This window comes from Tympanuchus pallidicinctus, unplaced genomic scaffold, assembly GCF_026119805.1.
Source record: "Tympanuchus pallidicinctus isolate F22 unplaced genomic scaffold, pur_lepc_1.0 scaffold16, whole genome shotgun sequence".
NCBI lineage: Eukaryota > Metazoa > Chordata > Aves > Galliformes > Phasianidae > Tympanuchus > Tympanuchus pallidicinctus.
This window is the reverse complement of record NW_026294679.1, coordinates 9,204,863-9,475,636: the sequence shown is the minus strand read 5'-3', so window position 1 is coordinate 9,475,636 and position 270,774 is coordinate 9,204,863. Positions and strand designations below refer to the sequence as shown.

Below are 270,774 nucleotides of genomic sequence, written 5' to 3'. Positions count from 1 at the left end.
TCTTCCCACAGGATGAAGGGGAGCCCCAGGAAGCTCTGTCCCTTCCACTCTATGGGTGTTTTTTGGCAGGAAGCCTGTGTTGGAAAAGGCAGTGCAACCCATGTAAAAGTAGGTCAGGGGGTCCTGTCACCATGAATTAACAGCCAGGTGCAGTACCAGGCACAGCCCTAAAGCAGGCTCATGTTATAACATGTATTTTACTCCCAGGAAAGTTGTGGGAGCTCTTAGTCTGTTCCCAGGGTTGTGAGGATTGAAGCAGTATGATGGGCATACCATGGCAGTGCAGTGATGGGTTTCTCTGGGATTGATCTCTCCAGGTGGAAATGCTCCTAATGGCAAGGCTGTTTTGTGCCTGAGTACAGGTAACCAAGATTTTTCCAAATCAGTCCAAGCAAAGAGCTTTTCAATTGCCTGGTGGAGAAGAGGTGCGTTATAAACAATCAAAGGCTGTCAGTGATTCAAGGAGTGCAAGGGAATTGATGTTGTCAGGGCTGGTAGCCACAGGCTGAGGATGGCCCTGGAGATCCTTCCCCATGAGAGCTCTCCATCCCAGTGTGTTTCCCAAGTGGACTTTGGGAAGGACTGGGGAGAGGCTTCCACCTAAATGTATGAGTAATAGGAAACTGTAGCAAAGCCTCATCCTACAAGCAGCACTGCACTGGGAAGTTTCCAATACAAGCTTGATTTGAGAGAAGTAAGGTGCTGCTCTGCACCCCTGCACGTGTGATGGTACTGGTCCCATTCGCTGCTCTTTGGGGTCCTGTTCGTCTCTCAGCCCACCTTTCTTATGGGAGCAAATGCATTGTTCTCTACAGCTACCTGGAAGGAGGTTGCAATGAGCTGAGGATCAGCCCCTTTTCTCCAGTGACTAGTGATGGGACAAGAGATAAAGGCCTGAAGTTGCACCAGGGGATGTTCAGTTTGGGTCTGAGGAACGATTTCTTCTCAGAAAGAGCAGTGAGGCACTGGTTTAGGCTGCACAGGGAGGGGGAAGTCACCGTTCCTGGGGGTGTCCAGGAAACATGGAGATGTGGCACCGAGGGACGTGGTGAGTGGGCATGGGGGGATGGGCTGATGGTTGGACTGGCTGACCTTGGTGGTCTCTTCCAACCTTAAAGTTTCTGTAATTCTGTGATTCTGTGGTAACATTCGGATGTTTAACTCATCTTCTCTTAAATGAATGCCGTATGTTATTTTTTACTTCCACATTTACTTCAGCTTAAATACAGTTCTGTATTTTACAGAGTTAGCATGTGATACCCTCCTAATTTGCTGTAAAATGTCTGCAGTTCTGGAGTGGAACACAGCAGAACAAGATCTGTAGCAAGCTGAAAGTGATGGGGAAGCTATATTTCATAAAGATGCCCAAGTGGGCTGTGCCATCAGAATGATACAACATGGAAGCCACATCCTGCCGGCTTGGCTAATCCATCAAAGAGCTTTCAGTGTTTTCCCTTGGAGTAACAGCTTTAAATTTTAATAAGCTGTAGTGTACTTTCACCGGATGTCATAAGCTGATACAAAGTTTAAATGAGGCTAAGCAAGCGGGAGCCCAGGAGAAATGAGCATGAGACGTAAATTATTTGCTCTCTTTTTACAAGTTCATTTCATTAGGATTGTTTTGGAAAGAAAAAAAATCGAAACACTATTTTTTTCCCCTTCTCTGGATGTTTTGATGTCAGTGGAGGAAGGCAACAATCAAAGTAGTCACAGTGCAGCTTCAGAGGGCGGACATGCAGGAAAAGTGCCAGCCCCATCCCTGGAGGTGCCCATGGCCTGGTTGGATGGTGGCCTGATCTGGTGGGTGGCACTGGGTTGCAGCCAGGTGGGCTTTAAGGTCATTTCCAACCCAACATTTCTGTGATTCTATGAAGCTTACAACAAACTGTGGAGCTGCCTTGGGTTTGTTTTTCTTCTTCTTGCAATGCTATGGAAAAGTGAGGTGTAATATTTTTTTTACCGTGTGTGATGATTTTGTTTGTTTATATCCGTGTAGCCCACTGAAATGACTCCAAAACATTCTAAGCTAGAAACATGAGCTGCTCCATTTTGAGCTTAACATGTCATTTCTGTGCTCGGGAGCTGTACTCATTCTCAGTGGAGTGGGCATAGTAACACACACTGTGTGGTGGATTATATTTACGTGATTATACCCTCCAGGCAACAACCTGGTGCTTAAGAAATGAGTCAGTCAGAAAGACCAAGGCAGAGAGAATCAGATTTAGTGATGATAAGATTAGCTTGCAGAAGATCTGGACCAAAGCAACCAGCATTTCTCCAAGATATGTTTGTCCAAACAGTCAATTAAACTGCCCATATAAGAAAATCTTGAGACATTTGATGGCTCCCTGCAGTCTGAGGAGGCAGTAACCACACAAGGATGGGGATGTGCTGCACTGACGGATGGGGCAGATGGGCAGGAGCAGCAGCAGATGTGGGTCAGAGCCCAGCCAGGCTTGCGTTGGCCATGGGCAAGGGGCTGAAAGAGGCTCCTGGGAAACATGCAGGGCAAGGGAAGAGAGGGGACAAGAAGGCGAGAAATGCGTGCAGGGAAACAGCAGCAGGAAGAGGAAAGAACAAATGAGAACTGGCAAGTTGATAAAAGAACAAAAGGGCTTTGTCTCACACTAAAGACAGCTAACTACAGAAACAGTTTTCCATGCAGCTACCCCAGGGATGGCTGCAAAAAGGAAGATCTTTACACTCATAACTGGTTCCTGCAAGTGCTCATCATTACAGCTCACAAGCATCGTGGCTGTGGAAGGAGAGTGGAGAAAATCAGCCTTGATGTGCAGAGAGCTGGTGATGTGAGGCTCTGTGTGTTCCTCCTGCACCCTGGCAGTGGCTGCTGACAGCAGCTCACAGCAGCCAGGGGAGTCACGTAGGCATGAGTCAGGTAGAAAGCAGACATAAGGCTGACATTCACTACCAGCCTGATTTTCAGAAGTGCTGAGTGCAGACTACTCCCATTCATCCCAGTTCTGTTCTGTGGCAGCAGAGCTGGGAATGTAAAATGGATCTGAGAGATGCTGGGGCTGCAGAACACTGAAATCCAGTTTGTTCTTCCAAAATGAGTGGCTTGTGGCATGCATTTCCATTATCTAATGAGCTATTTTTACTGAAAATGCCCTATCACTTACTAGTTTTTTCACTTGTTCCCTGGAGAGAAAAAAAGGTTCCAGTTCAGCAACAGATCACATCTATGGTGCCAGAAGGTAAGGGGGATGATTGCCACGCAGCACAGTCTGTATCTGGTAGCACATTTCACCTTCCAGAATTAGATTTGACCATGAGTTATTCTGTCGCGATTGGGACAAATTTGTTAGGGGATGGATTTGTTCATGATCCAATCTGTTCTGTTGGAATTCAGCACTGGTGAGCAAATCGTGTCACCGATGCGATCACAGTGTTGCAGCCTCCTGTTGGCGTTGCTCAGCAGACTCCAGACACGGGAACGGCTTCACCCAGCTCCCGGCTGCCATGTAGAGTCCTAGAATCATAGAATGGTTTGGGTTGGTATCAGCACGTGCTTCGCTGACTGCTTGTGCCGTGAGCGTTTTGACATCAGCCGCTCCAAATTAGAAAGTGATGTTACGGGAAACTTAGTAACAGCACAGAAATGCCAACACATCCTCTCTGTCGCCTCGTACTATGCTTTGTTCATCCAAAGAATGTCTTGCACTTCACAACCAGCTGGAGGATGAGTGCAGTGCTATGCATCCCAGGAGGGATGTGGTGCACCTCGAGCCCCAGATTAAGACGCAGTGACACGTAGGGTGCTTCCTCTGTATCACCTCCCTGGCAGATCCCCTGGGGAACAATTGATCTGCCTTCCCCTGGGCCTCCTTAGGCTTCGTCTCCCTTTTGCTGTGGTTTGGGGTTAGCACTGTGGTTTGTAGGGCATGCACCCAGCACCCAGCACAGGATCTTGGCATCAGCAACTCAAGCCCTATGGATCTGACTGATCCTGTCTCTTGTTTCCAAACAGCATTCACTTATTTTCCTAAGCCCCCTTTTGAACGGTAGTCTCCCCAGAAAGCCAATTTTGCTCTTCAGTGATGCCCGCTGAATGGGTGCTTCTCCACGAGTGGGTAATGCCACCTAGGGAGGAGGGGGGGGGGGAGCTGCTTCTGCCCCGAGGCTGAGCAAAGTCCCACACACCCACGGTGGGCAGCAACAATGGGTCTGCGGGAGGTGAGGAAAAGGGAAGAATGAGCTGGGTTAGGGGAAATACAGCCTGAAAGAAAAGGAAAGGGCCAGTGGATCTGAAAGCCCCGATAAAAGCCCAAGACAAAGGACAAAGGAGCCTGGGAGATTACCAAAGGGAAGTGGGAGGAGGAGCAGGGAGAATGATGTCTAGTGGCATGGTGATGATGGATCAATAGTTGGACTAGATGATCTCAGTGGTCTTTTCCAGCTTTTATGATTCTGCAAGTGCTGTATGGAGGTGGGAGTTCCCTGGGTAAGGCAGAGGTTGCTGAACGGCTCAGTGCTCTCCATACATAAGAATGCAGCACTTTCCCCTTTCTTGCTGGGAGCACCTGTCAAACTAAGGGGCAGATCCAGCAGGGAAACATGTCTGTGTCTGTCTGCATCCCCATGGCTGCTTGCACACCCACAACAGCAGCCCTCTATGGCTCCCCATCCCCAAGCACACGAAACCATAGAGGTGGCAGGCCAGGAGTCAGAGGCTGGGCATCAGGGTTGGGCATCCAGCACCCTGCTGCAGGAGGAAGCCTCACACTGCTGCTGTTCGCCTGCTTATTTTCGTCTAATAAAAAGGTGGGCATGACTCACTCCATTAAGAAACAAAAGCAAAGCTATAATCTGCTGAAAGGCGGTTGTTTGGAGGCTCAGTGTTAGGTGTGAGAAGGGAGGAAGGTCAGCTGCAGGTCACATCCCGATACAAATACACCCCATTGTCACTTCAGGTCCAACACCAGAGCTCTTCCCCAGGGAGTTGAGTTTCTGAGCATTTGCCCCCTCCTTCAGACCGGGGCTGGGGAGAATATCTTTCCCTCCCACCTCTTCCCGTGTCACTGGGGTTTTCTGGGAGGAAATGATGCTCACTGCCAGCCCCCTCCTTCCTCCAGAGAGGGAGAAGCGCTTGCATTGCCCACAGCCCCTCCATGCACCGGGACACTGAGCAGCTGGGCTGTACTAGGGGAGCAGGGGGGAGTGGGACTGGTTTTCTGTCGAGGTGGCAGGAGCAGGGCTGAGGGCAGGAAGCAGCCTGTGCTCACTCTGTGCTGGAGGTTCTTTCTGCATGACCAGAAGCAGAAGCCCCCAGCTATTAATCATAGGCTGAGCAAGGAGGGGACGGCATGAGGCCACAGTGAGAGCAGCACCCACACTGGGACCAACACCTGCAACCACCCACCAGCTGTCTGGTGTTCTACCATCTGACAGTCAGTGATGTAGAGCAGGAGGGTCGGGTTAGGGGGGCCCAGCTGGGGGCCGCATGGGTTTGAAAGAGGAAGAAGTGGAGGTGCTTCGAAACTGCTCATGGCTTTGCTTCCCATCAGCTCGAGTATTTTTCCTTGTGCAGTCTCCTTCATGCATCTGTGTTACTGCTGCAGGCAGTTTGGGGCAGGGTGGCACTTCCTGCCCGTGGTGGAGGTGAGCATATTTCAGGGCAGCATGCTGAATAATAACAGAATAATAACAGCATGCTGCTCCTGGATGGCTCCACTGCGACCTTGCCTGGCTGCCATGAGCTTGGCTGCAGCGCAGCCTTTTGCCCGACTGCTTCCAGGGATTGCCACTTCTCTCTTTGATTCATAAAACTCATCTATGAGAAAAGGGAAAGTGCTGGATTTCCTAATTCTGTGTATCAGAGTGATGACCTCGGGCCACAGCAGCAGGTTGTGCTCTGCTGCGTTACTCTTCCTCGGGTCTGTGGACACAGTCCTGCAGCCTACACCTTTGCTACAAGCAAGGGGACATCAGATCCCCAAACAGACACCACTTTTCCTGACCCCATTCCCGTTCATCCCCTTTTTGCAGTTCATTCATTCAGCACAGCAGCACTTCCCACCTCGCCCAGAGCTGCCTCCTGCTTTGCTGCCGGGCTGCAGCCCCGATGGGTCCTTGCTGGTGGTGACACACATAGCGGGGGGAAGAATAAAGGGAACTGAAACCCACTACAGCCCGGTGAGAGAAAGCTGCCCCGGTGCTGCCCTCCTTCCTCCCCCTCTTCCTCCTCCTCACCCCCCTCCGGCTCTCAATCACGGCTGAGGAGGGGGAGGCGATGATGCCGATGACGGGGCGAGGCTCAGGCCGATGACTGGAGAATTTTTGCGGCGTTTTTCAGCTTCCTCTGCCTCCCGAACTGACTAACGCCGGCCGCTGCGGGGAGGGGAGCGCAGGGGAGGGGAACCCCGCCGGGGGGCGGAGCGCGGGGCGGGAGATGCCCATATTTGGAAGGCGGGTGCGTCACTCCCCTTATATGGGCAGTGTCGTCACAGCCCGGCCTCCCATTCATATAAATGCCCGCTGGCGGCAGCCGGGATTCCCTGCTCTGGCTCGGCGCGGTGCCTCCATCCCTCCCGTCCCATCCACGCGTAGCGGCCCTGCGGCTCTCGCGCCAGCACCGGTAACCCTCGGGCCGCTCTCCCGTCCCGGGCAGCCCCGCCGCGGAGGGTCTAGCACTGCGGCCGCTATGAAAGTCACTTCCCTCGACTGCCGGCAGCTGCGGAAGCTCCTGCGGAAGGAGCCCTCCCGCTGCCTGGTGCTGGACTGCCGGCCCTACCTATCCTACTCGGCCTCCTGTCTCCGGGGCTCCCTCAACGTCAACCTCAACTCGGTGGTGATGCGGAGGGCCCGCGGCGGGGCCGTGCCGCTCCACTTCGTTGTCCCCGACGCGGCCGCCCGCTCCCGGCTGCTGCTGGGCTCCGAGGGGGCGGCGGGGGCGGCCCGTCTGGCGGCCGTCGTGGTGCTGGACCAGGGCACGGGGCACTGGCAGAAGCTGAAGAAAGACAGCACGGCGCAGATCGTTCTCAACGCGCTGCTCTCCAGCCTGCCCGAGGCCGGGGCCAGGGTCTGCTTCCTGAAAGGTGAGGGGGCGGCGAGGGGCGGCGTGCATCGGTGATGGGGGATTTGGGGGATCGATCCCCGGAGCCCTCCGGGCAGCGGCCCCTTCCCCACTCGCGGTGTTAAACTGCTTATAGGTGCGGGGCAGGGAGGTAACGCCGGGATTTCATTTCTTTTCCACCCACTGGAGGTAAATACCGGATAGGCTTCGCGGGCTGAGTCCAAATACCTTTCCGCTCACCCCCGCCGCGCGTTTAAGAGGAGGATGGAAAGCGAAGAACATCAGGGAAGGAGAACAAAAGTTGGTATCGAGGGAGCGGGGCTGCCTGGGGAGCCAACCCAGCCTCAAGAGCCGCTCGGCCGCCCGTATGGGAAGCAACACCGGGGCCGCAGCTCGTAGCCCAGTACTGGGGGTCGCTCCTTCGTCCGGAGGTGTTGGGGATGTGCCTCCCCAACATGTGCAGGCAGGGGAAAGCCAGAGTTGCAACTGCGGGGCTCATCAGGGGGTGCGAACACCGCCTTCCTCACGTGCTTTATAGCCTTCGGATTGCGGTTTTTGTTTTTCTTCCGTGTAACCCGGGGGTAATAAAACAATAAAAACCAGCAGCCTGCCCTTTCTCCCGTCCCCTCTCCGTTTCGCCCGGCAGCGCCTTTGTCCTTTTGCCCTCTTCGCATCCCAGCCCTCCCCAATCCCCTGGCAGCGCGGTGTCGATCGGGGGGCGCCGAAAGGATTCCCAAAGAGCACCCAAATCGCGGCTGGAGGAGAAAGTCCAGCGATAGCCCTTAAATTCTGTTGTGGACTTATTAAGCTTTTTATCCTAGCAGGATTTCTGCTGCATTTTGGTGGTTTTTTTTTTTTTTTTTTTTTTTTTTTTTTCCCCCCACCCAGTTTGTGCTTCCTATGGTGAAGAGAGCCCAGAGGGCTTCACCACTGGGCAGAAGCAACTCCAATATGGGGGGCCTGGTACCAAGCAGGAGGGAGATGCAGGGCAGTTTTCCACCACGCTGGCGTTGCCCAGTTACCCACAGATGCTGCACCCCTGCAGGCACCAATTCTGCTGTCACAGGGCAAGGATGCTTGTAGCATGTGGGACTGGGCAAAATCCTATGGGACCCCATTAAAACAAGGGTGAGGAAACATCTCCAAGGTTACCCTGGGAAGTGTGTGGCAATCCAGGAGCTGAATTAAGCTTTGCTGACTCCAAGCATGTTGACTGAGCCTCAGGATGGTCTTTCCCTCCTATGTCCTAGCTCCCCACTTTGAAGTGGTGGCTGTGGGCAGTTTGAATGGGGTGGAGTGTTGATGTAGGCTCCGCTTTGCATCTTTCGTGTATTGCAAAGCCTCTTTCTTGAAAGCCTGCTGACACGAGGCTGAAAAGATTTCCCCCTAGCAGAGCACAGTTTCCTCTCACCTCTCTAAGAAGTGTTCTGGGTCTCAGGACCAGCAGCCCACAGCTCTGGTGTGACTCATTGCCGGAGCTGCTGATTCACCGGGGCTGCAGACCCCCAGGAAGCTGTGGTGGTGTGGGGGACATAGGGTGACACCGGGGACATAAATCACCCTGCAGCAGCGGGTGCTGTGCAGAAAATAGTGACCTCTAGGCATCCTGGCAGTGGCTGTGCTGCCTGGTGTGTGTGTTTGGCCTCTGTACACAGAGTGCTTGTCGTGGGTCAGCTCAGCCCCAGCAGGGCAAGGGATTGCGTGGTAGAGGAAGAAGGGCTCACAGAAAGATAAAACAGTGTATGGTCCCCTGGTGTTGACAGGGATTCTGTTACTTATTGATTAAAAATGAAAGCGCAGCCCCACTCCCTGTGATGAGCAATGAAGTATTTGCAGAGATGACCTCAGGGAAGCTAGGTTGAGAGGAGAGGGGAAAGAAGAGATTGCTGGAGGAGGGGATGAGAGGATGACTCACCGTCAGAGCGGCCTGCAAATATCCTGATCCCCGAGGCTTGCAATTAACCATTCAGTGGCCGCATGCTCTGCTGTCCCAGAGACATGGGGAACACACATGCTGACTTGGCTCACATATATTTGTGTTCATTCAAAAGCGGAAACAGCACAGGGTGTAAATGGGGATAATGGCTACTCCTATGGACTGAATGTATTTTTCCTTTGCGAAGGCGGTGGCTGAGGGCAGTGGGAAGATAAGGTCAGCCATGCAAAACATCAGGATTTAGAAGCCCATTCTGTGGGAAGGCAGTGTGGGATCAGGCAGTCGGGAGAGTTTCTCATGTTTGTTGGCTCTTCCACCATGAGGGCTATCATTTCATCAGCCCCCTTCACGTTCTTCGTGGTCACACTGCTGCTCAGCCTGTGCTGGTTGAGTTTGGCTGGGGTCATGGGAGGGAAGGTGTGGGTGGTGTGAGTGCCAACTGCACGCAAAGCCACCCTCGTGCCCCCAAGCATGGAAAACAGCTTTTCATCGCGCCTAGTGGGCTTCGAACCGTGCTGTGCTCTTGCAACGCAAGGACCCACGGCGAGACTGAGTGGGTGACAGCAGCACGTCATTGGTTTGAGCACACATCTGCCCAAACATCACACGCGTATGAGGCACCGGTGTGCGGGGCCACAGTGTCAGAGGTGGAGGCAGTGGGCAGCGCAGGCAGCGGGGCTGTGGGTGCGCAGAGCCACAGGGCTTCCTTTGTTGCGAAACCGGGCCCCGATCGGGGCGCACGGCAGCACCGCTTATCAGGGCAAAGCGGTGGCGGATTAATGAATCACACTGCAGGCCTTGCTTGCACAGCCCTGTTTACCTGGCGGTCACGCTCCAAAGGGTTATTGAATTTTCCTGTAGAAGAGCTCTCTGACAATTCGTTTTTGCTCTGAAAAATCACAGGTGGTGGATGCACGGCACACAGCTGACATTTCCAGGCTGTTTCTGCTACCTGACGTATTCACGTTCAGTTTGATGAGCGTATTCCTAGCCTGGAAATAGGCAACCGTTTAGCTGAGGACAAACTTTGAGTAACGGTGTAATAATAGGATTAATTCCTTTTCATTAGCGGCGTGCTGAATGTAACGAAGGCAGTACTTAACCATGCACAATCGCTCATGTGGGGCCATTGAGCTGTCAAACGCTGTCACAGGATTTCATTAGATTTTATAGTGGTTATTTAACAGATTGGTTTCAGTGGGACTGTCTTCATTAATTTGCTGTCTCATGCGTGGTGGTGATCAATGATGCGATTGCAAGCGTTCTCCTCTTGTGCCCGTGTCCGTTTAGGAATGCAAATACAGTGTTTCTTGGGCTGTCCCAGTGCATGCAGTGAGGGTGGGTTTGGGATGAATTCCGCAGAGCTCTTCCTCCAGCACTGGCAGCAGTGTGTGTGTGTGACTGGAGGAGGGAGCTCAGTCCCTGCTGAACAGAGGTTAATGTTTGCTGGACTCAACAGACCTACATGCACTAATGGTTTTCATCTCTACCCACCGGGTTTTATCAAGTTAATAATTGTCAGCAGTATTGGAGGTTTTCCTTGGGTGCCCAAACCTCTCAAGCAACCCCACTTCATCACTAGGGACAGTTTTCTAACCAACCCTGGCAACAGCACTGCAGCACTGACCCACTTCATTACCGGCACCGAGCCTCATTTCTCCTCCACTTTAATTAAACCACTTTTCAGAGGTGCTAACATCAGTGTTTCTTTTTTCCCCTCCTTCCCCAGGGGGCTATGAAACCTTCAATTCGCAATATCCTGAGTGCTGCGTGGATGGGAAGCTCATTTCCCTGGAGAGGAGTGACGTGGAGAGGAACCTCATCAGCCACTGTGAGAAGCAGAGTGCCAACCACAAGCCTGCCTATGACCAGGTGTGTGTCACCAGGGCCACCTCCCCATCAATCTCATACCACCAGCTGTTTCTGTCCCAGCTTCACATCTCATATGCTCCAAAGGCAGGAGCGTGTAAGAGTATGTGGTGCGTGGGGTTAGTGTTATTTCTGTTCCTGCAGCAAGAAATAGGTGTGTTTTGATCACAAAGCCCATTGCAATCAGAGAGTCATAGAGCTGTTTGAAGGGACCCTTAAAGGCCGTTTGGTCTAAATTCTACATAAAACTGAACAGGGACACCGCAGCTCCATCAGGTGCTCAGAGCTGCATTCAGTCTGACCTTGGGTGTCTCCAAGAACAGGGCACCACCACATCTCAAGGCAGCCTGTGCCAGTGCTTCACAACACTTAACGTAAGAATCATTTTCTTTATAGCCAATCTAAAATGGCTCTAGAGAGGCTGGCGAAGGAGCTAACAGCTCTGGAACTCACTGACATCCCACTTGCCTCACCAACACAGTGGCACAGGGCATGGTGATGGTGGCCCTTATGCTGGCACAGGCTGCCAGCAGGTTGTCCCAGTCCCTGTCCCACGTGTCACTAAAGTTCCTTGTCTGTGCCGCTGGCCAGCATCACCTCCAGCTGGCTTCAAAATGAGGCAGCAATAGGAAGTACAAACCCTCTTCAGCCCAAAACTGCCCTGAGGGTGCATTCACCGCGCAGCCAGGCAGCTCCAATGCTGGCTGTGAGCAGCGGCCCCCTCCCAGGGGACACCAAAGGGGCAGGGAGAGGTATGGGGCTGCTGCTTTCCGGCAGATGGCCCTGGGAGGCCCTGTGGGGTTTCCGTCGGAAGTCACCGTGCTCCCACGCCCGCCCCCAGGGCTGAGGAAGATGTGTGCCCCCAGATGTCACCCTGTGGTCTGGCTGCTTCTGGGTGTCCCCAGAGCGAGCCCCGTGATGCAGGTGGCTCCTGGCTGTCCCCGGCAAATTGCACAGGGCAGCAGGGGTTGGGGGTTCGTAAGATGATTTCTCCCCCCTGAGGGCTGGCAGCAGCACTGTGCATCATGGAAATTACCTGCCACCCGCGTCTGTCAGGCGGTGGCTTTTCTTCATGGTGTCGTCACCCGTTTTTTTTTCACATTCTGGGGAAGGAGGAACTGAGATTACATCTTGCAGAGTGGGTGACTATGTGGTGACGCAGGGGAGGGGGTGTCACCTGCCCCGGTCCTGTAGTTGCAGTCACAGGGGTTTTACTCTGCCATGGGGCTGAGCCCCACTCTAGGACCCTTCCTGATCTGGGCCACCCAATGAAAGCACTTTGGGCCCTCCTGAGGGGCAGGAAACATCCTGCACATGAGGGGCTGGTTCCAGCTTCGTACCTCGCAGATGTGGATGAGAAAATGAAAAGCTGCTTCCTGCGTGGGCTGTGCCAGTGCAGTGATTCACTGGGCAGCAGCGCTGGGTCCAAAGCCATCATGGGGAAAGGTGGGAGGCTGGGGAGCAGGCACCCACATACGCTCCCTTGCATTTTTCCCTGCAACATCAGGACTCAAATCACCATTGCAAAGGCAGTGTCAGAGTTGCATGTTCTTGCTCCTTCTCTTCCAGGGTGGCCCGGTGGAAATCTTGCCTTTTCTCTACCTTGGTAGTGCCTATCATGCTTCCAAGTGCGAGTTCCTCGCCAACCTGCACATCACGGCCCTGCTCAATGTCTCCAGGAAGAGCTCTGAGTCCTTTCAAGACCAGTACTGCTACAAGTGGATCCCTGTAGAGGACAGCCACACAGCAGACATCAGCTCGCACTTCCAGGAGGCCATTGACTTCATTGGTAGGTGCCCTGGGTCCTCAGCTTTCCAGGTTCTGAGCTTCCCTAAGGGAGCCAACGGCTTCTCAAAGAGTGCTGCGTGCCCACAGCAGTATCCAAGCCCTCATAGTAGGGCCACAAGTCAGAGGCTCAGAGGTGTGGGGGGGGAAAGGCACAAAAATACAGGGGGTGCTGGTTGCTTGATGCCATCCAGCCATTTCCAACGGGGCTGCTGGAGATAATGGGTAACTCAGAGATCAAACTTATGTTGCTGCCTTTTTTGTGTGTTCCAAGATGTTATTGTGAAAGTTCAAACATGTTCATCAACAGCTGCCCCAGCTAGGGGTTTTCAGCAAGGAAGGGGCACTCACAAGGTGTTGGGGAGGATGAGGAAGGAAATACCTCCTTCCGATTGTCACCATGCAGATAAGGCAAGTGGGCTACTCAGCTTTGTTTTTCTTTCCAAAGCGAGTTCCAGATTAGCGTTCTTTGACGCTGCAGATAGAAAAACAAAGCAAATCTGATGTAAGAGTGCCCTCTAAGACCTTTCTCTTCCTGCTAAAGGACTTCTCACAATTTTCAGGGAAATGATAATTCACTTTTGTCACATTCCTACCCCCTTCTGATAGTTGTTGAATCACTTGAAAATTTCCCCAAAATTTTGAGGATGATTTCAGTTTTCACTTTCTTTAAAGACTGTGTGGTGTAGATGCTGGAGGTGACTCAAATCCGTGTCTTCCTTTTTATGTACAGCAGTTAAATATAACTGGTTCTGGTGGCACCAGTCCCCCAGTAGACAAAGACAGGCAAATGATAACTTGCTCAGCTCTATGCTGTTCCAGTGCCATGCAGCAAGCACCACACTCTGTGCATTTCTCCATAAATTGGAGCTTGAACATATTGCTCGAGGCAAGAGACCAGAGGACATCTATTTTTGAACTGCATTTTAGTGTGGAAAGGGCTTATTTTAAGCACGTTCTCTGTAATCTAATAACAATCGTTGTGTTGTGTGAGTAACCACAGAGGCTCCCTGTTGTGTAAAATGGGTGCTTTGCATAAGCTTTTTATATCCTGACTTAAGTCCAAGCATCCTTTAGCCAGGCTGTAATTAGCAGCTGCCCGGCAGTCCTCATGTGCTTTGTTGTACGGCCCCAAGGCCCCAAGGACTCTGCCCAAGGGTGCCACCAAGGGTCCCTCCTAGGATGGCTGATTGCTGCCAACCCACCAAGCAGCAGGACAGATTTGGATTTTAAAGAGGAAACCCTGTTTTTCTAGCAAAGCTGATGAGAGGAAACTCTCTGCAGTTCTTGCCTTTGAAATACGCAGTGGGGTAAGGGCTGATGCTTTGAGCCACAGGTAGTGAAAATGCAGGAATAGCAAACACAAGCACTGCCCAGATATCTGGTGTGTCACAACACTCTGAAAAGCAAATTGTAGCAGAGGAGAAACGGCACCTGGGAAACATTTCCCTAAAACTGGAGGTGGGGCAAAATTGGGATCCGCAGATCCCGAAACAATGTCAGCTGGGGCTGAGCTTCATCTTGGGCTGGGTTTTGTCCCTCCTGTCTTTCTCCATGCCACCTTTGGCACCCAAAAGCAGAGGGTCCTTGCTGATGGATTGGCTTCTGGACACGTATCCCAGAGTCTTCTCCAGCCCCGACAACAGCTGATGTCCGCATGACTTTCTGTTCCTTAGATTATGTCAGACGAGCAGGGGGCAAGATCCTGGTGCACTGCGAAGCGGGGATTTCACGCTCTCCCACCATCTGCATGGCGTACCTCATGAAGACAAAGAAGCTGCGCCTGGAGGAAGCCTTTGACTACATCAAGCAGCGCCGGAGCCTCATCTCACCAAACTTTGGTTTCATGGGACAGTTGCTACAATATGAGTCAGAGATCCTGTCTTCCACCCCCAGCCCTCCCGTTGCCTCGTGCAAAACAGAAGCCGCCTCTTTCTTTGCAGAAGAACTGACGTTAGGCAAAAATTTTGAAGGCTCGTGTTTCGCCTTCCCTACCTCAGTGCTGAGTTCCGTGCCCATCCACTCCCCTGTCCACTCGCTGAAGCTCAGCCCTATGACGGCTTCTTCATCCTGCTGAACGCCCCGGAGCCCTCAGAGCCCAACTGTGACCCTAATGAGAATATTTCATGAACGTGCAATAGAGAACCTCACTGACTTAGTCTGAGGTGGTCCTCGTGGGTGAAACTTCCCATACTCTGACTGTGAGGCACAAGTGGCAGGTTTTCTGAACTTTTAATGTTGTTTTGTGAGGTGGTTTTTTTTTGTTGTTGTTGTTGTTTTTTAGAAGTACTTTTCTAGGTTTTTATCCAGAGTGTGCAGCCACTACTGTATTTCCAGATTCCTGGGGAGCAATGAGAAATCCATTTCAGGTGTTCTCAGTTCCCACTTTCTTCCCTTCTTTATTTTTAAGAAGAACCTTATTTAAAGTTTCAAGCAATAAACAGCAGCAGTGGGGGGAAAAACAAAATGGGAAGCTCCTCTTGCACCTGAAGAGATGCGTTTCCCCAGCTTTGCTCCTCCCTTGTGCCCTGTTTCAGGGAGCAGAGTGCCAGGGCAGCAGGGCTCTCTGGCTGCCGTTGTGCATCCAGGTGAAAATCTGCTGTCCTGGGCTCTATGGTGTCAGGTACTGACCTCAGTGTAACTGGAGACCAAAAGGACCGTGGATCCCTTCAGGTGTGACATTTCCTGTACTCCTGCACTTGCCTTTGTACTCGGCATGCTTTTAACTGAAGCCGAGGAACTTAAACTATCAGGCTACCCTGCTGAGCTATTTTAGTCCCATCTGTTGTTTAAGAATGGCCCTAGAATACTTGAATGTTTCCACAACCCTCAATCGAGTTACTTCCCATCAGATGACACTGTTACTGCTGGATTTTACACCAAAAAAATAAGATGAGCTTGGCTTTTTGGTCTCTTCCCAAGCATTTCTGAGATGCGTTGTGTGTGGTAAAGTGGTCTTGTCCAGTGTTATGTGGCTTGCTTTGTGCGTGGTCACCTCCAGCCAGCCTTCATCTGTGAAATCTGGATTCACTGCATTGAGTTTTTGTCTGCAGGGAGCTCGGAACAAGCTGCCCTCTTTGTCTGTTGACCTTTTTATCTTTTTTTACATGTAATACATATGGGAAACGGCAATAATTTCCAGAAGATCTCGTGAATGTGAAAGAAAGTCTGCAACAGTTTTTATGGAGTGTAAAAAATAATAATGATAATAATAATAAAAAAAAAAACTGTGAGGAAAAGCGAGCTGTTTGTCATCCTTGAGTGAGCCGGAGCTGCAGGAGTGCTGGTGCTGAGGGAGGCCAGCTGAGCACCCCACAACAGCAGCATGGGGTGGGAGGAGGGCAGCGCCGCTGGGAAGGGCCCCAAGGTGCAAGTCTATGGGGGGAGAAGGTGAGGGGGAGGATTTTTTTGATCAGAATGACATGAGTCATGGTGGCGTCACTTCCCAACGGCTGGGCAGGCGCTTCTCTTTTGATTCATGCATCTTTTATATAAGATTTGCCGTCTCGCTGAAGACGAAAGCCTGCAGTCAGAACAGCACAGCCCCCGCTTCCGCTTCCTGCCCCGGCACAGGCGGAAGGGATGCTGTGCCCCAGGCTGGGTGACAAGGCCGTGTAGGTCCACCAGCCACCTGCTGCTGTCACGCCATGGGCAGGGCAGGCAGCCAGCCTGCAGTGCTCACCTGCCATCAGAGATGTTCTGGTTTCTTATTTTTTATTAATTAAAAAACAAACAAACAAAAAAAAACACTTGAAGCCCAGCATCTGGGCCATTTCTCACACTTCATCTCAGCTGGAAGTTCTTCACCTCTCTCTGGCTTATCACTGTGGCATGTTTATGACCCATATCTACGCTTTTGGGTTGACATCTGTGCCCCTTGGGGTTAATCCCTTTATAACACCCTCTGACAGCAAATCTCACAGGTGAGGAGCTGTCACCAGAGCCTTGGCTTTCCTTTGCACGTCCTCAGGAAACTGGAGCACAAGAGCCTGCATGTGAAAAGGTGAGGTGACTGATATAATGGAGTAAGAGCAGATCAATTCATTTTCTAGAAGACCAGTTTGCTTCTAAAGGCTGAAACTGGTGATGCTTCAAGCACAGGCAGTGCCCATTAAGGGGCATTGCTGGCAGAGCTGAGTGCAGCAGCTAGAGGAGCTCACAGGCCAGGTGGAGCAGGCAGGTAATTAGCAGAGAGGGAAGGCAGCTGCTGGGTATGGAGAGAGGCTCTGCTGTTGGGCTGCAGTGATGTGTTGGTGGATGCTGTTGGCAGAGGGAGGTGCTCAGCTGGGGTTCTGCAAAGATGGAGAAAGGAACCTGAGGCAGAGGTGCTGCACCTGGCACTGGAGCCTGAGGTCTTAGCTTCTGCCCAGCTTTGGTTCCCCTCTGCTTGGCCCTGACCTGCATCTTCTCCCTGCAGGCTGAAGGACCTGCATCTATGTAAGTGTTTCCTTCTGGGCTCTTGCTGGCATTTCTTTTGCTGTGTGTCAGCGTTAGGGTGGGACCTCATGCCCAGCCTCATGGATATTTCTTCCCTGAGGACACTTTGCAGCTATCCTGTCGCAGGGTGTAGGGAGAAGGGCACCCCTGAAAGTGCTTTGTGGGTTGAATGCTAAGCAGATTCACCCGGCTTGAGCCAAGGGCTTCTGTAACCTTGGTGGGCTTCTGTTTTGGGCACCTGACTCCTGGGGTGAGTGTTCAGATCAGACAGATGGACACAACCCCAGGCTAGCTGGGAGTGCTAGAGCTGAAGGACAGGCTGACTGTGCCTCTCAGGTAGCTGGGCCTGGAGAAGGGATGTCAGAAATGAAATGCTGATGGTTTGGTAGAAAATAGGGACTTAAGTAACCCTAACGACAAGGTGGATGCCAAAGCAGTGTGGTTTTTAGACATCTGAAAACATAAGGGAAAGATGTTGTACGCTCAGGCGAAGCTTTGATTAGAGCTCTTCTCTTATGATCCCTGAGTCAAAAAAGACGAGAAGAAATAACACAGCACAAGGGGATTTTTTTAGGTACTGCTGCCCATGTAACTTCTGGGTCAGGGCTGTGCTGAGCTGTGAACATCACTCATCTTGCTCCACTGATGCCCAATGGTGCTCCCTTATGTCCTGAGTATTCTGGTGTCATTCAAGAGCTGACTCTGCTGCCTGGTGTGGGCATGTATTGAACAATGATTGTGCCACTTAGCTTTAGTCCAGAGCTTTCTAACTTGCAAAGAGCAGCACTGTTGCTCATTCCATCTCTGCTTTGCTGCCTTTCCTCTCTGTCTCTGAGACAAACAAACCTCTGAAAAACCTGCCACAAAGAAAAAATATCTTGATGCTTTCTGTGGTGGCAAATCAGACTGTGAAAAGATCTGGGGTGGGGGCGGACGGGTGGGTGTTGTCCTCAAGTGTCCCTGTCTCTGCTTTTAGTCCTCGTGATTCCTGGTGGGATTTGCAGCCAGTGCTGTTTATGAAGACTTCTCCAAACAGCAGAATCTATCTTGTGGCAGAATCTGTGCTTTGCCACATACACTGTATGTAGCTCTCCTGAACTCCTGGCCGCACAGATTGGGGGCATGGATTTAAGTCTGACCCATCACACTCAAGTAAAAATCGCCCACTTGTGTGCCTATGTTCAGACCCTGAGCACCACTGGGTCAGCACTGCTTCTTAATTTTATCCTTCCTGGCGATGGGATTTTCAGGAAACGAAGCCTGAATGAACAGGGCATTCCACAGGCATTGGTATTTGTGTGTTAAAAACAACACTTGCCTTGCAGGGAAGTCAGGGGACCAAATGTGCCCCATTACAGGGCTGAAATAGGGGAAGCTGCAGGTGGGGTGGATCTGACCCTTCGTCTCCACTTTTCACAGCTCTGTGCTAATTGAAGAGGAGATGAGGTGCCAGCTCACTCTCTGGAAAGAAAGCAGCAGGAACCAATTTCAAGAGCCACATAAATATGGAAGTAGGATTTTTTTGGCGTGGGAGGTGTTGCCAGCACCACACATTACGGTTCCTTGGCTTTATCACACCGTAGGCTTTTATCGAGACATGAGTAAGTTCTCTAAATAAGGAATATGAAAATAGCTTGTGAAATAGGTTGAGTCATCAGAGAAAATCAAATGAAGCTTTGACATCAGGGCCTCAGTTGTAAAGTCCTACTGTGTTCTATAGTTTGCATTATAAACTATGGAGTCATTTCAGTCTGTTTACTTCAGCTTCAAAATGCAAAGCACTCTGCCATCTCCCTGACTGTCAGCCTTACCAAATGGGTGCATTTTTCTGCTGCTGGTGGTGCTGCTCCATCTCCTGCCCATGAAAACTTGCAGAGAATGTAAAGGTTACTGAGAGAAATGGCTTCTGTGGCTGGAGCTGGGATGCTTGGCAATTTTTTTAGATTCCTCTTGTTATTAAGGAGGATTTATGGCCCCTAGATATCCTTTTCAAGTACTAGCTTCCCTCGTGGAAGTCCCTGGCTGTTGTTTGTAGCTTCTGGCAATCCGGAATTGGAAAGAGGGCCATTTTCCATGCTGTGTTTTACTGAACTACTCACATTAGTAAAGTTATTTACATGAGTAAGAATTCATCAGGCTTAAGCCTCCAAATGAACCGACGGTGTAGTTTTTCATCCCTTCTCTCCCTATAAATGGAGGTTTATTTCTGTCACACAGATACTCTGTTTCTGAGACTCCTTTGTAGAACAGACTGTGGTTGCTAGTGAGTCATCCCTCCTATTAAATTGCCCCTCCATCATGAGCTGCCTGCAGGCGGTGCTCGGAAGTCCATTGACTGCAGCAGGAGGATGGCTCCCAGACACAAAGGGTGCTGGATCGAGCCCTAGGTGAATTTTTATTTGAAATCTGTATTTTAATGAACCATTTGTTCTTATTGGAGCTAGAATCGCTACTGCGTTGGAATGGAACATTGAGGTCTACAGGACTAAAACTGGGACAACGGGTGTATCCTACCTACTATAATGCCTCCAGTCATGTTAAGTCAAGTTAACTGGAAAATCAATTGACATGAATTCCAGCATGACCATTTGCTGCTATCCAGCTGAGCCCAGAGAGCCTTGCCAACAAGAAGCAGATTTCTAGCAGGGATAGAGTAGAGCTATGCATGTTCATCTCCTAGAGATGCTTTCCACCCGTGGTCTCCTTGGCAATGTTCGTGTTGCCCCAGGCAATTACTGTGGCTAACAGACAGCCCAGGGGTCAGGTGCTGTGGGCTGGATGTGGGCTTTGCCCTTGGCTTCAGAGGGCGAGTGATGTAGTTGGCTCTGTGCACCTCTGCTGGTACAGTTATTATTTGTCAAATCCTAAACAAAGTGAGAGGGACCTGAACTGACCATGCTGACCAAGAGGATCCCTGTGGTACACATAAAAGGATTGTAGCAGAGAACTGTTTTTTCCTCATCAAAGCTCATTTCTCCTGCAGAGAATGTTACTGCTCTGCTGCTACAAAGCAGATCTTTGCTGCTGTGGCTCTGCTCATACAAGAAGCTTTTTGCTGCTTGAGTTCTTTCTAAGCCTTTCTCGCAGGCTTACCTGTATGTCTCTGCCTTCTATCAGGTATAGTGATATCGATCTCATCCTGAGGAATGCATACAGCTTTTTTCACATGTTTGCAGCGCACTTTTGGGCAAAGGATGCCCGAAACACAACACAAAGTCTTGTTACCATGATGTATTTATTGTATTTTGTGGTTAGGAGGCCATCTGTTCTGTAGTACGTATTTGTTTTTTCCTTAGGCTGTAACGTTGCACTTAGTTAAGACCAACTAGAGTGAGGAGGGAATGATGGCAGCCCTGGGTGAGTGACAAGAAATCAGTGCACTACAGAGTGCTAAAGCCATGGCTCAGATCTCTGAATGCAGCTGCACAGAGCAGATGGCTTTCTGGTCAGCAGCGCAACGGATTGCATGCAGGCGGTTATGCTGAGAGAATCGTTCAGGGGCCACTGGTGGGGGAGCAGGGTGTGCTGTTCTGAGTGCTGCCAGATGACTCTGGACAGGTGGGATTACCAAACCCTGCTGCGAGTGGGCTTGCTTTGCTGGGCATGTCTGACATCTGAGGGGAGGTGCATGAGTGTGGGAAGGCTGGGAAGGAGGGGAGAGCAGAAAGCTTCTGTGCAAGTGGCACTGTCCTGCTTGGAGCTTATGTTCATGGCACCTTGGGGAAGTTGGTACATCTGTTCCCATGATTGGTTGAGTTGCAAAGATGCCTCTGCTGATTGCAGCACTATTCTCTCTGTATAGGAGAGTAGAAGTGGGAGGAGCAGAGAAGCAAACCTGTCTTTTTTAATTGTTCAGTGGAGGAAGGGGCAGGAAGGAGAAAAACGAAAACACCACCAAATAATTTAAAAATATATATATCACTTGGGTTTTAACCAATTTAAAAGATTTTAACCCACCAGCAATGTGAAACAGTGCCAGAACTGGCACAGCTTGATCAGCCTATTGTATCTCGTGTAAAAATATTAGAGTTGATTTCATATTTTGAATCGCTGATGAGAAACCATCACGGAATCACAGAATGGCCAGGGTTGGAAGGGACCTCAAGGCTCATGAATCTCCAAGGGATGTCACTGTTACAGCCAGCGTGCTGGGGGCAGCTGCTGATCAATAACCTGCTGCCGTCTGTCCCAGTACGGCTGTCCATCTGTCTGAGCACCAAGCCAGCAAACTGCCAGGAGGCGGCGCTCAGCGCTGCGCTGTGATGGTGGCTGAGCTGCGAGGCTGGCGAAACTCGGCGACAGCGAACAGCTTCCTTGTGACGGCAGGGCAGGAGAGAATGGTGGAGGGAGCTCAGCAGGTATCCATCCCTGCTGTACCTGTTGTAAATAACAGAATAAATAAAAGAAAATTGGTTTTCTTCAGTGGCAGTTTCTGCAATTCGAGCCATTTGAAGTTTCTTGGCCTCAGTATTCATTCTGGTAAAGCATAAAGAGAAACTGGGTTAAAAGGCAGGGTCTCCCAAACCACTTCCTATGCTACAGCCTTACCGCAGCCTTCTAATTCCTCTCCTTGTTTTGCCCACAGCATGGTGCTCCTGTGAACCGTATCGCCTTGATGTCACTGCCCTTCCCCAGGGGCTGATGCCTCCTGAATTGGAGATAGCAAAGTGCTACGTTCTGCTACTTAGGTACGTTAACAGTGCCTTCTGTAATGGGGTTATTTCATTGCTAGCACCCAAACGGGCACACTACTTGGAGACTGTAGGCTCTGGGCAGTCAGTGCTTCTCAGCCTTCGCTTTATTTCAGCAGCTTCTCGAGGAGTACGGCCGGGCTGTCGCTCACGTTCCGTGCCGCTCACGCCGCCTGAGGGCGCGCCGGGCAAAACGGGGCAGAAAAGAAGCAGAAAGCGGGCAAAGGGCCCCGAGTCTCCACTGAGGCGGCTCCGGCCGTCGCAGCGCCCCCTGCAGGCGGGCGGCCGCACCACACCAGCTCTGCGGCGCGGCCCTGGCCTTCGCAGCGCCCCCTTCAGGCGGGCGGCCGCATCCTTCCCGCCCGGCGGCGCGGCCCCGCTCGCCTCGCACTTGCCTTTGGCGCCCAACCCGCCTCCCAGCGGGAGAAACCACGTTTCCGAGCTCGGTGGGGGGATTCGTGAGGTGAGAAGGGCAGTTTCGAACAGCTGCTCCGCCTCAGAACCCGTTGAAAGGCTAAAGAGATATTAAAATCGGTTAAAAAAGGGGCAATATTTTAGCATCCGTTGCCCGGCGCCTTCTCCGGCCGGAGAGGGGTGCGAGTTCTTCTCCACTCTCCCCCTCCGCCCCGCGCCGAATGGTTCGCGCCGGGACGGGCTAGGGGTGGCTCCGCCGCCATTTTGTTTCGTGAGGGGTGAGCGGGGCTCCGCGCCGAGCTCTGTGTGGCGGCCGGAGGTCGGGAGGAGGAGGCGGCGGAGGCCCGGGGTAGCGCCGAGCCGTCGTGCCGGGAGGAGGCGGTGCGGGCGGCTGCGCGGCGGAGGCAGCAGCAGCAGGAGGCAGCGGGGCGGCCGCCTCCCCCATCCTCGGCAGCCATGTACATCAAGCAGGTACGGCGGAGGAACTCCGGCCGCCGGCATCGCGCGGCCTGCTGCGGCCTGCCCCGCGCAGAGGGTAGGCGGGGGCAGGAACGGGCCACCCTACGTTCGGACTGTGTTTGGAAGCACGTGTTGTGCTTGGGGATCAGGTTTTCATCAATTGTTGTCAACATGGGAGTGTTTGCAGGTGCCTTCTGGTAACGTTTTAGTACATCTGGTTCAGATGCGCATTTAATATATGATGCATGTTGCTTTAAAAACTTCAAATAAGAAAAAAATATATTCTACAGACTTGTACTGCACAAAAGTAAACGGCAGTAAAAATGCTCGTAGTCTTAGTAAGCCCAAATGAAGTCAGAGTTAGGTGCACCATAAGCACTGGTGTTCTAGGAGCTATAGAAGAGCACTGCAGTCCAGCCGGCTGTTGGGCAGGATGGTCCTTTGTGGGTTCCTTCCAGCTCGGGATATTTGATTTGAAGTCGGACGCTCTCTAGAAAAACCTGCATGAAGTGGGGGAAAATGCTTTTGGGAGTCTGCCAGTATTATTCTTCAGAAGCATTGCCCTGGGTATGTGGGTGGAAAAAAGTAGCTCTATAGCAAATAATGATTGGTTTTTCTTCTTTTTTTTTTTTTTGGTAGAGCTACTCAGGTGTTCTTGAGAATAAAAGACACAAATTATTCCAACCAGAACACTTTTATACTAAGCTAGCCTCCCAGATTTTTTTCCCATTCTTTTAATTTTTATTCTTGAAATCTGCTGAACTGGGAAACAGGATCGTTCACAAGCTTCTTACAGTTTTCCTTTTATAAACTGGGATGAATGAATGTGGCTGCTGTTTTTCTTTTTGAAAGCCATTGGTAACGAGGCAGAGCTTACTGTTACTGTGAAGATCTCCCACGTGAGAGATGAGGCTGACCAGTACTTATACGGTTGGGGGTCAGATCCTCTGTGAACAGCCACAGTGTTTGAGTAGTCATCAGCTCAGCCAGTTCACGATCCAAAACCTGCTTTCTATACTTTGATCCATTAAATACTGAAATCCTTGATTACTTTTAGTAACGTTACCTTAGGTTTAGACCTGAATACAGTGCAGGTACAGAATTTCATTCACTTTCTAAACTTAAGTGGTTATACTGTTGAGAAATCTCATAACGTGTTTTGCTCTCTTTCTAGCCAGTAATTCTTCCTTTATGTTAGTTTTGATGGTGAAACATCAATGATGTTTTAACGAGATCTGGTGGCAAAAAGCTAAGGAAGGGCAGAAAGACTGAATGTCAGTTCTGGTTCATTTGTAAGTGGTCTTTCTAAAAGGTTTGCAGCTTTTCAGGTGGTGCCTTTCTGATGTCAGACTGAGCAGAAGAAAGCTGATGGAGAGTCTTTCAGCACAGCTTTGATGATTGAAAAGGGTTGATTAATGCTGAGCTGTGCTGAAAGCTGGTTTTGCTGCTACGTGAAACTGAAGTATTTAGATGCAGGCATTGTAGATTAAAATTGGGTAGTTGTACTTCTAGACTATACTTGCTGCATAGCTCTCTAGCCAAATTGTGTAGGTTGTATATGTTTGTTTAGGAAGTGAATTCAACAGAACCAATGTTTCTGCCTTTCACTTTCTTTGTTTTACTGTGCAGCCTAAAAAATAAGTCTGTCTTGCTCCTAGAATAGGTAAAGTCTGGTATCGTGTCTTTGCAATTTGTAACTGCTCTACTTGAAGAATTGCAAGTAGAGTTGTTATGCTGAATGTGGATAATGTTATCCTAATGGACAGATTTATAATCATTTTATAAGTGCTTGTTAACGTGGGACAGTATCTTTCCCGTATGTAATATTTGATGCAAATGCTTCTCTTAGTGTAGATTGCTATGAAAAGGAGCTCTCTTGTTCACCGTGCTTTGACCTAGATATTACCAGCATCTTTTATGAGCAGGGAGAAAAATCTGTCCATAAAATGGTGGAAGGCCAAGTCTCAGAAAACAGGATGCTGGTCTTAAGCTCGAAAGTTGACAGGGTTAGGGAAAAGATATCAAGTGTATCATAAGTGATGTGAGCATTCTGTAACATCTTCAAGTTTAGGAGGTGGTTAAGAGCAGAGGTAATTCTGTTGCTTTACTCCATAGGTAATCATTCAGGGCTTTCGAAGCTACCGGGACCAAACCATTGTGGATCCATTCAGTTCAAAACACAATGTCATTGGTGAGTTCCAATATCTGGTTTTTAACACTAATTAAACTTGCATCAGATCGTGGTCAAATTACTCCTTAACAGTTTGTTTATGTTCTTTCTACATCTGATTACTTTTCTGCACTGGAAGCTGCTTTACAGTCTGTTAATTTCACAAGGTGTATTCCAACATATTTACAGCAAAGTATTCTAGCATTCATTTTTACTGTGACAGCAGAATGATTCTGTAGTAATTGAGTGAGAAGTGAACTGTGACACCTTTATGTGTGCCCAGTGTTTTTGAAAGGAGAGAAAGAAACCTGGTTTCACTGTTGTTTGCCTTTTTAAAATGGTAATCCCAAATGTGCCAGGGGGTGAGTGAAGCTGAGGGGCTTTGGAGGCAATATGGTAGCAATAATTAATGCAGAGAGCATGAAAAGCCTGGGATGTTCGTTTCTAGAAGGGAAGCTGTTTTGAAGTTATACAGCAAGTGTTGGTCTTAAAGATGAGGCACTGAGCCTCACTAAAACATCAGAATATTCTTAAACCTTAATTTTTTGAATAGAAATTGTATTTTTCTGGTCTTTTTGAAACATTTCTGAATTTGCATGCGGATTGTTGAAGTTCATTGATTTCAATTTGTAGCTATATACTTTGTGTTTTAATTTTCAGTGGGAAGAAATGGATCAGGAAAAAGCAACTTCTTTTATGGTAAGGATTGATTGATTTCTTTATATAATATTGAGATAACGGTAACAGTGGCGGCTTCTTTTGTTTGTTTTGTGTTGGAGTAGATTTACCAAATGTTCTTCCCTAACAAGGAGTGGTTGTGACTTGACAAAGATAAAAGATCCATCTTAATGCACATATTACTTCAGGTTTTTCCTCACTACTCGGTTTCTCTTAAGAGTCTTCTAATATTTGTAGTTCCAAAAAGGGATCTACAAGAGGAAACTGATTTCCAAATATTACCCACACTGGAAACTGTTAGTAGTATTTACAGTTACTTTAGACGTTCTTAGTGGCTAAATTTATGGTATAGCTTTTAACACATGATTACGATGGGGATTTTGTGGAAGTGTCAGTGGTGGAGAACCAGAGAGGCACGGTGGAGATACTAGACAGTAGCTGTATGAATTGCTGAGTGCCAAGGATTTTACTGTTGTTTTTAACCTGGCTTGTGACTCCTTGCTTGTTGAGTCCTGTTAATGCTTATGCAAAGAACAAATGGGATATTGACAGTGAGAGACTGGAATTCTAGCATACAGCTGGCTGAGTGATAAAGATCCAACAAATTAAGTTTTTTGGGGGGTGAGGAAGAGAGCACTGAGATACGTGATTGTACTATGTAACAATGTGTTTAAGTTAGAAACTGCTGCATGTCTGCTAAAGGAAAGAATAAATCTTCTGTTTTATTTTTTAATTTTATTACAGCAATTCAGTTTGTCCTCAGTGATGAGTTTAGTCATCTTCGCCCTGAACAGAGATTGGCTTTGTTGCATGTAAGTGAAGGTGTATGACAAGAAGGCAAAAGAACGAGCTCGTGCATTTCAGTCTTAGTACAAAGACAGTGAAATGCTGGCCTGAAGTTGCTTTGGAAGCATTTGTAAACATTTCTGTTACGTTTGTTGCTTCCCTTCAGTAAAAGAGAAGCCATTACAAAGTAATACATTATTATATAGGCGGTTGATGCGTGTGTGTGAATGTCTGTCCAGGATTTTCAGAAACAAACACGTGTGTAGTGGGTCTTCTGTAGATACTCCCGACTCTGAAATGTATGGAAGGAAATGGGAAAAGGGGAGGTGGATGGACTGGATTCCCTCATCAGAAGGTTCTTCTGACCAAAGTCATCTTGTTTCTTAGGAAGGTACTGGGCCTCGTGTTATTTCAGCTTTTGTGGAAATTATCTTTGACAATTCGGACAACAGGTTACCGGTAAGTGAACTGCTTCCCTTACGGATCCTCGCTTCAGACTCACGTATCTCAGTAGTATAAAAACAGTTGGGGTGGGAACTGCTTTTGAGTTAGCTCTGGTGAAAAGCACTGTAAACATTCTGGATTAGTTACACCTACTGCAAGCACTGAAATTTACTGGACTTTCTTTTCTTGAGATTGATAAAGAGGAAGTCTCACTTCGCAGAGTCATTGGAGCCAAGAAGGACCAATATTTCTTAGACAAGAAAATGGTGACGTAGGTACTTCTTTCCTTGAGCTGAATAAGCTGGGTAGTATTTCTCCAAAATTCTGTAGTCGTATCAAACCCTTGCATCTCTAGCCTGAAAGAAGTGATACTAACTTAGTTGTATAATACAAGTAATGATAATTTGACAGCGTTTGCATCAGTCCTTGTGAAATAGACAGCAGGGTTCTTTGGATTTACAGTTTAATCCATTAAAGTATGTTTAATTCCTTGTTTAGTATTTTTGGACTTGTTTTAAAATATAAGAGATGCCAAACTTTAGATGTCCCAAGGAGGGGTAGGAAACAACCTGCCTTATTTGCCTCCTCTTTGCAGTGAGGTGCTTCTTTCTTCATCCTTTTCTTTCCCCAAGACTATATTATTTTATTATTTTTGGGTGCTGCCTTCCCTCTTCCAGACCCCCACTTCCACCTTCCCCCCCCCCCTTTCATTTGATGGTGAATGTCACTTTTGCTTTAAGTGTTTTTAATGGATTCACAATAATATTTCAGGAAAAACGATGTAATGAATCTTCTTGAAAGTGCCGGATTTTCTCGCAGTAATCCGTATTATATTGTCAAGCAAGGGAAGGTAAGAGTCTTCTTCACATAATGGAAGAAACAACTGTCAAAAATTATTTGTATTCTTAATGACAGAGTTGAGTTACTGCAGTAGAATGCCAAAACTTAAATCTTTTCTTAGTTTGTGGGGGGGAAAAAAAAAAGAGTCTAATGAGTATTCTAATGTCTAATGAGAGTCTAATGTCTAATGAGTATTCTATGGTGTGACCTGTTTTAATATTTTCTTTTTTAGTATATTGGTGTGATTTTCATGGAGGCATTTAAACTGACTCAGATAGCATCAGGATTTAAAAGGCACACTTAAGCTTTTCTAAGCGTATTTTTGATGTGGTAGAAGTCTCTGAAGTTTGTATAAAACTGGAACTTGGAGTTTCAGCAAAAACTGGTAGCATTTGAGAATCAACAAAATTAATTACAAACAGAATCCTAGCTATCCTAAAGTAATGGTCTGAAATGGAAAGCAGCCTGGTAGATTCCTACACATCTTTCCTTGTTTGTACTAAGCCTTATCAGAGAAGGATATTAAAATCATAGATCTTGAATTGTTAGATCAACCAGATGGCCACAGCTCCTGACTCCCAAAGGCTGAAGTTACTAAGAGAAGTGGCTGGTACCAGAGTGTACGATGAACGTAAAGAAGAGAGTATTTCACTGATGAAAGAAACAGGTGAGAATACCTGCTGAGCAGTGCTTCACCTTTTCTTATCTGTAACTTGACAAATAATGGCTGTAGGAGACAGAGTAGCTTTAAAAGTGTGGGAATGTGTTACAATGTTTAACTGAACTTCTTGGCTTGTCTTGTTTTTTAAAGAGGGTAAGAGAGAGAAGATCAATGAGTTGTTGAAATACATTGAAGAGCGGCTTCACACGCTTGAAGAGGAGAAAGAAGAGCTGGCTCAATACCAGAAATGGGATAAAATGAGGAGAGCATTAGAATACACAATTTATAATCAGGAGCTTAATGAAACGCGAGCTAAGCTTGATGAGGTAAAATGCTTTGTCTACTACTAAATATAACACAAGACATTCTTTTGCTTTTTACTGATGTTTGCTTGCATTCAGTGTTAAAATCCTGCAGTTGTCTTTCATCAGTTTAACGTGCTATTCTTGCATTTCTGAAACTAGAATTTTACTAAAGCAGAATCTTGCTTGTTAAGCTACTTGCTGTATGATCCTGCAGCTTTCTGCCAAGCGGGAGACAAGTGGAGAGAAGTCCAGGCAGCTGAGAGATGCACAGCAGGATGCTAGAGATAAAATGGAGGTAAAAATACTTAATAGATGGGCTTTTTAAAGTTTTTCCTTTACTTTATATTGCTTTATTTTTTTCATAGCATAAATGTTTGATGTAAATCTAAATTTTGACACAGAATCCAAAGTTCATTGACTTGAAATGAGAAGAGCTCTTGCATTTGGAGCTTTCACCAATAACTGTAAAAACATGTTACATTTAACCTATGCCTTCATCTTGTTTGAAAATGGGAGAAATTGATTATACTTAGCATACTGCATTGATCTAGATAATGCTTGCTGAGAGTAGGATAGTGTCACGTGCACACGGTGTTTAAAATGCTGTATGCTTAAATTTGCATAGGAAATAGAACGGCAAGTTCGAGAACTGAAGACAAAGATTTCTGCAATGAAGGAAGAGAAAGAACAACTTAGTGCTGAAAGACAGGAGCAGATTAAGCAGAGGACTAAGCTGGAACTTAAGGCTAAAGATCTGCAGGATGAATTAGCTGGCAACAGTGAGCAAAGGGTACGTAACAGTGGCATAATCTAAAATGTAATGGATTCGTGGAAGTCTGCTTGTACACCGAAGGCTTTTTTTGCCTACATTCTAGATGGGTTTTTGTTTGTCTTTAATCTATAGCCTTTCATTGTTTAGTAAGCAATGCAGGACAGATATCTTGGGGTTTTTGGCTTCTAGGGGATGTAAGCCAAGTTCTAAGTTCAGATCCTTTATTTATCATCCTGAGTGTTACAGAACCAGGCACCTTCAATTGTCTCAAACTCAATTGCTACAAGTGTTGAGGAGGTTGATTTTTCTTTATAGTGTTAACTTGGACTTTGTTGTTCAGCCTTTGAGGACCTTCCATACTTGCATAGTTTAGCTTCCTAAGAATGCTTAATTTATCTTTACTGTTCTGATTGGAAACGAATTTACTTCTGTTGAGTGCTGAAAGAATGTAGTATCACATTAGCAAGTCTATCTTGCATTTTTGCAATTAGATTATTCTTTAATGTTGTGTATTTATCTAAAGATATTAGTAGAGTTTCTTTTACTATCTCATTTTAATTATTGCTTTTTTTCACTTTCAGAAAAGGCTGTTAAAGGAGAGGCAAAAGCTTCTTGAGAAAATTGAGGAGAAACAGAAAGAATTAGCAGAAACGGAGCCGAAGTTCAACAGTGTAAAAGAGAAAGAAGAGAGAGGAATTGCTAGGTCTGTAGTTCTGCAGTGAGGGGAGTTGAGCATTATAGAAAGAGCCATGATACTAGCAGAACAGATGTGCAGTATATTTAGGGTTTTATTAAATATTTGAGGATGGAGTGGTTATAGATGCTCTCTATTTAAATATAAGCCTCATTTCGTGTTGGGTATTGAACTGGTGGGGAAATCAGTATTCAGTGAAGTTAATTAACCACTTTATGGAGTTCTATGAACTTGCTGTTTTATGAAGTCTTCTGCATGATTGTCTTGTTCATACTATGATGCTTTTCTTTTTATGACTGCTTTAACTAGAGCCTGATTTCACTGTTTTGGAAAATACTTATGGTAATTAACAGCACTTTTTCTTCATAGATTCAAGAGTTCTTTGTAATGCAACACTTCTTCCCCTTCTCAAAATAGACTTGCACAGGCTACGCAGGAAAGAACAGATCTTTATGCAAAGCAAGGTCGAGGAAGCCAGTTCACATCCAAAGAAGAAAGAGATAAGTGGATAAAGAAAGAACTGAAGTCTCTAGATCAAGCAATCAATGACAAGAAGCGGCAGATTGCAGCTATACACAAGGATTTAGAGGATACAGAGGCAAATAAGGAGAAAAATTTGGAACAGTACAGTGTGAGTTCTCATCTTCATTCTTCTCTCAAAATACTGAGAAGTAATAAACACTCAATCTAATTTTGGACAAACTAATAAAACTTAGTGCCCCAAAGGAAGGTGCTACTCTCTTTCTGGGTGGGATCTTTAGGGGGGGAAAAAAATGTAGATACAGTTTTGCTTTTTTTTTTTTTTTTTCTTAAATACCCACAGATGACTCTGAACCTCCCTTTGGCACTACTTCAAACTTTGCTATGTACATTTACCTTCTGATTTTTTACCCAAAATGTTTGGCCTGAGTTCTCAGAAAGAGACACAGCTGCCTTGCTTTTGTCTGTTTTGGACGTGGCTGTTCCATAGAGATGAATGTTAGGTGTTTTAACACTTTAGGGGAAAAGGAGAGAACAAGATCTTCTAAGCTCTGCTGCCAGCACTTTGCCTTTGCACCACAATTGCAGTTGTGTAGTTAGGAGTTGAGACCCTTTTCCCTGAAAGAAGGTTGTCTCAGTATTATCTGCATAATTTTTAGATTCTGATATCTGTGTGTTCAGAAGCAGCTCTCACTTCAAATAAAGCAGAGAGATCCAGAAATATCACTTCAGCTGGAGCTGCATGAGTGAAAACCCCTTTGCTTAGAGTAGAAGAGCATCCAGTGCCAGTGCTGCTGCACTGCATGTGCTGATTGATGGGCATGTGCAGTGTTTGTCTGATGAACTGAAATTCAGGTCAGCCTGGGAGAAATACAGGAATGTAGCTGTACAGAGAAAACAGTGTTCTGGTGAAATAAGCTGTATGAATGATGTATGCATTAGCTAAATGATGACTCCATCAGTTCATGTATGAAAAAACTGATGCTTACCATAGGCTGTCTATAATGATATTACATGGCTCAGTAAGAAGCATTATGTAGAACTGATGTTAATTTTTGTTCTTTTCTACTGAAAGAAGGCTGCTTTATGCACAGGCTAAGAATTGCATAGCATTTTGTTGTTCAGAAGGAGGTTGTCTCAAGTGAAACTTCATGTTGCGTTGGAAAAACTTCTGGTTTTGAGCACCTTACTAGTCCTGTAGATAGATAACAGTGCAAACATGAACTGGGTGCTAGCTCCAGCCTGCTTTGAGAATGGCAGGTGTGGAGTGCGTGAGGGGAGGAGATCTGTGCAATAGCTTAACAGTGTGCTTTTGGCAGTAGCTGTGATAAAACACAAAGCTGTGGTAAAGCAGGAGAGCAGGCTAGAATTTTCACTACTAGCAGCCTGGGATGAAAGACTAGTATGTATGTTCTGATCAGAAGTGTTACTTCAGGGCATTGTTACACGTGGCTGTTGATGGTAGTAACTGTTTTGATGCAGTTTCTTACCATGAGCTGGTGAGCTGTTTCACTGAAAAATGCCCAGGTGCACAGCTTGTCTGTGCCTGCTTTGTGCCTGTTTTGATCCCTGTGCCTGCACTACTTACTTGCTGACACAGTGCTTTTGTAATTTGTAAATTGGTGGGAAAACTTTGTAGGAACTGTTTCTGAATGAGTAGTAATTAAGCATTGAATTGGGAGGGGGGAGGGAGCATAAAAATTGTAACTAAAGAACGCTGCAGTTTCATAGTCATCTTTTCTTTATGTTAGAAACTGGACCAAGATCTTAATGAAGTGAAGGCTCGTGTTGAAGAACTGGACAGAAAGTACTATGAAGTGAAAAATAAAAAGGATGAACTACAGAGCGAAAGAAAGTTAGTAATTAATTGAAATATGTCTGAACCTCACTTAATGTGAAGGACCCCAACTGTCTAGTTGTTAACATGGCATGTAGGTATGTTTTTAAATATAGCCATGTATGAACTTCTGTACTTAGCCCTTCTGTTCGATTAGCAGCTGTTAGATTAAAAAAAACTTCAGACTTCATTCACCCTTAAAATACTTGAACTGTGGTTGTTGTGCAGTTATCTGTGGAGAGAGGAGAACGCAGAGCAACAGGCTCTTGCTGCTAAGCGGGAGGACCTGGAAAAGAAACAGCAGCTTCTCAGAGCAGCAACAGGAAAGGTAGGAGGCCTTGTATTTTTTGTTGTAACTTCTTTTGTAAGCTTTTTTTTTTCCCCATTCCTAAAGGAAAAGCCGTAGTACTCTTTTGAAGTTATTTCCTTTGCTTGCAGTCTTACTATCTTAAAACAAGGCAATCTTCTATGTAAGCTGTTCTACAAATATTTTTAGCTCTAGAAGTATTTTGAAATTCATTTTGTAAGCTTAAGGTATTAGAGGAGAGGTGAGAAGATGAGGTAGAAACGGAAAGCTTACCAAATTCCTTTTGATACTTGTTCTAAAAAAGCAGTCTACCCTGAATGTGGTACACTCAGCTTTTTATTAGATATGTTCATTAGTCAGCAGCAGTTTGTCAAGAAAGATGGTTACTGCTCTTTAGAAGTTGGGGATAAAGCTGATACTTTTTTCTAGACCTTGTAATTGTGGTGCAGTAATCATCTGTGCTTTAACAGGCCATTTTGAACGGTATCGACAGCATAAACAAGGTTTTGGAGCACTTCCGTCGAAAAGGAATAAACCAGCACGTTCTGAATGGCTATCATGGCATTGTGATGAACAACTTTGAATGTGAACCAGCTTTCTACACGTGTGTTGAAGTTACTGCAGGGAACAGGTAACTGCATACTCTTCAGTGTTACCTTGGTGCAGTGTTACAAATGGACCTGTGCTCATTCTATCTGAAATATTAGTTACTTTGCCTCTCAGTCTTGAGCTCTGGTCCTTATTCATCAAGCACTGTTGTGTGGCCTCGTCACACTTTCCCTTCAAGAAGGGACTAAGAATTCTGCAGATTTTAGAAGTGTATTCTAACTCCTCTTAATCTTGTTTCAAGGAGGGAGGGTACTGGGGGAGGGAGTGGGAAGGCAGATAGGCCCAAGAGAGATGCTCCTGATGCTTGCAAGGAATCTCCTGGTGTGGTGCATTCTGTGGTAAGTAATGCTGATGTTTCAATAACAGTAGGAGTTTTTTTTTCGCTTACACTAGAAAATCTTATATGTGAGGGTTATCTCTAAATAGCCAACTGCTCTTTAAAAGCTATGTAGTTCTAATAAGAGTACCATCTGCTTGCTTTGACAGCAGTGCTTAAAAGCTGTAGAGCAAATGCAGCTTGGCTTTATAGTGACAGGTAATGCTACCTGAATGCTAAATGTTCTCATTCAAATATTTGTTCTTTTGACACATTGAAGATTTTTTTTTTTCTTGTTTTTTGGGGCTTGTTAATTAGGTTATTTTATCACATTGTGGATTCTGATGAAGTCAGTACAAAAATTTTAATGGAATTTAACAAAATGAACCTTCCTGGAGAAGTTACATTCCTCCCTCTGAACAAGCTAGATGTTCGAGATACTGCTTATCCTGAGACTAATGTGAGTGTTCATTTTGAACCTGTTTTCTCCATAAATATAAGCCTTTGTTATTTCAACTGTATTGCCTGCCACTTTCTTTTGTCGGATGTCTGCAGTTAAATACTGCCATTAATTTGTTGCTTCTCAAGGTTGGAAACCCTTCTGTTGGAAAATGCTTTGCTACATGCTGTATCTTCTTCAAAGTTAAACTCCACCTGCAGAGTACATGGGTGATAATATAGCAATAGGAAGTTCTACAATCTGATAATAATTGCATGAATTACTAAACTTGAATTCTTTAGCTGAAAGACTGCCATGGACAAAAGCTGAAGGGAAGGATGGTGTTGTGTTGCAGCTGTGGAGACTTTCTCAGAGCTGTTTGGACTGACTTGTGTTTGATATTTTAAAAAAATCTTTAGTGACAGCTGTTTTAAAAGTATCTTTAAAATGTATTTCAAGAAAGAATCTGCTCTCACTGGACACTTAGTGAACTGTTCAAATATAATGACTTCCTATGACCTTGTGGTAGAATAAGTTCTTTAAAATTTCCTTTCTTCTCCCTTTGCCCCTCAGGTATACGTAGGAAAAAAAGATAAATAGAAAAGAATCAGTCAATTGTGTGCCTATTTGGGAGGGCTTTACCAGCAAAACTGTATGAACATTTGTATTCTGTTTGCCATGGAAGACTCTTCCTTGGTGGATTTCTTTTTTTTTTTTTTTTTTGCAGCCAATTAATGGTAATTGTTGAAATAGTTTCTGTAATGTAATACTCAGATACCCAGCAGACTCCTAGCTGCCCTATTAATGCTCAAGCCTAGCTGCTAAAAACTAAGATAGCAAAATCTTGCTCTTGATTTCCATGCAACGTCTGTATTGCCTGTTTAATCAGAGTATCAGCCTTGTGTGTTTCCAAAGTCATCATTTGCAGTGTTGTGCTTTGAGTTTGGAGTTTGACATTGTCTAAATAGTGATATATGGAGCTCCAGAAGTCTTCATTCCAGAAGTCTGATTGTGAATGCATGCATTCATCTTCAGTGAATCTGAGATATGCTTAACTTTCAAGAATGTAGTGCTATAAGGCAGTGTATGATGTTTTTACTTTTGACGTGGTTTCTTTATTTTCTAGGGCTTGCTTGAATTAGTTGCAATATGCTTGATCTGTTTGTGTCACTGCACTGTTTCATTATAACCACTGTCCCTTCAGGATGCTATTCCTATGATCAGTAAACTGAGATACAATCCCAGATTTGACAAAGCTTTCAAACACGTGTTTGGAAAGACTCTGATTTGTCGTAGCATGGAAGTATCTACCCAGCTGGCCAGAGCTTTCACTATGGATTGTATTACCCTGGAAGGTAAATGTTGCAATTAGATGAATTATTTACTGGAAAAGTGGGATCCTTTGAAGAGTGAGACTCATTATGCATAGTCTGTCAGTGTTATCAAAATAAGACTATGTCTCAGCTACATTATTTTGAATACACAGCTACTCTTGGTTAGGTGCAGTACTAAAAATGCAGGATTTCCTCACAATTATTTAATCATATTACAATGTAAAAGTTAGTAGCTGTATCTCCATCCTGACAACTGCAAGGTAGGTAGTTTGTGTTCACCTTCTTTCAAATTCAGAAGGCCTTTGTTCTCCTGAAGTATTCATGATTTATTCCACCAACTTAAAGCAGCACTGAGGGTTCAGATGTGTGGCTTTAATTACTGGTAAGTGCAAGGTGGGTTTTCTGCATACCAGGTGCATTTACACAGTATTCCCTAAAGCATCTTTTGACAGTGGCCTGTTCCTGCAGTGCAGATTCTGTGCAGGTTTACTATTTATCTCTTTCTCTGGAAGGCAATCTGAAAACTCTCCTAAGGGACGAGGGAGAAATAAAGCAGAATCTGTGCCTTGTAGAGCAGGGCTTCTTGTTTTTTTTTCTTAAAGGAGATAGTAGTAGCAATCTATTGGTGTTGAAGAATGAAATATACTTTAAATGGAACACCAAAACAGCTACGTCACCAATTACAGAACTTTACGTAAAGTCTTCATTGTAAATAGCAACTTATACTGATGCAGCACTTGGTTAGCTTAGCTGCAATGTTCTAGTCATACTACCAAACTGTACTACAGAAACTGCTCCAGATACCACAGAGAATAAATGATACTACTTATAGTCTTGTTGTGCTGTGCTCTTAGGTGATCAAGTCAGCCATCGTGGTGCTTTGACTGGTGGTTATTACGACACAAGAAAGTCTCGTCTTGAATTGCAAAAAGATGTTAGAAAGGCAGAAGAAGAACTTGGTGAACTTGAAGCAAAACTCAATGAAAACTTGCGCAGAAACATTGAAAATATCCTTTTGTTTCTTTTGGGAAAGGTTGTGTGATGATAAAGATTTCATTTTGCAGTTACAGTACTGGGTGAAAAATAGGATTCTTAATGCTTGTAGATGTTACAAGTTAGCTGTGGCATTTGTTTCGACTGTTCTTTGTGCTGCCTGGTTCTGTTAGTTACTGTAAGGACAAAATATGTTAAATCATAACCTTCAGGCCTGGTTTTGCTTTTGAGGAGGGAACTGTAGAGTATGTCTGTAGGGAGCTCCTTCAACTGATGGCTGAGGGCAATGCCACGCGAGGGTTTCTGTGGTAGATCAGCAATTGTAACAAGCGTTGTTACCCTATGTGACAGTGAGTTTTGGAACGTAACGCAAGCAATCCCAAGACACTTAGCAAAATCTCTTTGTCTGTTACTGCTAACTTTCTGTTCTGTATCTGATTCAGTTTTCCAGAAGTGTTTTCACGATGGGGTGCCATGTTCTGCTGTGGCCTCTGCTTTTGGGAATTGTTTGGCTTTTAGTGCTTTTATGTTGATGTCTTGTTAAACTGTGCATTTGCAGTAGGAGAAACATCATGTTAGCAGTTCAACAGAAATTAAAATTCTGTATGAGATCTGCACTGTGACTCAATGTGTTGTATCACAGTTGTTCTGGAAGATTATGCCTTTTGTCTCAGACTTGACTGAGAGTTGATTTGTATTGGTCTAATGTTTCTTTTTAAATTAGGGCATCTGTTCTTCTGTATTTTGTAAGGCAGAGTTCTCCATACAAGTTCAAATGAATCTATTCGGAGTCCCACGTTGTGAAAGTAACAGCAAATGAATCTCTTCTGGTTTGCTCTTGGCACTGCTAAGGGTCAGGAAGTCACTCTTGCTGATGATTCTTGATTTCTCCTGTACAAATGATTGTTTTTATTCAACTTATCAGGGCAACAGAATATGGCAAAAACTAAAAGCTAAATATACTATTAGGTATAAAATGTCTTTTTAAAGAATTTTCCTTAGCCCACAGAATGGATTAATAATGAGATTGACCAGCTGATGAACCAAATGCAGCAAATTGAGACACAGCAGAGAAAGTTCAAAGCCTCTCGGGACAGTATTCTGTCAGAAATGAAAATGCTGAAGGAGAAAAGGCAGCAATCTGAAAAGACATTTATGCCTAAGGTACTGTGAAGTGATATTGAAATCAATTACTGGTTTTATATTACTGTTTTATTGGCATTATTGACGAATTTGCTTTCCTTTCTGGTTGACTGAAATATGAAAAGATGATTAGAGATCTGACACAGCCCATATTTGCATAAATATAGAAGTAATGTTCATAAATCTGCAATCTGCTCCAAGGAATGACTCTGTCTAATCTTTATTTCACAGCAACGCAGCTTACAGAGCTTGGAGGCAAGTTTACATGCTATGGAATCGACTAGAGAGTCACTGAAAGCAGAGCTGGGGACAGATCTGTTGTCTCAACTCAGTCTTGAAGATCAGAAACGCGTGGATGCTCTTAATGATGAAATTAGGCAACTGCAACAAGTAAGATAAAAAGAAAAGTGTCCTGCAACTGAATGTGGTACCTTTTCTTCCCAGTAAACTTACTTTGGTCCTGTATGTGAAGAGTCAGCAGTGATGAATGTGTTGTAACTGAGCAGTGTTTTACCAGTAGTGGCCTGGGATGTTTGGAGTTTTTGCATTTGCAAAACTTATCTGCATGTTTTTCTTAAATGCTGGGTGAATTTTGCTAGCTGTTTTGCTGGGATTACACTCCTGTAGTGCTGGAATTGTCACCATTTGCTTGCTTCTACTTTTGAGCTTTGCAGTAATTAACTTCAAAATAGGCACTGTCTGAAGGGTACGATGCATGACGTGGGAAACTGAAACGATACCTTTAGGCTTATGGTAAATAAGGCAGTTCTAAGTTTCTTGCTATGTTTGCCACATGTTGTTGGAAAAACACTGTCACTGTACTCTTTTAAGCTCTTAAGAAGTGTGGATCCATGTGCTAGTACAGTTCAGGAAAGTTACAGATCTCTATGATTGTCTTGACACTAGATAGCCTGCTAGCAGTGAATATCTCTGCAGCTATTTCTACCTGCTATAAAAACAGTGACACTCCAAAAATGCCTAATATTTTTGTGCAGAGTTCTGTCAAGAATGGGCTTTATTGTGAGTGTGTAGTTGTATTTTAGTTAATGCAATAAATATCCTGTCTTAATTATTATTATTTTTCAGGAAAATAGACAGCTTTTGAATGAGAGGATTAAACTGGAAGGCATCATAACAAGAGTTGAAACATATCTGAATGAGAATCTGAGAAAACGCTTAGACCAAGTGGAACAAGTAAGGATTTTCTCTAAAATGAGTTTATGCATTTTATTTCCAAAGCTGTGACATGTTGTTGATGGGATAAATATGTATTCATCATTTTCTGTAATCTGTGGTGTTTCTTGCTTCCCTGTGTCCCAACTGAATTATATGTTATGCTTGAACTTCAACAACAAAACTCTTGCTCTGTATGCACTGTTTTTGTGTAAGAAAGGCTCCATAATGATGATCTGGTAAAAGATGAAAATACCTTTATGATTTTGAAAATAACTGTATGTAGAACAGTGGAAGCTGTCTGGCTTACGCTTTCGTTCCCTTCCTTGCTGAAGCTTGGTGGCATTTGCTTTGTCCTATAGGAACTGAATGAGCTCCGAGAAACAGAAGGTGGCACAGTTCTCACTGCCACGACGTCAGAACTTGAGGCTATCAACAAACGAGTGAAGGATACGCTGGCACGCTCAGATGGTTGGTAACAGTTTTTTGCAAAGAAAAATCTTCAGTGTTTTGAATGTTCACACACAGCACGAAGTGAGAAGTAGCAGCAAGTTTTGAACATGCTGTAGTAGTTACATAGTGCATAACAGGTGTTTTGGAAAATCCAAAAGACAGAAGCAAGATTTTGTGCAAATTGAAGTGAAAGTGTCTGCAAATATACATTGAAACATCCAACAGAGTTTTGGCATCAGGCATAATATCTGAAGCAGCGTTCATACACAGCATGATTTTGTATAGCTGTTCTTGAATTTCTCCTGAACTGTTTGAAACTTCAGTTATGTCAAATAGGAAATAGCATCTGTGTGGATCACCACAACTTTGGCTTCTCTTTCTAGACTTCAACCATGTGACTTCTCTGAAGGAAGAGAGGAAATTTCAGCTTTTTGTCTTAGTGCAGGCATGTGGGTGTAACCATTTTGTGCTTTTTCCCCAATACTTCAGATCTGGATAACTCTATTGACAAAACAGAAGCGGGAATTAAGGAGCTACAGAAGAGCATGGAACGCTGGAAGAACATGGAAAAGGAGCATATGGATGCCATTAACCATGACACAAAAGAACTTGAGAAAATGACTAATAGGCAAGGCATGCTCCTCAAGAAGAAGGAGGAATGCATGAAGAAAATCCGAGAATTGGGTTCTCTTCCACAGGAGGCTTTTGAAAAATATCAGACTTTAAGTTTAAAGCAGGTAATAAATGTGCTTGTTTTCATGTTATTTATAAGCAAACAAATGTGAAATACTGGTTCCATGTACGTCTGTTTTCCCCACAGTTATTCCGCAAATTGGAGCAATGCAATACAGAGCTGAAGAAATACAGTCACGTTAATAAAAAAGCTCTGGATCAGTTTGTGAATTTCTCAGAGCAGAAGGAGAAACTAATAAAGAGACAAGAGGAGCTGGACAGGGGCTACAAATCAATCATGGAGCTGATGAACGTGCTAGAGCTTAGAAAATACGAGGCTATTCAGCTGACTTTCAAGCAGGTAACAAAATGGCGACAGTGGGAAGGACTGGAATGGAAATGAATAGCCTTACGTAGCTGCTGCTTGGGAAGAAACACAACTAAGTAGAGCTGTCATGTATTAATAGGCACAGCAGCATGGCACTTGAGTTTCATGTGATTAATACTATCAAAAGAACAAGTTGACATCTTGAATGGGTGCTGATCTCGACTGTGTTACCTTTCTAGCTGTTCTTTACACCATTTAAATGCTTCCTTTCTGATAACTCTTTGTACTGTGTAAAACCCCTTCTGGGGAAGGTCTGGTGATGATCTATTCTAAATCCATTTTCCAGATTTTAGCGAAGTCTTCTAATGTTAGCAAAGGGTCTGAACTGCAGTGTGTGTCAAGTCTTCTTCTGAAGCTCATCCTCTTAACTGACATCTCGTCCGAAGCTCACCGACATAAAAATCAAACTTGCTTTTGCTGTTTTCTATTTTAGTTCTGCCACTTTGAAGAAAAAAAGTGAAAACTACAAAAGCAGTTGGTTTAAGTCATGTTTTTAGACCAAGCTTTGTATTCACGTTTCTCTCTTACACTGGTGCTTATATTTAAATGTGGATATCCCCACTTAAAAACAAATACTTGAGGTGTGTAAAACTCTTGTTTGCACTTGATTTCATTATGTAATAATGATTGTTTTCTGTAAGGTGTCAAAAAATTTCAGTGAAGTATTCCAGAAGTTGGTCCCTGGTGGCAAGGCCACGTTAGTGATGAAGAAAGGAGATGTGGAAGGCAGTCAGTCCCAAGATGAGGGGGAGGGCAGCGCTGAGAGTGAAAGAGGATCTGGATCACAGAGCAGTGTGCCATCTGTAGACCAGTTCACTGGAGTTGGCATAAGGGTAAGGAGGAATAATGTGTTCTAGCACTCTCAGCAGTCTCTTAAATTAAGGTTAAACTATGTATTTTAATAAAGTCAATGTGAACCAAACTATTTATTTGCTGTAATAGCAAGTGATGTTGTGGAGTAGTATTTTGAAGTCATCTTCCTGTTGCCCTGTTTCCTTAGGTATCATTCACGGGGAAGCAGGGTGAAATGAGAGAAATGCAGCAACTTTCAGGTGGACAAAAATCCCTGGTAGCTCTTGCCCTGATATTTGCTATCCAGAAATGTGATCCAGCTCCATTTTACTTGTTTGATGAAATTGACCAAGCCTTGGATGCTCAGCACAGGAAAGCTGTTTCAGGTACCTTACTCATCTTCAGTGTGCTTGAAGTGACTGTCTGACTTACAGTACCTGACCTCTCAGGTGCGAGGCACTCCTTGATGTATCTCATCACATGTTGGAATTTACCTTTGTGCTTCCCTTTGCTCTTGAAGATGGGCTTTGGGTAGAAGCTCAGTACTGGCACATAGGGCAGCTGAGGAGTTACAAACTTTTTGTGGTATAAAAAGTTTAGGTGAAGCCTGGAATTTATTATAGTATATAAATGTGGTGTGGGTTCGTTCTTGATTTCTATTTTATTTTTAATTAACCAAACTCTCATTTTAAGTAAGGAATAGTAAACTGTCTTCTGTTCAGACATGTCTTGCTTAATTAGAAAGGTGACATCAGTGAAGATTTCTTATGTTCTTTTTAGATATGATTATGGAATTAGCTGAACATGCTCAGTTCATCACAACAACTTTTAGGCCTGAATTGCTGGAATCAGCTGACAAGTTCTACGGTGTAAAATTCAGAAATAAGGTAAACTTTTAGTTAGTCTTTGTTAAAAACTTTACCAAGCTCTATTTTATTCTGTAGAAAGGAACCTGTAATAACTGCTGTGTTTTGTTCCACCAGGTTAGTCATATTGATGTGATCACAGCAGAAATGGCCAAAGACTTCGTAGAAGATGACACCACGCATGGTTAAACAAAACTGTATTTACTGCTTGTTTGGAAGATGTGTATAGTGTGATGTTTATGCCAGGGAACTGTAAATTAAAAATATGAAGCTTTTAGTCCTTGTTTAAAATAGTTTTTGAACATACATTTTAACCAAGACCCCAGAAGACTTAGTTTCAAAGAAGCTTGGGTATCCGTATGGTCTCTGTTGCTGTATTTTATAAGATGATTGTTAATGTTACCTTTATACAATACCTGTAGTTTACAGAAGTTTATTCTCTTCCGTCAAATCTTTTGTAAAGCGTCTGTTGCTGTTTTAAAGCTTTTCAGAAAGTGCTAGCTCTCCCTTCCTTCCTAAGTATACTTTTACCATTTATATTGCCTCACAATTCTTTTTAATGGCTTCAATTAAAATGATTGGTTTTATCGCTGTAACTCGTGTACAGGTGTGTGTTGACTGTCTGAGGACTCCCCTGGAACAGTCCATGTCAGTCCTAGGGAGCTCTTGAGAAGTATGAGACAAAGCTGTTGTTTGAAGTAATTCATACTTTCCCTTTGGCACTCTGGCCAATACAGCAATTCCACATTCCATCATCCCGAATGACCAGAATTGCTTGTACCAGGCTGTCAGTCATGAATCAAACCATGAGTTTTTTCCCTCTGCCTAGAATTCTGACAAAGAACTGTCAGATGATCTGCTGTGCTATTCTGAACAAAAACTAAGACCAGATACTTCTGATTTAAAATAGCAAAGGTATTGGAAAAAAAAAAAAAGAAAAAAGTTGCAATTGTGTGTATATATTCACATAATATATAAGACACTTTCTTGTACTGTGTGAAGTTGTATGATATGCTTAAGGTTATTTTACAATGAGAAGCAGTGAACTTAACGTACTGCATTTGCTCTGTAGAGCACTTCAATGAAACAAGACTCAAGTGATCTGGTAGGTTTCCACCAGCTGCTTAGCACCCCTGCTGCCCACTGAGAACCAGTTGACACTGCTTTATGCGAAGTGCAGGAGAAGGAGGTGTGAATTGAATGCAATTTCCTGAGCCAGGGAATGCGTGCACTTAACAGTACAAAGCAAGGTCAGAGCAGAAAAGTGAAGTTGGTATGGAGTAACTTCCCTGGGGAGTGATAATCCAGAAGGAAATTACCACTGGCAGTAAATCTTAGAAGCCAGACGATTGAGGACATTGTACCTGACGTGGGAACTATGGGCAGCCTTGCTCTCTAGTCAGTAGCTGTACAGCACATACCTCTCCCTGAAAAAAGGATAGGGTGCAAAACGTGAAACAAATCCTTGCATCCCGAGTAACTTGTATCCGGTCTCCCTTAAAATCCTTAACCAGTAAATAGACTTGTATGTGGTAACCTCGAAGAATTTGAAGTCCTACTTTGCATTTAAATTGGTTATAGAGCAAAGCGTTCCTAAAATTACTCACAGATGAAATAAGTCTGCTCAAAATCCAGAAATACACTTCATGGCTGCAGTTAGTGGTTTCATGCAGCTTTATTCATTGCATTTATCTGCACCTTAAGTGCCTGTAGCCTGTGACCATCAGAGACAGAATGTGCCTGGGGTAGCAGGCTGCTCTCTGCCATTAGGCTTGGTGGTGCCAACACAGCAGCTTGGCAGTCGTTAGTTTGAATTTGGGGTGACAGGCAGTTGATAAGCACAGCAATTACATTCACTGCCTGTTTTAAAAGCGCCAGCCTAAATCAATCTGATCATCAGGTTTATCAAATTAAAATCTCATTAAATGGGAAGTGGATTAGTAGAGCAGGATCTCTGCACTGCTCAGTGTCAGACTAAATGCAACTGAATAACCTCAGTAGTTTCAGCTATGTTAGAAATGTTTATCTGTGTTGAGTCTAACAGCCAAGGTTGTTGCTGAGCAGTGGGAACGTGGCTAACTAGCAAGCTACAGGAAAGAAAGAAAAGGTACTGGGTTGATGCTTGCAGGGTAAGACTGGGTAAGAAATTGAGGCAATGGCTGAACGCTTACATGCCGGAGACCAAGGTTTGGAACTGCTGCCTGTGGGTTTATCAAGACTTCCAGAATCATTTCAGGATAAGTTTGAGAACGGTGGCTACTTTTTGTTTAAACCCAAGTGGCTGCTAAACTTTCAGAGAGCTGCATGAAAAACAGCATCACCTGGATGTTCTAAGGTAAGTCCTTGTGTAACGGAGGAAGGGCTTTCTGGTAAGTAGCCAGCACAATCCTAGAGGAGGATTTGGGATTTCCCAGCCTGGGCTTTGTCCGTTCACGTCAGGAGTGGTGAAAAGTGGTGAAAAGGTGCTGGTTCCCTCCATGATGCTTTTCTGCTTGCGGTGTGACTGAGGATGTGACACGGCCATAGCAAAAGGCAGGCGCTTAGGTGATTGGTTCAGGTGCAGTTTGTAGCTTTGGGCAGCAGGAGGAGTCAAACGGGACTAAATAACGCAGATGGTATTTGCGCTACTAATAAAATGGAGGGCAGAATCAAAGCTTTCGTTACGAGGTTCTCTGAATTCCAGAGATGATTCTGTTGGTCACGAGGACCCTGAGCAAGCAGAGAAATACAAAATACAGTTTTGTGGGGGAAAAAAACAGGGGATAGCTGGAATAAATGACCATTTCTGTTAAAAACATACAAAGCGGTTTGAGAGTTGCTACAATGTTCTTGATAGGTTGAATTGTGCCGTTCTAGAAAATGCATGAATGCATTTATATATTAAAAAAAAACACAACCTAAAGCCAAAGAAACTTTTTTCTTCCATGACTCTTAATCGTGACCTGATTTTATGAGCTCAGAGTCTTTGGATATTATTTCTTATTATTTTCCTAGGGGGACGTAATCTTAAGCTATGACGAGGATTTTATTTCCAGAGCCTGCATTCGTTCCTTGTCAGACACAAAGATGCTTCTGCTCTCTCCCTCAGAGGCACCAGCAGCATTCCTAGTAAGAACACCCAGATCTTTTTGCCTGTACACTAGAGTTAATTTCACTAGTGACGGATGATCCAGGCACACTGTGCGTCAAAGCACACTGTGTCATTGCTGCTGATACCACCAGAGGTTGGGTGCAAGTGCTGCTGGAGCTTGGGACACTGAAACTGCCTGTATCCAAAGCAGCACGGTGTTTCTTATTTAAAAAAAAAAACACCTAAAACTAAAAGGCTGATGAACACATGGACTGAGACAGATAGGAGAGCCAGTTTTGTTTTCCACTGTTACCTGCTTGCAACATTAATGCTGATTTGCCCCTGGTTAAGTTCTAGGATGGCTGAGGGTGCCTGATGGTTTTCAGTGTTGGTTATTTACCTTGAAAACAGACGCTGTTATGCCTGCGGCTGTTTTCATGCAGATGGTGTTTCTCCAAACCCTTTTGCTTTATGCATGATAACCTCTTGTCTACTCTTTTCATGTGCTCCAGTGCTGTTGGGCGCTGCGGTTCCGTGTGGGCCTTACTGTGGGTGGCAGAGCTGACCTTGCATCAACTCACACAGCTGTGTTCCTTTCTAGTACAGAGACTGGCTGTGAGTCACCCCCACCACTGGTAGCCCTCAGTAGTTCCCTTTGGGACAGGTCTCTATCTGCTGCCTAAGAAATGTAAGAGAATCACACCTAGATCAGGTGCTCAAAGCAGATCATGTAAATATATCCTCAGTGTCCCACGTGAATAAAAAGATGGGAAAACACAAACTGATGGAAGAGGGCTTTGTTTTCTTAAAGCAATGGCCAAGTGTGTAGCTGGAATATAAGCAAAGGAAATGGGAGACTGCTTACTTTCTGTTTTGTTACTCCTCCTCCTCCTTCTTCAGGACCTGGGATGCTCTCTGGATGCAGGGCTGTTCTTCAAGCAGTGAGAGAAACGTTCCTGTCAGAATGGGGGCTGGCTGGTGATACCCAGTGCACACAGTGCTTCTGCCTCCTTGTCAAATTCCTCCCGTTTCTGAGCTGCTGAGTGAGGCAGCTTGGATTCACTGCTGGAATGTGCAGTGAAACAAGGCAAAGCATGGATGGAAACAGCTGGTGTGACAGAGCTGGAGAGGAGGTTCCCAGGACTTCCAGGGTGTTCTTCTATCTCACACAGAGGAGTTCAAGAGAAGTGGCTGCGCTATGGGAGCCCATGGGGTCTGGGGCAGCAGCAGGGTGTGTTGTGCTCCTGATGTTCCACCAGCTGCTAGCAGGGCGACCCAGGATCCTTCTGAGAACTGACAGATAAGGAAACCTTGATTGTCAGCTGTGTTTGATAGTGCATCTTCTTACACAGAACACATTCCTTCTATCCGATCCTTTCAAGGTCACCCGACAATAAAAGCAGAGGGCTGCTCAGTGGATGGCAATTTCGGAACAGTGACACACGAATTTGCACATTTTCGGTACCATGTGCTCCTGAGGAATCCCTGAATGGAGCCCTGAGCTCCACATGTGGGCTGTTACACACTGGCTGATTGTGGAGGTTGTATTAATAAGTCTTTGTTGTGTTGTGCGTAGATGTTGGCCTGTGTGGAAAGAGAGCTGAAGGGCTGCACAAAGGCTGCAACCAAGATTTCCCAGCGCCTGCTTTGTGACATTCAGCAATTTGATGGCTGCCGTTGTCTCCATCCGTGGGGAAGTTGTGCTTGGAAAACCACCCGGAGCATTCAGTGGTGCTACCAACAGCACTGCCAATGCAGCTCACTCTTTGTGAATTTACAAAAACCCAAGGTAGATCCTTCTTTCTCAGTGAAACCAAGGAAGGTTATCTGGGGAAAGCCCCTATTGCTCTGCACACCCTTCCTTCCTTCCAGAGGCATCACAGAGCATTGCTGGCTCCTGAGGCAGCTCTGCCTTCTGACCAGAGTACTGTATTTAGCAGGACACACAGCTGACAGCTCAAACTGGGAAACTGTCAAGAGTAAAACAAAAACAAAAATAGTGTTAGAAGAAGATAAATAACCATAATATCAACAATCACATCCATGTATAACTAAATTATGCATTGCACAAATGCATTGTTGATGTATAAGCCAAAGTATCCCATCAGTTCCTAATTTCTACATGCTTTTCGTTCCACCAGGGCTTGGATAATCATTTTACAGACCAATTTCCTGAGAGCTAAACACGCTTTATGCTTTGCAGCTTCTCCTGACTTCACCTTTCTGGAGTTATGCACAGAGACTGCAGCATTGGTATGTGTACAAAAGCTTGGCAGCTCTCCACAGTTGTGGAATTTACAATCACCACTGCGTGTATAACACTTGGAGCAGCTTTTTTTTTTTTTTTTTAATTTATTTCTGGTGGATGATGAATTGGGCCATCTGTCTCCAATGTCTGCTGACCCTTCCCCCTGCTCTCTGCTTCTCTGGTCCCTTGGCAATGTCGCACAGTCAGACAAGGTCAAGGTCTGGAGAGCAGGTCTGTGACCTTCACTGCTGAGTTGCGATGGCTCTGCCTGCATTTCCTGAGGCAACTGCCACGCACCCACAGATCTGAGATGCCACGTGAAGAGAAGGGATCCATTTACAGTAATATTAAGAAGTTCTTTTGCATATGGAGTTAGCATTCAAAGGATAGTTTCTTTTGGCCTAAAGTTAAGGGTTTAGGGTAGTTTTTCAAAACGTAAATGGGATGCTGGCTGATCTGCACCAAAAGTGGCCGAAGGAAGATACTTGCAATCAGATGAATTGAACACAGGTCTGGAAATGTTCAGTGAAGACACATTTAGACATCACCGAGACAGATGGAAGCTTCGATGAAACAGAAATAGAAAGTCAAGTGAAGTTGTCTTAGCTCATTCCATTTTGCCCCTCGCCTGAAATAAAAACATATGACAGCGGTGTAAGTAGCAGCAGGCAAACAGATATGAACTCCTGTAAACCCCTATAAACAAAGGTAGCATTAGTAACCTGATCCAACCTTCTGAGATTCATGGGAATTCCAGCTCTGAATTACTGAGTTTATTGGGCTTTGGATTAAGTGCGTAGATACAAAGGACTTTATGTGACAGCCCACAGTGGTTGGTAAAGGTCTCTGTGAGCACTCACAGAATCCTTGGGAAGCTCTCTGTAAGCATCTACATCTTTAGCATGAACCTAAGACTGACTGACTGTGGTGGGCAGCCATGGTCTGCTGCATAGGGAAGCGGCTGTAGCAGTTTTGCTGGTCACGTTACAAAACGATGAGTCAACTTTATTAAAAATAAAAGGGTATGAAAATGGTAGGGTTCTGTTTGCTTTTAAATAGAAGGCTGCAGGTTCTTTTCGTTTACTGCCTCCATTTTGGCCTTTGTAAGTAAGTGCAAACTGTGCTGCAAAGCAGCTGTGTGTACACAGGAAGATCAGGAAATTCTCTTTTGTTGAAATCTGTAGTTCTCACACAAGGAAATGACTCCATCACAGAGGGCTGATACACAGTACAGAATATGATGAGACTTGCATTAACATCTTTGGAAGAGATGGCACTGAGCTAGCGGAAGGTAAGATGGAACGAGGTTTAATGTAGCTGACCAGCAGTGAGGAAGAAGGAGATGTTCTCACTCAGGTTAAAGCAGATAAAACACATCTGGCAACTGAGCAGCTGTAGGATGTCTGGAAAAAGATACGTGCTGGGTGTGTGCTACGCCCAACCCTCACTCCTGGCCCAAAGTGCCATTCATGGGCACCTGTAGAACTTCAGGATAAAGAACGGTAAATATGATACTGGGGATCCTCGGTCCTCCACATTAATGCAGAACAGACACAGCTTCAGTCCCTCCTGCTGGGATTTAGCTTAAGAAACCCCTAAGTGTCTCTGTGTGACTTTACCGAGTGGTCCCCATGATGGAGTAGACTTTAGTTAGCAAAAGTGAGTGGTCTGCACATAAACTCAGCTTGAGAGGAAGGCACTGGGGTAGGGGTGGCAGGGACTAACGTAAATGTTTTCCCAGTTTTTCCTTCTTTTTTTTTTCTTCTTTTCTTCTTGTTCTTGAAGTGTTAACGAGTCTTTGAGATTCGGCAGCTTCTGTTCAGTTCTCAGCGTATATCACAGCGCAAGAGATCTTGGTTTCAACAGCAGGGACAGACTTACGAGTTGTATGAAAATCAAACAGTCCCTTCATTGTTGTAATAATGGTTCCTCTGTCTTAATAATCCCTCAAAGACCGAAACAGAAATCGGTTTGCTCCTTGTAGGGAACAGAAGTTGGGAACCATAAAATTCAGATTACTTTGAGACTTCTGTCTCTCCGACTTTACCAAATGGCAGAAAATTAGATGACATCAAAGAATCACTGGAGAGGGGCTTATTTAATTAGGAAATGTATTGAAAATTGTCACAGGTGGCTATAATGTCAACAAGCTGCTTTCAGGTCACTTTGCTGCCAAAAAGAGTGGCACTGTGTCTGGATAAGGGTTCAAAAGCTGAAACGATGAACTGTGACAGAGAAGTGGAACTCTCTGGGATACACAGTCAGTTAATTCTACTGTCTGTACTACTGTGCTGGAGCTGGTTTTGTTGGAGCAGTACCCAAACTGACGTGATAAATTAATCGAATTCTCAAATTAACATGAATTATCTTACTTAAAACTGTTTGGATGACGTATTTACACAAATAACAAACCTGCCCTTATTTTTCTGTTTGTTTGTTTCTCAAATCTCTTTGAAATAACTATTTTTCCCTTTCAGTTTGGGGATTCAGGGAAACTGCAGCTCTCTCTCGAGAACAGAATTGGCAAAGAATTTTTCAAGTGCCCATTCGGAAACAACATGTAAGCGCGAGTTGGGTCGGAGATCACTACAACATACTTCTTCCCAAAGCCCTTGTAGTGCTGGATTCACTCTGATCCCTCAGCTCATCTCATCTTTCAGAATGACGTATGAAGGGTAGTGATTGGCTTTTGTAAGAAACTGCAGTGCATCTTACAAGCAGTCAGTTCTGAGTTCAGTTCTGCAGGATGTTTTGCTGCCGTTCTCCACTTTACATCCCCATGGGTGTGAGGGCTTCCATAACAATTTCTATTCATGACGTCAATTCTGTATCTTTTGCAGGTTTGATCAACAGCTTGCAATTACTTTTCTATGGGGAAAAGAATTTATGGCAATGTTTTAACAATTACACATCGATTTTAGTTGCAGATACTGGGGAAGGGTCTCCAAAGAGGGAAATTAATTGCCCTAAAAAATCAGAAATCTGCAGTCAAACAGGCTTTGAGTTTTGCTGGTAAGGTTGGTTTATCAGTCCTCTGCCTGCTTTGATTGCAGCTACCGAATGATGTGAAAGACTTCTGGAAAGGAGACAGAGAAACTACGTCCCTAATGAAGCAGCAGGATTCAAGAGGCAGTGTATTTCTGAAGGATTATCAGAGGCCTTGAGCATGCAATGGGATGCATGGCCAGAGGCCAAGTGCTTTCACCCCCACTAGTGCCATAATCCATAGAAAATGTCTGTCCTATCCTCCTAATTGTAGACTTTGCTGAGAAAGACATGAAATGCTGAGAAAGTATGAAATCAAAGAGAAAGTTGTGGAGGACTTATTGATAACTAGTCCAAAAGGCTAAACTGTTTCCAAATTTTGTTATATACTCCATAACCTAAAAGACCAGCTCTATCTGAAAGTATTTTTAAGCCAGATAAAACCTGTGGGGGTTAACAGCTCTCCATGGTGAGACACCATCAGTATCCATGGTCCATAAATCACGTTCACTGATGGGATCCTTGCTGATGTATATCTGAGCTGACTCACAGATTTGGAACATGGGTGTTCTGGTTGTTTCAGGCTTTCCACCATCCTTGTAACAATACCAGAAACAGTCCTCATGAAAAATACCATCACAGATGTTCTGAAATAGTTTTAAGATTCAGACTGTGTTTGTCATGGGTTTGTGGGCCTGCCCACCTCTTGCCTTTGTGTGCAGGATGTTGTTGGTAATACGGTTTCACTGAAATTCTTCTGGAATGTCCAGTGGAGTTGCTGAAAAAACCAACTTCCGCAAACACATTATGCAATCTTTTATGTGGAACCAGAGCAGGAGCAGCCTGTCCAGCGGGAATGGTTTTGTTTTGTATTATCCTTCCAGCAGGGCTTTACCCATGTGTGCTGGAAATTACACTATTAAATGCTCCAGCATGGAAATTTGGTGTGAGGATTATCGGACTTATGTTTTCTCGGTGCATTGCAGTGCTGCTGGCACGGAGGTTCTCTGGAGATTCCACCGCAAAGGTTTTGGGACACCAATGCCTGAAATGAGGAAATCTGAGCCCTCTGCTGAGGCACAGCAGCAGAGACTGTTTTCTCCTTATACCACTCCTTATACATGGCAATGCCTATTAAAACCGTTGTTCTCTCGCTTCCCTCAAGCACTCTGTTCAAAGCTGCCCTGCTGAACCAGAGCCATAGTGTTGTTTCGGCTTAGTAGCTTGTTTTCTTAAGTGGACAGACATAAGCCTTGAATAAAAAATACTTCCATCTCAATTTCTTTTAGTCTTTCCCCAGATTTACATGTAAAATGTACGTACCTAAATGGCTGAGGTGTTTCAGATGCTGAGCGTACTGGCACCTTTCCTGAGCTGGATCAAGGACGGTTCTCTGCAAACAAAGCAGAAGCAGCTGTGGAGCTGCTGCCTCCTGGAAGCAGAGGCTCAGATGCTCAGTGCTACCACCCGCCTTTGCTCCGTACAGCACAGTGCATCCAAGGTCAGCCTGTCCCATTCTCTCAATGCGAGCATGTGGATGTGACCACTCCTATCTAATTGCTTGGGGCTGAATCCCTGCTTGCTGCTGAGAGCTGTGGAGGGAGTGGCACTCGATTATTTTCAAACAGACCCACTATCTGTTTAGCATTTGGGTGCGATGCAGTTATTTAGCCAAGGTTACACTATACTCTCTGATGGCACTGCTTTGTTTTTAAATCTGTGCTCATTTCCGTAGCACACTCGGTGCTGTGTGATGGAAGGCAGTTGTTCCTTGCTCCACGTGATGCCATCACTACCATGTGCTCCAGGCCTCACCACCGGCCCTGTCCTGTGAGTTGTTCATCACAGTCCAAAAATAAAACTTGTTCACAATGTGATGTATGGAATAGTCTTACAGGGGAAGGGAAGGGAGAGCTTTATTACTTGTATCATTTAACATTGGGAGACATGAAAACTGGAAAATATTACGCCATAGTAGAGCCTTTCAAATCACTGCCGGGGTTGCCAGCAGCAATTACAAAGCTTCATAACCCATTATAGAGCTTTATTTCATCCTGCCATCGGCCTTTACTTGAGGAATGCCTTTCTTCTAGTGAATGTCAGGTCGTCTTGTAATAAGAAAGGGGCTTTTTCTGAAAAACAGTTGCTCGCATTTCAGTCTGATTCTCATGGTCTGTAAAAAGGTTGCATTAATAAACAAATGACCATTAAAAACAAATGAAATTCCACAGCTTGGCTACACAGACCGAGCAGTTCACTGGGATTTGTTCAAGATACAGCTATCTTTCTTCAGCCTTTCTCTGCCGAGGCTGCAATGCTGGCACAATGAAAGAATTGGTCACACATCCTTATGGTGGTTATCCATAATTGTGTACAAAGGACTGAGTAACAGATGTTTTGAAAGCGCTGCTCAATTATTACTGACTTAATTGATGCCTGCACGTCTTTCCAATGTATATCATATAAAATCTGGGGCAAACATCTTAATTGCAAACTCAATCGAGCCTCTATGAGGCTGAGGCTTCAATTTTGTACCACAAATATTTCTTGCTTGCAATCGCAATATTTTATTTTTGCTTCTTACACCAGAGATTTGTATCTCTGAATTTCACTCTTGGAAAGTTACGTTTGGACTTAGATGTATGACACTTGTTGTTTGGAGTGACACACACAAATCCCCATACACCAGAATGAAAATTCAGCCCTAATCATCAAAGGGAAGTGAGGACTAAATGAATGTGTGTCATGCGTATCCAATTTCCCCACTGATCATCCAGAGAAAATAAATCACTGTGGATGTCCTTCCACTTTTTCTTCTTTGTTAAAGCAGCTAGAAGGAGCTCTGTGCTAAAGTCACCCTGGGACTCCCCAGAGAACACTAAAACAAATTAATACATGTTGATTAAATGTTTTAGCCCATATTAAGGGCACTTGAAAATGATAGGCCTAGTTTGTCATGGCAGCACTCCAGTTTTTTTATGTACTACTGAAATCAGAGGATAAAAATGGAGGAGGAGATCTCCACTAAACTAATACTCAATTTCATCCATTTTTAATACACCCTTTTCTGGATTGCACTCTTTGAGATGTATTTCTCGTGCCCCAGTCTCTTGGAGATGCTGAATGTCCAGCTGTGCCAGGATCTCCTCTCGTCTTCCCATTCTGCATTACTGAAAAAGTGATCCACAGAGCAGAGAGAAAATGGGGAAGGGCTGCACAGAAAGGCCTGGATTGATTAAGGGGAAAATTTCAAATGTCACAGATTTCTGTGAGGTATCCAAGCCGTATTGATTTTCAATGAGTATGTGATAGCTTACAGTCCCTCATCTCTCTGAAATGTTCCCTTACACCCTAAGGCAATTTAATTTGGAAAGAATTGTTGGAAGAAATCTGATAGGTGTATAAAATGAGCGGTATAAAAAGCATGCTGTCACTGCAAAGGCAGTGCCCCGAGACTCGGAACCTGCTCAAAAGTTAATTGAAATCAATTGGAAAGACTTCTGTTGACTTAAATAAGCTTTGGATGAGCCCTTGGGAGAGCTGCTTTCAATACTCAGATTTGCCACAAATGTCTTGAATGACTCAGGGGAAGTCGCTCAGGGCTGTATCCAGAACAAGGGCCAGATACTGTAAGGAGATGGTTCCAAGGGAGGAAAGCATGAAAGGCTGTGTACACAGCCTCATGCTGCAGGGCTCTTTTCAGGAGTGTGTTATGAGCTGCTAATACAAGCCAAATAAAAACTTACATTTAGCCTGTGGCACTTACAGTTGTAGGATGATGTCAAGACAATTTAAAAATACTTTGAAAACGAGGATGGGGCACTTATAACAGCATCTGTGGTCAGACTAGCTTGGATAAAATGCCAAGAGTCACCAATCCTCATGTTTCTGAGCACAAACTCACCACCAATTAGAATTAAGAAGCAGATACCTCAGTGGAACAATGTGTTACTGTTAAGCAATTTACAGTATCATTTATTTGAGCTGTCATGCAGCCATACCTTGCTGTGGATCCCCCCCAGGAATAGAATCACAGCATTGCAGAATCACTGAATGGTTGGGTTGGAAGGGACCTTAAAGGCCACCCAGTTCCAGTCTTGCCATGGGCTGGTTGCCACCCACCAGATCAGGTTGCCCAGGGCCTCATCCAACCTGGCCTTGAGTGCCTCAAACAAAGAAAGGAGGTCTCTCTTTCTATTCTCTCCGGGGCCTTTTGCTGTACTTGCCTGCCCTTGCTGAATCCCACATTTGGGGCGGCATTTCTGTCACAGTGCTTCACTGCAGGAGTATTGGGGATAAGAGCTAGTTATCTTGAGCCTGAGGAGACTTGAGATTCCCTACCTACAGATTGTTGCTGCTTTCCCACGAGGTACTCAGGAGAACCTCTCCAGAGTATTAGCAGCTCTGGGATGAAAACCAGCAGCACAAGATGTGTCTTTCCTGAGTGTTGACCACCACCAGCCAAATCACTGATGGCTCAGCCAAGTTGTATGTGAAAAAGCAGGAGATTGTTCAGATGACTCAGGTAGTACTAAGAAGACAGAATTGTCAGGTAAAGGAAGCTTTTAAGGAGATGCCACATAGGGATTGCAATGTTTTCCAAGTTTTCAGCCCCAGAGGACAGGGAGAAGGAGCCATCAGTTTCTGAAAATTTCTGTTTCCTCTTTAGAGAAGATTTTGTTGCTTGGTAAAATTTACTGATATTTTCATGGGTTGCTGAGGCTTTCTAGTGAGTTTGATGCCAACTTACTTTAACATATGCAACAAGCTCTGTCTTCCAGTCTGTGTCAGTGGCTGCAAGCCCAAGATATTCAAGTCACTCGAAGTTCAGCCAAAAGTAGGGCTTTTGGCTTGTCCTGCCTGCAACAAGAAGAGAATGGGAGATTTAATTAATGCAGTCAAGGAGAAAGAAATAAACCTCTACTATCAGACAGCAATGTTTAACAGACAGTTTGAGCACCGTGGTCTGTGCCCATGAAGCAGTACTTCTATGGAGCTGACTGCCTGACTTGGATGTGTCTTTGGTGAAGACTCCAATGAAGCTCAGGGACAGGAAAAATATTGAGCGATTTTATCTTTGCCTCATACCCAGCTCTCTGGGATACAAGATATCTGCAGCATCATGGGTTAGATGAGCAGCCTTAGTTGGTGTTGCCTACAAATCTCATGCATCTTTTGGACACTGGGCCTTCTGGGAAGGGTCCATGGCTGGTTTGTCTTCCTGGTGTTGGTGCAGAAGCAGATAGGGCGTGTAATGTAAGCCATGCTTTGCAGATGTCTCTCAACCCTTCATGCTGAAGAGGTCAGCTTGGTTTCATACTGAAGAACATTATCACTTTTGTTATCATCATAATCATTAATTTGTTCCTCTCAGCCCGTTACAAGCCCTGGAAAAACTGAATCCAAATCCACAAAATAAAATGGATTTCCTGTGTTCTTCATAGCTCTTCTCCACAGTGTGGAACTGCTCAAATTTCCTAAAGATGAGCTCAGAAAACTTTTTCACAATGTGAATCAGGTAACTTACTGTCCTGTAACCATGTCTAGGAAAGGACAGACATTTTAGCTGCAGTCTTTCCAAAAGGTCAGCTGGAAGCAAATGCAGCAGCCAAACATCTTCTGGTCACTGGCCAAAATAAAAATCAAACACCATGTTGTTTCACTTTGTTGTTTCACCCAAAACACAACCATTAGGAGAATATTGTTTCAGTTGGAACCAAGTTGCTTTATGCTTAAATACTCGTGCCAACACAAAGAGAAAGAAAAATTAATCTCTAATCTTTTCTTTTGAAATGGAGAGGGTAAGGATACTACTGTGACACTGAGGAAAAAATAAAGATGAATAGTGCGATCAGGACTTCACCCTTACAGATTCACAAGTGATATGCCGTTATAATTTGACAGCAAACCACTGACAGATGTGTGAGTGAAGTTTCCTAAGAAGTTATTCTTCCATCTTCATACAGCCTCATCTGCAGTCTTCCACTAGTTTTCTTTTGAAAATATCTTCTGAGGCAGTAAAGCTGTTTTCTGTTACCATGAGTTCTTTGTCTTAATGTTCCCCTTTATCCCAACAGTTGCTCTTGCTGATTCTCTTCTATTTCCTCTCTCATATGATGCAGACCAAAAAAAGAAAAAAATCATTTGTTATTTTTCACCCATCCCAGGAGTCTTAGTAAACTACTTTGTCAATTAAAGTTCATGATGTCTATTTTTTCCACATAATTGTCTGTCTCTCAAGACTGCTTTTTGATTTTTCCATCCCTATGCTAATCACCTACGGAACGTATTTCCATAATCTCACAGAGATTCTGCAGATGCCCAAGAGGAATGTGACTTCAAAAGACCTTCTATCTTTTCTAAAGTGGAAGGAGCTGGCAATAGGTTAACAGCTGTGGTAATGCAGTGAAAGAAGTCATCAATATATTGATGAAAGGCTAATTTTAGATGACCTCAAGAGATGAGCAGCTCATTTCGGGTAGCTCCAGCCCTTTGCTTTTCTGCATTGAGTATCAATGCAAACATCTCTGTTGACTCTTACTCTGAATATATGGGTTGCAGGAGCTGAGTTAGATTCCAGGTCAGCAAGATCATGTTTTCCACTGGAAACGTTCCAGATGATGACAAATACCATCAAACAACTTCAGGCTCACCGTAAATGTGACGATAGAGTACCTTAGATTTCAGGGACATACAGGCTCACCTCCCTTGCTTTTCAACCAATGCTGTTTGAAGTCAGTGTTAATATCCACACATTAAACACTGCAAGTATTCAGTGCATTTTTTGAGGTCATCTCTTTAAGTTATACAGCTGGCCTTGCTGCAATAGGATGCCTATCTTTACATGGCTGCAGGTGGATTCCCCACTCATCTTGTTCACAATGGCTCCCTCAAGGAGGTTGTCTCCACGCAATGGCTCCAGGCCACTGCCCGGCATACAGAACATTCCCAGTTTGTCTCTGGAGATCCACAACGCAAGTGCTGACATGTAACACCACAGCTGTGCAATTTGTCAGCAGAGGAGAGGCTGTGAGCTGTCTTGCTCCATCGGGAGGCACTGCAGCCCCAGGGCTGGCACTGGCCAGGCCTTGCATCAGGGCTGTCAGAAATCAGCTCTGCAGAGCATCCTTTGCAGGTGAGAAGTCCCAGAAATAGATACTTGCCACAGACCAGGACAGAGGGCGTCAGTCATTTAGTCCAGACCAGCCTTCCTGACAGGGACAGGTCTTTTACCTCTGCTTCTTCAGTGATACAGACCTTTTCCCATTGCCCATTGCATGCCCGGCTCCAAGGACACCAAAGCACAACTCCATCAGTCACCAGATGTTTCTTATCCATGGAGATGGGAGATAGTTTTCATCAGAAAATAATTTAGTTTGGGTTGGGATACTAAAATGACTTGCAGCACAATTTATTCAGGGCTCTTACGATGACGAATATTTTCCTTGGTTAGTGAAGGTCCAATTTCAGGCACTGATATTGTCAGCATGGCCAGACAGCAGCCACAGCCACGTGAGATGTGCCATGTTCTGATGTGGAACTACTTCAGTGTAGTTTTAATTTAGACATTAGTTGTCTTCATATAGCCTTTTAAAAGGCCATACTTTGCTTTATAAATTATGCTGAGTGTCAGTACCTACTGGATGGTGCTCATTGCTCCTGTGAAAATCCCTATTTTTCCACGTAGAAGAAGGTGACTATTAAGGGATAGGCTTTGTCTCCATTTTTGCGTGTGTCAATTGAATCTGCACTCAACACAATGAAGAATTTGTATTTTAAGGCTTGAAAATTTAGTTTATTCTAAAGGTTTCAAACTATTTCTAATCTAATGCACAAAACCCATAAAATGACAGAAGTAATTTTTAACGAATATTAGTTATGACTATATTCACTAATAATACAGGCCTGCTAGCAGTTAGTTATTATCTGCACATTTGAGGATGAGAGGAACAAATCCACAGTGCCACCCATGCATTAAAACGGGTTGGGGTTCAAATATGTACACAATTACTGTAAATTCTCTTTGTTTCTGGGGTTGTGAAGCATAGCAGCCAGAAGCGAGGATGACTGCAAACAGAGGTGATGTCATGGTGGGAAATGGAATAAGCAATAGTGAAGGCACGGAAAGATAAACTGGGTTATTCATCTGCATGTTTTGGTTACTTGAAGCCAAGACTAACAGAAGGGATTTTTTCTTTGCTTACTTTTCATTTTCTTTAAGTAGCGGGCTAACGCAGTTCAGATGGCAAACATTTGCCGTTTCTGAAGCTAGAAAGAAGCATGACACAAACCATCAATGACATAAGCCAGTATTTTGGGATCAAACAGCATGTGTAAACATCCTAGGTATGATCACTTGCACATTCTCATCTTTTCTAAATTTACAAGATGCGGATTGAGGATTATGCTGTCACCGGCTTGAGGTGACGAGGCGGAATGCAGCATTTCACAGCAAATGACATTTTTATTACAGCATGTATTTATCGAATGTCACCGCAGCAGGGCTGAAAAGTTGCAGCCTTTACCTTTGGTTAGCTGGCTGCTCCAGAGTGTTGGGAAGTCTCAGCTGCCCGTGGCTGACTGTACCCAGCTTGTCTGCAAAGGCTGCATTTTTGCACCTTGATCGGCTTGTGTACTGCAGGCACATGGCCACCACTGCAGCAGTCAGTCCAGCATGTGAGTCTCCTCTTTCTCACTTTGCAGCTCTGGGACAAGGCTGTCTTTCTCAGTGTGTCATTTATAAACAACACATTCATTTTCTGATTGCTCATAGGGTGATCATTCTGCTCCTAACCTAATCTCTTTAGGCAAATTCTTTAGACAGGTAATGCTGTCCTCCTATCAGCCCCATAGCCCCATATTTTTAAGTATAAGATCTCCTTGATATTTTCCTTTCAGATTATAAGGAAATTGGTTTGGGTGCTTCCAAATAGCAGATGACTTTTGTTTACTTGTTTGCCTATCCAGCAGCTTGCAGCCCTGAGCCACAGTGAGAAGAAAATCACTGAAAAGGAACTAGTGAGTGGTGGCACTGGCTGAAATCTTTTTCAGAAGAAGCTGATAGTGAAAGCTCATTGAAGCAAAGAGAGACTTACCTGAAAGGCAGACTGCATGTATTCAGCAGTGGAAAGTTCTGCTTCAGCCTCCAGCTCCTCTGTCCAAACCATGACTGGAGAGAACAGGCAGACATGAACAACCAGCTCTGGAAATAGGATTTGATGTCATTTAAGAAAAACTGATGTTTTAATTATCTGAATCTGCCCGTTTTTCATCCTTTTTTATTTCCCCCTGGAGTCTGTGGCTTCATTAGTTTTGGAAGTGAAGTGAGAGAGTGCTTTCCTGCCTGCCTCCACTGTGCGTTAAGGAGTGCGGTGTTACCATTCTTGCTAGATGAAGTCTTTTATTCCTGCAACTGGATACTTCTGCTGCTTTAATCCTATTTCAGAGCTGATGTCTTATTCTTCATGAAATCATGTTTGTAATTTCATGGTGATTTTATTGCTGCTTGCAGTACCTCTGTAACACTCTAACTTCAAATCATTTTATTAACATTAATTTAAACACCTATTTTTGTTTCAGTTTTGTACAGCAAAACAAACAAAGAAACAAAGCAGGATTTATTCTCCATTATTTCTGGGTTCATTACCCACGTTGTGAATAAGCCATGCTATGCACGTAGCAGTGCCTGCACAAGTTCTGCACCTCCCAGCCTGACTGAGAGGACTCTCCTACCAGAGCACATTGCTTCTGGAAAGGACTGGGATTCTTCCAGGGCCAGCTGGGGCCCAGAAGCACTTCCATTAGCCAGGTTTTCCTTCTTTCAATTTTGCAGCTCCTCATTTCCCCTAATAATGGAGAGCTGATTATGTTTTAATTTCACAGATGATTACGTTTTGGGGATTACATTCACAGAGGATTAAATTGCAGGTTGCAGAGAAACAGCCAGGTTCAGGCACGAACCAAAGAAAGGTCTTACTTAGACTAATGGGCACATTAAGGGAATGAAGTTATAGCTATTTTTGTTATTTGACGCCAAACTATTTGGGGACACAGTATCCCGTGTGTGCCTGGCTCCATCACTTTTCTGCTTTATGGCCCCTTTCTTTTTCCGGGGTTCTGCCCACGCCTTTGTTAATCTACCCTCCTAACAAATAAACTCTCTGACTGTGAGTTCATGTGCACCACAGAGCTGCTTTGATTTATAGGAAGGCAAGCTAGAGCAGCACTCAGGTCAGGATATCAGTTCTAGTGTACAAACTCCTGTGTGTGAAAATCCCCTCCTCCTCCCCCCTAAAGGCATTGTAAAGGAGTGGGGTTTGATTTTCATCACATTTGGAGACGCAGTGAGCATCTTAATCTCAACCCAGCTTAATAGCTAGCAATGCTTTTCACGAGCACTTATCAACGCCCATGGCATAGATGCTCTGACAAAATTATCCTAGATTTTATGTTCACAAATTAGCAGCAACAGGACAGTCAGTTCATCACCAAAATCACCGTTTGGTGACTGCTTCATTAATACAGAGCATGCCTCTTGCAGAGGGTAAAAACTTACAGACAGGTTTTCTCCATGGGCAGAAACAACCACATTGCACATCGGGAGGATATGAACCTCTTGTACAGCAGCCTGCCCTTGTTCAGTTCTACTGCCCAGCCGCTGTTCCTCCTCTCTCTTTTGGCACTGCTGCAGCAATACTGAGAGGCTGGGACAAGGCTCAGGTAAAGCAGAGGCCAGGTGTGCCAAACACCACAGTATGTCAGAATAAAAGGCACAGGCTTGACACAGGAATGAGGATCATGCCCACAAGAAGAGTTTACAGAGCAAATCTTTGTGAAGTTTCCAAACTCAGCACTGAGATCTGCCTGCTGAGCTCTTCACTGTACGCATCGAACGCGCTCGATCCACTTTTACAAGGGATGTGATCTTACCGTGCAAAGTAACACATTCTTGTGCCTACCCACTGCCGTACACCGGTGCCGTGGCTGCGCTTCCGCTGCCCTGCGAACCAGCAATCACCGCCTTTCACTTCCTCAGTTATCGCCGGCAGCTGAAGGTGGCTGTCCCTGCCTCTCCTAAGGGCTCTCTGTGCTGCTGGGACAAGGAGAAAATTCGCACAAAGTCCACTTTTAGTGGATGATCGGGGAAATGGAGACCTTACTTTAAACATCACGCTTGCAAAAACATTGTTTCCGTGCATCACCTCGCTGCCTGCGGGCTCTGACCTGCGCTCCCCTGGGTCCCGCTCAGCAGACACTGCAGCATCTCTCAGAATGCATCTGTCGGAACCGCGCGCGTGCAAAGCGACGTCCAGTAACCCGTGCTGATGGCCAGGCATCTTGAAAGGGTCCTTCGGTGTCGTGTAACTATTCAGTAACCGAACAGTTGATTCCCACTGCCTCGCACCTGGTCAGCGCCCCTCATTTGCGCACAAATTGCAGAGTACGCCTTAAACGCTAGTCACGTTTTCCCGTCACAGGTGGTGGCTTTTTGTACCCATTTAAGCGGCTCTGCCAGGTACGGAGAGAGACTCCGACCTGCCCAGCGCCACTCCTTCCCCCGCATGAAGGTGAATTTTGAAAGCAGCCCGGCTGTGCCCACATCCCTTCGTAGGCAGGGGAGGGAGCGCCGCGTGGTCCTTAAGGCAGCGCTCGCAGACACCTTATGGAGGAAGCACGAAGCCCTGGAAGGAACGTTTCCAGAGTCCGCTACGAGCAGCGCAACCTCCGCTCCGCGGGTCACCTGCGATGCTCGCCCGAAGGACGCGCAGGTAAAAACTCGGTGTCCGGCTGCGGGGCCGCTCGTCTCCCGGCAGGTGCGGCCAACGGAGGGAGGCGTGGGCCGGGCGCGGCGCCCAGGTGGGGCGGGCGGTGGGGGTCCCTTCCCCGGGCGTTGCCGCGACCGCCCCCGCGGCCCCTCCAGCGCCACTGCGGCTCCGTGCGGCGCCGGCCGCCCCCGGCCGGTAGCGGCACCCTTCCGCAGGGCGGGCACAGCCGCAGGGCTCCTGTCCCGCCGTCGCCAGCCCGGCGGGGGTGGGTTGGGGGGGGAGCGGCGGGGAGAGAGCGGTCGCCTGCGGGGCCGGTCCTCGGCCACCGTCCCTCCCTCCCTCCTCCCGCTCGGTGACCCGCTCCTCCCGCCCGCCGCAGCGGCCTCCCCGCATGGTCCCCGCCGCTGCCATGAGCCAGGCCCCGGCCCCCCGCAGCTCCGACCGGCCGGAGAGCGATGCCCGCAGCGGAGCCCCCAGCCGGGGCCCCGGCAGAGGGATGCCGCCGCCGCCCAGCCTGCCCCAGCTCCTCCACAAGTAAGAGCCGCCCCGCGATCCGCCGGGCCGGGAGGGCAGCGCCTGGCAGGGCGGAGGGTCGCTTCCCTCCCCGCCGCCGGTGCCCCCCGGAGTCCGCACCGACAGCCCGGGCGGGCAGCGCGACCGCGCCCTACAGCCGGCACCGCTCCACTGCTGGGATAAGCTCCGTTCGTCCCTAAGCTCCGTTTTTCCCCGGGTTCTGTTTGAGCTCCGTTTCCCCCAGGCCGCTGCTGCCGGGCTCCGGGGCTCGGCGCCGCTCGGGGAAGTTCCCTGCGCCGTGCTGGGGCCGCGGGCAGCGCGTCCTTGCCGGGCCTGCGGCGCTGGCATCTCTGCACGGCCGTCCCTGAAGTCGGCCTGCGCGCGGGGAGCGGTACCGAGGGGGCAGCGAGCGGTGGGTGCTGCCGGCGTTTTGCCGTTTCGTTTTCTGTCCGAAAAGAGAAAAAGGAAAGCGCTTTTGCCATACGGTGCGGTGACGCGAGTGGCATTGATGTGGGTAAACGACAGACTGGCTGTGCGCTCCGTGGTTCCGTGTGACGCACGAGTTGAGCTGTGCAGATTCAGATATCTGTGCCTAATAGTCAGAATGCCCTGAAAGATAGGGGCTCCCACCAAGCAGCGAACCCGTGGGTGAGCGCCGGGCTGCCGTGCCCCACAGCTGTCAGGATCGCAGCCTTGTGGCGCTCCGGCCGTGCCCGTGTCCTCATGTCCGCCGTCGGCGCTCGGCCGGCCCTGCGCTTCCCTCCGGCCGCAGCCGACTGTTAGAGCGCGCCTTTGGGCATCGCCTGCATCGGTTTGACAACAAAAGCAGCGTTAGGGAAGAAATGCTTTCAGTCCCGGCCCTGTTTTCGTCACATGTCTGTGTAAATATTCAGGTGTGCTTTAGCTTTGCAGAGTATTATTTTGAGTTGGGAGTTACGTTATCATTTCTCAGTATTTATGAATCTGGAGTCCTGAGGTTGCTGTGGAGTGTGGCCCATATCGTTCACGATGTTTGTGTTTCCTCTTATTCTTGTTTGCTTTTCTGCTGTTGTAGCTTGTCCTGTCTGTGTGTTAGCTGTTTTTGTTGTCTGTGCCTCCATGGGCATGCTTTATATCCACACTCTTATTCCAAAGTCATATATATAGACTGAGAAGCTTGCATTGAAACTGAAACATGGGTGAGTAATGCTGGGAGGCTGAGGAGCTCCATGGGAATGGCGGCACAGCAGGATGGTGCTTATGGTCTGTGCTTGCTGGCAGTCAGTTGGAAAGCCCAAACCGTGGGCTCTGACTCTGGCCCTTACTCCTTAATGCTTATCAGGGCTTTGCAGGGCTGTGTAATGCGCTCAGGATTGACTCATGATTAATTTTATAACGAGCACGCTGTACACAGCCATCCCATTTCTACCAGCTGAGCCCGCTATCAAACCCTAGGTAGGAAAACTTGAAATCAGTTTCTTTTTGAGCCTCTCTTCAAGGGAAAGCTGTGAGGAAGCTCCCATGCTCCAAGTGCCCTTTGCCATGGCAATGCAGGGCCAGGTGTTGAATGAGGGCTGTGTCCATCTAGGGCCCTGCAACTCGATAGTACTGTTTTCAAACCCTGTGACAAAGCCTTGCCTGCACTGCTGCGTTTACATTAAAATTCATACATCTCCACGTTTTAATTACAAAGGCAGACAGATCTTATTTTGCTTTACTTGATACAAGTTTGGCCTTCTTTATATGTGAGCTGGATATTTGGTGTGTTTGATTGTTATAAGGAAGGAGTATATTAGGGGTTATCTTAAAGTGCTGGTGTGAATATATCTGTGGGACGCTAGGACAGGTGCCGTGCTGTGCCCAATGAAATAAGGTACTTCAGGAAGCTGGGGGGCAGCGATCCATCTGTCTCAGCACGAGATGAAGTTGTGATTCTGTAACTGGAAAAGAAAATATTGACCTCTTACTTATTTTAAACAGTTGGCACAATTTTGCTTTGCACCATTTAAACTTCCTCTGGATGGCCCTTCTTCCCCTGCTTATAAATTGTTGCAGGTGTACGGTGAGGAGCAGGCAGAGCTTTCTGAGAGGGTTGTGGTGTTGGGTGGGAAAATACTTAGTGATTTCCAGAAGTTAAAGCCTTACTGCAGTCGGAGCTGTTATGGAAAAGCTGGGATTGTGCACTTTGGGGGCTGACTGCTGAAAACATGCTAGCATAAGAAATAAAGCAGAAGGCAGAGAAGAAGGGGATGGCAGTGGGAGCGCTGTTGGTGAACGTTCATAACCTGCTGCTGCTCTTCGCTCACTGGTGGGAGGTGGCTTTACTAAGTGCAACATCTCAGTGTATGGCAAATTTATCACCTGCTGTGGTGTTGTCTGGAGTGTGTGCCCCCATGGGAGAGGGGAGACTGCTCTTGGTGTGATTCATTGCCGTGCACTGGGGCAATGGGCTGGAAGAACTTGAGAGGAGAACGAGGGCTGGGCACGGCATGGCAATAGGGGCCTTATGTGAGGAGTGCTCTCTGCAAACGTGCTGCGAGCCAACTCTGTAATTACAGGAGACCTGATTGCACCGAAATGCAATCCCTTTGTATGTTTTAATGGCTAGCTGCCTGCTTTCAGTTCTAATTATTTGTCATGGGTAATGTGTGCCCAATGGAGATGGAGCACTTCTGCACTGCCTGTGTTGATACAGGGTGATGCGTTTGTTTCACACATGGAGTAAGGCATCCTGAAACAGTGGTGGGGGGGAAACAAAGTGAAACCATTATTATTATTTTTCCAAGGGGTTTTGTCCCAGAGATTCTGAGCTGCTGTGGAAGGAAGATGGAATTTATAACATCTGCGCCTGAGTCGTCATCATCCTGTGCCAGGTCTGGGGGCAGCGCTCCGAGCTCTGCTTCCCTGCAGAGCTTTAGGGGAAACTGTTGGGGAAAAAAATAATGGCCCATTGTTAACTATTTGTTATTTCTTTAACTTAAATCCGTAATGTTGAAGCAGGTGCCTTGGGATTTTATTTATTTTAAGCACATCCGTTTTGTGTAAAATTGTGTGTTTTTCATTTTCTCCTCTTTTTTTTTTTTTTTTTCCAACACGAGGTCTCTCAGGAGAGATAAAATATGAATGTACTCCCCTTGTATACATTAGTCATGGCAAATAGTTTGGCATATATGGCAAAGGCAAAGCAGATACTTAACAAAGGGATGCTGGGAGAAACACTGCTTTCACTGTTTCTCTCCTCAGTGTTACTGACCCAACCTTTCCTTCCTCTTTGGCCTTTTAAAGTACATCTCCACAGCCTGAGTTGCTTTCCCCACCTGACAGAGCCCTGAAAACTCATCTACTTACACATAACTTGTCCCTTAGATAAGGCATTAGCTAAAGATCAGTGATAAATTAATCCTATGGGTATTTTATTTTAAATAAAAACGACTGAAAGTGTCAGATTTCTTTATCTTTTTTAAAAATAAACTTTTTTTTATTTTGTTCTTTACTGTAACCCAACAACCTGCTGGGACAGGAGCTCAGTAAAATGCATTCAGGGGTTGGAGAGGGGCTACAGAGGTGCAAAAAGACATGGATCAGAAAAAATAATTTAGAAGTGCCATCACATGTGCTGGTATCTCCATGCAGTCTGGCTTTTATCGTCTGTTATCAATAAACTCATAGTTGCCCAGAAATGTCAAAATAATTCTAGATATTTAAGTGGGGGCAGAGATAATAGCAATGGTGCCAACTTTGGTAAAAATGAAAATAACCCACTTCTATGAGACCATGTAGAAAATGGTTTATGGGATGCAGCATGTGGCAGAGGAACTCTTTGCTGTAACTGTGTTGCCTGGATCTTGCTCTTCTATTGAAAACTTAATTCTGCTGTTCCCATCAATGAGAAACTGGGAAATGTGCTCTTCTGGGGCTCTTGGTTCAGTTGTTAACTTGTGTGCCCTCAACTGAGGTATGGCTGAGACATGGGGATGTGCTGATGTCTTTCCAGCTGTGCCTGGGAGAAAGGAAAGCAGAGGTGGGTGCAGATCTACTTTCTGGGGACTGTCAGAACGGGGGGAATTGGGTCTTGAGAAGTACATTTATGCTTTGGAGAGGGCTGTGGAAACTTCTTCAGGAGGGCAAGAAATGCATTTTTGTGTAAAGTAATTTTGGTCACTTTAAAATACCCCTTTGGATGGAATCTGCTGTTTCTGAGGAGCGTGCTGTCTTGATTTATTTTTAAACTAAATCTTTCAATCAGATTTGCAGCTGGATGCTTTATCAGACTGGCTTTATTCCTCTGAATTCCAACCCTCACCCTACGCCCCCCATTCTTCGTACCATTTTGTAGTCGGTGTGAGGATGTAATCGCTCTGTTAGCCTCTGCCCCTCCACACCCAGCTGCTTTCTCTTTGTCACTCTAATGACCCGTCACTGTGAAGCTGTCAATTTGCACAGTGGGTGAAAGCAGAAAGTCTGGCCTCTTGGGTTTTGGAGACGTTTAATATGTGTCCCATTCTGACAAGTTGAGCCTAGCCTGTCTTACTAATGCCTCTTGCTTGTTTAGAACAAGTGCAAAATAAAAGCCCTGCATATTTGGCGGCATGAAGGGGGCAAAGGTTTGTTTTGTTAAGGGATCGGTATTTCATGATGAGTGCAGAGAAGCAATTATTTTTGTTGCAAGCTTGCTGCTTTTATTTTTTACTGCAAACTTATGAAATGCACCTGTAACATGTTTTAATTGCACCACAAACGATATCTTTTGTCTTGTGCATCTGAGGAACTGCAGGGAAGCCAGTATGTTCATTTTTTTTTTTTTTTTTTTGTATGCCTGTGCTGGGAGATGAGCAGGACTGGGGTGGCATTGAGCTGTGCTTTTGCTGCACTGAATGTTGGTGATGCTGTTCAGTACTTTCTGTGCACTGCAGCTGTTTTCTTGCAGCAGGGAGATGCAGGGGTTGGTGGGGTCTGTGAGGCAGGGCTGCTTCACACAGAGCCTTGCAGATGTGCAGGACTTGCTCTCACATCTTTACTTGTGCTTCTGTATTTGCAGAATACAGAACAGACTAAGTATTTCTGCAAGAAGTGGCATGACAGCTTAAGTTTCTTTTACAGAGATAATAAATACTTTTCAGTGGGCTTTGTGTATACTTGGAAAACAGCACTAAATTGACCACAGTACATCTGTAGTAAGAGGTGTTGGTTCTGCCTCTGCCAGTGTTCTTCCCCTTAGGGGAAGATTTGTTAGGTTGGTGCTGTGTACAGCTTATTGCACTGACTGAGTTTTATGGCTCTCTTCTGTTTGCATTGTTTGCAGTTCTGCATTTCCTCTGCTCCCCCACAGAAAATATCTTTGTTGCAGATTATACACAACTCAGTGTGAGGAGGGGATCTGAAGAAAAGCTGGCACTTCCCTCCTAAAATACTGGGGAGAACTATCAGTGAAGTAGAGTGAAATATTTCTTTTTGCCCTATGCTCCTCTTATCTCACAAGCTCTTCCATTAACACAGCCTGATGTCCACACTGCTGCTAGCTGTGTGCTCTGCTCCATCGATTTGTGCCCCACTAGTGGCACGTTCTTGTAAGGTCACCTACAGCTTTTTTCTGTTGTACCAGCCATTGGGCTCTTCTCTTCATTGACCAAGGTTGCTGCTCTATCCTGTAGCAACACCCCCACTCCCTTGAGGTGGCCCAAGAGGTTTGCATCAGGTTGTTTTGATGTGTGTTGTGCTTGGGGTGCCCTGATGTGTCTGGAGGTGAGCGTATTTATAAGTAATGCAGGAAAACAATGGTTGGTGGGATGGTGCTCGTAGATATCTCAGTCATTGGAGTGGATGAATGGATCTGTAGGATCTGAGGTGATATAAACACAGCAATACAAGCTCTGTCATATTTGCATCCAAGTCAGCTTCTGTGTTTTTTGTTCCATGTTGGATATTACTTGAACATTACCTTTTTTTCCCAGCTCATGAAGAAGCACTGACTAACTAACAACGAAATTTGAATTCATTACCTATGGTTGATCAGAACTCCAAAAGACTGGGTGTTGTTCTTAAGGCCTATGTTTTGGAGGGTTTTTTTGTTTTGTTTTACAAACTAGTAAAGGATTCAATTTCCTTGAAGGGAGAAAAAAAGTAAAATAGAATTTTTCAAGGACTAGAAATAATTAATTTTACTTTATTTATGCAAGGCAACACCCTGTCTTATAATGTATTTAATACCCTAAGTGGCCTATCCATTTTTCTACCCATTTTTGTCGGGTAAGAAAGACTTAAATTCCTCTTTGGATATAGTGTACATACTTTGGTATACTACTGATCTTGCAAAGCCTTATTCATACGCATGAGGATTATTTTTGTGCATAAGGCTTTAGAGGATCAGATCCTATCACCCAAGTCTCTGTGAATATTTACTGCCTTGTTTTTCTTTGCCAGGTCACTGGGAATTTGCATGGACTCAATTAGCACAGCAAGTATTGATAGGAAGCATCCAATACATTAGAAATTTAAGAAAATAATAAAGACAGTCTCTGTGTTCCAGCATTGGAGCTTTACTTCTGAAAGAGAGCGTGGAGCTGTGGAGTATTGGTTTGCACTCCTGTTTGCAGTGTATTAGTATATTATGTATTAGTGATGCGAGTTCTGGAGTGCAAAACCACTGGGGTGGCTGTATGTGGCAGCTCAGCCTCATTTGAGCCCCTGGCAGGGCCATTTGTAGCTGTGTCTGTGCAGCGTGCTGCCTCCTGTGCATGTTCCAGTGCTTGGCACTGCTTTGTCATCTCCTCCGGCTCTGTGGAACAGAAGGCCCTTTTGTACCAAGAAGCATGCAGAAGGGAGAGTCCTCCCATATTTCTTATTGATGTGTGCAGTAGAATGGATTTTTTTCTTTCTTATGTCCTTCTTCTAAACTTTAGACCTACCCTTTGACTCTGGTGCTTCTATTGTTTCAAGCTGTATTGTCTGAATGTTGGTAGCGGTGCTCTGACACTGAGGACTTGATTGGCAAGTTTTAGCTGTGAGTACATTTTCACAGCTGATCCATAAATCCCCAGCAGACCATTAGGAGCTTCAGAGCAGCTCTGGCAAGCTCCCCTGCAATAATTGTAGTTTTAAGTCTGTTATATTTAGTTTTCTCGCCTCCTAACAGGATGCCAGGGAGCCCTCTCTAGAAGCAAGCACTACAGTCCATGTTGTATTCCAAGCTGGCAGCTTGCACAGAGTCCAGTGGGGGTGGAGGGATTGCTGCTCGTGGATGAGGCAGAGAGCATCCAGGGGTGTGAGTCGTGGCACACAGACCCCAGCTCTGTGCTGAGGCATTTCAGGAATTGGAGGAGACATGGAGCACATCACTTCTCACTCCTGCCTCTTGTTTCTGCTCATTGGAGGGAGCAAGGGGTCAGGAAAGTGGTTTCTTCAAGCTTAAACATGATGGAGTTGTATGTAGCTCTGACGCAGACAGCTCTTAATTTAAGATCTCTGAGGTAATTTTACTTATTTAGCTGCAGCAAAGCTGACAGTTCTGGGAGTGACCAGAAAGAACTCTAAAAAAAGAACTCTTTTCTCCAACATGGGCAGCAGCAGTGTTTCTTTTGTGTAATGGGACTTGTGGTAATGATGTCAGTGTAGCAGCTGGAGGCTGGCTTGGAGACCACATCCACTTCGGGCTTGTTGCTGTATCACCATGTATTAAAAACAGTGCTGTGGGGACTAAATTGTGTCTTTGTGACGCTCTGGAGGATGCCCCTTATGCAGCCTAATAAAGCCAGAGGAGGGGTTTCTGTTGCTTTGGATTTGGATGCAGCTGCATGGGCTCTGGGAATAAGCTCTAGTTTGGCTGTTTGGGCAATTAATGAAAACTGTGTATCCTTGGAAATATCCATTTGCCAAGGATGCTCTTGTCTCTTGGTGGAGTCTGGTGTGTTACCTTGCTGAAAGGAGAAGGGGGTGGCTGTAGGCACTCTTCTAAACTGCGGCTGCTTCCTTTTCTCGAAAAGCCTGATACAAATTAGTTACTGGATGATCATAAATCTCTTGATCATCTGCAGTGTAAAACCTGTAATTGACACCCAGCTGTGCAAAGAAGTCCAGAGAGGCATTGTCTGAGTTATATGAAAAGGGGAGAAGGAAGAATTGGTGTTGGTCTTTTAAATTAATATACAAATAATTCTTGTTAGAGCAAGAAAAGAAATTTCATTTGCATTAAAAGCTTCTTTGAGTAGGAAAGCAGAGGTTTTGTTGATGGGGGGGGTCTTGTTAGGATAAGTGCAGAGTAAGCAGCTATAAGTTGTGATACACAAGTGATGATCTTGCTATACAAACTTCGTGTTGAACTCGCACAAGAGGCAGTAAGAATATCAGGTGACAGCTTTCCTTCAAGGAGGCACCTCTGATCAGAGGTCTTCAATAAAAGAAACAGAGTTGGTCATCTCTTCAGTCCTTACTTTCCAGTGCATTTGATGCAGGATGCCTAGTGGGAGGTGTTCTTGTGGTGGGGATTGCTGTTGATGCCTGGGACAGTTCTGGTATTCGACACCTAAACTAGAAATGCTGAGAGTGATAAATGAGCTCATTACATCTGTAGAAATGAAATTCAGAGCATGCTTCAGCCAGGAGGAAAGACAGTGCCTTTCATCTGTATCTCATAATGGAAAAAGTTTGAAACAATGTGAAACATCTCATGTGGCTGGATTAGGATTGATGTAGGCTTGTGGAAAAAGAATATAGCAATTCTAGGATTGGAAACGAGATACCAGGAATATGGGTAAAAGAATGCTGTGTCTTAGGCTCACCTACATAAGTGCGCTCTGTTTTATATCAAGAACAGAATGAATGAGCAGCAGTCAGTGGACAGCAAGTGTGCATTTGGGCAGCCTGCTGAGATAACGGGCTGTCGATAGGGATGGCAGGGTGTGCTCACTTAGTACTGCTGGCCTGCAGGGTGTTGTTGCAAACTTCAACCAGCTTGCAGTCCATCTACATGGCAAGTAAATTTTGGAAGTGCTTACTTGGAGAGCTGTGTGGTGTGAATCGGGGACCAGCATTGACACGTATAAGAAGTTATGGTGTGCCTGTAAACAGGAAATTATAATTAAAAGGATATGCATAATTGCGTGAGGGACAGAGACGTCTGGAGTCCAACTGCTGATGGTTGGTCTAAAATACGAGTGAGTAAATGCAACCATGGAAGGCAAGAGGAGAGTTGGAAGACTTGCTTTCTCTGCAGCGTCAGCTCAGACTTTTACTTAGATTTTTAGCTATAAGTCTATCATCTACCCTTTGCTGAGGTAGCTCTCGCTTTGGCAAGAACACATTGACAAAATAATTTGAGTGCTGGTTATCCTCCAGTACCATTTCCACCATTCCCTGAAGGTCAGAGAAGTTTTGTGTGATGCTACTGACCAGAAAATGGCTTTCAGCCCTGCCCTGCCACGATGATTTGCCAGGTTCAAGCAGTGTTGTATGAGCTGGGAGCTGCTACTGGGGAGTACCACTGTGTGAGGTAGGCTAATAGCTGATATTGGGAAAGTGAGAGGTGTGAGGGAGGCGTATCTCAAGGAGGAATCCATCTTTATGCTGTGGAAAGCCTACATACTACTTTCAACTCCTTCAGGGAGTCTGGGCATTATGTTGGCATTATGTCAAGCAGCCTCTTCCCGTCCTTCCCCTTTCAGTGTAGCTTTGGTTTAGTTGGTATTGATGTTTTCTTTTCCAGCTATTAATTAAAATAAAAATGAATTTAAAATGATCTCCAGGTGCGAACTCAGTCTTTCTTTTATCCTCATGGGAGAAGTGGCCCATTTACTATTCTAATCACTGCAAAAGATGGCTGATAGGAAAACTGAGCGTCTTTTCCCAAGTGGAATTGAACCGCGAAGCCGCCAGGGCAGCTGGGAGGTTCTCAGCTTGTGTGTATGTCTTTGAGAGTATGAATGGTTTGGAGAAACAAAACAGAATGTTTTCCTGATTAAAAGGCTGCCTAGACTTATCTAGGGCTATGGCTGGTTATTAATAGAGCATACTGCATTTCCTTCACATAAAGATACGAAGGGCACTTTGCTGAGAAAAAATCCTGCCGTGTGTTTCTGTCTTTGGGCCCAGCTCATCACCCAGCTAAAATTAAAAGGTGAAGTCAGGCAGTTCTTGCTCTCTATTTTTAAACTGCTTCAACATATGAATGTGAGTGTGAAATCTTTCTTTAGGCCTCTCTTAACTTAATTACCTACTTATTCAAAATATCCTCTTCTCAAATTGCTGAGCTATAATTATATTCATCTTTTCTGTGGACATGCTGGAAAAGTGCATGTTTTTCTTTAGCTAGTGGATGCTTGTTAATGGTGTGCTCAATTTGTAGTTCTGTAGTTTTTATGGCAATGGAGGCCTTATGGTAATTGCTGGAGATCTATTTGGATGTGTTAGAAAGAATAGCAAGTAAGCGATGCTTTTCTGTATCTCTTCTTTGATTTTATTTTTTTTTTTTTTGGGGGGTGGGGGGTGGGAGGGGGGAATATCATAGAGAAGAAAAAAAATTACATACCTCAAATTAATAATTTCTTTTTGATCTTAATAAGTGATGTGACTGCTGCAAATATTTTTGTTACACTTTTGTTCTTTCATCTTTTGTTCTATACAAGCTTACTTCTATTAACTTTGTTTATATGCCTTTTCTTTTGTGTTTGGGGTAAGGGGTGATGTGACCCCAGTGCAAGGCAAGCAGTGGAACCTCTCATGAACCATGGATTTGACACACTTTTGCACTAACTTGGGTATGTGGAATTCATCTTCTTTTGTTTCAGTGACTCTGTCAGAAATGCCTTTATAATGAGATCGAGCGCTCTTTGCTCACAGAAATCACGTTCTCCAGACTCATTTCAGCCTGCAGAGGGTGTGCTTTCCTCCTCCAAGGCATTCCCTGTGTTACCCGTAACGCACCATCCTGCTATGCTGAGAATTTGTCACTGCACTTAGTGGTACATGGGCAAAGGACGTCTGTCTGTCCCTGTGCTGTCTATTCCTGAATTTCTCAGACTATCAGGTATTTGATGCGCAGGCTGTACCTCTGGGTTTCTCTTGTACCCAGGGTAGTGTTACTTCTTCAGAACCAGCCTCTTTCATGATGAGAGGGACTCCTGAAGGCTTTTGTTTCTCTGCATCCTCTTCTTCGGACCATTGATAGCAAGAGAGTTCAAAACGGAGAGATGTGATTTGTCTTTCTCAGTGTTTGCTTCATTTCTTTGCTTTTGTCAGTGGAGCAGCTGTGCCATCAGACATCCTATGTGATGGTCAAGCAGTCATCAGGCACCACTCATGTCAGTAGTGATCCAAAGCTGGATGAGCTAGTAAGCTCTGAGCAGTTACCTCTGGTGTCCAAATGCTCCAGGGTTGTGAATATAGGAATCTGTATTGAGCCTTACCTCTGACAGATGAGTAGACCATTGGCTGCAGGCTGCCTTTAGGGCAGCTGGTGCCTGGGGACAGCAGTAAGAGTGGTTACATCTCTCCAGGCAAACCCCACATGCTATTCATCTGGTTGACATTCTTCTCTGTATCTCCCTCTTCATTTACCAGCAATACCTGAGATTTCACGTCTGAGTGTTGAGTGGCAGCATGTTTGTGTTGCTGGTGAAAAACATTGTTATTTGTGGTGTTTAGTGGCAGTAGAGTTGGATGGCTAGTCAGTGATGTTGAGTAATGCAAATCTGGAGCCAGCCTGGTCTGCTGAACTCATCTTCCCATACCAATCCCTGTGTTGGAACAGCTGGCCCACCAACTTGTTCTAAGCTTCTGCCCAATCTCCATAACAATCTTGGAGAACCATCTCTTTTGTAAATCCTTCTGGCCATTACCCTTTTTGCTCCATCCTGTCCTGTTGGCCATTCTTGACTTCTGATTGATAACCTGTCATCTTGTAAAGAAATGTAACTTGCCTGCAGGTTAGAGGTATATACATGATTATTTGAGAAGTGAGAAGTTGTGTTTTAAGAGTTAAATATAGACATGATAATCACCTAAGCAATGATGAGAATTGTCTAATAAAATGGCTAATTAAAGTCATAGATTTTTTTTTTTTTTGTTCACCCACTGCAGGCTGCAGTCCGGTATTTCCACTACTATGAATGTTGCATTGACAGTATCCACAAAACTTCTTCTGCTGTCATCTTTATCTACGTCATCTTCTGCTCAGTTTTCAGTGTTCTGTTCTTCCGTTTTGTTTTTGTAGATGCCCTTTCTTTTTGTGCTATTTTGCTGAAGCCCCATTGCTTCAGAAATGCCAAAATCCTGACAACATCAGTGAGTTTTAGCTGTGTTCATGTATTTCTGCACTTGAAATAGTCTGTAGAATTTGTCCTCTGGAACATTGTTTTTGTCATTGGAAAAGAAACACCTGACAACATTAAACACTCATGGCTTCCAGTTTTGGGCAAGCAGCCATTATATGTGTGTTTATCCACAGTAAGAAATTTGGAAAGCTTTTGATTTAGTAGCACTCATCTAATAAATGTAAGTTGTTACCTTTAAAATTGATTGAGGAGTATTGAAAGAGAGAAATGTATGAGTATGGTGTGAGTCCGGTAGAATTGCTGATCATACTTTTAAACAGTCTGAAAAGCACACTTGTCAGTGGGACCAAGTGAACAATTACGTGATTGCTACATCTGCTTAAAAATATCTTGCAACCTTTATTTCATTTTAAAGCAGACACTAAATTTGCTAGCATCCTTTTCAATAGATTGGATTAAATTACTGGGGAGCTGTGTTTCTCTTCTAGTACTTGAGCACTTGTATGTTTGGTTGAATGCTGCAGACAAAACTCTAACCAGATTTATTATACGAGCAAAACAGTTTGTTTTGAAGTTAGGGGAAAATAAGCTCTTGTTCACTCTGCACTGTTGCTTGAAGTAGTTTGAATAGTAGATTTTGTTCAAAGAATAGTCTTTTTTTTTTTTTTTTGCTTCAAATTATGGTATGTGAAATTTAAGTGGATGATAAAACTGAAGAGTCAGGTCGTAAAAGTGGTGTTGACTGAAGCATACAGAAATAATAGAGGCCTGTCACATCATCTGATAGCAGCGACAGAGGGAGAACAAACTAAAGAACTTGGTTGTGTTGTGTATTGCATGGATGGAATTGAAAGCATCTCAACATTACTGGTAGATATATGTACTATTTAAATGTATATATTTAATGTACATGCTTTTTTTGCTGTGGGTGTGTTTGTGTACCTATATGCAGTTTTATTTTTAAGTAACTCCTGTTTTAGAGAACTTTCACTATAGGTATTTATGTTGCTGCCTTCTTTCAACATATAAATACTTGAGAGTGCTTTCCTGTGTAGCTGCTGTGTCCTCCAAAAATTGTTTTCCCATTGTTTGTGAGCTGCATTACAATAACATTGCAATGTTAATTTTATATATTATGATATGTAATTATTGTTGTTTTTAAACAGCAAATTATATTGTCCAAAAGGCCCAGTGGTTTCTTCACCCATCCTGGGGGGCAGTGTGGATCAAAGAAAGATCTTGGTAGTCTTTTCTAACCTTAACAAATCTATCATTTGATGACAGCACAGATGTTAATATAATGGTAACTGTTCTTATGTTTTAAGACATGAGGTTGCCATCCCTGGAGGTGTTAAAGAATTGTAGAGGATTGTGGTCAGTGGGCATTGGGGGGGGGGTGGATTGACAACAGTTGAGCTTAGTGATTCTAGGAGTCTTTCCAACCTTATGATTCCATGATTCATGGCTTTATATAGAGTGTGTTTATGTATGTATGTAAATACTTTCTTGAGATGTGATAATGCCCTTGTTGTGTATCTGCTTAAGAATACCAAGTGCTTGAAAGTAAGATGGGAATGGCTGAATGGGAAAGCATTCAGAGATATTGTTTGTTGAGCTCTGTACAGATTGCCTTGTCAGGGCTTGGTTGTCTTGGGGTTGAAAAAAAACAGTACTGCATAGAGTGCAAGGGGATCTGTATGTGAGGGGATCTTCTCTGCTGCATATTGCTGACCCGCACTGGCTTTCAGCCCTGCAGCAAGGCTCGCAGAAATGGATCAAGGTGCTGCTGTGTGAACTGTGCTGCATGTGACAGAAGTGGCGCTGGCTGCCTGCTGGCAGGAGCACGTCAGCCTCTCCTCTGCAGCGTGCTCAGCGTGGGCTCAAAATAATGGGTAGTGCTGGGCATTTCTGGCAGGGAAGGTGGGCCATATTAAAGGCAACTATGATTGTGCAAAGCACAGTTCTCTGGTAGGTTCTTTAGGTAGTATTGGTCTTCAGTAGGTGCCTGTGAGTGACTGTTCCTGCACCTATCAGCCCTGGGGCTCCATTTACTGCCATCTCCCACCACTCACTGGGTAGTTGGGAACATTGACCTTAAATTCCTGCACTGCTTTCAGATGCCAGCATGCTCTTGAATCCCATTTCATACCAAATAGAAGCTGCTAACCAGTCTCTGATGAATCTTCTAATCACCTTTAGTACTGAAAAACTAGATCCCAGTATTGTTTCACTGAGCTAAGTAATCCACCGCAAGAATGGATTTAGCAGGACAATTTATCAGCAGAGATTTACATCAGTACATATCTGGTTAAGGATTTAAGCTGAAATTTAAATTTGTACTTAGATATGGGTTTTATTTAAAAGAATATCCTGCTTAGGATTTCAGTAACATATTTTGCAAATCACTCTTCAGATGCTCTTTCTGGAGCTCAGATGTCTGTACTATACATGAAGAATGGATTCAGGAGGCTTCACAGTGTTAGTGATTATCTTAATGTTTTCCAGATGGCAGAACGTGATGCAATCAGTGCTGTCTGGTTTTGCTGCACTATATGCTCTGTCCATACCTAATAAGTAACCAAGAGGCCATTACAAGATCAACAGGCTACTATGACAATGGCTGGTTAACTCAAATGTTCTTCATTACATTATGAAAACTGCAGATTACCAGAAAGCTCATTGGTGAATGCAAGAAGATTGATTGCTTCTCAAAGCTCTCAGGACTAGGTATGCAACTTGAATTAGCTACCCCAAGCTATGCTTTGGGAAATTAAATCCATTTTCGTAAGGACTGTAATGTAGTTTACATCTGTTCAGTTGCGAGTTTCTCTAGTAGCACTCCATGATTCCTTTCCTGCTCTTTGGAGAAGCAATAGGAATGTTTGCTTGTTTGCAATGATCTAAAATAAAACCAGCGCCGCTAGTTTTTGTGTGGGCATGGTGATGAAGTTCAACTTGATTGCAGCTTGTGGTTGCTCGTAATTCTGCTCATGTTTGTGCAATAATGTTGTTTACTAACTGGTGCTTTTATTAGGCTTGCACACCATCATTTGAATGGCAAACCCATCACATTTAAGTAGGTGCTTAGCTCAGGATTTTCTCTGCATTAATTGAAGGCGCCGGGGTACTACACTGGGACAGGTGCAGCCTTACCATGCAGAGGCAGGATTTGGGGAGTAAAAGCTCTTGGTACATCCTGGCATCCAGCTGTGTAGGTTTTCTTACTTGAACCCATATCCAAGAAGTCTTTAAGGGAGATTAGGACTGTGGTGGGAAGTTTCAGTCCACTGGCAGTTGTCCTAAAGAGTAGGTTTTCTAGGCACTACTTTAAGCTCTCCTACCCTTTAGTTAAGCCTAGGAAAATGGGATGGAGGGAGGAGTAAGACAGAAATATATGGTATTAATTAGCTTTTGGAGAGGATCAGAAAACTTTCTGAAATGGGTTGCATGTCTTGCAGTGGTCTCATCAACCATGCAGCAGCTGCAGTAGGCTGCCGTGGGTGAGGTTGGTCACTGAGAAGGCTCCTCTTGGACGGAGAGGCTTAAAACTGGAGCTGGATAGTGCTCTGCGAAGAAGAGCAGCTTCTAATGCAGTCATTGTTTCAGTGGTTATGCCATGCTTGCTTGTGATACTGTTTTACTGAGTGGCTTCATATGTTTTTGTCCTGCACGGTGTTGCTGGGCTGTTTTTTTGCTTTCTCTTTATCACGTCTCTGGAGAGTTCCACAGTTCAGCCTCAAAACATCCTCTTGTATGGGAGGAAGGGAAGAAGAGAGATTTACATGGTGGATATCTCATTTTACAGTTACCAGTGGCTGCTCACAGTTGTGCAGCCCAGTCCTGTTCATTGACTCACGCTGTCTTCGCTTGCTGTGGTATTGATGGTGATGAGTGTGCTTTGCCAGTCTGATTTGTAAGGCTTGTTGTGTGAAACAGAATTCATGACTGCAGATTTTGGAAACTGAAGATGGGAAAGAGCTTATCGCAGTTCCTAATTCATTGCTCCTTCAAGTCCTTGGGGTGGTTGTATTGCTCAGTATTATGCAGCCTCTTTTGCCTCTTTCGTTGTCTTCTATAACAAGTATGTAGAAAACAGGCTTTGCAGTGATGGGGACAAAGGAGGGAAAAAGGGATGGCACTTCTATACTTCTCCAACCCTTCTCTCATTCCTCCTCTACTGCACAGCTTTTCCTTCCTGTCACTATCTCCCAGATCCCCAGTTTCTCACCAAGCAGAGGTTTTCACCTTTGTGTAAGAGCTCACCAACAATACCCTACAGATGGAATATAAAGAAGAAATATCCTTTGCTTTGACTCATTGGCAAGAAATGCCATGCAGTCAAAGCAGCTTTAGCACCTGGACAGGTTTCTGCTCAGAAATCTGACCTGCTGCTACGGGTTAAGGAGGTTATGGAAATTCAGCCTAAGAGAGCCTAGAGCTCTCCATAGCTGATAGAAAAAGAGAACTTTTTGTTCTGGGACTGTAATGCTTATCAAAGGCCTGAAAAGTATTATTAAGAACAGCTTTCTAGCCTGATGCAGTCTCTTGTATTTTTACAGTACTCTGTTTGATAAAGGGGAGAGAGGCTGTGAAAGACATTACTTTGCAGGGAGAGGTGACCCTTTGCTATGCTTTAAAGAGCTCATACAAGACCGGCTGAAATGGTGTCCTGAAGGATATTTGTGCAGCAGAACGTTCAGCACACCGTGTGTCTCATAGCCATAAGTGCCAAGTTACACTCAGCCCATAACTATTGAGCCCCTGAGACGCTATTCGTTGTAGAAACTTGAGATGTTTATTAAGATGTTCCGAGTTCAATTTTTGATGTATCAGAACAGCTTTTAAATCTGTCACGGCTTCAGGTGGCAGAGCCAGCATGAATGCCACTCAAAGTAGCGCTGGGAAGATGCGAGTCCTCGTGTGGTTTTTGTGGTATTTACACTCCTCTCCTAATTTTAAGAGAAATGTATCTGTGGGGGTAAATCTGTCTGTTTAAAGTAAGTTCTTTATGGTTAATATCTCTTCATGTCACTGTCTGGTTACAAGAGTAGTACGAGGTGATTGTATAACAGTGTTAGCTTTAAAATTATTCAGGTACAGGAAGATAAATTTTTTTTTTTTTTTTAGTGCTGCAAATGTTCATTTAAAATTCTTAATAATTACGTTGTTCCTTTCATGTCAGCCCCCAGTTTCTAATAAGTCCCTGCGAGGTAATTTTTGTTAATCGACAGTGCTGGAATGTATGCTGTTGTCTCCTTGGGACTGCATGTGTTATGCATCAGTTATGTCAAACAATGAATCCTGTTGGAAGGATACACAGAAAACTACGAAGCAGTTCTGCACAAATTGATTGCTTTGCTTTGTCACTTTTTCTGTTTAAAGGTGGAAGATTTTATGAAGATGTCATGTGACAAACATATATTATCTGATATCCCTCTGCGTGTTTACCTTGACAAAGATCCAAACTGCAGCAGAGAAGGGTGGGAGCAAACTCACAGCGCACAGAATGCATAGGGTTTCAGGGTTAAAAAGCAGAACAAAACCAAAACACAATCCACATTCTGCTTAATTGCTCATGCATCGTGCAGAGAGAAATGTATTTATTGGCAGAAATCATAGATGGGATTACAGAGCGGTGCTGCCGAGCTGCTCCGTGGGCAGTAGCTGAGCTGCACTGCTGTGTGCAGAGCTCTGGGCGGGTGGTTGGGTGGCAAGGAGAGCTGCATGAAGAGCTGGTGGGGATGGTACGGGTGAAGCTGCGTGGTTATCTGTCAGCCAGCAACAACGTGCTGTTGCACATCAGGAAACTTTGCTGTAATTGGATATTTTCTGTTTTGGTGCTGAGCGTAAAGCACAAGTCTCATGTTGGTGCATATCATTGCTCTCTTTTGCTCACTTAACTGTATTTCTGCTCTTGAAAAATGTGCTGTTATGGCACTTGTTCTCCTGATGTGTTAAGCAGAAATATAAATCCAAGTAGCTGTTATTTTCTGAGAAATATTGGATTGTTCTTATTTTAAATTGCTCTCTTATGTCGTTGTTTATATGTATGTATATAGAAGGAAAGCATATTTTCCTCTGTATATCATCAAGAAGATCGTATGGCAGAGGGAACAAACAAAGAAAGCCAACTTCAAAACACAAACTGTATTGCTGAAGTGGAAATTTGCTTTTGTGGCAAATGAAGTCTCCAGATGGGAGACCGGCAGATCAAACTTGTCACTGCTGCAAGCTGAACTTACATGAAACAAAGCTGTTCAGCCGTCTCTGAATCTCCACAGCGCTCATTGGGATTATTTTTTTCAGAGTGCTTGCAGGAAAAACCATGACTTTTTTTTTTTTTGTCAGTATTTCATGTTGAGCATTTTTTGTTTGGTAAACCAGGCTTAGAAATTACAAATTCATCCATCTAAATTTGTGAAGACGATATTTTAAATAAGAAGGAATGTGCACTGAGGAGCAGATTTTGTGGGAAAACACTGGTTTATTAAGGTGTGTTATACTTTGCACTGGGACGTTGTCAGCTGTGAGTTGCGAGTTGCTGCTAAGCAATACCTCTCCTTTCATTAACTGCAGGCGGATGGTTTTTAGCCTGGGATTTAAGTACTTTTTTCCTCACTGTTTAATCCATTAGAATCCTACTGAACCAGAAGGTTTTTAAAGATAAATATTAGTTATTTCTAAAGTTTTCTATTAAATATCAGTATTTCCTTTTGGGAAGAGTAAACTTGTCTACTTGTGTTTTAATGTTTTGTTCCTCGTGTGCAGTTTTTAAAACCATCCTTCTTCACTCCTTATGGTGAGAAGGTCTTCACGCAGCCATGCGCTCTTGTCACAGCGCACAGTTCCTAAACGAGTTGCAACTTCAGGGGTGTCTGTAGAGCCTGGCTTCAGAATGTGAATTTCAGAAACACCTTGGAGATTCTTTATTGAATAATCTTGGAAAAAGTCTAGTATGGGCTCAGCTTATGGAATCCAGAGATAGAATTTGTTATTGTTAAGTGAAACCAGAGATTTTTCTTGGGGAAGAAAAGTTTCTTATGTAGGACAGCCTTTTTAAAAAAAAAAAAACAAAACTACTTGTTCTGCTCTTTTGCGAAGAAGGCTGTCGTCTCAGCAACAGCAGCTTCCTGCTTTCTATTTACGAAACTGAAGCTGGTATCTTTAGTCTAGTTACAAAATACTAAAAATCTGCAGTGGAGAAGTTTGGGTCTAAAACCTGTTTGTTGAAATGAATTTATTAGCAATTGGTGGCATCTAGTGACTGTCCCTGTCAACGCACTTACTACATAATTCATCTACAGGCTTTACCAACTAGTTACCTTACAGACTGTCCCAGCCTTCAGTTCCAGCCTCTTGTTCCCTTTCAAAAGATAAACTTTCCATAGGGCAGCGCTTATCTCAGGGCTTCCTGCTGGTGGAGGCTAAAGCTGCCCCGGCTCGGTCAGCGCTCAGTAGAACCCTGCAGACTTCAGTGGGCGCTCAACAAGGACATGGGGAACCACTGAGCTTCAGTCAGCAGAAGGAGAAACAGCAAAGATAATGGATCAGAAAAGGTAGCGTATTCATTTAATTCAGCAGTGGTGGTTTGTTGCAATTATTGAGTTGCGGTTAGAAATTAATAATACTTGTGTATGTCCATAAAAACAAAGAGTGGTAGGATATGTTACTGCTGTGTGCGGCTGCTAGCTGTTTGGTAGAGGTATCTCTGCTTCCATAGTATTGTGTGGATTAGCAAAAGGCAGGTGGGGGACTAGATGTGTGTTTGATTTTAATTCTTGTGAACGGAGCGGTGGTGGCCTTTGTAAAGACAACATCTATGCTTCCCTTGTGCCTGTGCTTTACGCTTCCAACAGAAGGGGCTTACGGCAGAGTTTGTTTCTCTTCGTTGTTCCTGTTGCCCTTGAGAAATGTGCTTTGTATCACATGTGCTTCACAGAAGCCATTCTCAAATGGGTTACGGCAGATTCAGATGCCATTGCATGAAGTGCTCCGCGCGGTTTGCAAAACAAGGAGCTGCGAGATAACGGCGGGAGTGTTTGCTGCTGCTTTCAGATGGTCTATTTTTGACATGGAGGCCAATATCAGGCCCTGGATTTTGTCAGGTCAGGGGGTGACCTCTGAAAACCTTATCTCTGCCTTTTCTTTGTTGACAACATATCTTTGTCCCTCCTGGGACCTGGGATGGCTGCATGATAGCGCTGCTATTTAAAATGCCTAGATAGGAGAAGTCATGTAAATTCTTTCTATTTTTAAGGATGCTTATTAAAGTTCCTAGCAAGGCTTAGGCAGTTTGGGGGTGCAAGATGATAGCTCTGCCAGGGGGACCAGCAGCTCATGGAAAACCCTGTTACCTTCACTTGGCTTTGTTAAACAGGGATGTGCTAAATGCATGAGTTAAATAATAAGAAACAATTTGCAAGTATTATGTACGCTTGTTCTTTTATCTATTTTTATAAGGTCAACATTCAGGATAAGTGTATTTTTTTTCTGGTGCATTTGGGGATATTTTAATTAAATGGGGTTTATTGTTCACATTGTTCAATCAACTTTTTGTTAACTTCTTAATGTCTCAGTGTGGCATTGCCCCTTGTTCCTGGATGCTGCAGTGCTGGAAGAGCAGAGCACTTAATTGCGTAGTTTGTTAGTAATACACATCTGCATAACTGAAAACTGTGGTTTCTAATTGGCTTTATTTGTTGGAATTTGAAAGCTGAGCAAAATAACAAACAAACCAACAACAATAAACACTCTTCAATTTTCTAGAGCAAATCAGGAGAATCAACTTTAAAAAAATCTCTTAAGGGGTTGTGTGTAAGACTTTGGGTAAATCTATGGATGGTTTTGGCAGAACAGCTGTTTTCCCTCTGCTTTTGGTCTCCTTGGTATGGTAACAGCATTTCCTTTGGGCAGGGAGGTGGCAAAGGGAAGGAATCACTGTACCCAATACAGGTGTTTAACCTGTATGTGGTTCCCTAAAGACCCACTTGTGAAATTTCAGCAGGACTTTAATGTGTGAATTCATGTATTTTCTACTGAGTATTAAAATTCAGTAAGGGGAGCTGATGATGTTCCTCAATTTAAACCTGAAGGGATAAATTGTCAGTTACAGATTTGCTTGAAAAACAGGGATTATATTAAAAACTCAAATTTCAATCTGACAATCCCTCTGTTCCTGGAGTGACAATGCTGAAAACGCTGTTGTTGTATTTTGTTTATTACCATTATTTCTTGTTGCAGTCATTCCCAGGAGCATTACTCCTGTATTAGGTACACACCATTCTACTTTTTTTTAAACAATAATAAAACAGAATTGCACAACCCGGCCAGCCCTTGTCATGAGTGTTTATGGTTCTTCCTATGTGGATTTCTTAAACGTTCCTATAAAAGCGTATAAATCTAGCAGCAGAGACTAGTGCTCTGAAACACTGGTTCTGTGGATTTCAGTTGAGATTAATTCCTGGTGACTCGTAGGGCTGTGTAAGTAAATGTGGAAATATATACCTGCTAAAAAGTGTACTGTCTGTATTTGGTGTACTGGCTTGTATTTGGTTAAGGATCTGCAAAATTGCCGTAGAGGGAATTTGGCTGTTCTTAGTGCTGTTCACCTCTCTTTAACACGCCATGCACACTTAGGGGAAGGGTGAAAAAGAAATACACGGCACAATGAGATCCTTTAGTCCCCATCAGATCCTCTGTGCGTTTCCACCAGAGAGCTGGGATTTCTTTCTTAAGCCACCTATCCTCAGTCAAAATGTTTGGGAGGTACAGCTTAACCCCTACAGCATCCTGTGTTTTGTATGCTACTGCTTGTGGTGGTGACTTTCAGTCATACCAAAACCTGGCTTTCTGTTCTTCATGTATCACCTGGGTGACACAGCAGAGCACAGGAACAGTGCTGAATGCGTTGATTCCTTAAGGGTGCTTTGCTGTCCTTTGCTAAGATACATGTTTATTTTTTTCATCTGGACTGAAAGCTATGCTAGCTCTGGTTTTATTTTATTTATTTATTTTTTTTTAAGCAGACTTTACTGCTCATAGTCACTCTGGATTTTAAAGATAATGTTTCCCTGTAAGTGGAGTAGCAAAGAGAATGCCCCAGCCTTGTTGCGGGTGCAGCATTGTGTGTCAAAAGCCTGGAGTGACTGCACTGTGAGATGAGAGTCCCAGTTCTGCCATGACTGCTGCAGGCAGCTCATCTGCAAACCTGGCAAGGCTTTCAGCTGTGAATTACTCCTTTCACAAGATTTCAAACGTTGCCTTGTTGGGACAGGAAGTTTACCTACATGTTAAGTCTCAATAGTAGCTTCAGGTTATACCAGTGTAATTGGGAATCGTGCTTTGGAGCAGTTCTTTACAGTCAACTTCTTTCCATTGCATATGCATCGTAGACTCATAAGTAAACAAAGTATGCAGTTTCAGAAATCCTATTGAAGCAATAAATGTATTCTGTCTTAGCACTCCATACAGTTGCAAGGTGCACGACCTCATCCAGCAGTGGGCTTTTCACACTGTTCCATAAGTAATTCTCATCAACAGACCTTAAACCCCAGAGCTGTTATGTTGATGGAAGTTTGTTTATATTAATGCATTGGCGTTAAAAGAGAAAACCAATAAAACTAACCTGAAAATAAACCAAGCGCTGGACCTGGGGAGGTGCTGGTAATGCCGGCAGCTGGAAAACCAGAGGAATTGGTGATTTTCTTCCTTTGCAGGCACAATTGAAACATAGAAACCCCATTTTCTTTAGCAAGAATGCTTGGACGCCCTCCAATCAAGAGTGAACAAAGGTTTGTCTGTCAGAGTCCCAGGAGCCCCCGCATCTGCTTTAGAGAACAGGATGTGGGGAGGGGTAAAAATGCATCACATATGTGTGGCTGACATGGCTGGGGGAGCACCTGGGAGTTCCGAGCACTGGGAGCTGCTCTCTGGGCTGCTTTCTGGTGGGTGCTGGGCTGTCAGGGGTTCTGAGTAGCATGGGAGTCTGGCGTTAGGGCTGATTGTCTGTGGGAGGTTCTGGGTTCTGCACCCCAAAGGCAGAGCAGTACTTCTCCTTTGGAAAAATGCGTTTAATAACTCTGGGATGTTACTTAATCTGGTTTTTGTATTTACAGTCTCAAAAGTCTTGTAATTTTCAGTTCCTTCCAGTACTCAGGATTTTGTAAGCAGGTGCATTACACTTATGCCTTTAATTCGGCTAGCTGACTTCTGGTTGAGCTGATTTTGGTGAGACAGAGTGTATGAAACAGAAACAAGTTGTGCCTGAAACAGCTGTGTATTCTCTTGCCACGTGCACTGAGAGCAGCTCAGGTGCATCACTGTACCAACCAACCCTTAGCAGAGTGCAGAGCCAGAGTTGTGTGGACCTCTGGTGAATGGAGAACGTAAAATTTGGACTTTGGACAGATTACGAAAAGAATTATTTCTCTGAACTTTCTCACTGATTATTCACCTCTCTATTTTCAGCAAAAAATGCTGTTAGTGAATTCAGTCATCCATTCCCAAAAAGCTTTTCTTATATTTCTGCAAATCCTGTCAGGAAGACTTGTTGGGTATCCGTTATTGCTTTATCTCTTTGGTTCTGTTGGCAGTGGGGTGCCATGCACTGACTCTCATGTTTCTGGACATCAGGAGCAGTGGCAATAAAAGCGTGTTACGAAGTTCTGCCTCCAAGTTTCATTTAAATGAGCACCCAGTTAACTGCGTATTAATGTGTGCAGTATTTTTAATATAGAAATAAATACCCTTGTTCAGAACGTGTTTTGCAATGTGTTTCATGTAGTCCTAATGAAAAAAAAAAGTGATTACAGCCATCTGTGTTTCTGGAACATAAAATCTTGGAGGAAGGCTGTCAGCTGGGAAGGTGACAGCTGCATTTGTAACGACATGTTCTTGAAACTCGTCGGTGAGCTTTGTGTACACACTTCTGGTGTGTAAGGTGTGTAAAGCTTTCCGAGGCGTTGTGTGCTGTCAGTGTGGAAATAAAGCGTGTGCTGGGGAGGTGCCGTGCCGAGCAGGAGGCAGTGGAGTGCTTTAGCTCGTTTCATTTTTATGGCAAATCCCAAGCATTAAGGATATCAAGGTTTGGGGCTTCTCGTGGTCAGCTGAGATTCCTCTGCTTGTTCAGGAGTACAGCTTTGGATGATGTGCTCAGAACTTTTAAACTGTGACTCTTACGGAAGAAATCTGCAATTCCTACGAAGGAAGCTTCAGTTTCCTCTTTTGCCTTAAGTCTCCTTCAAAGAGAATCTTTAAATTGTAACAAAGTAGAGCTGATGTGTTGGCTGGGCTGGCTGCAGCTAACAGCAGTTCTGCAAATGCTGAAACTCCATCATACACGTAGAGAGTGGACTGCTGGAGGGCTGCTTCTCAAGAAGCAGAGTATTTTTGATGGAGAAGGCTTTGAAATCAGGAGGTGGGAGGGAGATCCTGGTGACGAGAACAGTTGTGTTAATCCAAATGGCAGCTTGTCTTCACATCTGACTGTCTTCATGCTGTGTCACCCTCTGTGGGTTACTTCTGTGGAAGTAAATTAGTGGTGTATGTTTAAAAACAAACAAACCAAAATCGCAAAAGCAACAACTTGATTTTGAAACAATGGTTTCAAAAAAAACCCCAACAAACTAAGCATGAACCAACAGGCTTTTGTCCTCTTTCAGCCAAATATTTTCAAAGTAAATTTTTGAGTAGCTGTCATGCGTGTTTCTGTACTGCAAGGCTCAGGGCAAGATGACAGCCTGGGGTGGGGGAAGCAAACCCAAGGAATTAATGGGACGAAGGGTTTGTGAGGCTGTGGGGAGTTATGCTGAGACGTGACTGCTGTTTCTTGGAAGTGAACATATTTGTATTTATTCTGACATAAATTGAAATCCTCACTGTTTTCAGTGTGTGTTGTCCGAATGATATGGGTAACAAATGCAAAAGCATTTTGATGTTGTAGTTAAATATCAGCATACTACAGGAGTTGAAAAATATGTGCCTTTCACATCAAATAATTATTTGAAGTATATGCATTTTAGAGTGTTGAAGGAATATACAGAATGAATAATACCTAAATAACATTAACGATCATCAGTGCATGTATTATAATGCACAAGTCAACTGGTGGTTGGCTTGAATTCTCATAGTGATTTCGGTGTTGCATTTAAAAATTAAAAAAATCGGAGTAGATAACATTTAGAGGTCTCATCCAACTCCATGGAAATTGTAAACATTGATTGAAACTTCTTGTTTCCCTATGGCTGAGTTATCTGGAAAGAACTTTTTGTTTGTTTGTAAATCTGTCATTTTACAGAGCCAGGTATGCCCTTTAAGTTTAGGGAAAGCATTCTCAACACAAGCAGGGCTGTGTCCTACATGCCCTTTAAAACTGAATGGTAAAACAGGACAGTTACATACCTCAATTCCTATGTGGACACAGATCATTCAGTCTCATCTTCCTTCTATAGATATATATATATATATATTTTTGTAGGCTAAGATTTTTGGAGCTTGAGACTAGAACTCAAACTTCTCAGAAAGTTAGGTTCAATATCCAAACTGATTATAGATGGATTTTTTTGTTTTTTGTTTTTTTCCTAGGGATATATAAAGCAAAAAGTAGCTGAGAAATACCCATTAACTCCTGTAAGATCTGTGAAGGATAACGAAATAAGGGCTGAAATTACAGATAATGCAATAATTGTTACTGGATGCCGTTACAATGCGCGCAGAAAGCGAAAGGAGAGCGAAGTGACAGCGCGAGGCCGCCGGCGCTCTCTTGCACAGTATTTAGGGCAGGAGCAATCTGTCGGCACAGGGAAGAAGGACGGCTGCTGCCCTGACCCCTCTGTGTACCCACCTTGCTGTGTGGCTCTGGTGTTCCTGGTGGGGCACCGTGCAGCCGTCGCGCTGCGCTATCGGTGCCGCTGTCGCTGGGTCGTGCCGCAGCTGAGAGGTCTCGACGCTGCCGTGCAGATGGAGCGGGAGGGTTTGCCTTTACCTCAAAGACTTTGCTAAGGATTAGAGAGCTTTAACAAGGATTGTGTGGTTTCTTTGCTCCGGGAGGGTTTGCAGTCCGGTTTGAAAGATGAGCACAAGAGGTTTCCGCAATGCCGTGAACTGAGTAGAGCGATTTGAAGCACGACGGAAGGGACAACAAACGTGGGGAGAACAAAGGAAAGGAGTCACGCAGCCAAGCCAAACAGCCGTGCACAGCAGCTTGGGAATACTCCGATTGCCTCCAGACCATTTAAACAATTTAAATTGTAAACTATTCAGTAGTCATTTCCCGATGTATATTTGGCCATTGGAGCAGCTCTGCAGTATGATGCATCCCTTTTTTGTTTGCACGTTGCTTAAAAATAGAACTTATTACTCTCTCTCTGAATGAACTGGGGTACTCCCTGAGTGCAATTTAAAAGATCAGTATTAGAATTTAAACCATAGAAAACACAGGTGCAGAGAACATAAATAAGATTGCACATGCTTTAGCTCTTCCATATCGTGAGCTGTTTAATTATCCTGCTCTGCCTGTAACTGAATATAGCCATACCAGGCTTGTGCTTACGAACAGCAGTGGCTGATATTTCTTATGAGATTCCAGGATGAGATTGCTGTATCATCTGACCCTCTTGACCAAAAAGCCATTTTCTTACCTCCTAGCCTGTGGAGAACTGTGGACTTTTCTTGCAGCTTGATGACAGATGAGACTAGTGTGCTGCACATGGGAATCTCAGCATGAGATGGGAATGAATGGGCTTTATTGCAGAGGGTTAAGAAGGCTTGCTTTTTCGTTTATTTTCCTTCTAAATGAGCATGAAGAGAATCGATATGGGTCATTGATGGGAATAGCTCCGAGGAAAAGTCACCTGTCTGGATGTCTTGTGGTGCTGGGGGTAGGGGAGGACTTATGTTCAAGCCGCAGCTTTGAGTGCAAAGTCTTGTTGATGGTATCTGGGGTTGCGTGCTTTTGGTGGTTCCTGAACTGCAAACTGATAGGTTTAGTTGAGTTTCCTAGTGAATAAGCATCTGCCTCACAGAGCTTGGCTGTCGGCCTTAGAAACAGGTGACCAAGTCACCCGAACCTCTAGAAGTCAACATTCCACTTCACGTGGATTTCGCTGGGATTTCTCTTATCCCTTCCTGGCTGTATTGCTGCTGTTTGATGTGGCAGCAGCCCTATTTCCCAGTAGACTGAAGACCTGTTTCAGCCTTTCAAGGCCATCAGGATGTCAGTGGCCTCCTTGAGATGTTCAGACAGCTGTGTTTTGTTTTGATGCTGCATATCTCAGCCTGTTGCATGCTCATTTGGGGGCTCTTCCTAATTCTGCAGAAAGCAATAGAAAGGAAATGAGCAAGAGCTACTGTGAGTGAAACTCTATTGAAACCCAGTGAACTTCTGGAGTCAAAATTGCAGTCACCTTGGCTTGCTACTGGTAGAGTGATATTTAAGAAAAAAAAAAAAAAAGTGGACCCAAAAAAGGAGAGAAGCATCTCCTTTTCTGCAAATTAACTATGTGGAAGCAACTTGCAGGCTTTTACGTCCTTTCTTTAATTTGGGCAGAAGCTTTCTTCAGTTTGGACAGGTTTGCTCAGGCTGGAGATAAGGTTACAAAGAAGTCATCGAGCTATTGGGAGAACTGATATGTCTGCAGTGGATGAGTTTGTCACTTTGGGGTGACGGTGTGGCAAGCTGATTCCTTCCAGGAATCTCTGGACTCCAAGTTTAACTTAAAGGTGAATACAGTGTCATTTACTCAACTTACCTATCAGTAACACTTCCCGTCTTGTCAAATGTGCATGTTTATATATACTTCTGCTGAAAGGACTGGATTCAAAAGATAAACTCTAACAGCTATGTGGACTCAGTTTGACCTTGCCAAAAGTGGGTCCCTCCATCTTGGTTGCACAGCTTTTCATACAAGGGAACACAATTGCCTACATAGGCCATTTCTTTTCCCACTGTACCGGCTATGAAGAGCTGCTAAGAGGAGAGCAAATCTACCCATGGTGCTTGACTAAAGCTTTTGACATTGAGCCACCAGGGTTTTTATTCCTAAGCATTTTCTGTTAAAAATGTGACTGATGATTGGGATAAGTGGCTGGGATAACCAAGGCTTGAGTTCCTCTGCTGGTCAGCAGTGCCTTTTCACCATGCTGAGGAGGATGGGTGTCCTGCCTGTCCCTGTGCAGGATGCGTCAGCTCAATGCCAATGGCAGATGGCAACGCTGCGGTAAATATGCACAGTTATGGTTTAAATGGAAAAGCTGTGGGAAAGGAAATACATTAATCCATTGAGGCTGTTTTTTCTTTTAAGTAAGCCTCTGTAATAAATTGTGAGTTTTTGCTGGACTTACCCTTAATATTTCTAGATTCCTTTCTTGAATGGGGAATAAAAACAGAATAAAAATTGAACTGAAGCATAAAAATTATTAAAATACAGAAGCAACTGAAAATTAAATTAGGTCATGCGTGTGGAAAGAAATCCTCTCCCATATGGTCTCTTTTCTGAGCACACTTCAGGAAATCCTGGTCTTGCAGATCAGAAAACATGCACAGAGCATGAGTGTATGATTTGTTTAGGTGGTAGTGTGAAGGCAGTGCTTAGGAAGTGCTTTACAACCAGAAAGAACAGAGCCCTGCATCTGGGGAGAGCTTGGCTTTTGGTGAGGAATCAAGTGTGGGCTTCTTTGGAACTAAACTCTACATGCAGGCTTTTAATTCTTTCGAGCTCAGATATTGCCTGCATTGTCTGGAGTTTCATGCCCAACCCTCTCTAATTTTTGCAGTTTTAAGGATGCTTTGCATATATTCACTCTGGCTAAAGAGCTGAGGATGTAGAATATTTTGCAGAACAGTTGCTAAAACTCAAAGCTGTTGCCACAACTCTAAAGCCCTTTTCTCTCTCAGATGCCTAATTTGATTCTCATCTTCCTGTTTTCCCAGTTGTTGCAATTTTTGTATCCTGGATGGACTGTCCTGAGAATGAAATTTCCTGAGCTGGAATGATGTGGAGAAACGCACATTTTTCTTCTTCCCCCCCAGTAGCAGTAAATCACCCTTTAGGTACATTAAGGCCTTATTCTGCTGCACCCACGCCCGGTGCAGCAGCGATGCAGGATTCAGAGGAGGGCATGGGTCCAACCTGCCGGTCCTGCAGGCTGTGCCAGGTGCTGCTGGTCTCTGCCGGGGTGATGGAGCTGTGGCAGAGCTCTGCGTTGCTCCATCCAGCCCCATTGCTTGTGCTCCAGCCAGTTTATTTTAAGCTGGCCTGAAATATCTCTGTGCTGTACCATAGCGGGTAATGTATGCAAAGTTGTGTATTTCGGTGGTGTCAGTTGCAGAAAAACTATTCTGTCACATGGAAACCTTATGGGGGGGAAAAAATGAATAAATAGAAGAAAATAGTGTGATGCCAAGTGAGCTGTTCATGTAAGAGCAGACTCTTATATGTTGGTCTCCTTTTCTGAAGGCTTGCAGGAGCTGGAATTCCTCTAGAAAAATGTGGCCAGCTGAGTACACTGAGTTAAACTGTGGCTTGTGTGGGCTCTGTTGTGTCAGCAAGTTAGTATCCTCCTAAGAACTTGTTGATCTTCTTACAAGGGCTCAGTATGAACAAAGTCAGGGCAGAGCCGATGCAAAATATGCGCTGTGGGGCCAAGTCATGCACAGCAGAAGGGATGAACCCACGTGAAACACGTGTTGGTGCTGTGGGTGCCTAAATGTTGGCTTACCATTATTTTTGTGGTGTTGAGCTGTACTTAGAGCTGGGCACTCATCTTGCTCACCCTCTGGTGTGTGTCCACCAATCTGTAAATATTGCTTTAATAAGAAAATGAAGCTGTAGCAGAGCTGACTCTTCTTTTTCTTTTTCTTTTTTTTTTTTTAAACCTCACTGAAGTACACTGTGGGCAGAATGGCTTCAAGTTCAGCTCTCAAAGCAGCTTTTGTTCTTAGAGAAAAATGCCTTCCTGAGGAGAGCTGTGCACAGGCCAATGCTGATGCAGATGGGGCACCTAATTCCCTCACGGAGGAGAAATTGTAGCTATGTAAACAGGAGGAAATGCAGATGTTTTCCCTGTTCACATGGCTGCTGGGATAATGCTGCACTGTGCACCATGCGTGCGCTGTGCCATGTGGATCTTGCAGGTCCCACTGGGGTTTTCTGTAAGTGTTCAGTGCAGCATTCATTCTGAACCCGTGCTGATGTGGATGTCCCTCACAGCCGTCCTCCTTCATGTGTCTTTTCTGGTGCTTACCTGTGTTCAGGTGCATAAGTATCTTCGGAGTGAAACCCTTAATAAACTAATCTTCCTCACTGCTTGTTTTCTAATGTAGACTTTTTTCTTTCTTGTAAGAGAGTTGTATTTGTTCACCTTTGGGTAAGAGCTAATAGTTCTTGTTAATGACAGAGGGCTGCAGTCTGAAGTTCCGTTCCTGTTTCTGCAGCTGTCTGCCCCTTGCATTTTTGAGATACAGAGCAGGGAACTCCTCTGCTCCTCAAGTCAATGGCTCACTTTTCTTCAGCGTTTATCTGTTGTGTTGCTCACTAGATGGCCCAGATGTCTCCCCATGGCAGAACTGGAGTCTCCTTCATTCCAAGAGAATGGACTCTATTTCCTCCTAAGGATCAACCCAGGGTTGTAGTGGGGCAATAATCCTTGATTCTGGCTTTTGTCAGAGCACTCCATGAACAGCACACCTCGTTGTACATCCTGCAAACGTTGTCTGGTGTGTGTGGGGATAGCAATGTGCTTCTGAGGCTATTTCAGCCTGAAGAGAACAGCTTCATCAGCGGGGGCAATGGCATGCTCAAACTGGGTTGAATTTTGAAAAATAAACACAACTTCTTAAAAATATTTTTCAAGTACCTTTTGTTATTTTAGAAGAAGGCAGCGTAGCAATGTAATCTCAGCTGTCTTTTTGATAAATGACCCTACATAGACTAGCAGAAGCTGTGACATTCCTCTTTATCCTCTCTTGATAATCTGAAAATCTTCTGTGCTGGAGTGTCTGCCCCAGGGCAGTAATGCAGGAACGCTGGATAAATTATGCCTTTCATTCCCTGTTGGATAAATTACTCAGCAAGTTACACAATGAGCCTGTTTGGGCTACCAAGGGTACACCTAAACTGAATGGGATGCTTTCCCCAGGACTTGGAGGATTAGGGATTTATTAACAATGGCACAAAAAAATACTGATGACTGGAAGAGATGGGCCTGACTTGTGATGTGGTTACCTTAGGTAAGATGGAAATTTTGTACTGATCTTCAAAAAGAGGGTTGTAAGTTGTCTGCTTACTCCCTGCACGTTTCCATTGGGGCACCATCTGCTGGAACTTGGGCAGGAGATCTCCATTCTGTTCATCAGAAAGTGAACTGTTATTGCAGTAAATGGAAGTAATTATGTTCATTAAGTGAAAGTTACATTGGCCAGCAAATTCTAACAAAATTAACACATAATGTAATATTTAATCTCTTAATAGATCTGAGCTTTGAAAGCATTTTAGCTTTTGTGAGTTACCTCTTCTTTTTGCAAAGGCATCCTTCAGGGCAATGCTACACCTCATTGTTGTTCACCTTCCATGTGCTCTGCTCAGTGTTTGGAAGATTTCTGGAGACCATGGCACTTCTTTGGGTGTTTTGGAATGCAAAGTGATCTTGATCTTCCCTTCGAAGTAATTCAGGTGAAGTGCAGCAGTGTATTCCAGCAGTAAATCTGACATTTACATTTCAGTGCCACGTATTTTTCTCAATCGTGTTTATGAGCATGCTGAACTCATGATCCAATAGCACAAGTTAATTCCAGAATTATTAACAAAGTCTTGCTTTTTCCAAGTCCTCTTTGAGCCAAGTTGACTGGAACATGGATTTTGAAGGTATTTAACTCTGTCAATAAACAGTAGAATGTGACACCCTGAAACTTCACTCACTTCAAGGATTTTTAAGAAATTCAAGAAGTGGCACAAGACCTCCATAGGACAAACTTATGTGAGAATGATGCATAGTTGTTGTTGTGCTATCCAAAGTGCTTTCCAAAGAGTAGAGTACAATAATCTTCATAGAAATTGGAGATAGCAGGCTGTTAAGGTATTTATTGTCCCAGCTACTAATATCCACCAACAGCAGGTCATTGTGAGTGGTGTGTGCGTATGTGAATATATTGAATATATGATTTCTCCCATGTTGTGTTCCAGGGCAAGATTAATGTAATGTGCTGGATTTGGCGCAGAACCTGAATTCATTTGGAAGGTAGAGCCAGCGCAGAATGTGTCAGCTTGCTTTTTTAAGCAGTGCCCATCTATGAAAAACTGCAGCCTGTATTATGTGATCTGAACTAACTGGAATTTTGCTTGCAAGCATTTCAGATATAAAATTTCTGGCTGGTCATTTTTTCCTTTCAAAAGATCCATAGTGGGAGCCTTCTGCTTGGAAGTGTGCATCCATCTCTGCAGTGCTGCAGGGACTCTTGAGTTGTTTGTCCCTGAGCTCAGGGCTGAGCAGCTCCTGGGGACCGTGCTGGCATTGTCGTGCTTGGTAATTCTGTGCACAATATTCTGATTGAAAAGGAAGACTGAGAGGTAGCAGACAACACTTTTGAAGACATGAATATGTGATTAAAGTACATGATTATTTTTCATAGAAATAAACAGAAATTTTCCTCTTGACTTCCACACGTTTTGGAACGATATGGAGATAACTGTTTTTAATTGAGTATTACAAGGAGTTGAAGCAATCATGATATTTACTTCCATAGCAGAAATGAATTTAGCATATAAAACTATTTAGGGTAGTATTCATTTAAGGATAACAACTGGTACGTATACTAAACTGGGGTTCTCTAGACACTAATTGCTGAACAATTATGTTCACTAAAATAAAAAAAACACGAGGTCATCAAGAATGAGTTGTATGCTGAATTGGATGAATTGTTGAGAAAAGAGGTAATTGTTTTGCTTTGGAAGTCAGATTTGTCTTCTGTGTTTAGATTCCAGGTAAGGCTGTTTGCCTGATTTAGAGACAAGGTGATTTGTGTTTTATTTAGTATGAATTCTTTATGATGAGTAGAGAAAAGAAATTTGTTCTGCTTTTCTTTAGGCTTACAAAGAAAGAGCCAAACTTTGTTTTTATTTCTAGCAGTAACTAGTCATGGAGAAAATGTTTCTCTCACTCCAGGCAATCCAAAATCCAAACTGTACCCTTCACATGACTTTATTTGTTGATGCCCAGTTTACGTATGGATTACAAAGGAAAATACGGGTGACTTTATAGAATCATATCATTTGAGTTAGAAGGGACCCTTAGAGGTCATTTGTTCCAACTCCTCAGCAATGAACTGGAACATGTACAGGTGGACCAGGTTTAATCTGTGCTTTGAATATGTCCTCCTTATATTTGTAGCATGGTAGGCAATAAAGCATTATTCCTAAGGAGAATTATCTTGATTTGACAAAACGCACAATTTCTCTGTCCTTTGTGTTATTACTGGCTGAACCATTACTGGCTGAGCTTTTCTGGGCTGACATGCAGTAACCAGCTGACAGAACAGAGAAGACCCACCATCACGCAGGTGTGCCCTGACCATGTATAAATATCTCTCATGTCTGCCCAACCTCTTGAGTTCAGGGATGGTTGCCTCTGCTGCTCAAAATGTGAGCAGTGGCTAGGAGATGTCTTTTGGAAATTGAGGGGTTTACAGTAGCGACATGGAGAGACAGTGGTGGGCAATGAGAAACTAATACAGGCATGAAGGGTAACAAAGGTGACAGAAAGTAATGTTTGAAAATAGCATGCAAAATAAATGGCTTTGCGTTTAATATTTGGATGTTTCACTGGAATTTGAAATTATCTGTGGGGTTAGTTTAAGAAGCAACAATATTGAAAGTGGCAAGAATGTGAAATGTGGATATTCATCAACACATTCTGTCCTCAAGTCTGCCTTCTTTTCTTCCTTTCATCTTCTGCTGGTGGGACAACTTAGAGAGCATCTCTGGGAGGTTCCCTGGGGCTCTGTGTGTAATCCTGCTCGGAGGAGCCTGGGGAGATTGTCAATGCAGGGCCAGCATTGCTGCTGTATGTTTCTGTAGGGATAAGCACTGGACGGGAGGGCTGGGAGGCACTGCGAGGGTCAGCGCTGTGCAGTGTGCTCAGAACTCTGCATCGGGTAGGAAAGGGTTAAGATTATTTGTCTGCTGAACAGTGATAAGCAGTTGTCACTGATGATAATTTATCTGAACTGCAGGTGGTCTCTGGTAATGACAAATGCAGGCTTTATGACCTATGTCCAAGCTAGTAAACACTTCAGTGCATCTCTGGGCTAGTGCAGCTAAAAATAGCCACTAACACCAGAGAAATCTACTTTAAGGATTTCTGTACTTAAATAGCGTTTGTGGTTCTCTGTCTGCACTGCGAGTGGAGAATGGGTAAGAGAGGAAGATCAAAGTAAGCAAAATGATTGTGGAAAATAGGGAAAGCCTGGCACAGAGTGATTGCAGCAGCCGTGTGCTAAGGCTGATGGGTAACACTATAAACATTTGTTTATATCTGTATCTTAAAATGATGGCAGTGCTGGGAGCAAGGAAGCAATTCACTTCCCCTCAGTCAGTGAGGCTGTCATCTAGTTTAAATTGTTTCTCAGTAAATTATTTCTATACTTCAGGATGATTATTTGTATGTGATCGCGATTTCAGTTAACTACTCAAAGTCTTAGAGCTTCTGCATATGGTTATCCTTTGTAGATGAGAGACAAAGAAACGCAGCTAGCGCTGGAATAAACAAGCAGGGATGTTTCTAGAAGCTGTAGTTTTCTTCTGTGTGCACTTATTCCAGTTAATACCTAAAGAAGCTTCTGTCTGTAGTGGAACACTTCTGCACAGCACTATGGTTTTATGTTAAAAAAGCTTTTCAGAAACTTGTCTTGCTGCTTACCTAACATAGCAGTGTTGTGGTTCTGCTCGTGGTGGATCCCCCCATTTCGCTATCGTCCCTTTCTTTGCTCACCTCTTAAAAATGCCTTACACCAATATTGCACAGTCCCAAACTGGAAAATGGAATTAAGCAAAATTAATACGGCATTATGAAGTTATCAAATAAAAATCTTTGCAGATATCTTTAGGAGTCATCTTGGGGCTAGCAATGCTGATCTTTAATTGTGGGAGCTACAGACTGAAGTGACTGCTCAATTTCTAATGATACAGCAAGGCAGACAGGAACAGTACAGCAAGAAGTTTGTTGTGCATTAAAGATTGCCCGAGTGTCTGGTCCAAAGGCAGATTTGTTTACAAGCAGTGCCTTATTCTGGAGATTCTGTAGCTGCGAGGTTTGCACCGCTGTCATTCCGGAGCCCAGGAAAAATGTATCCATGCTGTCCCATTTAATGAACGAAATCGGATGCCAGTCACTCTTGACAAGTGTGTGGTCCAGTGCCCTGTGGATTTCAGTAATCCTTGCTTGCCTGTGTCCACAGAGCTATGTCATTATGTCATAAAAGCAAACGACACAATAAATGTTAGTTTGTGCAGAGTTAATTTAATGTGGGTTATATATGCTCTACCATGTGCTGTTCTGATACCATATATGCACATCTGCTCCAGCCAAGGACCTTAAATAAGACAAGTGGCATGAATAAAATGATTCTTGTGCTTTTACTTCTGCAGGATCAGGCTGTAGATGTTGTCTGTAGAAGTTGTTTGCAAATTGGTGTAGAATAATCTAAATGCATATACTGTGTATTTTTATACTGTTTCTATTGTCAAGTTGGCTATAGAGAATTTTTGGAAGGGGTTATTGTACTCTGTTGCAGTGCTCGGATAATTTATGTTCCTGTAACTACTGTGAGCAGGGGAAAGAAGAGAAAGAAATAGGTTCCTTACATTCCTGCTTGGATTTATGCTTTTGGAGCATTACAAATTATGTCCTTTGCTATGCCCTGCAGCATGTAACAATCACCTGCTGCCCTTCTTGTGGGAACGCATAGTCCAGTTCTGCTAGTTTTTACTCCTGGGTAGCTAAAAACAGCTTGCCCATCCATGTGTAAATGTTACACACTGCAAATTACCCAGAGGCAAGCGAATCCCTTTTTGCATCTGTTTCTGTGAAAGGTTTGATGTTTCAGGTTATTTATATCCTGCAGTTATTGCCAAATATATGATGTAATTTCCTAACTTGTGGCCTCATGACTACTTGCTGATGTTATTCCATTTCACAAATAGCATGAATGAAATACAAACTTCATACACCTAAAAGAAAACTCGTCTCGTCTGCTTCTCCCACCTGTTGTCTCCCCGCACGCAGACGATGCTGCTGCCATTGCTGGCTTCACAGACCCTTCTGCAAACTGCTCCTCCAAGGACAGTTGCTGTGTGTCTCAGGCTGCAAGAAATACAGAATGCCCTTTTCCTGCTCTTGTAGTTGTCATAGGTTTAGGGGTTGGATTCCTCCCAAGGCACTGGCGCACGTCATTTCATCCATCTGCATGTTTATTTTGTTTTGTCCAATGGCCTCACTCTTCCTGAACTGGGGGGAGGGCAGTTTTAAATCCTCTGCCCTTGTAAAAACAATAATTTTATGGTTTATAGCTGCGTGGCGTGTGCACAGTAGGCTAAGCTGATTGGTAACACCAGGGTTTCCCGTGAAGCTGGTGGGATTGACAGCCACAGCTTGATGATGAAGACAGATGGAAATCTGCTGTGTCTGCAGGCAGTCATGCCCAGCAGGTTTTAAGGCTGCAGCTATGTTAACACAAGGCATGCAGCTGAGGCAAGACCCCAAACCCCTGGTCCCTGGAACCGGTGGGGCATGAGGGAACAAATCCAGCTTTTCCTGTACGCCTGCTATTGTGAGATTTCTTGACTTTGTTGCTCAGGCTTTGTTGCATCTAGCTCACCTCTTGCTGGCTGCACTGTAGAATACGTGAAATTGTAATCTGTTGTCACGTGGTGCTGCTCGTCTGTCACCTCATCCCACGAGGTGGGCCGGGGCTGCTGGTGGGTCACAGCCCTTTTCTGAGGCTCTGGGAGCTGGATGCCGTCAGTGTCCTGTCATCCCAAGCCAGCACTCCTGCGGATTGCCAGGGTACTCTCCATTTTGTCCACTGCTCAGCACAAGACTCGCTCCTAACATTTTTATGCTAAGGTGTTGCAGAACACGTGCTGTGTGACCTACACAAGCATGTTAATATGGCAGTACTGTGCTCTTCTCCTGATTTTAATCAATATGGAGAAGCTTTCCCTTATTCCTGTTTCTTTTAATGCAGGTACTTACAAGAGACTCTTTTCAGCAGTCAAGAATAGGAAAAGATTTGTTTCATACCCATCACTTATCTGCAAGAGCATATTTTAAAAATACATCATTCTTATTCTCATTATACTTCACGTATTTTGTTCCTGCTTTTCCACAAATTTTAAATCAAAATATGGGGCTGGTCAGCAGGAAAACATATGATTAACTTCTGTATATTTGCATCCATTTATATGATGTACAGGTACAGTCAATAGCCGTCCCTTAGAGCTATCAGCCTGTTAAGTCTCTCCACCATCATCATCTAATGTTAGGTTTGCAGGTTCTACTCTTTCTACTCCTGTTTGCATGAGTTGCCTGTAGAAGTGGCTAACAGCAAAGTCTGTTTGTTGTTCTTTGTTTCTGTCTATGAGCATAAGACAATTGTCAGGAAGAGGGAAGAACAATATGAGGCAGTTTATAAGCCGTTTTCTTTCTCTTAAGCTACTAAAACTCATTCTGTGATAAATAGTAAAAGGACAACACAGACCAGTCCCTGGGTCATTTTTCAGGCTTTGCAGATGCATGAAGAAAACTGTGGACAGGCATTTAGAGGAAAGATCACTGAGATGCAGAGCTCTCTGCACGTACCTCAGGAACTGGGATGCGCTTCCTGTTTGGGTGCTGCAAGAAGTAAATATGAAGAAGGCATAGAACCAACATTTAACTTATAAGGCTGTGCCCCATTGCAAGCTGAGTTAGTTGTTGTGCTTTAACGGATCCCTTATTACAAAATAATTGAAAGATAAATTCATTACGTAGCACTGATGTGCATGATGAGCACGAGAGATCTGATACTCTCAGGAACTCCAAGAAATGCTGTAGATTGCAGAAACCTTGCAAAAACTGTTCGCATGATTGAGGTCAGAATGCTCATAGGATACTTTAAAAGTTGAATTAGTGCTGAGCCCTGTTACCTTGGCTGAGCAGTGGATTTGAGCACCAGGTGCAAGTTCTACAAGGAAGCTTACTCAGCCCTGATGGTGGAAAATTGTACATCTGCTCTAGTGAGGGCTCTGCCACCATGCTTGCTGTCTTTCAACAGGGGGTCCATTCTCTTCTTGTACTTTCAAGCTCAGTTGCTGTTAGTGTGTGAGGCAATGTGGATTGCTACAGGGTACCTTCTGTAACTTCTATCTCTGCTCACGTGGTCTTTCATACTTTTTATAAAAAACAAACATTAAAAAAAAAATACTATACGTTATGTTAATAAGAGATGAATGTGTAACTCATATCTACTGAGTTTTGACTGCGTAAGGATTATTTTGATATCCAATTTCTGGAAAATAATCCATTGAAGACCATTAAATAAACCAGAGACAAGTGGGAACTAGTCCATTGTGTAACAGTACGTGGGAGGAAGAGAAACGGGTATGGGATATTTAAAAATGGGCCATTCAATATTCTGCGGGTCTGATGCAGCCAATGGACACTTAGCATTGCTAAACATGGATAATAATCTTTTAATACAAAAACCACTGCGCGCAACCCCAGCTGAATCTATTTCAGACGTCATGAACAGGGATACAGATGAATTGATCAAGGGAATGAGGTTTGGTGGTTGCCTAGGGACTGGCGAGCGTGACCTACTTCCCTTTGCAGAGGCATGTGCTGGTTTATGTGGGTAGCACTGATGTGGCATTTCAGAAGGGTGAGATTTTGTCATTCTGGGGAAAATTTTTAGAGCGAAGTTGATCGAGAGGGGAAAATAGAAATGCAAAATTAAATTGGGATTGTCTTGCAAAGTATCACTGAAAAGTCAACAGGAGCATTCTAGTTGGGAAGGTAGAAATAGAAGAAGGGAATCCATGATAGACGGTAGAATTTAAATGGAGCAGAATGATGCCAGTGAGATGTAGGATCCAGTATCAGGTAAAGAATGTAAAGTGGCTAAAATTTTTTGGAAAATCACAACTGTTTATTAAATCCTTCTAATTTAATTTTTCTTTTTGTTTGAAAAGGGGCAGGATGACCTAGTTCTATCACAAGAAGCTGATACAGTGCTTTGAAGTTAGTGTTGAATGAGGGTAGGATAATGTCTATCTTAGTAGACCTGCACTAAAAACGAGCCAGGCTGGTTAGTGTTCTGAAGAATCCTGAGAGTTGGATCCTGAAGTCCCCCAAGATTTTTGTCCTCTTATAAGTTTCAGAGACCACAGAGTATGGAAGGAAATTCAGACTGCTGAGGAAAAGCAAACTGCTGGAAAACTGAGACTGGGATGGTCTGTGCAGCTGTAATGCAGATACTTCAATGCCAGTATGGGGCAAATAACAAAGATGTTTAAAGTAAATACAGGTGGTAAGGATGAAAACAAAAAACAGCTTCAGGGTAGCAGTGTAATTATTTCGATCAGCACAATCTTCTGTCAAAAGGCATTTGCTGAATATTTTAATCTTTTGAAATCATCTGTTTAAAGGAGTTTCCTGAATGTTTTTTTCTTAGAGGTTTTTTGTGGTGTTTGATAAAGGTCAGTGGATAGTGACATAAAGAATATGGCCATTTTAAATAACAGTAGCACTTCAACTTACATTTATATAGCAGTAGGGTCCTTATTACGTGACACATTCTAGCACCAAGTCCACAGTAATAAGTTTGAAAGTGGATATTTAAATTGGAATGCCATTAAATGCTAATAGTAAGGGTAATTAGCCACTGCAGCAAATCTAATGGAGATAACACAATTAATTCTCCACCTCTTGACTAACTTAGATCAAGACAGCAGCACTGTTTGGCTGCCCTGCCTTTAGGCACTGTTTATGGGTAGGGCAGCTGGGTGCACGTCCCAGGCAGTGGCACGGGTTCTTGTGCTGTAACCCAGTGGTTCTTCCCAGCCGTGAACCTCACAAAAGGGATTTTTGTGCAACGTCAGGACAGGAATGAAAAAAAGTGGATGAGGTAGAGGGTTGGGGCTGAGCCGAAGCTGGCAAGGAGCAGAAAAAGCTTGGATAAGCGATTTCCAGGGAGAGGTGAGAAACTTAAATTGTGTTTATCCAGCTGGGGAGGCAGTGAAAGGTTTAGAATGGGAGAAGTATGATGTAAATGCCTTGTTATTCCTCACTGCTTTCCTCCATCCCCTATTTTGAATTACTGTTCATGAGCAAAGGCTCTCCACAGAATCCTTCTTCCTTTCCTTTTGAATCATTGCAACGGCTTAATCACCGATGGTCAGAACTGAATGCTGTCTCTTCATGCCCTTCTGTGTTGCCAATACCTGTGTCATAATTAAACCCCAGACAGATTGGGCATGACTCTGGTTTGTCTGTCTTTGCTAGAGCAAAGCGAGCACTAGGTGAGGAGCGCAGTGATATTTGACGGTTCAGATATGCTGGCTTCCAGGCTCTCCGACAGGGGCTAACTTGCAGCAATGCCCAAAATAGAATTGTCCACGTGCTAGCAAGCTGCCCGCCATGAGGTGCAATTAGAAAGGTCACAGGTTTGTGAGTTTGTCTGAATCATGCGTGTTGGCCGCCTGAGGATCGCAGACTTCTCTATCGCTTTCTCTCGGGACCAAGATCTTTAGGCTCTCTATGGGCATTTGCATTGGACAAGGGGACATCACATAAATACTGCATAATACTCAGCTGTTGTATGTTGTCTTTAATATTGAGGAGGCTCATAACTTAATGGTGTGTAAAGAGATGCTTATCTGGCTCATTTTGTTCGTGCTGGAAGATTAGCTCCTCTAAACTGAGTGTGTGTGCGTGTCACCGCTGGGATTCCTGCTTTCTTTTCCTGAACGCTTCCTCCTACGGTGAGAGTGGAGCAAACGGTGCTCAGGAGGAGGTGTGTAAATGTAGTACCGTACTACAAAGCTTCATTGACTTGTAGGGGCAAGGGCCTAAATTCGCCACAGAATGCTAGTGTAGCTTGTATTGGAAGCAGTGGAAGTGGTTATTTGAGTTATTCCACTGGCTTAAACCCATCATTAGCCCACTGAACAGTAAATACGGGCTTCAGTGGCCCAGGGTGAATAAGTGGGGAAGCAAATAACCACAAGGTTTTCTGTTTAAGTGTATCACAGCTTTTCCTTTGGCAAGTTTTCAGCTCAAACCAAAGGTGGTAATGCTGCTTGGAAGATAATGGAACATCTTGTGAGGGGATTTTATAAAAATTCAGCAAAGCAATCTTAAATTTACCTGTCTAATTAGGCTTTCATTTCAGTGTTTGTGAAGAGAAATACCAAGTTAAATTGAGCTGAGTGGAGTCTTTAGGCTGAAGTTGATGCAGTGGTATAGGGTGGTTTGAGCTTTTGTCGAGGATGTAGGCATTGGGAAGAAGTGTGAAGGTGGTGGCTTGGCTCAGGGGATGAGACTTAAAGCACTGGCTCTAAGTCAGCCTGGCAGGTGAGCTGCAATTTGGATCTCTGAGACCTCTCACAAGTGCAAGCTCACAGCTCTCTTTCGGCTTCTTGAAAACATTATAACCTTTAGCATACTCCCCTTTTTCATGAAGAATTAATTTGTGGGCTTCAGGCGAGCTCTTCCTCTTCGTTGTGTCAATGCTGCAAACATCTGAAGGAAGAGAAGAAGGTATGGGTGTCTAACACAGTGGTAACAGGGGGCTTAGATCCGAGGTTGAGCAGGCTTAGGCGGTGAAGGTGCAAATCCCCTGACCTTCAGGGAACATCACGGTTTTACAAAGCATTGTCCCTCAGAATGGGTGAAGCTTTTGTAGGTAGTCAGCATTGTGTTGTCCACAGCTACGCTCTGTGTTCTACATACATGAGCATCATTTTCAGAATACAGTCTTTTTAATGTATTTTGTAGTCCATATTTCATGCATTATTGTATCTGCAGTTTAAGTTTATGTGAAGACAGCCACGCACGTGTGCATTTTTCATTGCAGGTACTTCTTTGCAATTTCCATTCTGCTTCTGCAGTTTCTTAGTACTCGTCCTTTCAGTTGCTTGCTTCTGGATACATTGGAAGGTATAATAGTAAAGAAAATCTCTATTAACATTTACTGTGTACAGCATTCCTAGTGCTCGCTTTATCTTCATGCATGCTCTTCTTATCAACTTGAAGTGGGCTCAGCTCTTTTCACCATTCCAAAGATAGACCTCTTGTTATGAGACCTTTAGCAGTTGTTGCCCTGGCCGCCCTCAGATGGGTTGTCAGAAAGTATGGTTTTTTGCTGCCTCTTAATAATTTCTTCTCGGCCTTTTTTATGGGCTCAAACAAGTCCAACCTGACCAGATATTACATTGGCCCATCTTCATGGCAGCTAATATTTTGCTGTTAGTAGATAGCTGTGTCTTTCCCTTCTGTTTCTGCAGTAAATTGCTGGTAGATCTTCCTGTGGGGTCTTTTCAAAAGTAGAAGTCACGTATCTGTATGGAATACCTCAAAACTGTGAGAAGGCAAAAGTGAGTCTACAACATTATTGAGCTGAAGAGAAGTTGCATTGTGCGTAAGCGTTTTCACTCACTGCATGCAAGTCCTGCGCTTGAAGAGAGCGGCTACAAGAGCAGTGCTACTTGTTGGCTGTGGTGTAAATCACTGCCCTTAATGATCCAACACCCTGGAGCAATGCAGAGGCAATTGCAATGCTGTAGGCAAATTGCTCTTTGCTGGCCGCTCAGCTGCTGCTCATGAGAAACAGAACTGCGGTAGCGGTTTGATTGACTTTTATATAATTGAAGCGTGGTCAGAAGACATTTCTAGTCAGGCTTTGAGTCCTGATGATTTCACACTTACACACTGCAGATGCCAGAATTCTGATCCAGAATGCTGGCCCAGGATTCCCAAAGGGCCGGTGCTCGAGTGCAGGATGGAAGTTACGAGACTCCTACAGATGGTTGCAGGGTGGTTTGCAAGGCCCTTTTTGGAGTGTGAGAGCTGGCAGCAAAATTATTTTGGAATGCTGTCTGAAAGAAAGATGTGATATGAAGCAGATTTCCGTGTGCTGTTACTAGATAGAAAAATATTCATCTAATTTAATTAGTATCACCTAATACAGAAAGAGATTGGGCTGTGCTTCTGCACTTATGTTTTATGAGTCTCTAAAACAGAATTGTGTTTGGAGAGGAGCTCTGCTCATGTGGTTGTTAGTGAGGAGAAGGCGCCTGGCAGGGCTGACTCCTTCATGCGTGGATGAGGCAACTTCACTAACATTACAGCCACTTAAATGGCGGTGAACCTGCTCAAAATGCTGCTTGAGCACATCATTTGCTTCAGACCTGATCCAAGCACTGGTCCGGGAACTGGAAATGCTTATTCCAGTTGGTGTTCTGGATCAAGCCCTTTATGAACATAACTCCATTAGCTTGTTGGGGCTGCATGAGGCCTATAAAGTGGCCGGGAGCTGACGTCCATAGGTGTGACGTGACTTTGCAATGTACCTTACAAGCACTGGGATGTGGAGTGTTTTAAACTTTTTAAAACAGCATCTTTCTTAATGTGCAGACATGAGCATTCCAGAGCTTAAGTGAGACTGAGAGCTCTGCACAGGCTTGGCAGCAAGGGGTTGTTTTTCTGCAGTAGAAAATGTAAATGGAGATAAAATTCTGTGTCCCAAAATGTTGTCCAAGTCACATGCTGCAGCTTGCTTCTCATTCTGGTGGTGCTATTTGACATACTGTCAGTAACACCAACTAAGATTTTTCCCTTCCTCGCCCTGGATGTGTCAACACATTTACAGCTGTGATTAAGAATCCTCTGTTTTAAGTTTCATAGGTTTCTGGATTATATTACATTGAAACAAGCCGGTCCTCATCTGACAGTGCTTTTTCTAAATAGAAGAGCTTTAAGAATGAGCCAGGTGTGGAATAATGAAGCCATATTTGTGCACACCTAAGGAAAAGGTTGACGGGAAAGTGACTGGTGAGCCACAAAAGCATTCTCAAATGTTTTCAGTTATGGAGGGAAGAAGGAGGGTTTGTAGCTGTAATCAGATAAAGATTTACTGCCATCTGCTGTACAGCTGGATGCTGGTTCTGTATCGCAGAAGAAAGCAACCCAAAACCAAACCAAAAGATAGATTGATACATATTGCTTTGAAGGAGGTTATTAGTTAGGATTTAAGTTGTTATGCCAAAGAGCCATTGGGGTTGTCAGGTTCTGTGATGGGCACACGGTGTGCAGGGTCAGAGCTAGTGCATGGCCAGGTGGGTGCAGCCCTGTGCTCTCCTGCACAGCGTTAGAGGTGCACATCTGTGGGCTTCCTTAAGGCTGTGGTCCTACAAGTAACTGCTGCAGTAACGTGCAGATGTTGCTAGTGGTTGTTGTTATTATCTTCATAAGGCAATTATCTTCAAGAGACAGCTTCAGTCGCAACCTTTTAGCAGATTTCTTTACTAAATAGCACTTTTCTAAGAAGTGGGAAGACCTTAATTTTTCTGTTTGTTACAATAAATGGTAAAACAGTGAGTGGGAAGTGGTGAAAAAGCATCAGAATGCTGTAGCAAGGAGGGAAAACCTGGATAGTAGGTTCCTGCTTGCATCTGCCCTCCTACGTACACAAAGGAATCTGTGACTTCTTTCTGCAACATCCATTCTTTAGCCCATAATCGATGGGGTTTCTGAGCACCCCCATCCTGCACGGAGGGCTGCAGATGTGATCAGGAGGCAGCCCTACGCTTCTCCCAGCAAGGTACCCTCTGGGTGGGATGGCTGTGCTGCTGGCTGGGTGCTGCAGGGGCAGAGGGAAGCAGGAGGATGCTCAGATGCGGGTGCTGCCACCCCAGCTTTCCTTCTGGGTTCCTTTGTTTGAACTTTTGCTCAATGAGGCCTTGTAATCTGAGAGAGAGAAAGTGATCCTCCAGTGTTCACGCATCTTTACGTCAAAACCATGCATAGTTGGCTTAAGGGCTGTTCTAGGCAGCGGGGAATGTAGTGAAATGATGGAGGAGACCCCCCAGCCTGCTTCCCACGTGTCTTCAGCTGTTTAGGTGCAGTGTGATCTGAGATCAGAAATTGAAGGCTAGTTTTATGCAGAGAAAATATAGCCTAGTTTTGTATTCTTGCATTGGAAGGGTAAGAATCGTTTAAGGAAGGATGAGAAAGGCTCCTTCTGCCTTTTGTTTTTTCCAATATAGTAATTTCTTCTGAAAAATCCTTACACATAGACTTGTGCGTGGCTCAGTGCGGTGCCTTGCAGTGAGAAGCTTGAATTTTCTGCTGTTTAATATTATTCTGCCACACAGGACCTATGGTGCTGCCCTTTACATCCACATGTTACATCACTTTCATTTCTGTTACTGTAAAGCTGCAGTAAATCTATCGCGTTTCTCTTTTTGCCTTTTCAGTGCTCTCATACTGTCCTTTGTCCAGCAGTTCTCTGCCTTTAGGGAGCATTTCCACAGCTATTAAATATCTGTTTTCTAACTGAGGCTGTGCCCACCTTTAATAGTGCCACGTGATGTGGCTGTGCTATTTGTGGTCCAGAAAAAAAGTGTTTTTGGTAAAGCATATGTAAAGCATCTCAACAGAAATCCCACTATTTCTACAAAATGGATCCTGAGAGATTAATGAAGGGTTCAAATCATCATGAAGGATGGTGCGTGAAAAGCTGGATTTTCTGGCTCACTGCTAAGAGTTCTGCTCAGCTTTGTCATCATTAAGGCCTTTTGCTGTGGTATTGAGTTTAGGTGGGAATTATACAGTGATACAGCAACTGTCACATTATTGCAGTAGTTTGCTCTGTCAGAGGAACAACTCAGTGCCAACACTAAGCTCTCAAAATAATAGGAAGGCTGTTCAGGTTGCAAGTGAACAAGATACACTGGAAATGCTTGTTCTGGGACACTGTAGAACTTTCACTGGACTATTCCTTGTCCTTGATATTTTTAATGGCGTTTAGATTTTCTCCTTCAAAACAGCTGTGTGAAACACAGTCATTTTGGAGGGGCTTCTTCCGCAGTAAGAGCCCTTCTGCTGTCCCTGAGACCCATGCTGTGTGCCCCGAATGTACCTGCAGTGCCCTGGAGCTGTGCGGGAGTGCCACAGCCAGATGTAGAGCTGGGATAAGGATTCTTTCCTTGGTGGGATCCAGCCTTTTGGCAGGCGCTGTGGGCAGACAGGTGTGGGCACTTCAGAGCTGGCCTTAGGTCCGTCACTTGATAGGGCTGCTAATGAGCTGTTTTATGCTTCCTTGCTGTAGTGGATGATGTTGTAATTCCGAGGATGGTCTCGGGTTTCCTTTTGGGAGTATTGTCCATGGCACCTCAGGAGATCTCTGCGCGGGATCTTTCATGGAGTTAAAGCCCCCTCTGCTCACATACAGTTCTTCTTTTAGTAAGCTGGAGTGCCCACCCAGAAGCTGGAACGCTCGAGCATAACGCGCTCAATTATTTCCTTCATACCTGATGGGAAGGGATTCTACAACAGAGGCAGCTGCAGGGGGGGCTGGGCAGAACCAGCACGGTGCTCTTGGCAGAGCACCCCTCTCCAGCCAGAGGCACGGCAGGAGCTGTGAGCAAGTGACCTGCTCTCATAGTGGGTATTGGAGGCATATCTGAGGAGCTAATTGCAGTGAGGAGGTCGTTCTTTATGTATGCATGTGTTTCAAATATGTTTTAGTAATAAATCAGAAGATGAGCCTAAATCAGTTCTGTGTTATTCCTGAAGAACCACAACGGCTTTATTTGGTTTTAGTCTATCACTGTGTGCTTGCTTATATGCAAATTTTGGACTAAGTCTTGTACTGTATGTGCACTGTGTGTACATACACGGCATCTCCTCAGCTCTCAGATGCATTACAGCAAATTCCCAACAGCATTTGAGCCTTGTACTGCTGAAATTACTAAGTATTCAATCTTCGGCAAGAATAGATGGTGGGCCAGGAGTTCAGCTAGCAGTGCTTTCTGTATTTGCCTTGATTTTCTAATTAAGCTGAAAGCCACAGCAAAATATATTGAACGTTAACTTAGAACAAAAAAGATAGCTTTAGAAATAAAGCTTGCATTTTGTGCCTTAGGCTGATTTAAAACCATTTTTCCTCTTCTTAACCGTTTTTTACTCTCATATTCATTGGCGTTTGTGAAGATAGAGGAAAAAGAGTCCTTCACTTTCAATGCGAGGATCATTGCCCTTGGGAGGAGCAGGTGGGATCTAAAGCTGATTGAGTGGGAAAGAAAAAACCACTGCCAGCATTGTGGAGGTTTGAAGGTGAAGACTGAGTGTATCCTTCATGCCTTGGGAACTGCGGAGCTGTTAGAAGAGGGAGGACACCATGCAGGGAGTACAGAGGGGTGGATGTCCCATTAATTGAGTCAGATGTGTGTTGATGTTCTAGCTGTAGCCTGAAAGGAAATGCTGATAGAGAAGGAGGAAAATGTTGCTTCCAGATGCTGAGCAGTAGTGGAGCGAATGCATGCAGGGCAGAGGAGAGAGCAGGCAGACTTGAGGGAGGCGTGAAAAAGGAAGGGAGATGGAGGCTGCAAGGTGTGGGCACTTGTCTGGAGCGCAGCAGCCTGCTCTGGATATTTACTGAAACGTTTTTTTCAGCTCAGTTTGGGAATACATATATTGACCTGATGTAATTTTCTACCTGTTTTCTCTTGCACTGCCGTACCTATGTCTATGCCCTGCACAGGGTCAGTCGGTTCATCTGCCTTTTGCTTGATCCACAGACAGATTGAGAGAATGCAAGTGGGCTTTACTTGTTCGTTTCAATATTTCTGGGGAAGTTTGATAACGGAGGGTGGCCGGAGGCTCCTCCTGCTGCCGTGGCGTTGTGAGGTCGGACATCCCCATCTAGTGGTGCTCTGTCCTCATTCACGCGGTGCTGCTTGGGAGGAAGGATTTCCCAAAGAGAAATCGAGCCCTTTCTTTCTTCTAACCGATTACCATTTCTATTCAGAAAATGAATGTTTGCTATATTGAAGGGAATTATTTTACCACCGTTTGTGTTACATGATGGCAGTGTTTGTCCTCGTTTGTCACTGGAAGGTCCCACCTTTCCAGGAGCTCCTCCTGCTCCTATCTCTGCTGTCAGCCCTCCCATTGGGCACTCTTGCCTTGATGATAAAATCCGTGGAAGCAGAGCTAGGATTTTCAGCCTTTACGTAATTAATTTGCTTCTAACTGACTCATACAGAAATACAATTGCATCTATGTGAACCGAGCTATATTGCAGGCACTGATCCTGATGGCAAAGATGCCTTTCATGCTGTTCAACAACAGGAACAGAGCCAGGCTTTTGGATTGCTGTGTCTTTTTGCTCCTTTCACTTCTCCTCTTGAAGGCCCTTTGATTTCCCTGCCTAGGTGCATTTTCAGACATGGCTTTGTCTGAGGCTTTCCCTCCCTTGCAGTAAAGCCTTCTTTGGGCAGGCAGTGTGTGCTGCCCAGCACGCTGGGAAGCTGGGCCTACTGTACACCTGCAGTGCTCTCGTGCTGCGTAAGCTGAGCGCCGAGTTGCTTCATCTGACCGCCTCGCTTGGTTTTGAATGTCTGCACATGCACCGGCTGCAGCAGCTGTGCTGCACTGTCAGTCATTTCCTCCTCCCCCCCCCCCCAGCCGTGCTGCTTCTCAGTACAAATATTTGGGTGAAATTTCTGAGAACTTGCCGCAGTTCTGCCTTCCTCAGAAGAGTGTTTTGCGCATATTCATTCTTCATAAGCTCTTCTTAGTGGAAGTGTCTTACCCAGGCACTTTCTGTTCCCACAGCAGAAGCAGAACTGGTTCCACGCTGCTGAGTGTCCGTTTTTTTTTTTTGTTTTGTTTTGTTTTGTTTTTCTTGTTTCTTTTTTCTATTCTGCTTTCTTTTCTTTTCCCCTTTAAGCTGTTGGTAACCTAGAAGCCAACGGGTGGCAGCATCAGCCAGTGAGTAGCCAGTCAGCTGCTGGGCTGAGGGGCAAGAAAAGATTGGAAAGGACAAGTTTCTTTCTACAGAAGGATGAATCAGTTTGTATTTAAAAGACTTTAAGTTCAGATGCATATTGTGATAATGTTTAAAGAAAAAACAGTGTAAAAGGGCTTGGCAGTAAGCAGTCGGCCAGTGTCATTGCTGTGTTGTTGTTAGAGGAATTATTCTGCATCTAGAGCTTAGACCTGGCCTTCTGCTTTCAGATGGTGACCTTCTTGCTCAGGCTTCTTCAGGAGTAGAAGTTTTCATTTGTAATCCTGAGATATTTTGTTTTTCCCAAGGCCCTGCAGATGAAGTACAAGAGTAAGCAGTGCTGAGGGTAAGAGGAGCTGCTGCATTGTGTTGTCAGCCTTCGGTCCATCGCAGCTTCATATTCACTTCCCTTGCATCCACTTTTCATACCGCAGTGTTCACGCGTGTGTTCAGCTCTCTGACTGAATAGTATTATTAGGGATGACCTGCCATTTAATTCTACGCTTAGAAGCAGGAGCTTTAGGGTATCACTATATTCATAATGATGTAAAAGTTTTAAAATTGGCCTTCAGGCTCTATTTCTAGCTAGAGTTTTATTTTCTGCAGTGATTATTTCTGTAGCAGGGTTCTGTGGCAGCTCAGTTATAGACGTTTTCACAAAGCTGATGTTCTTTGGGTTCTCATTAACTCTCAGCACTCTCATTCTAAATTCTGTCTGACAAGGCTGTAAAAGCCATGGGTACATTTTGACTTATTCCTAATATCTTCCACTTCACAACCGCCATCCAAATGGGAGCATTTTGCGTGGTACCAAAAAAAGCCTCATGATCGTGTTGTTCCTGCCTTGCTTTCAAGCGCACCAGATAATGCCACTTGTTTCAGCTTAGTCACGTCTGGGGGAATGTCAGGAGTCTGCATCACATGAGCTGCTCCTCAGGTTTCCTGGCCTATATCAGCATGTTTTCCTGGAGAGAACGGGGGCAAAGATGTTATTAAATGGCTCACCCTTTATGTTAGGATCAGTCTTCAAACCTTAGCCTTATTCCTGGGCTTTTCCCGTGACATTTCACCTGTATGTTGTGCTGATTTATGTGAAAATGTTGTAGTACCATTTGTTTTCCTTTAAGGTTTCGTCTTTCAGATGGAAGAACATACATTCTAACCAGCCTTCCCTGGGCGGTTGTGGTGTACCTAAGGTGGGAGAAGCCCCCTTACAGCCTGTGTGTTCCCTCCTGCCTTCATGTGCCTGTGATGAATGCCCCACACACACTACCTGGGGATGCCCCAGCGAGGCAGGGCTTTGAGCCTGTCTTCCTCAGCAGCACTCGCTATGCTGCAGGATTCACCATGCCAGCTGCACAAACCCTGGTAAGGACAAGAGACAGGGAGCCCCAAAGGCTGGCAGCACCCAAGCCATTGCCTTGACTATTCTAGACAATGTGCCATTCAAGACAGTGGGCTGTTGTTTCTCCGCTCTGCCTCAGGGCAAGGTGCTGGATCTGTTCCTAGGGTCAGGTCCAGTTCAAAAGCTGGTCAGTGCTGCTTCCCAAGCCCTACAGCATGTTCTGTGCCCATCCCATTCCCCTTCTCTCCCCGTGGTGCATACAGGGCCAGCCACCCACGGTGCCCATGTAAGGAAGGGTGACACTCTCTTGTTGACATCAGCTAATCCAGCCAGGCATGCAGAGGGGCAGCAGAATGTGATGCTCACATGTAGCGTGGCAGACAGCCCTTGGGACTGGCTGTCTCCATCACACCCCTGGCATGGACATACAGGACAGGGGAAGACCTTTTCAGTGCACCTCTGCACAGCCAGCAGAGCTGCTGAGGGGCTGGGCAGTAGTGATCCTGTGCGTTCAGCCATGCTTATTCCTAGGGGAGAAAAATAATGAGTATCCTGTGCTGCAAGTTAACAGTGGCTCTGCAATACTTACTCTTAGTTTGTACAAAATCTGTGCTTTGTGTTGGTGGAAGTGGCTGAGCAGGGAAAGAGGTCTCGCAATATACTTTCCTATGTTATTGAGAAACTGGCTGAGCACAGTTGTCTTTTCCAGATGCTTGGCCACATAGGAGAAAAGCCAGCTAAATACTTCCTTAATGAGGTTTTCTTATTGGTGTTGAGGTAGCCTACCCTAACACCAGGGTGGGCAGCAGAGGTTGTTGTGTATTTCAGACGGTGAAGGAAGGAATTCCAGGATAAGAGATGCTTGATTTGGCTTCCATAGACAAATCAGGATGAGAGGAGTGTTGCTGACACAGAGACCAGAGGATGAGTCAGAGCCACAGTGTTTGACCTAAGGCTCAATAAATTAGACAAGAGGGAAACTTCAGGACAAATCTGTAGTGCTGGACGATCTTAGGTATTTCAAACACCAGGCCCTGCAGAAGCTACTCCAGATCTGTGCACTGCTGTGCTCAACACCTGTGCTCACTTCATCCATGCACCAAATTGCTTCCCTGTGTGATAACAAACCTGTGTATTCACTGCAGGCTGCAATGTGAAACCCTGAAATGAGAGAAAAGAAGGAAAACAAGCATCCAAGCAGTTCACTGTCCTCTGCCTGCAGATGGGAGCAATACATCAGTAGAGCTGTGTGACACAGGTCTCATCCAGCTGCACTTAGGGGATGGTTTGATGCTCACAAACCTGGGTTTCACAGTCTAAAACAAAGCAGTGGGTGGTCCTGAGAGCCACGCAGTGCAGTCTGGGCAGTTGTAGCAGCCATCCTTGGATGCTACCAGCTTCTGAAGCCTTGCCTTTTGCAGATATTTAAGCAACTAACTTAAAAATAAGTTAGAAATTCTGATATGGGCCTGTTTTACTTTCTGCTAATAGCAGTTGCAGCCATAATCCTAGATGACTAATGAGGTCGGTCACTGTTTCTTGATCTAACTGAAAAGTATTTATGGATTTTGTGTGGCTTCTTTGTGGTTCACCCAAAAAGTTGATGTCCAGGCACCCCAAAATTCTGGAGTCACTATACTTCTGTGGAGCATTCATAGTCTGTGTTAGGTGAGATGTGGATCTGTAGGACAGACTTTCTGTGTTCCACCCCTGCTTTCTTGAGAGGAGAAAATGCTCCTCTATTGCTGCATATTTAATTGTAAATCTTATGCTGGATTTAAACTCCTTTAAAAGAACTTTCTGGGTTGTTACAGTGGATCCAATGGTGAAAGCAACCACGGCGGTGTTTGCCAGCATCCCGCTCCATGAAGCGTCACAGGAAACGTGTCCACAAGGCTCACTGTTGTGAAATACAGAGAAGCCTCTTCCTCCCCCCCACCCTGTGGGTGGGGTTTGTGCTGACAGGTTTTCAGGCTCAAGTTCCATCTGGATTTCAGGATGTAATGTTTACTGAATAATCTTCTCTGAGTGGGGATGCTCCCACAGCTAGAGATCTCTGTCCAGATTTTTGGGATTCTGCTGTTTAAATACTCAAATTGATCTGTCACATCGCTGCTTGGCTTGCATCAACACATCTGACTTTTCAGGATGTTTTCCAAATGACGCACTGGTGTTGCTTTGTAATGGTAATACTGCTATCCAGAAACTCCACAGACAGGGAACAAAGTCTGTTTATTTATTTTTTAATGCTCACTTTCTGTTTTAAATAGATATTTTTAAACTCATTATGATATGTAGAGTCTAGAGATTATGCTATGGGATTTATGCGAAGAGGCTGACCTCTCAATTAGAAAGTTGTGCCAAAAACAATCCCCTGAGTGGAGTGTTAGTGAATAAAATTTCCTGAAAAGCTGTTCTACAGTACGAACAGCTCATCTTCTGAGCTATTATTGCCATGGACTTGATGATTTCTCTGTCTGTGTGCCATCTGCTCAGCGAGAATTTGTTCTCAGCTGCATTACTTCATTTGTGCATTTTTTTTTCATGATACAAATGGTCTGAATGATCTTTTCATCTCTCATCTAATATTCTGAGATGGCCAAGGAGCCTTTCTGGTCTCACCAGACCGTGGGAGCATTGAATTACCTCAGCAGAAGGCATCAGGTGGTTGGGAGCCCATGCGAGTGCCTACAATGTGGGCATTGAGAGGAGCATGTTGTTCCTATCCCAGAACAAGGGGCCCTCTGCTGAAGCGTAACCAGCTGAGAGCCTTCACCACCTCTGATCTCTCTCAATGGGATTGAATTCCACAAGTAACTTTTATTTTTGGTCATTTTTAGTTAAGATAGCAAAAAGACGGGAAGGGCACGTTAGAATTAACATTGGCTGATTTGTTCTCGACGGTAGGTCTTTCTGCAGTGGAAAGGAGGGATAGCCTATGGTTTTCTTTTTTTCCTTTTTTTTTTTTCCTCCAGCTCATCAGATAGATAAGGCAAGGATATGCCACAGGAATGAGATTTGCCAGACTGCAATGCTGTTGTTTTGGGGCAAGTTCTTCCCCTGGGCACGAAGCGAAACACGAGTATCTGATGACAGATGAAAATGCAGGTTAGGGAAAAGCAGAGACCAGACACAGGGAACTTTTTGCCCTTCTGGAGAGATCCTACAGTGTGCAGAATGCATGCTAGGTGGCTTTTTCTGAAACCAGACCGCCTGCATTGCTCTCCTCGCTTTCCTTCCTACTCCGACGTGGTGGAAAAAATGCCAGCCTGTCTGCTGCCAGGCTGAGCACGGCCGTGCCTGTCGCTCCGCACTGCAGCCCAGTCCGAGCCACGTGCGGCAGCGGTAAGGATTAGCTCTGCTCCTGCATGGGAAGGTCCCACACGGTTCCCAGGCTGAGCTCACCATGTGTGCTTCACGTGGCTGTCCTGAGGGTTACGTGAAATGGAGAGTTCAGCTTCATGTGCAAGTTGGTTTGTGTTTCTTCATTCTGGTTAATGCAACACAGATGCAGAGGACTGAGTGAGGGCGTCTGTTGCAGAGCAGAGATGCAGCGGGCTTTAGTAAGCCCTCTTTTTTTACTAATACCGCCTTCTTCCCTAGAATTTTCTGCTGTTTCCTGATGGGAGTCACATGTGTGAAGGGACACCCTTGGGGCCACCTGTTAAGTGCCCTCCCCCACTCACACAGTTTTTTTTGCCTCTGAAAAACATGGCTTTTTTCTGTTTGGAGAAAAGGCAGAGACTTGGGCGGTTGTTTTGTCATTTGGAGACGTGGGAAGAGCACTCTGACACAGCACTTGAAGAAATAAAGGAAGAGGGCAAGAAAGGAGGTCAGAAAAACTGGGCAGAGCTCCCTTTGGGCTCCTTTTTGTGTGTGTGTGAATTGTTGCAGAATTACGTTTTTTTTAAAGGTAAGATGTGTGCATTCACAAGCCCATTCAGTTTGCTGTTTGCTTTAGTGCAAAGTAATTTTGGAAATGACATCTTCCATAGAAGGATCGTGTCACGTACAAAGTGCCCTGCTACTGTGAAATGTTCCCAAGACTAATGCTATTAATTGCAACATGCAGGGTTAATGAGCTGCTGCCGTGTCCCACGAGATTAGTTGCTGTGAAGAGAGCTCTGGCTGGCTAATGGGGCCATGTACCCCAGGCAAAAACCAGAATATATGACTTGATTTGGTCTCCAGGCAAGGGAGAACAGCTAGTTTGTTTCTTGATTGAAGGGTGCTATGGAATGTTATAAGTAAAGGCAGAACAATAGCATTTTTCCTGTCAAATTTTTTGCTTTTTTTTTTTTTTTAAACTAGTCCTTGAATAATATGAAATTAATATGAAATATGGGAAGGATCAATAATTTTGACGTCCAGATATAAACATATAAACATAGCATACTTTATGTTAGGGAGGTGCAAGACTCGGTCTTAAAAAGCTTGAGAAGCATGAGTTGTGCGGGTTCAGCACTGCCATTGCTTTGCTTCAGTCACTGCAGAGCACAGGCACGGCTCCGCATTCGTGTGTGTCTGAGGCACTGGATTAACGCTGGGCAATGGATTTCCTTTCCTGAATTTGTGTTGATTGTCTCTGTGATACTGGTGTAGCAAGAACATTATCACAAACACTGCCGCTGTCTTTCTCCAGCCACCCTTGGGTGGCAGGAAGCCTCCAGCCACTTAGTGGTTAAAACATGAAGTATTGAGTGAAATTGTTATAATTTTATCTGGGTAATGCTCGTTGCCTTCCAGAGCAAGGGCTCGTTCTGTGTCAGTCCATCCCTCCCTGTCTTTCAGTCTTCGTTAGCGTGGCTCATGTTTTCCACAGCTCGCCTAATTAGGCTGTGACCCTGTCCCCCATAGGATCCCATGGAATTACACTGTGCAAAAGTGGGATTTTGGTGCTGATATGTGAAGAGACTGGGACCATATGGCATAAACATCAACTGATATTGTTCGCCATCCACACTTGCTGCGTGTAATGCAACAAGAATGGCTCCCGGCGGCCACGTGACCGCCTTCCACTCCTTCATTTGGGCTGGGTTGCCTTGCCTTTTTTTTTTTTTTTTTTCGTTTTTTTTTTTTTTTCTCTCCTCGTTCCTAAAGTTGTGACTTTGTGGAAGGAAGCTCGTAAATAGCCGGCGTGCAGACAGCAGGTAGAATGTCAATGGGATGTTACGGGGAGGCATGTGCGTAACGCAGACATCGGCGCCCGGCCCCGCTTCCTGCTCACCCGCTCGCGGCTGCCCGCAGCCCTACATGTTGCAGAAAGGTAAGACTGTGCGGCACCCCAAAACGCTCCTGGCTCCAGCAGCGACGCGTGCTATGAGTGAGAGCTCTTGATCATCTTAAAAATTTGATTTTAAGGCACGGCAGTTTCCGTAGCAAAGTGAAACAGGCGTGCGGCTGCTGCCCTGGTCGTGACAGCTAACTTGGATTTCAACTCAATGATCCGATCTGTTTTCTACAGTAGCTTCTTACATGGCTTTGCTTTTTCTAATACCGGGGCTCTGACACTTTAAGAGGCATTCCATACCTAATTGTATCCTATCGATTTTCCATGGTTAACCACCCTGTAATAAGCTTCAAAATCTCTGCGAGGAGACCAGGAGCAGAATTATAATGATGTTATTTACAACCAATAGGCAGGGAGTTATTTCTGAAAGTTAAAAGAGGTCAAAATACCAAAATATTTCAAGGGTTGAGTTTGGAAATGTGTTCATTAGCCTGTGAATAAAGTTCCTTAGAGCGGAAAGAAGGAAAGAATCGGAACCGTGTTATTAATGGTATTATTAATGGTTTTATATATTTTAATGGCTTTATAGATATGTTTAATGAGAAATATTAATAATTGATTAGTACGCTAAGACAGATTTTTATTTTCTGAAATAAAACATGGGACATAAGTAAGGAAATTTTAATGAAAATCAGCACTTCTTTGGTGTGTTTTGTTTTTAAGCCAGCAGCGATCACAGCTTTCGTGGACATCTTCACCCGGAAACAAAACTGAACCTGAGTCTGAGGGTTATGAGATTAAAAGATAGTGGGTAGCACACGCTGTAATGTAGACTATGCAAGGCAGCAGGATGAATTAAAACCCAATTTACCTTAGTCCTACATGTACAGATCACAGCTCTGAGCAAGGCATGTGCATTATGGTAAAAAAAAAAAAAAAAAAAAGAGCAAGCAAAATGTATGGAAATAATGCCCTGCTGAGCAAGAGAGCAGTGGCTGCCCATCTGCACCGACACTTTGGTCAGCAGGGCTGGACAAATAGCCAGCTGAATGGAGAGGACGAGTTAATATCTTCACACTTTTTCTGTCTTCACAGCTGCTGCATGTGCTGCTCTGAAACCTGATAGTTTTCATCAAAAAATGATTCTTATTTTCCTTCTTAGTGTACTAATCAATTTTACCATGTAGCGCTCTGGGCACGTTAAATGTCAGTTACTGCTAATTAATGCTGAAGGCAGGCAAAAAGGGAGAATAAAGCAAGTGACATTACTTAACATGAATCCCAATTTTGTTTCCTTTGCGGGAAGCTCTTTTGGTCCTCTCTCAAGGTTTGGGCTCTGGCCTGTTTTATGTTCTGTTGCAGAGGGCTGTGATTGAGTGTCAGTTTATTATTCAAGACAATAAATTTAACTTTTCAAAGCCAAAGGGCTCCAGCAGCTCTGGCACGGGCTGCATCCTGCCAGGAGGGACGCGCTCAGGTCAGGTTCATACCAACTGTTGTGTTTTAATATAAGGCAAATAAATAAAACCTTCCACATGTCTTTCAAGGTTCTTGTTGAAATTTCTCTAGCACAGAAATGTGGATGTGTTGAAGAAAAAGCGAGTGATGTCCATAGTAAAACTGATAGTGAAAGCTCCTAGGCCAAAATGTGCTGCATATTCCTTGCGTGTAACTGTATGAATATTATGGCCTAGTATTAAAGTCTGGTTTCAAAGGCCTCAAGAAAAAAAAAAGAACATTTTTCTTCGGTGTTTTGTGTTTAAATTAAATATAACTGAAAAGAGATGTGGGAACAGTGCTCTTGCTGCACGGAGATCGGCAAGGCTTTGCAGCCTGCTCGGTCCCAGCTGGGTGAGGTCTGCGTCGCCTGACCCGCGCGCTCCTTTCCGACGTGCCCAGTGACACATGCCATGTAACAGCTCTCAGAGGAGGCGGTGATATCGATTAATTACAAAATGATGACTTAGTTAATTATGTTCCTGATGACTTCCAGTCACAGGCAGTGCTTCTCAGCTGGCCCAGGGTGCGAGGAGAGGAGCTCAGATGTGCGCGTGGCTTCTGCCGCCTGCACTGCTAGCATTGGGAGCGCCCACCAGTGCTCTCCTCGAGGAATAATTTACTAACACAGTATTTCGTTGAACTTCTGAAATATGTCATTGGAGTAATATTGCGAGATGAATGGATAAAACAGGTAATTTATAACATTCTGTTTTTCCCCACAAATGACAGTCCCTTTCCCCGAGCACAAATGAAACTACGTAGAAATAAAAAGTCGTTCTTAGAACTTCAGCGTTTTGCAGCTGTATGTCATTTTCCTGTCTACAAACCGAAGGTATTACTTCTGTAAAAGGGCTTTTATATTGTCTTCTATTACTGTGAAATAGATAGGCTTTACTCAGATGAGGCATTATCTGTCTACCACGGTACGCTTTCTACTTTCAACATACAAATGGAAACTGCTGTGCTTCCAAGCACTGCAAGATAGCGAGATGCTCAGAATCGTCATTTCTGTAGTGGTAAACAATGCCATGTGGAAAACACATTGGCAGAAAATGTGGCGAGATACTACTGTAATATCTTTTCTAGGAACTACTATATGTCAAGAACTATCTTCCAGTTTGGCATTTGTCCTTGTGTAAAAAAAACCATTGAAGGGTTTCTGACTTTAATTATATTAGCTTATTTTGTTTTTAGGTTGCATTTTCCTTTTTTCCCTTTGATTATGATGAGTTTTTCACGTCATTTCTGCTGTTTGCAGGGCTGGCTAGGAGCACTGAGCTGCAGCAGAGCTGTTGCCCCTAGCTCAGGCGCTTCTGCTGGGGCTGCTCACACAGATACCAGGCTCTGCCTTTGCCATAATGCCTGTCCCATCCTCCCTGCTATCCCCATGGCTTTACATTGCCACCTTTTTTCTTGTGGCTTTTTTTTTTTTTTTTTCACTCTCTGACCCTTGGTCTCTAGCAAGCCCCAGGCTCTGCTCATCTCTTCCCTTGGGCATGGCACAAGTGCTGGCGCAGCAATGTTATGGGGACCCTTAGAACCCCTCCTTATGGAAGCACAGCTGAGAGCATCTGTCTGGCCCGAGGACCTTGCTCTATTGGGTGATTTGGAGCTCTGATCTGGTGCTGAGGATATTTCTGGTAATTTTTAGTGCACATTTAAAATATTAAAATTTTTTAATATGTTCCTTTAAGTTCAGTAAACAAAGAACTGTTTCCTTGGGAAGTATTTGCGAATAGATGGATGCAGTACAGCTACATGAATTTGTCTGGCAGTGTACAGGAGTTTAAAATACAAAGCAGTGCTGCTGTATGCGCGCTGATCCTTAGAGACCTTGACATGTCATCAGAACCAAGCAGCACTTAAATGTTCTGGAACAGGACATTTAAACAGCAACTTCAGCAGCTTCCGAAAATCCTTCCCTGTAACGTTGGGTTCATGTGGTGCATTTGCTGGTTACGTCCTTTATTTGAAAACAGTTGAACTTTGCATAATTAAATATTTACGGAGACATGCATTGCAGGAGGGAAAGCAGAAAGAAGCGTAATAAACAGTCTGGGCTTCCATGCCAATAAGAAATGTATTTCCTTTGTAAAAAATATACTGAAAAACAGTACACAGTAACAGGGAGGGGAAGTGCAAAGACCACTACAAAATTCAAGGATACCTGATTCTTCTAATGGTGCAAGTGAGAATTGCTGTCTATGGCACTGGCTTGGGCATTTGGAAGTGGCTAAGCCAATAAAAACAAATGTTAATGAAAAGAAAACAAAACATGTAAGTGTGTTTTAATCAAAATGTCTCTGCCAGAACCACAGGAATCGATAATAAGAAATCTCACTGTGGATTGATCTAGCCTTTCACTCTCACAGCTCTAAATAAGACAGAACAGTATTTTTATTATTGTTGTTGTTTTAGATTTGTTTTTAGCAGAAAAGAGTGTGGTCTCTTCAGCACACAAGCAGATTTGCAAGGTGGAGGAGATGTCTTTAGAGTAATAATGTTCAGAGGAAAAATGGGAAGGTGCATCATCATTCCCTTCTTGGGAAGAATTTTTGATACTTTCATTGATGACTTGGGTAAAAAAGGCACCCATTAGATCTACAGCTAGTGCCAAGAGATGAGGATTTACAAGTGCATAGGAATCCAGAGTAATCCTGACAAATCAGATCTGGCATAACCTGGATGCAGTATTGATGAGGGCAACGTGAAATGGTGACAAAAAATCCATTAGATGATCAAAAATGGAATGGTCTGAGCCAGCCATTCCCATGGAAAGTCAGAGCAGCATGGTGTGAGGGATTCTTCCCAACCAATGTCTCTGGTTTGCAGGGGGGCAGCAAGAACTTCAGGAAAGGGGTTGGATTGTGCTGCTGAGAAGGAAAGCACTTGAGCATTGCAAACAAATGCAATATGTGAGACGTGCAGAAAAAGGAAGTTGGAGAAATCCCAGCAAGGCAGGTTCCTAAGAACAAATTAAATGAGTACGTCAGGAGTCACCGAGTTCAGCTTGATGCCACCTCAGGGTTAGTCCAGCCGTCCTCCTAGCATCACTTCCAGCTTTGTGTCCATGATCGCCGTCATTATCTGAGAGGAAACTGCTGTGTTTGCCCCCAGGTCTTGTTGTTTTGCCAGTAAAACTGTTTTTTCTGCATATAAACAAAGGCAAATATTGTTTTGTGTGCAAGTTTCAAATGAGCACAAAGGACTCTTGGTAGGAGTCAGGCATTTAATTCCCATCACCTTCATAAACCTTGAGCATAGCAGCTCTGCGAAAACATTTTACGTTTCATCTTCCAGCTAACTGTTGGGTTGGGTGTTTGTCCAGATAATAGAGTTTTCTATTGCCAAAAATATGCAAAACTCTCTTGGCAAAGTACATGTATACTTTGGCTGGAGTTTTACTCAGTCCCTCAGTAGTATAATAGAGGGCTTTAAACATCGTTACTTGGGATAAGAGCAGTTTTACTTGCAGCTTATAAACATATTAAAGTGGCTTAAGGCTTTTAGTGCTCCTCATCATTAGCTGAACTTGCTCTGAAATATGATCTTTTTTCTTCTTTTTTTGATCAGTTCTAACCAAAACTCAGCCAAAAAATAAGTTCTGCTGCAGATGGTGACAGAGCTCAAACGATGAAAGCGGAGGGCTGTCCTCTTCTCAGCAGACTTCCTCATCTTTTCTGACCAGGAAGGTCATTTCACTACAAACCAAAGGAAATATTTCTTGTGGAGATGCAGAGAAAGAAAACAGTCATTTGTTAATAGCCAGCTGCAATCTGTAGCACAGGAAAAGGGTTGTGGCCATTTTTAACCAGTGCAACAGCCTTCATTGGGCTGTAAGTGCTGCTCTTGTTCAACAAGCAAAAATGTAAAACCCGTATTCTTAATGAGATCAGCAAAACAACACGACGTAAAACATCGTTATAGTAATTATTTATTCTGATTACTAACGTATGCTTTTGAGATGGCTGAGCTTGGTGTTTTCTTCTACCAGCATGTGAAATGCAGCTTTGCAGTCCCGTTGAATTCAAGCAGCCAAATTCTGTCCTGGGGTACGAACACAGGCTCTCCCTGTGGTGCTGACAAAGAGTGCATTTTTTTATTTGAGGGTGGTTGTACCCATAATGTCTTTTCAGCTTCATCTACATAGAATGTGATTTGTTGATCTTCAGTTTTTTTGTTTCACTTTTAGTGCAGCAGCAATTGCTCTGGATGAGTTTCAAGAAGGCAGTCCTGTGCTGCTTGAATAAATGATGCATTACAGGGAAGGGATATTCATGCTTCTGCATAACAGTGTGTTGTTGCTTTTGTGCTCGGATAATCAGAAAACAGTTCTCTTTGCTGTGTTCAAGGGTACTGAATTAAAAATTGTAAGTTTTCTGTTAGGAAAATTGATTCAGAAACACTTTAAATGGATGGAAAACAACATGTTGTTGCAGGTGGTCAGAAATGTAGTATGGGTTATTAAAGAGCAGTCGTACATCTGGCTTCCTTAGATGTCTTCGGATCCTTGGCTATTTCACTTCTGAAATAAGCACAGTAGTACGAAGGCCTTGGGAAAAGTACATATTACAAAACATTTTGTAGTGAAAATAATAACAAATTTCTTTTGGAGATTTTGACTACTCAGTATAGCTATACATAAAGGCAGAAGGGTTGTGGGGCAAGGGATACAATATCTTAGAAGTTGTGCAAGATTCACAGCAGTGAATTAATCTGTTTTGGAAGACTTCAAATTAATTCCCTATTCAGCACTTCAAATACTTCTGGATAGAAATAATTTCTGAGAACACAGATCACAACATAATTCTCAGATCACAACTTCAGTAGTTTTGTTTGGTGATTTTTTAAATATAATTTATTTCCTAGTTCTCAGAGGTGCCCAGCAGCCTGAATTTTGTCACTTGGGAATGATGCTCTGGATGCTCTGTTGTGATCGATGTGTTCTGGGCTCAGCCTTTCATTGCTCTTGCAGACGAGATACTCCAATAATCCAGAGGTCTGGATGCTTTACCTCCAACCCTGTGTGCTGCTCAGTGCTCTTGGATGCTAAAAGCATAATAAGGATTATGAGGGTAGCAGATGGATAGAATTGATTGATAGCAATTCGGCCTTGCCAGTGTTTGCAATTTCATTACGACTTTTGCAGCAGATAATGCACATCTTCAACTCCCAGCTCCCAGAGCTGGGCAGGGACTCAGTTGGTGCAGGGCTTTCGGTTAACAAAGGGAACCGCTTCAGTTAACCTTTTACATTGCTGACCTCACCAAGAGGAACGTTTTGCAAGGAGGATAGAGCTGACTTTGTCCACTGCAGGCTTAGTGAGGAGTGAGGCTGTATAGCAGCATCTCCCACCCTGAGCATCCAGGGGCTGCATGTCAGTAATGTGAGGATGAGCCAGGGTGGGAGCTGTGTGCGTACGAGAGGCGAATGGCCCCACGAAATGCCGAAGCCAAACACCATCTTCATATTGGGTTTGCAGTTTTCGGTGAGTTAGTAAAACTGCAGTGGGATGATTTGCCAAGTGGTGTTATTGAGTGTGTAAATTCAATGATTCTATAACAGAAAGAGGAGAAGAAATTTTAAAAGCTGTGCGTGGCAGTCCTGCACGCCTCTTACGGCCTGTATTTTGTAACGTAACAGAAATCCTTCAATTTGGGCGCTGCTCTAAGAGGTGCTCTATACACAACTGTCTTCCTGACCTCTAATCTGCACGTTTGCTTTTCCCACTGCCCCACAAGCATGTCCTTCCTTCTTTGGCTTGATTAGATGCTAAAATATTCTGTTTCTGCTGTGGGAGGATAAAGTGTGCAACTGAAGTACCCTGAAATCTGGAAATGCAAACCAGACAGCTGAAGCCAGGGCCATTCCCAAAACTAGGAGTGCATGGGAATGACCCTTCTTGCTAATTCCGTCCCTCTGTGAGAGGCTGGGGGGCTGCAGCTTCTCCTTTCAACGTTAGTTTTCTCCCAGGTGAGGTAGCTCCTGACAGCCCCCAGCTGCCCACCACCAGCCTGCGGAGTTGGGCAGAAGCTTGTAAGCCAGGGTACTCTGGCAGTGACTGTGTGCATGCTGGGGTCAGACAAAGTACAAGCTGTGCAGCAAGTTTGGGGGAGCTCAGGGGCTTGCAGGAGTATTGGATTGGATTCACAGGGAGGGACCATGCCCACATCCAGCAGGCAGCCAACAGAGCAGGGATGTGCAGGCTGCCCCGCGGGCTTGCAGCACAGCACAATTAGGTTGCTGGGAACAGCAGTCCTCTGCAGCTTCTGAGCCTGAAAGCATTACATGCTGTCTGTCAACTTCTCTTTTTATTTTAGGGCCACCAGGCAGTTCATATTTGCATGCTCTATAAAGCTTTTAAAAACAGTTTTGCAGCTTGCTTAACGTACAGAACTTACAAGCAGCTATAAAATTAAACAGTAGCTGTGAGCGTGGTGAGTCCTGTGCAGTGCAGATGCTGGTGGCACAGTACGGGGTCACTCTGCATTCCCAGGCAGTGACAGCAGTGTGCATGCTGTGCTGATGTGGGATCATCTGCTTGCTAAGCCCCTTGCACTCCATGGGGCTTCTGAGCAGCTTTGAGGGGCCCTCAGCACCCTGCGTGCTGGGATTCCCCCAGCCTCCCTCTTGTTTTGGCTATACTTCCACCCCGACTTTCATCTGTGGTCAGGTTTATAGGAAACCTTACTATAATTGTGATTCAGAGGTAGGGATGGAAGCCATGCAGGAAAACAAAAGGCACCTCAGTGCAGAAGCATGCTGGTGTCAGCTTGTGCTGACGGCGAGTCTCGTCATTACATAACGATGCACTTATCCAAACGGCATTTTGTATTTTTGGAGACAGATGTGCCTTGCAGTTGCTGGTGGAAGTGAAATGTTAAACACGAAACCCATTCATTTTCTCTTAGTCATACTTTGGATTTAAGCAGATGTTTTCCTAATTTGTGGTTTTCAAATGTAGCATGCTGACAAGACATTTATCATTAGCTACAACTTCATCCATGCAGTTCAGCAAATTGGCTGATTATTAACAGTGAGCGCTGCATGGCGGTTGATGTGTAGCCCCTGCTGCTTTGAAAGGCCTAAATCAAAACTCTAAATACAGTTTTACAGTGTAAATTAATTGAGTTTTGGACTGCATCCCTTCTACTCGGTGCTCTCTGCTCTCATTTTCAGGGCCAGCAGCCGTCTGTAATGTGTTGAGTTGTTGTACCTTCTGTGAGCAAAGGCTCCTGTGGGTGGAAGAAGTGATGGCTAACATTTTTCTGATGGGGGCATGAAAATGGCTGCTGGTATCCAGCATGATTTGCAGAAAGAGCACGGCCGTGGGATGGTGTATGTACACACGCACCAGGCTGGCTCTGCCATTGGTGATGCTGGATGTAGAAGGATGCAGGGGGCAGGAAAAGCAGGGTGAGCACAGCATTGCCTGATATTTTCCTTTATAACATTTCACTTGCTTATATAGATTTGTTAGACTTAACAAATTTAGGATTTTTTTCCCCCCATTTAATGTTTGCAGTGTTTCATATGATGAGAGCGGCAGTTGTGGTGTGAGCAGAGGAGATCTCCCAAAGGTGCTTTCCAATGCCAGGACCCACCATACACCTGGATGTGTCATCTCCTATATTCTTAGTTTTGGAATTCAAGCAGGCAATTAGTTTCTGTGTATTTACCCCACATGTTAGACTTAATGGAGAACACTCAATGCACCTGTAATTTCTAGATAGTATAAAGACCCCGATTTTCAGCAGCTTACGCTGCAGAAATTTTGCTTTACGTTCCAGTTGTGAAGTTCTTACCAGGTTGGTTTTACAATTCCATCTGATGTCCCTTTCTTCACTCCCTCCTGCTCTGTAAGAAAAGGTGCTGCTGGTCCCACCAAGCGTAACGTAACAGCACAGCGTGTGCCAGAGCAGGAAGGGCAAAGGTTGCATAGAACAATGGAAAAACAAAGATTTGCTCTTATGTTGCCTCTTCTCCTGGTCTGCTGTATGAGTATGAATTATATGGGAACTTGAAGGCTGAAGGCCTGATCCAGGGGATCTGTGAGGGATGAAATGAGAATTTTCAAGAGAGGCCTTTGATGCGCTTGTCTCCCTCATAACTTTTTGATTGAAAATGGTATAGCAGCAGAGTTTTAAGCGAAGGTGTTGGATTATGACTGCGTTGCTGACCACCACCTTGTTCCCTCTGTGTTTAGACGAGTAAATTATCACATTGATGGCTTGTCTCGTGCTGGGCTGTAGCAGTAGGTGAGCGCAGCCAGATTTTGAGTGAATTCAGCTAACCCGATCCCGATCCTTTGCAGCGCTGCCAAGCTCCTGGAGAAGAGCCCGTTCTCCGTCAGTGCCCCGAGCCCCCTGCTCCCCTCTCCGGCCAGCCTGCAGCTGGCCCAGCTCCAGGCCCAGCTCACACTGCACAGGCTGAAGTTGGCTCAGACCGCCGTCACCAACAACCCGGCTGCCGCCACAGTCCTCAACCAGGTGCTCTCCAAAGTGGCCATGTCCCAGCCGCTCTTCAACCAGCTGAGGCACCCCTCTGTGATGGGTGCTTCTCCGGGACACTCTGCAGGTGGCCCTCCGCCAGGGCCTGCCATTGCTAGCACCAGGTTCTCCTCTGGCGGCCTCGCCTTTCCCGCACAGAGCGCAGGGGGCAGCCTGGGGCCCATGCAGGCCCAGGCCCCCAACGCCATCGTCATGAGTCCCTTTGGAGGCGTCATGGCTCCCACCTCCAGCCAGCAGCCCGTGGTCGTTGGACTCAACAAGGTGGGCCCCTCCGCCGCTGCCGCCGCTGGGGGCTTTTATGAGTACAGCAAGCAAAATGTCAGCGCCCCACAGGGCTACGCCTCGGAAGGGGATCAGTCCGGCTTCCCTTCGGCAGTTGGGGCTCGCTACGAGGGGCCCTTTGGCCCCGCCGGCCCGCTGAAGCACGACTCTCCAGCAGGGTTCCAGAAAGATGCCTATGGGGCAGCGCCTGCCTTCCCCGGCGACCCACACACCGGTGCTCATCCAAAAGGAGATCCCAGCCCCATCTTACATGGCACAGGTACAAGCAACCAGTGGGAAAATATCCCCAATTTCTCCAGCCAAAACAAGTCTGACCTCCTGCCCAGTGACAGCATGTGGCCATCAGCAAGCCAGCAGCCGTATGAAATAAGAAACGAGCTGTACAACCCCGAAGAACCGACACCTGACACAAAGTTTAGCACGGCCGCTGCCCCGGCATTCGGCAGGCTCAACAATAGCAAGCAGAGCTTCGGCAGCCCCCGGCTGAGGCAGAATGAGGAGCTGAGCGCCGGCGCGCCCGACCTGCCCATGAGGTCACTGCAGCCCCACGAGCTGAACGACCTTCATGGTGTGGCTCCCCTCCACTTCCCCCATGTCTGCTCCCTCTGTGACAAGAAGATCTTTGATCTGAAGGTGAGTGATTTCAATGCGCCCAGGCGCATCTGTGGTGTTCAAAGGGGTTTCCCTGTCTGTCAGTTGATTTATCTGTCTGCCTGTCCTAGCATAGTCTGTCAGCCAGGTCAGCCTCTATCACAGAGAGAAACACAGTTTCGTAGGGCTTGTAGCACTGTAAATCTCTTCTGTGGAAACTGCTGGGGTTTCAAGATCTGTTTTTGTTCCGCATTGCGCTGTGAAAATGTGGAGAGCCGTGTGTGTGCGCAGCAATCTGCCGCTGGGAGGCTGTGGTCCTGGTGTGAGAAATGCCAGACCCAGGCACGCGTCATTCCCTTCTCTGATGGGGGTGAATCAGGGGGAGGAGGAGCTCAAACCTGATCCGCCCTCCTCCAGCCAGTATTGTAATTGCACATCTGCAGTTTCATTTGGCTGTCTCTGTTTCTGATCCGAAAGCCTTCCTGATAGAAGCTTTGTGGAAAGTCACTTCAACAAAATAGCACTTTTCCATAGAATGACTTTGATAATTTCTTTGTTGGGATGTCCTCCATCTTCCAGTAACTCAAAAAAAAGAATTAGAACTCACTGTCCTGGTGGCTTTGGCCTGGAAGAAAGATGCTACCCAGCATAAGGGGTGCAGACCAGGCTCCCAGATCTTATCTGTTGTGGGCCCTAACAGCTTTTCTTGACCACATTCATACTGTCAAAAGACCCTGAAATTCAAAATCAGCCTTGAGCAGAAACTTGCCTGTTGTACAGAGATCCTGTGTTGCAAGATCATGGTATATAAGTCAGCTCTGGAGAAAGCCACTGCCATCCACAGGCCTTGCCTGGGGTTGTTCTGCCCCCTAGGTGAGCTCTGTCCCACTGGTCCTTGTGGCCTTTTCCATCACATTGCAGGACCAGCACCTCACTGCAAAGGCATGTGTTTTCATGCCAGTGGTGGCCTGACAAAAATATTGCAACAGCATGAGTGTACAAAGGAAGGTAGCCAGCAACTGAAATAATACCTGATACATACATGCCCTGTGGCTTTGGGAGATTTGAATGTATTTGCTCTTTCATGTTTCCCTTTTATTCTTTGAGCAGCTGCTTGCTAGAGGCTTTTCTATGGCTGCTGCAACTACAGGAGTGGTCTGAACTCACCCCCACCTCGGGCATGCTGGGCATGTGTGTTTTTCATTAAACATTTTATAAGAATGGTGTAATTGTAATTACAGTGAGCTTCAGTTGGTCTGTTTATTAGTATTTAATATACTGTCCTATTTGGCCCATAGAAATGTAAAAAGCTGAATGCACTTCTCTTACAAATGTGTTTATCTACTGAAGTGAATGATCACTGTCTTTGCTGCCATGTGTGATGAGCACCCTTGTTATGGACATTGCAGGAGCTGAGGATGCTCAGAGCCTTTCAGCATGAGCTTTTCCAAAAAAAATTACCTGATTTAATAGAAATGAACGTGTAGAATTTAAAAGCTAATACAGAGAAGCCATCTCTGTGTTATGTAACTGGTAACTGAGTCCACAAATAACAAATCAGTAAATGCTTTGGAGAAAAGTATGCTTGGCTCCAGTATCATACAGTCAGATCTTCAGCATGAAGTATTAGCTTCAGAATAAGGTAAACTGAACAGAGAAACAGTCTTTCAGAAATTTGTCTTAGGATTTTTCCTGTGCTCATCGTCTCTTTGTTTCAACGTAGGACTGGGATCAGCACGTAAAGGGAACTCTTCACATCCAAAAATGTATGGCTTTTTCAGATAAGTAAGTATTATTTCAGAGATGCTTTTCCAATTGAATTTCTAATAAAGCATCCCTTACTTCAGTGGCTTTATACCAGGAATTGACAATCTAATAATTAGACTTTGATATTTGCGACATGCCATGCATGCTCCTAAAGTTGTTTCTTTCTTTTCCAGCACTGGTATCCGGTGTGTGTTAAGTTCAGCAGATGGAACATTGCATTTATCACCAAATAATGCAGCAGTTTTCAATCCATCTAGTATTGAAGGTGAATGGTTGCATGTACAATAATTAAAAAACTATTTTTAATGAAAGGAGATTTCAGTCTTTGGGCAGAACTGGGCATTTCAAATGACATATGATACAGATTTCCAGGGAAAATAGTGCATCGTATGCAGTAAGACTTAAAAGGCAACCTGCCTTTCAAAGTGGGAATTTATTTTTCTTTCCAACAAGTAGTTGTTTCCACAGTACAATGAAGCAATGGTGTTGAAATGATGAAATTAATTGTTACATAAATGGGGCATTGCTTACTGAGTCACGTTAATAATATGAATCAAGATTTTCACAAAATTGTGTGGTCCATTATTTAGATTATCCACCAAATGTCGGCTCGTCTTTTATCACTACGTCAGCAAGATCCTTTGGCCAGCCAGGTGCTACATTTCCTTCTCTTCCATCAGGGGTAAGAGTGAGTATTTAAGAAATTGGTTTCCTCGCAGAGATTCTTGCAGAAACCTCTTCTACTTACTGGAATTAAAAATCTGTCATTTTAAGACTTCCTTTTAGGCAATAATGGGAACGCGTAGTCCATCATTTAAATTTACCTGCAGCTCCTTTATGCTTTTGATTTTGATCAAAACAAATATAGATGTAGTTCTTTTGGTGGTTTTTTGTTTGTTTGTTTGTTCTTGTTTGTTTTTTTTTGTTTTGTTTTGTTTTTTGTTTTTGTTTTGTTTTCTGTGCTGAAATTGTTTGCTTGTTAGAGGGATTTGAAGAGGCTGGCAGGTTGTTCTGTGTGTATCTCCCCCATATTCTGTGGCTTGTATTCTTGTATTGCTTGGCTTTCCCCCCCACGTTCTGAGCCTTATTGAAGCAGGAAAATCAGCTGAAAAACTGGATTAAGTTCTACTTACTCTAAGTATTGATCCCAGTGAGAGGCCTGCATCTCTTCAGTTATTTATCTGTAGCAATCACTCTCTGCTGGGGGCCTCCTCCCAGGTAGCAGTGGTGGAAAGACAGTGGCTGCAGCTCCTCTAATGCTTATTTGCTTGGGCGTCCCAGTTTGATTAATTATACTGGACTAGCTTTTTCTTAGTTTATTTTCGTGTACTATTTATATCGCCTGCTGCCACTGGTAACCTTTCAACAAGTTTGCTTCAGTATACATAAACCTTCTGTGGTTTCAGTTTATTATCCTCCCAGTACTCAGGACAGGTTCCAGTTGTGTTCCTCTAGTGTGCACTTGAATTACCATCCCACTCAGCAAAAAATGTCACGCATAAAAAAATCTTACATTAAATATGGCTTTTAAACTGGGGAAACAAAGGGTTTTAAAAGAAGGGGAAAAAAGCAAGAAACTGCAAATCATATGCAAGCTATTATTAGAGTTGGAAGCATTGAGGAGTAATGCTAGGTTGTTCATAGAATAGCAGCAGTAATCCGGGGGTTCAAGTTTTCACCTTGTTAGCTTTTATGTCCACATCCTGATGGCGGCTCAGGCACTCCAGAAGGACAGGCTGAGCTGCGTCCCTGTGCCGCTCCAGTTCACACCGGCATTGCTTACAAAAACATCACCCAGATTTGTGTAATCCAATCAGTTTTGTGCTGTGGGGTTTTGCTATGGCAGGGGTTGTTGGAAGGGATTTTGGCTTCTGCCTGTCACAGACACCACGTGTGCAGGGCAGCAAAGAGCAGAGCTGCTTGCAATGGCTGCCTCCAAGGTCAAAGGTTGGAGTCGCGGCGGCTGTGGAGGAATGTTCCTTTTCATCATGTCTGTCAACCTCACAACAAATGAAATTACTGCTAATACCAGTATCGTTTCTCCTCAGAATCTGTCACTATTTGACATCTAAGCTGCCTGCAGAAGTCCTTCTGAATGACCTGCGGTGCTAAGAGAGATAAAAGAACCAATAACTTTGGCTTTCCTGGACACTACAAATCCCCTTTTTCTTCAGAAGCTCAGGAGGTGGTCAGGGAGCTATATTAGAGGTGTTAAATTAGAGTTTACCAGCTGTCATTCCCCCCCACAACCCAGGTGGTTTATAATTTATTACACCTTTGCACAGCAGTATTCACTTTCAGCTAAGCTGCTGCCATTTAACTGAGCAGTGGGAGATTATACTTGACCCTGCATGTAATCATAAACAAAGTGTTCAGATTTCTCAGAGAGCTTGATACATGCTCTCTGTCTGCAAATAACTCATTCCTTCTTCTAAAGGCAAATAGAGCACTGCAAGCCTTCCCTCAGACATGGAAAGCCACTGGCAGTGAAGGAATGGGACTGCTGGTTTCTTAGTATCTTTAGGAAAGAGTTATGAAAAGCTCAAGAAATGGATAAAGGATTTGAAAAGTAAGAGATCCCAAAAAAATGGGGAGGAGAAAAAGATGCAATTAAAAATATCTTAGTTAGGTTGATGAAAGCATATGGCAAACTGCATGAGATGCCCTTCACTGTTATGCAGCAAATAATTTATTCAACCATTTATTTTTTGAACAAACTATTTTTCTAACAGTTGTCCAACTGCGCTGGTAGATCCCTGTAGACATTAAAGAAAGTTAACGTGAAGTCTTACTGAAAATCACATTCTGCTCTGGACACACCGTGGCTCCTGAATGTGGATATAGAAGTTGTATATTCCTTTTCTGGCTGTGTTTTGCATTTAGTGAATGAATCCAATTTAACTTCAATCAGCTGACGAGGATATTGTCTGGTACAGCTCATCTGATCTGATGAGTGTCTGACCACTTTTTAGTCGTGAATTATAGCAGATTTATGACGTGACATTTCAATTCAAGCCATTGCCAATTTTGGGGAGGTGGTAACGTCTTAGAGTCATCTGATTTAATGTACTGCTGAGTTCATGTCTGAGCCTGGGCCCTGGAGCCTAGGGAGGGAACAGCTGCCTTTCTAGTCCTATATGTGCTTAACACACCATCCCTTAACAGGTCTGACAAAACAAACAGAAGGTGCCAGGTGACATGAGGTGTTCTTGTGCTGTCAGGAAGGTTTCCTTTTTCCCTGCCAGCTGCATGTTGTGTTCTCCTGTTGTGTGCTACATGCTGCCTTGCCAGATGCACTCAGCCATCACTGCTTTTCTATTCAGGTGGAGCTGAGTCGCTCCCATCTTTCTCCAGGGTGAGGTTTTTGTTATTTTTGTGATAGAGAAAACACTTTCCTTTTGGACTGTGACACTTGTTTGATTTGCTTTATGCACCTGGGCAGTCTCTGTGAACTGAATAGCAGACTGCTGTGGGAGGCAGGCTCGTACTGTAGCAAAAACACACCAGCAGTTACGGGATAAAGTCTGGAGGGAAGGTAATGGGATGAAGGTGCAAATAAGATAACATTAGCTCTGTAACTTGTGAACTTGCTGACAAGCCAAACATTTGTGATGGCTCTGGTGAATTTGATCCCATGAGATTACATGATTTGCATCTTTCCTTGAATGGCACAATTTTAAGTGAAGGTAGAGTTACTTCTTCAATAAAACCCTAACAGCGGAAGTCATAAACAGGGAAGTATTCTGGGAAGACTTAATCCTGTGTGAGCAAGGTTTGCATGTCATTAGCTGAGGTAAATTATATTTCTCTCTCAGCATACTCTGATGTCTGTTTGCATGAGGAGGGCAGAGACTGCTTTCCACATCAGGGAGATGGGCAGCTCTTTGGGAACTGCCCCAGACCCCAGAATAGGCTTCCACCTTTGGGAAGTGACTGCTGCACCAACAGCATGTGCCTGTGCCAGTCCAGTTTGGGACCTCTGCCTCTCTGCATGCCCCTGTGGTCAGCATGCTCTCAAGAGAAATGTGTCTCTGACTACGTGGTGTTGCAAAGAGTGAGGAAAGCAGCAGGTATTTCAACCTCAGGTACAGCTGGGGTGTCCTCTTGCAGAATGAATGCTGTTTTTTGTACCTCTGGCTCAATCTGTTCCATGAGAGCATGAAGAGGGTTTAGATTCAATCCCTGCTATCCTGAACACCTCTATAGTTATTTAGACTATTTTTAACATCCATAAATCCTGCAGGGACTGCAGTGAACATCTGCTTGAAAATACTCTTCTTTATTCATGAGTGTATGCATTGCTGGCAAAGTATTTGTTAAGGGTGTTTTACTCACTAATATGTGGTGCCCTCATGTGTGGGGAAGGCGCAAGGCCATCAGTGGGACAGGCAAATGCAGAAGGACAGAGTGAAGGCTGCGTGACTTGGCAGAAGAGCCTTGGAGCTGGCTGGTGTACCAGACAGATACCGTGCCTGCAGTGAGCTTATTGGCACCTCCCCATTGCAGAAACACCTCTGAGCACTGAGGGGTCTCCAACCTCCCTCTGGTGCTGAGTGCCCAGCCCTCTGTTGGAACGTGCCAGGGCCCTGAAGTCCCTTACTCTCTTAGATTTGACATGGCAAGTTACCTTCTGCAGCCATACCACTATTCCTGTTTGAACTAGAGCATCTCTCCTAGTAATCCTCTCCTGGTAATCTAGGGATGGGGACTCCACTGCAAGCCACAGTTCAGTTAAAAATATGAATGGGAAAGAAAATTTTTAATCAGGATGTTTTTAATTAAGGATATTTGTCCTTAAAAGCAGGTGTGTAGAACAGATCATTTCAGTTTCTTTTTCTTTTGCAGAAATGTAAGCTCTTATCTAGTGGTTGGAATATTTAAGATAAAACATGGCTTTGAGTTGGACTTTTTTTCCAGTTTCCCCAGAGGAAATCTACATTGGGTCGAGTTGTTCACATCTGCAACCTCCCCGAGGGAAGCTGCACAGAGAACGATGTCATTAACCTGGGCCTTCCGTTTGGGAAGGTCACCAACTATATCCTCATGAAATCCACTAATCAGGTACTGTGCTTTTGGAGCCACCAGTGTTGATGTAAGTAGGCAGAAAGGCATATTGAGATGCTCAGTGAGACAGTGCCCGTGCCTTTTAACCTGCATCACACTGTAGCAGAACTCTGTCTTCAGGGTTATGTCAACCAGTGGTGGTAGGCATGGTAGACTGGAAAATCTCTCATGTATCCATGGCAGACAGTGCAGAGGGAAGTAGAATCCACGCCAGTGAGCAATGTTAACATGTCAAAATGCAGTCAGTACACAGTTTTGTTTTTCCCTTGAACAGTTAAACCATAGTTACATCAAGTGGCATTTTTCATGCAAGTAGAAATGCTAGTGAATATAGTTGTTTTATTAGTAGTAGTTCTTTGCTTTGTTCTGGCTGCTCACATTTTATTTCTCCTGTAGAAGCCCCAGTGAGGAAGTGAGAAAAAAGTGGTTTTTGTATATCAGGAAAGATTGGATTCTAATTATTTGTTTTTTTAACCACCTACTAAAGCTGCACATCAGCTTTCATAGCTGGACGGTAACCATTATTTTTAGTTAACAAGAGGCTGAGCAATCACCTCAGTATCCCTATTTCTCTGATACTTTGTTTTGTAATGATGTAGTGGATTTTAAAGCTCTCCCCATCTGTGCTAGGCCTTTCTGGAAATGGCTTACAGTGAAGCAGCACAAGCCATGGTGCAGTACTACAAAGAAAAACCCGCTATGATAAACGATGACAAGTTACTTATTAGGATGTCTAAAAGATACAAGGAGTTGCAGCTGAAGGTAAGATCAGATTCCTGATAAGAATTCATGAGTTTCTATACCTTGTCCGTGAGAATACATCTAAATGTCTTTCTGATTGCTGTTTTCTAGTTCATGTTTTAATACTGTGGGAAAAGAAATGAAGAAAGATAAACTAACGAATGTATGTTAATGATCTTTTATACTTAATTTTAATTCTTAGATGAGATCCCATTCTCTGGTTCTCTCATTGCACTACTTCAAAAATCCCTTCTAAGCTTCTTCTCCAGTAAGCTGCTTGGTTGAACTAAGGCTGACCGAAACAGCCCATGCTGCTCAGTTAAACAATGTGTAAGATAGCACATGTCAGCAAAAATAAGGGAGTGCCATCCTTTTGGACAAGCATTGAGCCTAGGGCACTGCTTTTCTCTGCTTGCACACTCAGGACATAATACAGTCTGCGCTGAGCAGCGATGGCAGGACTAAGCATCATGCTGATTAGCTTTCCTTTCTTGACAGTGACCTAACCTAATATATATATATATATGTATGTGTATATATATGTACACACATGGAATCAGAACAGATCAATATTTGTTCTTCAGACTTCCTGTAGACTTTATCTGACACTTCTGATATGGATATCTGAGTGATCTCCAAAAACCAGTACTCCTGAGAGCATATTTATGGCAGCTTCTGTTCTGCTGTATGTAATGCTAAAGGAATAGGCTTTCTGCATGTAGACTTGGACTGGAACCAGCAGCGAAGAGCTGAGAAGCCTTATATTATCCCAACACAGCACAATAATTCTATAAAATAACTTTGTAGTGTTCCAAGTTAAGAGGCATTTTATGAGCATTAAGGGAAGACAAGTAAGAGGAGACTTTAAGGAATTGCTACTTCATGAATCAGGCTATTCTTTCTTACCGTGGTACTGAGGCACTGCAAAGTAAGGTGGTTGAGACTGCACATCTTAACATGAAGGCTGAGCTGGGCTTACTCAGGAGAGTGGGATTTCAGGAAGATTTTCAGCAGTTCCATTGGCAGTTTCTCAGATCATGGAATTGGTTTGCTCTTCACGAGCAAAAACTCTTTCTCATTGTTAAAAACAAACAAATGAACAAAAGTACAGTGATATGAGAGGGGAACATGCATGAGTTACCACTCTGAAGTGCTCTGAGTTCCTGCATGGTTACGTTGCTCAGTTGTGCATGCTCCATTTGGCTGATGGATTGCACACACTCCAGCCTGGAGTCCTGCATCTTTTGGAGGTGATCTTGAACCTCAAGTAATCAACAGTTCTTGCACTCATTTTTCTTGCACTTAGCTTTTCTGTAACTCCTACGTCTGAACATAGTCTTTCAGAGCCGTATTGTAGTATGGAGTTAAGGCAGCTCCTCCCTAGGGTAAGAAACAATAGGCTGATGCATCTATTTAGTTCAAGCATTAGAAAAAGGGTTTGACTTCTGCCATCTTATATCCAGTTATATACTCTGCAGTGAGTGTGTATCAGGGAAGTACAAGCTGCTTTTTGAAGCCAAGTTTCCAGAAGCCAGTTATGAGCAGACAGCGCTACAAGCAAATTTTCCATTTCTATCATTTTACTGCTTTGATCATGCTATTGAGATACCAGTTGCAGAAAAGACTATAACCAGAACACTGAAACCAAATATTTCTCATTAGTGTAATGAAATGATGCATGCATGCTGTTTCTTAAAGGGCAGATCTTGTATAATGGCTTGGAGAGCAGTGCAGCATGCTAACAGTGTCCTTGTCTGATATAGAAACCAGGTAAGAACGTGGCTGCTATCATCCAGGACATCCACTCACAGAGGGAGAGGGACCTGCTGCGTGAGGCAGACAGGTAAAGTGTAATGAGCATAGTCTGTGTGCTTCCTTTTTGTATCTCATTGCCCTTCTGATGTTGGATTGCTTTCCAAATCACTGTAAAAAATGTAAGTTGGTACAATAGTAAGCGCAGAACCTATGTAATGAGTTCAGATGGAAAAACCGTACTTGTTAAGAAGACAAATGATCTCATTACTACTGATGATGATGACTCAGAAAATATGCCTGACACGTGAGGAACACACAAATGAAGCCATTTCCCTTTTCAACCTCCGTAGTGAAAAGCACAAAGGCTGGAGCTGTGGTAACACTGGAGAGGAAGAAATGTGTTTGGTATATTTCTGATTTGTCTGGCTTCATTAGTACTTTCTGGACCTCCCAGCAAAGCGGGAGAAGAATCAGAGCCTTAAAACATCTATTATAAATTGTTTATCATTTTCACTTTTGTCTAGCTAACTAGAGCCTAGCTAATGCTAGGGTTACTGTAAGGGTATTAACATATACACTTTTAATGTTAAACATCTAGGAGACGTTTTTAAGAACGAATGAATATATTCCAGACAGATCTGTGCAGTGCATGTCTGTGACAAACCCTCAGGGTTGCAGGCACCGGGGTAGTGCCAGAGTGTTTGCAGTGCACAGGACCTCTCAGCAGCCTGCTGTTACAGCCAGTTACAGCTGTCTTTTCCCTCTGCAGCAGGTATGGCACAGAGAGGCCCCGCTCTCGCAGCCCCATAAGCCGTTCCTTGTCTCCCCGATCCCACACTCCCAGCTTTACCTCCTGCAGTTCACCCCGCAGCCCGATGGGGACCGGCAGGACCGACTGGGGAAATGGAAGAGATCAGTGGGATCAGTCCCCATATTCTCGACGGGAAGAAGAAAGAGAAAGCAGAGAATGGCGAGAGAATGGGGATGAGAAGAGAGACAGGACTGACGTATGGGTGCACGAGAGGAAACATTATTCCCGACAGCTAGACAAATTTGACTTGGATGAACGGATTGAAGGAGGCAGAGGGCACAGAGAAAAATACGTAAGGAGTGGTTCTCCTGGCTCCCTCCACCCTTTGTCTGGCTACAAGAGCAGGGAAGATGACTATTACCGAAAAGCCTCTAAGTCAAAATCCGACAAATTTCAGAGGCAGGAGTTTTCTGGGAGATCCAAGAGAAAGGAAGAGGCAAAGTTCAGGGAACACAGGCATTCTTACAGTGAGGATGCTGTAAGGGAGGAGACGGCTGAACAGAAGCATAGCAAGGCCTCTGAGAGCTCCAGGCAGAAACAAAGCGATAAGAATAAAGTGAAGAAAGCTGAAAAAGACCAAGAAGATGCTGTTGCTGAAGGCAGTGATGTGAAGGAAACCAAACCTGAGAACAAGGTAAATAGAGATCCCAAACTGTACTAAGGAATAGGTAAATGCTGATGTAATATCTTTTCTGAAGTATTTTAGGTTAGTTGTTTTGGGGCGTGGTGCTGGTAATAAGCAATGTTTTGCCATGATGGGGTTGGGGGATATATTCCTAGAGTAGATCCTGGGAGGTCACCTCGTCCAGGTCTTTGCCCAGACCTATGCAAATCTGTTACTTCATTCTAGTGTTAAGTACCTGAATATCATCTTTCACTGCCATGCGTAGACCTTTTGGGTAAACAGTGAGGGGGAGGGAAGAGACAACTGAAACCAAAACCAAATGTACATCTACTGTTTGCATGTGGGTTGCCTATGCAGAGGCAGTTGATCTGCTGTTCTGTCTTCCAAATCTGTGCTAAACCTTCCATGGCTGCTCCCTTTTCATTGTTACCTTCTTCTGCTGATAAGAATCAAGTTATCTAGGAATTAAGTTGTCCAGGAATTTTAGAGGGATGCACAATATATATAATTATGCTATATGCTATTGCTATAGGTTGTTATATTGCTAAAATGGGGAATGAACTTTCAATAAGGAACATTTTCTTTTGGTCAGCTCAGTAGAGCAATTGGTGTCTATTAAACGTGAGGTCATCTCAGCAGGGATAATTCACATTGCTCACTTCAGATGTGCTGGAGGAGTGTCTTCCCATGGTAGAACCACTGAATCAGCTCATCTGTGAAGTTATGGGAGCTCTGTAGAAATTCTCCCAGTCAGTGAAGTGGTGCTGTTTGTGGGCTTAATTCTCCGCTAGGAAAGAGTGGACAGGAACAACAAATGAGGATACGGCATTTGTCCCAGTACAGCCCATGATTATATTCCCTCCCTACAGGATTATGATTATTGGCTTGTGACCACCTTGCCTTCCCCAGCCCCTGAGTGCTACATGGCCTCCAACCACCCACCAGGATGCAGTGCAGGAGGCTGCAGAGCTGCCTCACTGACCAGGGGTCCATCTCTAACAATGGCCTTTGTGCTGCTTGAGCAGTCTTTGTCTGGTTTTAATTGACCTTTGCATTTGTTCTTCTTGTGTGGGGGCAAGGTTGGAGGAAATATCTGAGTTTGTAACTCAGCTAGCCTCTGTAATGGCTAGCAGCACTAGCTCATGCCATAGAAATGTGCTTCTGGAACCACCTTTTGTCATCTTTCTCCTGTTGCCGATATTTCACTGTGACAGATGGTTCCTTGGGAGATTTCTTTCACTTAAAGAAAGGTCGGGCAGCTTCCTGAATCATCAGTGTTGCACACCCCTCTGCATGTTTTCAAGGCATTTTAAGCTGGCTTGGTAAAAGGCACACCTCCCAAGGGGCTACTGCTAATAACATATTGTAAAGGGCAGAAATAGGTTTGTCTGCTCTTGAACTCATCATACTCATGCTCCACTCCTCTTCTAATAAGTGCCAGGTAATACTGTGGCTTTGTTCTTCCAAGGTATCAGCAGTGTAAGTAGGTTCATTCTCAGCTGATCCTGCATCAATAAACAAAACATTTAATGTCTTCTGTAGAGTTTCAACACTTCTGGTCTCTTTACCATATCTGAGCCAAGAATAACAGATGTGGGTAAAGAGCAGGGGAATCACAGAATCACAGAATGGCCAGGGTTGGAAGGGACCTCAAGGATCATGAATCTCCATCCCCCCTGCCACATGCAGGGCTGCCAACCTCCACGTTTAGTGCTAAACCAGGCTGCCCAGGGCCCCATCCAACAAGGGAATGGAGGCTGGAAATTTTAATGAATTCACATTCCTGTCTTCTAGCCTCTCTTCTATCATCTCTGTAATATAAATTACAAGTCTTTAGTTTTGTTTCAATTTCTTTTTCATCATTATTATTTGTGCTGCTTTTCCAATGAAATCCAGTTTTCCAGTTGTTTTTTTTTTGGGTCTTTTCCCACAGTCCAGTTGACTTGCATAATCGTTAGAAATAAAGAATGTGACCTTGTGAGTGACTTTGCTTCCCTAAACCCAAAATAGAAACATAATAGAGCGACGCTGTGTATTGCTATATGTGTATATGTTGTATCTATTTTAGCTTGGTAAAGAGGAGCAAGGTCCAGAGAAGAGCTCACCTTCATCTGATAAACAAGGAGGAGAATCTGGAGAGACTCTGGAAAACGCAAGAAAAGAGAAGGTTAGTGGCACACAGTTGGTACAGCTTCCATGATAAAATAAGTGAAAACCCAAGTTTGATCTCTGGAAGGGTGTGTAGAGGGGCAACTGAAGGGAGATGTCTAATTTAACTTGCCTTATCTTGACCTTTTCCCGAAGTCTCCAGAACTCTTTTTTTAGTTGCTCTTTGCCAATGTACATTGCTTTGCATGCATAGCCCTTGGCACTGACAACTGTAATGTATGCCTGAGTGAACCGTGTAACTTTGTGAACCGTGCCCAAAAATAGGAGATGCAGTCAGTTAGTGGAGAAGAAGGGGGGGGGAACTAATGATGAAAACTTTTCAGAACATTGGCTTCAGATGGTCTACAGATAGTAGCCTCCTCTGATTGCTTCTGGTTTTAATTAAATAGTGTTTTCACAACAGCCCTTCTGCAGCATCACAGTTGGGAACAGCAATGTCCTTGGAATTCCTCCAGCTTCATATCTGTAGGGTCATGGGTTGATGATCAGATATGGAAGCTATTGATATCTCTTGCTGTAGAAAACTGATCTCCTGGCGAGAACAGTGTCAACTCCCAGAGTTTTCTTGCTGTTTTAGAATTCTAGGAAGGGAAGTGTGCAAATGGCTGAACAGGAGGAGAATACAGATTATTAACAGATTATGTGCTCACAATGATTTTGAGAGCTGAAATCTAAACTGCACCAATTATGTATGAAAAGGAAGCATGTACATTAACATTCTGATACTTCTCAAGTCCAATACTAGAATCTGAGCATCCTACATGTCTCTAATTTCCTATGTGAAGTACATCAGATTATAAATCTTGGAGAATAACTGTAAAACTGATTTTTCTTAAGGTCTGGGCCAGTCTCTACCAACACAGTCTCTGGCAGAGGGCTCTTGCAGGTGGAAAGAAATGGCTACAGATGGTAGCTGCCTTTTCTCAGGTCAGCATAAGAATTTAAAGGATCCACTCCAGAAAAGTCAAAGCCAGGGGCTAGAGTGGTGTTCAGTGTATTCTCATTATGGTTCCCATTTCTGATCGCTCTGGAACAGAAGTAGAGGAGAGGGAGAGGTTAGTTTCCTTGGGGATCATGGAGCAGAGTCAGTCGTGTAATAAGGTGTATGACAGGCTGTGCATTGTTATGCTTACAGAAAAGCAAGGAGTGGGAGGCTGGAGAGACTGCAACTTCCAAGGCAGCTTTAGAAGCTCCCAAAAGTGAAGTTCATATTATTATTATAAAAATACTACTTGCATGTGTGCATAAGGTTTAAAATCATAGCATCGAGACGTCATCCATTGAAACTAAAACACGAGAGGGGCCAGATCAAAATTTTTCCTGGTTACTGATGTTCAAAGCCCACTGATCTCTCATTTTTTAACATCTTTGTGACAGGACCAAGACTGGGAGAGTGGAAGTGAGATAGAAGGCGAGACCTGGTATCCTGCTAACATGGAGGAATTAGTGACAGTAGACGAAGTGGGAGAAGATGACCTAATTATGGAGCCTGATATAACTGAGCTTGAGGAAATTGTACCAGTTGATCAAAAAAGTAAAGCTGCTACAGATATGTGTTCCTGTATGACAGCCATATTAGAACTGGAAAATGATCATAGCCACCTAAACAGGAGTGAAGAGAAATTTACCCATAAACCTTTAGAAACAAACTTCAGATCAGTAAAGGGCAGTGTAGCTTCTAGCATCTGTCAGGATGACGAGGAAGATGATAATGATGATGCTGTAACTGAAGCATCAAGCCTAAATCTGGACCGTGAGCAGAAGCCAGAGGAGTCGCAAGACCAGTCTGCTAAGGAGTCTGACCACCAGCAGAAGGAAGTAAAAAATGATAAAGGCTCTGACACTCATTTAGATCCTGAAGATCAACATACACCTTCTGTTCAGCTAAAAGAGGAGTCTCTCCAGCTCCCTGATGCATTTATAGATGATTACAAACAGATGGGATCACAAGGAGCTGAAAGCAGAGAAGTTATGGAAATGCTTGTTAAAAATGTTAGTGAAGAAACAAGACGTGAAAGCCAAGAGTGTCCAGAGGGTAACTACTGTTTTTTTTTCTTCTTGACCTGCAGGGAGCCTTGCATGTTTTCTCTGACAGTAGGCTGAAATTTATTGCTAACAAGAGTAAATGTTGCTAATAGTATCAAGACTTGTCCTTGGAGCAGCTCAGTAAAAGAACTCCGGTGCCTTTTGCCAAGCTAAACCATTAGAGGCTCTTAGCTGAATAGTGTAAATGAAATATGATAAGCAGCTTGCAAGCTTTCTGAAAGGCATAAGCTGCTATAATTGTCATGTCAAGGTTCACATGAGTTTAACTGAACGCTTTCAGTGCTCTGCTAAATTTATTTTGAATTGTCAATGAAATGAGTGACAGTCACTGAAGGTCAACAGAAAAGTATCTGTAATGTCTGGCTGGCTCCTGGACAAGGTGGGTATTCTTACACACTGTACTGTGGCATTAGTAACATGGAAATCATCTGCAGATTGTTGCTTCTTAGTCCCTGTTCATACAAATACATGCCTTTTGTCAGGACTTGCCTTATCATCTCCTCTTATCTACTGCGTGCTGCCTTTCATATATCTGATAAGACATGCTGTGAGATAGTGCCAATAAATGTAATCATAGCTGTCTATTAATATTTTATTGTCAGGGAAAAAAAAAAAAAGAGAGATCTTGAATGTCTGAAATTGAGGTTGGTTCCTTGTCAGGCTTTCAAATGAAATTTGAGCAAATGTGTAGTGCATAAGGAGTGGAAGTGGAAAATGAAATAAACCATATAGGTCAGGAATGCTCTTCTTTGATTGCTACTGAAGCCCATGTATTGGAGAGGGGTTTGTGAGCAGAAGTTGCTGGAAGTTTTATGAATACCATTTTCTTGCAGAACATTTGGTGTGGATATGTGATCTTGAGCTAAGTTTTCCCTCCTGAACAGAACTGAAACTTGTTCACCTTTCAGTACTTGCCCTCTGGCCTGAAGACAGCTTTCCAGGCTTTGTGTGTTTGGAGATAATCTGCCATGCCGTGCCCTGCAACTGGAGATGGCAAGCTTGGCTCCCCTGGCTGCCTGCTTCGCAGGCATCGAGCTCCAGTAACAGAGGCTTTTGATGTTTCCAGCATCTCAACTTGCCAGTAGGGAGCCTGGAAACTCCAGGAGAGCGTGTTGTCCCATGTGTCTGCCATGGATGTGGCAGCTGACGTGCAAAGCTCTAGGCTCTCTGCAAATGCAGCTGCCAGCTCAAAAGCCCAGAAATCAACCTAAGTGAAACTTAAGTTGCCAGAAAGGCCCTGGGTGTTTTAAGAATAACCAACTGAGGCTCTTGAGTTTTTCAGGAGGTCTTCAGCACATTTGGAAACTTGGAATGGTCTTAAAAGTTAACTTGAAAGCCAATCAGTCAGGGTTTTTTTAATTATTTTCTTTTAAATCATGTGATACTCACATTTACAATTATGAGGGAGAATTCATTTTCATAGTCAGAAATTGCAGAACCTTGAACTGCAGACTTGAAAGGCAGGAAGGGTTTGGTTGGGGCAGAAATTTATTTGTTTTGTAAGAAAATGTAGCCCTTATCTAGGTGAAATTTGCAATGCAGTGGAAATTCCATTAGGTTAAGGGAACTGGTTCCTTGATGTAAGGATTGGAGAGTGGGAATTATACCAGTTTATCAGTAATTCTTTTGCTCTGTGGAATAAGAAAAAAAAAAAGCTCTTGTCTGAGTCCACAGTAGGAATCAAACCTCTCCTTCCTGGCCAGAAGCCAAAACCTTCCAATAGCCAAAAGCCGTAAAGCAGAATCCATCCCTTGGGGAGCTGAGGATGGGAGAAGAGTGGCTCCAGGAAGGAGATGGCAGCAGTGCCATGGGATCCTGCTGTGGGAGAGTTTGCAGTAGGGGAGCTGCTCACAGCCAGTGCTGCTGCCCACGTGCAGCCCAGCTCCTGCCCTCGTCACACAATGCCATAGGTGGCTACAGGGCTGCAATTCAACTGTGCTTGGGCTGGAGGCACGTGTAATATTATAGATCTGTTTAGAATTTAAAATATTCAATTTAAAAAAAAAACATAGCAAGCATGATGTGAAAAATAGAAAAATAATCTGGAAGAAATAGGGTTAACTGTGTCAGCTGTTGAAGTAGCACTGAGTTGGATCTTGCTTGAATGGAAGAGCTTCACTCATAGCTCCACCCAGAAAATGTTCTAAGAATTCTACAGATGTCTGTTTAAACTAATAAACTGTTTTCATTCAATACGTTTATTCATTTGTTAAGCAAATTCTAGGTACCTGGAAATGAGATCTCTGGAATACCCAGAAGTAGAGTCTAGGAGGAGGCACTCTCCGGCAGGCTGGGAACAAGAAGATGTCTTCACTGAACTCAGCATTCCCCTGGGTACGTTGGGACATTCAGGCCACTGCAATTCCTAGAGCTTACAACAAGATGTCACTTTAAGGCTACTTGCTAGATTTATTTCTCAGAACAGACGTGAGGAGAGTGAGGGAGCAGCGCGTAGACAGAAAGGGAGCTGTTGAAAGAAACAAGCTTTTCATTGTAGACCTTTGCCGATTTCTTTCCAGATGAATAGCAAAATATGTTAATGTCACTGATGAAATCAGTTCCCTTGGGCTTCTTTGTCTCGAACCTGAGCTTGATGCAAGGAATCTCTGCAGTAATCAGAAAGAAGAGCAAACTAGAGTGGTTTAGCCTTGTGTACCCCCCATAGGCACATTGCATTCATAAAGGACCTGGTGAGGCTGTGATAGAAACTCTGATCAAAGTCAAGGGATCTTGAGGGCATAAAGATCATCCAGGAAATTCTCTAGGAATTAGAGAGTTGTACTCTTAAGACGTATGGTATGAAAAATACGTAGTAATTTTTAAAAGTGCCTGTCATAAAAGTGTTGATTACACTCTCAGTATTACAAAAAGTATTGCTTTACTGTGTAAACAATGATCATAAGTAAAACGCTTGGGAGAGTGCATCTTCTAAGAGTAATTTGCATGATGTCAGTGTGAATTTGCTGCTAATAACTACAATAGCTGTTCTGGTCCTTGAGGTTACACAGTGAGATTTCTGGTCAATATTATGTGAGAGAAGGTCCGTGTGTTTGATATCTGCCAGAGAAGTACAAGGTGTATTTGCAGTGCACAGGATTTTATACTGCAGCTCAGGAGTTCAAAGCCAGGCAGGATGGGGCCACGGGCACCTGGCTGTCCTGCCCATGGCACAGCGTTGGAGTTTGGTGATATTTAAGATAGCTTTCAGCCTAAGCCATTCTATGAATCCAGGATCAGTCTTCATATCTATGCCATTTAACTACCTTGTTTTGAAGGGGAAGGTTTTTAACTGACATGTTGAATTTCTCAATAGGCGTGGAATTCGTGGTGCCTAGAACTGGGTTTTACTGCAAGCTCTGTGGGCTCTTCTACACGAATGAAGAGACAGCAAAGACAAATCACTGCAGAAGTACTGTCCACTACAAAAATCTTCAGGTAAAAGCACACGTGAAAATAGCCAATAACTAGATTTTGGGGTGGACTGGGTACAAGATAGAGAAGCTAGCAAAAATCAGTTTTTGTGCCATGGACAGAATTCAAAGTGAAATTTAAGTAAACAAAACTTTTCAGTAGTTCCAAATTTTAACACCCTAATTTTTGACTGCTGGGTCCCTGCTTATGTATCATCAGTAAAAGGGGGCCAGCTGGTAATTGTATCTTCTCATACAGACTGGATCCTTGTCACCAGCTCAGCAAGCAACTCAGACCTTTACTTAGCCATTGTTAAGGGTCCCAGATGTTTGTGTTGTTGGGAGTGAGCCCAGCAGCAGCCTTTATTATTTCTGAGTTTCAGGAGAAGAACATGCCACTTGTTTAATAACTTTGCCATTCTTGCTTTGTATGAGCATAAACTCCTGCAGCGTGTTTCGGCACGCAGTACTCTGTGATGCACAGGCTCTCCTGCTGTGACCTGCTGAAATCACCTCCCTGTGCTGCAGAACAGCATGGCAGTTCAGCCACAGAGAACACCACCACTGAATAATTTCTGTAAGGATATGCAGAGGCACGTAATCACTTGTGTGGTTTCCATAGGTGTATGCCACCAGCCCTTGATAATAGCATGAAGAGACCATGGGCACTTGCCTTTAAATAAAATTTCCTGCCTTTATCACTTTTCAGACGTACAGTTGATAGTATCAGTCACGACAGCACAAGCATCATGCCTAATGCTAAGGACTCGCTGGAGGAGCCAGCCTTGCATCACATCTCCTTGAGACCATGCCCATGTGTAGGGTGTGTGCCCTGCAGAAGACACTTTTATTTAGGATGCTTTGAGACAGCTCAGAGTTCTTATTAGACACTTTTATTGGAATTCACATGCTCATAAAAAAAAGGCATGAAAGAATATGGCTGTCCTTTCTTTCTCTGTTCCTTCCCTCTGCCCAGAGCAAATGCTGGAGCCCTGCTTTTCTTCAGGTAATAGCCATTTTTCCCTAGCTGGCTAGTAGGCACTAGCCTTTCTGAAAATAGTTCTTTTAATGAGACACGTGGTTTCTCTGGAAGAATTTTCTTTTCAGGCCTCTGACTGTCTGAGACTCTGCCTGCAGAGCTGCTGTCCTTGCTAATGATGGTTCCTGTGAGTGTAATCTAAAGAGCAGGCGCCCAGTCCACGTATCTTTTTTTGCTTCTTTCACGAAAATCCAGAGAAATTGACCAGAGGTAGCACCACTCAGTACTCAGCAGGTGTGTCCCAAAGAAACTTTGCTTAAGCAAAGGTTGCAACTCCAGCCCCATGTAACCAGTCCTATAGGAAGAAGAGGCAGTTCTCACTTTCTAAGTTATTTTGTTAAAGTCATAGAAAAAAGAAAGTCCAAATAAAATTAGGAGAGTGTGGAAAAAAATCTTTTTCTCCCATGTATGTAACACTGATTTGAGATAAGAGCACAAAGACGGCAAAAGCTGATAAAATTAAATCTGTCAAATATGGCAATGAAAACATAATGTTCTGTAGAGCCTTATCTTCCTAAATGGAGGAAGTATACACCTGATAAATAACCATCCAACTTTTGCCTACTCAAATGGAAGTTCAGCAAGTTTTTTCTTTGTATTTCTAGATCCATATTAATTATGTACTTTGCAAGAAACATCAATCTTTTAGGGTGGTGCAATGTAATGAGTGTATTCAGCAACATAAGAACTGTGGACTCTAGCTGTATGTGAAGCTATGGGTCTGCTCAACAGGCTGTCATTCTGTTGTCTTGCCCGTGTGACAAATGCCACTGTCTGATGCCAGCATCGCTGTCCCATGCTTTCATGAATATGAGTTTTTTCCAGTTGATTTGCCACATATCTTTTGCACAACCCTCTTGGAGCCACATCCAGAATATGTATTCAGTGTTTGGATTTTAGCACAAAACTGAACAGTCTTGTTTTTTTCTTCCAAAAACTTCACTTAGTTGTTGAGTAAATGAGTCACCTTTACATCTTCTTCTCTCTGTCTTGCCCTTGAAGAACAGCAACCAGTGAACAAACTTCAGCTTTTTCTTGTTAGCCTTGCACGCTTTTTTTTCCATGTCCAAAAGATCTATTATTTGGCCTTACCTTCTTACCTATCACACTAAGCTGACAGATTCATCTGGTGTAAGCTGCCTTTGGCAATTCAGTGCAGCATTTTATCCTGTTTACCCCTACCTTTATACAACATTCATCAAAACTTGTATTTAAAGGAAAAAAAATATTTTTTTCCTAGACTTTCATTTTCCTATAAATGAATGTGAATGTCTGATGTGTGAACTTCAAAACTGGTGACAGCTGACATTAACATCAGCTAAAGGTGATGGATAAACCTCAGTCTTATTTTGGTGGGTAATCATTAAAACCCAGACACGTGCGGGTTGTTTGATCCAGCAAGTGTTAGGGATTTGTTACATGATGTACAGACCACTTGTAATCTTCATGGATTCTACATCTCTGTATTCCTGTAACGTTGGCCTTCTGCCACATGGAATTTTGTACCTGGGAGCCACAATCAAGAGTTGTGTAATTTCTACTGCCAAATCAGGTTAATGGGGGTGCAGTCATCATTTTCTCACAGTTACACCTACTCTTACATTTACTGAGTCTGTTTCAGATGTACCTTTTACACCCACAACTTGTATTTCTGTGAGACAGCTGGGCAGTCAGAACACAGCCCCTCATTTCTTTATATTCATTTCCCATTCCTCCTGTTCCTCATGGAGGCCAAGGAGGTCAAACTCAGGAGGCCAAAGAGGAGGTCAACCTCTAGCCTGTAGGAATCCTGCAACTAGATAATGTTAGTAGGACCACCTCTACGTTACTGTGTGGGTATCTGCGTAGACTAGCTGCTGATGAAGAAGCTTCTTTCCATCTATTTCTAAATGTGTTGACCATGAATAAATACTTTGAGCACCATTTTCCAACCTACATTCAGTTGTTTACCCTCCATTCCTACTAACTGTTTTCAGAAGATTGGAAGCCTCACTGGCCACGTCTGTATTTTCAAATCACGCTGAAATGCTTTTTCTTAGAGTAGAATACACACAAATACTCTAGCCAGAGTGCTAGTCTTACTTATTACTGAGTTTGATTTGTCTCTTAATATGAATATTCTTGTGCACAAGATACATGTCTGAACTGGAAGTGCTGAAAATGAAATATATATGCTTTAAATTATGACTCAGAATCTGTATCTACTTTCTGACACAGCAGTCTTACCCTGGTATAATTTAGTTGACTGAGTGGGGTTAGTTCCTATGCTGTATCTTACAGGAGCTGTGAGTTTTCTTGCAAAGAGAAGTGAGGTCTTGTTACACAGACTGATGGGGAGTTGTGATCTTTCTGATTCTGACAGCAATTCCCCTTGTGGCACAAGAGTAAACAACAGAACATTCAACTCCATGGATTAAGCATTCTACCTGGCTTGAATTTTGACCAGGAGGAGGTTCTATGCATATTCTTCCATTCTGAGGTGCTGGGATTGTGTAAGAGCCTCTGAAAAGGAGCAGAGCATTCTGTGTTGAGTATTTTCAGTTTTAATAGAGATGGTTTGTTTTTGTTATGATTGCAGAAATATCTGTCCCAGCTTGCAGAAGAGAGCCTGAAAATGAAGGAAGAAGACAGCCACCTGCTTCAGGATGACGCTGGAATTGTTCCTCACTTTACAAAGAAAAAAATATGATGCGTATGAGCTGGAAGAGCCATAATGAGTGAATGCTGATATATTTTTTAATTTTATTTTCTCTGACATAACTGTCAATTTGCACTGTACAGAGGAGGGGAAATAAAGAGCATCTTCCACGCACCTATGCCCAGAGTGCCATTAAAAACCAAAATGCCTGAAACTGTTTCCCACGGTGAAGCAAAGCTGGCATATCTGTACCAAGTGGAGCAATTCTTTCTCACACTCTGCACGTTGGGAGTGGTTTCCTAGATTAAATCAGAATTCTCAGGGATTCTTCAAGTTTTAATTCTGATGTGACACATCAGGTCAGGCAGAGTATTTAGAAGCACTCAGCATCCTCCAGTGGACGCTGGAAGGAAAGGAGATGTGACTATAAATAGGCTTTAATGTTGCTTAAAGTGTCTGCAGTCATTTTGCTCATTACCCCCAGTGAGTAGGATTAGTGAGTAGGATTTGCATAGGACATCTAAAGCCATTGTGCTAAAACTAATCTGTAGATGGCATCGTGTAAACCCCACCAGCATCCATCTCCATGCGTCTTGGAGCTGGCTGAAATGATAGATATTTGTGTTGTTAAGCACTGACAGTGTTGTACGAATGCAGAGGGAGCCACAGTCTCTGCCCAGGGACCTTATAGCCTGAGCCCAGCACAGCAAGAGCAATTCAAACACATGTGCTGGCAGCTCTGGATTGCAGCATTTTCTATGGCGTGATCAGGGTGTTCTCCAGCTACTGTTCTGTTTAAAACTCTTCTCTTTGACGAATCTAAAGAGTGCCAACTTTGAGTCTTACAGACTTGAAACTTTCATGGGAAGCTTTTTAAAGTGCCATGTGTTTGGACCATGTTGCTTTTAGACATTTTACTTGAGACTCTTGCTTTTGGAGTCTTTCTGTTTTCTTCTCAGAGCTGCTTTTCCTTGGCTTGGCAATGTTGAATTTTCCTGGTTTTCGTGGAAGGATGCCAGACTTTTAATATTGTTTTCATATTTTATTTCCCTGATGTTTTTTAAGGTGAATGTCACAACTCATGGCTCACAGGATGAACACAGGATGCACCAGCAGCTCTGGCATTATTACGAGCTATTGTTTCTGTGCAGTTGTTACTTAGTATTTTGCTCAGTCCCTTTGAAATGCACTGTACGAGTTTCTGGTTCATTTCAATGGGGCTTTGTGTTGTGTAGTGAATGCGTATGCAAACCATTGCCAGAATTGATCCCAGAGTTATGCTTTTATAAAGTGCACCACGTAATCTAGGCAGATGCGGAATTGCAGACGTGTTTCTGTTCTTTGCCTGACTCTCATACTCATCAGAGTATGTTCTGTAAAAACTGCTGGTGTAAGATGTCCTGTTTAGATGTTGTAAGTGGAAATAGTTTCCCAGAAGGTTCCCGTCATCGCTAAGAATGACATGGACATTGCAAACTATTACAGAGTGACTGAAATGCCAAAACCGCTTCCACCAAAGTATTCGTTCCATTATTTCTTGTGCCAGCAGTCATGCTTGTTCTCTGCAGTATCCTGTGGCCAGGCAGCGTGTCTTAGAGGTGTCTGGCGTTGTTGCCTGAAGCCCTCTTCCATTTCATGGCCTGTGCTTTCCACTCGTTTTACCAGAGGTGGGTTCAGATTTCATATTTGGAATTCCTGTTACAAGTTGAGGGATTCTTTGCATCCCAGATTCAGATGTGGCCTATCCAAAAGACAAGGGGAAATGAAAAACATTGCAGCATAAATCCTTCTTTATCCACACTTGAAGTATTTTTAAGATTTGGGTCCATCTGTCATTTAAAACAGCCTTTGTTTTCCCCTAAGTAAAATAAATAAATAAATAAAAGGGAAAAAAATGCAAACAAAGAATTTTTCCTTCAAAGGTTGGGCTTTCCTTTGGCTGTTTGTTTTTCACATAGCAGTGAAATTTGAGCACAGAGCTGTTAGGGCAAGAGCTTATATTGCAAGCTATAAGATTACAAAAATGGCAGCAGAGATTGTGCAACCATCTTCTAAAGCACAGCTCTCAGGCTGGTCGTGTATCATCTGAATGTGAAGCTCCCCTTATGCCCTTCAGCACAATCTGGGTACGAGGGAAGGAAGTCACTCCAGTGCAAGCATTAGATTTTTGAAGCTAACCCTGCTCTCAAACTGGGGCTCTCACTGCCCTAATGGCAGCTTGTTAGACCATGTGGTTAAGTTTAATTGGATGTGAGACACAGCTGACTGTATATCAAAGTCATATGCCTCCAGCAACTTTATCCCCAGGTAACCTCAAATGAGAAAAGTATCACTGTTATTATTCTTTATTTGTATTGCAGCAGAAGCTACAGGTCCACTGCCTTTATTATAGGCATGACACAAATCCACAACAAAGACTTTCCCAGGCCAAGGAGCTTTAAACTTTCAGAAAACAGACAACAGGTGGATACAGGCAGGCAGGGAAAGCAACAGGCAAGCAATGAGATTTTGACTGGCAGCAGCAGAATTACTAAAGGGAGGGCTTGCCCATGAGGTTATTTTTCACCTCTCCTCAAATTCTTAATCAGGATCACTCTCATTATTCATAGCTTGCATATTTAACCTTCTTTTTCCTGTCTGGTTGCATTAGATATGCAGAATTCCTTCTTGATACTGAAGCAGACTGAAGATGTCCTCATTTAAATTTTGGTCTCCATCTAGAGCTCTAGGAGCAGGAGGATCACCAAGGATCACCAAGGGCCTGTCATGGCTCCAGGTCCTGTTTGGGCCAGGGCCCAGGCCACTGTTTCGCAGCTGAAGGAAGTAGAAGGAGGACACTCTGTGTGGCATCTCTACTCTACCTAGTTTCCTCTCCTGGAAATGTCTCAAGTGAGAGATGCAGGAGCCATGCCCAGCCCCACAGATGTGACCTAACCAGACATTTATAGAGATGGTTTGGTGGCCCCATTCCTCTGAGCATCGTCCCACACAACAGCAATCTGTAACATCTTAGGTACAGCCATAGGGACAGTTTTCTTTCTGAGGAGCTGCTTTCTCACCCTAGAACTCAACACTTTAAAGCAATCTCTAGTCTCAATTAACTCCTACTGATCCCTACTTTTCAGCCCGATTCACTTTGAGATCTCAGAGACAATCTCCTTCCCTCCCCAACAGGCCATCATGCAATGCTGACAGGCACTCAGCTCCTCAATTTCTACTACCTATTCTGCTGAGGAAGAAAGCCACTGTAGGCAGTTGCTTGCCTTTCTCAGCTTATGTAAAAGTGTGTTTTTTTGTTTGTTTGTTTGTTATATTTTAAATTTTTACTTTTTTGTTGGCAGAATTCATCATCACTATAATCCACGCTGTTAATTAATACATACATACATACATATATATATATATATATATATACACATTTTATATATATAGCACAAAGCAGGCTCAGGTCTAGCCAAAAATATATTGATATTTAAAAAAACAAAAAAGAGCTTCCTTAATATATAAAAACCATTTCAACACATCTTAACCAAAGATTGCACTTTTTGAATAGGGACTGTGCTTTTCATCTCTGTGAAATCTGTATTGATCTCAAGTAGTCTTTAATGTCAATCTGCAACTTACTTTCCTTGAAGTATAAAATAAAACAATTAAACATTTGCCCCATAAGATTAGACGAAGTTTCACATTGGCTTTAACACTAAATTAGTGTTAGGCTGGTTATATTCAGGGTTTTTCTATTCTCTAAGAATTAAGGCTGTGATTTGTTGAATTATACTTGAACTGGACCAGATGTATTATTTATTGAGCTTATATAATCTTGTTAATTTAAGTTTTGGCTTGTAAACAGTTGGAATTTGTTAGTACTTGTTTAATTATGTAGGAACTGTCATCAATATTAACTGATCTGTGTAACTGATTGCAATTTGTGTTTCCTAAAAAGAAAGATTTTAATAAAGAGAATTAAAAAGCGTAAGTAGTGGTGGGCAATTGTCCCAGCAACAATGTGCTTCTGGCTTTCCAGGAAATCTGTTGCAAATCAAAATGAATAAAAGCTAATTTGGGGAGTAAGGTGAAAATAGGAGGCCAAAGTGTTCAATATGATTTCTAGAAGTTGTGATTCTTACCACGTGGCTCCTGCCACACACCACGAGTGACTGCAGTCATCGGGTGCTGAAGTTGAACACATCTTGGCGTTGCACTCCATAATTATTTTTAATTGTTACTACCTGCTCTAATATCTCCTACCTGTTACTACCTGCTGTCCCTCCAGATATGCACTCACTTCCCTTTTCTCTTTATTTTCTCAAAATAAATTTGCCAGGCTGGCCGTCCCCACTGGCTTTTCCCTGTTTCCATCCAGACTGTCTTTTCATCCTTCTGAAAGTACCATAGAAAACAATTGTCCCTAACAAAGCTAAGCATGCCTTAAGCATTCCCTACCCGATCTCAGCCTAAGTTCCTCCGTTTGCCTGTTTCCCTCTCTCCTGTGCTCTCCTTTTGCTGAAACTCCCTCTTTCGGCACACTGCCATTGAACAGCTGGGGAAATGGGTCATTAGCAGAAAGGCTGGCACTCTGGTTTTCTGACTCTCCAGTTCATTAAATCAGAACTTTAATGTTTTCTAAGTAAGTGTTTTGCAGCCAAAGCACACGTGTAATGTATTTTAAGCACGAATGGTTTCAGTTCTTCTGGTGTGGATGTACTGAAACCTTCGTACATGTGATTGTGGTATCATGTCTTCACAACTATGAATCTCTCTCTAAAAATCAGGAAAGTCAATTTTATAAGTGTTTATTTGGCATCACATGTCCTTAGCTAACAGAAATCCAAACTGCAGGGTGCAGGCCGCCGAGGACATCAGCATTAGTGTGGCAGGAACCCTGCCGCGTTTGTGCGGGTGGCAGTGGGACAGCCCCAAAGAACAGGTTTGCCTCTGCTTGCTTTTCTGCCTCTCCCTCCACCAACCTCTGCTTATCTGTGTCAATACGCTGAGCGCAACCCATGTGTTTGGCTCGTCTGATGCAATGCTGTGCTGTGGAAGTGTGCACCTGGAGGTAAGGTGCCTGTGTTGTGGAAAAGATGGGGACTGTGCAAACCCAGGGATCTTACCTGCCCTCTCTGGACCATCCTCAGTGGGATTGGGTAATGCAGTGGTGGAACAAAAAGAGTCCTTTTCCCTTGCACTAAAGAAACATCCACAGGCATTGATCAATCTCGAGCTTGGCAGCAGGCGTCAGAGCTGCAGGCCCAGCAGAACCCATTTTCTGTGCACGAAGGTTTCTTGTTGGAGCTTATCTGCACACAATTGCATCAGCCTACTGCAGGGTGAGATTTCTGATCAGATACCCATGATTAAAAAGCTGGGGAGCTCTCATTTTAGTTTGTATCAGGCTGACTCTGCTTAAGCAGCGCTCCGTCAGGAGCAGTGTTTAGCTACCAGAAGTAAGCTTCATTTAAGCTGAAATAGCAGCATACGTCAATTTTTAATTAAATGGGTCAGATCTAAACGAGCGGGCATGTTCAAAAGCTTTTTGCGCACTAGAAAGCCCCATAGGGCAGGCTGTATCCAGCCTTTTAGATCAGTGCTGGGCAGAGCACTGGCCAATATCCCTCCAGGTAAGACAGCACTGGCACTGCAGCCCTGGTTGGAGGCAGCTTTTCCAGCCTGGTTTCTTACCAGTGCCTTAGAAGTGAGGGATCCTGTTTGTAAGCTGCAATAATGTTGTTTGAGGACATGTATATGAGTTCCACCTTCCTCAAACAAAGCCTTTGTGTCTTTAAGAGGGCACAGGAAGCCTGTTTTGTTTGTGGGTTTCTGCTCCGGCTTGGTTGTGTTTGCATTGCAGTTGGGTTATCTTCAGCACAGAGCAGCGTGTTCTTGGCAGCATACTTTCACCTTGTGCTCAGGGGGTGTAGCCAGGCAATGCTGTGCACACCTGTGCTGGGAAATGAGGAGAATTTGCCTGCTTGTACCACTGCTGTGATGCTAAAACCAGTTTCACAGCAGTGCTATTAGTGAGTGCTTAGCAGCACCCAGCTCCCAAGGCATGGGTACACTGCAGGGCATGGGGGTGCACCTATGTGCATGTGCATGTGTGTGCAAGAGCAAGGCTTGCACTGCCTCGCCTGGATTTTAGCATTAAGCACTTGGCTCACACTTTGCCAGTATTGCAGTAACAAGTCATGTTCTGGTGCATGCCCAAATTGTGTTTCTAACATCCCTATCTTGGGATGCTGTTGGCTTCTACTTCCCTGACACAGAGATCCACTGCAGTGGAGAGCAGCGTGTGCACTGAAGTACATGAGGGGAGCAGTGCCTGTGTTCCCCAAGGTGCCCCCACCAAAGTGGGATCTTCAGAAACAGATCAGATCTTCAGATCTTAACCTGGCGTGCCCACAGAAGGAGAATGCACTGAGACAAACAGCAGGGTCAGCCCAGGTCTGTCCTGACAATAAAGGGCAATCAGCGCTGCTCTGCCTGGGCTGTTCCAAGGCCTGCTTCCAGCTGACTGAAACTGGGACAACTCAAGCACAATATGCTGGATATTAGCCTGCTAACTGAACAACAAGAGGCTATAAATAATCTCTTCCCTTGTGTGACTGTTGCTGAGCTGTGTGTGGACCCAAGAGCTCTGGACGAGGCCAGTAGGACCCATGCTCATAGGCATTTTCCAGGAGCGGGCTGGTAGCTGTGGCTGTGTGTTCACAGGCTGTGTATCACCTGCTCTTCTGCTTTCATCTTTCTGCAGAGGCATATACTGTTGCCTCTTCCCAAACCTCCTTTTGGGGCTCTGAGCCCCAAACTAGAGCAAGTCTGGATGAAGTGAGAGCCACTGAAGGCTTGAAGTTAAGTAAGTACCTATTTAATGCAGCATCCAATGCAAGCAGTGACTCGCAGCATGAGAAAGTGCAGAGCCCAGTGAGATGAGAATAAAAAACATGAAGTGAAAGAAACCTGTCAGAAATGCCATTTGGGTTTGTTTCCTCCTGAGAGCTGCTCTGTCTCTTGGCACTCTGAGCAGGCTCACAAACTCACAAACTCACTTTCATGAATTCTCAGCCAAGCAAAGTGAGAAGCAAAATGTGTTCACTTAAACCAGCATGCAGGTGGTCTGAACAAGTGAGTGTGACCCCTGAAGGAGCGTGTGAGAGGTGTGTACCGTGGGCTGACATGGGGCAGCTAATACACGAGCACTTGCCATGCTGTTGTATCTTGGTTGCTTGTGACTGTGTGAAAACACCTGGAGATGCAGCTGGGACAAAGCACAGCAGTGGTCACGAGGTGCTTGAAGCTCATATCTGTTCCTGTTGGGTCCTGGCAACTTTCAGCCATGGCCACCCACTGTAATGAGAAGAATTGCTTTCCTAAAATACAAAGGACCAAGATATATCTAGTTACATTAAATGTCCTTCTGTGATCTTGTGGAGCCTCCCAATTCCTCTCTGCCTACAAGAGGTGTACCAAGGCGCAAAATGAGTACCTAGAGCAAAAAGGCACTCCTTTCTAAGAGGATCTGGGGTGCTAATGCTCCAGGTCTTTTGTCTTTAAATATTAATGCCACAGTGTGCGTTGTCACAGGTTGCTAAAATAATCTTTTTCCCACCACTTTCCTCTTGTCAGCATTTCTGGAGCTCCACTGCATTGTGGCTGTTGCTGTTATGTAAGGATTTATGAATGGCTGCAGACTTCAAAGGCAGATTGGCAACCTCCAAATCCTGAGAAGCCAGCAGTCAGCCCAAGCCCTGCCCCATTTCCCAAGAAGTTATTTGCCAGCTACTTCTTTTCCCAACTTTAAAAAAATAATAATAAATCTTATTAGCCAATGTAATGCAGGATCTCTTTATTCAGTTCCCAATTTTTTTAAGTTACTCTAGTTTCATATTTTCAAATCTTTCATCCTCGAGGGCTAGGAACATAACTCGTTTATAAATGAAAGCTACAGTTCCCTTGCTTCAAGAAGCTGGGATTTTATGATACAATCCCCAAAGCTCAAAAACTGCGATAAAATCACAGGAGCTGCCAGCAGTGCACAGAGTCTCCTCTGTTTGGGAAAGGTGTTGGGCTGCAGTGAGCTGCAGGCATCGGCTCCAGCTACTGCTGTGTTAGTGAGTCAAAGAAAAGAAATAGAAAGAACCCCTTGGCTAAGTGCAAGCTCTGCAGGCCCGGCTACAAAGACAACCTCATCTCTTTTTATCTGCAGTACTGCACAAAACAGCTCCCTTTGTAAAACTCCAGATTAATTTTCATACTGAAAGGCCCCACAAGGCCCCTGCCACCCTGGCAGACTGCACTGGGAAGCACACTGGACATGTAGAGCACAGGAGGATGCAGGCGGGTGCCAGCTGGACGCGTGGCTTTGGCTGCTTGCAGTCTGGGAGCATTTCAGCCCAAGTAATCTTCCCTTCTCCCCTCTCCTTCCTCCTCATCACTGCTTTAATTGTGGCTCCCTGCTGCCTTTCAAGTAGTCCCCCTCAGCTTGAATCAGATCCCTATTGTCTGTGTTGTCAACACAGCTGTTTAAATCCCTTCCCTCAAATCCCCAAGCTTTCCAGAAAGCTTCTGTCTGCAAGGAGCTCTGAGCTTCTGGCTTTTTGTTGGACCCAGGCTCAGGTCAGATTCCCAGGTGGAGCTGGATGCGGGAGAATCCTGCACTCCCCCAAAGCCTGCTGCTGGGAGCTGGATGCTCGTGGCTTCTGCAGTGCTCCAGCCTGAGACCGACAGGCAGCTCAGAGGGAAGCGAATGATGAGCATTATTAAAAACGCTTTGCAATTATACAGCGCCTTTTCATCTGAAGATTTCAAAGCTTCACAGCACTCATGCAAAGTTACTTATTATCCCTAGCGTTTAGCAGAGTCAGGAAATGAAGGGGAGCAGCTAAGTGACTTGCCCTAGGTCATGCAGTAAGTCAGCGTCAGAGATGGGAACCTGGCCCCGCGGTGCTGACTGTGCTGTGCCAGGCCTTGTCATGAGGGCACCGGCCTGGGGGGCTCAGGAGGCTGGGGCAGCACTGCCGTGCCAAAATCTGCTCCACACCATGGGGCCTGTTGTGACTGAGCCTGTTGCCCACATCACTGTTACATCGGCAGCAGCCACAGCTTGAAGCACACACTGTGAAGGGCAAGATGTGGTGTGGGCCCTGTGTCCAACACACTTCCTTCAGCCCGCTGGACCTTCCTTTGTGGATATCTTCTCCAGAGCCCCCTGGAGCTGGATGGCCCAGAACAAGTCGTGCAGGAACAGGAGGGGAGCAGGAGTGGTTGTGCTTACATCAGCACTGCACTGACTGCAGCTGTGACGAGAGGGAGCATCAGATGCCAAACTTGTGTGCCTTGCAGCAAATGAGTTGAGAAAGCCAAGCCTTTGTGCATGGTCCCTTCTCTATCTTCCCATTCCATGCTGGGACTCTGGGGCAGCGTGGTGGGACCAAGAAGGAAAGGCTGATGGGGAAAGGAAGAGTGATGAGACAGGCGAGCTTCAGCTGAGGCTCCAGGCCTTGCAGAAGTAAAATACCAAAAAGAACTTTGTGAACTACCACAAAGGGCCACCTACACAGCTATATTTTAAGGTTAAAATGGATTTCCAAAAGGAGCAGCAAATCTACATCTGCTCTTCCATTCTGTCTCGCTGATATTTAACCTAGAAACATCAGAAATATCTACTTCTGTCATGTTGTGTTTTTGTTTTGTTTTGTTCTGCTTTTTTTAAATGGAAGACTCAGGATGCTTCAGGTTTTTTAATAATAAACAAAGCTCTGCTTAAAATACTATATCTCTGTGATGAAGACAGGCATTGCTGGTACAGCTTCAGTTTTCCAAAGGACATATTTAAATAAATAGCAAGAACTAATCCATTTTATCAGCTGTTCTAGGAGCCTGGGGATTTTTGTGTCTCAGCGCTGCTGGGATGAAGTTCCAGGACCAGTGTTCATTATGCATTACCTCACTGGAAATAAAACCCAGCAAGGGGAAAAACTGGAAAGCACAGGCTGCAGTTAAATCAATTTCAAATGTAGAAATGCTACTGAGAATAAGCAGTCATTGCAAGGAGTTATTTTATAAAAGCAAAATAACCAATCGGTCATAAAACCTATGCTTCACAAGTTAGGCAGTTTGCTCTTCTAAATGGCACTAATAAAAAGGGGAAAACATTTTTCCCAGTTGCATATGGCTGAGGAAAACGGAGAAAGAGGAAAAAGAGTGAGATTGCTCTCCAGCAAGAACGGTATAGAGGTGAATGTACATTAGGTATGTGCAAAACCCAAATTCTTTTAGCTTTCACTGAGGGTGAGGATGTTAATCGTGTGGCTACAGATGAGCATGCTGGTGGGACGGGCAAGGGAAATGTTCACAGGCAGGATAGAAGCAAATCCCAGGGATCCCTCATGCACTGCAGGCAGAGAAACGGGCTCACCCACATGCCAGAGCTCCTGCAGAACTGGCCCCAGTATCTCCAGCACATCCCTGCAGCCAGGGACCGGAGCAGAGCACACGACCTGTGCGCACCGAGAGAACCGATGTGGGCAAGAGCAGGCATGAACACTGCAGCTTAATGGTGTGTGGAAAGCTCCAGCACAAACTGCGAAGGAAAGGACGGCTAAAGAAAGGGGGGTAAACAGCATGAGATTAAATGCGTTTGCCAAACCTGTTTATCTTTCTTGGGTGAGGAAAAGCATTTACTTAGTGAGAAAATTGGGGTGGATCTCAGCCCTCTGGATTTAGATTCCATATGATGCAACATGGAAAGTTCTTAGGAACAGAGAGAAGAGATTTAGGACAAGGTATAAATGAGTGAAACTTGCTGTGAGAGGGGTGGGAGGCTGCCAACCTAGTAGGAGGCTACTGGGGGCTGTTAAGCACTACTCCTGGGAAAGTGCTTTCGGGAATGAGCCTGGTACAAACATTGGTGGAGAACTGGTGAAAATTGCTGATGACAGAAAATATGAAGTGACCTCAGGTCAAAGGAAGCTTGAAATGTTATACATAGGAAAAAAAAAAAAAAAAGCCAGCTGCAAGGAGAACAATCAACAGAAAGAGAAGGTCATAGGTCTGAACCTTCTCCTACATGCAAACTGGCAGCTCATACTTCGATCACAAAATAACTAGGCTGCCAAAATCATGGAAGCATGAGAAAAGCAATGAAATCATAGAACACAATGGGAAAAGTGCAGCCCAGGCTGCAGTGAAAGCTGGGTGTACCCAAGGAGAGGCTGTCCCGCTTGATTTTGCAACCAGGTGGATTTCTCTCTGTAAAAGCATCGTGGAAGTGTCTCCCAGGGAGGGCGAGGAAAGACTTAGTGGTGCTAAAGGCCAGTGCTGGTAAAGAGTAAATGAGCAAAAAGATGCATTAGAGATTTTGATTGCTGCTAACCATCTGGTAATCTGGGAGGAACAGCCTCCCATTTGCAGTCATGCATGCAAAGTATTGAATGGCTTTGAGGACAGAACTTGTTAGGTTTATTAAAGGAATTATATCACATGTTACCGTGATAGGAGACTTGGTGGCCCAGAAGTTCCTGCCAGTCCTATGCATATAGGTAAATATTTTGTAAGCTTCTGTCAATATGTGTGGAGCATGTGATTATACACACACAAAAAGCAGGCACGTGATTTATTAATCACAGTACCTCAGTTTGTCAAATAATAATTACAAGACAATAACACAGCTTGTTTGGTACAAGTGGCTCCTGAAGATTTTCTCCCACAGTAAACCAGTAAGAAAAAGACAATTATTCTGAAGTATTTCACTATTACATGTTTCTGGTTGTTAGACTGTAAATGCTCACTATCTGGAACACTTAACAGCCTTGCACATTTCACAACTTCAGCCCTTCCAGTAAAATGTCTTTTCAGAGGCACGATTGTCTTTGTTAAGACAAGAATAAACAGATGACAAATGTAACACAGAGAAGACATGCCTGAAACGGTTTTAAAGAGCAAACTCAATTCCAAATTGCCTGACAGGAAGGTGCACAAAGAAATGCAAAGGGGAAAAGGTTTTTGCACACTATCAGGGGCAAGTCCTGGAAAGCCACGGCAGAGATAGTCTGTGTTTCATGAAACCGTTTGTCCAAAACCATCTCAGCAAGTGACACTTGAGCTTCCACACCCAGACAGATATGACCTGCATTCCCCCTGTTGGCCCTTCCTGGGCAGGGGCTGCAGATGCAGCATGGAGCTGCAGCACTGTTGCCAGCTCTTGTATAGAGCTGTAGGAGGATGTTCAGAAGCAACTCTAATTAATGAGCATTAAAAAAGCGAAGGCGTGTTTCAGTATCCTTTCAACCTGGAGCTGATGCTGACTGGTGAGAATGAGATTGCTGTGCTTGCAGTTCATTTGAAGAAGGCACCTTGAAGCCAGTGCAGAAGATGCAAATGAAAGTGCAAGGAGGGAAAAGAAATCAGAAAGCCAAGAGACAGGCAGGCGAACAGAGCAGGCGGATTTAGCAGACTCAATATGCTATTGCTGTCTGCATTATGTGTGGAAAGCTGTATTCTAACTGTCACTGCAGCAGAGTAGATTGTGATGAAACAGAACTGCTGAGGTGTCAACATCACAGGTGCTGGCTTTTGAAAACAACCAAAACAGAAAGCAAAACTCTGAAGAAACCCACATTGAGGAGTACAAAGAAAATGCTGGGTGATGTTTTTAAGTAAACACAGCCTCTCTGCTTTTCACTGCTCTCTGGGTGCTGGAGGGCAGATAAACAGTGTGAATCTTGCTGAAGTGAGCTGAAAAGCAAAGGCTGGCAGCAGGAGGGTGCAGGGTGTGTGTGCCCCCGACCCTGGGCTGGCGGAAGGCTTCTCCACGTGTTTTGGGGAACTGCAGCCAACGGATCCCTCCCCTGGGTGTTCTGGGAGGGCTTGGCCAACATGTGAGAAAGGGAGGGGAGAGTCTGAAAACAACCCAGCCAGCGCTAAGGGAGGAAGAGAGCTGGGAAGTGACCTGCTCGCCTCTCTACCAGCAGTTTGCTCCAGGTGGGAGAGCAGGAGGGGAAAGGAATCCCTGCAGATCCTGTGTGGCAAAGCACGGAGTGGCACAGTGGAGCTCGCAGTTCAGGTAAAAGTGGGATGTTAGCAGCTTTTCCTAACAGCAGCTTGTGTGGGAGCTGAGCACTGGCCAGGAACTGGGTTTGGTTTGCTTTTTTTTTTTTTTTTTTTCCCTGAGTTTGAGTGGTAGATGGGAAGGGGGAGAGTGGGATTCTGCCCTCTTGTTTTTATGGGGATTGAGTGCTGTTCATACAGCCGGGGAGGGAAGCAGGGAAGGAGCAAGCTGCTTCCTGCAGCCTGGAGATTAGTATGTAATGGACTATGTCTTTTTAACATTAAGGTTTTAAGGCAAAAAAGGCAAAATGGAGATATCTTCAAGTAGTTTGCTTGATACAACAGGAAGATACAAGTAATCTTGCATGCACATCATTCCTTTTTCAGGTCATAGTGTTCTAGAAATCAGAAATTTTGTACTGCAAATCTAGACAAGATTTTCAGTGGTTGATAACCAGGCTGCTACTAGAGACGTGCAGCAGAAGAAAGGAAAAACACACTGTTTCCTTGTCTGGAAAAGCGCTGGTTGGTTCAGGAGTTTTCCTCTTCTTCTGATTTAATCAGATAGCTTTTGGGCCTTGGAAGTGATCCAGCCCTAAATATTACAAGAAAATCCTCCAGCAATTTTACAGAATGCTTTAAAACAGGTAGTAGCAACAGGCAGGATGCACTGAGGTGTTATTTTGTGGCATCTTCTCTGGTGCGGGTTCCTGTTACTGTATCACCTCTCATTCTGTCATCACTCCTGGCTGCAGAATCTCTTTCAGTTCCTCTGTCTTGCTGTGGGGAAGCTGAATTCCACGATCTTTGTTAATGGATAGATTCTATTTTCCACATCTCAGTGATGATGCTGTAGCATCACGTGCTAGGCAGTGAATATGCAAAGAGAAAAGTAGGAAATATTTTTTGATTGATGAGAGAAACATCTTTTGAAAATCCGCCTTATATGAAGAAAGGCTTGTGTGATCATGCCAAGCTGTCCTGCCTGGAACATGGCCGGAACCTGGAGTTATCACAAACAAGAAAGATTTTCTTTCCATTGTGTCTGGTGGGGGAAGTGTTTATCACTAAAAATACAGCAATCATGCCACACAGTCCTTTAAAAGATCACTGTTGTTTTGGTTCTTAAACTTCCTTCTGATGATTCATGCCGAGTAGGGCCAATAAGTGAACACAGCAGCACTTACACAAGGGAAATTTGGCTGCAGTTCAGACTGATTTGGGGTAGAAATACATTGGAATGATACGTAAAAAACAAAACAAAACAAAACCTAAAACCAACAAAAGTCAAGTCGTAATGTTGTAATGCCCTCGCTGGCAGCTGAAGAACCCTGTGGTGTTGTGCACTGAAGCAGAATGGCTGCTCAGGGCTCTCAGGCGGGTCGGACTACAAAGGGAGAACAAGGGCTGAAGAAGCTGTTGGGAGGGGCTGAGCAGAAACAGAGCACTTGACAATAAAACAGGCTGTCACCTGTAATCAGGTGCCTGGTCTTAGGCACTGTGGATAGAAAAAAGGGTAGTGCAAACTAATCTGAGGTAGAAAACCTGTGAGCCGGTGGATGGTATGCAGGCTTTGGTTATCAGCGTGCGTTAGCAGCTTTTCCTAACAGACCTCGCAAAAAAACGTCGGCTCCGGGACAGCCGTGCTGCTCCTGGGCAGCCCCTGTGATGCCCGCACAGAGGAGGGGCAGAGAGGTGCTGTGTGAACGGAAAGGGCCTGAACCTTCCCCCTCCTCCCGTTAGCAAGGCGAGGACGAGGTGATGCACCGATTTTCTCGTGGCTTTGTTTAAAACATAGCAAATATTGATTTTTTACAGTAGGAGCACACGCTGCTGAGCAGCCAGGCCCTGTGCAAGCAGGCTGGGCAGGCAACGAGCGCAGCTGCACAGGGAACCCCGCTGAGCACCGCCCGCTCTCCACACGAGAGGCCCTTCCCGCCCCCACACGGACGCGGCCGACATGCTTCCCCCCCCCGCCCACCGTGCCTTTCTTTTCCTGCCACCCTTTTCCTTTCCCCACCCACCCGCCTCTCTTTCTTCCCGCCGATTGGCTGCGGCAGCGGGCGGGAGTCAGCCAATCGGCGGCGCCGCTCTCCGCCGTGTCGCTGGGGGGAAGAAAACAAAAACAAGCAGAGACGGGGCGCGCGGCTTGGGGGCGGGGCCGAGCCGAGCCGAGCCGAGCCGAGCCGAGCCGAGCCGAGCCGAGCCGAGCCGAGCCGAGCCGAGCCGAGCCGAGCCGCCGGTAACGGTCCTGCCTCGGTGTGAGGAGGCTCGGCAGGCTGCCCGCCAGGTATCCGGGCCGCGGTGAGGGGCGGCTCTCCGCACCCATCGCTGAGGTAACCCCTCGCTCTGGGGGCGGTGGGAGGCCATGAGGCGGCGCTGGGCCTGCGGCGCGGCGTTGGGCGGGCCGGCAGCGGTGGTTCGGGCGGCCGCAGGCTGTGAGCGCTGAGAGGGCGGTTTGCGCGGGAGGGAGGTGCTGAGCGGCTCCGTGCGGCGTAACGCGGCGGATTTTATTCGTACGGTGATAAAAGCGAGGTGCTGGAATTGGAGCGGGGCAGAACCCGGGCTGGGAGGAGGCGTTGCGGAGCTGAGGGCGGTCGCATGGCAACGGGGATGGTGGAGCTCGGTTATTCCACGTCCTAGTTACAGACAAAGCGGGGTGCTGCGTCCTGACGGCGTATGGGGGCTGTGCTGACTGTTATGCTGCCATATGGGGAGGATTTCAGTTAGGGCTCCGTGAGGAAAAAGTATGCCTCTGCCTCGAAGGGAGAGCCTTGTTACTAACGGTGAATGCCTTCCTCTTGATTGTTGTTTAATGCCGGCTTTGTGTCTTGTCTGCTTTTTATAAGAGGTGGACCAACAGATGGAACATTCCACTAGGAAGAACGAAACTGTTCTTACAAGGTAATTTGCTCCGGTTAGATTGAAGTCTGCTCAGGGAGGCTTGTGGTCAGCGGTGACTGGGAGCGCTGGGAACACCTGAGTGATCAGCTGAGGTAAGTTGGGAGCATATTTACTTTAAAAAAAAAAACAAAACACCTATGGGCTGGGGAGGACTTCATAGTCCATTAAATTGTTAACTGTTGAGGCAGATGTTGAGAAATAACCAGATCATGAGAGCTCAGCGCTGTGCCCTAAAACGGTTACTTTATTTTCAACGGTCTGGGCTGAATCATGAGCAGTTAATAGTTCTGTGGTAGGAAAGTGGGTATGAGAGGGAAAAAAAAGGAAAGAAAAGCGGAAGGGAGGGATGTCGTTTGGTGTCACAATGTGACGGCTCAACTGTAAGCAGTTTTCAGGGCAGCAAAAGGTGAGAAAGGGTCTGAATTCTTGTGAGATGGACACATGCCAATGGTACTTGCAGTGCTACAGGGTGATAAGTGAAAATCTTGCGGGTGAAAAGGTGTGTGGGGATTCATGAGGTTGCACTAATTTTGTGTAAGTAAAGATGGATGGGATCCTTTTCACAGTTACCTGTGGTCATTTGTAGAATAGCAGCTGCTAGGAAGAGCGAGTAACAGAAAAAAGAGAAGTGTTGGGCTGTATCCCTTGCTGATTGGCACAGAAGCGTGTGAAAATTTGGCAGCTGTACATCGACATAGTGTAAAATATAAAAACTATGTTCCTGAAGGGAGCAATTAAAAATGTCTTGTTTTCTAAAGGTTTGTCTGAACTTGATAAAGTGGTATCATTTTATCACTATAGTTCAACTTGGAGACTGTTTGTCTTATGGATGCAATTACAACATTAATGCTGTATGCTTATATAGATAACTGCTCTGCAGAAGTGAACAGTCTCAAGTTGATAGAGGTCACTTATCAACTTAAGAAGGCTGCATATGGAGGGCTTTTATCCTAAACGTAATGGCTTTTATCCTGGTTCCACCTTTATAAGCAGCAGAACTAACAAGTGCTAAGACATCAAGGCTTAAATAGACATGTTTAAGGGTGGTGCTTTCTCATGTTACATCTTCTACCTTCCCAGGAATTTTTCAGTGGATACTGGTAGTTAATTATAACTTAAAAAACATTTATTTTTGTGGGTGAAGCCTTTGCAGCTCTTTATTCCTTCAGGAGTTACTCTAGCGCTTTTCTTCCCCCTAAGCTTCTCCATTTTTGTTTAGGCCTTGAAGGGAGAACATTAAGACTACATTTCATTGTCAGTTCTGTTCAGCAGCTATGGAAATAGAAAAGCAGCATGTTTATGTTAGCACAGTAGGTAAGTAATGTATTCAGTATTCTTTTTGCCTAAAGTTGCTTATCTGACCTGAGCTGTTCTCTGTTGTAAGTTGCATTTCTGGTTATTTTAAAAATAATACTTATTTATATATATATATATAATATATATATATATATATATATATATATATATATATATCTTCATTACATATTTACAGAATTGTTGTTTCATCTGTGTATTACAGTATCCTGCTTGATATTCAATTTGAACCTCCTTTAAAAGCAGTCAGACACTTAACATATCTCTAATAAGTTACTGGATAAGTTAAATATTAAGATACTTATCTCTAATAAGTCCTTGTATGCTATTTCAGTCATGCAAATTTGAAGACAGAGGTAAATTCAAATGTGCAGTATGAAGGTACATTTAGAGGTGCAGGCTCAGCCTTACCTTTCTGTCTAGCTTAAGATTAGAAGAAAGGCTTGGCTAAAGTGAGCACAATGGGAAAACATTACTGAACGCATGTTATGCTGTCTTGAAATTGATGAGTTTGTCCACGTAAAAAGTGCTACATTATGCTTAGTCCGATTAATGCAATGTCAAGTTGTGAGGGTCTGCACTGACCTTTCTATCCCAGTGAGTTGTTGTAAGTTTTAAAAGATTTTTAGAAAAAAAATACATATAGGTTAAGATGATATGTGACACAGCTGAAGTTGCATCATTTTTCCTATGAACTCCTACTTTAAACCAGAATCAGTTCACTGTAGTAGGTTGCTTTTCAGCATTTTAGAATTACATTTGGGTGGTAGAGGAGAAGCTGTGAGATATCTGAACAGATCTCATTTGGTCGGATGAAACTTGTGGGTAGGGAAGTACTTGCTGAGTGTTCTTTTTGGTACTTCTTGCTGCAGAGTACCACAGATTTTAACTGGCTTAATAGCAGATTAACAAGAACAATTTGGATAACTTTTTAACACATGGCAAGTAAAGCCTTAGAGTGTACAGGACATGCTGTTGCTTGTATGTGTGTGTATAGATATGATGCCACAGTGAGAAGCTGAAAAAAAGCATGTCATTTGATGGATACATTTTATAAAAAATGATTTTTTAAAAATAAAAGTATTTCAAATTAGTAAAAGTTGAATCTGTTTTCTCCAGAGTAACGAGGTAACTAATAGTGGAGGGGCAGCAGGTCGCAGTGTTGTACAGAAAGAAGCTGCAGCTCCAAGTTGTATGCTGCTATATTAAATAATAAATACAATACAGTGTGCAATTTTAAGTCACATAGGCTGCAAAGGATTGCATTTAGTCTCAAACCTGAGATCAGGAAGGTTTGTGGAGACTGTCCTGTAGCCTCACTTTTTTCCGTAGCAAGGAGTGACTTGTTTTCATTAATTGGTGACCATTTCCTTTGAAAACTGAGGGAGAATGAAGTGATCAGTGAAGCGTGGGGTCTAAACTGGAGAAACAAATGGGAGGCTGTGCTGGGAGTTCGGTTAGCTGAGATGAGCTGGTTCTGCAGAGGGCTCCCTGGGGAATTCACAGAAGAAAACCTGTTCTCTTCAGCTTTGCTTTTTTGCCCTGTGCTAGCTTTATGCAAATCTTTCCTTGTAGTATTAAAATATTAGACAAACTGAGAATGCTTGTTGTGGGAATGTTTTTCAGTAAAGGGACGTGGTTTTTCTCTTCTTAGCTTGCTGCAAGCTTAAAGGGAATACTTTTGTGGGAGTACAAGCTTAATACAAGAGTGCCTACGTTACTGTTCAGCTGTAGCATTCACAGCTGTGTGCTCCTGAACGGTGGTTCTGTGATCATGAAGCAGGCAGTTGCATCACGCTGTCATCATTTTGTAGTGCAGTGTCCTCTTTGATATGGATATGCACTTTGAGGTTAGAAATATTTTATTAGAGTGCTTTGCTTTCAGAACCCATTTTCATGAGCCTGTTTTGAAACGAGAAAATACAGTTCTGGAGCTATTGTCAAGTGGACGTTTTTAATGGAGTGAATTGGAATGGTAAAGTAATACATTCAGCTACGTTCAAATCACAGTTTAAAATATTCTCCATGTTGTGGGTTTATGGCTATGAACGTTTCTGTGAAGCAGGTTTGGCACAGCTGGAAAAGCAGCTTCTGTGTGCCTCATCTGTGTGCATCCTTGGGCTGTGGCTGGAAGTTGTATGTGTGAGTCTTCTGACTGCAAGAAAAGGAGGCTGCGTAACAGAGCTCAGGTTGTTGCCTTTGCGTGTGTCTTTAATTCACACAGAGTCCCAGAGTGCTACCTGGAATATTAAGCAGGTCCTCAATTGCTTTTCTTTATTATTATGTATTATTCATCTTCATGAGTTGAGGAAGATGAAGAAATTACAAAGACTTTGGCACTTAAAACATTCTACTGATCCATAGAGTTTGTGTGGGAAGCTTCTTTGTGAAATAAGACTTAATCCACACATAAGATTTGGATCTGACTTCACAAACGAGTGACATTATTGCACTTCTCAGTGCTCTGAAACATTTGTGGGTGTTGTAAGAGGGATTTTTTCCTTCTACAGAGGGTGTTTTAAAAGGAGACCAAGCTAGTTAGTTAACTGTTACATATGACTGCAGCGAGGAATAAACCGTGGTGACTTTTAGAAACAGTCTTGCCTTAGCAGACAATAAGGAACAATCCCTAGGGAAGTGAGATCATGTTGGTTCAGAACATTTATTCTGAGTCTTTGTTTTCAAACTCTCCAAGTTTTGTATTAAACAGCTTTTTTTTCTTCCTTCAAAAACAGAAATTAAAGCAATCTCGTACGCAGGCTTTTGTGTGTCTGTCATTGATTTTCCAGACAGTGAGCCTTGTTTGAAGTTCCTCGAATGAGAGGAATGCTGGTTGATGATGTAGGAAATTAATTACAAAGTCACTGTGGTGACTATTCAGTTAATGGCATTGAGTTCTTACAACATTCACTGCACGGACAGTTGTTTTTTTCCACAACAAGCATTAAGTGGGTGGAGTGATAACCAGTCACATAGGTCTTATGCACTGTGGAATTCTGATAAATTGTTTAACAAGGGTGGAGTTTTCTGTGGTTTACCTATTTATAAATGGTTCATTCGTTTGCTTTCCAACTATTAACATAAGCTCTGTTTAGATTGTGGGTAGTATGTGTAAGGGGATAAGGAACTCCTTATTACTGTGATGTGTAGACACATCTAAATAAAACATCACCATTTATCTGTTGGAAGTAAGAGTAGTATATAATGTGGTAAGCCATTTTAAATGCAGCGTCCTCTGGTATTTTAACATAAACCAGTTCAAAGCAATAACAGATTTTTCACTGTGTTTTCTCTTAAAGAAGTGGAGAATCTGAGTGATGCTCTGTTCTCCGGCGATGAAGAAAACGGTGGCTCTGAGGAACGAAAGACTGAAATCAACGGCAATTGGATTCCTGCAACTTCTATTACCGAAGCCAAAATAAATGCTAAAGCAAAGAGGCGGTTGAGGAAGAATTCTTCAAGAGATTCTGGGAGAGGAGACTCTGTTAGTGAGAATGGAGAGACGCAGAAGTCTGGGCTGGTTGTACCAACAAGCCCTAAGGGGAAAGTCCTGGACAGGCGCTCCCGGTCTGGGAAAGGAAGAGGTCTTCCAAAGAAAGGTCGGTGTGGTTTGGTGATGAGAGTAGCTGGTAAAGATTCTGTCCAGAATGCAGTGCTGGTGTTTTTATTGAGAACTGCATTTGCAATGCACAGTCTTTGTGCAGGCACTTGGTTCTTTGTTAGTGGCAATAGGAGTTAATTGCAGGTGGAATCTTACCAGGAAAAAATTGTGTGTATTCTTAAATAACTTTAAGTATCTTTTATTAGTAAATTGAATACACAGGCTTGAACTGTTGTGGTCAAGTGGTTCGCAGAAGTGTTACCAGTGTAAACTGAGGGCTTGACTATATTTAGAAGTACAGTTGTTTCAACCTTCGGTAATTCTTGTGTGCTTCTGTGCATGCTGCTTTGAATATCTTAGTGGAAAGTAACGAAAAGACTGCTTGCTGAATGTCATACAGATGCTTCTGCCATTTTCAGCATGTTGCCAGAGTCAGTGGCTACAAGCACACCTGTGAGTGAAAGAATGTTGGGTTGTGTTCAAAGTCTTGTTTGTAAACTGTCTGTCCTTGCTTAGTTTCTTACTGTTCTGTATTTTGCCAGGTGGAGCAGGTGGTAAGGGAGTCTGGGGAACACCAGGTCAAGTGTATGATGTGGAAGAAGTAGATGTTAAGGATCCTAATTATGATGATGACCAGGTAGGCAAACAAATTTATTTGCTCAGTGCTTGTTTTGATTTTATATTAATTAAAATTACTGTGATGCTCATATTAATAAATGCTTAATCTCACAAGTTATATGGATGTTTGACTGGCTGTATTAAGTACTCATTTGTTTGTTTGAGAATGGATGATTGACTTAAAGAAGACTAGTATAGAAGCGTTGCAATATTTAGCATGCACAGGTCTTACACCCAAGCCCTCCTTCTGTGCCTGACTAGGCAGCGTGCTTTTCCCAGGTGTGTTCTTCTCTTGCTGGTTTTCATGGAGGTGAATGCTGCAGTGCTGCTCGGAGTTGCAAGCAGGCACTGTGTTAAAGTACGACACAGACTGCAGTTGGGAGTTTAGCTCATGAGGTTATCTGCTAGGGGTTTCTTTCTTCTTTGTATCTCCAACATTGTGGATACAATATCTTGTATCTTCTTGGTGCAAACACTTGAAAGTGGTATGAAGTTGAGGACCCGGATTTTCTGTTTATTTACATATATTTATTTAGGATATGTTGTGGAAGATTCTGCTTTACAGCTATGTAAACACCAACAAAAAGAAAGCCATTTCCTCAATAAATTTTTATCAGATTAAATCTCTGAGATTACAGGCACAGATTATTGATGTCTCTGTGACAGATGCATTTGTGAGACCATAAATAAAGCCCTTGTAACAACAGCAGAGTGATGGTGGTGTTCTTTGAGCTGCAGCTTTTTGTTGTAGCATAGCTGCTGAGATGATGCTCAGTGGGTATCTCAGAATCCCTTCTTCCACCAATTCATTGCAGATTAGCAGACAGCTATTGAAAATGAAGTTGATGATTGCATAAAATAAGTTTGTATGAAAATTGAGAATTGCATTAAACTCCTGCTTAGCTTTTCTAAGATTGTAAACAAAGTGTTATGATAGAAGAGTAGGCTTTTGGATTTCTGTTGTAATTCTTGGTCCTAGAATATTTTCTGTAAATATCAGTTGGATATTTCTTTGAAACTGCAGCAATCTGTAATATTGCTCTGAATGTTCTGTAGTCTGTGAGGAACGGAATCACACTGGGGAGTCCTGGCAGTGCTAGAACTCTTCAGGACCAGTTGCTGCATAAGGTTTTCCTCTTAGGGAATAGTTTGGCTTACAGATGTTCTGGAGGTGCTTTCTCTGTCTGACAGATCTGTACATGCTGTCACCTGTCTGATCATGAAGACCCCCTGAGGAAGGGGGCAGACAGGCAGGCTTGCTGGCAGAAGTGTCAGTTGCAGGGAGTTGCTAAAAGTTTAATCTTGTGGAACTGATAATTCTGTGGGGCTGGGGTAGGAATTTCTGTCACCCTCTCTTGAGTATCAGGGTACTTGATTCTGTGTTCACGTGTTGTCAGAAGAATGCTAGGAGCAGAGTGTGGAGTATTTACTGTCATTTAACAGTGAATTCAGTTAACACTGAACTCAAAATACAAGAAGTATGACATTTAGCCAGCACTGTCCACACTTCAACCATAGGGACATAATCTGATACTTTCTGGTGGAACACTGACTATGAGGACTAAAGCATTAGAGGTATGGATTGTGTTTTGATGCTGTTAGCACTTCATAAAAATCTTTATGTTTTGTTTCCTTTTGAAATAGGAGAATTGTGTCTATGAAACAGTAGTTTTACCTCTGGATGAAAGAGCATTTGAAAAAACCTTAACACCGATCATACAGGAATATTTTGAACATGGAGATACCAATGAGGTTTCGGTACGTCGTGTGCTTTACACTTATTTTAGGGGGCAAACTTACAGTGCACAAGTGAGTCTCGAGTGCTAGCTGTAAATGAGTGTTTGCCAGAAAAGTGCCTTGGAATACCTTAGCAGTTAATTCATGACATAGGTAGAAGCATACGTGTAATTGTGGAAATATTTGTTAACAACGTACATTTCTATCGTGGTGAGATCTTAACCTGTTTTCTTTTACAAATTTTATTTTAGGAGATGCTGAAGGATTTAAACCTCGGTGAAATGAAATACAGTGTGCCAGTGCTGGCTGTTTCCTTGGCACTAGAGGGGAAAGCCAGTCACAGGGAGATGACATCTAAGCTTATCTCTGACCTTTGTGGGACAGTAGTAAGCAAAACTGATGTGGAAAAATCATTTGACAGACTGCTAAAAGATCTACCTGAATTGGTGTTGGATTCTCCCAGGGCACCACAGGTATACTGACAGATTTTTATGGTGGTCATCGAAAGTTTTTCTTTTTAAATTGTGCCTAAAATTAACGAAGCGAAATGAAGTAAGACTGTATTTGGAAAAATAGCTATGGAGAGCCTTCCAGTTTGTAATCCCCATACCCAGGTCCCCAGGCCATGCTTTTACATTGAGGTAAAAAATAATAAAATCTGAAAACCAAGTGTATTGTACTTGTCTGCTTGAAACTGCTTTCAGATTCAACTTTTACTTAAAAGTGCTCCTGTTTTGTTGTAGTTGGTGGGCCAGTTCATTGCTAGAGCTGTTGGAGATGGGATTCTGAGCAGTACTTACATAGATGGCTACAAAGGCACTGTGGATTGCATCCAAGCTCGGTAAGTCTCTTGCGGTCTATAGCTGTGGTTTTCTATTTCAAATGCCTAAGAAAATCAGGAATTTGGGACATGGGGACAAACCATTTGGTTCTCAGAGTTCATTTCTAATTTCAAGCAATCAAAAACGCGCAGTCTGAAATAACAACAAAACCCAGATTTGCTCAGGTCAGCTAAGAAACGCTGGAAGTGCCTTAAAAACACACGGATACGTTTAGGTCAGTTTGTGGGGTTTGTTGTCCCACTTCAGTTTGAATGGGGAGCCTGAGCTGAAACAAGAAGTGGTTATAAAAGGTTTTGTCTTTAGGAAAAGCTTTAATGTGACTAATGAGTTACAGTGTCAGCACAGCTGCTTTAAAGTTGTTGTGAAATGCACAAGGGATGAAGTGTTTTGCCTCATAAAGGTTTCAAATTTGTATATTTTGTAAGTTTGTATATTTGCAGTATATTTTCCTAGAATGTGGCACTTTATTCATCAATAAATGTTTCCAGTTCCAGGCTGAGATGTTTCAAGGAACATCAGAGAGAAGAGACATTGTAATAATTAGCCATGTTTTTTTTATTATTGTTTCTTCTCCCATAAGTGTTTCAGACTTGGATAATGAGGTGCTGAACTCCTAAAACTTACAAAAGTTCCATTTGTTCTGATTAAAGCTGCATACTTCTAGGAAGAAGGCCAGGGCTGAGCCGCCTAATTTGGGGGTTAAAGTTGTGAAAACTGGTAGTCTGTTACACAAGTTTCTCTTGTGGTATGAAGGGTTTTAGCCTGCATGTTGCACATCTGGGATGTTTTGCTGCCACTGCAATTTTTTGGTCAGTCTTTGCTGTGTGTTAAATCTCAGTGAATAGTGGTTTTTTCACTAACACTAATATGAGCACTGGGAGATAACTGGTCCTTTTTTAGCTGGATAGTGCTTAACTGGATCTGCCATTTCTTCTTTTTCTCAACTACTTCAGTTTTTTCATCTCTTCACAACTATGTATTTGCCTTCTGAAGTGCTGTTTGAGCTTGAACTCCAAAGTTTCACAATTTTTTAGATAGCAAATTTATTTCAACACGAAAGTCACTTCTGTTCTGAGATTTACCTGCCAAGCTGCATCCTTGGAGCAGTCCAGCTACAATTCATCTCGAAAAGAAACTGTTCTTTCCTTTGAGAGCACTTCAGGCTCTGCACTGATGATTCAGACCTCCTGCCTTTGCAGGATTCTTCCCTGTCCCGAGTTCAGTATAACCAAGAGTGTAAAGGTGGTGTGGCCTCTTCCCAGTCAGGATCACTTTGACTGAAGAGAAGTGATAGATGTGGTGGGGGGTTGCTGTGGATGTTACAGGTGTCTTCCAATGAAGTTTCCTCACTTCCTAAAACACTGCCTTTACTTTCTAGAGCTGCACTGGACCGAGCTACAGTGTTACTGAGTGTGACAAAGGGTGGAAATCGTATAGACAACGTGTGGGGCTCAGGAGGTGGCCAGCAGTCTGTGAAACACCTTGTTAAAGAGGTAGCTGACTTCTACAAGTCTCTTCCCTCCAGAGTTTACTCTTTAAGCTTATCTAGTTTGGGATGAGCAGAGAAATACACATATTCTGCAGCTAAATGATGTTTGGTGTCATTTTTAAACAAATGTTCTTATTTCAGTTTGTTTCATACACACTAGGTTTTGAAAATCGATGATCATTTTGCTGATAGACGTGGCTATCATTAGAGACCAGTGGTGGAAACATACTGGTTCATATTCTGCATTGCAAGTGCAGCTATTCTTGCTTCAAGCTGAACTTCAAGCACTTACTGTTAGGGTTTATAGTACAAAATGGTGAAGTAATGTTAGATTACAAAAGAAGTTTATTTCTTGGCGCCAGTGACTAAAAGCACAGCAATAACTTGAAAATAAAAGAGGCTGGAAGGATTGTGCAAACTTGATTCATGCTATGAAGTAGGTGGAAGGTTTAAAATAGTCATGATGTAATCTCTCGTGCTGTGAGTGCAGCAGATGATAAAGAGTTCAGGCATTAAGATAAACTGACAGTCATCACTTGCAGCCAAGCTTTTAGTGCTAGCACATCTGTATTATGCTACAGAGAGAGGTATTGGGCTTACACTGCGTTTCAGGTTGCTGTTCATGCCTCAACTTAATTACATTTACTAGAACTCCAGCTGCAGGTTTCAGGAGCTGGCTTGCTACTAGGTTGATCACAGATCACCAAAAGAGTTGGTGAGACAGCTTTTAAATCTTGTACCTAACTAGTGATGGATGTTTTGCTTGTTTTAAAATGCAATAGATTGATATGCTGCTGAAAGAGTACTTGCTTTCTGGAGACCTGCTGGAAGCTGAACGTTGCCTTCAGGAACTGGAAGTACCCCATTTTCACCATGAACTTGTATATGAGGTAAGGAGAAATGAGTCCCTTTAATGACTGCCAGTACCACCAACGGGTTTTGTTTTGATGTGGGTATGCATGCAACTGGAATTTGAAGCTCAGTTGCAAGTTTTGATGTTACTTAAATTATTTCATGTAAAGTTAATGGTTTATATGCTCACTTGTGTGTTGTGCAACAAGCTGCTGGTCCCTCTGGGAAGACCCAGAATTACGTTTTGGTTGTTGGGTTCAGACAGACATCTGACAAATAAGAGCCTAGCTTTCTTTCTGCTGAGGAATACCAGCAAAAGCCCCAGGTTGTATTGGAGTTTATTTCCTTTTAAATACACATTACAACAGATTTCAGACATCTGGGTATACCAACAGGTGTTACCTGTTTTTGTTAAGTTGTAGTTTCCTTTTCAGTGTGGAACTGTTCCATCTAAGTACGTGTAGAAGGCTGAGATAATTCAGAACCACACTATATGAGAAAGAACTCTGCTGTATCTAGTAGCTGAAATGGTTGTTTACCAAGAAAGCCAAACACTCAAAGTTATAAAACTATCTTTTCAATAAATTGACTCCTTATTCTAGGATAGAAAACGGACACCTGTTGTTGATGGGGTTTGTGGAGACTGGTACGTTTTGAACTTAGGAGTTCTTGTTCTAAAACCCTAGATACAAAATTAATTGCCATCAGTGCTGCAGCAGCCATGCAGATGCAGTTATGTACTCCTCACAGTAGGCAGGGCTCTTCACTCTGTCTGGTCCTTTCTCTTTTTTCATACCTTCTATCTTTACACAAATAACCTTCTATCAGGCTTTCCTTTCAAATTGGGACTGCTTGTAGCAACTGGACTTGTCTCCCAGAAAACACACAGTGTTGCATTCACTCTTCTTTGCACGTGGGTATGCTTACACAGCATGTACTGGAACCACTATTTTCTTTTTAGTTAAAACCTCTGCATGGTTTTTTTTTTAAGGCAATTGTGATGGTTTTGGAGTCAACTGGAGAAAAGACCTTTAAAATGATGCTGGATTTGCTGAAATCTCTCTCGAGGTCTTCTGTCATTACTATGGACCAAATGAAAAGAGTAAGTATGGCATTGAAAGAATGCTGGGCAAGATCTTCAAGTAGCTTCTATTTTCTTTTAAACGCTATTTGTAATTTATTGCATCTCTCATTGAGATGTGTGGCCTTCACTCTATCTACAGGGCAAAGCAATTAATCCTTCTTCCTTGTGTTACTAGCAGCTAGGCTATCATATGCAGTCTGCACTGTCTGGATTTCTGTCTTTTTAAGAAGCTGAAATACTCAGCTAGTGTATTCATATAGATACGCTGTTGTGTAACACCAGCTCTTGGAATGGGCTGGTATGACACCTTGTTTTGCCACTAATTTGCAGGTGTTCTGCTTTCAGTTTGTTGAAACTGCTTAAAGAATACATGAGATTGCATTAAAAAGAAGTCCTCTTCTGAGTGCCAAAAGATGTTTAGAAAATTATAATTCTAGAACAACCAAATCATTATTTGCATCCTTAAACTACAGGGCTATGAACGAGTTTACTGTGAAATACCAGACATTAACCTGGATGTGCCACACTCCTATTCTGTGCTTGAGCGGTTTGTAGAGGAATGTTTTCAGGCTGGAATCATCTCCAAACCACTGAGAGACGTCTGTCCTTCAAGGTACTTGTTTTATTACAAAGAGGTGCTGGCGCTCAGTTTGAAAGCAGGATCTTATAACCTGGGTGTGACAGGCTGGTACAGAGACTAGGGAAGGTGGAGGAACAAAAAGAGCAGGGTGGATACGTATCTGAGGGAAGTGAGCCCCTGCTGGAATCCCCGGCAGCGTGCTTATGTGCTGCAGCAGATGGAGGCCTGCCTCTCCTCTCAGTTTTGCTCATTTGTTTGGCAGAGATCAGCGCAGTGGAGCTGGAAGATTCAGGAGTTTTAATGATCCGTGCAGACAAACCTGAAGGGGAAAAAAAAAAAAGTTTTAAAACAGTTTAAAACATTGTAAACTGAACTGAGTTCCAGGATTAGACACCAGTCGTAATGTTTTTGTCAAAAAGCAACAAGGCATTTATGTGGCAAAATCTCTACATCTACATCCCTGATGTAAAAAAAAAAATGACAACCATGAGATGCACGAATATTGTAGTGTTCTCTGTTTCATTATTGTTTTACTGTAGCTAATCAGTGTTCTGTATTTTCAGTCAGAATACAACCTGTAAATTTCATTTCCTATGGGGAATTCGTAAAAGTTTAAATTTGATGCTAAAACTATTCATGATTTCATGCATCAGAAATGCTGTCAGGTATTTTCCAGTCTGTCTGTATCTCAGTATCAACTTGCACGTGGGTTTGGTAGGGCTGAAAGTCATTGCTGTGACAAAAGCTGGATTATACTGCAGCTCTCATCAATATACTGAGGTGTTTTGAGCTTGTATTTCAGTTTGGGGTAGAAAAATATCATTTTTAGGCTTTCAAGCTAGCAGCTTTTAGAAGTGTGAATGTTAATGTTCAACATTAAATGGTTAGGAGAGTAGAAATTTGAACAGCCTAATAACCTTAGATGTAGGATTCAGATGCCTTAGTTTGCTAGTGATCATGACTCATTCTGCTCATCTCCTACACCTCACATTTGGCTCCCAAGACCAAGAGAAGATTCTTCACAATGACAGATGAGCAGAAGTGATGCTGCTGTACACTTGCTGAAAATATACTTTCTACTTTTTTTTTTTACAGGGGCAGGAAGCGTTTTGTGAGTGAAGGAGATGGAGGCCAGCTTAAGCTAGAAAGCTACTGAATGTTGGAACCAACTGCTGAAGACTTAAAAGATGAAAGGGAAAAAAGATAGGTATCTAGATATATATATATATATACAAACACACAGGCCTTTTTGGCACGTGTGCATGTATGTATGTATATGCATATATTATATACCAAATTTCTAAGAGTTGCTTAGCACAGTTCATATTTTTTTAAGAGCACATGTTTTGGGTACAGATCATTTTTTTTAAATAGTTTTATAAATTTCAGAAAGAAAAGTTCTTTCTCCGGGCATCCAATAGACCAACTGGCCACTCTGTTGTGGTGCCTTCAGATAAGCTATCTTTTTGTAAGTGCCATGTTTATGACCTGTCATTCCATGTTTGCATTCACATTTGACTGCCGCTGTTTCTTTCAAGGACAGTGTTTTCATTGTACAATCCCTGATTTATACAGAGCTTTCTAGAAGGGTCAGGTTAAGCCGCTGTGATCCCCTTCGTTGCTGCTGCTGAAATACTGTGCTTTGGGAGGAAAAATAGCTGTTTCTTTGTCTTAAAGAGCCCAAGAAATGAGAGCTGGGTCATTGGACAAGTTCACCTGTTCCACTGGTCGGTTTTAGGTATTCCAGCCAGCACGTACCAAACCGGTCCTTTTTTCTATGTAACTGGAAAAGTGAAAAATACTGGTAAAAACATATTAAAAATATTTTTTGTGAAGCTCTCCTTCCTGCCTTTTCCTTTTAGGCTGTTCCAAACTCTGAAGCACGTGCACTGCGCAGCACTTCTGTCACCAATATTTGTATTACAATAGGTGTTAAGTACAGAATGACGGACAGTCCTGAAGGGGACCCGACCCGCAAGGTGTGAGTCCAACTGCTGGCTCCACACGCGATCACGCCACGTTCAAGCCGTGTTTCTAAGAGCAGCGCCGTGCCGCCGTGCCGGGCCGTGCCCGCTGCCCTGGGGCAGCGCCTCTCTCTACCTGTCCCTGCCCGGCCGCAGCTCTGTGCCGTTCCCCGGGGCTCAGCCGCTGCTCTTGCAGAGCAGCAGAGCTCAGCTGCCCCTCTGCTCCCTGGGAGCAGCTGAAGGCTGAAGTAATTAAACTAACGGTACGAATGTACGGTGCGGAATTAACAAGCCTTTTATCGCAGTGCCCCTGTGCCCTCTCAGTGCTGCACCGTGGCCTCAGGCGGGGACGCAGCTGCGGCTCTGCGGATGGAAAGCCGCCTCCTCGGGCCGCGCGTCCGTTCGCAGTGCAACCGTGCGGGAAGAACGAGACGAAAGGAGGCCCCGGGCCGCTCGGCCGGTACCTGGCACCCCGCCTAAGGCTGCGGCTGGGGGCCCGCAGTGCCTTCGGGCGGCCGCGACGCCTCCATGGCCGCGCGCTGCAGCTGCTGCAACTGCTCCAACTTCTCCAGTGACACCGATTTGAGGGGCAGCACCTTCGGCTTGCACAGCACCATGCCGGCAGCGTCCTCCACCGACAGCTGCCCTGCGAAGAAGACAGAGCAGCGCGTCAGCCGCCTCGCGGCGGTGCCCGTGGCCGCGTCCCGCCCGCCGGCCGTACCTTGTTTGGGCAGCACCTCCCGGAACGCTCCCTTACCCTCCGGCATAGCGCCTTCCGACCACACGCGCATGCGCCGGGCTGCCCGGAAAGCCACAAATCCCGGCATGCGCCGCGCCCGCAAGCAGTGCATGCTGGGGGTTGTAGTCCTTGGGGGGGGGGAAGAGAAAGGCGTCGGCCGAGGGGGAAGCAGCTGGTTCTGCAGCGCGGCGCCGTGCCGGCTGCTGTCGGCACACGCTGGCTCGGCTACGGCCGGCCTGCCTGAGTGCGTACAGCCGGCGTGGCCGCGAGGCGCGGGGACCGCTGCTTTTCATAAAAAGCCAGCGGGTACCGACCGACGGGTGGGCTCTGCCCGGTCTGACGCGTTCCCGAGTTCGTCTCCGGGCAGCGCCTCGGGGTTCGTGGGGTGAATCACGCTGCTGGTTAGAAGGTAAAAGCCTCGAAGGTCGAGGGCATAAATGCAGCCAAACCAGCCCGGCCGGTGCGCCGGGATCCCCCCCGCAGAGCGCGGATTTGCATTTCCGAGCTCCCTCCCGCCGCTCTGCAGCAGCTTGGCGCACAGCCGCCTGCAGCGCGGTGCGGATAGGTTCAGCTCACAGCCCTCGGGACGGGCCTGGCCCGCCCTCCGGAGCTGCCGTACCGCAGCTCTCGCCAGTGAAGTGGCCTGTGTTCCCACACGCACTGTTTGTGTTGGCCGTGGGTTCCTCGAGGGTCTGCAGGTAACAAAGTCTTCACAGTAAGGGCGGTGAGGCAGTGGCACAGGTTGCCCGGAGAGGCCGCGTGTCGCGTCCCTGCAGACAGCCGGGGTCAGGCTGGATGGGGCTCTGAGCACTGATGGAGCTGTAGGTGTCCTTGTTCAGGGCAGGCGGCTGGACCCGATGGCCTTTAAAGCTCCCTTCCAAATCCAGCTTCTTACAATTCTGTGATAATTTCTGTGCTGGCCATGTGCTTCCCTCTGCTGTCTGTTATGAAACCTAAGGCACTCTATGGTCTACGGTAAGACCTGGGATAAACCTTCAACTTCCAGTAAGCAGCATCTCTCTGACAGTTATTTAAAGCCTGTCTGCATTGTTCCAGAACTACTTCCTTTTTCCTCTAAGGCAACCTACAGTAGGAAACTGATGGTCCCTTGTATAATCAATAGATATCAAGATGTTATAATCACAATATAATTGTATAATCAATAGATATCAAGATGTTATAATCACAATATAATCAAGAGAGTTAAGCAAAGTAGACAATGATAACAAAAGAGAATAAGTGGAAGAGCTTACCCTTCAGCTGAGCTCACCACAAAACACCAAGAGAGGTGATCTCCAGAAGAGATCTTTCCCCTCTGGTAGCCAGCTCTTAAATAGGTCTCTGGTCTTAAATAGCCAGGCTCCACCCCTTCCGGCAGCACAGGTGAATTGCCTTCACCTGTGCTCCTCTGGCTGACTCATGGCTCGCCTCAGGTGATCAATCAGAGGTTCAGGCCGTGACTCAGCAGTTCCCATACATCCCTCAGGTAGCCAGCTTTCACTTCTCTTGAAGTCTTGCCTGCTCGTTGCATTTGGGGCCAGCAGAGCAACCTGCAGAGGCTGAAAATGGGTCCCCGACTTCCTGCCTTTTGTGGAGTCGGCCAAAGATAACACTTTTGGTTTGGTTTCAGACAGCCCAGAAGCGGGCCGTTTCTCCTGTGATTCATACGTTCCACTTGCAGGTCAAAAGATTGGCATTGGTGAGACTGTAAAATGGATGTGCTTGCTTTGGACATCCTTCTGTGCCCTTTGAAGTGCACAGAAGTGTTCTCACTGATTTCAGTGGGAAAAGCAGTCTCTCTGGTGTGCTCGCTGATGTGCCAATTGGTATTTCCTACTGATTGGAAGGGAAAGGACGAGGGCCTGGGGTCTGATTTATGAAGACTATGAATGTTTGCAGACCAGGGCGTTTCGCACATCACATACAATTTGCAGATCAGTGACTTGGTAGTTTGTTTTAACTGGTCCATCTAACATCTTAACTCTGGTTAAAAATGAATGGAAAAGACAGCCTGTTATGAAATGAAAATTGTGTGCTGTGAAACCAACAGTTACTCCTGTGGTAATAAATTTGGTCTGCAGAGAAAGAGAAAATGAACTGAAAGCAGAACGTTGAAATCAAATTATGGGATAGGTTTTTTGACGTTGTGGATGACCATGAGGATCGGCATCTGTAGCAACCAGAGCCCATCTCAGTCCTGCAGGGAGTCACTTTGTAAACGCAGTTTTCCTGCCAACGAAGTTTGTTTGCTTGGTGATAAGAAACAATGGTCAACTCGATGTGCTACTTAAGCATTTTAGTGCTTGAGAAGAGGAATCTAGATTTGTGCTAAACCTATTTTCTTAGTCAAATGCCCGCTTGGCAGCCTATCTGGAAAGCTGGTAGCACTGTGGCAGAGTGATTATGAGGATTGTTTTCAGCAGTCTCTGGTAAGTCTGCTTTTAAGAAAGTTCTTTCGTTAAGGAAAACGCAGGTCTTATCTTCGGGATTGGAAAGACTGCATGAGAAAAAGGCACGGGCATTGCTGGGTGCTCAGGGTCATACTTTTCAAGGTGCCTGAAAAGCAGTGATGGTTTTGGCTTTGAGAAAGACTACTGTTCATCCACTAGAGTGATATTAGCTGCAATTAACTGATATTCCAGTTACATATGAAGGACTCCATTTTTGTTCTGCTAAGGAAAGCATAGTTATATTGGTTTAAGTTTGTTTATTCCACTTCCTACATCTGGGGGTTGTTGTACTCTAATACACACTCTTTTTCTTATGGTAGCAAGACATGTGCTTGCAGTGGGATGGCACGATCGGTGTGTGACCTCGCCCAGGCCTGAAGTTGTGCCCTCACTGTGTGCTGTGCCTTGGGGTGAAGCCAGATGGTGTCTGACACTGGGTGAGCAGACTTCCACAGACAACGCACTCTAGGTTCCATCCTTTTTTACTGGTGTTGCAAACAAGTTATTCCTGTACTCTGCAGAAAGCCTCACGACCACAAAACCAGCAATAATTGTACAAATGATAAGCTTGTCTTCCTCCTCCTTTATCCAGATATTCTGAGTGCGACAGACAGCAGAGATGTGCATTGCTGGAATCCAGAGAGTTTCATAATGTGGCAGTCGCTTGCTGCGTATGCCACTGCATAAATAAGACAACATTTATTTTAAGTACTGAGAAACATTCTAAGTAGAAGAAAAAAGTGTTCAGGTGAAGCCAGTCCCATTTGTTTACAAGTCTTGGTTTTGTTCTTCATACATATTAAATGCTTTTCATTTGCATTCTGATTTTTTGAACCTTTCAAGTTCATGCTTTCCTTCTTTTTTTTCTTTCTTTTTTTTTTTCTTTTCGTGCAACAAGAAAGTCTGGATTGAGACCTTACTTTAAAAAGGAAAATCTGGCTGAACGTCCTGTATAACCATGCAACCCCAGACAAAGGGTGTTTAAAAAATACACTTTGAGAAAATCGCTCATCTTGAGAGCAGTTTTCAGCTCTGAGTTTAAGTAATTTAAGTAAATACTTCGTTGACAGTTTAAGAAGCTTTTAACAACACCTATCTCTGTTTGCTTTTCAGGGAGGTCTCTCTTCTACTCTTCTGAACATTTAGAGCTTGTTTCACCTCTGTATGTGCTGATGAAGTCAGAAATGTGGTGTACCAGCATGACTAACGTGTGTTGAATAATGCATACAGATGCTTTCAGAAATGCATGCACAGATTTCATGCAGTTGTTCCCTTAAGCTGCTGAGCAGTAGGGGGGGTGCAGAGCCGTCCTCAGGGCAGCAGGAGGAGGTGGGTTGGCATCCAGGGAGGAGCAGAAAACCTCTGTGATTCCCTGAGGAAATCATAAATGCCTTCAAGGCCTTAAGCTTCGTAGCCTGGTGTTTAACCCTGTGCTTGTTGTTGGAATGCTGTTAACATATAAGTGATTTCTTATAGTTCAGGCTGCTGAATATACTCGTTTTAAATTCATTGTTGTTTGTTGCAGTGCTGTTCTCAAGCTGTACACATCAAGACAAGGAGGAGACATCCTTCCTCAGCTCAAAGATTCTGTCTCTCCCTGCTATGGATGCAAGTACGAGCGCCTGGCCATACGTTCCCCAGGGTGCAGACAGCTTTCTGACCAGCTGCTCTCCCTGTTCTATCCCTAGCAGTAACATCCAGGGAAAGCAGAGGCCGACTGCTGTCCTGTGGCTGTGTAAGAGCCCCGTTCTGGGCTCGCAGGCTAGGTGCTCCAGCATGGCGTTTCTAGGAGGTTGCTGCTCCACTTGTGTGGTTTCAATCGCTTAAGTCTTTGGCCTTGTGCCTTGAAGTGCCAGCAGAGACATGCTCTAATTGCCCGTAAACGCACCTTCTGTCATATCATTGTTTAATTATTCCAGCTTCTCACTGCCACGCACTGCTTACTGTCTCTCCTGCTATCTTTATTTAATTGAGTGGAAAAAGTCTGAGACTTGTGCTTCACTCACGTCGCTTTGTATTTATCCAGCATCACTGGATCCTGCTTTGAAGTGCCGGCTTTTGTATGCAGAAGTCAGTCTTCTATACAGAAAAAATAATGTCTATGTCAAAAGCGTATGTTAGAAATAGAATCAATATTTTAACATATGGTAAACTCTGGCCATAAAGCTCTTAACACAGTCAAATGATTGTATTATTATCCTTTGAAACTTGGCTCTGCCCCTGAGAAACAAGGAAGGGAAAGAAAACTCGAATAACCAAGCCCTTGTCCTCACAGTGCAGGACTGTTCTCAGTCTGTCGCTTTGTCTGTGCCACTTCTTCCTTTTCTGTCTCCCAGCTCTGTTTTCTTCCACACTGAATGCATTCAGCTCCAGGAGCCTTCTTTCCTCAGCCCATCCCTATGGATCTGTTTTAGGGCAGTACCAGATGTCAGTTCAGTCCCAAGATTCACCCTACAACATCCCCATGGGAGTTCCACCACCGTTTCAGACAGCTCTAATGCTTCTATACCAAGCCTTGCAACTAACCAAATATTAATATGTAGAAAAAAATAATCTGAGATCTCTCCAATGCTCCCCTTGTCTGTATGGCCTGTAAAAGACGTGGCAGCTTGTTGGCTGCTTTTCTTTCCTCCCCTTCCCTGTGTCAGTGACAAATGCACATTGTTTTTCTGGTCTTCAGTTCAGCTTTCAGTCTCTGAGCCAGAAAAACGCTTTGTGCAGCACCTAGCACACCAGATCAGTATCAAGGCAGCTGTGTGCTCCTACACCAACACGAAATACTAGGGTTGCTGGCACTCACTCTGGCCTAGTTTGCCTCTCTCCTGGCAGGAGTTTGATGACGTCCTCCTGGAAGATCACTGTCCATCTGAACAGATCTAGCTTTCAGGATCCTATTTTATTTCTTCATAAATTGTCAACTGAGATTTTCATTTGCAGGTGTGCTCCTTATAGTGTTCGGCTCCTTGACTGAGCCAGCATCATTTTTGGGGTTGTACTTTCCGGCTTCCCATAACTGTAAGATTATTCATTTCATACTATTTTCTGATTTGTTTTATTTTTCATCCGTCTCTTTCCTGCTGGAAAGAGCAATTTATATAATGATTTCACTGTGGAATTGACTTCAAGCTTTACTGCTATTTGTCACCGTTCAGGAAATCCATCCCTGGCTCCAGAAGAACACTCGGTCCCTGCTGACAGTCTGAAAGAGGGAGAGAAAATAGATAGCAGAGCTGCAGCTATTAAGACCAACAGGCACATATTTTATTCCAACTCAGTTTTCCATTCCCAAATGCCTTTTGAAGAAAATCTTTTTTGTTTGAGAGAACATGAAGGAAGGTTGTGGGTACTGGTGAGTTTTTTTGGGGGGATGGAGGGTTGTTTTGGTGGTGATGGTTTGTTGTCGATGTTGTTTCATAGGGACTGTCCTGTTCTTGCTCATCTCCATCTTCTTCCACTTTTCAGGCAGCAGGCTCACAACAGTGACAGGATGTCATCTAAGGAAAGCTGCTGCTGCTTCTGGCCTTGGTTAACCTGTTGGTGATGGTGCTTGCCTGGGCATGGGGCAACTGGCTTTTCACACAGCTCAGCATGGACGTGTTGCCACTCCCAGTAACTTTTAGGACACAGTCAAGTTGTTTTTCCTGAGATTGCTGTACCCATTAATCTTAAGAAAAACATGTAATAAAACTGTTCTGCCTTCCTGGGGCCACCACTCCCAGAGACCTTTCCCCCTTTTGGCTTCTGCAGTAGCTTTTTTCCTTTGGCTTTGCAGCTTTATCAGCTAGAAATGATAAACTACAGAATTGGTTGGCTTCAGGCTCTCTTTTTTGCAGGATAGGCTATGCTTGTGCCTATTGAGGAATGGAAGATCATAAAGGACGAGGGGGAGGTGGAAGGCTGCTCCCTCTTGTACACAGTGCAGGGGCAGGATACAGCCTTTTATGAAGTTCAGCAAAGAAAAACTTGGGCTGCACACCGTGCCATACCAGTCAGCCTGGTACTAATGTTCCTGGACCTTTGAAGGCAAGAAACGACATGCAGTGTGAATGAAATCTAAGCCTTGCTGCACCAGAGCACTGGTGCCAGCCAACTTTAGAAGTCTGATGTGAGAGTCAGGTGGAGCAGGTAGCATGGCAGGAGATGCCATGTATCACCTGCAGGCATGTAGATCTGCAGTGCTGCTACAGCATCCAAGTCCAACCGCAATGTGTGGCATGCAAGAAGCTGGTGAACCCATGGCCACATTTGACTTGAATGCACTTTCCTTGGGAGGAAGTGGCTTTTCCCTTGAAAAGCTCAATTCCCCAGGGTCCCTGGGGAGGTCAGGGGAAAAGTGATTTCATCAGAATATGTTCAGAATGCCTTGACAAACTCTTATCATCTTGACTATGGAGTCAAACTTAGGCAAACTTAACCTCTGTAGTTTTAAAGCCACTTTTGTGAGTACCAAACTCCTCCTCCTCCTTGCTTTGAGAGTTATGCTGTCCCTGGTAGGCACATTGCTTACTGTGGTTGAGGTGCTGCAGACCCAAGCCGAGAGAAGCTTGTCTACCAGTGCACAGCGTGTCCTTTTGCATCCTGCTCCATCCTTTTGGCTTATCCTGGAATAGGTTAGCAGGTACCAGAGAAATGAAATGAGTCAGGAAATGTTGGTTTCTTTCTGGATAGCCTGACTGGGCTGAAATAATCAGCATCTGTTTCAGTTTAAATGAGTTTTCATTCCAGCCTTATTCCCTTTTCAAAGTACAGAAAACTGAAGCCTTTAATTTGCCCTGTCTTTTACTGTAGAGAAAATTAGAAGTTTCTGTCAGCTGATACTATCCCACCTAGAAAATCTATGCTAAAATAAAATACAATGTATTGTCTATTATGAATGAAAAAGCTCTTGCTGGTTTCTCTCATTTGTAGTGTTAACTTTGAAAGATAAATTGTTTGAACTGGTTGGCTCTCCGATTGTGTAACTGAAGATCAGCTTGCTTGGTAGCCTGATGGATCTGCAGTTTCCCCTTGCACTAAATAAGCTGCAGAACTGCCAGCCCTGGGGCAGTTAGGACACAGCACATACTTGAAAAAAATTGTCACTTTTACTAGTAAATCAGAGAAAATAATCTCATGCATGACATCCTGGATGCTACAGGATTGATCCATTTGGAGCACCTCCTGTAGGACCTAGAATGTGTGTCTGAAACTCACAAACATACGTAACTGCTAATGAGTTTAAAGTTGAAGATGGCAGGCCCAGAACTGTTTTTACGTGGAAGTTTTGCAACCCTAAACCATGAAGCTTGGTTTTGAGGACACAGGCATGTGGAACAAACTTCATCCTTTTTTTTCCTATGTGTTTGCTTTGTAGAACCAACAACAAGAAGAAGTAGAAAGAATTCCTTGTCTCTCAATTGAGCAGACCTGACTGAGCACAGAGAAGGAACAGGGTAAAAAATAGTAACATCTTGCTGCACTGTAGTCCCTCAGCAGAGAACCACATTTTGAGGTTCCCCTTCTTTGTGTCTTTTGTATTGCAACAGAAGCTTTCGCTCTGGTGGCAGTCTTTCTCTTCAGTGTGGTGGATCTTGTTGGCCATTCTGTCCCAGTGCTGGTTCCTAGGAATTGCCAGTGGTTCTGGATGTGGATGTGCATTCCCCCAGGTACATTTTCTGTGCCTCATATTCTCCCTCTTTCCCCATTTAGGCTGTGCCAGCTCTTCCAGCCTCCCCACTTCCTGCATACCTGTGACCATGGCTGTACAGCCAGGATTACATCTAAGGTGAAGACAGAAAAACCATGATGAAGGCTTATGCTATTTTCATGATGGATATGATGCTCATAAAAATGAAAAGGTGATTGTCGTGCCATCAGCCTTCAAAGCTTTCTTCTTTCCCACAGAACAAATGAACATGCTGCAATCCTTAGCTGAGAGACTGAGGCCAAGTTTGTCATAAACTGACAATTCAGGAAAAGGAGAAAGAATAGAATAGGGTGGGAAGGTCAGGGCAGAGTGGGGTGTAGATGAAAGAATGGTAGAAACTTAAACTGAGAATTTGGAGGTTTGAGATGAGATGGAGGGAGGCTGAGATTCACAAAGAAAGCGTAATCAGGAATTAGAGGAGTTTTATGCTGAGACCATCTGTGCAAGGAACCAGTAGCAGGGGAGGGACAGCAGTCAGCAGAATTGTTTGTCAGTGCAGAGAAAGTCACAGGGGATAGGAAGTTAGAAGAAGAACTGGACAAAGGAGACTGAATGAAGAGTTGGCATAGGGAACTGGAGCTGGAAGCACTGTTGGATGCTAAGAAAGGAGAGGCAGGTGGTGGACATCTGAAGGTGTCAGCTGGGCACAGGCAGAGGGGAAGGGAGAGGAGTACTGGGGAGAGCTGCGGGCTGGGCAGCAGGAAAGGCTGTGGGATGGGGGGATGTGCTGCTGGGCCATCTCTGCTCTCCAGGCTGGCAGCCAAGCAGGGCTTACCCGAGGCTGGCCTTCACTGTGGCTCAGCCAGCAAAGAATTTGCCTCTTGTTGGTCTGCCCCAGACAGCGAGAATTTAGTGCCCTGGGATGAGGCGGCAGCAGCTGCCTGCTGGGGGAGCAGAGGGCTTGCTTGTAGTTAGATAAAAAATAAAATTACAGTTGGGAGGAAGAAGTGAAAAGGCCACATGAACAAGAGAGAAAAGGTCAATTCATCAATCCGGCAGCCACTAAATTAAGAAAAGGCAGGTGGGGGCTATAATATCCGAGGTATCTGAATTCAGTCAAAGATGATTCTAAAGTTGCTGGATTGATCTTGTGGTCAGCTTAAGCAAGCTTAACAAATTAATTACAGTATTTTAGTTCATTGTGTAAGAGCTAGCTAATAAATCACGGTGCTTTGTAGAAACTTGCTTGAGACAACTGTGTAAATACTAAATAGCCTTAGGAATGGTCTTATGAATCCACGGAATAATCCAAATTCCAGCACTCCTCCCCCTCCACTGCTGGTCTAGATACAGGATAACAGTCACTGCTGTCATCTGCTCCTTTTTGAAGCAGGGGGGGCAGAGGTCTGTGTCAGACATGAGAAGGTACCAGCAGTGCTGGGGACCCAGGGAAGTGCTGTGATGCTGTGTGATCTGCACCACAACAGTCCTTTTAGGAACATGGGGAATGCTACATGTTTTAAAGGAACATTACTATGGTTGCAAAGTCAGGCATTTAAAAGTTAGGCAATGCTCAAATGAAATGCCTCTGAAACCTTAATTCAGTCTGTGTACACATGCAGTTATGAAATGCTTGTTAATTATATTTGCCCTGCTGTTCATTTCAGCATGAATGGCAGTAATTCAAGAGCCTCTCCCAGTTCTATAGGTTTTCCTATACAAATGGAGGCTGAGCAGCCTTTGACTTGCTGTACAGAGAGGTACTCAGAGGTAAATACTATGAGATTCAAAATATGGGCCAGCTGGTGTGATCTAATGCTAAGGGACAAATACTGCTTAGGATGCTGATCTCCCTTACTCGTCTTTTCTCCTGGCTCAGGTCTGTATCAGTGAAGATTTGGGAAGAAATGGTGCTGCTAGGGGCTGAAATTGAGCCAGAGCTCAGCTACCCGACATCCAGTGGGTGGATATAAAATTAACTACTCAATTTGTGCAGATTAAAAACAAATCTTGCATGTACGAACTCTGCCTTTGCAGAAGTGTCTGTTAGTTTTGATTGTTGGCACAAGCATTACTGTAGTATCGGTCTAATCTCATAGTACATATTTAAGGGATTGCAGCAGAAGGGTGGAGCTAACAGTGTACATTTGCTGGCTGATTCCCTGCTGGCTGACCGTTGTCCTGCCACGCTTCATTTCAGATTTTCAGTTTTACGTTTCACCTGTTTTCGGCCCTGTGCCCCATGATACAGAAGAGCCAATCCTGCTTCTAACACTGCCCAGCATTTATTAATAAAAGAGCGTGCAAGCATATTGAACTGACAAGCGAGCCGAGGGGAGCGGGCAGACCGCAGGTAAGCCGGGTGCACAGCCCTGCTGAGCCCGGGCAGGCCGGGCCCGTGTGCTGCGGACACGGCGCCGGCGGGAGCTCTGCTGCTCTGGTCCCGCAGGGAGAACACGGCAGGAGCTCCCCGGGACGCCAAGCGTCCTCGAGAACGGGAACGCTCCGTGAGGCACCGGGCCGCCAAGGGGCGCGGTTCAAGGAGTCACCGCCCGGCCGCGCCCCGGACGGCCGCCAGCGCCTCAGCGTCGCCAGGGGCGACGGGGCCACTTCCGCCCGCGGCCAAGATGGCGGCTGCGTCGCGACCCGGAAGTAGATGGCCGCCCCGTGCCTCGGCGGGCCCGCCTCCACGGTGCCGCGGGAGGGCCGTGGGCGGGGAGTCCCGTGACGGCTCGGTGCGCACAGACGGTGGCCGGCAGGGGCGGCCGGGGAGGGGGGGGCCGAGTGAGCGAGCGAGCCAGCCAGCAGCAGGAGGATGGCGGAGCCGCACGGTAGGCGGGCGGCGGGGCCGGGGCTCTCGCGGCGGGGCCGCGGGGCTGCGCCGAGGCGGTGGCGGCTGACAGCGGGCGGGGCGGGCCTGGCGGCGGGAGGCCGCGGGCACAAAGGCGGGGAGGGAGGGCCGGGCGGCGGGTACCGCGCCGGGCGGGGGTGGGGGCGGGCAACCTGGGGGTGCTGGGCAGGGGGTGCTGAGCCGCACCGTGCCGCCGAGTGGTGGCATCGCCCCAAAGGCGGCATAGAAAGAAGAAAGAAACGAGGAAGCCGAGCTCCACAGCCTCACCTCTGCTCCCGCCCGGTACCGGGGGCTGCGGGCTGGGAGGAACTCGGGGCGTCGGGCCGGGTGCCGCCCCAGGACGGGTGCGGGGTTCTCCTCGTGCTTCACGCGCTCGGCTGTTGCTCGTGGCGGCTCCGGCCGGCCGGCGTCCCTCTGAAATCTTCGCCCTCCCGTCTGGCCGGGCGGCGCGCACAGCGTACCACGTACGGCTGGCACCGAGGGCGCGCCGACGGCTTTTCGCGGCGTTCGGAGCGCGTTTTCGCCCGGCGGTTCTGTGCGAAGCGGACGCGGAACTGCGGGAGCCCCGGGGAAGGCGGAGGGCCGTGTCAGCGCCCGGCGGTGCGCAGATCCGCTGGGCTGAAGTTCCGCGAAGTGCTGCTGATGGAGCAGTAGGTGTGGGAATGAAACGAAAATCGCAGCGTGTGACAAAGCCGTTACCGACTGCTGGAGTGTCAGTAGTGATTTTTGATGGATGTGTTTGGGATGGGGCTGTGGAATCTCTACGTGCTGTGCAGCGTGCACATGTGCGTACACAAAGGCACTTCTGAGGCAGAGCGTTGTTGATAAGGAGTTGTGATTATGTGTGGTGTCATTGCTGCGGCACTCAGTCTTCGTTTTTGGACTGTTGCCTTTAATAATTAGAATCAGGCTCTCGGTTTTCTCCTGTCTGCTTGTTTTCACGTTTGACTTTCTACTTATTGTTTTCCTTTTTGCCTTCTGAACTGTTTTCTTTTAAATCACTAAGCATTATTGGGTGCTTCTATTTATAAAATTGAGGGCTTAAAGTAGGAAGTGTTCAAATTAAGTAACGCTTATTTACAGCCATATCTCAGACATATGTTGTATGGTGATCTCGATATAATCCTAGGCTGGTTTTGGGGAAGATTTGCTGTATCCTATGAATTTATTAATATGCTGTTGTGCATACATTCTTAGTAGCACCCTTATCCTCTTGGTTCCTTTTGAATGATTTGAGCTTGACTATTTTGGTTTTCTGTGCGATTATTCTTTGTTCTGGGTAAGGAGGGTGGAAGGCTATTTTCGTAAGGTGAGGCTGGATACCTTTTAATTTTAGGCTAATATTTGCCGGCCATCAGCACTTGTGTACGTGTGGCAAGGCAAAACGTGTACATCAGGCAGAACTAATTTGTTATCTAACCTTGTAGCACAGCATGATGCTTCCAGACAAAGCTCTCCTTGTACCCGCAGCCTTTGAGGAACACATCCCCAGTGAGGATGCTGCCTTCTGCCGTGTCCCTCTTCTGCTCTTTCTGGAAACACAGAGCAATCCTGGGGCGATGTAGGCAGAGTCAGCTGGGAGCTTTCCTTCCCCGTGTGCCACGTCTGTGGTGGGAGATGCAGGAGGGGACGTTCTTTGTTGTGTGACACTGAGATCGCCCTGACGGTGCGTTCTGCTCAAGGAATTGTGCGTGGCACGGGGGATTCCTTCAGCCTATGGATGTTTTCTCTTTACGTGCTCTTAGCTCGCAAACAGAAATGATTTTCTCAGAAGATTCCTGTGTGTGTTCCTTTTAGGAAAGCCTTGGATTCATTGTTTCTTGGCTGTGGCTTTCTAGAAATGTGTGTTTCTGCATGGTGATCGTTGCTTGTCGCCGTGGCCGGCTGCTCCCAGTGCCGTGTAATGCCAGTGAAATAGGTGGATGCATGTGCTTGGATGCATATGTAATGCTCGTGCATGTTAATTGTGTAAAAGTATCCTCTGTTTGTTCTGCTGCGAGGGATCGGAGTGATCTGTGCTTGACAAGGCTGAGGAAGCTGTGCAAATAACTGCACTCCCTTTTGGGAGGATTTTGCTGGGTGATAAGGAGATGAAACTGAACGAAACGATTTCACATGTTTCCATCGCATGGCTGTACGGAATTTGGGTAGGTGCTAAACACGAGCCACTTTTTTCTGAATGTCTGAAGAGGAAAACTCCTATATTGCAGTGTGGATGGAGGACAGGAGCTGCCTCGCCCCGCTCTGCCCTGCAGCTCACCCTCAGCTCAGGCACTGTGCTCTGCTCCTGGGCCCAGCTCTGCCTCCAGCACTCAGGGATCACTGTGAGCTCCCCAGTGGGCTTCGGGTGGGCTGAAGTTCCACCAGTGAGGGCTGGTGCTCAGGCAGCCCCCAGCCCATGGCTAGCCCCACTGCTCAGCTTTCCCTTCCACTCACAGTGCTCTGAGGCTCATTCCTTCCTTTTTATTGTGCACACACACACACACATATATATATTTATGGCAGAGCTTTTTGGATACTCTTTTATTGGAATTGCTTCGTGCTCCCCTCTGTTGCTGTAATATCTTGTGTTTATTTGTATTGAATGCAGCTCTGCATATTGGCAGAGATATTTCTGCCTTTTTTTTTTTTTTTCCTGGTGGGTTTGTTTGTGTGAGAGAGGGCTGGGGAGGACACAGCAGTGAAGATTAAGCAGCCAGTTGTAGCTAGATTGTGGAGATAAGAAGAGCTCTTGTTTACACTAAAATCCCACTGCTGACATATTTTAGTTTGCTTGATACAGTAGTTCTGGTATGTTACAAAACCCACCCAGATAAAACGTATAGCAAGAAGGTAATGTTTGCAGTATTAGCCATTGACCTTAATTTGCTTGGCTTTTGTTTTTACTGCATTGCTTGGGCTTGACTGTATTGTGAAATGCAAATAGTGTGCTATTAAATCTGAGCGTTGCCTGACACAAAGTTTTGTTCAGTAAAGGCAGTTTGGGTGCAGTGAAACAACGATCCCCTGGTGAAAAGGGGACTTTAATTACTACAAATTTTTCTATCCTTAACCTCTAGGTAATGGATATGCTATGTAATTGTGCAGTGTTGATTTGTTTTTAAATAGTTGAGTAGCACGTGGTTGATGTTGGCATGTTTTAGGCTCTGTGCAGCTGAAGCCCTGGGTCTGTGTTGCTGTACAGGAGAAATACGGAGTGTGACAGAGCTGATGGTGGCCATGCTGATAGTGGTATGGTGAGGGGATGCAGGTTGGTGCAGGCACACGCTGCTGTGAGTGGCCAGAGAACTTCTTAAACCAACCTGACACGTGTTTGTACTTGGTTCTGTTAGTGTTGCTTTGCTGTTGAGGTGGACGTATGAAATAAACCAAGAGGACTTGAGGGACTTGAGCATAACGGTTTGCTTTTTGGCTTCCTTCTGAAAGGATGTCTGTGTCTGAGTGGATGTACACGAGAGCCTGATTCCCTTATTGTTACACAAATGATTGTGTAGGAAAGCACGCAGCTGTGGCCTGTGTGTGTGTGTGTGCTCGCAGATAGCTGTGCTCCTGCTTACCTTCCCGTGCTCAACTTCCACGTGCCCTCCTGCATTACCAGGTTGTGTGTAGGAGCGAGACGCCGAAGGGCTGCAGAAGGCACCATTTCCACGGAGCCCGGCGATGCCGTAGATGCTGTATCCGGACCTGCCTCCCCCGTGGTCGGAGGCTTTGTGTTAGGCATGCATCCTAATTGTTCTTCTGTTGGCGTTGTGCTGCGCTGAAGGGCTGGGCACCAATGCAAATGGCCTTTCTAATACCTTCCGTATTTGCATTATAATGGCTGCGTAAATACTGCAGCACGTCTCGGTTCGCTCTCTGCTTTGACTGCTGGAGTTTAAAGCAGGCTCCTTCTGGAGCCTGGATCCTGTTCGTGGCTGGGATTGTTTTGCAGAGAGGTTCTGAAGCGCATCTTTCCCAAATGCCGAAATGCGTTCGCGATGCGATGCGGTTTTCACTTGCTGGTGTTCTGGTCTCCCACTCCTGCAGCCCGCAGGCTGGGACAGGCACTGGGAGCCAAAAACCCACCGCCATCAAAGCGTAACCTCGAGCAGTTGGGCCATTTTTCACCAACTATTCCTAAACGGACTGTATTTGGGGTTACAAAGCATGCTTGCTTGAGACTTGGTTTGCATGTGTTCTATCTGCAGAACTCCTCTGGATGTCTGTGGGAATATTTTACGTGTAAGGAATACAAAATGTTGTGCCATCACTGTTTTGGTGCTGAAACATCCAGTGGCTTATGAGTAACTTCACCAAAAGCAGCCTGAATTTCCTTGGAAAGTGTCGACACAGTGATGTGACTGAAACCAGAGTCTGGTTTTGGGAACTGGTGGCAAATTGCCATCACCTCTCCCTCATGACTGCCTTACAGAGCTGTTAAACAGGGCAGTGATTAGTGACACTTACCTAACTCTTACTGATCAGTAGTTGCCTAGAGATGTTGTTATCCTTGTTCAATACCGTCTTTTAAAGGTTTGGATTCACTTTGTGTCTCTACCACCTGGTTGTTAATGTATTAGATATTAAATGTAGGGAAGGGCAGAGTTTTATGCTACTGTTTGTATCTTTGGCTGGCCAGAGTGAACCAGTGACAGCTGTCTGGTGTGATGTAGTTTGTGAGAACTGCAGCGAGATGTGTTTAAACCAGACGTGTTTGTGTCTTGTGTGTGTGTGGCTCTGATGTTAGTTTGTTTCCAGTCAGCACATAATGAAGCAGCAATAATGATATGGTGAGTGACCTCGTTGGAACTACAGTTAAGAAAATGCAGTTTTCTAAAGCAGTGATATTATTGCAAGAAACCACAGATCTGCTCCGCTTCTTAGGTGTCACTGCGTAGTGCTGCAAACAGTATTATTGCAACACAGCAATTTTAGCACCCTGCCAAGAGCTCGTGCTTTGTCTGCTTCAAGTTTAGAAGTATTATGCAGGTGTGAGGTTAGATCCACACTTTCAGTGTCTCCATTCTAACAGGAATTAGTAATAAACCAAGAAATTGAAGGGGTGGTTCATGACTGTTTAAGTGGCCAGAAGAAGCCATCGGGATGTCGCGTGTTGATGAGGAAGAAAAAATAAGCATATTTATTACTTCTGTGAAGAATTACTTGACTGGCAGCCAAGAAGACTGAGGCCTGATATTTATTCATACACAAGGTGCAGCAGTGGCCATGGAGACTTGAACTTTTTCCTTCTCCTTCCTCTCATCTGTGTCCTGTTGTCTCGGTGTTGGCAGGCAGGGTTTGGATCTCTGCAAGGCTTCTCTGCAGTGCCTGGCACTGATGGCAGCCTGTGTGCCACAGCACGTGAGCTGTCTGCTCTGCTGGGTAATGAGACGGTTGCTGCTGTGCTTTTTAGTTGCTGAAAGTTTGGTTATGATCTATTTTGTAATACGCAGCATTCATCGTGTTTATTGATCATTGTCTCGAGTGGAAATATTCGTGTTGTATCAAAACATTTGAAGCAAAAACAAATACTCTCTGCTTTAACTGTTGCATGTGTGTGTTTATATGGGTGTATATGCATACATATTTAGTTGAACAAGAGAGGAAGATTCAGTATGTCACTATGGTTTAAAGTTTATGTAGCACCGCAGTGAAAATATTAGTAAACTTATAAATAATTGGCATGCAGTGCAGCTGGAGGTACCAAGTGGTGTCCTGTGCTGTGGGAACATTCAGATTCTTCTCTGAGCTCTGGTCCTGCTTTATCATCATATTGTATCTATTGCATTGCTATCACGGAATCATTTGAGTTGGAAGGGGCCGTTAAAGGTCATCTGATCCAGCTCCCCTGTAAGGAGCAAGGTCAGCTATAACCCCATCAGATTGCCCAGTGCCTGGTCCAGCCTGAAATACCAGAGTTTATTCCATCTTCGTTTTAAACAAAGCAATTATAAAAACACTACAGCCTATAAGCTCTCCCACCCTTCTCCCCAACTCAGCCGTGAACGACCCCAATCAGTGAATAATCCTTGCTCTCTTCATTTGATGAACAGTTGTGTTTCTGAACTTGCAGTGGTAGTTGTGTGCTTTCTGGATCGTGCTCTTGTATTCCCTTCCCCCTGCCTTGAGTCAGCGGCTGCAGAAAAGCAGAACTGCTCCTTTATTTTAATTCTAAGTGATAACCATGCAGACAGGATTCTTCTTCAGATTTCTGTAAATGCTGACTTCTATTCAGAAGTGTTGAGTTGCATGGAGTCACTGAGTGTAGCAGAGAGAAGGTGACTTTGCAAGCAAACTCCTGGAGGCATCAGGTGGCTAAATGTGTAAACACAATTACACAATGATCTGAAATGGGTCCTTATAAAAAGAAACAGTGCAGAGAAGTGATCTCCTAATCGAGGAAGTCAACAGGAGAATCCATCTGTGTAGTCCTGCAAAGTGCTGATAGTGGCAAAATATGAAGGACTTGTAATGGAAACCCATCCTGCTGTTGCTTGCTTCTGACATCGCAGTTAGGATGTGGGGTTTCTGTCTTCATTCCTTGTTCCAGTGATGATACGATCAGTGGCTTTAAAGCCAAGAAAAAAATTCTATGAAGTATGCATAGCTTGAAGTGATCTGCATAGTTTTCTTGTTGAAGGGATGAAGGTGTTAAAGGAAGCCTTAGCTCAAATGTTAACAGACTTCATCTGTAGCAATTACCTTCCTAATAAATTCAAACATTCTAGTGGCTATGTGTATTGCACAGTGTTTGCAAAACCTAAAATATTTGTTATTAAAGAGACTTTTTTTAACACTGTCAGTCACATGGATTACAGTGAATTTGAGATGTTTGGGGGTCGGTTTTCCTAAAGAAGGAAATTTATTGCTAAAAAATACGGATTATGATGCATGGGAACTTGTGGTTGTGCAGCAGAGTTTTGTTCTGGTAAGTCCCCCGACGGCTTTGAACTCCTGTGCAGTGCAGTTTGGGGCAGATCTCAGGCTATCGGATTTGTTTTGCTGTGGTGAGCTCCATGTTTGCTTTTTGGAATATTCAAACAATTGTTTGGCAGCTTTCTTGACAGCATATTGTGTATGGCAGGCCTTGTTAGGAAGGAAACAGAAGTTTAAATATTAGAACCATGAGTTGAAATTCACATACAGATACAACGACCTATTTATTTTTTTTCATGACTTCATCCATGAATTTATTTTCGTGCTTTAGGCTGTTATTAAGTACATCTCTACAAGTCATTTCTCTGCTCATCTCTAGGAAAAGTCTTCACAGAAGTATCAGAGCCATTCCCTGCGCTCAGGCTGCCTTCCCTCTCAGAAGTGCAGTTCTGTGTCTGGCTCTTGGGAGCAGCCCTGCTCCCATCCCAGCAGGCAGAGAGGTTTCAGCCGCACGCTCCGACTGCAGGTTTTCTTCTTCTAAACCAAGATTCTCTTTATTGAACCAATAAACCTGCTGGGTGCAGGCCAGAACTTTCTCCTGAAATCAGAATTAATGGATAAACAAATCAGACTGGAAAGATTTCTCTTGACAGTGACAGCGTGTGACAGGGATACGGCTCGCATCCCGCAGCCACGGCGTACGCGTGCCTGGTTCTCATGAAGCCATCAGGTACACTTCTGAGCGCAGATCACACGTTTGCATCGGCCATCTGAAGGCATGCCTCTGTTGGAATGTTTCTGAACCAATTCCAGCTCCTCTGCAGCGAGCAGATGGGGTGCACACGCCTTCATTAGTGAGCAGTTTGCCCTGCTGCTGGGGCTGCGGCTCCCTGTGCTCCGCTCTCTGCCTTGGCTCTTCCTGCGCTGGTGCTGCTGCTGTTTGCTCAGAGAAATTGGGAGCTGCATTCCATGCTCATGCCCTCCTGTGGCAATGGAAACGTGAAGGCTTTGCTCAAAATCATGTTGTGTAAAAATAAAAAAAGAAAAAAAGATGAGAATAAGGAACTGGTTTGTTTCCTCTGTAGCAGCTTCTCTCATCTCTCAAGATACGCATTTGTTTTGGTGAAGCTTTCTGTGTCAAAGGCACTAAAAATATCAAAGTACTTTCTAAACTTGCTGTTACAGTTTCGAAGGCATCTTGTAGACTTTCAGAGCTTTGAATTAACCTTCTGGCCCTTTGGTGATACGTGCTGTCCCTCTGGTGCTAAGAAGGCATAGCAATTAGAGGGAAGATTCTGCCAGGCAGAAATGGAGATGGGATGCTGTGGTTTCCCTGCTGAGAGCTGGTGTAGCTGAGTGCCGGCGTGCAGCCGTGTCCTGGTGAGCAGGGAGTGAAGGCGAGTTACCCCCAGCTCCTGCTGCGGCCCCAGGGCAAAGCTGGTGGGTGCACAGCGGTTACTGCTGCCAAATCTTATCAGCAATTAAAGCCATGCAGTGACGTGCTGGCCCTCCCAGCGCGTGGTGTGGATAACAAGTGGTCGTGTTGGCTGCAAGGATCCTGAAGTGGTTGTAGTGCGTGTGTGTAAGTGACCTCTTGTTTCTTTAGTGTGTCTGGGAAAGGCTCTTTCTGTTTCTTGTACTTCACTCTCATTGCTTCCTGCCAAGATTGGCTGCCCTCAAACATGACCCACCTCATCTTCTTTGGAAGTATTTTTTCTTGCTAACTGCTTGAATCTGAGGGGATAATCCTCTTTTAAAAATGCTCTAAGAAGTCAGCTGGCACCTCAGTTTGAAAGCGTGTGTAAACAGGTATGTTGCATGTGGACGTACAACTCCTGTCTGTAGGCTGACATTTTTGTGTTGTTCTCGATCTGTAGTCTCATAATCAGAAATCTGTCTTAGCTCTCACTCCTGTGAATTCAATTTCTATAAAAATCTGTTTTTTTTTAACACATAAAGGTGCTTCGTGTTAGTTTCAGAAATAAGGAATATATTCAGTTGTGTGCTGTGGTGATTTAAGGCTGGCTTTATGGTTGTTTCCACTGACCTTCCCACTGTGTTTTGTTCATTTTCAATTTTGGCCTCTCTTTGTCTCTTAAATACCCTTAACTAACAGTTTAAATACAGCAGACAGAATTCCAACAAATAAGAAATGCTCCAAAGTAATCTTTGTTGAAAATGTCTGATCTTATGATGGCCAGATGAGTTAATGCAAGATCAGATGGTGTGAATTTAGAGCAGGAAAGCAGTTGCAGCTGCTTGTCTGTGTTCCCACATCTCAGGACAGTGCGAGGTGCGCAGCCTCTCTGCACCTTGACCAGGAGTGAGTGGTTGTGTGCCCCAACTTTCTGCAGGTAACTGGAGTTCTGGAGCCTTCAGCCATGAAGTTAACTGTCTGTGAGCCTATTGGGCGGGTGGAGTTTTCAAACAGAAGTAAGGAGAGGGTTTGTATGCAAATTCTGGCTTCAAAATACTGCTGATGATTAGCCTGCTGTTTAGGAAGGCATTAAGGAACGATGTGAGCTTCTCTTTCGTGCTCTTTCACCGGCAGAGCTGTGACTGCCACAGTTGGAGATGGTGAGCAAGGATGGTGCAGTCGTGCCCAGGCTGTGTGTGGCTGGGGGAGTTCAAGGGCTGACTTTCAGGTTGCTGCCTATTTCGGCGCAGAGTGCAAAGTGAGTGCTGAGACCTTTGTGTCCCTGTCAGCAGCAAGCTTACCATCTGAGCATGTTGCTCAGGCAGTGCGGGATGGGGAGGGTGACAGCCTTGCCTATCTATTTTTGTTATGATTTTAATTTAGACTTGGTGTTGTATGAACTGTTTTATGGACTAGATGAGAGGCTGCAGAACTTGTTAACAAGTTTACATTTTTGCAGTTGCACTTTGTTGGCTGTTCCATGTGTGCTGCAGGTGTGTGTATGTATTCATTCAATACAAACACGTGCTGGTTTTCACTTACCAGAAGCAAAAACACTGGAAACGTTCCTTTTTGCTCAGATTTTTTTAAGGTGGCTGCTCTGATAAGAGGTTTACCATAATCGAGACGGTAATTGCCCAGCTCCAACATGTAGCATTCATTCAAACTCTGATTTTTCTTGCTGTCAAACTCTAACTAGCAGCTCCTGGGCACTGCATTCTGTTATCAGTCAGATCAAAGGGTCAGCTGTAGATCCTTCATCTAACGTGATCAGGGCACTGTGTATCTGAGAGTACTGTTTGGCTGTGTGTGTTAGCAGGACACAGTTTGAAGCACTGTGTAGTGCTCACAGCCTGGTGTAAACAAAATGCCTAACCTTGAACAGTAACAGAAATTTTTCCTTTCTTAACCATGTGATCACGGGGTGGAGTTATTAGGAATTTGATTTGGTTCTTTCAAATCAAGCTTTTCATTTGTCTGTAAGCTTTGTTCTTTAGTGTGAGGTGTTCTCGTGTGCTGATGCTGTGGTAATTAAAAAAGGAAAAGGAGGAGGGGAGGAAAGAAGGTGATTTTGCAATGTGCTGGGCTGTGGTGCTTGGCAAATTCACTTGTGGGCTGCTCCCTGATTTTATTTTCTTTTTTTTTAATGGTGGAACAGTGATTTCTGAAGGAGTAAGGTGCCTTTTAAGCAGGTCTCTTAATATCTGTAGAAATATCTAGAGATAGTGACTAATGAAATGAAAGCTTCTAAGAGAGGAAATTATAGTTGAAACAAATGGCATTTTGTAGCTCCGCTCAGATTTATTCCTTTATCCCTATGTCTGTTTATTGGAAATAAGACTTTGGGGCTGAAACATACTCATTGTAACTTGCTGTCTGGAAACGTCTGAAACTTTCCTTGCGGTTTGGGACTGGGTTGTGTTTCTTTTTTCTTCTTTTTTTTTTTTTTTTTTTTTTTCTCTGTGCTTTATCCATCCCTTAAGCTAAGCAGTCTGCTGTTGTCCTGGTGCTTGAAAAACAAAAAGGAAGCTCTGGGAGATGTTGGGTAGGTGTTGGGTTATGGCTGCAGCTTCTACTTGCTTTAGTTTTCCTTAGAAAACATTGTAGCTACTAGATTATTGTTAAATTTCAGTTAAATCACAGCATTTAGTGGCTTGAACTAACCCCTTAACCAAGCACAATTGGATTTTCTTGCAGTATTCTCAGACTTCAGTATTTTTTTCTTGGAGTTAACCACGATGAAGGGCTGTTCTTTAACTGAACTTCAGTAGGAAGAACTCAGACTGCTTTGTGCTTGCTTCTGATTTGCGTGCAAGGATGCGCACCCATTTTTGATCTTGGAAAGAAGTGTTGTGTAACTTCCATGAAATACTCAAATGTTGCACTTCTGTTTTACCTTATTATCACTACACTCAAGTAATCACTGTTGGTTAAATTGCTCCTTTTATCCGCCCTTTCATTCAGCACCTGAAATCGGGTCCTCCAACAGTAATCAAACACAATTGCTATTTGCAATTACTTCTGATTCCAGGGGGAAGCCCAGATAAGTGCCTTTCTTGCCATAGGGACCTGTCCTCTCCATCTTCCTTGGAAGTGGCATTCTGTATCTTTTTCTCTTCTGTTCCCACTATTTCGGGAATGGTTAAGTTAAAAAAGAACATGCAGGTATCAAGCATTAATTAAAATCAATCAATATAATTAATATGTATTGAGGTTCAGGTGCTTTGTCTTTCTGTTGAGGAGCTCTTTTTCGCATCCTCGTTGTGTTCCTGGGATGTGGATGGCAGCTTGGGGATGCTGCACTGTGCCTGAGGAGTTGTAGAGGTTGTGTTTGCCTTACTCTTTGCTTTACAACTTTAAGATGCTGACAGACAGATCAGGTGATTCATTGGTGAGACCTCTGTCAATGACATCTGTTTGCTATTATGAAGGGCAATAAGGTGAAAGGATGTCATCTGGTATAAATAGGCATGCAGAACAAGGTTTGTGCTTTCTGTTCTGCTGTAGCAGCTCTCAGCCTGGCTGTCTTTTCATCAGTTTTTCTAATTTCCATTATCTTATTTAATTCATTAGAAAGTGATGAAGCTTATTGTTGCATAATACCTGTAGTATTAATTCACTTTGTCTGACTTTTTTTCCCATGATTTTTTTTAGATGAACTTCTTTGCTACTTTCTGCTTTTGCAGTAGGCAGAGCTTTCAGGCATGCTAAAGACAGCGTCATGCAGTTGATTTTTGGCAAGCAGAAATCATGTTTTTCACTATTTCTAATAAAAATGTCATTAAAAAAAAAAAAAAAGAAAGGATGCCTCATCTGAACAGATTTTGAAGAATCTGTTTGGAAGGGATTGCGATGGTTTACTTCTCTCTCTTTCTTTCTTTTTTGTTTCCTTTCGAAGGAAAACATCTTGTTCCTGTGAAGATACCCAATTTATCGTGTTTTCCAGAATCGATAGTGCATGAAATAATCTTTTAACCAGGCTGCTTGTTATGAGCAAAACAGTATTCAGCTCATTAGCTGATAGATGTCCTGATGATCAGACAAAAAATAGCAACTAAAACTTAAGTCTTAGAAAACCTACCTATATATATGTATATGTATATAAGAAAGTCAAATATTGTCTTTGTTTTTATGATGCTTGTGTTAAATGTTTTTTTTTTTTTTTTAAAGTAAAAACTGAATAAAATTACTGTTATGACAGAAGTTATGACAGTTAGGTTGGCAGTGTGAAGTACTTAAAATTAGCCAGGTGTGAGCAAGATGGCCTCTGGTGCTTTAGGTGCCTGTGCTTGTTAGAGTATTTAATCTCTTCAGTTACTGCGTGCACCAGCCTTCTGTAAGACCCCTTCATTGAGTGTTGTGCAGGACTGACACTTGTGGGATGATTGCTGTCTTGATAATTTTATATTTGTGATACCCTCCTAGGTATGGTTTCTGGTCCCTTCCATGCTCTGTCCCCGTTCCTGCCCCACGTGCTGCTTCCAGGCCTATGTTTTACATCATGCTCCTGCTCCACGTGGTCGTGGAATGATTAGGGTTGGAAAAGACCACTAAGGTCATCCAGTCCAACCATCACACCCCCATCATGCCCACTAGCTCACGTCCCTCAGTGCCACATCCCAGCAGTTCTTGAACACCCCCAGGAATGATGACTCTCGCCCCTCCCTGAGCAGCCTATGACTGTGCCTCACTGCACTCTGAGAATAAATTGTCCCTGATATCCAACCTGAACCTCTCCTGTCTCAGCTTAAGGCTGCTACCTTTTGTCCTGCCTCTCCAGGCAGGCTGTTGGTGCTTTTTTCCTTGGCGCAGCTTCTGTGACCACACAGAAAGCCTGGAGGGCTGTAGGAGAGCACTTCTCAGCCGTATAGGAAGGGTCTGTTCAGCCACTGTGCCTTTGACTTGCTCTGTGGGAATGCCTTATATCAAAAGAAATAGGTGTGTAGGAGTTGAGGAGGTGAAACAGGCTCAGGGTTTATGAAATATTTAGTCCTTTGTTGCCAGAGGAATCCTTGCAGCTTTCTTATTACAGGTTTTGAGGTGGCCCGAGGTGAACGTAGTGAAATTCAGCACTGCACAAGGCGACTTCTTAGCAGATTGCAGGTCCCTGATGTAAAACAAGAGTACACCATAGGGTTTTGTGAAATCATTTTCACATTATGTTCAGTATGAACACCGTGCTTTTAGCAGCGCTTGGTCTTATAACCCCCTGAGCCAAGTAATGTCCCTCTGCTGTCTTTTCCCCCAAACAGTGAAAAAACCAGAACTGTAAAACCTAAAGCCTTAAGGATTGGCAGGCAGCTACTGGTGAGCGTCTGCTTTGAGGAGTGAAGTCTAAAGAAGGTCAGTACACTTAGAAGAGCTTTCCTCACAGAGAGCACTGGCTGTGTATAGCTCCACACAGTGCTACCTGAACCACCTATAATACACATCTATTTGCTTAAATAGTCTTTCACTGCTTTATGCCATTAGATTTAATTTTGCTTTGCTCTTGGGGGGGGAAACATTTGAAAGCTTTGGAAAAGCCTTGGGAGCAATTTTATTCTGCGTCACCTTATCATGGTGTATAATGAGCCTACGTTTGTGTGGTGCTGCTAATTTACCAGGTTCCCCAAGGTATCTTAGAGTTGCTGGGTTTCCGCAGCTGTGGCTGAGTTCCATTCCCAGAGGTGTCACAGGATGCTGGGTTGTCCCTTGGAATGTGGAAGTCCTGGAGGTGTGCAACATGGGGTGAGGACAGGAGGGGCATAGTGCAGCATCCAGCTGAGGCTGTGGGGAGTCCAGGTGAGCAGGATACAAGTGGTGGAAATACAGGGAGCAGCCGCAAGTGAGAACTTAGCTGAAGCAGGCACACGTACAACGGGGAGAAAATGTCATTTCTCTTTTTGGCAGACAGTGGTTCTTACATCTCAGTGCAGATACTTGGAAAGTAGAAGTGGTCCCTCGCATCACGACAGGGCGAGTGTTTGCTGGAAAAAGAGAGTATTATAAATGATATTTGAGACACAGCACTCTCTTACAGTGTAGGTAGGAGAGTACAAAAGTTAGCCTGAATCCCTTTGCTTTCACCAAAGCATTTGTCTGACATGGTCAGATAACAAAAACAACCAGAAAAATCTCACTGCAAAGACATTGGTTACCCAGGAGAGGGGGAAGATGGGTAGATCTTTTGATCTTTTTCACTTAAACTTTTCTGACTTTTTTTTTTTCCCCTGTAATTTTAAATAGCGTGAGCTTTTGAAAAATGTCATTCAGAAGGAAACAACTCCAGCTCATGATTAAGCAGTTTTCAAATAATTTTTATTTCATTTAGTTGTAAATGAAGTGGAAATGTACATTTAAATGGAAGTGAATTTGTTTCCAGTTATGGTTGTTCCCTTTTCTATGGGAAGAATGCAGATCTTTTTCAGAGAGCTCTGTTTTCTGAGAGCAAGTTAGCTGCAAAATGTGCTAATGACTTTTAAAAGCAAGGAGATTTATAATTGGAAACTTGTAAATATGTACTTTTTGGACTCTACCAGACACTTGCTTGTCTTCCAAACTCATGTATGTTGGTTGGAAAGTGAATCGTACTGCGTACGTCCTTTTCTCTACCCGAGTTATATTTATACAAGGTGTTCAAACAAATCCAGTTTTCTCTTAGTTGAACATCAAGAACTGCAAATTATCTTAGCTAGAAAAAAATTTAACGAGGGCCAGACAGTGTGCAGTAACAAACTGCCATATGTACTTATTGTGGCTTTGGCTTTTCATGTTCTATGTTCTTGCAGACTTCATTCCTTTTCATCTTCAGGATTACGTTAAAAGTGCCTTTTAAGTAGATTTTCAGATAGGCTCTTTTCCTAGCATGGTAACCCTCTGCAAAGGGATCTTGTGACTTACACAGTCACTAATTATGGTCAGAAAATGCAAGGACTGAGAGTCATCCAACACTGAACTTTGCAAAATGGTCATAATTATTACATAAAAGCATGTTGAAAAAGATGAGCAAACTTACTGGATCAAATTCAGAGGCAAAGAAATGAGGAGAAATGGTAACAAAACCAATAATTTAGCTTTTTTGTAAGGTAATTGTGTTGCTGGTAGAAAGTTGGGTAGGATGCTACCCTAGGTAGTAATAGAGAAATGCTGATTTAGCTGAGCTGAGATTTGTGGTTTCTTCCTATTTCTGTGAGATAATGTAATGTAAGTTCATACAGAATACATCACTCCATTCTTGCATCGTGTGTTTACTTTCTGTCCTGCCCATCATTCTTGTTTTGTCTCCTGTTTGGTTTTATTTTGATGCGTCGTCTTGATTGCAAAGAGGAGATGATGAATAGCAAAGAAGATCCTTGATGCTGGCTTAAAGCTTGCACCTCTCTGGAGACACCAGTGACATTTTTCTATGCTGTTTGTAACAAAGCAGTGAGTGACAGACTTCGTCCTGTTTGTAGGACTTGATGAGGAGCTGTGATGGACCACTTCTGCCTCCTAAGGACCACCAGTGGCCAATGAGAAACAGTAGCATCTGTGTGCTGCGTGGTGGTGACAGCAGAGCTTTTTGTGGGGAGATGTTGGCTTTTGCCACAACAAAGTAACCTTTGATCAAATGAGTGTTCTCATGGAAGGTAGTGCATGATCATAGGTGCAGAGTTTGTACACCTGCAGAAATGAAATAACCTGCAGGTAAAGGAGATGCTGCTTATTGCTTATTCTTACACATATCTCAGTCCTAATTTATGTTAACTGAATTCATTTCTGTTTTGCTCTTGGATTTTCCTCGTCTGATGACCATTTTGGATAACTTTTTAGGCATGTCTAGTTTTCATGACATATGCTAAGACCAGGAAGCATGCTTTATTGAGCTAGTTCAGATATTCACATTCTACATCCTATGCAGGGTTGCACTGCCTGCTGGCACCACAAGTTCCCCTGAAAATGGGACGTGCAGCCCCAAAGGTCTGTGAGGGGGGACTGGCACCTCTTTGCTTTTTAAAATAAGCTGCTTCGTGGCGTTAGCAGAATGCTTTGTACTTGTTCTTGGAATCTATTTCTGCAAACATGAAATGGCGTTTTATAACTTGGCTAACAACTAGTGGTTTTTTTTCTTTCCTGTAAAGGAGAAAAAGAGCAAATGCTTCATTAAAAGTAGTGTTGGAGCATGCGGCGTGAATCACGGTACGTATATTTTGGTTCTAGTTAGATGTGTTCAAAGGCAGGGCACAAAAGATTATCCCTAGGAATGTAAGATGTGGATGGTTTTCGATCTGCTAGCAGGTGGCCTTTTTGTTGTGGTAGACCTGGACTGTGGTATGTGACATGGCACTGCATGCAAGCACACAGTGGGTGAGCAGGTGAGCTCAGAAGCTTTGTAAGCAACACCTCCATCCATGTGCCTAGGTGCTTGCTGCAGAGCTGGGCTGGGTAGTGCTCTGGGGCAGGATGTCCTGGGAGATGTGCCTTGTTCTTGCAGTACAAAGCGATTGGCATCTGAGCACCTGGTGAAGCTGAGTCACTCACTCACAGTACCTTTGGCTGTAAGTGCAAATTGATTTGTGATCAAATGCCCACAGTTCCAGATTTATGTACAGATTTAAGAATCATGAGTAAGATATTAGGAAACCTTTGTGAATGGTCTGTTTTCCCTGCTCTGCCCTGATGCTGGTGTGGTTGTTCCCCCCCATACCTGCAGGTTTTGTTTGAGTGCAAACTCAGGTTTGCTCAGCTGCTCTGCGTGCATGGAAGGTACAGGCAGGCAGAATGGACTTGGCTGTGGTCCTGTAGCAGTTAGGATATCCCAAAGGGTTTGGTGGGCAGCTGTGGTCCGTGCCTGCCCCTGGGCTGTGCGTGGAGGAGATAGGGGGAGGTGGGATCACCTGCAGGTGTACTGAAAGCAGGAGAGACGGACAGGCAGCAAGCTACCATCTGCTGGCTGTTTGCTTAAGGGATAGAGGTAAGTTTAATAGTTTCCCTTCTCTGTAGGATAAGGCAACCATTGCAGTGTTGTGCTGCTGCTGTTGGCAGTCCCGTGCTCTGACATAAAGGAGATTTCTACCCAAAGAAGAAAAACAAAGCAGTGTCTGGCCAGCATCTCTCAAGAGCGCTCCTTTCGTCGATACGGATTGGGCTGCTGTCTGATCTGTGGCTGCATGCTGGCTCGTTGTTCTGCTGTCTGTGTACCTCGAAATGAGGTTTTGTGTGCAGGGAGCAGTGCAACCGCTTGCTGACTGAGTCAGCACTTTGCTCCCGGCTGGTCTGTGCGGCTGCAGCAGCGCAGCTCAAATGCACTGACACAGATGAAAACTTGGTAGGTCAGATGTTTGAAGCTCATAAATCATAGAAGGAAATTTGCTTTGTTTGCAAGGGACCAGTTGGCTTCGACTTCTGGGGTTTAGAAATGAAAGTAGTGGCCATCATTTTTTGCATATGCGGTGTGGAGAATGGAAAGTCTTTGTAGCCACTTTGGCTAAATTTGAAGTTTCATCCCTGGCTTATTTGTGCTTGTGGCGTAGCACGCGATGCGATGTTTCTGATACACTTTCTAAGTGAAAGGCAAGTACCTGAAGAAATAGATTTTCTTCAGTGCTTTATTTGTGAGTTAACATGTGTTGCTGCAGTAACTTGGTAGCATGGGAACTCTGCCTTGTTGGTAGAAGCCACCCATTCTGGCTCATCTGAATTTCCTAGTGCAGAGTTGCCACCTCAAATTAATTTTTTATTTCTTTATTAATTGCTGTGTAATGCAATCACTGTTTGCCAACTCTGTTTGCTATTTCCTTATTTCTTTGGCACGTTTAATGTTGGTGATCTTTGAGATTTGGATTGAAAAGCCGGAGTTGTGGTGTGTGCCGCATTGGGTTTGGTTGAGGACAACTGTAACAAAGAGAAAGATCATTCCTGTTCTGTGAGATAAATTCATTATTACATGAATAATTTCTCATTTTATATATATATATATTTTCTCATTTCTCTCTATGTCTTCCTCTGGAGGTCTTGGCTTTCATATTGTATGAATGAAGCCTACTAGAGATCTGGGAAACCTAAGGAATTGTTGAGAGGTCTGTTGTTAGTTTTTAGGACCAGAGCTTTGCCTTTAAATACCTTGTTAAAACTAGAAATTCCTTTTCGTTATTCACGTAAAGAGAAATTTAAAAGATGTAGGGAAATCTTTGCTGACCTGGGAGGTGATATTAGCAGTGTATACATATATATATATGTATATGTATATATATTTTTGGTGTGGGTAGAGAGGTAAGATTGCTTTGCAGTGGCAGGTAGGACACAGTTCTCTCTTTTACAGCCTTCCCTGAATAGCAGCTGGGTGAAATCCTTTTGCTCAGGCATCATATTGTATGAGATAACATTCAGGAAACAGTATTTATTTACCAGGCTGCAGGTGATTGCAGATTTAGTCTTCCTATGATTGCAAATGTTACCATTCCTCCTTCAGTATGCTTCCTGTAAAGCAATTATTGCTTGAATGTTTCAGATTGTGTTTTTTAGGGATACAGAAATCTGTTTCAGTTACTTGTGTATTTCAGTATGTACAAGGTAAGTGTGTTACAGTTTCAGGCAGCTGAGGAAGGTGATGCAGTTCAGGCTACAATCAGTTGTTTCTGTAACTTCAGCAGTTAGAGCTGCCAGGAGAACAGGAGCACTTGGGGTTCTGTGTCTGTGTCTGCCCAGCCCCAGAAGAGATGAATCAAAATTCTGGGGCTGGTTATTTGTATCTATTTACAAAGATTTTTACATTAAGAAAAGATATTCAGAACAGGAAAGGGATTATATTCTCTAAAAGTTGCATTTTCCTTTATGTGCTGCACCACGTGGGAGCCTTACTCCATTTTGCAAGTTCTCCAGCACATCATATTTGAATGGCTTTATGTCAGTTGAATGGCTTTATGTCAACTGAATGGCTTTGTGTCAATTAATATTGACAGGAAGTCAGTTTGAGCAGCACTGGAAAATGGAAGTGGTTGGCAGAACTGGCTAATTTCACTGAGTTTCCTTTTGCTAAGAATATCTTTAAAAGAAGCCCTCCTTTGGCAATACAATGAGTGCTTGTTTGGCTGTAGTTTGGAATTGATGGTGACTCTTGTCCTTTAATGAAAAGGGCTTGAAAAATATGAATAACCTTTTGAAAAACCCCCGGCTTCCTCTGTGCAGTTCATGGTTGTGCTCGTGTCCTCCAGGAGCTCACATGGGTAAGCTTACATAGCACCTCATGTAGGTGCTTGCCTCTGGTGCACGTGTAACTCTATGGGCTTGAGGGGTTGGCAGCAGCAGTGAAGTTGTGTGGTGATGCCTGTGTGAATACCCTGAGATGGAAGGGACCTGTGAGCATCATCGAGTTCATCTCCTGCCTCCATACGTGACCATCCAGAAAGATTATTTGGGATGTGTTGGGTGGTAGCTGGAATCCTCAGAAAAGAAAGAGAGATGCTACAGGTGCAGTCCGTTTAGCTGTCAGCCTGCTGCCATGGCTTTGGCACGGTGCTTTGGAGGTGTGCTGCACTCTGTGCACTGCTCCTGGTTCTGTTACAGAGCCACAGCTGCCTGCTGCTTGCTTGCAAGCTGCCTCCTGGCATCCTGAACGTGGAGGGAAGGTTGAGCTGTCTTTGTATTGCTGCCATTTTGTGCCAGGAATTGTCTTCGCCTTCTGGATAATGATTTCAATCCTTCTTTTTCAATTTTTATGCTTTTGTATAGGCAAAAGTATTTGTTTTTTAATAGAAACATTAAGACAGCATGTTGTAACAGGGAGCACCACATGTTTTTTTCTCCCAGGTACGACTACACGTTGTTGCTGGTGAAAGCAGTGAAATGCTGCAACCTGTTTGCTCCACTGAGCTCCTTGCACCAGCACCTATCTCCAGCTCTCTGCTTTCTCAGTCTCCTTCAAAACCTGCTCTGCATTGCCCATGAGACACTCACCAGGTCTCCACTGCTGTCTCTGAGATTCAATTGAACTGAAAACAGCAGCCTTTTTAAAGTTTATTTTTTTATCTTTAATTTTTTTTTTTTTTTTTTTTTTACCACTTTACAACACTGATCTGTGTTTTATAGCTGTTGGGCACTGCTACATGAGCTGAGTTTACAAACATTTAGAAACAGAGTGTGTTATTGCTGAAGACCAGCTGACAGCCACTGGAAGCTCTTACCCTGCTGTCAGCTGGGTTTTTGCATTTCCTATTGCTGGAGGTTTGCAAGCATGTAGATTATACAATACAGAGAAGTTTTAAAATAGAATGTAGCGAGGCTGGTAATCTTGAGATTAGGACAGGTTAATGGATGGTTTAAAAGCTGGGTATAAAATCTTAAGTATGTAGTAAGGAACCAGCTTATGCTGTTTTGGGGACCTCCAAGAGAGAAGTTAAAAGCTGCTGCTCCCAGGCTGCTGTAGCCCTTTACAGCAGAGTGCTCCAGAATATGGTTACTGGGAACAGCAGGGTTTTGCTGAGGAGTTTGTAGCACAGTCTGTGATGCTGCCACAGGAATGAATGCGGGCGGAGGGCTGGGAAAGGTTTTGTAGTTCTAGTTCTTGCTAATGGTTCAAGCATGCAGAATATTATTTAATTGATTTTGGTTATCAGCTCTATGAACTTATGCAGAGGATGGAATGAAGGAAGAGGCAGAGCTCCTGTTGTGGGCTTAAGGAGATTCTAGGCAGCTCCTTTCCAGCCTGGGAAAAAGCAAGGGGCTCTTCTGGATTGCCAGCAGAACTCTGTCAGTGAATGCTGCCCTGCAAAGAAAAGTTATTTCCAGATTAAATGGTGGGAACATGAAATTCTTGCTGCTGTTGATCGTCCTTTTATTTTCTTCCATGGAGATACATTCAAAAACCTCTTGGGAGTATTCAGAATTGTGAAGTTCTTGAGGGGTGCGAGGTGTTCTGAATTCATACGTGAGTCTGTGCTACTGTCTGTGACACGTGATGATGATTCTGTAGAAAGGCAAAAGGAGCTCTGCAGGTTTCAGACATCTCTTCAGTTAGTCTGCATTATAGCCATTGGTGGAAAAGGTCAAGGTACTGTTAAAAGACGTGCCATAACTTATCCTTATGAGAAACTCCTTCCTAATTTTGCTTGTCTGGAGGGATAACATGATCTATTCCTTCAGAGCTCCCAGCTGACTTCTCAGTAGGATTATTTGAAAACAAACTTCAGGTTTTTTTTAATGTTCCAGCTCTGCAGGTGACTGCTGACTGCATGCTGTCCCGTGCTGGAAGCAGAGCGCAGCTCGTGGCTCAGCAGGTCGGAAGGCAGATCTCAGAGCCCAGTGTTGTGTTGCAGTGCGGCGTCAGATTTCACTGCGGATTGAATCGAGGCTCTCTTGTGCTGAAAGAATGAGGCTGCATGGGTTTGTTTGAAGAGACAAGCGCTTAAAATTAAAGCAGATCTCTTCCATCAGGTCAATAAAGAACATTCATGTTTATGACCAGGGCGTTGTGCTGAGAACTGGTGATGACGTCAGAGGGTGGCTCACAAGTGCAGTGTACTACTGTACGCAAATACATAAGGCTGTATTATGTTCAAGAAATCATGTTGTTGTTGGTTTTTTTTCACGTATACTAATTACTGTAGGTCTTCTGCAGTGGGTCTTCAGAGCCATGGATGTAGTATTTTTGTATCAACACTGGGCTTTTCGGTTTTTTTGCTGATGTTTAAATGATGGACAAATATTAACCTGAACGAGTGCTGGCTTGAAGTAGAAACATTCAACTCTTAACTGGAAGAGAGATTTTATATTTATGCTAACTTTGGCTTCTTTTCTCTCCTGTGTTACAGAAGTACTAATACGGAGCGCTTGACCTAATCTCTAACAGCTGAATCTCCTGAGACCAGGATTAGGAAAAGAGTGCCTTCGGAACCAATATGTAGCAAATGGGTATCGTGCCGCTGAAGCTCCTCCCTTGGTTCAACACTTTCATGTTTTAAGGATCCTTGTAGCCACAACAGTGAATTGCTCTTGTTAACTTCAGAAGTGGATTTCATGTGGTGCTTGCTAAGTGTTGAATCACCATGAGTAGTAATCTAGGAAAAGAAAAGGACTGTAAAGAGAAAGATCCAAAAGTCCCGTCGTCAAAAGAAAGGGAGAAGGAGGCCAAAGCCTCTGGAGGATTTGGGAAAGAAAGCAAAGAGAAGGAGCCCAAGACCAAAGGGAAAGATGCCAAAGATGGAAAGAAAGACTCCAGTAGCACGCAGCCTGGGGTAGCTTTTTCAGTGGACAATACGATAAAAAGACCTAATCCAGCCACAGGTACCCGCAAAAAATCCAGCAATGCTGAAGTGATCAAAGAGCTAAATAAATGCCGGGAAGAGAATTCAATGCGCTTGGACTTGTCCAAGAGGTCTATACACATGCTTCCATCAGCTGTCAAAGAGTTAACGCAGTTAACAGAACTTTATTTATACAGTAACAAACTGCAGTCTCTGCCAGCAGAGGTGGGCTGTCTTGTGAACCTGATGACACTGGCCCTGAGTGAGAATTCACTCACCAGTTTGCCTGACTCTCTTGATAACTTGAAGAAACTGCGCATGCTTGACCTGCGGCATAACAAACTGAGAGAGATTCCTTCGGTGGTGTACAGACTGACTTCTCTCGCCACTCTTTACCTACGCTTTAATCGTATAACTACTGTGGAAAAGGATATCAAAAACTTGTCAAAGCTCACCATGCTTAGCATACGAGAGAACAAAATCAAGCAACTACCTGCTGAAATTGGTAAGCGATTGCACTGATTAAAGGCTTAATTCTGTGCTGAAGTTGAGCTTGCAGTTCAGTTAGGTATATGTAAACTGCCTCTTTTTCAGGTGCTCTGCTCCACTTAAAGTGTGCATAAAATTGTTGTCTTGATCATACTGTCGCAATGTTGGCTTATAGTGAGAGTAATCAATACCCTGGACATAATGTTTCATGCAAAGCAACCTTCCTTTTTCTACATCTATCATCTTAAAACCAGCTAGATCTTGTTTTCATCTTTGCCTTGTGCTTCCACATATTGTGTCTTTGGAGCCCAGATGGTTTGAAAGAAAAAGAGAAGATACAAGGGCACATCTTTCTTTCAGATCTCTTTATAAATCATTTACGAGCTGCTGCAAGGTATAAACACATTATGGGCATGTTACAGAGGGATATGACCATGGTAAGAGAAGGTAGAAAAGGTGCCACATGCTATTACCATGAGCAAGCTGTTAGATGCCATAACAGTTAATAATGCAGGTTAATGATTTGTGAGAGCCTCTCCTGTCTCCAAGTTCTGAATATATTAAAGTGTGGAAGCTTAGTATAATATGGCCAAGTGTTGTGTACATGGTTGTTGATTCTTACGACTTTTTAATGGATGATATTTGCTTTTTCCAAATGTTGTTACAGAACGACGAAAGATGGCTATGTGAAACGATATAGAAATGGTGTATTGATTTAAATAGTCCATGACAGAAAGTGTGCTGGAATGGCTGTATTTCAATAACTGCTAAGTTGTTCCTAATAGCTTCTGATCTGTGGGATATGTCTCTTCATCAGGCTGTTTTCAAGCAGTATTTCAGTATCCTAAGTGCTTCATAAAAGGGAGAGTGTATCATAAGCTTTTTTTTTTTTCTTGTGTGGCTCCAATTTTTACAATACAAGCACTGGTTAGTGCTGTTAGGGAGCGGGCACAGAACTTCATGCATGGAAGAAAGTTGAAGTAGCTTCTTTAAGTGGGTAGAAGAAGCTCCCGTGAGATGCTTAGCCCTTGTAACACTGGGAGTAAATTCCTGTACCTTTATTTGCTTATTTATTCCTAAAGTGGGTGTGGGACTTCTTCCTGTTAACACTTCTGCACTGGCTTGAAGTACGGGTTACTGAAGTCGGTCACTATGTTCGCTAACTTTTACAAAGGTTGGGAAATGTTTTTGTTTTTCAAGCCAGCAGTATTTGTCTCCTCCTGCACTTTGATCTGGAGGATATCACTTCTGGATAGCGGGAACTCCTGGAACTTCTTAAACACCTGTCAAATTACCAGCAATGTGCACTACAGACAACGGGTGCAGCATGAAAGAGGAAGTGCAGTGTTGCTGCTGTCAGTCTTTGGCTCCCTGCAGGTGCTGTTGGAATGGATTCTATCACAGCCACAAAGCGGGATTTTACTAAGCAGAAATTAAATAGTTAATGTGGTACGTTTTCTGATGAAACAATTTCTCAGCTGGCACTGGCATTTCAGCAGTCCTAGGAATTTCCCCTGAGAGAACTAAGGAATGGTAATTTTGACCTATTATTTGACACTTCACTTTAAACCTCACAGCCTCTGAATATTTCACGAACTGCAGAATCATACTGGAAACCATGGAGCTGATGTTTGCAACTAAAACATGCTGTGTGTTCTTACATCCATTGGAGAAACTGTGACTGACTTAGCTTCTTAAGTTATCTTATGCATTTGTCAGTGTTTTACCCATGTTCATTTTGTGGCTCAGTTATTAAGTCCAGCAAAGAGTCAGCCCATGAAGTTCAGCTGGGGATAGTTCTGCAGAAGTTTAAATTAGCAGCATGTGAGGAAAAAGCTTTCCAGTGTTGCATTCCAGTGCTTGGTGTTGCCCTCTGAAAACCTTTTGTAGGTGTGTTTGATACTGCAGATATTGTTGCTGCTGGGAGTGCTTTGTCTCTCAGCTGTTTTGTTTGCTGAGTTGATGTGTTATGTTTCCATTTAGGTATATCCTTTTTGTATGTACTTGTTCACAGCAGTCTTGAAAGAGGTGATATGTAACAGTTTTGTAGAGAAACTTAAATAACTGAATCATGAATGCATGCGTGCGTTACTTTTTATTGCTACAGGTCAGCAGCTCAGCATGGAAGGTGTTTTAGAAGCACAAATACAAGGAGGCTGTCACTCTGCTAAGCTTCAGTGCAGTGTTCCCATGTTCAACTGCAGACTTGATGCAGAGCAAACCTCTCTGATGAGGTTGCCTGTAATTAAACTGGTTGAAAAATTAAAGAATTGTTAAGCTTAAGTAACACAGTTACAGCTGCCAAACATACAAAATAATTTGTTTGAAAACTCTTTTCCTCAAGTGGTGGAAACAGATAAGATGGTTTCACTTCTGTGATTTTCACTTTCACGTGTCTTTGTTCTGGTACAAAGATGAAATGTTTGAGTTGGACACAGCTGAGAAATGTATTTCTTACTTTCCAATGGAATTTCTCTGTTTCTTTAAATGCTTGTTAGTTCTCTACATTTTGTGTGCATGCTTTAAAAGCTGCTGGTCTTTTCTGTCCCAACAATGTTAATCTGTACATTTATGGCATTGCTCCTAAATATTACATGCCAAGGTGAACTTAACAGTAAACATTCTTGTATTATCAACTGGTAAATAACACAGAAATTCTCGTTGCTCCAAAGCAGGAAGTAAAATGAGGCCATTATCTTTTATAAAGCAATATCACGAGGAACATTTCAAATTGTTTTCAAAAATACCCTGTTGTTCTATGGCCTGAGGCTCACATATCTGATGGTAAACTCGTCTACTTCTTTGTGTTTTTGAAAACTCACAGATTATGTGACCTGCTGACTTGTTGGGGGTCGGAGATTCATGATCTTTGAGGTCTCTTCCAACCTGAGCCATTCTGTGTTTCTGTGAGAAGTCTTGCAGCACCTAGCTGTGATGTGCTGGTTTAGCAGCCCTGGTGGGCAAGTGTGCAAAGAACCCATGGTTTGCTTTTGCTGGTAGACCTGCTGCAAGAGGTCTGAACAAAAACAAAGTCCAAGCTTGAGGCCTGCAAGGTGGGGTGCTGTGGCTGTTTGGTAGCGATGAGTGCACTCAGAGAGCTGGGGCTCAGTGCTCTGCATAGCACTCAGGTGCCCTTTGAAATCTCCCCTTGTTTTTTCTCCTTTCTTAAACTTTGAATTGATCTCTTTGATCCTACGGTAGCATTCCTTCTTTGATAAATGTCTCATTGACAACATGCTGTTGGTGATGCGATTTCAAAATAAGGTTCTAGAAATGCTTATCTGCTGGCAAGTGCTGGTATTTGTTAGAAGGAAATTCTTTTCAGGGAGACCTGAAACTAATACTAAAGCATTTCTTAAAAGCTTGAGTGAAGGTAAATAAAGTATTTTACAAAACGTTTGTAAAGTGTGTAATCCATCAGATTTGAAGTGGACTCTGCAATGAAACAACGGGACTGTTAGTGTAGTAAGTGTCTTGATAAGGATCTATAAGGGATGAACCTTCAACCATGGAGCTGTTGGGATACAGTCTACTATTTGGTTCTGTTTGGGATTTCAAGGTGTCCTTAGTTGTTTGGCAGTACAAACTCAGATGAGGTGACTACAGCAGGAGGAAAAGTTGTTTTGCATTCAGAATGTCTTTATATGAAAGAGGAATTGTTTTTATCTATAGTTAGTGAACAGATGTGTGCATTTCTGGTCTTTTTTTCTCATCAGAATGTAGTACCAGCTTGGTCCCTTGCATCCAGTTGCTTTGTAATAGAGAGGATGATGATTTAAATTTTCCAGTCTTTACAGCATTCAGAAGATTTCTGAACTCCAAATAATAGCTTACTGTACTTATTCACACAGTAAACCAGTAAATGGTAAAAATATTCTCTGTACTTTGGAAAAAGATTTTTTTAACTCAGCAAATTCGGGCTCTAGGTACATAGCAAGTCATTGCTACCAGTTATTTGCTGGGCTTCCCTTACCACTTTTCCAGCAACGTATATATTGCCTCTGCATTTGTAATGCAAGCGATTTTAGTAGGCTGCATGGTAACTGAGGTCTTGATATGCATTGTGTTATTTTTAAAATAGAAATGGATTTGTTTGAATGAGAGCTGAACACGCTTAAAATGAGTTTGACTGAAAGCATTCAGAACATCCTTTTTAACTCTGTTCTGTTTCGCAGGTTTAGCTAAAAGCTAAAAGCTTGAAGAGCGACTGAACTAATGCTCCATCCTGCTGCTTTCATCTGAATGGTTCCCTGGTCAGCTGATTTATCTCACTAAACCAACAGAAACATTTGTGATTTCTCTACTTTTGTTTTCTGTTGCTTTAGTTAGATGAGTACAAGGAAGTTTTCACTCAAAGTGGAACTAGTGTAGGAGCAGTGGGCCAGCATGGCCTGGAGCAGGGGAGCAGGAGCACTGCTACTGGTAGCACTCAGCTGCTAGATCAGCTTGGGAAATCTTACAGGTAGGAATTGCATGGGTTAGGTGACAGCAGGTGAAATGTACTGCATGTGGCTTGAGGAAAGATGAGTTACTACCTACGGAACCACGGAAAATGCACCAGTTTATCATTTCAGAATCTACTCCTTTTCATCACTGCTGTTCAGAAAATCCTGTGTGACACTAGCAGTCCTGGTAGCAATAGCTATGCTTCGCTTTCCTGAAGGAACTTTTGTTGTGTTTGTGTTTTTAGAATTTTTTTCTTAGCAATGAGAATTTATTTACACGAGTTTATTGATGGCAAAGCTGCTCTACGTTTCAATTTGTGTACCTATTTTTTCTTGTAAGAGTGCATCCTGCTCCAATTGTGGCCCTAATAAAATGTCTGCATAAAACCAGGGCAACTGTACGTACAAGACTTAACCTGACCCCTTTCCCGGATCCAAACTATTTTCATATTGGGGATTTCCTGAGTCTGGTGCAGCTTTTCTGTTTAGGAATTCTCAATAGACTCCTTGTCCAGGGGCTTGACCATTTTTTCCTTTAAACTCTTCTCATCCTTGGCAAAGTCCACAAGTTTGCTTTGGACACAGCTTTTGATTGCTACATTTAATGAACTCCAGCTCTTGCATTTGGAGGTGCTCAGCGGTCATCCTCATGTCCATGCCATTTACAATGTGTAAATCAGTCTTACAAGTTCTGCTTCTGACCAAGAATGGATTGTTTGAAGCTGGTCACTCCACACATGAAGCTAGGTGTGTCTTTCTCCTGCTCCCCCACATGCATCACTTTATGTCACATTGATTGAATTCACAGGATTATAGAATTGTAGGTGTTGGAAGGGACCTCTGGAGATCCTCAAATGCAACCCCCTGCTAAAGCAGGTTCCCCACAGTGTGTCGTTTTGTTGCTTAGTGACTTTGTTTTTTGAAGTTCTACAGTGTTTGACCTTGCTCTTGTCCTTATAGTCGTGAATAATTTGGTATTAACTCTGCTGCTCAGCCTTTCGCTTGTTGAACATTTATACGTTCCAAGTGCAAAAGCAGAACTTACCTGTTCACTTTGCTGTTGAATCTCTGGTCGCATCCATAGGAAAAAGTGTTAACAGGAAGGATTCCACATGGAAGCTTTGCCAAAACAATCTCCAAGAATAAATGTGGAAGTGAGGTCACAAGGTGGACTCTGCCTTCATCACCATATCTGGTAAATTGTCCTTTCCAGGGAGATCAAAAGTTGAAGTTTAGAATGGAAGAATGTGAATGCTATTGTGAGTCAGGCAGGGAGCACGAGAAGGATGAAAGCCAGAGGAACTGCTTTGGGTTGAAGCCAAGCAAATGCTTCAATCTGCAAGCTGTTGAGCTTGCCTTTTGCATTTCTTGTATCTAGATCTTATTGCATTCCCCCACGCTATATTGAAAGTCTTGTTTTGCATAATCAAGTTCATATTTTCTTTGCAAAGACTGTTGCATCTTGTACAAGCGTTTGACTTTTTTTTTTTTTCCTTTATTACATAGAATTAAAATACAAATACTATTGTCAACATAGTTGAAATTGCATCTACACAGTTTCTGCAAGTTTCTTAACACTCTAAATATTGTGTTTTCTCTCTGTGAATGCAACTTTTATTCTATGGAAATCTGGTCAGGGCTGTTCTGCAAGGGAAATATTTTTAGATTGTAATTCAGGGAATCTGCCTACACCAGGCTTGGAATGTCACTTACGGCTCTCTTCTGTTCTTCCCTTCCCCCATCTACCCATTATTTAGATCATTTGTGGTTTCTTCCCTACTTTAAAACGTTTTCACAAGACTTGCACCTGTTCTCAGTAGCATAGGCAGCAAACTAGATGTGTGCAGCTGCATTACTTTGTATGTCTCACACTGAGTGTAGTGCCACCTTATTCAATGGCTGGTTAGTTGCAAAGCTTCTCAGTGATGCTTTTAGTTTCATTTCCCTTTTTTTTTTTTTTTTTTTTTTTTTTTAAAGCAGATCTAACAATATTGAGAAAAAATTACTGTGGTTTTATCTAGAAGCCCCTTCTTCAGTTTCAGCAATTTGAAAGATGCCCAGCTGTGTTCCTGGGTTTGCCTGCCATGCTAATACCTGCAAACACAGTGGTTGAGAGTATTTTCATATGTTTGTATTCTAATGTGGTTAAAGCCTGGAGCTGTGAACTGGAGTGTAATAAATAGAGGCACTGCTACGTGTACCCAAGGAGTCAGAAAATGACTGATGTGTTTCTGGTTGCTTTCTTAAGCTGCAGGAATGGTGGACCACTTGCTTTTGGCTAGCTTCAGCCTTAGAGTCTGGGTTCCAATTCCTGTCAGCCCCCTGGGGGGCCTTGGTGTTGTGTTATCAGCTGGTCAGATTTGTCCTTGTCTTTTCTTTTTTTTTTTGACTGGCTTTATGGTAATGATTAAGTAGCCCTGCCTCTTTGATCTTTACTGGGTTGATGCCCTGGATGTTATTCCAGTGAATGCTGGCAGCTTGTTAGAAGTCCAGCAATTTTTTAATATCAGCTCTGCAATTTATTTGAACTTCTTGAATGCTTCTTAAGCCCTGAGCAGAGGGGAATATTCAACTTCTCTATGCCTGCCCTTGCTAATGCAGTGCTACATGGTTAGCCCTTACCAGTGTCAGAACACCATGCTGCTCCTCACTCTGAATGCACATCACCCCAGGGCTCAGCCTCCCTGGGACCCTGGTTCCTCCAAGGCTGCTCCGCTTTGTGGGGCTGGGGCTGTTCTGAGCATCCTGAGCTGCTCCACACTGCCCATCCCAAAGCCCATCCGTAGCCCTGTTGCGTGTTTCATGCGCTCATAATGGTGTTTGGACATGCTTTCATTTGTATTTCTTTATTTATAACTGAAAGTAATAAGAAGTGGTTTTGCTGTTGTCTTGTCAGAGCTTGTTTTAAACCAGATTTATAGGGTTTCTTTTTGGTTCAGCTTAGCTTCTGTCTGTTTGATTCCCATAGTGAGATTCTGCTACACATTCTGCAAATTGTAAATATTGCACCATGCTTATTACTGATTTATATGAATATTTTAGCTTCAATATGTGATTCCTGACCTTGTTAAGATTTCATTCTATCTAATCCCTAATTCCTCCTTGTAAGCTATGTGTTGTCAATAATAATTCAAAATAACTGTGACTTCCTAACTGTTGGGCAGTTGGTTATGTGTACAGAAAATCCATTCTGTCTGTTATAATGATGCGTTCAACCCTTGTAGTGAGGCAGAAGGCTCTGAAATTGTAATCTTTTTGTTTCTAAAATCAGAACGCTTCAAATAGATTTATAGACAGGCTAAGAAAATCTTTTGCTTTTTTGCCCAGATCAGGGAGCCTAGTGAGAGATAAACAATTATCCCAGCAATGGGAAATATTTGAAATTAGTTCACAGTGCAGCTGATTGCAGATAACTGCCCTTACAGACCAGCTTGCAGGCAGAGCACCGGCACACCAGCGTGCACCTCCATTACTTCCTGCGTTCTCCTCTTCCTCGCGCTTTCTGCAGGTCTTTATCCTCTTGCTGTCTGGCCCGGGATTTGTCATGTTGTGAAGGATTTCACAATTTTCAATCTGCTTAAGCATGGGCAGGCATGGAGTTAATCCTCTGGAAAACAGGTTCTGTTGCAAATTGCGTTTGCCATCCAGGAGAATTGCCTACCGGGTGAGTTGGTGGTTGAAGGCACCGAAGCCTGTTTGATATTGCCCTATGCTGCCTGCCTACATTATTATTAATTTGTGAGTCCTTTGATATTTTTTAATGCAGCTTTACACTGGTTTTAAATGACCATGAGGAGCACTGGGTTACGTAAGTCAGGGCAAGTAGCTTGGTCCTCTTGTCACAACAGGCTTTTGAGGCTGGCTGTGTTACGGGGCTGCTGTTCTGCCTCACTGGGTGGAAAACACCAGGCTGTCTCTTCATCAGGCTGTGTTTTTCCAGGAGGTATATTTAGCTGTGTCATGCTGTAACATTTTCTCTGTGTACCTCTCAGTAGTAGTGAGGTGATTGCTCATAACACCTTGCTTAGGGTTTTTTTGAGCTGCACACTTAGCTGTATTTTTAGCCATGTTTTTAACCAGAACTTAGTTGGAAGACTACAAAAACGTTCTCTTAAAAGTGCTGTGAATTGTCTGCCATTTGTAAGATTTTAAGAGCTACAAAATATGGTGTAATTAACCGTTCTGTGAAGACTATTTATGGGCAGTCTCTTTTATGTGTTTCACATGGACATTACTCCTAATTTAAAACTTCTTATTACCAAACCAGCTAGTACGTGCAGTTTCTGCCTGCTGTCTTGGCAGACTTTTTTTAGATAGCTTTTCTTTTTTTCACTTCTATTGCACCAAAATGTAGTACTTAAAAACAAAAAACAAAAAAACAGAAAACAAACAGTCCAACCCCAGCACTTGTGTAGCTTGTTTCCCAATTCTACAGTGCAGTTGCAATTGGTCAGTAGAGGGTCCTTTCTTCACTACTCTTATGTTAAAATCCATGTATTTTGGATATTGCTTGTAGTGGGGCAGGGTATGGGTGAGGTGAGGCTTCTTTCCAGCTGTGGGCAGTGCACTTCTTTTCTTAACTGAGTTGAGATACAAACATGTTTCAGCAAGATTTATCAGTGTTGTAAAGTAGAATGGAATAATTTTTTGGTTCTTTTAATATGAATGAGGTCTTGAGTGCCCTTCTCATTAGCAATTTTCGTTTCGGGTTTTTTTGTTTTGTTTTGTTTTGTTTTTTGTGCCTGTGCAATCCTTTCTTTAGTAAAACTTTAGTTTTGATTCCTGACGTAATTGGAGAGTGAAGCAAAGTTAGTGAGAAGGCAGGCCAGGTTCTCCTTGTTGGGTGGAGAGCATGGCTGTATTAGTTTGTAAAGGAGTGGACCCTTTTTCTTCATCCTCCTTCTTTCCCACTCTTACTTTTCCCAGACTGACTCCTTCCTTTCCCCACCCCTAAGATCTCACGGTAAGTCTTGCACTCCCCAGGTGTTCTTCCTTGCATCCACATTAATTGTCAGAGCACCACTAGGGTTCCCCCTCCAGGCTGGAGCTCTGTGTGCCTTTATGTATGTAGGTGAGCCTCTACCACATTGCCCAAATATTTTTACCCTTGCTAAGAGAAGCATATCTGATGTAAGAATTCATGTCACAGGGTACATTCACTTTGCATGCTTTCTATTAACTTGTACATTATCAGTTTTGTCTCAGATAAAGTATTGTAAGAATTTTGCTTCCTCCCTACTTTCCTGCCTGTAGGCTAAGAAGGACATTTTGGTGAGATGCTGTCAAACCACAAATATCACTGTGTCCAAGAGCAAGATTCCTTACAGAGCAATGTGAACTTAAAGCTGAACAGTACAATATCATTTGAATGTGCTCTGGCCTAAACTTTTTCCTGGTTTCCATTTTAAAATCTAAAATTTGTTGGGCAATCCCCAAACTATTTTAACATTTAATATTTTTATTAAAAATGTTTTCCATGCCTACATCTTCAATGTGGAAACAATAAAGTCCTGTCCAAATCAAGCCGAAATATTAGCTGACCCGTAGCTGGCTAAATAACCACAGGTGTGTCTTTATTTCTTTCTCCTCCTTCCCAACAATAGCTGTGAGATGTTTGTGGCAGTGTGCATCTCACTGTCAAAGTTTTCAGCAGGTGCAAGAGGGAAGTGCAGCAAATGGTATTGCAAAAATCCACGTCTTTCTTCAACAGATGTAGGGTGGGAAGAATCAAGTAAATGAGAAATCGGTGTGATGGAGTGAAGTTAGTGCCACATCTTGCGTTTGACATCATTACTTTAGGTTGGAAGTGAAAACAAATGAAACCGGTATCACCAGGTCTGAAATTCGGCAGTTGTGATGTGGAAGCTGCTGCCTGAATGTGCTTGGAAAATGTTTGGGTTATGTTATTAAAGATGTATGGAGTTCTTTTTGGTTCGTGTAAAGAGGAGTTAAAGTCTTCCTCTCCTTTTCCTTCTCCTTCTACGCTTTGCCCACTTGTTTTCATGAGTATCAAGTAGATGCTGCTATCACAGAATGTTAAATCTTCCTCAGCCTTTTTCTTATACTTGTGTATTTCTGGGTGCAGCAGGATTGACTTTTGACTCTATGGCTGACCTGAAATCTACTTGAATGCTGACCTGAGAGGTGAGCACATGCAGTGACGGAGGTGACAGTTAAGTGTCACCTTTACATTTTCATGTGCCTAACTTCTAGAAAAAACATCTTAGTTTGGATCAATAAATACAAGAAATAGGATCAGTTTATGCAAAACTTCTTTTTTTTTTTTTTTGGCTGGCCTTTAACAACTGTTCTAAGATACATACTAAGTATTGTGGATAAATGCCACTTGCAGCTCAGAAACAGAGTCTGAGTTTGTAAATCTGTTATGGTTTAATAAATCAGTGTTTGTCATCCCACACTGAGCTATTGGGTGAACAGTCTGTGCATCAGAACTTGCAGGCTTGTGGGAAAATCCTTAGAGGATTGTGCTAAAGTTATCAAACTTAAAAATAGACATTCACCCCTCAAAAGGAATTTGCTGCTCTTCCAAGTTTGCTACTGTCTGCATGATGCTCTGGTACGTAGAAACAGTGACCTGATCTTTACTGAATAAAGTTGAAGTCATTCAAACTATTTCCATAAATTTCACATCTGCCAGCTCCCAAAAATACAGATGTCTGCACCTGTGTTCATGCATGTTCACGTTTTCTTAAAGCCAGCAAACTGTTGCTCAGAACGCAGTGCGTTTGTCATTAAAACAGGTGGAAATACTGTGCTTTGGGAGCTGTGCCTAGTTGTACTTGGAGATTGGATGTAAAAGTCAGAGGTGAAACAGTTCAGTGTGAAGCTGCTCTGAGCTCTAAGCAAGTCCTGTCCTTTCTAAGGCTTAACAGATGTCATTTGGTTCAAACTTTCACTGGCTATACTTGTGCTTATGTATACGATGTGTAATAATCTGTATAGTTGGTTTTACAGTTGGCTTTTTTGATGACCAGAAATGATGAAAAATGTCAGCCGAATAATTTAGCTATCTCTTAAGTATTGATTTTCTGTCTGAAAGTAGTATATGCTGTACAAGCAGATCTTGATTTCTTGTAATTCAATACAGCCACTCACTGAGGTTCTGTATTTTTGGTCAACATGAAACAAGTGTGCAGTATGGATTTTATATTCCTATATTCTACAGCTTGAACTGTCAAAAGAAAACCAGTAAAGTTTCTTCAGAGACTATAGAAAGCTTTATCCAAGTTTTTAAAAATTACTAATCAGGTTTTAGAGCTGACTGATAAAATTACAATCCCCTAAGGCCTTACTTTATAAAGTAAGCAATAGGTGATTTATTTTTTTCATTATAATGAAATCCTTCTGCTACCATCAATCGTTGTGTGAAACTAGGCCTGTATGTTGGAGATCTTGATGTTTGGATTTTGCTGTGTGCTTTCAGGTGAGCTGTGTAACCTCATAACGCTGGATGTAGCGCACAATCAGCTTGAACATCTTCCAGAAGAGATTGGAAGTTGCACGCAGATCACCAACCTTGACTTGCAGCACAATGAGCTCTTGGACCTGCCAGAAACCATAGGTATGTCAAGAGATTGGGGAAGGGAAAATAGATGACTTATTCAAAATGTCTGGTAAGAGGAGTAAATTTAAGAATAAGTAGTTGATTGGTGGATGTAGAATGACTGGTGTTCTGCTCAAGGCGCCTTCACGCTTGAAATTGCAAAGAATGCTTACGTCTTTAAACAATCTTACTTTAAAACAATTAAAATCCTTCCTGGTCCATAAAGCAATCCTGCTGCAATACAGTAGAGTGTTTGCAACATAGGTTGGGAGTAACAGACTGAAGTAAATGCTTTCCTGGTCATTTTCAGAATCTCATGTAGGTTGTGGTTTTGAAAAGACAAAAACCAATACAGTCATAATTTTAAGCCCTTGTTTCTCACAACATACTCAAAAGAATGTACCTTATCACTTAGACAGTATTTAATGTTGAACTTTGTTGAATGTTTTCTTTTATGTATAGAAATTTTGGCGTGAAGTTGCTCTGGTTTCTGGTTTAGAAAGTTTGACCTGCACAGAATTTACATTGATGAACTATCCAGTGTAGCTAAATTTCCTTCCTGGTTTGATATTTTTATTCTCCGGAGGTCTTATTCCATCTGGAGTTTGCATCTAACTTATATACTTTGTAAGCACAGCCTTTATTTTTGTATCAGTTTTGTAAATCTTACTGAAAACTGTTTTAAAAACACTTGTGTGTATTATCAGTTTCATATTTAGGGAGAGAGTTCTCTGGATAAAATGCTAATTATGGGAAAAAATTCTGTGAGCAAGTTGATTTCCATCATCAGTGCTTATAGACCACTGTTGGTGCTCCTTGGTAGGAAGATGTACCCAGCTGCCAGTACTGGCAGTCACTGAGCTTCTCAGAGGACTTGAAAGATCTTGCTTATAATGTGCTGTGTGACTGTGCTTATGGGAAGGATTTCTGGGTAAGAGAGACAGAGTTACTTAAGCAGTTGAGCTGTTTGTGATACATAGGAGATTGCTGACTCTCAAGTTTGGACTCTTCTGTTTCTCTAGGAAGTTACTGTAAGCCTAGATTGTTTGCACTGAGTTGAGTTTGCACCTAGTCAAACTGGATTTCTGCATGTTTTCTTTGTTTTGTTTTCTCATCACAGTGTTTTCATAAGGTTTTGAAGTCAATTATTTTTAAATGTATACACTGTCTCTTTACGTTGCTTATCAGAGCTGAACATCACCGCTGTGCAGCTCAGCAAGCTACGGAAGGCAGATGAATAATTACAGCACACTCTCCTGTCTCTGCACACTGGCTAAGTGTGTGCCACTGGAGAACCCCTGTTTGTACTGAGGAACGTGTCTAGGAGCTGAACACTGAAGCGTAAAACTTAGTCAGAAATCAGTACTTGTGCCACAAATAGCTCCCGAGCAGCCAGACTTGGAAACTTAAAGGGAAAAATGTTGAACTCCAGCGTAAATGATAACAATCAACCTACATTTCTGCCTGTTACGGAAAAGGCAGCCGTAGCCAGTTCAGCAACATTGGCTTTATTTCTTAGTCATCACAGTTTTGGTTCAACATTAAAGCAAGTTGTGGCTTGATTTCTGTATTACAGCTTACTCTGTGGTTACGATTGTTCAGTGAGAGAATGCGAGCACTGAGAAAAACACCCAGGGCATGGCTGCTGCTGCTGTGTGCGGCTGGGCTGGGCTGGCACGTCTTGCAGCCTCACGCTCCCTCTCAGGTTTTGGCCTTTCCTTTTCTCACTGAGATGGGCCTGGCACTTGGCATTGCTCACTACCCTTAGCACTGCCAGTTTTCAGAGTGCTGCATGTAGAAGCTCTGTCAGCGTTTCGCCAGTTTACTCGAAGTGCTGTGGGGGTTGCACGCTTGTTACAAAACAGACCGAACTCTTTTGCACGTTGTAAATATTTAATACTCTGAACCTATGAGCCTCCTGCAGTGGAGAAGACTTTCCATTACCATCAGAGCTGTCCCTTCCTCCTGCACCAGTACCTTTGCTGGAGGCCACTTTCAGCTTGTGATGGGGGTTTTGTCACGCTGCTGTGAAAACCCAGCAGCTCCTTCCTCCCTACTGATGGAAGGAAAAAAAAAAAAAAGGCACCCAAACTTGCAGCATGCTTAAATTTGCTGTTGCGCTGTCGAATTCAGTTTTGGTTTTCCCACTGAAAGATTTCTGAATGTGCCAATATTCTTTTAAGTTTTTTTTTATTTTTTTAAAAGCTTGTTTTCTAATTCCCAGCTCTGTACTGGAACGAGGTGGCGTTGGGAGGCAGGACATGAATTGGAGGGTGACGTGCAGGGGAGTGGCAGGGAAGGGATTATGCATCAGCAATGATTGCAGAGGTAGCACAGCCAACATATTCGCTCTGTAAAAATACAAAGTTCTTGTTTCATCTCACACTTCATAAGCACGCCTTCTTGCAGTAACAAATGTCAATTTTAGATATTAGTTGTCAGGAAGTGACCTCATGTCTTGCTTTATAGATATTGGCTTAATGCATTCATATCTGTATTTCTGTTGATTGAAAACTGTGAAGTACTTTGTATGTTAGGTCACTTCCTGTAAGAAAAATGAGCTTTGTGGAACAGCTTAGTACATTCCAAGAGTCTCAAGTCTAGAATCAAAATCGTAGTGGGATCTCAGCTTCTCAGTAGTGTCACTGCAGATTGCTGTGTGTGTGAGAATTATGGCATACTTGTGTTTTTGCTGTCTTATCTCTGTATGCTTACCTGGCACACTAATAAGAGGAAAAATCCAAAAGATATGTAAAAGGAGATAAATTATTGAAGTTAGTAATTGGACTTCTGAAAGAGAGGAAATTTTGGGTGGAGTAAAGTGTTTCTGTTAACTGCTCATTGGATTACAAGCTGGCTTCGAAAATGTGCTGCAAATTGCGCGTTGAGTGCTCTCTTGTTTGAAAATTTGATTTTAGCACTCTTTTTTATAAATGTGTTTGCAATTCCTTATTTAAAAGCCCAGCAGCGATTTTTTTTTGAGAGAAGTTCAACAGAAACAGAACTTTGACTTTTAAAAAATCAGATTCTTCACCTATTTTGTAATTTTCCACTTCTGTGTTTACGTCTGCAGCTTGATTGTACTCAAATGTGGCATATTCGTAGACATTTAAGGCAACAGACGTTTTAATAAGAAAAAGAATAGTCAGTTGTAAATGTTCCAAAATGATGCTTTAAAAGCACAAAAAATTCTGTCAGTGGACACGCTTTCCAGTGTCTGCCATGGCACCGTTCCTAAAAGATGGTTAGGAAAATGAGAGGCACATTCAGAGCCTACAATTCATGCCCTTCGCTTCAACTGAAAAGCTCAGAAACTGAAATCACAACTTGCATGAAAGCAAATGTTCTCTGGGGAAGCTTTGCCATTTGCATTGGTTGACACTGCACCACAAACTGCTGCTGGCTGCTTTAGCTTCATTTACCTTTCAGAGCACTGTTGCAGTTCTATGCCATGTACTTGATAAAATGGGGACCCTTTTGAGCTGGTTTGGACATCAGCGATTCACACAGCTTAGGTTATACAAACTGCTGCTGAGAGCTTGCAGTCCTCACAAGTCCTCATAAAGATTTTTCTGTAGAAAGTGGAACTACTTGTAAATGGGCTTTTAAGTATAGCAGGCTTAGCAAAAGCTTGAGAGGTCTTGCTCTGAATTTTCAGAAAAATGTGCTGGTCTTAATGAAAACCCGATGGAGCCGTGCACAGACTCCAGCTTTGATGGCAGTGTTTGTGTTCTGAAAATGCAAGCGTGTTGACCTGGTGCTTTGGTCAGGCGAGGTCTGAGCATTTGGTGCTCTGTAGGATCAAGCCTGTTTCCAGTCTCAGAATGAGAGGTCTGGTCAGATTTCACTCTTCTTGTGCTGTGCTGTTAATGAGGCATTTTCAATTAGATTCTGTTACTATTTGGCAATCACGGTAACCTTTTTGCCCCTTCTTTATCTCCTTGAAAGCAATGGCTCCCATTCTTTTGTTCTAGTTTTTGAGTTGTTGTATGTCTTTTTTGGATTTCATAGCGTTCTCATAAAGGGAATGGAGCTTCTGGTGATTGTTAGCTTCGCTTCTAGGTTTAGTCAATAGAAAGGAGTGAAACTGCCCAGAAAATCCTGGGTGGCACGGAGATGGTAGGTGGGACGTGACAGCTCACCGCGTCCTCTCACAGCACAGCCAGAGGGTGCGGGGCAGAGCTGGGGGTTGGCAGCCTCCAAACGTCTTTGTTTGGGCATTAAGGCTGCCCTTAATGCAGCGCAGGTAACGCCTGGGCGTCAGTGTTTGCACAGCTTGGGGTGGATGCCAAAGCTCAAAGGACAGCTTGACAATTTTGTAGAAGAAAACTGTATCAGTCGCTGCTAAATGCAGGCAGTCATCGAGCCACGTGCTGCTGAATCGTCCCAGGCTCCTGCAGCGCTGTCAGGAGGTGCTTTCCCTTTCCTCAGCTGCTTCTGTTGGCGTTGGCTGTTGGGTATTTCTTTCTAAGAGAGAAGATATTTGTGATCTGGGTATAAATTGTTCTTAGGGATTTACATTTTTTGTGAAATTAGAGATAAGATACAAAGATACAGTTGAATACACACATACTATTCTGTTTTTTTTTTTTTTTTTTTAAAAAAAAAAGCTTGCTTCTTTTAGCTTATTAATTCTGAGATTATAGATTTGATCTATATTTATGAAAATGTCTCTTATATTGTATTTTAGTTGGTGTATTTTCTGTTAGGACTAGGATGGGACTGCTTAGTTTAGTGAACTCGTGTGCCATCACACAGCAGCTAGATGCAAAAACCAGTATGCAGAGATGGGTTATAACTGCAGCTCAGCATTTCCAGAGTGATTTGTATACTGTAGGGAAAAAAAAAAAGCCCATAATCTTATATGTAAGAAGCAGCCGTGAGGGAATAGTGCTTCAAAGGAACGCATCAGAACAGAGACAAGCAGGTCTATTAGCTAAGTGCGTTTTGAACTCGTGCTAAGAAAGCTGAATTTTCAGAAACACATCACTAAATTTGTGCTCTTCTGCCTTATACTGGTGCTGTGTGTGGTACATGTCAGTACTTCAGCCTTTGTCACTTGGTTCTTGCCAGCATCAAACAAGCAGTTTGCAATGATGAGGGTATTGAATCACAGTTTAAAAACATCTGGTGATGTGATCATGCTTTTGTCTTAGTTCTGAAATAATGAGGAGGCTTGTCTTTGGTTGATACTGTCAGATTGAAAATAGGCAGGAATCTCTTTGCTCTCTCCAAGTGGCATTTAACTCAATAAGGATGGTAGAGATGCATTTTAAAGTGATGTTAGATAGTTTTTTAATAGGTGGGTGTCTTTTTAGAGAATTTCTAGGCTTCCTGTAAATGGGATAATAAGCTTTGGTTTGAACAGAGCAAGAAACAGTGGAGCTTGTCGACTTTGTAACTTGGAAGCCCGAATCTGCCTCCTACACTGTCCTCGTGCATCAGGAGGCATTGGTGGCCAGAAAGAAAAATAACAATACATTCAAGTCATGTTGCTATCAAGCCAGTAAAATCCAGAGTCTGTAAGTCAAACTGTGTGTTGCTCAGTGGTCTTAAGCTCACTGTACCTTTTTGAAAAATACATTTTGAAAAATACAACTATATTTCTTGCTTTGGCTTTCACAATTTTTAGCAGTGGTTAGGAAGGATTCTCTTTTCTTCTCCACTACTGCTGCCCTAATGTCCCCCCACTCCTTAAATCACCTTTGTTCCCCATCTGCAGTTTTCCTAAAGCATCAGTATTTAGGCAGAAGGTATCTTAAACGTGAGGAACGTTCCAACCCTGCAGGTTATAGAAAGCATTTGACCTTTCTTGGGTAAAGTGTGCTTACATTCATACAAGTCCATGGGCTTTGGTTTAGGGAGGAGTCGCCCACAGATCAGATGAGAACAACAGTGGGATTGTGTTCTGCGTTCCTCTGCAGAGAGCTTACTGAGCTCACATCCAGGGCTTCTTGCCTGCCCAGCTTCTTGCTGGAGCAGTGCTGGACATCCAGTGGCGTGGAGATTGAAACGTTTTAGCTGAAGCCTTTCGTTTTACTCTGTAGCTATCAGGAGAAATGTTTTGCTTTCTGACAAGAAATTAGATTAAACATGTCGACAGCTCCTTTCACCTAAAAATCTGTGAAACTGTTCAACAGTTGTCGTGGAGTATGGCTGACATCTGGGAAAACTAATAATGATAAGTGCAGAGTGTGACACAGGCATCTTCCAGCCCGCCTTGTGGCTATTTTAGGTTCCAAGCACTGCTGAAACATTTGAACACAGTGTTTAATCTGTCTTCAGTTGGCCATTTCTAGCTTGCCCAATCTCTCCTGTGAAGTTTTCAGTTCTTCTATGGCCCTTATTCCCACCTGCTTTGGGTATTATAATAATTTTTAACGTGCTCACTGAACCTCTTGTGGCTTTTTCTTCTGTACTGTCATTGTAGTTATTTTATGCAAAATTAATTCAATGTGGTGTTTTAAAGTTAATCAACGACATCTGGTACCTTTTGTATGCAAAAGAATTCATTTTCCTGAGAAGAAAAACTCCTCAGGGAATCAAGTGAACTGAGCTCTATGAAATGATAGATAGTAATAGCAAGGTGGCTGTTTCTCAGGTGGCTACCTGCTGTTTGTGGGGTTTAGTCAAATAAAAATCTGAGAATATGTATCAAATTAGAAAAGTACTTACTAATGTCATGTTTGTAGAATGTTCTTGTGAATATCTGCTCCATGAAGAACTTTCTTTATGCCTTTTATCATAGTCTTAAGGGTTTTTAAGGTGCAAGCTCTTGTCAGTCCAATTTGTGTGTTAATGTTACCTGCAAAATGCTTTTTTTTTCTTTTTTCTTCTATTGAACAGATTTTAAATTGATCTGTATGTTTGGGCTAGCAAGTTAGCTTGATGCAAGCTAAGTAGCATAAATCAGAGTAATGGCTCCATCTTTTAGTAATGATGCAGTAGTATTTTGTGCTAAGTAGTGACCCTTCATCTGAGGACAGGGGATCTGAAGAATTATTTTAACTAAGGGAGGAAGAGATGAATGATGAATTTCAAATGAGAGAGCATGTTTCAACTCCTTTAAAGGTGGTAGTAGGACTTCGGAATAGGAATTTGGATTTCTTTATCTTATTTGATCCATCACAGCCCATTTCTCTTGATTCTGAAATATTCAAGAAAGAAATGTGCTGTTCCTAATTAGAAAACTGCTTCATGTGGTCTTTCCAAAAATGTGTGGATAAGCATGGTGTTCTGCTTCAATTTAGTCTTCTCTCTGAGGAAATGATGGAGCTGAGCACTGAGAGGCAAGGAGATGTGCTGCTGGATGTTGTGTGCCTTAATTGTGATGAAGTCCAACAGAGCTGCTGCAGAGGTGGTGATGTGAAATGGGACTCCCAGGGGCAGCTGTTCATACTTGCTTATGCCTGGCTTGATTTTAGGGTTTAGTCAGTCTATAGTGTGATACTTTAGAAGTATCTTTTCATGGGGCAATTCAATTTACAAGAGCTTTTTTCTAAGTGCGCTTCCTAAGAAAACAAATTGGAAGAGCTTTTACTTGCGTTTTTTTTCTGCCAGTAGCTGAAAAAAATTGTGGTTATCTGACTGTCACATTTGCAAACATCTAGTTCTGCTTCTTCTGAGTCACCCTGCCTGCCACCTTGCTGAAGAGCAACCACTGAGGTATGATTTCAGCAGCAGAAACGCAACTGCAGAAGATCTTCATCATGTAACTGACTGAACGGATCATGATCAGCTGTTACCAACCCTGCAGAATATGCAGCCTGACTGCGTGTCAGTGGAGAGCTTCATGTGGCTCCAAAAAAGGCATCAGTAACCAAACTGGAGAAGGCAGAGGGGCAATGAGGTGACTGCAGGGCTGGCTGAGGGATGTGGCAGCATTCTTCAGCTCCTCTGGGGCCCCTTCTAGCAACAGTGCAATTTTGGGCAGCAAAAGTGAATGCCTGGAAATGAAAGGATTGCTCACTGTGGTACGTCCCCAGTGAGGAGTGAAGGATCTGACTTCACGATGGCTGCCTCGTTGCATTTTTCTGAAATGCCACATTGCTGTAGGAACAGAGCAGAGCTGTAGCCATGCAACCTGTGCTCGCAATCTGGAGTCAGCACAGCGACGTCGTATTGCTAAGCAACAGTTGGCAGCATGCTGGCTGCTAGAGCCGTGTGCCCTGCTTGTACTCTTGGGGGGAGCCTGAGAAATCAATACTGGAGCCTAGCTCAAGCTTTACGTGCTGAAAAAGAATGAATTATTACCTTATTTGTGTAAAGCTTGTCACGTTTACTAAGAGAAGTGTTTGTTAGAAGCTAATTCAGAAAAGGGCAGTCAGGGTATGCTTTGTTCATCCCTAGATCAGTGAATCCTCGTGCTCTCCATTCCTTACAATAGAATGTGAATCTCTTGAGGTGAGGACAGGTTCCTATGCAAACAGGTTGTACTGAATATGGCATGAAATATCCCACTTCACATAGGAATATCGATATTGGTGAATTATAGGATCAAGCAGCTCTTAATTACTCTTGTACGTGTATGTACTCTAGGATTTAACATCAGAAGATGAATATTTGTGTACTAGAGAGCAATATTGATAACCTTAAATTTTAGATGCCTTTTTTGATTAAGGGAATAGTTTGCTGCTTCTGCAAAAGCAAATTACGTACTTGCTCGGAAAGAAAGCACTTAAAAATACAAATCCCAGTGGGAGATAGAGCTGGGTAAGCAGCTCATGTGGTACCTGTTTGAGTTTTGATTTCATTATTGACAGTACCAAGTGAAATTAGTTGCTAAGCTTGTTAGCTTGCTATCAGATATGTACTGACAACTTCTCTCTTGATTTGTAAGGCCTGAAGGGTTTTTTTTTTTTTAACGTGGAAAGCTTTTTTGATGTTTTTTTCCTTTCCACTGTTCTTGTGAATCTCCATTTTAGTAGCTCTGAAACCATCAAACATTCCCAAAGTTCAGTTCTTATTAGGTATGCACCCAGTCTAGCTGCTCAGTGATGCAGGGTCATTTTTACAGTATAGATTGACCAATCCAGAGAAGTCCAGGAAAGATATTTTGCCAGTTCCTTTGGTGAGATTCTTCCCTTGTCTAGTGGACCTCATTGCATCATTTGTATTACTTTTCATTCTCTATTTTCCATATAGTTAGTTTAATATGCTGCTTCCAAGTTTCATATGCTACATTTGTTTCTTTGCTGTGTTCCAGTAACCTCTGTACAAGTACGCATGTATAGATGTTCATTTATCCTTCAGTTAATGCATAACTACTTAGACTATGCATAGAAAGCTCCCTTCATATTTTTACAAAAAACCTTCTGATTATTCTTGTTGCAGTTAAACCTTCTATTTCTTTCCTACTGTTATCTTTCTGGTATTTCAGTCTGTGGAAGAAATATGTTGTTCCGTGAGTGGCTGTAAAAGTATAAAACAAGGAATGTTTTGCAAGAATTGATTATGTGGATTTCTTTAGAACCTTCTGCTATTCAAATGTGCACTTGTGCACAAATGCTTTTTAATATATGACTGAGTCAGAAGACTTTGCATTGTTCTTTGTACTGTGTACCAGTTGACATTTCAGTGAAATTCAATACCTTCTTACCTGCAGGAGAGTACCAAATGCTCCAGTGCTGGAAAGGCTGAAGACATCCTTAAGTTGAAAGCTCCTTTAGATTTTATTTTTTTTTAAATCGCATATATGTCAACTGGAACTGTTGGCCTGGCAATATTCAAAAAATATATTTTAAAAAACGTCTTATTGTCCATATTTCCAAGGACATCCTCCAGACTTTTCCTTAAATGATTTGAAAAACTTGGAAGAATTTTTTTTCCTATCACTTTTTAAAGACTGTTGCTTCTGGAGGATGGTAAAGATATTTTAGGGTAACTGGAAAACATTTAGAGTTCTTTGCTGGTGAAAAGATCAGAAGAGAATACTTCTTCAAGATGATGTAGACATTCCTTGCTTACCAGACCACGTGCAAGTTAAGAATACGTGGTATGAACAATGTACTTCTACTGCATAGTTGATCTTAGCATTGGAAAGCACTGTAAACTATGAGCACCCTGTTTGGGAATGATAGCCCCATTTCACCCTTTGAAAGCTGTGAAGTGTAGAGTGTGAGACAGCAGAAGAATCAGAAATCAAATCTCGTTCTGTTCCTCGGTGTTATGTATTAATGTATTAATCACTGCTTCCTCCCTGTAGGAAATCTATCCAGTTTAAGTCGTCTTGGCCTGAGGTACAATAGGCTGTCAGCAATTCCGAAGTCTTTAGCAAAATGCAGTGAACTTGATGAACTGAACCTGGAGAACAACAATATTTCTACTTTACCAGAGGTGAGAGATGGAGTGGATTTGGAGAGAATGTGTTGGAAGGGGTCTCAGTTTTTAGAGGCATTGGAACATATAAAATAATTTCATCTTGCCTTGCAATTCTGAGGAATGCCATTTGTTCTAATCGTAGAATCGTGGAATGGCCTGGGTTGAAAAGGACCATAATGATGATCTAGTTTCTACCCCCTTGCCCTGAGTAGAGTCGCCAACCACCAGACCGGGCTGCCCAGCGCCACATCCAACCTGGCCTTGAATGCAGCCAGAGATGAGGCATCCACAACTTCCTTGGGCAGCCTGTTCCAGTGCTTCACCACCCTCTGTGTGGAAAAACTTCCACCTAAATCTACATGTGTAACATGAAAAATAACAATTCTGTACATGTTAGATGTATATAACTTGTGTGGAAGAATGCATGTCACACGACTTCTGTCAGAAGTGGGACTACTAGCAGGTGTGATTGTATTTGCTGTCCTGAGTCTCTTCAGGAGACCTTAAATAAGAAGCCCAGCTCCCTGTCATGGATACAAAGTGTTTCATGAAGGTGGGGAAGATGTAGAAAAGGGAAAAGTAAAAGGGATATCTCTATCAGCATTTAGTTAAGTCAGGAATGATTTTTAAAGAATGGATAAAGCCTGCTAAGGATACTTTGCCGTAGCATTCTCATTTTAACCTGGAAAGAGAGTATGCAGTTGGCATGCATCTGATATCATCCCGCAACTCATTGATGCTCATTTATTGAGCTATGAAAAATAAAAAAAAATTGTACAGTTTTTTTTTTTTCTTACAATTTGCAGTGACTGCAAAGATCTCAGGAGAAAGGGGAAGAGAATCAGTTTTTGTGCTTTTCTTTCCATGATTGCTGTCCTTGATTGTTTTACCTGTTCTTTTGCTTTAGTGCATGAGCAAAGAAAAGGACTGTAGATTTAGAAGTTGTGGAGCCACATTTTCTGTTCAGGCAACACATTTACTCTGAGGTGGAGAGTGCATCTTTGTTCCTCTTTATTCCTCAGGAATTCCCTGAAACACAGCCCTAAGAAACAGAGAATTTAATAAGTGTTTGGATGTAACTGTCATTTAGGAAAATGCAAATAAGTGAGAGCCACCAGGCTGCTTTCAATATAAGAGCTAAGCTAGCCCATCCCACCCATACATACTATAAAAGCAACTACAGTGTAATCACAGAAGGATAATGTGGGAGTGATTACTTGCTTTGAAATGCGTTCAATCCTAATACAAAACTTCTAGAGACTATGCTGCCTTCTTCACATATTTGCCAACAATATCTTAACATTTAAGCTGCTAACTTGCAGAAGTGTATAATTCATACTGTAATCTGTTTAAAATAAAACATTCCTTGCTATAATATAAAGAACTGTGTTTGTAAAAGAAACTTTGGAATTTCCAAACATAACTGAGGTTGCTGACACAACGCCTAATAAATATTTTATTTTAAAAGGATAGATTGGGAGAAGGCAGCACTGCTACAGATTTCATAGACATAAGAGCATTGTCTTTTTGCACTGCCAAAGCTCTCTTACTTTCCTTCAAATGTGGTTAATTAATCTAGGCTGGTAGAGTGTGTTAGCTAACATATTTCTAATATTTTTTGCATGGATGCAGGCTCTAAAAAATGGCTTCTGGAAATGCCAAGATCCATCTGAAGCCTTAAAGTATTTTTGTGACAGAGCTCAGGGACTGCTTAATCCTAGGACAAAGAATATCAGTTAATTAAAGGAAGTACAGCTAGAAGGAGTATTTCCTAATCAAAGATTGTACTAGTTAATGATTAGATTTTAATGACTGATTTAACAATCCTTTATTTTGTCTTTGGGGCAGAATTGCTTCATTGACACTTACTGAGATGTCCCCAGAATTATATTTCAGTGCTAAAATGTTTTAGCCATGACATGTAGAAAATTCCTATTAAATCCCATTTTACTAACAGTAATGTTAATAAACTTAGAACAGGAAAATTACCCAATCTTCTCTGATCAAAGCAACAAAACCGTATTCTTAAAGTTCTTACAGTGCACGTAGAGCAGTTCAGAAATACTGATATTGGAAATAGAGTTGGAATCATTATCCTGTTAGCACTCTTTCCTGATTGCAGATGTTGCATTATTTATGGTATGTAATGCCATGCATAAATCTCCAATTTCTGTAATACTTAAGCAAATGGAGCTGAATTCAAATTGGCATAGTAATAAGCCAAGGTGACACTTCAGCAGTAATTTAGCTCTCATTATTCATCCCTATGGTTCCAGCAGCGTGCTTGGCACGTATCTAACATAAACTCTGTGATCCTTGCTGCTGAAATTTCAGAGTCTGCTTGGATTATGAAAGGGGCACAAAGAGCCAGTCGACTCAGTGGGCAATCATTGCTCTCCAGATTGGCTCTGGGGTTTTGCTTTTTTATTTTTGAAGACAAGACAGGTGGAGCAATAACTATTTAGGGGTATTTTGGAAACAAGAAAGAAAAAAAAAAAAGGGAATTTCCAAAAGCTTCTGCGTTCTTCTCTAGACTGTCCAGCTATCTGAAAATGTTGTAGCCTGAAAAGAAACCTCTACCAGATGCATTCACAGCATGAGTTGTTATTAAATTACAAAGATTGGAATTTGAAATATCAAATACACCTTCGAGAAATCGTGCTTGGGTCTGGTGGTTCTGTGGGCCTTGCTGTCATTTGTGAGCAAGGTTAAGGGAAGCTCAGCTCAGCAGTGCAGGCCATGCTCTTTCAGAGCCTGAATATGAGAATGGGCACACTGCTGCCAGAGTTGCCCAAGAGGTAGCAATGTGTTATTAAAAAATTCCATTTGGAGGATAAGAAAGTTACAAAACCTCCTGAGCTTTCAGGTGCGAAATGTTTGCTTTTCTGATATCTGGAAGTATATAAGCAGACCTGAGGAAACAAGGTGCAGGCTGACAAACTGCAAGGGGAGTTTGCTGCTCTTGGAAGTTTTATCAGATTTAACAGTGGTTTGGGTGTTGCAATGCTCATTGAGACTTGGGGGATAGCATTTCTAATTAGACCCATGAGGAAAAAGAGATGTATTCAAATAAATCTGTCCTAAGTTCCTGGGTGGTTTTCTTCTCTCTACAGGGTCTTTTATCCAGCCTTGTCAAGCTGACTAGTTTAACACTGGCCAGGAACTGCTTCCAGTCCTATCCTGTGGGTGGCCCGTCCCAGTTCTCCACAATCTACTCTCTCAACATGGAGCACAACCGCATCAATAAAATCCCCTTTGGAATTTTCTCTAGAGCTAAAGTATTAAGTAAGCTGAACATGAAGGTGAGGCACAGAAACATGCTACAGTTTGTAAAAATCAATGAGGAGCACTGTTTCCTATTCCATTAATTCTGGCAAGCGTAATGATTTAAGGAATGAATTTATCACGATTGAGTAGACACTGCTGCCCTTAGATACAGAAGCAATTCTGGATTAGTTTAAAAAATGTACTGTCACACTGTTATTGATCTGTCTTCATTTTTGTTCCTTACACGGTTGTGTTTGCAGGAATATGAACAGCAACGACGTGGGCTGCAAAGTTCTCTAGTGTTCAAATAGGGCATGAGCATGCAGAGTAACACGTTTCTTTCCTCCTCTCTGCACTGTTTCAGTTTAGGCTAAAAACAAAATTATGTAAAATATCTTTGGAATATTTTATTTCAAAGTCTAAGTTTGGAGGATTTTGGCAGTGGCTGTAAAGCACATAGGAAAGAGGACCTTTATGTGTGTGCTCTGTACACAGAGTGATGAGAACCTGGGAAAAGAGGTGACATCTTTCAATGAATGGGCTGGTTTGAAGTTTTTAAAACAAGTTATTAAAAAAAGGATGTTTGAGCAGTAGTTATGCTCGGCAACTATTTTTTAAATATTTTTTGACACACGTGGATTCTCAATTTGCCTTATTACTATTTTTGAAAATCATTTAGCCATCTGTAATTTCACATTTACCAGTACTTTGTATGACATACATACCTACATGCATACAGATATTACTTCATGGTGTCTGATCTAGATCAAATATAGCAGCGTTTTGAGCACAAGGATGTTTAGTTTAAGATGCTTTTATTCTCAGTCATTAAGGTGTATTTCCCTTCTGTTTTTTCTCTCTTTACTCTCCTAAGCCCCATGTATCTACTGTTTCCAGGCTGAGCTGTGAAGCATTGCTGGCTGCTCCTTGTGTCCCAGCTCAGCCAAGTCAGAGCCCTGAGTAATGCCTTTGCTTATGTTGTTTATCGACTTCTTATTTTTTAAACAGATTGAAAGAGGAGGATTTTTTTTTTTTCCTAGTGAGCTCTGTGTATTCTTTGTATTTCAGCATTGCTGATAACAGTTTTGTACATTATGGTGAATTTGCTATTCTTTTTTCTCTCCATTGTATTCTGTAACAAAATGAAAAATGTTTTAACTGCTGGAGCATGAAATGTTTTGAATTATGTACTTCTAAGTTTTCCATTTCAGTTCTTGTTGATAACACAAAATCAATTCTGCAACTGTAAATTCGGACTGCTTATTACATTCTGAGGAATTAAAAGATATTTGACCAATTGTCACCATTTTATTCTAATGTAATTAGCTGCTATTTTGTTTTGAAATTTAATCACTCAAATGCCTTGTTGGTCTCTTGCAAATGCAGACCCTAATTGTTTGCTATGTTAAATCTCAGGACAATCAGCTGACCTCTCTCCCCTTGGACTTTGGGACTTGGACTAGTATGGTAGAACTGAACTTAGCTACTAACCAACTCACAAAGATCCCTGAGGATGTGTCTGGGCTTGTTTCTCTTGAGGTGAGAAGAATATGAACAACTGCTATTTGAATAGATGTTTTTAATCTATCTGTGGTTGTTGTGAATGGCTTTTTGAATGTTCTTCTTCAGGCTCTAGGTGAATGTCTGTGCACAAAGGGTTAAGCGCAGACGTATTTTCAACTGTGTGGAAAGGAAAATATTTTCAACAGAAAGTGCTGGAAATGAAATGGCACTGAGCTGGGTTTGATTCCTGGGGACATCAGCATGGAAACAAAGGGGTCAGAAAAACGTAATGAAATGGTCTGCAGTCAGAGATGGCTGCACTGTGAACCCTGTAAGCAGCCGAGTGGGAAATCTCAACCCTGAAGGGAGAAGAGCTCTATACTTGGAAGTCATGAACTAGACCTGCCTAGTCTCTTAGTCCTGTTTCCCAAGGTAACATCAGCAGAGACAGTCAAACATAATCATCTTGGAGGGATGTAAGGACAGAGGTCCTTGTTCGGGTAGCTCTGACATGCCATGAGGGGACTTCACAGCCTCTGTGAGTCACTGGAAAAAGTCTGCTAAAGGACAGCAGCAAATATCATGTTTGAAATCGATGGTTTCCAGTGCGATGGCTGCTCTGAGTGATTAATAATTCCTAGAGCTGTGGCAAAAGGATATGACAGAGCAGTAGCTATTAAGCAGTTCAGCTTTCTTTAAGGCTCTGGCTGATGGGGAAGGTGTTAACACCTGACAGCTGGATTTGCAAGTGCTCTGCTGGCTGCTGAAGCTGGACAGCTGGGCTGTCCACAAAGCCATTACTGCTAACTTTCTCTGTAATTAAGGAATCAAATACAAAAAGCTATTTTGGCAATGTTTACTCTAAAGTTGAGGTTCCCACAGCTGTGCTAAGTTAGCTGTGCTGCACATAGGTAATATTTTTTTGTTCCTGCCTTGTGAATATAGATTATTATTCTAACCATTATGTGTCTTAGCATATTATGGAAAGCCACTATAATACTGCTCATGCTAATGCTGAATTTTTTATTTTTATTCACTTTGATTTTCACTTTCATTTTAGCCTTGTTTTCTGTTCTTTCCTGCCCTCAGTTTTTCCAGTCTCCATGAAGCTAGTGAAAACTGGAATAGTTAGATCCTCAGTCTGTAACCCTGGCTGGCTTAGCCAGGATGAGTATCTGCACTGGTGCACTTTCACACACTGGTGTCTTGGTGTGCCTTGTTAAATCACTAGATAATTCTATTGTTTAGACAGTGATTGATTGCATTTCTGCTTGCTGTGTAGTTATGAAGCTTTATTTTTTTTTTTATTTTTTTTTTTCCCCCCTAAGGATACTGGACTTCTTTGTTGAAAAACAGTATACTAGTATGAGTTGTGGCTTAATGAGTAACTCTGTTAATTGACATTGCAAATAAGAATACATTTCCTGAACGCAAGATTTCCAATTTAGAAAGGAGAAATAAAAGAAGATAACACTTTGGGGAAAAGTGAGTGTGTAGTAGCAGACCAGTGAATATCTTTGCAATGTGCTGCCCAGGTGCTCTGACCCATACATTTACTTGCTGCTATTCCAACCCAAAGAGATGCAGGGAAAAAAGGAAGCATGTTGCTTTTCAAAGAGGACCTGGCAATCACAACAAGCTGTGTAAAATATGGCTTTGAAATAGCTGTGAGAAAGGGTAACAAAGGTGATAGGGAAGTACAAAAAAAAGTAGTTTTACTTTCCCTGAACAAATAAGATGTGCTTTGTTTTTTGGCTTACATTTATTATTATTATGTAACATAATATTTGTAAAAATTATATAATAGAATTATGTATTTGTACCAGTAAGACTTAAAAAGTGTGTGTGTGTGCATTTACATCTTTTCCGTAAGTTGAATGCAGGCTAGTCTTGGACTTCACTACTTGAAAATTCAGAAAGATCCTATCTCGTTACACATCCTGGCTTCTTATTTACTTATTGCATTGCTGACATTCTGTGTCTTTTTTAAGGTTCTTATATTGTCAAATAATCTCCTAAAAAAACTTCCCCATGGAATTGGAAATCTCCGGAAACTCCGAGAGCTAGACCTAGAGGAAAACAAACTGGAATCCTTGCCAAATGAAATAGCTTACCTCAAGGATCTGCAGGTGAAACAATAATTGGCAGAGATTAACATTTTATGTCCTTAATTTACGCCATACTAACTTAATTACAGCTAGTTTGATGAGGGAAATGATATGGGACTGGATATAGAACCAAGAGTTAAGAATCTTGTATGGCTTCCTCTGCAGTCTGTCCCCACTAATTCTTTCCACAGATTAATCCGTTAATTTTGAACAAATTTTCAAGAGCTTAACCATGTTATACTATGAGTACACTTCTACCACAGGAATAGCTTGTGTGGTTTCAGCCATGTTCATGAAACTTTCATATGTAAGACAGGAGGCGTATGTTTTACTGTGCGCTACTTTGTTTTTATGTTTAGTAAAGGTTGGAGATGTTGCAGAGCAGAAGGTTTCTTTGTTTCAAATGCAGGAGGGTAGAATTCAGAATTCATCACTTTATAAGCTATATATCTTGTTATTTGCTGTTATTTGAAGACACGAGTTAATTTTCAAAAATGTGGGTTTTTTTTCCCTTAGAAATTGGTTCTGACTAATAATCAGTTGACCACCCTTCCCAGAGGTATCGGTCACCTTACCAATCTGACTCACCTTGGGCTTGGAGAGAATCTTCTCACACACCTTCCTGAGGAAATTGGTAAGTTTTTTTTTTTCTTTTTTAATAATGCTTCTTTTCTTTTTGTTTTTTGGCTGAACCAAAGCAGTTACTGACAGAGAAGATAGACATCTATTGTGCTCAAAAGTAGAGACCACAAAATTCATGTGAAACTTCGAGATATACACAGCCCAACATGAAATATGTGCCACTGAAACAGCACTATAAGTGTGTGATCTTTATCTCTCTGAACTGTACTGAAATGAATGGTCTAGCTTTTTTCAGCTGCTCTGCAAAGAGCTGCCAAACACACACCTAACTTGGAATGGTGAGATTCCATTTTTCTACATAGTATTGATCACGTCATAAGCCTACTCTTATTCTTGGAAAGAAGTCAGCATTAGAAAATGTACAAGTCCTATTCTAAATCTGTGGTTTAGACAAAAAATCTTGTGCAAGCTGTAGACAACTGAAGCAAACATTTCTGCTGATAGTCTTTCTGTGCACAATTCTGTTTGTAAAGCATCATACTGCTTTTTTTGTCTTGAGGAGGTAAGAGTAGGGATGGAAGAGATATAAGGAAAGAGGGGGAGGAATGGGTTTGTTTTATTCAGTCAGACATCAAGCCCTTGCTTCTGCTCTTTCTCTTATGGGAGATGAAATAGGTTATCAGAGCACAGAAGACATTTATGGTGTGATAGGTGTAAAATGGGGGAGGATTGTGTGTGTGCAAACTTGTAAGTTTGCAGTGTATTTCAAAGTTGTATGTTTATTTTTATAATTGATTGCTGTGGAGGTAACTGAAATCTTTAGAAACTTTACTCCATGTTCAAACATCTGGTTAGTCTGTATTACAGTATCTGTAGTAGAGATGTAAAATTTGGATTAAGAAATTAATGGGTTTGTTGCATTTAGTAAATCCACTGCTGTGATCTCTCCTGCTTTCTTCCTGTGGCACATCACAGTTACACCTTAAGCTTCTAATAGATGTGATAGCTATGATATAGATATTTTATTAGCGATAATAGGTACCAAGTAGTATAAATGTTTTCTAGACCCTTGGTATTTGGTAGCTCTTCACCATTGCCTGCATCTGCAAAGTGCTGGGCTGAACAGTTAAGGTAAAAATCCCTATCTGCTCTGTTACTAGGCATATTTTCAATTGCTATCTACAGGAGATATTGTAATGGCCCTTTTCACAGGAAAACCAAAGCAGATGTGGCTCTCATTCCAATGCTTGCGAACAGAAAACGTGCTGGGCTTGAAAATAGTTTAGATGAGTAACTGACTCTAGATTTTACATTGTGAAGAGTCTCCAAGTGGACTTAAAGCTTCTAACAGTTAAAAACTGCGTGAACCAAAACGTACTTCTCTGTATTATTTTATTTTAACCAGGTACACTGGAGAATCTGGAAGAACTGTATTTGAATGACAACCCCAACCTGCACAGCCTTCCCTTTGAGCTGGCTCTTTGCAGCAAACTGTCAATAATGAGTATTGAGAACTGCCCACTCAGCCACCTTCCGCCTCAGATTGTTGCAGGAGGACCCTCTTTCATCATTCAGTTCCTAAAGATGCAGGGACCATACCGTGCCATGGTCTGATGCTGATCGGATTGTCCAATACACTGTACAAAAACACAAACTGCATTAATGTTTTAATTGTCTGCGTATGTATATATAATATAATATATGTGGTTTATATTATATTATATATATATATAAATATATAAATAATATAAAACGGCAAATTTAAGACTGCATTATGTGTTTCTGCTAATAGAGGAATCATAGCCATTTAGATTTTTTTTTTTATCTGTAAAAATGCTTGTCTAAGTTTTCTTTGCTGAATTTGATGGAAGTTGAGTAACCTGGACATGCCAGTTCATTTAAAGCAATTGCCAATGAACTCAAATTTAAGGGACAAAGGTAGTTTTGCTTAGATTTACTTTCAGTTAAGAGAAACATATAACCTTTATATAATGAACTTTTCTGTTTAATCCCTCTTTTTTTTTTTTTTTTTTTTTGTGTGTGTGTGTCAAAACCTGTAAGGGTCACGTGTCCTGAGGTTGGGATTTTCTTTTAACTTATTTTGAGATTTGAAGCAAATGGTGTTTTTATATTGTTTACAGTCAGAGTAAATCACTGGATTTTGTTTTATTTTGATTTGCTCTGTTTTAATCAGTCATATCTAGAATTTATATGCCTCTGCTGATGAATTTTTATCAACCGGTTTGTATACTAAAGACATATACTCATCAGAACAACTGGCAGGTGAAAAGGATGCAGTCAAAATGAAAGAAAAGGAAAAAGAAAAAAAAAGGAAAAAAAAAAGCTTGAATTCTTTTAAGTCTTGCTTCCCTGAATTATCAGTTGCAGGCATAACATATCTGAACTGAGCCTTTTGCAATTGGTCTTTTCTAGCACAAGTAAACCTTTTCAGATTGGTGAAAACACGGAGTGAGAAGCGGTTTTCTTTTTTGTGAAGTAACGACTCCACGAGGTCTAACAGTACAGTTAAGTGGCAAGGAAATAATATATATGTACATTTTTATTACAGTGTTGAGTCATAAACTACAACAGGCAATTTTAAGGATTCCTTATAGTCCTTGTACAATAAATGAATGTGTCTTACTTTTGAACACTGCAATATATGTAAGTTTTAAAGTTGGTAACAATGTACTACGGTTTTATATCTTGACTTGCCTTGTACCTCCTTCCATTATGGAACTTCTGTGTCCAAGCACAATATCTTCACACTGTGCTGTTTTGCTGCTGAACTAAATGCACTTTTCCCCACAGCTGGGGCACTTGCTTCAAAATATTCAGTTCAGTACCTTGATTATTCTTTTTTTTTTTTTTTTAACTTCATCCTATCTGTTTCAGTATTAAACCGATCTGTTAAAAAAGAGGCACCTTTTTCATTTGTGCATCGCTGTCGATAGCTCGAGAGAAACACTGTAAGTAGTAGACATTCAGTTTTACTGCAACTCCCTTGGTTGCTCACAAGGCAGAAGATGCTTCAGGGAAATGGATGCTGTTGCTGCACTTGCAGGGCCAGTTGCCCTTTTCCAGGAGGGCAGGAGCTCGAGGCGGTTGCATTCCACGTTTACTAAAGAGCTGTCCAGTTCATACTTGCTGGAGTTGCTGCTGGGGTAGTGTGGTTTAGAGGACTTTATCTTTTGAACAAAATCAAATCAGCTGATGCTATGAGAAATTTATTTCATGCGCAGAAGCTTGGGGGAATGTTATTTCTGGCTTTCAGGCATGCTTACTTACATGTATTGCCTTCATCTAGTTTTGCTTTTTTGTTCTTTTTTTTTCTCCCAACATTGCATTCTGCTTTGTCTTATGTCTTTTCATTAACAAGGAGTAAGTTTTAAATGGAAGGCAGGTGGAGATATAAAACCTTAGAGGGCTTAAATGTGCTGTAAAACTATTGTAGATGTCACTGGATTTTACTAAGTAATATTCTTTTCTTTCTCACACAATAACTCTGCCCCCACCTCTTCCCCCCTCCCTGCCTTGTTTCTTTTTTACATCTACTGTAGCTTTTCAGTTTAGAATTTAGTTTATGAAAGGCTGTTTTCTTACAGTTCTGCCTGAAGTTAATCGTTCTCAGCATTAAGGTGTTAAAATATGAAGATGCTGTGATGCATAATTTCAAGACTGTAATCTAACTTTGGAATAGACTGCTAAACCCACATTTGTGCCCTCAGGTCACTGGGGGAAAATGGATTGATTAGTACGGTTCTTTGAAACAAAAGTGGCGACCCCTTGTGTTTTCAGGCGTCTTGGTCTCATTCCTTGTCTGCTCCTCAATCTCATTTTTATAAGAGCTGACAGGATTAAATTTGCTTAGTTTGTAAATACGTCAGTTATTCACCTTGTTAAGGTACATGGTTCATGACTGTATGATGGCAGCTCACCCTCTCTCAGATAAATTCTTGTGGATGGGTTGGCTACCGAAATTTTGCTCGTTACACTTGCTTAAAAACAAAGTATTCTTTTCATTACACTTTTAGGGATAAATAAAGCTATGTTTTAATTCATTGCTATATTAAAAGCAGGATATTTTTTCAAACTCTTTGTATTAGTATGGTTGTTGCAACGCCAGATCATCCCGAGCCCTGTTTTAGAAGTTTAATTTTATGCATTCTGAAGGGAAAATTTGAAAGTTTCTTTAAAATTATCCCAAAGTTTAGATATTAAGCATATGGAATGGATTGGGAGTAGGCACATATAAATCTCCATATGTGCACACGTGGATTTATATCCAGATCCATTGATAGAGCCATACAGATCCAGCTGTTTCGACCATAACAGACTTCTACATTTGCCAGGATGCTGGCTTGTTAATGGGTTGGGTTCTAAATGGCATTTAATGCCTGATGACGTTGGGCACGTGCTGGGTTTATTTCTACGTGTTTCAATATTTTGTTGGGCCTAATCAATTAAAATATGAACGGAAATAACTTCATCCTGGCAAGTGTATGTATGCATACATACGTGTTATATGTATCTATGTTTGTGTGAAAACATTGACAGAGTGGTGAAATGAACTCCTTAGGGCTTCTTCCAAAGCAGAATGCAGAAACAGGTCATCCCCAAATACTCATATTTTTGTCTGCCTTGTCCTACTGTTATCTCCCAAATAATTTACAGGGGTAAAACGTGACAATCTTTACTTTGGGTGAAAATAATGACCTTTGTATCTATTTTGAATGTCTCCCTGCAATGTACATAAAAATATGTGCATATACATATGCTCTATAAAGACACTGTCCTGAATCATGCCTTGACATAGCAGAAGCTGAATTACTGTACTACAGACTACACCGTGTTACGGAAATTTGGTCAGGCATAAAACAGATTAGGGATTTCTTAAATAAGAAAGAGAAGGTTTTATTGCCATTATGACTCATTTTGGTTGCGTTGCATTTCAATTTGCTACATAGAAAGCTGTTACTCCCTGCAAAAATGTTTTAAGTTTAGATAGTATAAAACCATTACAGTTCTGTCTCTTCTTGTCCCGTATTCAACTTCCTAAACACATTTTCTAGCCTAAACGCAGCAGAAGGGCTGCGCGTACAGCAGGGCCACAGAGCTATCTGATGGGCACTTTGTAGTTTGTCAGATGCTATTGGAGGCTTCTAAATTCATACGCCCCTTTTTGGAAAGAGATTTATGCTGTAAAATATTTGCTTCAGTGCCTCTTTTTGGTTTAGGTTTTCCCTGCAGTTTGTCCATCTTTTGCTAATGTTGTGTGAGAAAGTGCATGTTCAGACTTCTTGAAGGTCGTGTTTGTACATGATTTAGTAAAGTAGTACTCAAACTGTCTGGCTGGTTAGCACTTAAACCCATTGTATCACGTGAAATTCAAGTATCATCTCTGATCCTGGGAGTTGGAAAAATAGCTTTTATTTAAAAATCACAGAGCTTTATCAGAGCGTTTTTGTTTATTTTGTTTTGAATTTAAATTTCTGAATCAGTACAGACTTAGCTGGAGAGTCTTCATATCTGGATTCAACTAAGAACTTTCGTATGGTCAAACCACACCTCAGTTGTATCCGATTGGCATGCTGGGAATAGCTTCTAATTAGATGTGCAGTTGGCAGTAATTTGCACAACACAAACTTCAAGGCACGGTGAGGACAATTACAAACAACCGATAGTATCTACAAGTGGTTTTTGTTTTTATGCTGGCGAAGGTCAGAAAACGATGTTTAATATTCTGATGTTTAGGTCTTAACCAGGACTGCACAGGACTTTTACTGTGGAAAAATACCAGACCACGCTAACTTTGTGGTTAAAAAGCTAAACAAGAGTGTAAACAGTCTACAAAAATGTACTTTTAATCTGAATTATTGTAATGTTGATTGTTATGTCTATATAAAAGATTGCCTTGCTTTTTTATAAGAGTCATTCTGTATCAATGCATTCATTATAAATAGTATATTTGTAAATGAGCTGCCGCTGAGTCTTTTGGAAGTTCTCTAGTATTTCTGGTCCAACGTGAGCTGGATGTATGTTGTCTTTTTGCAGCGCCCCGAGTGATCAAGAAATGCTTCCTCATTATATACTTGTAACTCTTCACAGGATGGTTTTTCAAATAATAGAAGTTTTTTTTTTTTTTTTCTCATGCATAGCAATTAGAGGAAACTTAATGGATTGCTTCACAGTAACTACTTTATTCATAAGGGAGATAAATTACACACCCTTAGAAAGCAGATGTTGGTAAAATCTTTTACTCTTCTTTTCTACAGTACAGGAAGGCATAAAGCAAAATAACTACAGAACTTTCTCTCTGAAAAGGGAAATAAATCTCAGGTTGTAGTGCAAAATGCACTTGAGCAATGACAAAATTGAAGTAAGTATAAAATTGCTGCCTACAAGGCAGCCACCTGCATTTAAACTTCTTGCTTAATAAAAGGAGGTATGTCAAAGATGACGTGACAGAGACCTGAAATGCATTTTTTTTTGCTCTGTACAACTCACTGAGATAGGTGCTGTTTCAAGAAGGCCATGGTTATGTCCTGTCCTGTGAACAAAGAAACAGGTTGATATCCTTTGAAATCAGAGTACAAAGGCTCCAGCTTTTTAGATGTGGCTTTGATGAGGATGACACCAAAGTACTTGCTATGGTAGCACGGAATGAGATCCAAGTGCCCAGCAGCCTGTGTCCAAGTGGAGGACATCCGTCTTGCTGTGACGTAGGGATCTGAGCGCGGTGAATCCAGGGGGCTCCCCAGTGCACCCAGCAGTGGCTGTCCTGTGCCGTGTGATGGCCGTGTCCCACTCTCCCCATCTAACAGCACTGTGTGGTGGTTAGGTCTGTGAGGGCACTCTCCTGCACCTCTGGAATACTGCTCAGAGCTTGCCAGCCAGAGCCTGTTGAGCTTGCCAAGGGAGGATCAGCTTCAGTAGCCCTTGATAAATTTGGCAAATTCACAGAAGTGCTGTTTTCTTTTTTTTTTCTTTCTTTTTCTTTTCCCTAAATCTATTTACTTCTAGCCTCTACAACATCCTGTGTCTAATAATGCTACAATATAATTATGTGCTGAGTGAAAAAGTGCTTCCTTCTGTTTGTTTCAAACCACACCACCTGATTTCATTTGTAGAGTCCCCAGTTCTTGTATTCTGAGACATTTATGAAGGATCTTTCCTCTTCATTTGCTTTTTACTGTTCTTCATGGTTTTTCATGGAAGGGAATGGCTTTCCATCAACTCGTGGTTCTAGTTTTTTTTAATGCTCAAACTCTCATCCATTCTGGGATAATTCTTGTTATCCTTCTCCATAGTTTCCCAGCCCGGGTCCGACTCCTTTTCCCCATTCATGGTCTTTAGCAAGCTGCTTTGTTCTTTGCTCTCCAGTCTGTAACATGAAAGTGCAGCTGCTACGAAAAACTGGAATTGAGTGGGTGATGAAGTTTAGTGCAAAATTTCGGTGGGGAATAATCCTACTACGAAATGATCCGATTGGGGTTTAGATTTTCAGATGCCAACCACCCACTGCAATAATAAATGGTTTCTTCTGATCAGCTGTAGCGCCGATTTTCATCGTCTCTTGTAAGTAGGTTTGAGAGGCAAAATTGATACCAAACTTTACGGGGGGAGGTTGATTTAAATATTGCCGGAGTTTAAAACTGTGTTCATAATAGCAAGAGTGCATGCTTTGGGAAGTTGTGGCTTTGAATGTTTCAGCTGGCTTTTTTAAACTGTCCAAGCTCAACGTTTGCTGAAAGCATTGAGAAATTTCTAGTTTAATTTTTCTTTTCAGTTGTAGATCGGCACTGCACTGGTTGGGTTCTATTTTCCCAGGATGGGACCTTGCCAGCCATGATCAGTTTCTACTCAAATACATCCAGAGATGTGCCTGATCAGAAGAGCTCCAAAGAATGAAAAGAAAAGAAGATTTCTGTTTCTGGCACGCTGTATCCTAAGGTCTGTATCAAGGCCTCAAAAAGCACACAGGCAGTCACTTTGGGCAACTCTGCTGGATTGCGTTTTGGTGTAATGAATCCAGCCTACATGCTTGAGGATACTGAGTCTCCCAGTGCTGTGTCCAGTGGCATGTCCCAATTCCCACTGGGAAGTTATGGATTTCTGTGCCTCAGTGTGTGGCGTGCAAACACGAACGGTGCTTTTGGGTTGGATGTGGTGGCAACAGCAGCCTATGCCAGGAAAAGAAAAGGTGTTAAAGGGCTGGAGATGGTGAGCTTTGATACAATTAAGAGAGACAGAGTGCCTTGAAAGCTCATTTATATTGCTTTTGCAAGCCGTTTCAGTCGAATAAAATATATCATCTCTTTATACGAGCCTTGCCTCACTTAGGATTGTAAGAGTGGGAGATAATTTGATTACCAAGATCAAATGATGATGTTTTAGAGGAGGAGCCATCTGGAGTATTTGAGTGAGCAGCTGGCAGCCTGGGCTGCACAGTTAATTATCTGACTGTATGCCTTGCAACTATTTTTCCACTGCAAAACCTTTTAAGAGTCTTTAGAGATCAATCTACCCCACTCCCTCTGAGTAAGATGCTATCTGCAAAATTGCACACAAGTGTTCCGTTTTAAAAGCTCTTTCCACAACACCATCCTTTTCTTTCTGTTGGAAAAGTATTTCTTTGTTAAAGCTCATAAGGAATCCTTAATTTGCTGTCCTTTGATAGTTTCTTTAGTTGACCAATTGGCTGCTTTGCTTTTTGTCCTGTGTTGTTACAGCTGGCTATGTGAAGTGATTTCCAAACTTAGAATGTGCAGTTTTAATGGAAAAGCCTTTTTTCTTTTTTTTCCCCCCAAGAAAATCTCAAAACACTGCTTGAAAGCAGGCATGGTACGAACAGCACTGCAAAACTCTTCCCTCTGTATGACCTAAGCTTTGTTGGATGCCCTTCAATTTATTTTCATTTTTTTGTCCTTGCCAAGTATTTTAACTGGGTGGGAAGTTACAACTAAGAAGTTTGAGTCATCTGCCCTTGCCAGCAAGCAAAGGGCAAGAAGTTCAGCTGGGCAGGGAGCTGCTGGTAAGAGGCAGCTCTGATGTCAGGCTTCTTAGTCTGCAAATAAAGCGCTTTTTGGGTCTGCTGAGCTGTGCCAACCTGCCAGGATGTGGAGTCCCACATGGTGCTGGTGTGGGGACCAGTGCATTTCCCAGTGGCTTCAGGCAGCTGGAAGTTTGCCTAGAAGGGGTGAGAGTAGCTGGAGGAAATCCCCTAGAAGAAAGTTGGGCCAAGTCTTGGTGAGTGGGTCCGTGCAGCCAGCCCTCCCCTGTGCCGTGTGTTGGAGGGTTTTGGTGCATGAACACCTCCAGGATGGATGGTTTGTCCTGGGGTATCTATTGAGGCTCAGATAGGAATGCGTTTGGATTCAGAAATTCTGTGGTTGATCTTAGGAAGAATGGCTTAGTTCATGAGATGACACAGCACTAAGCAGTACTCAGAGGTCTGGGATATGCGCGATGCTTCAAGCTCATCGCTTCTGCTTTGGGAAAACCCACATGCTCCCACAATTAAATGGTTAGTGAAATATTAATGGGAAAATGTCATTCTCATTTCATAGAGACATTTAATTCCCCATAAATATTTATTTTTCAAAAATTAAATTTTCTCAAGGTATGTATGAAAGCATTGCTTATCACTCGTGTTTCTAGCTCATCTGAAGGACAACTCACACCAGGTGGTACCGGTGGATCAGAGGTGAGTTTTAGCTGCTGAGGCCTGGGCTGTGCTGGCGAGGTGCTCAGAGACCTGAGAGCTTTCTGGGGTGACCCAGGCTTGGTTCCTGGCTGTGTGGCCAAGGAAGGTTTGCAGGGCTGTTGGTTAAAGCCGGCTGAAATGCGCCGTGGGCTTGGGGGGCTGCCTCTAACCTGGCTGAACTGGAAGGGCGAGGTAAAGTCCTGATTCTGGTTGCAGTTTTCCTGTCAGTGCAGTTGGGATATGCTTCATGTAACTCTCAGGCACTGTGTGGCAATTTCTACTTCTTTGTGGGTGTGAGCCAGCAAACTGCTTGGGCTTAATGAGTGGAAACAAGTTCAGGAAGGGTTTGGTACTGCCCATCTCTTGAGAGATCAAGCATCTCTTCAAATTTGCTTTCCCTTTCTATCCAGTGGCATGAAGCTGTGATGAGGAAGGTCAGGTTGAATATCAGGAAAAGGTTCCCCACCAGTTGTTGGTGGGCACAGGACAGGCTCACCAAGGAAATGGCCGTAGCACTGAGCTGCTGGAGTTCAGGAGGCATCTGGGCAACACTCTCAGGCATATGATCTGATTTTTGGGTGGTCCTGTATGGGGCCAAGAGTTGGACTTCGATGTTCCTTGTTGGGTTCCTTCCTACTCGGGATATTCTGTTTCTGTGACCCTGCCCTTCATTAATTCGTGCTGAAGGCTGAATGTCTGATTTCTCTTTTCCCTCTTCCCTTTGCTCTGTCTTCTCAGCAAAGCAGGGAACAGTGTAGCAGCAGAGATTCGTGGTTTCTTGTATGCACTTAGTTTCTTGTGATGCTTCAGAGCAAGACATGGATTATTTTGCTCTTTAGTTCTGTGTGGCAATAATTTACCTTGCTGCCTTTGCTGTTCATGGGAAAAAGAAAACTGGAATCAAAAAGGCACAAGTGTGGATGCACTATACTTCTTCTCTCATATCTGTGTACCAGCCTGCCTTCTCTGAGTGCTTTATCCTGGTTACACATTATTGCCCTCAGTAAACAGTTCCCAGATAGGATAAATGTTTCCTGGGGAGAGAGAGGCTTTGTGTAGCTGAAAAGCAGGTCATAGTGCTGAATAAGCAAATAAATCACATGCTGGTGTTTAAACTTAATTTGAGCCTCACAGGAAAAAAAAATGTTGTACCTTGCAATCTGTACAGGGTTAATTGTATTGTAGCCAAGGAGGGAACAGGCTCGGTAAGGATGATGGATTCCACTCTGCCATGTGCTGCACGCAGGATCCGCAAACCAAGCACAAGGATGGAAGCCCTGCCTCTGGAGAGAAGAGTCAGGGTTGGTTAAAGCCCACTGAGATCATCTAGTCCAACCATCGACCCACCACCACCATGCCCACTGAACCGTGTCCTGGGGTGGCTGTCAGAGGGGGCTTTGTGCAGGGCTGTGGTTTAGGACTGGGGGAACGATGCAGCTCTGGATGCTGCCCTGCATCCTCGTCCCCATCCCCTGCTACAGGAGGGTGGGAGATGGAGAGGGACAGAAGTTGACACAGAGAGAAACTTCCCTGCAGGTCCAGCTGCAGCTCCTGCGTGATATCTCAGCGCTATTTGCTTTTGCCACTAGATGGTGAAATAAGTAATAAACGAAAGCACCTCAAGTCTTGTCGTGTTCCCTGGTGGCCTCCCTCCTCGTGGAGCTGCGCCAATGTGCTCTGCTTTCTGGGAACCCAGCAATTCCAGGCAATTATGCTCAGTGCAGCTCAGCCTTCAAGAAGTGCTGCTGCCACCCGGAGCGCTTTGATCCTTGTCTGCAGCACTGCCATGCTGGCTTCGTTTTGGCCAAGCTGGGTTAAACTGAGCCTACCTGCCTGCTGTGGGCGTGCGTGGAACGCTGGTGCTGAACACTTGCCTGGGCTGTGAAGGGGTGGAGGAGTTCCCTCCCCACAGCAACCAGAGACAGGGACATGCCAGGTTGGCTCTGCAGCCTCAGGATGCTGCTGGTTGCAGCCTGGAGCATGGCTGTCATGGCTTTGGATGGAGACAGTGAAGAGCAGGGAGGGAAAGGGTAAAGATGGGGCGGGGACCCGAGGGAGAGCAACTTGATGGAATGAGTTACGGCTTCTCAGCTGAGTAATTGAGTGCTAACCTGTCTCAGGTGTGAAACAAAAAGCTTTATAGAGAGATAATCTCAATGTTGCCTGAAACACGGGCTGGCTCTGCTGGTGAAAGGCGACCTGCTGAGCTGCTGGGGCTGTATTGCTCCCATTGAGGGAAGGCTGCAGGGAAAGCTGGCAGCACCCAGTCTCTTTTCTTCACTTTCCCCACTCAGCATGAAGTGCCTGAGTGGCACTTTACAGGGAGGTAAAGCAGTGGACAAACATGACGCTCACATGAGCGCTGTGCCTGTGCCCCAAGCTCCACCATGCTGCAGCTGGTAGCACAGCAATGTTTGTCTTGGCTGTCAGCATTGGGCTGCACAACCCAACCTGCTGCTTAGAATCTTGCCTGACAGGGCTGGCAACCTGAGTGTGGCCTATGGGGAAACACGAGCAAGGCTTTAAAGCTGTTTGCAGAACAGTATGGAAGGAGCTGGTGGTTGCACGGGGACTGTCTCATGCTGGTTTGAGCTAGATATGAGGATCTGCCATGGTTGGTGATACTCACTATGCTGCTCTGCACAGCCAGCAGCAGGGTGCTGTCCCTGTGGCTCTTCCCACACCTATTTGATCAAATAACTCAGGGAAGCACAGCCAGCAGCCAAGGCTGAGCAAACCCTGTTGCAAAGGCACTGCTGTGAAGTGGAGGGAAAGAAGCAAAATGCACATCTGCGGCATAGCAGTGGGTGGTGAAGGGGAGGACTGTGAGGCTGGATGTGTGAGCAGGGCAAAGTGCCTGAGCAGCTGGTAGGGATGGACAGGGGGTGGCCAGGCCTGCCACGCTTGTGATGATTTTTTTCATTTTAAAGAGTGTTTTGTTTTTCTTTTCTAAGAAGGAAAAGATGAATCACAGCACTCGCAGTGCCCTCCTGGAAATGGGCAGTGCTTTGGCTGATGGTGTTGTTGGGCAGCAATGCACCCATTGGGGTCAGGTCTGAGTGCTGGAGATCTGTGCCTCTTCCACAGCATCTTCTGAGGTATAAGAGCAAAAGAAAAAGGGAAAAGCAGTGTTTGTTGTGGCACAGCTTGGCTGTGCCTTGAGTCTGTAGCTCACAGGCCTTGAACAGCTTCGTGGGCTGTCCCACTGGCATGTGCTGATGGAGGTGGGGCTTCAGAGCCCTGGCTGCTCTCATCAGCCTTGTTAGCAGCATGCATCCAAATGCTGAGCAGCTGGATGCCAGGAGACTGATATCAAAATTTTATTTACTGTTACTTCCCCCTTCGTTCCCCCCAAGCTTTTTCTCTACAGTCTTCCACAGACTACAAATGCACGTTTCTCACCAAATCCCAGGACTCAAGTGCTGAGGCATTATAATTACCATAACACATGGGATCCTACCACAGCCCTCCTGCAGGAGTGGATGTGCTTGGGGGCTATCCTGGGGGTCTGCACCAGCCCTGGTGCTTCCCACCATTATGGCAGAGCTGTGAGACGACCTGGACAGAGGCTGAAAGGGAGATGTGATGCTACTGAGGTGCTTACAGGTGCTTCTGGGGTCTGCTTTCTCAATGTCACAGCTCAGAGTGGAAGTGGCTGGATTGAGCTTTATGTGAGACTGAGGGGTTTCCATCTACAAAAGGAGAGAGAAAATTGAAGCAGCTGTTGTGGTTTCATCATTTACATCTACACTCTGCCCAGGTTGAGGAATTTGGCTTGTGAGGATGCGATAGGTTCTCCAGAAAAGCATGAGGTCCCAGCACAGCACTCCCAGCCTTGCTGCAGCCCCAGGAGTCCCTGCACCCTCTGTCTCCATGTGCCCTGTGCTGTGAGGTCAGATTTTACAGATTGCACCGATTCTGATGGAGGTCAGTGAATACAGGAAAATGTGTGTGTGTGTGTGTCACTGTGGCCTCACTTTACAGACTTGAAGGCACTCTTTGCAGCTGGCATCTGCAAAATGGGCATCTCCCCCACTGCCCTCTCACCCGTGTCAGCACTGCAGGCTGTGTCCAGCAGCTCCCACATCCCAGGCCCTAATTTGTGTCACTGCTTATAGCACAGTGTGAGATGAGGGAACAGGGCTTTCTCCCTCCTGTGCAGGAAATACCTTTATTGGCTCAAGCACCTGATGTGGTGATTAACTGAGAGCTACCTGAACCCTGATCATCTTTAGGGACATCTAAAAGTGAGAGCAAAGAGCCCATGAGTGTGTAAGCCGGGGCTGTATGGGTCAGCGCTCTATGCGTGCTTAGATCTGGGGGCCACTAGGTGTGCCACCACTGCTCTTTGCTGCTAACCAGGTGCTGTGATGCTGCTGCAACCCAGGGGGGCGAAGCCAGCACGTGGGGGTCTGAGGCTGCTCCTCTCCGTGGGGCAGCCGCAGGGCTGCCGCTCGCCTCCCATCCTCCTGCGTGGAGGAGAGACTGCGAGAGCCTGCGGGGAACTGGCGTGTGGCAGGAGGAACCCCCCCGGCGCCGGTTGCGGCTGCTGGCGTTCGGGTGCCGCAGGTCGGGACATCGCGTGGGTGCTGTGGCCACGAGGGCCGCTGCGTGCAGTGCGGTGCGGCGGCCAGCAGGTGCCACTGCCCCCCCGCGCTGCCTGGGGCCGCCGCCCGGCTGCTCCCCCCGCCTCGCCTTTCCCCACTCGCGACGGCCCGAAGCGGCACCACGGCCGTGTGTGTGTGTGTGTGCGCGGGGGGGAGGGAGCCGCGCAGGGCTCGGAGCCCGTGCGGGATGGGGTGGCACCGCGCCGTGAGGCTGCGATGCTCGGGGAAGGTGGGGGAGCCGGGGGCTGGGGGTGCCCGGAGCAGCGGGCAGGAGGCGGACGGGGCTGAGCTTGTCGGCGCTGCAGGCGAAGCTGCGGGGTCTGTGTGTGTGTGTGTGTATACATGTGTGTCTGTGTGTGTATGTGCGTCTGTTTGTGTGTGCGCGGCGCGTCTGCCCGCGTCCGTGTGTGTGTGTGCGTGTGCGCGCACCGGGGGCAGCTCCCCACGTGGGGCTGACGCGGCAGCCCCGGCCTGATCCGGGGCTATAAAACGGCTCAGCGGCGAGCGAAGCAGAGCAGCCTCCGTCGGCTGCAGCCCAGGCTCGGCTCCGCTGCGCTTCGCGCCCGGCATGAGCCGCGCCCGCCCTCGCCCCCCCGGCCGCCGCCGCTCAGCCCCCGCCCGGGCGGCGCCGCTGTAGGAGCGCGGAGCCCCGCGGAGAGCCGGGAGCGGCGCGGGTGGGGCAGGGGGCGAAGGGCGGGGGTGTCCGCGCAGCGGGGTTGATGTTTAACCCGGAGCGCCCGTTCACGGAGAGGGGCCACTTCTCCTCCATGGAGTACCAGCGGCAGCTGGAGGAGGAGGAGGGCTACCCGCCTCCCGGCGCCAACGGGACCTTCAACGACAGCGGGGCCGGGCTGGGATGGAGCATGCCGTACCCCCTGCACACCACCGTCACCCTCATCAGCCTGGCGGGCTTGCTCATGCTCTTCACCGTCTTCGGCAACGTCCTGGTCATCATTGCCGTCTTCACCAGCCGGGCGCTCAAGGCCCCCCAGAACCTCTTCCTGGTGTCCTTAGCCTCGGCCGACATCCTGGTGGCCACGCTGGTCATCCCCTTCTCCCTGGCGAACGAGGTGATGGGCTACTGGTACTTCGGCAAAGTCTGGTGCGAGATCTACCTGGCCTTGGACGTGCTGTTCTGCACCTCCTCCATCGTGCATTTGTGTGCCATCAGCCTGGACCGCTACTGGTCCATCACTCAAGCCATCGAATACAACCTCAAGCGCACCCCGCGCCGCATCAAGTGCATCATCTTCATCGTCTGGGTCATCTCGGCCGTCATCTCCTTCCCGCCGCTCATCTCCATAGAGAAGAAGAGCGTGCAGAAGGTGGACCAGTGGCCGGCAGGGTGCAAGATCAATGACGAGAAGTGGTACATCATCTCGTCGAGCATCGGCTCCTTCTTCACCCCGTGCCTCATCATGATCCTGGTCTACGTGCGCATCTATCAGATAGCCAAGAGGCGAACCAGGGTCCCGCTGAACAAGAGGGCGGAGCGCCCGGAGAAAAAGCAGAATGGCTTGGCTGACAAGGAGGACCTGCCAGCTTCAGCCCAGCTCAATGGGGAGAAAGCGGCCGGAGCTGGAGAAGGGCAGGAGGGAGAGGTCAACGGCATAGATATGGAAGAAACCTCCTCCTCTGAGCACCAGGAGAACAACCAGCCCAAGAAGTCAGAGAGACCCCTGCGGGGAAAGACCAAGACTAAGCTGAGCCAGATTAAACCTGGGGACGCTTTGCCCAGGAAGACGGAGGAGGAGAGGAACACCAAAGGGTCCCGGTGGAGGGGCAGGCAGAACCGGGAGAAGCGTTTCACCTTCGTGCTGGCAGTGGTGATTGGGGTCTTTGTCATCTGCTGGTTCCCATTCTTCTTCACCTACACGCTGACTGCAGTCTGCAAGAGCTGCTCTGTGCCTGCCACCCTCTTCAAGTTCTTCTTCTGGTTCGGTTACTGCAATAGCTCCTTGAACCCCGTCATCTACACCATTTTCAACCACGACTTCAGACGGGCCTTCAAAAGGATCCTCTGCAGGATAGAGAGGAAAAGGATCGTTTGAAGGACCTGTGGGCAGAACTAATAATTCAAGACTTTGCAAGAGAGTAAGGCATGGCTTCTTGGGCTGTGCTTGCATGGGATGGTTTCCTTCAGCTTGTGATCAGGAAGCCTTCCAAACCTGAGATGAGCCCACTGAAACGCCCAACAGCGGCAGCAAGGAGCGGCAGGCAAGTGGAGGTCTGAGCCTGGCACTCAGCTCCCAGGGGAGGATGACTTTCGATTCGCTCGGTTTACTTTGTGAGATTTTTTTCTTTTGCCACAGAGTCTCTCAGTGGATATTTTCATGACTGCTCATTTTGACTCTTTAAAGACGAATGACGCACAGCTCCGTGGGATGAACAGCAAAGAGGGAGTATGCCCCTTCAGAGGTGTTGGCTTTTTATTTTGTTGTATCTTCCCCCTCCCCTAACCCCCCATTGTATATGTAATTAATTTTAACCCCCTTGTAAAATACAGTATTGTATCTCTGCATCTGAATGTCTTGATTTCTGTAAGGCAAGCAGCTTTGAAACTGTGAATGCTTTAATTATGTTTGACACCTGAAAAATCCCTCTCTTCCCATTCCCTGAAATCCTCCTTACTCAAAACCAACAAAGAGTTAGAGTAATTTCCCCTGCCTGACAAGTGGATAATATTACCAACATTTCCATTTCAGTGTCCTGCTGTTCTTTTTTCTATTTTCTTTTTTCTTTTTTTTTTTTCTTTTTGGCTATAGAGCTGAGGATCACACTCCCTAACAGTCTAGTTTTGTTTCTGTTTTTTCATTTTCTCTCTGTTCTACCTGGTTCTGTTAAATTCAGTGCTGCCCGTGGTATGATAAGGCTGAGCTATAACTTCCATGTCCCTACCAGCTGCAGCAGAGCCGTGGGGCGGTTGCCGTGCAGGTGGGCACCCAAGGGCTGCTGAGGGCTCTTTCTCACACCGTGCAGAGCTTGGGACCCAGCCAAGCTCTCGGCAACTTCCCCTTGGCTGATATTACACTGTATTGAAGCGCCAAAGCGTGTTCAATGCTAACTCGGTTCCCCCACCCCCGACTGTAAATAGATAACATTTCAAAGCAAACGTCAGAGCTCCGTATATCACGCTGTCTTGTTTCTATTGATTTTCTGCTGTTTTAACTCCCGCTGTGTTCCCTGAGTGAGGGAGAGTTCAGTTTGCAATCTGCCGCTCTCATCTGCCCTAGGAAATGCTGAAGCATCCCTCTTGTGATCTTACACAGGGCAAAGCTCTGGAAGGGGGAACTTCCTGGCAGGTTCCCCAGTATTTTATAGTGTAAGAGAGTATTTTATAGTGTAAGAGAACCACAAAGTGTAAATATTGTGAGGTTGGAGCAGGAGAGGGAGTTGATGCTGCCTTTCCACTCCTCTCTTGAAATGTCTTTCAGCTTTTTCTGCTCAAAACTAAAAACACAAAGAGAACAAATGTCACATCCTTCTGCCATGGAGAAATTTCTGGAGAATGCTGAAAGGAAAAACTTCCTGATCTCTCTTAATGAAGGAGTCTGCAAGCCTCCTAATGCCACCCATACAGCTCTTCAGTGATGACAGATCGTAGGAACTGTTTGGAGAAAGCAAAGTTCAAATCTCATGTATAGGATGGATTTGCCTTCTGTAGGGTTGTGTGGTGCACAGGAAGAGACTTTACAGCAGCACCTTTTTACTTTTGGATGTGTTCTGTTGATTTTGCTCCCTTCTGACTTTGTATTCACTCGCAGGGTGCCCGGACGCACCCTGGACCTGGCGAGCAGTGTTTACATTCACTTGCGTTTTCAGAGTTGAATCCTCAAAAGGTGAGGAGAGCAAATAAACTGTGCTTGACTGTAAAAACAAAGCAGAAAACACAAGCAGAGGTTGCTACAATGGATGATTATTTTTAATAAATAAAAGAGTGTTTACAGATCAAGCGTGAAAGCCTTCTGAATAATCTGTTTAGCTGTGTCGTATTTTTTTCCAGCTTCTCACCGATTCTCAGGCAGCTTTGCTTTTGACACTGCTACAGGAACACGTTGGGAAAAGCAGTGGTGCTTTCTGAAGGCAGTGTGACAGCAGGTAGGGAACAATGGCTCGCTTCATTGCACAGGGGCAGAGCAACAAATGAGTCCTTGGTGTTTCTTGTTCTTCCCACCCCCTTTCATGGCACGGTAAGAGCATTCATGTGTTTCTTAGAGAAAAGAGCTTAGAGGTGATTTGCTCCTCAGAAATGCAGCCTGACCCTGGTTTTGGCTCTTGCTGGGGCTGCCCAGCTGTGGCTGCTTTATAGCTGATTGGTTGAGAAGGTTTGTAATAATTAGGTTGCAGATGGGATTAGAAGTAATTGGGCTGGAAGGAGATATTCCTGCATGTATGCAGGAGTGCTCACGTGGCCAGAGTGTTTTGCAGGCCTGGAGGTGTGATGGAGGCAGGTATTCTGCTGTCCCCTCTGGCTGCAGGTACACCTGCTGGCTTTGGCAGGTTTTCCCAAGCAGACCCTAGGATAGATGTAGGAGTTGGCAATTGAGTGGCCATCAGTCACACATCCCCATCCTTCTGCCTGCTGGCCTGCTGGCCAAGTCTCTAGCACAGCCGGTGTTCTGGTGGATTTGGGGCAGGGGCTTTGATGGGCTGTCACTGTGCATGGCTTAAATATGCACAGCTTGCTCCCAGTTTTCCACCAAATGCAAAAGCAACGTGCTTTTGGGGTTATGTTCCTCCCGACCCCTTGTGGTTCAGACCAGCCAAATAAAATGCCCCAGGAGCTGCGGTGGGTGCAGGCAGTGACTTTTTCATCTGCCATGCAGAGCTGCCTGTCCAACCCTGTGGCTGGTGTCTTAATTTCCACCATCCTGCTGCCTTTGCCTGCTGCCTGCTGATTCTTTTGTGTTTCATTTCCCTGAGCTGCTGGACATTTGCTTTCGGATCTGTCTTGAGCCATTTTTGTTGGCTGGGGGGATGTGTCCAACTGCAGGGCCCTGCAGGCTGTGTCATGGAGATGCTGTGGTGGATGAGGAGTGGCCTGAGGCATTGGAGCTGGCAAGGCTCAGCTCCAAGATGTCTCTATGGGTGAGCTGCAGGCTTTTCTTGCACAGCCAGCTGACAGCCTGCCCAGAGCTTGTCTCTGACCCCTCTCTGCTGGCACTCACACTTATTGCTGTGGGGTTTTGCCCCTATTTGCAGAGGTACAAGGGGCCGGTCATATTGAGGAGCCTTTCCACGGTGACCCAAGGAGGACTGGACTTGGTTCCAGCCACTCTACTCACAAATCATGCATTTTTCAGGCCTGAGAAAGCTCCTGTGGGTTTCAGCCCATGTCCCTCAACTATGCTGTGCCAGGAGTACCCCTCCCCACACAGTAGGGCTCACTGGTTCTGGTGCCCCATGCTGTTCCTCTTGGGTCGGGTGGCTGGGAGGCAGCTTGGGAATCTGTCCTTGTGGCTCTTTGTATTATTTTATTTCTGAATAATCCTTGCTCTTTCACTGCTGGAAAAGTTCAGTCTACAGAGATTGCTCCTGGGTTACAGGCAGTGCTCTGGCAGATGTGGCACCGCTCCCGCTGCAGACCTTGCTGTGCAGCTGGTTTGTGGTGATGCTCTGTGTGGTGCCAGGTCTGTGCAGCTGCTGAGCCTGACTGCCAGGTCAGCAGAGAGCCCAGCCCTGAGGCACTCAGCTCACAAATGGAGCAGATGCTGACTGCTCTGTGAACTGCAAGGGCAGCGGGCTGAGCCTCAAAAGTACAGGTGAGATTACAGCTGTGGAAAGCACCTTAAATCACACCTTCCTTGGGTTGGGCTGTGGCTTCTGTCTGGCCCCAGGTCCTATGGACCTGTGCAACAGATGGCTATGGGGCCCAGGACAGCCCCAATTTTGGACTTCTCTGCATGGGGAGGGAGCTGGGACCAGGCACTTTACTTCTGCCATCCTGTGCCCTGCTAATGCAGAGATGGCTTCTGGGTATTCTCCCACTTTGTGCCATGCCCAGCTTTTCAGATCTGCCTTGGCTTGAGCAAGTTTGAGCTGTTGTTGAGTTTGTTTCATGGCAGCAGGTCTCAACCTCTGCCTGGAGCAGGAGATGCCAGAAGATGTTGAATGGAGATGCTGACATGTGAGCTGGTTGTTCAACATCCTTTCCTTCTGAGGGGACCTTTTGAGGCATTTGAGCAGTCCCCCAGCAGTGCTGATTTCCCACGTGGGACCACGAGTGTGTGAAGCCAACATCTCACAGCAGGAGCTGCTGAGATGAGTGGGGTGTGGTACCCAAACCCTACAAAGCAATGTGAGGACAAACTGGAAATGGAGCAAGAAGGCCTCTCCACTACTTGAGGAGAGGCATAGGTATTTGTCAGCAAAGGCATAAACTTGCTGGCTTTTACTGGCTTCAAAGAGCTTAAGCTGGCGCTGGGTTTGTTGGTGCGGTGGTCAACTCCAAATGATCAGGTGAGGGGACATCGTGTTCATGGGAGGGCTCTGAAGTCCTGCATGGCTTTGATGTCAGGGAACACAGAGCAACAAGGACCCCTCCCAGGAAGCTCGAGGGCTGCTGGGTGTTCAGGGACTTCCTGGGCTAGAACTGCTTTCTGCGCTGAGGGAGAAATTCCACCGACATGTGTTTCCCTTCAGCATTGCTCCAGTGAGAGGAGAGCCTCTGAAAAATGTTTTTTTAAGTCAAATGCAAGAGTAACAGTGCAAGCGGGACTCATCGGGAGGTGAGTTGACTTAAACACCCCTCCTTCCTCATTTGCCACTCTTGCAGCATCTGACCTGCATTGGCTCAGGCATAGCTGGGACGTGGCATTGGCAGGAGCAGCCCTGCAGTCCTCCAGAGCTCTGGGACTCACTTGCTGTAGAGTTTGCTCCCAGAGATGAGAAACTTTTGTTTTTAATCAAGTGCTACATGGAGAATTGATTGCTCCTTTGCTGATTGAAACAGTGGTGATTTTCTGGGCCGTGACTTTATGGCCTTTTTCCTGTTTGCTTTTCAATTACTCTCTACAGGAAAAAAAGGAAAGAGCTCTCCACCACAACCATCTCTGAGAAAGCAACGCCTGCTGGAGGCTGCCTTGCCTTCCATCTGCATGCATTGAGTTGCTGCAAAGCATTCAGCTATTTAAAACCAATCCTGCATTTATTATTTTCAAAGACTGACTTTTAAGCCCCAAATTTTGTGGGGCCAGAGGAGTTAAAATAGCTGGTATAAGCAGAATAACCTGACTAACCTGACTTGCTTACATTGAAGGCTTCATCTCCAGTGGGATCGGGGCCTTCAGCATTGCTGTCTCAGGATGATGGAGGTGCATCCATTCCATTTTGAGCAGCAGTATAATTGTTTTCATTGCTGTTTCCTATCATTTGAGTGGGATAGCTTTAAGGCAGTGCAGCAGAAAGGAAAAGAAGCTCAAATCTGCTCTGCTCAACGGGACGTGTGCTGAGGGAAGCAAGGTAAGCAGTGCTGTGTGCAGGGCAATCCTTCATTGCTGACTGCTCTACCAGGGTTAATTAGAAAATGAGTTCTGGCTGATGCGACTGGTGTGAATGGACCTTGATCCAAATAGGGTTTCCTTCTGTAATATAAGGCAATAGTGGCTGCAGGTGCAATGGTGGCAGCTGACTTCATGGCCTGGCGTTAAGTGGATTAAATCCTTTGGGGTAGAAATGATCTGTTCCTATTTTAGCCCTCCCTCACCACCACCTCACCCTGGAATTCCCCTTCCTCCAGCTTAGCTTCATGGATTCCTGCTGCACTGCCTGGGTGTGCGCATTTGTGGGGGGTACAAATGTAGTCTTTCAAAGATGAGAGGTTACCAAGCAGGGTGTGGAAATGTTGGTGTAAACCAGATGATGTTACCGTATATTGACACACAAAAGATCCTGCCTTAAAGGACTGGGGGAGGCCAACAAGGAGGTCAGCTATCTGCCATTGCTTTTAAGATCTTAAAGGTGGAAAAAAAACCCTTATTCATTGCCATCTCAGATGGGATGGTGTAAGCTGTCATGTTCAAGTTATCAAATGTTTGGAGGAAGAGGTGAGTTTTTAGCTGTTTATTCAGACCAAGATTTAATTAATATTAAATAGATTAAATATTTGATGAAAGAGCCTGAAATTAAATATTTAGCTCCCTTTTCCCCCCAGACTGCAGCCTCAGTGGATTTATGTGGGCATCTTCTGAGCATAAGGGAGTGTTAAAGACCCAAGCTGCAAGGGAGCATCACCTGCAGAAGGGAATTACATTGCTCTGGGATCCTTATCAGTCTGCATGGGAATATGACCATCCTTCTTGTGGAGCTCTGTCCCACTGGGACCTCAGATCCCGCATGAATGGTTGTCTCTGCTCTTCTGCCACGTCTTCTGCCTCGTGGTGGGGACCAGCTTTCTCCCTGTGGTAGGAAATCCTGCAGCGTGCACTGTGCTTTTTTTCCCCTGCGGCTGCTGGTGATTTCAGTGCAGGACTGTGAGTGCGGCCATGTGAACAGCTGCGCTGCTCTTGGCGGCACTGCTGCCAGCCAGCAGGTCCCCAGGAATGGCCCTGCGTGGGTGGCTGTGGCTTAATTGGGGAAGAAAACAATAAAACTTAATGCAGCTGGCATTTCCCTCTTTGTCAGACCTGAGAAAGCAAGCCGCAGAAAATCCAAGCTCTCAGCCCTTGGCTTTTTGTTTGCAGCACAGTTTGAAAAGGCCAGTGGTAAACCAGAGTATCTGGAAATTCATTAGGATCTGTGTGAATGGTCTTGTAAATTAGACATGGGCCCCTTGGAGAGTGCCCCTGTACCTTTTGTGCTGGTTAGTTGGTGCTGGTTGGGTTATTTTTTTATTGACTTGTGCTGTGAGTGCTTTATTGCCTTTGGAAGAATTAGGACTGTGACCTCTTCATTCACCCTGCCCAGGCCTCTGTATGGCACTATCAGAAATCAGCTGCTAGGCCTTCAGGGAAGCCAAAATATACCTGCTGGTGAGAGGAGGCTGACAGAGAGCCTGTGGTTTGGTCAAACCAAAGATCTGCATGGAGCTGAAGGTACTGCCTACCTGCATGCTGACTGAAGTTCCCTATGGAAGAGAGAGGAGTTCATGTCACACTCCACATACACCAAATTCAAATATCTCATAAATATTGCAACACCTTGCTTTATCTGTAAGAGCCTGGCATTGCTTTATAACCTAGAGTGACAAGTCCATTCTTTTCCTGCAGGAGTAGATATGGTTTCGTTTGTTAGCACAAGGGTACTTAGTTAAATTATTTAGAATTTTTCATGCAAGTTAGAGCATGCTGGATGGGCAGTCATGGCCTCTCTTCAGCCACTTAGAGCACAGAGGAAGATATATTGGTTTCATGTCCCATGGTCACCTGTACCTTTTGCTGGATGATGTCTGACCGTACTTGGTATCACGCACAGGGTCATGCCACCTCCATGTGGCTGACACAGGGTAAAGCACAGGGCCCTCTGAGGTCTCATTCCTCATCACGTCAGTGTCCCTTTACATGCCATAGCCGGTGATCCTCACAGATTGATGTTAAGAGTGTGCAAGGCACAGAAGTAATAGGATGTGCACAGCTTGTGGGAGCTGTTTGTGCATTTCAAAGAGGACTTTGAATGCCATCCTGGACATTCTGGCCAAGGAGATGGTCCTTGCTTGGGGTGGCAGGGATGTCCTCAAGGCTTACAACATCACCACAGGAGTTGATGGGCCTGTAGACATCTCCACACTGCAGCAGGTGTGTGTGCACCTTTACGGATGCAGGGAAGGAGCCAAATTCCCCTCTTCTGATTTCTCCCTTGCAGCGGGATGCTGCTGCAGCACCTTATTAAACCTAGGCCCTTTTTCCAGGGATCTGATAAAAAATATCCAACCTTGTCTTTGTTTCCATAGATCACCTCAGTGCTGCTGGGCCTCCTCCAGCTCAGTTGCCAGCACGCAGCAGATCCCCAACAGCCGGCAGATTTCTCTTCTACCTCACCCTGCCAGGCTTCCTGCCAGGCTTCCAGCCAGGCAGAGAAAATGGTTCCCAAAGCAGATTTGTGAGTGCCCCTGGAATGACACAGCCAAGAGGACAGGTCAGAAGTTGGCACTGCAGCTCACTTTTCCTTCTCATGTCAGGTTGTCAATCCATGTTTAACTGCAAAGGACAGGTAGGGCTTCCTGCAGTGCTGGGCAGCCCCTCTTGTTGCATGGACTTCAGTGGCACGATGCACGGATCACTATCACTCACCTATAAGTGGCCCTCAGCTTGGGGCTCCATCTGCTCAATAAGAGAAGTATGCTGTGGCTGAGCTGACTGTTTTTTTGCCATCTATGCAACAGGAACCCAAAGACAGTCTGATTAATGCTCTTCCAGGATTGGGTTGTCTGATGCAAACAGTTTTAGAACTATGACTAAAGTGGGAAAAGAAAGTTGGAAAAGACCCCATTTGGGATAAAAGCAAAGAAGGCTATTTTTTGCAAATACCAGTATAGCTTCTTCTAAAAATATTATCTTGAGTGTCCGCTATAAAATGCGAACCAAATGTGACTCTGAACAGTCTAACACAGCTGCCACTTCAGAAGAGGAGATGGGGACCTCACTGTGGTAGGAGATGTGCTTGTGGGTACCCAGAGCCATGGGTGGGCACAGTCCAAGGCTGCTAGCTTCAGAGAGAAACAGGGATGCCAGCGAGCAGGGATTGCCTACGGGCAGCAGAAGTGCCTATAATTCCCACTTTGGTGAGTTGGAACCATCTGGAGTATGTAAGAGTGTCTCAGAATCAGGAGAATGGCATGTGGATAGCTGTGAATTCCCATAGGTGATGGTGTCTACTTACTCAAAAAGAGGAGTCGCACTTCAATTCTGTTTATTTATT

At 44.0% G+C, this 270,774-nt stretch overlaps 7 protein-coding genes across 24 annotated transcripts; 6 read left to right on the top strand and 1 right to left on the bottom strand.

Annotated features, from left to right (window-relative positions):
- Window positions 1-6,507: 6,507 nt before the first annotated feature.
- Window positions 6,508-15,862, top strand: DUSP5 (dual specificity phosphatase 5). The gene is made up of 4 exons (XM_052677402.1): window positions 6,508-7,055; window positions 10,699-10,841; window positions 12,408-12,627; window positions 14,300-15,862. The coding sequence occupies exons 1-4, from the start codon at window positions 6,662-6,664 to the stop codon at window positions 14,698-14,700; spliced, it is 1,158 nt and encodes a 385-aa protein (XP_052533362.1). The 5' UTR covers window positions 6,508-6,661; the 3' UTR covers window positions 14,701-15,862.
- A 6,578-nt stretch (window positions 15,863-22,440) lies between these two features.
- Window positions 22,441-42,372, top strand: SMC3 (structural maintenance of chromosomes 3). Its single transcript, XM_052677231.1, has 29 exons — window positions 22,441-22,636; window positions 24,740-24,815; window positions 25,455-25,493; window positions 26,217-26,284; window positions 26,646-26,717; window positions 26,894-26,973; window positions 27,474-27,552; window positions 28,092-28,209; window positions 28,354-28,529; window positions 28,723-28,803; window positions 29,134-29,298; window positions 29,862-29,983; window positions 30,392-30,605; window positions 32,206-32,309; window positions 32,520-32,619; window positions 33,069-33,229; window positions 33,842-33,983; window positions 35,167-35,317; window positions 36,151-36,303; window positions 37,302-37,453; window positions 37,664-37,822; window positions 38,519-38,626; window positions 38,968-39,076; window positions 39,548-39,795; window positions 39,879-40,091; window positions 40,760-40,951; window positions 41,119-41,296; window positions 41,691-41,797; window positions 41,894-42,372. Exons 1-29 carry the CDS (start codon window positions 22,622-22,624, stop codon window positions 41,963-41,965), a joined length of 3,654 nt encoding a protein of 1,217 aa, XP_052533191.1. The 5' UTR covers window positions 22,441-22,621; the 3' UTR covers window positions 41,966-42,372.
- Window positions 42,373-62,220: 19,848 nt separating this feature from the next.
- Window positions 62,221-155,137, top strand: RBM20 (RNA binding motif protein 20). The gene is made up of 14 exons (XM_052676683.1): window positions 62,221-62,378; window positions 128,028-129,138; window positions 130,820-130,881; window positions 131,037-131,128; window positions 131,454-131,545; window positions 135,781-135,924; window positions 136,558-136,689; window positions 138,432-138,511; window positions 139,193-139,868; window positions 141,928-142,026; window positions 143,406-144,063; window positions 146,289-146,408; window positions 147,388-147,509; window positions 151,102-155,137. The coding sequence occupies exons 1-14, from the start codon at window positions 62,236-62,238 to the stop codon at window positions 151,210-151,212; spliced, it is 3,642 nt and encodes a 1,213-aa protein (XP_052532643.1). The 5' UTR covers window positions 62,221-62,235; the 3' UTR covers window positions 151,213-155,137.
- Window positions 155,138-164,008: 8,871 nt separating this feature from the next.
- On the top strand, window positions 164,009-181,061 carry PDCD4 (programmed cell death 4). 5 transcript variants are annotated; one of them, XM_052676653.1, is made up of 13 exons: window positions 166,402-166,541; window positions 167,055-167,201; window positions 168,329-168,423; window positions 171,723-172,022; window positions 172,567-172,661; window positions 174,287-174,400; window positions 174,631-174,852; window positions 175,123-175,220; window positions 176,600-176,714; window positions 177,493-177,600; window positions 178,554-178,664; window positions 179,120-179,259; window positions 180,322-181,061. In XM_052676653.1, exons 3-13 carry the CDS (start codon window positions 168,384-168,386, stop codon window positions 180,380-180,382), a joined length of 1,404 nt encoding a protein of 467 aa, XP_052532613.1. In that variant the 5' UTR covers window positions 166,402-166,541; window positions 167,055-167,201; window positions 168,329-168,383; the 3' UTR covers window positions 180,383-181,061. The 5 variants fall into 5 exon arrangements, with proteins under 5 accessions (XP_052532610.1, XP_052532613.1, XP_052532609.1 ...); XM_052676650.1 differs by lacking the exons at window positions 166,402-166,541; window positions 180,322-181,061 and adding an exon at window positions 164,009-164,221 and having other exon boundaries at window positions 167,057-167,201; window positions 179,120-179,347; XM_052676649.1 differs by lacking the exon at window positions 180,322-181,061 and having other exon boundaries at window positions 179,120-179,347.
- BBIP1 (BBSome interacting protein 1) lies at window positions 179,249-182,046 on the bottom strand. Its single transcript, XM_052676655.1, has 3 exons — window positions 181,912-182,046; window positions 181,655-181,836; window positions 179,249-179,545 (listed from the first exon to the last, which is right to left on the bottom strand). Exons 1-2 carry the CDS (start codon window positions 182,039-182,041, stop codon window positions 181,667-181,669), a joined length of 300 nt encoding a protein of 99 aa, XP_052532615.1. The 5' UTR covers window positions 182,042-182,046; the 3' UTR covers window positions 179,249-179,545; window positions 181,655-181,666.
- Window positions 182,047-182,094: 48 nt separating this feature from the next.
- SHOC2 (SHOC2 leucine rich repeat scaffold protein) lies at window positions 182,095-251,537 on the top strand. Of its 14 annotated transcripts, none has more exons than XM_052676644.1 (13): window positions 182,476-182,627; window positions 185,493-185,541; window positions 185,905-190,216; window positions 191,885-191,968; window positions 192,206-192,358; window positions 214,898-215,834; window positions 227,708-227,845; window positions 238,032-238,162; window positions 241,261-241,449; window positions 242,831-242,953; window positions 244,909-245,046; window positions 245,542-245,659; window positions 247,013-251,537. In XM_052676644.1, exons 6-13 carry the CDS (start codon window positions 215,132-215,134, stop codon window positions 247,219-247,221), a joined length of 1,749 nt encoding a protein of 582 aa, XP_052532604.1. In that variant the 5' UTR covers window positions 182,476-182,627; window positions 185,493-185,541; window positions 185,905-190,216; window positions 191,885-191,968; window positions 192,206-192,358; window positions 214,898-215,131; the 3' UTR covers window positions 247,222-251,537. The 14 variants fall into 14 exon arrangements, with proteins under 14 accessions (XP_052532595.1, XP_052532604.1, XP_052532596.1 ...); XM_052676647.1 differs by lacking the exon at window positions 182,476-182,627 and having other exon boundaries at window positions 183,414-185,587; window positions 185,905-185,991; window positions 190,068-190,216; XM_052676635.1 differs by lacking the exon at window positions 182,476-182,627 and adding an exon at window positions 182,095-182,338 and having other exon boundaries at window positions 184,700-190,216.
- A 9,043-nt stretch (window positions 251,538-260,580) lies between these two features.
- Window positions 260,581-263,266, top strand: ADRA2A (adrenoceptor alpha 2A). Its single transcript, XM_052677482.1, has one exon. It carries the CDS (start codon window positions 260,640-260,642, stop codon window positions 261,969-261,971), a length of 1,332 nt encoding a protein of 443 aa, XP_052533442.1. The 5' UTR covers window positions 260,581-260,639; the 3' UTR covers window positions 261,972-263,266.
- Window positions 263,267-270,774: the final 7,508 nt, after the last annotated feature.

Bases quoted from the DNA above. Each gene is read 5' to 3' on its own strand.
- BBIP1 (XM_052676655.1), bottom strand. From the start codon at position 182,041: ATGCACTGCTTGCGGGCGCGGCGCATGCCGGGATTTGTGGCTTTCCGG. The intron at 181,837-181,911 runs GTACGGCCGGCG...TCTTCTTCGCAG, and splicing joins GGAGGTGCTGCCCAAACAAG to GGCAGCTGTCGGTGGAGGAC.
- ADRA2A (XM_052677482.1), top strand. From the start codon at position 260,640: ATGTTTAACCCGGAGCGCCCGTTCACGGAGAGGGGCCACTTCTCCTCC.
- SHOC2 (XM_052676635.1), top strand. From the start codon at position 215,132: ATGAGTAGTAATCTAGGAAAAGAAAAGGACTGTAAAGAGAAAGATCCA. The intron at 241,450-242,830 runs GTGAGGCACAGA...GTTAAATCTCAG, and splicing joins TAAGTAAGCTGAACATGAAG to GACAATCAGCTGACCTCTCT. The intron at 245,660-247,012 runs GTAAGTTTTTTT...TATTTTAACCAG, and splicing joins ACACCTTCCTGAGGAAATTG to GTACACTGGAGAATCTGGAA.
- PDCD4 (XM_052676650.1), top strand. From the start codon at position 168,384: ATGGAAATAGAAAAGCAGCATGTTTATGTTAGCACAGTAG. The intron at 168,424-171,722 runs GTAAGTAATGTA...TTTCTCTTAAAG, and splicing joins TGTTTATGTTAGCACAGTAG to AAGTGGAGAATCTGAGTGAT. The intron at 175,221-176,599 runs GTAAGTCTCTTG...TTTACTTTCTAG, and splicing joins GTGGATTGCATCCAAGCTCG to AGCTGCACTGGACCGAGCTA.
- DUSP5 (XM_052677402.1), top strand. From the start codon at position 6,662: ATGAAAGTCACTTCCCTCGACTGCCGGCAGCTGCGGAAGCTCCTGCGG. The intron at 7,056-10,698 runs GTGAGGGGGCGG...CTCCTTCCCCAG, and splicing joins CAGGGTCTGCTTCCTGAAAG to GGGGCTATGAAACCTTCAAT. The intron at 12,628-14,299 runs GTAGGTGCCCTG...TCTGTTCCTTAG, and splicing joins GGAGGCCATTGACTTCATTG to ATTATGTCAGACGAGCAGGG.
- RBM20 (XM_052676683.1), top strand. From the start codon at position 62,236: ATGGTCCCCGCCGCTGCCATGAGCCAGGCCCCGGCCCCCCGCAGCTCC. The intron at 136,690-138,431 runs GTAAGATCAGAT...TGTCTGATATAG, and splicing joins ACAAGGAGTTGCAGCTGAAG to AAACCAGGTAAGAACGTGGC. The intron at 147,510-151,101 runs GTAAAAGCACAC...TTATGATTGCAG, and splicing joins TCCACTACAAAAATCTTCAG to AAATATCTGTCCCAGCTTGC.
- SMC3 (XM_052677231.1), top strand. The intron at 28,804-29,133 runs GTAAAAATACTT...AAATTTGCATAG, and splicing joins ATGCTAGAGATAAAATGGAG to GAAATAGAACGGCAAGTTCG. The intron at 37,454-37,663 runs GTACTGTGAAGT...TTTATTTCACAG, and splicing joins AAAAGACATTTATGCCTAAG to CAACGCAGCTTACAGAGCTT.